General features: G+C 44.9%; 9 protein-coding genes, 2 long non-coding RNA genes and 1 pseudogene across 21 annotated transcripts; 5 read left to right on the top strand and 7 right to left on the bottom strand.

Annotated features, from left to right (window-relative positions):
• Positions 1–3,082: 3,082 nt before the first annotated feature.
• On the bottom strand, positions 3,083–4,245 carry LOC118075312 (olfactory receptor 10R2-like). Its single transcript, XM_035097219.3, has one exon. The coding sequence runs from the start codon at positions 4,243–4,245 to the stop codon at positions 3,301–3,303; it is 945 nt and encodes a 314-aa protein (XP_034953110.2). The 3' UTR covers positions 3,083–3,300.
• A 5,475-nt stretch (positions 4,246–9,720) lies between these two features.
• On the bottom strand, positions 9,721–12,504 carry LOC118075313 (olfactory receptor 10T2-like). 2 transcript variants are annotated; one of them, XM_088658429.1, is made up of 2 exons: positions 11,017–12,504; positions 9,721–10,544 (listed from the first exon to the last, which is right to left on the bottom strand). In XM_088658429.1, the coding sequence occupies exons 1-2, from the start codon at positions 11,616–11,618 to the stop codon at positions 10,202–10,204; spliced, it is 945 nt and encodes a 314-aa protein (XP_088514555.1). In that variant the 5' UTR covers positions 11,619–12,504; the 3' UTR covers positions 9,721–10,201. The 2 variants fall into 2 exon arrangements, with proteins under 2 accessions (XP_088514555.1, XP_034953111.2); XM_035097220.3 differs by having other exon boundaries at positions 10,434–12,504.
• A 5,563-nt stretch (positions 12,505–18,067) lies between these two features.
• On the bottom strand, positions 18,068–19,248 carry LOC118075316 (olfactory receptor 10T2-like). Its single transcript, XM_060269115.2, has one exon. The coding sequence runs from the start codon at positions 19,158–19,160 to the stop codon at positions 18,216–18,218; it is 945 nt and encodes a 314-aa protein (XP_060125098.1). The 5' UTR covers positions 19,161–19,248; the 3' UTR covers positions 18,068–18,215.
• Positions 19,249–28,939: 9,691 nt separating this feature from the next.
• On the bottom strand, positions 28,940–33,012 carry LOC148683380 (uncharacterized). Its single transcript, XR_015947279.1, has 3 exons — positions 32,358–33,012; positions 31,420–31,486; positions 28,940–30,141 (listed from the first exon to the last, which is right to left on the bottom strand). It is a non-coding gene; the product is annotated as an uncharacterized LOC148683380 (long non-coding RNA).
• Positions 33,013–47,185: 14,173 nt separating this feature from the next.
• Positions 47,186–100,774, top strand: LOC118097690 (ovostatin). Its single transcript, XM_035140827.3, has 36 exons — positions 47,186–47,258; positions 52,647–52,830; positions 57,122–57,278; positions 58,798–58,850; positions 58,970–58,990; positions 60,632–60,800; positions 61,446–61,530; positions 62,340–62,457; positions 65,251–65,380; positions 65,547–65,656; positions 65,929–66,087; positions 66,375–66,602; positions 70,091–70,145; positions 70,887–71,035; positions 71,467–71,616; positions 73,857–74,027; positions 74,847–74,967; positions 76,308–76,398; positions 76,869–77,097; positions 78,294–78,420; positions 80,026–80,117; positions 80,789–80,840; positions 81,339–81,422; positions 83,180–83,356; positions 84,344–84,425; positions 86,547–86,703; positions 89,013–89,087; positions 90,166–90,331; positions 91,981–92,201; positions 94,969–95,184; positions 95,296–95,420; positions 97,930–98,020; positions 98,946–99,008; positions 99,117–99,222; positions 99,502–99,572; positions 100,582–100,774. The coding sequence occupies exons 1-35, from the start codon at positions 47,194–47,196 to the stop codon at positions 99,552–99,554; spliced, it is 4,332 nt and encodes a 1,443-aa protein (XP_034996718.3). The 5' UTR covers positions 47,186–47,193; the 3' UTR covers positions 99,555–99,572; positions 100,582–100,774.
• Positions 58,002–58,617, top strand: LOC118097691 (ATPase inhibitor, mitochondrial-like; annotated as a pseudogene).
• A 17,479-nt stretch (positions 100,775–118,253) lies between the features above and the next one.
• LOC118075317 (ovostatin-like) lies at positions 118,254–188,452 on the top strand. 2 transcript variants are annotated; one of them, XR_015947187.1, is made up of 36 exons: positions 118,254–118,529; positions 119,303–119,486; positions 122,342–122,498; positions 123,820–123,872; positions 124,983–125,003; positions 128,337–128,505; positions 130,640–130,724; positions 132,531–132,642; positions 135,688–135,802; positions 136,341–136,450; positions 137,943–138,101; positions 140,894–141,112; positions 143,779–143,836; positions 145,607–145,764; positions 146,663–146,812; positions 148,663–148,830; positions 149,708–149,852; positions 151,136–151,250; positions 153,439–153,667; positions 155,223–155,349; positions 163,664–163,785; positions 164,536–164,587; positions 165,982–166,065; positions 169,219–169,395; positions 171,269–171,350; positions 174,348–174,504; positions 175,268–175,342; positions 175,618–175,783; positions 177,853–178,073; positions 181,968–182,183; positions 183,340–183,464; positions 185,163–185,253; positions 185,512–185,580; positions 185,667–185,769; positions 186,085–186,199; positions 188,259–188,452. XR_015947187.1 is itself a non-coding variant. In XM_060268707.2 (36 exons), exons 1-35 carry the CDS (start codon positions 118,462–118,464, stop codon positions 186,135–186,137), a joined length of 4,395 nt encoding a protein of 1,464 aa, XP_060124690.2. In that variant the 5' UTR covers positions 118,254–118,461; the 3' UTR covers positions 186,138–186,160; positions 188,259–188,452. The 2 variants fall into 2 exon arrangements, 1 of the variants encoding a protein (XP_060124690.2); XM_060268707.2 differs by having other exon boundaries at positions 186,085–186,160.
• Positions 188,453–192,695: 4,243 nt separating this feature from the next.
• M6PR (mannose-6-phosphate receptor, cation dependent) lies at positions 192,696–204,812 on the top strand. Its single transcript, XM_035140635.3, has 7 exons — positions 192,696–192,888; positions 194,445–194,617; positions 197,582–197,745; positions 197,838–197,947; positions 198,477–198,607; positions 201,046–201,172; positions 203,254–204,812. Exons 2-7 carry the CDS (start codon positions 194,460–194,462, stop codon positions 203,374–203,376), a joined length of 813 nt encoding a protein of 270 aa, XP_034996526.3. The 5' UTR covers positions 192,696–192,888; positions 194,445–194,459; the 3' UTR covers positions 203,377–204,812.
• Positions 204,813–206,104: 1,292 nt separating this feature from the next.
• PHC1 (polyhomeotic homolog 1) lies at positions 206,105–239,421 on the bottom strand. Of its 4 annotated transcripts, none has more exons than XM_035140629.3 (15): positions 239,091–239,421; positions 226,193–226,351; positions 224,359–224,469; positions 222,658–222,735; positions 221,772–221,921; positions 220,730–220,885; positions 218,998–219,499; positions 217,040–217,827; positions 215,805–215,967; positions 214,685–214,893; positions 214,342–214,456; positions 213,751–213,859; positions 212,450–212,597; positions 209,326–209,557; positions 206,105–207,887 (listed from the first exon to the last, which is right to left on the bottom strand). In XM_035140629.3, the coding sequence occupies exons 2-15, from the start codon at positions 226,304–226,306 to the stop codon at positions 207,733–207,735; spliced, it is 3,030 nt and encodes a 1,009-aa protein (XP_034996520.3). In that variant the 5' UTR covers positions 226,307–226,351; positions 239,091–239,421; the 3' UTR covers positions 206,105–207,732. The 4 variants fall into 4 exon arrangements, with proteins under 4 accessions (XP_034996520.3, XP_034996522.3, XP_034996523.3 ...); XM_035140631.3 differs by having other exon boundaries at positions 218,998–219,493; positions 239,091–239,411; XM_035140632.3 differs by lacking the exon at positions 220,730–220,885 and having other exon boundaries at positions 239,091–239,414.
• Positions 239,422–240,027: 606 nt separating this feature from the next.
• On the top strand, positions 240,028–253,886 carry LOC118097953 (uncharacterized). Of its 2 annotated transcripts, XR_015947186.1 has the most exons (6): positions 240,054–240,166; positions 240,482–240,578; positions 241,276–241,318; positions 241,855–241,951; positions 246,524–246,583; positions 253,536–253,886. It is a non-coding gene; the product is annotated as an uncharacterized LOC118097953 (long non-coding RNA). The 2 variants fall into 2 exon arrangements; XR_015947185.1 differs by lacking the exon at positions 240,482–240,578 and having other exon boundaries at positions 240,028–240,166.
• Positions 241,766–251,920, bottom strand: AICDA (activation induced cytidine deaminase). Of its 4 annotated transcripts, XM_088658423.1 has the most exons (5): positions 251,811–251,920; positions 246,512–246,659; positions 243,546–243,816; positions 243,334–243,449; positions 241,766–242,666 (listed from the first exon to the last, which is right to left on the bottom strand). In XM_088658423.1, the coding sequence occupies exons 1-5, from the start codon at positions 251,816–251,818 to the stop codon at positions 242,613–242,615; spliced, it is 597 nt and encodes a 198-aa protein (XP_088514549.1). In that variant the 5' UTR covers positions 251,819–251,920; the 3' UTR covers positions 241,766–242,612. The 4 variants fall into 4 exon arrangements, with proteins under 4 accessions (XP_088514549.1, XP_034997163.1, XP_088514547.1 ...); XM_035141272.3 differs by lacking the exon at positions 251,811–251,920 and having other exon boundaries at positions 246,512–249,286; XM_088658421.1 differs by having other exon boundaries at positions 242,473–242,666; positions 243,334–243,816.
• A 7,061-nt stretch (positions 253,887–260,947) lies between the features above and the next one.
• Positions 260,948–278,735, bottom strand: MFAP5 (microfibril associated protein 5). Of its 2 annotated transcripts, none has more exons than XM_088658424.1 (8): positions 278,179–278,735; positions 273,519–273,560; positions 271,410–271,436; positions 270,827–270,868; positions 269,099–269,125; positions 265,053–265,140; positions 264,117–264,190; positions 260,948–262,613 (listed from the first exon to the last, which is right to left on the bottom strand). In XM_088658424.1, the coding sequence occupies exons 1-8, from the start codon at positions 278,237–278,239 to the stop codon at positions 262,492–262,494; spliced, it is 483 nt and encodes a 160-aa protein (XP_088514550.1). In that variant the 5' UTR covers positions 278,240–278,735; the 3' UTR covers positions 260,948–262,491. The 2 variants fall into 2 exon arrangements, with proteins under 2 accessions (XP_088514550.1, XP_088514551.1); XM_088658425.1 differs by having other exon boundaries at positions 262,223–262,613; positions 270,827–270,865; positions 278,179–278,323.
• Positions 278,736–286,495: the final 7,760 nt, after the last annotated feature.

The following is a 286,495-nucleotide window of genomic DNA, read 5'->3' as shown; positions in this document are numbered from 1 at the left end:
TGTCTCACCTAGTCGTCAGATCCATGCGATTCTATGAAGAACATCTACATGTGGCCTTCCCGGATATTCAAGCGGCATTTGATACCATCGACAGGAGGTTGCTTTGGGCCAAATTGGAGACTATGGGCTTAGAACCCAGACTTCTTTACCTGATCAAAAAGCTTTATACTAATAACACCTGCTGCATAAAAATCCATTCTGGGAACGAAATCACAACACCAGTCAGTATCAACAGAGGAGTAAAACAGGGCTGCGTACTTGCTCCTACGCTTTTCAATCTTTTTCTCAACGATCTAGCCCCATTACTAAAGCAGGTGGATGCCCACACTCCAAAACTCCAGGCCATAAACATTCCCATCCTCCTGTACGCGGGCGATATGGTTTTGCTCTCGCGGGCCAGAATAGGTCTAAAGCGACTGCATTGAGTACATGTCCAAAATGAACTTATGCTTGAACTTTGAAAAAAGCAAAATCCTGGTGTTTGGTAACTCACGCAAGAGTTATAGCTGGGTTTTTTGGAGGTAAACCCATCCAGCAGGTCTTTAAATTCAATTATCTAGGAATCACCTTTCACCACAGGCTCCTCTGGTCCCCACATCGAGGCGTGGCGGTGAACGCCAGTAAGATATCCATGCAGGCAATTACGCGATTTTTTACAACAAGGGGCAACTCGCATATCCCTTCTGCGCTCAAGATCTTCAATGCCAAGACCATTTCACAACTGCTCTACGGCATTCCAATCTGGATCCCGGGGTTCACCCAGACAGTAGAGCAAGTGCAATCAGCCTTCCTCTACAAGATCTTCTCTGTTCCAAGATGCGTCCCATATGCAGTTTTATGTTTAGAGGGAGCTCAACACAAGGTGGAATCTGTCGCCTGGGCAAGATTCCTTATATTCTGGCTAAAAATCTGCCTCGACTCTGACAGAGATCCCTTCCTCCAGGAAATGCTTTCAGACACCTTCCTCCCCCCCCAGGGCTACAACACTTCAACAGGAAGGTGCAGCAACTGGGGCTTTCAGTAGAACTCCTCCGCTCAATGTCCTTACAATCTGCCAAAGCCACAGTCATAACTAGGTTGTGGGACATTGAGAGACAGGATCTTATAGTGGCAGCAGGCACAACATGTTCCCCCCTTCTTTTCCACCTCCCGTGGGCTCATGAAACAAAACCTAATTATCTTGACTTCCTACTGAACCCACAAGAAAGAAGGGCATTTTCGTTGGCCAGGTTCAACGCAAATCCATCGAACCTCCTGTGGGGAAGATTCTCGGGCAGGGCGAAGGACGAGAGGATCTGTCCGTGTCATGACCCTCAGGTGGAAAGCCTTCTACATATGGTTTTTCATTGTAATCTTTGCGTCGACCTTCGTCAACAATTCCTGGACCGGACCGGCATCCCCAGAAGGAGACCAGAGCGGGAAATCTTACAATTCCTTTTGCTGGGGAAGGACCAGGTCCTCACCAAGATGGTGGCTCAATATCTTAATTTACTATTTTCTCGTCGTTGTACTCTGCAGTCGTCTGAATTATTAGAAGCCCCATTGTCGTGAAAGCAGATTATTCCCTTCTCTCTCTTAACACAGCGTTTGCCACAGTGACAGTTTTAATCTGTTATTATTTTGTCTGCGAGTTTGTTTGATGCCAATAAAGGTTTTACTTACTTACTTACTATTCTATTTGGTAGCTCTTTCTATCCTTTGGCAACGCTGAGCCAAACAGGCATCAACCCTCCCATAAACAAATGGAATGTTATGTTAGCAGCTAATATTATATGGTAAAAAAATGTCTTGGGCATCTAATGTACGTTTTGAGCAGCATTACATGAACAGTTCTTTTCCCCATTGTTGTTGTTGGAACCATAGAATCTTAGAGTTGGAAAGGACCCAAGGGTCACCATTGGCTGTGGTGAGGAGTGCAGGGCCTGCTCCCTTACAAGGCTTTAACCAGCTGGCCTAGGGGGCAAGGCCCAGGCCCTCACACTTGCAGCTATAAAGGGACTCCTATGGCAGAAACAGCCTTGAGATATGCGTATCGCACATTGATCCAGGGGAGTGAAGCCACTATTGGTCTCATCAGCTCAATCAACCGGAGCCTGTCTTCGCGTACAGGGGAAGTCCTCCTTGACACACAAACACACACAGGCACTCCAAATAATCCAGTAACTTCTTTCAGTACTGCCTGCCATTCCCATTCTCCCCAAGTAACAGCTTGCTTACTCTGCTCAGACTCAATGCAGAAAAGGTGCTGAAAAATAGACACCACTCAGACTATTCTCTTCCAACCACAACATACAGTAGAATTGCTTCCCTTCCACACTACTGGATCATGCTGGACCTTGCTTCAGATATTGTGTATTTTCTGGGGAAAGGAAAATCAGCCTGGCAGTTACATTATTCTGGAATGCCAACAGAAGGACAACAACCTCGTGGTCCAATGCAGGAAAATCAGGGGGTGAGGGCACCACTCAGAAATGCTAGCACTATAAATTACATGTCAAATTACACATCTAATTAAGCAATGGGCAACTAAAATGTTATAGCCTTTATTTCGGTATGTTTCTGAAAGTAATGACAGCATCAGGTTTAAATTAAATATGAATGCTAAGATAAATGCATATTGAAAAATTGCAATGCTCCATTTTGTATACAATATATTGTTACATCCTTGCCAACAAGTTACAGAAAGCAAATGTCAGCACAAACCACATGAAAGCAAAGGAGCAGAAATTAAGTGTGTCTGGTTACATGAATTCCAACCTTTGAAAAAGCAACATATATGATACTCTCTTTAATAATAGCCATTACTGGGGACAAGGAAGGGCAGAAATAATTACGTATACAAAGATAAGAAGAAATGGACACCAAACTGACCCCAACCGGAATATACAGGTACCAATCATTCAACAAGAACTATTTTGACACTTCAGTCTCAGCATTTTATGAGCTTGAAATAGTTCTGCGTGAATGATTGGTAGTGAAGATGAGGGCTAGGATTTGGGAGAAAACAAACAGTAATCTTTGGAAACATTTCCTTTGTTGCAGGGCTGAATGATTACAAGTTCATTTATGAGAAAATTCCCACAACCCAATTTATTTTCCAGTGATGTACTAAAGAGAAAATCAAAGTTGTTTGTAAATGCTAGAACAAGGCCACATTTTCCAAGTGAATATTCCATATACAAATGAATTTTAAAAAGATGAGGAAAAGCTACAATACTATTCAAGGTATTCTTTGTCCATGGAACCACACATATTTGTTGGGTTTCATAATTCCTCTTCAAAGTGGATAACACTTTATTTTCACATTTTTTGGGTGCAGGAGATTTTGCTAAGCGATTTCTTAAGCGCTATTTGAACATCTTTGTTTCTCAGGCTGTACACCAAGGGGTTCAACAAGGGAGTCACCATTGTGTAAGAGACAGAAATAAAAGTCGCCTCATCCAGCATGTAACTGGATTTGGGCCCTAAATAGATAATGCCAGCACACCCGAAGTGCACCACGACCACAATAAGATGGGAGGCACAAGTGGAAAAGGCTTTTCGTTTCCCAGCCGTTGTGGGGATTTTCAAGACAGTGTTTGCAATTAAAATGTATGAGAGAAGGATGAACAAGAATGAACAAATTACAACCAAAGCACAAAGGATGAAAACGACCATTTCTCCTATGTAGTTTCGGCCGCAGGCTAATTCAAGCAAAGGTGATAAATCACAGAAGAAGTGCTTAACTCTATTTGGTCCACAGAAAGGCAATGAAAATATGACCATGGTCTCTGATATAGAAAAAATAAATGCAAGTGATACTGAACAAGCCACCAGCTTGGTGCAGAGTCTCTGATTCATTAGAATCGGATAACGTAAAGGTTTGCATATGCACACATATCGGTCATACCCCATCACTGCTAGAAGCATACAATTCGCACCTGCCAAGCCCAGGAAAAGGCACATCTGAGTAGCACAGCCAATGAAGGAAATGGTATTCGTCTCCCTTAGAAGATTTGCAAGCATATTGGGGATAATGTCAAGTGAGTAGCAGATTTCTGAGAAGGAGAGGATTGAGAGGAAGAAGTACATGGGGATGTGGAGGCTGCGATTCAGCCGTATTGTAGTGATGATGATTACATTTCCCAACAAAGTTACCAGGTACATGAGAGAGAACACCAGAAATAACGGAATCTGCAGTTCTGGGAAATTGGAAAATCCAGCAAGGATAAATTCTGTCACCACTGTTTGATTTCCTCTTCCCATTGATGCAGCATCTGAAAATAAACTTTAAAGATGTTACAGATTGCAACAGTGCTCATCAGCTGACGTTTTATACAAAAATACTGGGGGAGATGTTTGTTCATAAAATGTTTTTTTATTTTTTTGTCCTTTATTAAATTTACGTACCGCTTACTATAACAGGCCACTTTACAACATAAAAATGCAAAATGCATATTGTGGCAGTAAAAATGCAATAGCCATAACAAACCATTTGATGTGCCTTAAACAGCACTCCATACAGCCGCCTCAGAAAAGGCCACCTCCATTTGCCCAATGCTAGAGCCGGCCTCTGTAGACAGAGCCTAGCACAACAGTTGTGCAACCAGCAAAATAATTGTGTCAACCCTTAGACCAATTATTACATTCACTTTACCAACAAGTCTACACTGCAGAATGTCTGATATCTCCCCTTCGAGGAATTCTGGGGATGTCTGCCTCCAAGTTAATGAGGCATTAGAGTCAGTTTACAAAACTGCATTTTCCATAGAATTAAAATTTTAGCAATCAGACAACATCTTGGCATAGTTCATCACCGAAGATTAAAATTCTGTAGTCTTTTAATTGATGTAATTCCACTGTGAATGAATTTCTGGCTACAGCCCACAAACTGATGAAGGAGCACAGAGGCAAATGGCTGAAGGTTTTGAGGCTTCACAATATTCCTGTCAATTGCTAAATTAAAAGCATCATAAGGCATAACTCTGAACACCACTAGAATATTTTATTGAGGAGCATGCCTATCTTAAGCTGCCTTCTAAAGAATCACACAGTCAGTGTCTATTCCAAATTGTAGCAGCTCAGCAGGGTCTCAGGTTGAAGTCTTCGCTAGTCCTGCTAAACTACCTCTTACCCTTATGGAAAAAATATGGGATCTGGAGCCTTCTGCATGCAAAGCAGTAACCCTACACTTGAGTATGAATCTTGTGCCCAAGATAAAAAAGAGTCAGTGCCTTGAAACTGTTCTTATTTCCCTTGAAAGTGGCATAGACAAGAGTATCTGAAGGGCTGAATGAATGAATTCAAATCAAAGCTGCAGAATTTCAAACACAATAGACTTACAAGGAAGCAGGATGGATCTTGAGCTCTCCCAAATGACACCAATTTGCCACAATATCCTTTTTATGATGTTTTTTATTGAGCATGGAATGATGTAAACAAGTTTATAAATCCCACCAGATATTATCTCTACGGTGTTTCAAAACATAAAATAAATCAACCATCTTATTATCAATGGGAGTTGTTAGAATCTACAAGTAATAATTAACAATACATCTAATTTTATTGGGTGTATTTTTTTCTAAAGTTGTTGACTTCATCACTATATCAATACATTTTATTATGTCCACTTGATATTCGATTTTTATTTTATCACGAATATTTCAGATTTTTTGTGTAAACTGCAATTAGGTCTTTCTGATTAAGTCGTGTGTGAATATAGTTTAATAAATAAAAATAGTACAGGACAAATGGTTCTGGGTAAGCCACACCCATTGTCAAAAAGGCAGGGAAAGTTCCATCTACAAGTACAATGCTAGCACAAAACGTAACATCTCACAAAGATTCTAAAGCCATCTGGGTTCAAGGAGATGAACCTAAACTGAATATTTTCACAGATTATATATTACTGATGCTCCACATTCCAAGCTATGCCCCTTTTCCTTTGCAGAAGATACTAAAGAATTTCAAGGCAGTATCTGCATTCTCAATGACTTTTGTACCCAGGTGTTCAATCTAATATCTATTATCATGGGTCAAATCTCGGCAATGGATCCAGATTTGGTATTACTTTCCCTAGAAAGCAATAAAACCCAACCATTGACCACTAACCTCTTGCGTTTATGTTCTAAATCTCCATTGTTGTCACTGGAAATCCAGGTCCCCATTCTGGGATTGTTGGTTTGGAAGGTTATGGGACATTGTGCTCTCTGAACGTTTAACATGCCAGGGAGGGCTTAGCGGCGGGGAGAAAGAACATCCTGTTTCTATTCTATTTGGTAGCTCTTTCTATCCTTTAGCATCGCTGAGCCAAACAGGCATCAACCCTCCCATAAACAATTGGAAAAGTTATGTCATTCACAGCTAATATTATATGGTAAACCAATGTCTTGGGCATCTACTGTACGTTTTGAGCAGCATTACATGAACGGTTCTTTTTCCTGTTGTTGTTGTTGGAGCCCTAGAATATTAGAGCTGGAAAGGACCCAAGGGTCACCATTGGCTGTGGTGAGGAGTGCAGGGCCTGCTCCCTTACAAGGCCTTTACCAGCTGGCCTAGGGGGCGAGGCCCAGGCCCTCACACTTGCAGCCATAAAGGGACTCCTGTGGCAGAAACAGCCTCGAGATTTGCATATCGCACATTGATCCAGGGGAGAGAAGGCTATTACATCTGGTGAGGAATCACGTACCTTACGCAGAAGCAAGAGAACCCCAAAGGGTGCAGCACCCAAAAGGTATGCTGATGAGTTTGCTAAAAAAAGCCAAATCTGTTGTTAGTAGCTCAGAGAAGGTTTTTGAACCTTCAAGCTTCCAAGGACTCTTCCAAGAGTCCAAGCTTTGGACTCAAGCTTTGGACTCAAAGGATGCTGAGCCATGGTTAAATGCCATGAAAGCTGAACTTGATTCCTTGGAATGGAACAAGACCTGGGAACTAGTCCCAATAGTTCCAGGAATAAAGCTGCTTGACAGCAAATGGGTCTTCAAGGCTGTAGTAAATGACCACCAGGCGTGAGGCACATCTCCGCCTGCAGATAGGCCACCGTTTGATCACCGGCTATGAGGCACACTTCCCCTTGCAGGCCACAGCCTGACCTTCGGGCGTGAGGCACACTTCCGCCCCCAGCTTACCTTCCAAGTCCCGGACTGCAGAATCCGGGACCGGCAGCCATGTGACACCGGAAGTTGCGTCGACGTAACTTCCGGTGTCGCTTTGCCCTTCTATGGGCACCAAAAATGGCCGCCGCCAGCTTCAAACGTAGCTTCTACGCATGACCGGAAGTGCGCCGATGCACCTTCCGGTGCCGCCCCACCCATCTATGGGCACCAAAGTCTACGCACTTCCGGTCATGCGTAGATGCGACTTTTGAAGCCGGTGGCAGCCATTTTTTGTGCCCATAGAAGGGCAAATCAGAAAAAAATGGACGCCGGCAGGAGAAAATAACGGAGAAAAATGGGAGACAAAGTGATACGGGGGACCACCGGGAAAAGGTAAGTAAAAACGGGGGTTTCCTGGGGAAAACGGGGTACTTGGCAGCTATGGCCCCCAGGCAAGCCGCAGCTGTCTGAACGTCCATCGTGCCCTCAGTTTCACCTTTTGCTTTCTTAGCAGTCTGCGGTGCCCTGTCTGTGACCCCTGTCTGCTTTCGATTACCCTTTCCTCAAGGGGAAAGTGACGCTGTGGAAACAGGTACCGAAATAACTTTGTCCCACCCCACGACCTTGTGATTGGAGGATGTGCAAAGGGCACAGTCCAAAATGCATCTGCCTGATTCTGCATTTTCTGCTAATAAAAAGAGCTTTCTGCTGAGCTGGAAATTCAACTTGCTTTCGCACAGCTCACTTGCAACAACTCCTTGACTCGTGTCTTTCACTTCAAAGGCGAAGACAGACCAAAATGGAAATGTAGTAAGACACAAAGCCAGACTGGTATTCAGAGGTTTTTCACAGATACCAGGAGAAGATTATCACCCACCGTGAAATATGAGAGCATTAGGCTTATACTCAAAATTGCTGCAGAAGAGAATCTTCATGTTTCACATCACGATGTGAACACAGCTTTTTTGTACGGATCCTTGGGTGAGTCGCTTTACATGCTTCCACCTGATGAAGTAGAGGTAGAGAAGGAATTTGTTTGTGCTCTTAAGAAATCCCTATATGGTCTCAAACAGTGTGCCCGATTCTGGAACTCTAAAATCACAGAAACTTTGTTTTTGCTAGGTTTTCAGCAAGGCAAATCTGATCCATGTGTGTTTGTCAAAGAGGAGGGGCAAGAGAAACTTTATTGTGTATTTTATGTGGATGACATTATTTTCTTTTGGAAAAATGCCAATCTGTACAGTAACGCCCTAGCTCAATTAAAGGAGCACTTTGATATGAAGGATCTTGGTGAGGTTACCAACTATCTCTTTGGAGATAGAAAGAGAACAAAAGGTAATGTTTTGGTACACCAGTCACAGAAAATTGCTGGTGTATTAACCAAACTGAACTTGGTTGATGGAAAAACCCTGTGGATACTCCAATGGTAACAGGTTTTTCAGGCAGATGATACTGATGAAGCATTTTCTGACACTACACTGTACAGGTGTGTTCTAGACAAACTAAACTTCATTGCCAGATGTTCAAGACCTGATATTGCAGTCAGCACTAATTTGCTGAGCAGACATGCTAACAATCCTACAGTTAAGGATCGGAAAGCACTGAAATGCATGGCACGTTATCTGAAAGGTACCATGCACTACAGACTGAGATTCACTAATCAGAAGTCTGGAGGTCTTGAGATATTTGCAGATGCAAGTTTTGGAAGTGATGCCATGGATGGTAAAAGCACTTCAGGTGTTTGTTACATGTACAACCGGAGTCTATTTGACTGGCCGTGCAGGAAGCAAACAACAGGAAGTCTGAGTTCTTGTGAAGCTGAACTCAATGCATTGCCATATTCCCTTATGGATTGTGAATGGTTGTTGCAATTGTGCAAAGTCATGAGAATTTATGTAAAGTGTCCTATTCAGGTTTATCAGGAGAACAAAGCATGTTTGACTTTGCTAACTTCTGAGAGTTGCAAGCAAAGCAAGAACCACTTGCAGTTAAAATTACAACGTGCAAGGGAATGTGTTCAGAGTGGACTCGTAAAGGTGTCCTACATGCCATGAAAAGAAATTCCTGCTGATTTGTTGTCCAAGGTTGTTCCCAAAGAACAACACTGTACCTATGTACAGAAACTGGGATTGTTTATCACTGCCCAGTGAGATGTACAGAAAGGGGCAGGATGTCAGATTTCTGTTTGTCTCACTGCGCAGTGAATCGTCACAAGACAGTCACAGGACTGTTGTTTACACATTCCAGAAGAAGGACTGCTGGAGCACAGGAAACAGATGTTGGTGTATTTCTGTTTCCGTCTGTCCCCCCCCCCCTCGGATGTATCTCAGAGAGAGAAGACATGTTTTATGTTTCTGTTTAGATTACAGCCTCATGCCTCAATCCTCTGCATATTTACTCTGCAAGATTTATGGAACATGTGCCTGAGATCAAAACAGTCTCAGGTCATGAATCACGTCGGGAGGAGGCAGGAAACATTCCTGCGTGTCGACCGGGGAATCGTTCGCCACTGCCCCCCCCCACGCCAGCTCCCGACAGTAGCCTGGATGTGCAGTGCGATGCTGTTGTGGCTGTGTGCGGTGCGTGGTGGACAGCTCAGCAGGATACCCATCCTCTTCGCCAGTGAAATATACTCGGAGTCCTGTAGTGACTTCATGCTCTTTATTGCAGCTTGTAAAACAGTGAATGAAAGGCCCCCCAAACCTCAGACTTTTATATACATTATTTACACAATGAGTCCCGTCTGATTGGCCGATTCTGCTTCCCTCCTGGAGCCTGATTGCTCTTTTCCTGCAAGCCAATCAGTTGTTGCATTCTAAGATCCAAGCTTAGTACATAACAAAAAGTTTCCTTTGTTGTGGGGCTGAATGATTACAGGTTCATTTATGAGAAAATTCCCACAACCCAATTTATTTTCCAGTGATGTACTAAAGAGAAAATCAAAGTTGTTTGTCAATGCTAAAGCAAGGCCACATTTTTCCAAGTGAATATTCCAAATACAAATGATTTTTTTCAAAAAAATGAGAAAAAGCTACAATACTATTTGAGGCATCCTTTGTCCATTAAACTACAGATACAGTATTTGTTGGGTTTCATAATTCCTCTTCAAAGTGGATAACACTTTATTTTTATATTCTTTGGGTGCAGGAGCTTTTGCCAAGCGATTTCTTAAGCGCTATTTGGACATCTTTGTTTCTCAGGCTGTACACCACGGGGTTCAATAAGGGAGTCACCATTGTGTAAGAGACAGTAATAAAAGTAGTCTCATCTAGCGTGTAACTGGATTTCGGCCCTAAATAGATAATGCCAGCACACCCAAAGTGCACTACGACCACAATAAGATGGGAGGCACAAGTGGAAAAGGCTTTTCGTTTCCCAGCCGTTGTGGGGATTTTCAAGACAGTGTTTGCAATTAAAATGTATGAGAGAAGGATGAACACGAATGCACAAATTACAACCAAAACACAAATACAAATGATTTTTTTCAAAAAAATGAGAAAAAGCTACAATACTATTTGAGGCATCCTTTGTCCATTAAACTACAGATACAGTATTTGTTGGGTTTCATAATTCCTCTTCAAAGCAGATAACACTTAATTTTCAGATTCTTTGGGTGCAAGAGCTTTTGCCAAGCGATTTCTTAAGCGCTATTTGGACATCTTTGTTTCTCAGGCTGTACACCACGGGGTTCAACAAGGGAGTCACCATTGTGTAAGAGACAGAAATAAAAAGAGTCTCATCTAGCGTGTAACTGGATTTCGGCCTTAAGTAGATAATGCCAGCACACCCGAAGTGCACCACGACCACAATAAGATGGGAGGCACAAGTGGAAAAGGCTTTTCGTTTCCCAGCCGTTGTGGGGATTTTCAAGACAGTGTTTGCAATTAAAATGTATGAGAGAAGGATGAACAGGAATGAGCAAAACACAACAAAAAAAGAAATCATGAAAATGACAGTTTCTCCTATGTAGTTACGGCCGCAGGCTAATTCAAGCAAAGGTGCTAAATCACAAAAGAAGTGCTTAAGTTTATTTGGCCCACAGAAAGGCAAGGTAAATATGATTGTAGCTTCTGTGGTGGAAAAAAGAAATCCAGTTGTTGCTGAACAAGCTACCATCTTGGTGCAGAGTCCTTGATTCATCAGAATCTGATAACGTAAAGGTTTGCATATGGAGACATATCGGTCATACCCCATCACTGCTAGAAACATACAATTTGTGCACCCAAAGCCCAGGAAAAGCCACATCTGAGTAGCACAGCCAATGAAGGAAATGGTCTTCTTCTCTCTTAGGAGATTTGCAAGCATATTGGGGATAATGACAAGTGAGTAGCAGATTTCTGAGAAGGAGAGGATGGAGAGGAAGAAGTACATGGGGATGTGGAGGCTGCGGTTCAGCCGTATCGTAGTGATGATGATTACATTTCCCATCAAAGTTACCAGGTACATGAGAGAGAACACCAGAAACAACATAACCTGCAGTTCTGCGAAACGGGAAAATCCAACAAAGATAAATTCTGTCACCACCGTTTGATTTTCTCTTCCCATTGATGCTGCATCTGAAAATAAACTTTAAAGGTGTTACAGATTGCAACAGTGCTCATCAGCTGACTTTTCATATAAAAATGCTGAGGGGAAATGCTTGTTCATAAAATTATTTTTCATTTTTCTTATTTATTAAATTTACGTAGCGTCCTTCAACTGTGTATCACATGCCTGTACAATATAAAAATACAAAATGCATAACAGGACCCTAAAAATGCAATAACAAGAACAGATTAAAGAATAAATCATTTCATGCGCTTTAAACAACACTCCATTACAGCTGCCTGAGAACTCCCTGCCTCCATTTGCCTAACGGTAGAGCTGGCCTCAGTAAACAGAACCAAGCACAACAGTTGTGCAACCAGCAAAATAGTTGTGTCACCCCATAGACATATTACATTCACTTTATCAACAAGTCTACATTGCAGAGTTGAATGTTTGATAGATCGGGTCCTCCCTTAGAAGAGGGCATGTGTTGCGGTGGGGCCTGGCAACCAAACCTTTGTTGTGGGTGGGAACATTGGAGTGGCCACAACACCCTATTGGTGGTCCCTTGATATAGGGAGCAATTGGGCTTGAGGGATGCTGGTCAAAGCGATTAGGGGACCACTATTTAACTGACACACATTTCTCTAAGCTTCCACTTTCAGGTTCAGTGCATCAGAACACCTGCCCACCTCTCCCTAGGGCTTGCTGATCAGAAGGTCGGCGGTTCGAATCCCTGTGACGGGGTGAGCTCCTGTTGCTCGGTCCCAGCTCCTGCCAACCTAGCAGTTCGAAAGCATGTCAAAATGCAAGTAGATAAATAGGAACCGCTACAGCGGGAAGGTAAACAGCGTTTCCATGCGCTGCTCTGGTTTGCCAGAAGCGGCTTTGTCATGCTGGCCACATGACCTGGAAGCTATACGCTGTCTCCCTCGGCCAATAATGCGAGATGAGCGCGCAACCCCAGAGTCGGTCACGACTGGACCTAATGGTCAGGGGTCCCTTTACCTTTACCTTTGACCTTGCTATGCCGTTGTGTGTTGCCTGTCTTTGGGACGGGCACGGCAGGAATTTTCCCCACTTGGCTGATTGGCTGGTGCCACTTGGGTTTTGCCTGCCGCATAGCAAATCGTCACAACTTGTAAGGTTGCGGATAGGCTCTGGTTCAGGTGGATTGGGGTGGCAGGATGCCTAGCCATCCCTATGCATTGGGCATTCCTTTAAGAAGGAATCCATGGAGTCATGGTTGGTCTTCCCCATGCGTGGTTGTGCCCGGAGCCTGAGTCCAGGGCTCATCTGGGTGGAGGCCGAGCAGGGCTCCTGCTTGCCACAGTCCCAGGTGTTCACCCAAGGCTGACTTACGGTTGATCCCCAGAGTCAGCACTGCCTGCAGGGCTGCAGGTAGCTAGTCGAACCGGAGCCTTTGCAACCACTCACTTGATTGTAATCAATAAAGTTGTGGCCTAAATTCTGTCCAAAACCAAACCAACAATTTGAGTCTTGTCTGAAATTATTTCTGGGGGTGGTTAAAAGGTCTCCACACAGAACTCCCATTCAAGGAAACATGAGAATGTCTGCTCCTAAGTTAGTGAGGCATTAGAGCCAGTTTACAAAATTGCTAAAATTTTTGTTCTATGGAAAATGCAATCAGACATCATCTTGGTTTATGAAAATTCTGTACTCGTTTAATTGAAGTAATCCTACTGTGAATGAATGTTGGCTACAGACCACAAACTGACAAAACAGTGGAAGAGTTTGAGACCTCACAATATTCCCGTCAATTGCAGAATTAACAGCACCACAAGGCATAACTCTGAACTCCACTAGAATCTTTTCCTGAGGATCATGCCTATCTGAACCTACCTTTTTAAGAGTCACACATTCAGTGTCTATTCCAAATTGTAGCACCTCAGCAGGGTCTCAGGTTGAAGTCTTCACTAGTCCTGCCAAGCTACCTCTTACCCTTTTGGGAAAATATTGGATCTGGAGCCTTCTGCATGCAAAGCAGTAACCCTACCATTGAGTATGAAGCTTGTACCCAAGATAAAAGAGTCAGGTTCCTTGAAACTGTTCTTATTTCCCTTTAAAGTGGCATAGACAAGAGTATCTGAAGGGCTGAATGAATGAATTCAAATCAAAGCTGCAGAACCTCAAACCACAATAGACTTACAAGGAAGCAGGATGGATCTTGAGCTCTTCCAAATGACACCAATTTGCCACAATACCCTTTTTATGATGTTTTTATTGAGCATGGAATGATGTAAACAAGTTTATAAATCCCACCAGATATTATCTCTACGGTGTTTCGAAACATAAAATAAATCAACCAATGGGAGTTGTTATCAATGGGAGTTGTTAACATCTACAAGTAATAATTAAGAATACACGTAATTTTATTGGGTGTATTTTTTTCTAAAACTGTTGACTTCATTTCTATATCGATACATTTTATTATGTCTACTTGTTTTCCATTTTTTATTTTATCATGATGAATATTACAGATTGTTTCGGTGTAAAGTGCCATTAGGTCTTTCTGATTAAATGGTGTGTGAATATTGTTTAATAAATAAAAATAGCGTATAGGGCAAATGGCTCTGGGGTAAGCCACACCCATCGTCAAAAAGACAGGAAAAATTCCATCTACAAGTACAATGCTAGCACAACGCCTAACATCTCACAAGGATACTGAAGACATCCGGGTTCAAGAAGATGAACATAAACTGAATATTTTCACAGGTTATATCTTATTGATGCTCCACAATCCAAGCTAAGCCCCTTTTTGTAATTTTAGTGGTGTCAGCCGCCCTGAACCCGGTTTTGACTGGGGAGGGCGGGGTAGAAATAAAAATTTATTAATTTATTAATTTATTATTATTATTATTATTATTATTATTATTATTATTATTATTATTATTATCCTTTGCAGAGGATACTAAAAAATTTCATGGCACTATCTGCATTCTTAGGCCCTCACACTTCCAGCTATAAAGAGACTCCTGTGGCAATGAGGATTGGACCATTGGCTGTGGTGAGGACTGCAGGGCCTGCTCCCTTACAAGGACTTTACCAGCTGGCCTAGGGGGCGAGTCCCAGGCCCTCAAACTTCCAGCTTTAAAGAGACTCCTATGGCAGAAATGGCCATCTTGGCTGTTGAACCCACTATTAGTCTCATCAGTTCAATCTACCAGAGCCTGCCTGCGCATACAGTCAAACTTCGGTTTGCGGCCGCCTCCGTTTGCGACCGCTTTGGTTTCCAACCACTGCGAACCCAGAAGTGTTTACATCCGGGTTCCGCGGCGCAGTGCGCGTGTGCGCAAAAGCGTGCCTTCGGGGAGCGACCGCCTCCGCGGAACGGATTGTGGTCGCAAACCGAGGTACCACTGTACAGGGGAAGTCCTCCTTGACGCGCAAACACACACAGGCACTACAAATAATCCAGTAACTTCTTTCAATACTGCCCATTCAATTCCCATTCTCCCCAGGTAACAGCTTGCTTGCTCTGCTCAGATTGAAGTGAGGAAAAGGTGCTGAAAAATGGACACCATTCAGACTATTCTCTCCCCAACCATACTGAAATAAAAAAAATAAGGTCTTATATATGTTATAACTGTAGTGTTCACCAATGTACACAAGTACACAAGTACCAAGCAGACACAAGTACACAAGTACACAATGTACACAAGTACACAAGTACGAAGCAGAAACGTACACAAGTGTATGGGCCACATGTGTGAAGCAGCACAGGAGGACAGCCCTGAAACCATTTTGGACTCCCAAACTGACAAAATGTTTCTCTGCAAGGAAGGAGGGGGTGAGGGAACCTTCCCATTGTCTCAGGAATTAAAGTGATTACCATCTCAAAGGAATGGCCAGACTACCAGGAAGGGCAATCTGAAAAGGCATTATCAGATAGCCTGGCAGACAGGGGATAAACAAAGTACTCAGATTTCTGTTGTAGACCGCCATTTTCTGTGATGTAGCTATGATGTATCTGGGGGGTGGTCTTGAGCTACACCCCTTCTGTGATGTATGTATGATGTTTCTGGGTCTTGGACTCCAGGGTGGGTAATTTAAATGTCTATATAAGGGCAGGCATGCCTTGGTTCTGGGTTCTCCTCTTTTCTCCTGCGTGAGAGGGAGCACCCTGTTGCAACAGTTCAATAAAGATCAAGCTTACTAGCTGCTTTGCTTCTCAATATTCTCTGGTTGGCCTCTGTTATTTTCTCCTACCAATGGAGAGAACCTACAAAGGACTCTACAAGGACTCTTGTGTACCCCATAAGGGAATAAGGGCAGATTTTGTTTATTGCAACACCATAAAGTAGAATTGCACCCAACCCCTTCCACGTTACTGAATCATGTTTGACCTTTCTTCAGATATTTCATATTTTCTAAGAGAAGGAAAATCAGCCTCGTAACTACATTATTCTGGAATGCCAACAGAAGGACAACAACCTCATGTGGTCCAATGCAGGAAAATCAGGGGGTGAGGAGACCACTCAGACATGCTAGAACTTCAAATCACACATCTAATCAAGTAATGGGCAAATAAAATATTATAGCCTTTCTTTGGGAATGGTTCTCAAAGTAATTAAAGTGTCATGTTTAAATTATATAAATATGAATGCTAAAATAAATGCATATTGAAAAATAACAATGCTCCATTTTGTGTACAGTATATTGTTATGCCATTGCCAACACTTTACAGAAAGCAAATGTCACAACAGACCACATGAAAGCAAAAGAGCAGAAATTGTGTTTGGTTACATGAATTCTAACCTTTGAAAAAGCAGGTATGCTTTTTTATTATTCCCTCTTTAAAAATGGCCATTACTGGGGACAAGGAAGGGCGGCAAAAGCCATCTCCACAAAGATAAACGGAACCACACACCAAACTGACCCCAACTGAAATATACAGGTACCCAATTTATTTTCCAGTGATGTACTAAAGAGAAAATCAAAGTTGTTTGTAAATGCTAAAGCAAGGCCACATTTTTCCAAGTGAATATTCCATATATATGGAAGAAGCAGACCATTTGGATCCCTTCCAGTCGGGATTCAGGCCTCATCATAGGACTGAAACTGCCTTGGTCGCACTGGTTGATGATCTCCGGCGGGCTAGGGACAAAGGTGAGAGCTGTTTCCTAGTTCTGCTGGATCTCTCAGCGGCTTTTGACACCATCGGCCATAACATCCTTCTGGACCGTCCAGAGGGCTTGGGAGCTGGGGGCACTGTTATACAGCATAGCTGCCAAGTTCTCCCTTTTTTTTAAGGGAAATTCCCTTATGCTGAATAGGCTTCCTCGCGAGAAAAGGGAAAACTTGGCAGCTATGTTATACAGTGGTTCCGCTCCTTCCTCCTGGGCCGTGTTCAGAAAGTGGTGGTGGGGGCTGAGTGTTCGGACCCCTGGGCTCTCACTTGTGGGGTGCCTCAGGGCTCTGTCCTCTCCCCCATGCTTTTTAATATCTACATGCAGTCGCTGGGAGAGATCATCAGGGGGTTTGGGCTGGGTGTTCATCAGTATGCGGATGATACCCAGCTCTACCTATCTTTCAAATCAGAGCCAGTGAAGGCGGTGAAGGTCCTGTGTGAGTGCCTGGAGGCGGTTGGAGGATGGATGGCGGCTAACAGATTGAGGTTGAATCCTGACAAGACAGAAGTACTGTTTGTGGGGGACAGGAGGCGGGCAGGTGTGGAGGGCTCCCTGGTCCTGAATGGGGTAACTGTGCTCCTGAAGGACCAGGTGCGCAGCCTGGGAGTTATTCTGGACTCACAGCTGTCCATGGAGGCACAGGTCAATTCTGTATCCAGGGCAGCTGTCTATCAGCTCCATCTGGTACGCAGGCTGAGACCCTACCTGCCCACGGACTGTCTCACCAGAGTGCTGCATGCTCTAGTTATCTCTCGCTTGGACTACTGCAATGCGCTTTACGGGGGCTACCTTTGAAAGTGACTCGGAAACTACAATTAATCTAGAATGTGGCAGCTAGAGTGGTGATTGGGAGCGGTCGTCGAGACCACATAACACCGGTCTTGAAAGATCTACATTGGCTCCCAGTACGTTTCCGAGCACAGTTCAAAGTGTTGGTGCTGACCTTTAAAGCCCTAAATGGCCTTGGTCCAGTATACCTGAAAGAGCGACTCCACCCCCATCATTTTGCCTGGACACTGAGGTCCAGCACCGAGGGCCTTCTGGCGGTTCCCTCATTGCGAGAAGCCAAGTTGCAGGGAACTAGGCAGAGGGCCTTCTCGGTAGTGGCGCCCACCCTGTGGAACGCCCTCCCAGCAAATGTCAAAGAGAAAAACAACTACCAGACTTTTAGAAGACACCTGTTCAGGGAGCCTTTTAATGTTTAATCCATTATTGTATTTTATTTTTGTTGGAAGCCGCCCAGAGTGGCTGGGGAAACCCAGCCAGATGGGCGGGGTATAATATAATAATAATAATAATAATAATAATAATAATAATAATAATAATAATAATATACAAATGAATTTTTAAAAAGATGAGAAAAATCTACAATACTAATTGAGGCATTCTTTGTCCATTAAACTACAGATACAGTATTTGTTGGGTTTCATAATTCCTCTTCAAAGTGGGTAACACTTAATCTTCACATTCTTCGGGTGCAGGAGCTTTTGCCAAGCGATTTCTTAAGCGCTATTTGGACATCTTTGTTTCTCAGGCTGTACACCAAGGGGTTCAACAAGGGAGTCACCATTGTGTAGGAGACAGAAATAAATGTAGTCTCGTCTAGCGTGTAACTGGATTTGGGCCCTAAATAGATAATGCCAGCACACCCGAAGTGCACTACGACCACAATAAGATGGGAGGCACAAGTGGAAAAGGCTTTTCGTTTCCCAGCTGTTGTAGGTATTTTCAAGACAGTGTTTGCAATTAAAATGTATGAGAGAAGGATGAACAAGAATGAACCGATTACAACCAAAAAGGAAATCATGAAAATGACAGTTTCTCCTATGTAGTTTCGGCCGCAGGCTAATTCAAGCAATGGTGCTAAATCACATAAGAAGTGCTTGAGTTTATTTGGTCCACAGAAAGGCAATGAAAATATGATAATGGTCTCTGATGTAGAAAAAATAAATGCAAGTGATACTGAACAAGCCACCAGCTTTTTGCAGAGTCTTTGATTCATTAGAATCGGATAACGTAAAGGTTTGCATATGCACACATATCGGTCATAGCCCATCACTGCTAGAAGCATACAATCTGTGCACCCAAAGCCCAGGAAAATGCACATCTGAGTAGCACAGCCAATGAAGGAAATGGTCTTCTTCTCTCTTAGGAGATTTGCAAGCATATTGGGGATAATGACAAGGGAGTAGCAGATTTCTGAGAAGGAGAGGATGGAGAGGAAGAAGTACATGGGGATGTGGAGGCTGCGGTTCAGCCGTATCGTAGTGATGATGATTACATTTCCCATCAAAGTTAGCAGGTACATGAGAGAGAACACCAGAAACAATGGAACCTGCAGGTCTGGGAAATTGGAAAATCCAGCAAGGATAAATTCCGTCACCGCTGTTTGATTTTTTCTTCCCATTGATGCCGCATCTGAAAATAAACTTTAAAGGTGTTACAGATTGCAACAGTGCTCATCAGCTGATGTTTTATACAAAAATACTTGGGGGAAATGCTTGTTCATAAAATTATTTTTCATTTTTCATTTTCCTTATTTATTAAATTTACGTAGCGTCTTTCGATTGAGTATCACATGCCAGTACAATATAAAAAGGCTGCCTCCAAGTTCGTGAGGTATTAGATCCAGTTTACAAAACTGCATTTCCTTGAGAAGTAAAATTTTCGCAATCAGAAAACATCTTGGCATAGTTTATCACCTTAAATTAAAATTTTGCATTCTTATAATTGGGGAAGCTCTGCTGTGAATGAATGTCTGGCTACAGCCCATAAACTCATGAAGGAGCACAGAGGCAAGTGAGCTGAAGAGTTTGAGACGCCACCATATTCCTGCCAATTGCAAAATTATCAGGATCACAAAACATAACTCTGAACTCCACTAGAATCTTTTTCTGAAGATCATAGCTATCCTAACCTTCCTTCACAGGCAGGCAGTGTCTATTCCAAATTGTAGCAGCTCTCCAGGGTCTCATGTTGAATTCTCCACTAGTCCTGCTAAGCTACCTCATACCCTTTTGGGAAAATATTGGATCAGTATTGAAGCAGTAACCCTACCATTGAGCATGAAGCTTTTGGTCAAGATAGAAAGAGTCGGGTGCTTTGAAACTGTTCTTATCTCCCTTTAAAGTGGTATAGACAAGAGCAGTTCAAATAAAATCCTGCAGTTCAAATAAAACCCGCAGAACCTCAAAACACAATAAACTTCTTCAGTTATCAACCAGGAAAAATATATATACCAAAGAATTCTTACAAGGAAGAAGGTTTGGTTTTCCAAATGACAGCAGTATGCCACACTGTCTTTTTTTACAATGTTTTTACTGAGCATGGAATAATGTAAACAAGTTTCTAAATCCCACCAGAAAAACTTAAAGTAAGTCAACCATCATATTATCAATAGGATTTCTTAAAATGCACAGGTAATGTGAATATTGTTTAATAAATAAAAAACCCAAAGTCTAAAGGGTGAGGAAAGTTCAAAGCATAAGTACAATGCTAGCACTTTCTAATATCCTCAGAAGCATTGTGAAGATTTGGGGCTGGTTCATTAATGTGAGATTTCAGAATGATTTCCATGAAGTATGGGAAAACGGAAAATCTACTAAAGAACCAAAATCATCCAAAGAAACAGATTTGGCTGCATAGGGCACTTACAGATGAGCCCAGGTGTAAGAAGAGCATACATAAGAAATGGAAGGAAGGAGAAATCATGAATAAAAAGTGTTCATGAACAGCCAACAGTTGCAAAGAGAAGATCAGGTAGCCCAAGCTCTGGATGAACTCCTGCTTGCAAGAGGTAAAATTTAAAAATAATAAAGGTTTATTTGGCTATGTTCAAAGCACAAGAAGAAGAAGAGTTTGGATTTGATATCCCGCTTTATCACTACCCGAAGGAATCTCAAAGCATCTAACATTCTCCTTTCCCTTCCTCTCCCACAACAAACACTCTGTGAGGTGAGTGGGGCTGAGAGACTTCAAAGAAGTGTGACTAGCCCAAGGTCACCCAGCAGCTGCATGTGGAGGAGCGGGGACGCGAACCCGGTTCCCCAGGTTAGGAGTCTACCGCTCTTAACCACTACACCACACTGGCTCACCACACGAGGAAGAACAAGCAAGTAGTACGTCCTCTGTATAGAGATGATGGAGAAATGCTATTGGGTGACAGAGAAAAGGTGGAACACCGAATTCAAAACCCCAGGGCCTGATGAGCTGAACCAAAAGGTACTAAAGGATTTAATCTCAGAGCCTCTGTCTATATATAATCTTTGAGAATTATTGAAGAACAGAAATGTTGTCCCGATCTTCAAAAAGTGGTGGGGGAGAAGACCCAGGTAACTACTGACCTGTAAGCTTGACATCGATAGCAGGAAAGGTCTTAGAACAGAAAATAAAACCCATTTGTCTGCAAGCACATAGAAAAGGATGCTGTGATTACTAAGTCCCAACATGGGTTTCCGGAAAACAAGTCATGCCAGACGAATCCCATTTAATTTTTTGATAGAGTTACAAGCATGGTGGATCAGGAGAATGCTATGGATGTAGTGTATCTTGATTTCAGTAAGGCTTCTGTCCCCCATTTATATTCTTGTAGATGAGCAAGTAAAATATGGGCGGGGCGAGGTATCTGTTAGGTGGATTTGTAGCTGGTTGAGTATGAGGACCTCACACATCAGACCGCCCTAGGGACCTAGTTGTCTGATTCTAGAGATATCAAGCTAAAGAAGCTATTTTCAAAGCATTGCTACATTTCCATGAACTGAAATGTGGGTTGGATTTAATAGAAATATTCCAGGTTCTCTGTCCGGGGATCCTTTCCTGCCATAAAGCTTTCAATCAATACACTCTGGTTTTGAAAACCATCGCGATCCTTTATCTGTGGGTCCTTCAAATTGCTAGTGCAAGATAATGGCAAATTATGGGTAATCAGTGATGACCAACAGGCAGAAAACCTCCTCTGGTACCTCAAAGTTATGCTTAATGAATCTAAACTTGGTCTTACTGTCCACTTATTCTGACCCTTTGCTTCCTCTTACTTAACCAGTTACTGATCCACAAAAGGACCACTCCTCTTATTTCTGCTATGAAGCTGGTATATTTTAAAAATAATCAAATAGCAACAAGCTCTCTAACTGTCCCTGAAGTTCATATTTTAGAAGAAGAAAATAACCACCCCCCAAGTGTCTTGTTTGTCTAAGAGAACAACAGAAGGGAATTAAAACTTATAAATACAATTATAAGTTCAGGTGTCCCTCAGAAATCACTTATTTGAAAAGTGCCAATTACCTAATGATGCCCTCGGTGCCTTATCTCTTCTCCGCTCTGCTGGGGGATTTGGAAGGATGATTTGAGACGGGGAAATGATGCAATATGCAGCTTTGATTCTCTTGGTATCTAATTATCCTGTTACAAAGCTAGAGTTCAGTGTATGTTGCAATTTCCGAAGAGCAGGGCTGCACTTTTGGCCCTGCTCCTGGCATGGGGCACAGTGTTTGGACCCCTTTCGCGTTCTCTTAAAATTACACTGGTTTGTTGCTGTTCCCTTGACTATCCGCTAGGGGGAGAACCTTCTCCCCCAGACCTGACTGAACTTTGCTTTAAACCGTTCCCTTTACAGTGGTACCTCGGGTTACAGACGCTTCAGGTTACAGACTCTGATAACCCAGAAATAGTACCTCGGGTTAAGAACTTTGCTTCAGGATGAGAACAGAAATTGCGGAGTGGTACTGCGGTGGCAACGGGAGGCCCCATTAGCTAAAGCACGCCTCTAGTTAAGAACAGTTTCAGCTTAAGAACGGACCTCCAGAACGAATTAAGTTCTTAACCCGAGGTACCACTGTCACTTTTTCCCTTCCTCTTAATGGTGGTTCTTCCTCCTTATTTAAGCATAAAAATTATTATCACCAGAAGAATAGTAGGTTTTATTGTGGTGCCTATGATTTTTTTTAAAAAACAATTGTCATTTGATTTTTACGAATTCATTCACACAAATAGTATTATCACAAATATTTAACTTTACCCAAGATTCTTTTGAATCTCAAGACTCCCCTCCTCCCCTCCGTGGGTTCTTTATCTAACTTTTTAAACTGCATATTATGAATCTGTCTAGTTTATCATCCTCTATTGTATCCAGAGCCTATGTGTGATTGCAAGTTATTTAAAGCCTGCCAAAGATTTCAAGTTTTTTACAGTGGTCTTTCAAGTACATTGTATGTTTATCCCATTCCTTGTTGAAGTTTTGATCCTCCTGATTTCTGATTTTCCCGGTTGAGATTAATAAATGAACAAATTGAGTTAATTTAGATATCCCTAAAATATTAAAAATAGATTGAAGGAATCGCAGAAAGAGGGGGAAGTCAGGTTTTGAAATTTTAAAATTTTAAAATTATTAAAATGTATAAACCACACACACACACACACACACACACACACACACAATCTATCTCTCTATCTCTCTATCTCTCTATCTCTCTATCTATCTATCTGGTGACCTGTCAAGGACTCACATTTCCATAAAACACCACCTCTTTCTGTGACATGTTGTGATGTTTGTATTACACTTTTAGAGGTGGGATCGGGGGTGGGGAGACAGCTTTTTAAAGAAGTTGCATCCTTTCTTTGGGGCTTCTTCTTCTGATGCTATTTTAGACATAGAAACCTTGTTGAAACAAACCAAAGATCAGGCTTACGAGCTGCATTGAATTATACACCTGGTTGCAGTCTCTTGTTTTACTCTAACCAACAAGCGGATCCCACAGGATCTTGAGTTCCTTGAGCTACAGCAGTGATCCTTTAACAAAATTCACAGTTCAACCTCCAACACCAGAAACGTTTGGGAGTGCATCCTCACAACCAGGCAGATTTGAGCCAGTCAGGAAGAGTACCAATAGCATGACATCTGCATGGGCAGGTCAGCAATTTAGAGCAGTCTCCTCCAACTGGCAGCTCACGTCTCTTCCACCCTCCGCAACACTCTTTGGTCCTACCCCTCTTTGCCCACTGTAATGGTATTAAAGGCTTCCTCACGAGTAAGCAGCTCCAAACCCCGTGCTTGGTTTTTACAAGGTTCATTTATATTCATATGTACAAGACAGAGCATCGAAAAGCATGACTGCACTAGTCCGATCCAGAATCCGGAAGCACCTCCCTTTGTGACTTCCTCCAGCATAGCCCCCTGGGCATCTTGAACCTCCTCTCTTGGTGCCTCCTCTTCTCTTCCCCGCTTCTCTGTTGGGGTGAGGGTGCTGGTGGAGTGCCCTCTCCGCTAGAGCTGCTCAGTTGAGGGACCGGCACAGTAGCTTCTGGAGCCTCCCCCTCTTTGGTCCGCCCTTGGCAGCCCTGTCTCTGGGAACCTCATCTCCTCAACATCCCCAAGGGCCTGCACCTCCTCCTGAGCCCCAGTCCCACCTTCCGGAGGAAGCTGCCAGGCACTAGGCTCTGGGGCTCTGGCAGCGTCCGAGAGCCCTTGCTCCAATCCACCAGACTCCCCGCTGACCCCTGAAGGTCCCCTGATACCCACCCCCAACTGACTACCTCATACACCCTTGGCAGCAGTATCCTTTATATTTGTGCACCCTGAGAGGGAGGCCTTCCTGTTTCCTGAGCGGAAAGAGAGGACAGAGGCTGCTGGCTCATCAACCTTCCTGCTAGCTTCGCCTCACAGTCCTATCCTGAGGCCTGCTGAAGCCAGATCATTCTACGGTAGGGCGTGGGAAAGGGATGACTGCCTGCCTACCTGCCCCACCCTAGCAACAAAGGAACAACACTGTGGCAAAACCATTGCACAACGTTTGGGATGGAAAAGATCCTGAAAGGGAAAGGCATTAGGGTGTGGTTGAGACCCAGTCATTCCTGCAGGGATTTTGTGCCTTGGACAGCAGGGTAGACATTCGCAGGGAAACCAAAATGCTTGCTTACAAAGTTATTGTCATAGCTGCCAAGTCTCTCATTTTTCACAGGAAACCCCCGTATTTAAACCTGTTTCCCGCTGTTATCCCGAATAGAGAAAAATCCCGTAAATCCCCCAGATTTCCTACCTGCCAGGGAGGCTCCTTCTGCGCATGTCTGGACATGCGCAGAACCAATTTCGGGTGCCGCGCCACTGCTGATCCTGGATTTTTCTTACTGGGAGTTGTATTACCAACCTTACTGTATGCTTGTGAAACATGGACCACTTACGAACGCCATCTCCAACTCCTCAAAAGAGTCTATCAACGGTGTCTCTGAAAATTTTTACACAACACTTGGGGAGAAAGGCAAACTAATGCCAGTGTACTGGAAGAAGCAAAGATCACCAGTGTCAAAGCAATGTTTCTTCAACAGCAACTTCGTTGGACTGGTCACGTTGTTCAGATGCCCGATCATCGTCTTCCAAAGCAACTATTCTATTCCAAACTTAAAAATGGAAAGTGTAATGCTGGTGATCAACGAAAGAAGTTTAAAGACTCTCTCAAGGCAAATTTTTAAAAATGTAGTATAAACACCGACAACTGGGAAACACTGGCCTGTGAGTACTCCAGCTGGAGAATAGCCTTTACCAAAGGTGTCATGGACTTTGAAGACGCTCAAACTCAGGACAAAAGGGAGAAATGTTCTAAGAGGAAGGCATGTTTGGCCCTCACCATGATGAACTCCCGCCCAGAAACCTATGTCCCCAATGTGGAAGGATGTGTGGATCCAGAATTGGCCTCCACAGTCACTTACGGACTCACTGTTAAGACCGTGTTCATGTAAGACAGGCATCCCCAAACTTTGGCCCTCCAGATGTTTTGGCCTACAACTTTCATGATCCCTAGCTAACAGGACCAGTGGTCAGGGATGATGGGAATTGTAGTCCAAAACACCTGGAGGGCCAAAGTTTGGGGATGCCTGATGTAAGACAATCTTACTCAGCTACAAGTGACAGGTAGGTAGCCGTGTTGGTCTGAGTCGAAACAAAATAAAAAAATTCTTTCAGTAGCACCTTAAAGACCAACTAAGTTTTTATTTTGGTATGAGCTTTCGTGTGCATGCACACTTCATCAGGTATCTGATGAAGTGTGCATGCACATGAAAGCTCATACCAAAATAAAAACTTAGTTGGTCTTTAAGGTGCTACTGAAGGAATTTTTTTATTTTGTTTCAGCTACAAGTGATCGCCAAAGAAGAATAAGACAGTGAGATATCACTAGGTCCCTCTTGGCACAAGCTCCATGTTCTGAACACCTTTACTTTCTTTGTTATGGAGCTTGCAAAAGTGCATAATCAAGGGACAGAACAAATTGACTGCATTGCAATTTTTTTTTTAGGGGAATGGATTCCAATGTGGATTCAGCACCGTGCCAGCTGAAGGATGGGAGATGGTGTCCATTACAACATGTGCAGAAATCATGACTTCTTTGTTTAGGTTCATGGGCAAAAGGAAGCAAGTATGGATAAGACACAAAAAGAGCCATATTGGTTTTGAAGCATGGTGTTCTGACCAACTTAGCAGGCTGACAGCACCACCACACACATTTGAAATGCACCCTTTAGTCTCACCACCCCACACCTGAAAGAACCTGGAAATGTATCCAAATGTCAAAGCTGGTTTCTTTACAGAATACAAAGGAAGTTAATTTGAAAGGTTTTCGTAAGTGTTTGCCTTGTGGGCTAAGCAGCTCTGCTTCGGAATTACTGGAACCTCTGGTTCTGAAAGCATGCCTAGGAGGTGGGGCCCATTCACCCATTCACCCATCCATCCATTCATCTACCTTCATCCAAAGATTTCAGGGCAGTTCACAGCAAAAAAATACAAAATAAAAACACAAAATACACAAAAAGAGCAAAAGCAAAACAAACCAATAACCCTCGCCTCCCACAAACACATTAAAAAGGGCATGTCAAAGAACACCACCAGAATCTTTTATTGAGGATCATGTCTTAACCTGCCTTTTAAAAAGTTGTATGGTCAAGTGTCTATTCAAACTTGTAGCTGCTCTCAAAGCAGTGTCTACCACTGAGTCTGAAATGTGTATCCATGGCAAAAGGAGTCAGGTGCTGTACTTTGAAACTCTCAAAAGTGGCATAGACAAGAGCATCCAAAACCTGCAGAACCTCAAACCAAAATTGTTTTTCAGTTCTCTACCAAGAAGAAATATACATCAATTCCTACATGGAAGCAGGTTGGTTTCTGAACTGCTCCGAAAATGACAGCAACTTGCCACAATATCCTTTTAAAAAAGGTAAAGGGACCCCTGACCATTAGGTCCAGTCGTGACCGACTCTGGGGTTGCGTGCTCATCTCACATTATTGGCCGAGGGAGCCAGCGTATAGCTTCCAGGTCATGTAGCCAGCATGACAAAGCCGCTTCTGGCAAACCAGAGCAGCACATGGAAACGCCATTTACCTTCCCGCTGTAGCGGTTCCTATTTATCTACTTGCATTTTTATGTGCTTTCGAACTGCTAGGTTGGCAGGAGCTGGGACCAAGCAATGGGAACTCACCCCGTCGCAGGGATTCGAACCGCTGACCTTCTGATCAGCAAGCCCTAGGCTCAGTGGTTTAGCCCACAGCGCCACCTGGGTCCCTAATATCCTTTTAAAGATGCTTTTATTGACGAGGAAATGGCCGCTTACCCAGTACAAGTGTATGCAGTGGTTGTGACACAGCATGGCGCTCCCACATCTTGGAGCCCCGCCATTTTGCCCCAGCCATTGGCTGGGTTCCCACCAGACCCAATTTTTTTCAATTCCGGCCAATCCGTGGCAGCCTGGGGGCAGAGCCAGTGAGCAGACTGCGTTGCTGGAGGCTTCCCTCTGATCCACTCACCTGGTCCTTTTTATGATGTTTTTATTGAGGAGGAAACAATCTAAACAAATTTATAACCTTCCCCCCCCCAAAGCATAAATCAGCCATCCTGTTATCAATGGGAGTTGTTAAAATCTACAAGTAATAATTAGCAATACATGTGATTTATAGTCAGACATGTAATGTTAAAGTTTTATTATGTCACGATGTTATAGATTGTTTTTCTATAAACTGCAATTAGGTTTTTCTGATTAAGTGGCATTTAAACTTGTTAACTACAGTGGTACCTCGGGTTAAGTACACAATTGGTTCCGGAAGTCTGTACTTAACCTGAAGCGTACTTAACCTGAAGCGAACTTTCCAATTGAAAGTAATGGAAAGTGGATTAATCTGTTCCAGACGGGTCCGCGGAGTACTCAACCTGAAGCGTACTTAACCTGAAGTATGAGTGTATTTGGTTCCGGAAGTCTGTACTTAACCTGAAGCGTTCTTAACCTGAAGTGAACTTTCCCATTGAAAGTAATGGAAAGTGGATTAATCTGTTCCAGACGGGTCGGCTAAGTACTTAAACTGAAAGTACTCACACTGAAGCGTACTTAAACCGAGGTATGACTGTAGATAAATAAAGTGTACAGAACAAATGGCTCTAGGATAAGCCACACCCAAAGTCAAAAAGGTGAAAGAATGCACCATCCACATGTACAACACTTTAAAAAAAAGAATCACAAATTGTACCAAATATGTGACAACAAATAACCACGAACCAAGGCAAAACAGCTCATTATTCACTTTGTTTAGAGAATTACGATGGACAACCAGGTAAGCAATGACAAACCTAGACAGCATCTTAAAAAGCAGAGACATCACCTTGCCTACAAAGGTCCGTATAGTTCAAGCTATGGTTTTCCCGGTAGTGATGTATGGAAGTGAGAGCTGGACCATAAAGAAGGCTGATCGCCGAAGAATTGATGCTTTTGAATTATGGTGCTGGAGGAGACTCTTGAGAGTCCCATGGACTGCAGGAAGATCAAACCTATCCATTCTGAAGGAAATCAGCCCTGAGTGCTCACTGGAAGGACAGATCCTGAAGCTGAGGCTCCAATACTTTGACCACCTCATGAGAAGAGAAGACTCCCTGGAAAAGACCCTGATGTTGGGAAAGATGGAGGGCACAAGGAGAAGGGGACAACAGAGGACGAGATGGTTGGACAGTGTTCTCGAAGCTACGAACATGAGTTTGACCAAACTGTGGGAGGCAGTGGAAGACAGGGGTGCCTGGCGTGCTATGGTCACGAAGAGTCGGACACGACTAAACGACTAAACAACAACAACAACAATTAGAGGCACAGTAATAACTCCAGTCTGTAATCCAGTAGATCTCTCCACAAGTTTCCATAAGGGAGCCTCCTTTGGAGTACAGTGGTACCTCAGTTTATGAACACAATTGGTTCCGGAAGTCTGTTCATAAACTGAAGCGTTCATAAACTGAAGCGAACTTTCCCATTGAAAGTAATGGAAAGTGGATTAATCTGTTCCAGACAGTCTGCGGAGTACTTAAACTGAAGCGTTCATAAACTGAAGCGAACTTTCCCTTTGAAAGTAATGGAAAGTGGATTAAACTGTTCCAGACAGTCCGCGGAGTACTTAAACTGAAGCGTTCATAAACTGAAGCGAACTTTCCCATTGAAAGTAATGGGAAATGAATTAATCCGTTCCAGATGGGTCCGCGGCGTTCATAAACCGAAAATTCATAAACCGAGGTGTTCATAAACCGAGGTTCCACTGTACATATATGAAACAAATGATTGCCATTCCGCATAGAAAGTTAAAGGATTTGGTGTGATTTGCTTCTACTTGACAAGTTAACTTTTCAGCCACAGCAACAGACCAAACTTTAGCATACCAAGTCTCCTGTAGCGGAGTGTAATTGGATGGCTGATTTATGCTCTGAAACATTTCTAGGTGAGCTGCCAGCAGAAGAAACATTAATTCTGACTAGTTATTATTTACTAAAGTTCTCAGTCGCTTTATCTTGCCCAAGGCAACCCAAAGTGACTTGCAAACAAGCAGTTCTTTATAACACAATTGTTCATTCAACTCATCTGTAATCCCAAACATGGCTGAGAGAGGAGAATGTACAGCTGTCATATGACAGATTGTTCTGTTTCTTTAAAGACAGCTGTCCAAAACTCATCCGTCGTGGCACATTGCCACCAACTAAAACGACCCCACACTCCTGCTTACTTTGCATCAGGTGAGAAATGGTGTGCAAATGAAGTTATCCAGAATCCAAATCTATACTGCTGTTTTTTTAGGGAATACTGTACACTGCACTTGGAGCCATTTGTCCTCAAACTGGCTTCGATCTGAGTTGAGAAAAAGAACAACCTCTGTGTATTTTAAGCTTGCAATGTGTACAGAGTCTTAATCTGCTTCCTGTTCTACAAGTGGAGAGAGATGGCAGAAAGAGAGGGAGATTTCACAAACATTTGTTCCACCCATGCCCGGGGCTGACCTTTCCCCCTTCAGCTGACTCCTTGTCATCGCATCAAGAGGCATCACTTTCTTTCTTAAAGTCCCTCATTCATAATTCTCATCATGAGGTGATTCTGTACCTGATGATCTATAAAATAAGACCCCAAATAAGATTTACAGTGGTCCCTCAACTTACGAAGTACTCGGCTTACGAAATTTCGAGTTACGAATGAAAAAAAATGGCCGCACGCTTACTTTTTTTCGACATCCGAAAGGAAAACCGTTGCAGTTTAGATGGGGTATTCTCGACTTACGAATTTTAGATGCGGTTTACTCGACTTACGAATTTTTTCGTTTCCAATGCATTCCTATGGGAAACCGCTTTTTTGACTTACAAACTTTTCGACCTATGAATGTGCATTCGGAACAGATTAAATTCGTAAGTCGAGGGACCACTGTACTTGGAGGCAAGTTCTTTCAAACTCAGCAAGGTTTATTTCTGATTTAGGCATCAATAGCCCTGGTTTATAAATGTTGGGTGGCCATTAAAAATATTCTTATCCCAGAATTATTACTAGGTGCATATTGTAAATATTTAAGTCAGAAGAAAATGAAATGTTGAAATTCTGCATTTCAGGTCTCTCCCTCTTAATTGTCTTCATTCCATTGAGAAAAGTTTTTTTTATCTCATCGCTCCCTTGCATCAAGATAGGTAAAGGGACCCCTGACCATTAGGTCCGGTCATGACTGACTCTGGGGTTGTGGTGCTTATCTCGCGTTATTGGCCGAGAGAGCCAGCGTACAGCTTCCAGGTCATGTGGCCAGCATGACAAAGCCGCTTCTGGCGAACCAGAGCAGCACACGGAAACGCCGTTTACCTTCCCGCTGTAGCGGTACCTATTTATCTACTTGCACTTTGACGTGCTTTTGAACTGCTAGGTTGGTAGGAGCTGGGACAGAGCAATGGGAGCTCACCCCATTACGGGGATTTGAACCGCCGACCTTCTGATTGGCAAGCCCTAGGTTCTGTGGTTTAACCCACAGCGCCACCCGCATCCCTGCATCAAGATAGATGTAGGCAAATTAATAATGCAATCCTCCTCAGAAGCAAATTGTGTTGAGTTCATTGAGGTTAGAATACTGCAGTCTTAAATTCAGTTCTCTGGACTTCTGAAATAATCTTCAATTTGTTCTCATGAATATTCATCAGGATTTCTAATGCAAATTCCTCCTAATCAACACATTTTCGTACATATTAACACATTTTTGCAAGCAGTTTCCCCCTAGTAGACATTTTTGTATATTATTTTCACCAGTGTATACATTTTTAATCACATGTCCCCAGAATATATGCAGCATTTGTTCCTATTGTTTGGCTGGAGAACTGCACCACAAAATTCAGAGAAGTGCAAAATTCAAAGGATACCTTCAAGAAGTGTGAATTAGGTGGCTTCTCATTAAAATGCAAACAAGATCGATTTTCTCATCTGAACCTAGACAAGAGACAAATTCAAGTTGTTACTGATAAATTAAAAATGAGCAAGTCACTAGGTACAGACGGCATCCGTCTCTGAAAAGATAGGTTGCAACTGGCCAGTAACAAATGACAGAATCTCCTGCTACCTGTGACTCAGCCCAAAGGCAGAGTCTAGGGACACACCCAAACTGTGAGTCAGCTCTTTTAGGACAACTCCATCTAGAAGAGGCAAACACACCACCTTGAGTTCATGTGCACTTCACTATTGTCTAGATTTTAGCCCACAGCTGAGTCCAAACACTGGCACAAGAAACCGATTGCAGCACTTGGAACAGATGAAAAAGATGCAGCATATTGATGACACTACACATCAAAATGTCAGATGATCTTCCTTTAACGGGCTGCATTTTAAGCTTTGGGGTCACAAAACTGAATCTTGCACTCTGTCCAGGTCAGAACTCACCCAATATTACCAAGTTTAATCAGAAAGGGGTGGAATAACTGCAAAGCAGTACCCTTTACTCCAAACTTGTCCAACTGCCCCATAAAAATCCGATGACCAATTATATCAAAAGCTGCGGAGAGGTTCAACAAATCATGAGCAGGTCACACACTTTCTCAAAAAATAAAATATACCTATACTTTTCCATTACAAATTTTCGCATTTCAATCAATATAACCATACATTCATAATGATCGACTTCTCTCTGTTTATTTCTCCATTTGAACTATATTCTATTTACTCCATATGTTTTTACTCCAACTCTGCTAATGTTTTAACTTATTTAACATAATTCTTCAGATATTCTGCAAACATTTTCCATTCTTCCTTAAAGACTCCATCTATTATTTAGATTTGCTAATGCCATATATTCCATTAATTTCACCTGCCACTCCTCTTTTGTTGGTGTTATTTTCTCTCTCCATTTCTGAGCATAAACCACTCAGGCTGCCGTGGTTGCATAGAGAAATTGCTTTTTTGATCTGTGGGGACATCCATACCAATAATAATAATAATAATAATAATAATAATAATAATAATAATACTTTATTGTCACTGTACCACTTGTTTACAGTGAGATTAAATGAGCCCCACATCCCCCTCCCCCCACAAACTCTTAGTCCTTGTCACTCTGTGTGCTGTTGTACGACCACCAACCCCAAACGTCAGTTGCAATGTTGCTGTCTTTCATTCAGCAGCCTCACGGCCCATGGGTAAAAACTGTTCTTTAACCTGTTGGTGCGGCTTATCATGCTTCTATATCTCCTGCCCGAGGGGAGGAGATTAAAAAGGTGCTGGCCAAGGTGTGAGTCATCCCTGAGAATGTTCCTCGCTCTTCTGAGGCAACGGTCTCCCGCGATAACATCTAGTGGACTCAGGGGACAGCCCACGATATCATGTGTGTCTTCACCAACCTCCATAGGGACTCTCTGTCCATGGCTGTCAAACCAGCATACCACACCGTAATGCAGTATGAGAGAACACTTTCTATCGTGGACCCATAGAAGGAAATCATCAGTTGCTGTCCAACCTTGTTCTTTCGCAAGAGCCTAAGGAAATGAAGTCTCCTAATATTCCTAACTAGTATCTTGAAGCCCGTTAAAATAACGGGTGCTAGAGCAGACCTGTTGCTCTAGCAACCTCTGGGACATTCGTAGAGGCATCTTTGGGGCCTGATCCGGAGGCTAGGGGTTTTCCCGCTGCCCTGATTCTGGTGCTCACAATCCCCGCATCACACGCCACCCAAAGCCTCCTCCTCTTTGTGACGCATTGGCTCCCTCCCTTCCCCGTCAGTGCAGAAGCTCCGCCTCGGGAGCCCAAATGCCAAGGCCACTCCTCCCTTCCCACGTGTGCTACCGGCGGGAAGGAAGCAGCGCCCGTATGCCCGAGTAGCGTGGAAGCGCGGCCCGGGGCCCGTGTAGGAATGGCGCTGCTGCTTATGGAGTGCGCCCATTTGTGGAGCCGCCGGCTGCGGCCCGTCGCACTGTGCGTGTTCACCTCGGGGATCTGCTGCTCCCCGTCTCCCTCCCGCCCCTGCAGTAAACCCTATTTAGAACCAGCCAATGGCGAATAGTGGGAGGAGCGTAGGGGGGGAAGGAAAAGAAAGCAGCCTCCTCCTCCTCCTTGCTCTTTAGCGCAAGCGCAGTGAGGCGCTGTCCGGCCAGGAGTGGCGGTTGGTGGCCGCAGGGAAACGGTAGGCGGGGGGAGAGAGCGTGCGTGTGTGCATCCAGTCTCTGCATCCAGTCCCTCTGTCCGTGGGGCACATGCGCAGTAGTGCAAACCCAGGGACCCAGGGACTGGACGCAGAGACACCTGGACTTTATTATATAGGATAAGAAGGGTTCTGGTCTTTTTATAAAAGTATTTTTAAATATTTTCTTCATTTCATTATATATCATCCTCCAGAAATCCTTCACTAATTTACAGCACATATGATAAAATGTACCCTCTATTTCTTAAGACTTCCAACACATACCTGAATCTGATTTATACGTTTTTGCTAATTTACATGGCATTAGGTACCACCCATAAATCATCTTCCTAAAATTCTCTTTCAATGTGTAACAACGCAGGTCACATACTTTCTGTCAACCTCTAGATACAGAAAATTGATCAGGGCCACAAAAACATTCTCCAACCCAAAGCCCTGTCTGAAACTTGAGAGGGATGACTCAGGTTAATCTTTCTTATTAAAGGATACCTTAGAATATCTGTGTCCACTTGATTGCTATGCCTCAAAATGGAACATTCAAACCCAGGCCAATTATACGGTTGCTTTTGTTTCATTTTGGTATTGGAATTAAGGTCAAAGACATCTATAAAATAAGAGTTAATCATCCCTCTAAACAACAGAGAAAACCTCTCTAATATTTAGTAAGGGTCAAATGGATTTGAGTTTCCAGTCCAGAAGATTCAGGGGCATCTTCAGCAAGTGTGGGGAACCTTTTGCCCCCCAAATGTTGCTGAACTACAACTCCCATCATCCCTGGTCATTGGGCATGGTGTCAAGGGTTGATTGGAATTTTAGTTCATCAACCTCTGGAGGCCAAAGTTCCCCCACTCCTGCTCTTCAGGAACTGCTACAACAGCCACGTGCAAGTTGGATCGGAAGTGTCTGATTTTATCTTCAAAATGCTTTGCAAACTGGTCAAAGCAGGCTAGTGAAGGGCAAGTCACCTCCACAGGTGTACTAGGGATGAAACAATCCCGAAACTCAGAAAATATAAATATGAAATCTCTCATTGCAAACATACCTGCAGCCTAGAGACAATTGCACAATTTGCTCTCTCATAATATATCTTTGATTTTTCAAAATTTCTGTGGTTTTGCGGTACTGTGAGTTGGTTCAGAGTTCAGCTTTCACTTCCTTGCTGCTTTTAAATATTTTGAAATGTCGTCTTGGGCATGGGACCCATTACTATAAACATGACTTGGCTTCTGTTATGATGCAGTGGTGCTCAGCTCTACCAAGTGAAATGGCCGGCATTTTTTTAAAAAATAAGTACCCTGCAAAATCTCAAAGCCATGTTTTGTTTTTTTCTATTCTCACACATCCTTCCATCACCTATTTTGATGTAGAGAGAGTTCTGGATACTTTCCTGTCAATTTTCCTCCTGGGATTTCGGCATTCGGGGGCCAAAACGTTCCAAAATGGAGGCGTTCAGGAGCTGAGGTTTGACTGTACTTACTTCTGCAGGCAGAATGACCGCTCCCCACATCAAATGGGGGGTGCCCTCTGCGTGGTCATGTGCAGCCCCTCAGATCCCAGTGTGACTCCCGGTAGTACGGGCTGGCTTCGCTGTCCCCAGGCTGCATACCTGGAGGTCTCCGCCTACCTCAGCCAATCGCCCAATCCTGCCTCGGGAGCCGTTGCCAGGTGATCGGCCAGGTAGGGAGAGGGACCGCCCTGCCCACACAACAGAAGGTGAATCTTACCTGCAAAGCGTCAGTTGTTGGCTCCAGAGCTTCTCCCACCCTGCCCTTCCTCAGTTAAGTCTTCTGTTGCAGGTTAACCTCTTCTCCACAGGTATGCAGGTGCTGCTACGTCATGGTCGCTGTTGAAGGGCCGGAAAGGTTTTGCCTTTCCTGTAGAAAAATGACACAACTTTGGCGGTTTCAGGCCTTGGGCAGAATGCTTTAGTCTATCTTCCTAAAGGGGGGGGGCATGAAGTGGTGACCCATGCCCCCCTTGCGGCAGTGATCCCAGGGTTCCCTATAAAGGGGTCTTGAGGGGAGGCATTGGCCATACGGTGAGAGGTTGTCATTGTTTTCCCCTGTGACGGCGGCGAAACGGCGAGCGGGCTCTCTGCTTGGACATATGTTTCTTCAGAGCCAGCCCAATCCCCACACATTCTGGATAACCCTGATGTCTTCCAGATCCCCGGCTGGGGACTGGGAAGGATAAACACCCAATGCCTGAGCCAAGGTCTCCCTACATCTGAAACTTAATAAAGTTGTGGCCAATTTTAATCCCATAGCACGTTGTCTTGAGTCATTATTCCACTTGGGGGGGGCGCCTGGGGTTGGGGGGACTCTGCCTGTACACGCAAAGATAAATCTTATTTTTCGTGGTCCAAGAATAAATTTATCAGAGGACCTTCATGCTCTCCAATTCTATGTAGCGAATGCTTGACAAGGGCAAGTTCAGCGGCAATGATTCTGCTGACATCTATGTTCGTGCAAACCATTATGCATCCCTGGAAATGATTACATGCTAAGCTGGCCTAATGAATCTGCTGAGAACACTTAACTCTGTCTAAAGTAAGCAACTGCTGACATTTCAGAGAAGAATGAGCAAGGCAAGAGGTGTTTTTGCATTCAGTAGCCTGCAGAGCAAGTTTGAAGGGTACAAGCCGCAGTATGACGTACAGCTATAGATTGTTTTGAAATTCAAGAATAACCCAATTCCCAGACACACCTTTTGTGGAATGTGTTATTTAGACTATCAATCCAGCAACATAATCAGTACAAAAGTACATTAGAATAAAAGTTGTTGTTTGTAACCCACAGCTATGAGTTTCCTTGCAGATAAAAAGGTCATTCCACATTATATTTGTCCATTGTCTTCATCTGCACCACTGGTTTGAGTAAAAACTGCAGTTTGCAAGATAATAGCCCATAACTGCAGGTATCATCACACTAACAGGATGTGAGGGACAGGAGCTACAGACAGCCCCCTCCCATCTTGAACACGAGCTCCTCGCCTAGCGGAAGTGGGAGCGGGATGTTTCGAGCGGGGATTCAGGAAGTAGAAGCCCGGGCTCAGGTAGGCTGGCGGAGCCCAGGCACCGCCTGGGAACGGAAAGGGGAAGCAGGAAAACCGTGGGAAAGAGACCGATCCCGGCGACCCCGGAATTGCGTAAGAAGCGCCGGGGGCGGAGATTTAGTATTCCCAGGCTACTTTGCTGGAGGAAAACGCGGGAATCCCCATTCGGAGGTTCTGCGCCAGACTGAGAACATGTACTGACCAACTGTATATAGCACTGTTTCAGCACTGTAAATAGATTGCATCAATAAAAGGATAAAATGCAGAGCTGTGAGGAGTCGTTACTCTGAAGTAGCCATCCCGGTCCCTGTGACACAGAAGCTACAAATTTACCTTTCAGCATGCAAAATCTGCAGGCGCTTATCCTAAAGCTGCCTTTGAAAAGTGTTGAAAACTTCAACTGGCCCAAAAAACTACAGGCAGATTGTTGACCAGGGCTGGTTATAAGGTGCACATGGCTCCCTTGTTACAACAACTCCACTGTCTACCAGTCTGTTTCCGGGCGCAATTAGGGCTGCCATATTTCAAAAAGTAGAAACCAGGACCTCCTGAAAATGAACTTTTCTTAATGAAGCCACAAAAAATTGTTCAGGTTTTTGTTTGTTTTTACAGAAATGCCAAAAAACAAATTTTCAATTGACTTGCCTAAGATCCAGGACAAAGCGCTGCCTTTTGGGAATTCCCCGGACGTCTGGGAAAATCCATATGGCAGCCCTGGGCTACAGTGGCTCCCTCCTTGTTGTCCTTCTATCAACAGATGAAGGCTTCCTTGTTCCAACAGGCTTTTGGGGAACTGGTTGGGTTTTTTTTAAAAAAAAGGAAAGAGCTTTAGTAGTGCTGTTGCATTTTAATATATTTGTTTTTTATGTTGCTTTAGTTCTACTCGACTTCAAATACTCCTTGACTGTTATATTTTATGTGTTTTTAGCTTTTTGTATTTTATCTGTGTTATTTTAATTTGTGAAAGCTGCCTTGCGAAAAGGGTGGGATAACAACAACACTAATGATAAATTAGCAAATATTTGGGCATGAGACAAAGAGTGTTAAATGTGCTTTATTTTATTTTATTTTTTTAAATTCATTTTTATTAATTTTTAAGACAAACATAAAAAAGCATAAAATACACAGAGACACACACACACAAACACACACACACACACACACACACACAAAATCCTCTTATACTTTCATCTCATCATTACATTGTGGACTTCCTCGGCTCCCCCCACACTGGGTCCAAATTTTAATATTATTTCAGCAGTATTCATTATTATCTTTAATCAACCTAATACCATTCTCTCAAAACTTTCTATTCTATTCTAACCTATAAAAATCAAATTATATTCTCTTAGCAATTAACCCAATTCTTCAAATCAACTAATTATACTTTCCCATTCCTTTATCTTTTATTTCCCCCTTAGCTTACCATTTTTACCAACAATGATTCCCCATTACAATATTGACTCTGCTCTCCAAATTACACTTAGGCTTTAAATCTTATTTCATCCCCCCTTCTCCTGAATCCAGATATCCCAGACATTTCAGCGAATTCCATATTTCATTCCAGGATCAGACCTTCCAAATCCATCCAAATTAAATAACAACCATTTACATCATGTACCCCACTCCCACCAAATGTGCTTAATTTTAATTCTGCAATACGTAGTGTGCAATAGCTATTTCCCTCTCCCAGTCCAGGCTCAAAGGGCAATTTAAATACTGAGTGATCTATACAGGCGATCGACTCACAGGCAGCCACGTATATGTGTGGCACCAGGTAATCCATCCATCCATCCATCCATCTAAACCCAAAAATAGCAGGAGGGAGCTGGAGAGTCCTTGTGGCTCGTGAGAAGACCCTCCCTGGAGCCTGAAGAGAACATCAGTGAGGGTGGAGGAAGGCCCAAAGAGACTGGAGATGTAGCAGAGCTTTGTTTATGCTGCTCAGCCTCCCCACCTAACAGCTGAGGTGTGACAAATTTTTTTAAGAAATTCCTTCCAGTAGCACCTTAGAGACCAACTAAGTTTGTCATAGGTATGAGCTTTCGTGTGCATGCACACAGCTTCAGATACACTGAAACAGAAGTCACCAGACCCTTATGTATAGTCAGAAGGTGGGGAGGGGTATTACTAAGAAGGGTGTTGGGAATGGGTGATTGGCTGATAGGAGTGGTAAACCTGTTGACGACTGTTAACGACTGCAATTGGTCTTGCAGGAAAAAGCAAGGGGTGAGATGGCATAAGAAAGCTTTATCATGTATAATGAGATAAGAATCCAATGTCCAGTCTGTTTCTGAAAATTTTCTGTAATAAGACAGCTACTTTGAGATCTTATATAGAATGTCCTGGGAGATTGAAGTGTTCTCCTACTGGTTTCTCTGTCTTGTGATTCCTGATGTCAGATTTATGTCCATTTATCCTTTGGCGTAGGGTTTGGCCTGCTTGTCCAATATAGAGAGCTGAAGGGCAATGTAGGCATTTGATGGCATACACAATGTTAGAAGATGAGCAATTAAATAGTCCTGAGATGAATCGTCCTGTAGCTGAGGTGTGAGGTAGTGCAGCAGCAGCAGCATCCACTTTCCTGCATGGCCTCCAGCCTCCAGCTGGCCCCAGCGCTTCAATTCTAATTGTGGATATTTTTGGATACTTTTTTTTTGTCTGGATTGGAGAGAAAGCAGCAAGGAGGGTGTTTAGAGGGTGCCCCCCTCCCAAGTTCACACAATTGTGAACCTAACCCCCACATGAGTGGGGAGAGGCCTGTATTCGATCACGTGCTGAATGTCAGCGATTCAGGTTTAGTCAGATTCCCTTTGACTTAAGTGAAGAGTTCTGCCTTCTTGTCTGTTCTTTGACGATTTCTCTGGATGTTAACTCAGAAGTAATTCCAGTATTTATAGGAAGACTTGCTTGGTGAATCCTCTGAATGACCTTTCACAACATTTATTAACTGCCTCTTGTCTTCCATCAAAATAGATGTTAACAAATGCATGTAAATCACAGTGGTCAGGAATAATGTAACAGTCATCGTGACTGTTGTAATACTGTAATTGTTTCTGAAACACAAACCGCCAATTTGCTCCAACTTGCATCTGAAAAGGAACCCTGGGATGACAGAGGGCTCATCCACACTGGAGTTTAATGTAGATTTGAAGAAGCTTGTGTCTTCATTTGTGTCTGCGCGCCCATGTGTGTGTGGTGTCCTTATGATGTCCTCTTCACCCAAGGGGCAGCTCCCTCTCACACCCCAGCTAAATGCAGATTTTCTCAATCTGTGGCTAATTCGTGTGCTTGGTGGGATTTGTTTTAGTGCATGTTGTTACATTTTTCTTGATGCTATCCTTCACCACAACCCCACTTCCATTTTGTTTCCATCCATTGTGTCCAGGCGAAAAGATGCAGCCTGCCCATTTCCACTAGATGTTGCTGAACGCACAATCTAGGTATTTCTATTTTTTAAAACAGCTCATTTACATAGCAGCAGCAGCAGCATGTATGCTGTAATCATTACTGATGTTGAAGGTTACTTTTAATACAGTGGTACCTCGGTTTACAAACACAATTGGTTCCAGAAGTCTGTACTTAACCTGAAGTGTACTTAACCTGAAGCAAACTTTCCCATTGAAAGTAATGGAAAGTGGATTAATCCGTTCCAGATGGGTCCACGGAGTACTCAACCTGAAGCATACTTAACCTGAGGTATGAGTGTAATTGGTTCCGGAAGTCCGTACTTAACCTGAAGCGTACTTAACCTGAAGCGAACTTTCCCATTAGAACTCAAGGTGGTGTGTTTGCCTCTTCTAGATGGAGTCATAGTTCTCCTAAAAGAGCAGACTCACAGTTTGGGTGTGTCCCTAGACTCTGCCTTTGGTCCCCATCCTAAACCAGGTGAGGGTAGCCAATGGGTCTCAAACTCTTGGTGAGTTAGAAACTTTCCCTACATGTGAAGACAGGATTCTGTGGATTGAGCAGATGAGACCACTAGTGATTCCGGCCATCAAAAAGGCAGGTGGGGCTTGTCAACCTGGGAGAAGGAAAGCTCTGATCCTAAACCTCTGCTACCTTGCAGGATATTTGGGGAAAGAAAAGCCTAAAATCAAAAGTTGGGGTGCTAACTTGAATAAAATAGGGGGGGGCGTGCAGGTAAGCCGTCTCCCACATAATCGATCACAAGGTGTGGTACACACACACCCTTTGAATGGCAATGGCTTTGGGGGGAACCTGGGTCCATCAAATATTTTACTGGGTGGGTGTGTAGGGACCTGGGCCCCTAGGAGTTGACTCCTATGTCAAGAGCGGAGTCCCTAAGCCAGTTGGATGGCACCTTGCATGTCTCCTTCTGGCAACTCCTGCCTCCAAGCTGGTGCCAAATGTATTGCTCTGCTTTCCTTTGGACCACATCAGTGAGGCTGATGGGGGGATGTCTTGTCATCTGGGCATCCCAGCACCTCCATATACACTGTCCAGGAGGTCACTTTTGGTGCTGATAATGCAGCACTTTGACTTTATCCCCAGAGGCACAGTCAACTGTCTCTTGAGGCAGACGGATGGCAACAACAAGAGGAACAGGACGTATTTTGCCACCAGTGGAATGGTTGCAACAAAAGTGTTTGCATGGTCAATAAGAAAAGGTACCTCCAACTATTCATTTATCTCTGGTGGCATCTAGGTGTCAATAAGCCATTACTGGAAGGCTATTAAAGTCTGTCGGTGACTCGCTCACGGGTCAATTCTGATGCAACACTGGGCAAGAATCCATTCATTCTTGTTAAAGGCAGATTTCTGCAGAGGCTCACATGTCCGGTCTTGCTTTATTCATGTTTCCATGCACAACTGATTTAAGCAATCCTCTATAGTGCACTCCATGACACGTATAGGAGAATATAGACTCAAAGATGATGCATTTGCTCTCTGAACTCTCCACACCATGTCTGTAGCACAGGCTGCCTCTAGACAGGCCCGTCTTAACCACATCGAGCACCATGGCACAAAGGTCCCTCTGCCGCCGCCCCCCCCCAACTCACCACGGACGCAGAGGAGGGACATGGCATGGGCAGGCCGGGCACTGAGGGTGGGCTGGGCTCAGGGGCACCACAGTGGGTGGGCCAGGCTGCCTGGTTGTCCTCCGGGGTGCCATCGCTGCCGCCTCCTGCGCGGAGGCCTCTGCTGGGGGGCGGTGCCGCGCAGCACCTGACCTCTTGTCCTCCTCATGCCCCCGAACCGACCCACCCCGCTAGGCTAAGGCCGGGACTCGAACCCGCGGCGGGCAGGCGGGCGGGCGGGCGGGCGGGAGGCAAGGAACAGGGCGAGCAGGAGGGCAGCTGGGCTGTCTGGCGGGGCGGGCTGGCCCTGCCTCTAGAATATTTACAACTGCTCTTGCAGCTTTCTGTAGCAAAATACTCAGGTGATTTAAATTATTTAATCATTTTTTCAGTACAAACATTAACCGCAAAAGACACATACAACAAAAACCATAATAACAATAATAACACAGTTTGACAATTCAGCTTTGAATACACTGATATACCTATGACTACACCTTTTTAAACAATATTTTCCCACCTCTCTCTCCTCCCGCTACTTCCCACCACTATCCGCCTTATCGCTTAAATATTCGTTCCAGATTTCTTCATATTTATACATTCTTAATTTGCGTCCATTCTTACTTTGCGTCGACATGCAATTCGTTCGTATGTAGCTAATCTGTCCATATTATCAATCCATGTGCTCAATGGAATCTTTTTGTGGCTCTTCCAATTCATCAAAACAAGGGGGTTTTTTTGCTTCTAATTACTCAGGTGATTCATAAACTCTACAGCGGTGGGAAGGAAACACCATGGATGCAGGCTCAGAGGAGCCATCCTCCAGTGCAGAAAATAATTTGCTTTGAAGTTTTAGCCTTCTTAATCTCTTCCAAGTTGAATTGTAGGAACAGAGATGCATTTACTACAGTCAAACCTCGGCTCCCCAACGCCTCCATTTTGGAATGTTTCGGCTACCGAACTCCAAAAACCCGGAAGTAAATACTCTGGTTTTTGAACGTTTTCCGGAAGCCAAACATCTGACGTAGCTTCCGCTTGAGTGCAAGAAGCTCCTGCAATGAATCGGAAGCCACACCTCGGTTGTCAAACATTTCGGAAGCCAGATGGGCTTCCAAAATGGATAACGTTCGACAACCGGGATTTGACTGTATATTTGAGGCACCATAATTACCCTTTGCAAAATGCACCTCCCAAACATATGGAAATTAAATAATTTAAACCCCTATCCATTTCATTTCTAGCAATTTGAAATCCACACACTTTTCTATTTCAGGATTTCCTAAACTTTCTTTGGTTATGGCTCAAGGCGCCATCTGTAAGCATTCCTAAATGTAAACCGGCCACAGTTAACATTTCTAAAGATGCACTTTATTGCTTTAAACCCAAATGAGTTAAAAAAAGGGGGTGTGTGTGTATTTTTTACCAAGGAACTTGTGTTTTCTCCTACATCCAGGGGTAAGTCACATATATTTTAATGCCAGAGGCAGAAAAATCCAAATAACATTCACAACTTAACGTGGGCAACAATTCAGAGAACCAAAATCATCTGCCCGAGGGAGAAGCCTCATTGTACTTAATGGAGTAGGTCTGGCCCAGGGGCAAAGAGAGTTTATTGGCCTTTTTACAACTCCCATGATATTCCGTTGTAGTCCAGAATATCTAGAAAAGCTGGTTTATGTTCACTGTCACTGTCACCCCAATATACAGTAACACGTTTCATTTTTGGCATTTGGAAACAGTGTCAAGTACCTACATTTCTCAATAGTGCCTATGGAAGTCATTTTAAGACAATGATCGCCATAGTTCATCTGAATATAAACAATGTAGAACAAGACAGCTCCCTGGATACTGTACTACCAGTCTTTGGGTTCCAGGGCAGAGCAGGAGTTGTACTCAAAAACTTGGAGCAGTTATGAACACAGTCCAACAAGAACATGTCACTACACGCACACACACACACACACACACACACACACACACACACACACGGAAAGAGAGAGAGAGAAATAATCATAGTGAGAGAGGCTATGGTTGTCTGACACATAGAATAATTCAGTGGAGAGAGGATAAAAGTTAAAACAGAGTCACACTAGAATACAGTGGTACCTCTACTTACGAATAACTCTACTTACGAATGTTTCTACTTACGAATGGAGCTCCGTCCGCCATCTTGGATGTGGTTTAGATAGGTTTTTTTCTACTTACGAATTTTTAGATAGGGTTGCTTCGACTTATGAATTTTTTCTCCCAATGCATTCCTATGGGATTCGACTTACATTTTTTTTCCACTTACAAATGTGTGGTCGGAATGCATTAAATTCATAAGTAGAGGTACCACTGGACACAACGCAGAAAGGACTTGTATGTACACTAAGGTTACCAGATTTTTTTCATTGAATCCGGGGACACTTTTCAACTTCCTACTAAATACTGTGGTGCCTCGATTTACGAATTTAATCCGTTCCGAAGGCGCCTTCGTAAGTCGAAAAACGCCATTGGAAATGCGATTTCCCATAGGAATGCATTGAAAACGGAAAAATTCGTTAAGTCGAAAAATCCATATCTAAAACCGCCGTGGTTTTTTCCCGAATGTCGAGACATTCGTAAGCGCGTGGCCATTACCCCCATTCATAAGTCGAAAAATTTGGTTGTTGAGTCGTTCGTAAGTCTAGGTACCACTGTAGATGGATTTTGTCAGGGGACTGATTTGTAAATCCAGGGAAACAGGGACATCTGGTAACCTTAATGTACACAACACACACACAATGAAGTTTAACATGGCTTCTCTTTACAGCACCCAAGGATTAAGACACTGTGGTCAGAATGTACTTCACGTATGACATTTGGAGCAGTTTGTGGTACATTTGCCAAGGATGCTATCGAAAAAGAAAGTCAGAGCTTTCAGTGTGATAAGATATTTTAGTAGCAGTTTTTCCGGCGATATAAAAATGCTGAGCAGCAACCAATTATTCCTATGGCAGCACCTTAGATACCAAATTCTTTGGGTTCTGACATTTGGAGCAGTTTTCAGTTCAGTCATTTACTGCAGGCATCCCCAAACTTCGGCCCTCCAGATGTTTTGGACTACAATTCCCATGTTCCCTGACCACTGGTCCGGTTAGCTAGGGATCATGGGAGTTGTAGGCCAAAACATCTGGAGGGCCGCAGTTTGGGGATGCCTGATTTACAGTGTCCCCAGCTTGGTAAGGTAGAGCAGCTGTAGACTTTGTATGGATAAGCATAATGATATTCGGAACACGTTTATAAAAAATATAGTCGGTTATAAATAACCATATATGTATTTGGATAATAATAACATTTATATACCTATATACTAGACAAGCATATAGGAAATTGTAGTTGTTTGCATATATAGTGATATAATATATCTTTTATTCTTTTCTTTTTATTCTTTTTCTTTTGTTCAATTGAAATACTTTCAATAAAAAATAAAAATGGAAAACAAAACCTCATGACTCTCAGCCCTGCAGTGGAATCCTGGGAAACGGGATCCTGGCCTGAGGCTTGAAACTCTGATGACATTTTGGGCATCAATTAAAATCAGTTGTTTCCTATCATGGAAACAACTTTCAATAAAAAATAAAAATGGAAAACAAAACCTCATGACTCTCAGCCCTGCAGTGGAATCCTGGGAACCGGGATCCTGGCCTGAGGCTTGAAACTCTGATGACATTTTGGGCATCAATTAAAATCAGTTGTTTCCTGCCATGGAAATATGAACCTGACGGGCACATGCTGCTCATTTCAGGTGTGAGGTGAACATTTCAACCCCATATTTTTTTGGTAACTCAGAATAAAGACAGAAGAATTACAGTCATACCTTGGTTTAAGTACTTTCAGTTTAAGTACTCCGCGGACCGTCTGGAACGGATTAATCCACTTTCCATTACTTTCAATGGGAAAGTTCGCTTCAGGTTAAGTACGCTTCAGGTTAAGTACAGATTTCCGGAACCAATTGTGTACTTAAACCGTGGTACCACTGTATACAAAAACTCCTTTAAAAAGATATCACCTTCTGGATGTGCGTGTCTTTGTTTTTATACTGTGGTACCTCGGTTTACCTGCCAACCTAGCAGTTCGAAAGCACGTCAAAATGCAAGTAGATAAATAGGAACCGCTACAGCGGGAAGGTAAACGGCATTTCCATGTGCTGCTCTGGTTTGCCAGCAGTGTCTTTGTCATGCTGGCCACATGACCTGGAAGCTATATGCCGGCTCCCTCGGCCAATAATGCGAGATGAGCGCGCAACCCCAGAGTCAGTCACGACTGGACCTAATGGTCAGGGGTCCCTTTACCTTTACCTTTTACCTCAGTTTACAAACACAATTGGTTCCAGAAGTCTGTACTTAACCTGAAGCATACTTAACCTAAAGCGAACTTGCCCATTGAAAGTAAGGGAAAGTGGATTAATCTATTCCAGACGGGTCCACGGAGTACTCAACCTGAAGCGTACTTAACCTGAGGTATGAGTGTAATTGGTTCCGGAAGTCCGTACTTAACCTGAAGCGTACTTAACCTGAAGCGAACTTTCCCATTGAAAGTAATGGAAAGTGGATTAATCCGTTCCAGACAGGTCCGCGGAGTACTTAAACCGAGGTATGACTGTATTGTACATTTGCAAGTGGGGCCTTTGTTATTTTTAACAAGGCCCAGAAATTTTAAGTGTGTCATAAATAAAAAAATCATCACAACTGTGCACCTAACCAGGACAAACAGCTTATCCTCTCAACCAAAGTCTGACTCAAATGACTCTTTGGGACATAAAATAAAAAAAATTCCTTCAGTAGCACCTTAAAGACCAACTAAGTTTTTATTTTGGTATGAGCTTTCGTGATGACCTGTCTTTCAGGTCATCCTCACACAGGTTGCCCAGACTGGAAAAGGCAATGCTGTCTGGGGGAAGAAAGTTGGTTAAAATGTAACAGAGCCTTTGGAATTCCTTTCTTTTTGATCCCCAGAGGAATTATGTTCTACTTTGTGGAGTTTGGCCAGGACGTACTTATTCACTGCTTTAATTGCCCTCCAGCCAAACAGGCACACTGTGCTTTGAGCAATTTGGCTCTACTGCAATAACAGCCGTAGAACAAACGCTGGGTTTAAGTGAGTGACGTACTGGGCTGCTGTTGACAAACCTTTTGGCAACGTGTGCAGACTGGATGTGACCTACCTGAAAGAGAAGTCAAGTATTTCAGCAATATGGGAATCTCCTGAAACCAATGCAAAGGGCAGCAGCCGAAGAACCGAGAGAGGAAGGAAATGTGTGGCAGCATGCAAATCTTGCTCTTCACATTTGCCACGGAACTTTAGAGGAAGAGGTGGGGCAAGTTCACCAAAGCAGTTTAAAAGGCACAGGACTCGGTCCTCACTTCCATCCTTCCCACACCAGAGCAGAGATGGGCTCCTGGATTTTTCTGGTGGCCCTTCTTGCTCCTTTAAGTATCGCAGATCCTCCAGACCCGTAAGTAATCACGTCTGTGTATAGCATTTTCCTGCTTTGGAGTCAAAAGTGCAGCAAGAGATAGACACCAAAAACTTTGGTCAATGTGAGTTTCGATTGTGGGATTAATCCCTACTCGCGAGTCAGCGATTAATTATAACAAACAATAATCCATTCAGTCGTATGTATTCTAATGGAGATTACAAACTCAGACAAAAATTGCAAACTCAGCTTTGCAAAGATTCATAACAGTATTGAAAATGATAATCTTGAGGATGATATAAGTTCATAAGTCCATAAACAAGTTGATGTCTGCAGTCAGTACTTGATGAGAGAGGCCAGGAGAGAGCCTTGTTTTGATGTATAAATCTTCATCAGCTAATCTTTAAAGGGTCGTGTAAATCGTATAGATATTCAATTGTTTCCTACATTTTTCAGAGACAGCAACTCAGTTTGTGTAGATCAATGTGTATCTTAGGTTTTATTCACACGTTGAATACTGTTATGAATCTTTGCGAAGCTGAGTTTGCCATTTTTGTTTGAGTTTGTAATCTCTATTAGAATACATACAATTGAATGGATTATTGTTTGTTACAATTTATCACGGACTCGCGAATAGGGATTAATCCCACGATTGAAACTCACATTGCCCAGAGTTCTTGGTGTCTTTCTCTTGCTGCAATTTATAACAAGAACTCCAATTTACTTAACGTTGGAGTCAAAAGTGGCAATTGCAAAAAAACTAACTCAGGTGGCAGTCTGTTACGCACAGCCGTTTGTTGGTGGGCATGTTGAATGCAGCAGTTGAATGCATGTTGATGCATGTTGAATGCAGCAGTGGCAGATGTGATGTGGCAGCCCAGGAGGATACAACCTCCTGACACCAGCATCTCCGCAGAATACCTGGGAAAGCATTGAGAAGGGTGCATCAGTGGTGGGGTTGGGCTTCCACAGGTGGACAAGCATAGTTAATCTAGTGCTTCTGATGGTGTGTCAGCACCTTGCCAGCCCAATACCAACCAGGTAAGCTACAGAGATGGTGGCTTTGTTGTGCTCCTGAACCACACTGGCTCCTACTACTGACTAACTGGTATACTGTAGTGTCTCAGAGTAGGACCCTTGAATCTGTCTTTCTGCTTTATTATTATTATTAGAGTGCCTAAAGAATGTAAGTTGTCAAAATATAAAGTAATCCTTTAAAAATTAAAAAAAGGCAACTACAGGGCTTGGTTCGAAGGAGTTGCTTTCATTGCTGCAAAGTGAATACTTCAGTCTCCACCCTGATTAACTCTAGTTAATCGAGATTGACAGCAAGAGACACAAAAGTGAGAGACAGCAGGACGGCAACGAAACACTGGTGTTACCGGTTCGTAGCCCAACCCAACTTCGAGGGAATGAAGAGGGTGAGCAGCCACACAAAAAGACAATTAAAGCAGGATAGAGAGAGGAATCACAGGACTGTAGAGTCGGAAGGGGCCTTGAGGGTCATCTAGTCCAACCCCCTGCAATGCAGAAATCTCAACTAAATCCATACATGACAAATGACCATCCAACCTCTGCTTGAAAACCTCCACAGAAGAGCAAAGGATCCTGTTTCTTTAGCAGACAAACCCAAAACGGGGCTATACTAATACTAAAGTCCATTGCTGCCACAGACACATGACATTCCCAGCCAGTGTGGGGAGGGCCAAGAGAATGGACACAGGAGACTAGTATTGGGTTGAATTATGCCACGACTTTATTGGTTACATGAAAGCAGGTTTGGCTAAGGCACTGGGCATGCACCCGGCAGTCTGCACACTGCCCAATTGGAACCCATTGGGGTTGACGCTCTGATTGGATGAGGTACATTGGCCGATTGGTCTCCGTGTGGAGTCCCAGACAGAGTCACCCCTCCTGGACCCCTTTTATGGGATACCCCCACAACTAAGGATCCAGCCCAATGCCTTATCCGCCCAAGTTATGACAGTAGCTATGAGGTAGGTGAAAACCTGCAAGCCGGCCAGTTTGCTTGCAGGAGAAAATTCCTCCCTGGCCCTGAATATGGTGGCCGAGTAAACCACAGCAAGGTCCATATGCCAACTCACCTGCTCCCCCACTGACAGGGCCCTAATAGGCTGGCTGGGTGGGTGGAAAGTCCTGTGGCAATCAGCAAAGAGGTTGTCCTGCTCCTGACCTGGGCACCATTTTAAATACAACAGGGGCAGGTAGGATCCAGGACCCTGCCCCAATTGGTCTTGAGGGTGAGGCCTGCCCAGAATGGAGGGCCCAGTGTGGTTGTAGGTGGCTGGAATCAGGTGACCATCCCATCCCCCAAATGCGCCAGAAGATGGAGCCTCTCCCCCCCCCCAGACCAGCCACAGCTGTGCTGTGCAGCAAACTTCACTCACCCAGAGCCCCAGGTGAGCAAATACTCTTAACCAGGTTTGCTCATGAGGGTCTCATGATGCTTGTAGAGCACCATTGTCTTGTGCGTGGGATTCAGTCAAATACCAGTATATTCAAGTTACACAACTGAGCTGGGTTTGGCACTCTTGTGCAACAATCTCAAGAAAGCAAGCATTGTGCAAGGAAGGAAGATGCACTGGAAAGTGGGGTGGGGTTAACAATTGCTTGATGCGTACAGTTCTCCTATCCGAAAACCTACTCCACAAAGTGTTATGGCGAGTCGTTTAGGGGGAAATTCCACTTGGCACATGCTCCACGGTAACTTTGGTTAATAGTTTGCACAGAAAATGACTGTTCACTTGTTGTCCTATTTCCCAAGTTCTACCTAGGGTGAGGTAAGGAATGGGTGTCTTGCTGCCATGCTGCTGCACCCCTCCCCCACACAAATGCTTCCCCACATGTCCTCCCTCCCCTGTTCCGTTTAGAAGGTCAAATAAATGTTCGTTCCGTGTCGAGGTCACAGGACATCCCCCCAATAATTCACACACCACACAGCAATTTAGGTTTAAGGTTTTTGGCATTATTTTGGCCACAACTTTATTTAAAATACAACCAAATGTGAGTGGTTGCTTAGGCATTGGTTCATCCATCTGTTCCCTGCCCTGGAACAGATCTGACATCCCTAGCCATCTAGGGAAGTCAGTAGGTAAACACCCCCTGAGAGAGGATGGAGCTTTGTGTCAGGCCCTTCACCTCTCCCCGAATGTTCCCCAAGGCTCTTGCTCTTGCATGGCCCTAGCCCCTTGTGGGGGTACGGATGAGAGCCCGTCGAGCCCCAGGATTCCTTTAACAGAATACCCCTAGAAGCAGCAGCAATTTTGAGGGGTTGTTGTTTAGTCGTGTCTGACTCTTCGTGACCCCATGGACCATAGCACGCCAGGCACTCCTGTCTTGCACTGCCTCCCGCAGTCCTCTATCGTCCCCTTCTCCAATCTTTCCCAGCATCAGGGTCTTTTCCAAGGATTCTTCTCTTCTCATGAGGTGGCCAAAGTATTGGAGCCTCAGCTTCAGGATCTGTCCTTCCAGTGAGCACTCAGGACTGATTTCCTTCAGAATGGATAGGTTTGATCTTCCTGCAGTCCATGGAACTCTCAAGAGTCTCCTCCAGCACTATACAGTAGTACCTCGGTTTAAGTACACAATTGGTTCTGGAAGTCTGTACTTAACCTGAAGCGTACTTAACCTGAAGCAAACTTTCCCATTGAAAGTAATGGTAAGTGGATTCATCCGTTCCAGACGGTTCGCGGAGTACTTAAACTGAAGCGTACTTAACCTGAAGCGAACTTTCCCATTGAAAGTAATGGAAAGTGGATTACTCCGTTCCAGACGGGTCCGCAGAGTACTTAAACTGAAAGTACTGTACTCAAATCGAGGTGTACTTAAACCGAGGTATGGCTGTAATTCAAAAGCATCAATTCTTCGGCAATCAGCCTTCTTTATGGTCCAGCTCTCATTTCCATACATCACTACTGGGCATAGCTGCCAAGTTTTCCCTTTTCTCGTGAGGAAGCCTATTCAGCATAAGGGAATTTCTCTTTAAAAAAGGGAGAACTTGGCAGCTATGCTACTGGGATAATCATAGCTCAGTAGCATAGGAAGATAGGGGTGGTGGGGGTGCTCCGCCCCGGGCAGCGTGATCCCAGGGGCACCATCGTAGCTGCCCACCCCGCCCCCAAAACACACGCCCCGCCCCCAGAATGTGCGCCATGTCCCTGGGGACAGCACACCTGCTCTTCGCCACTGCCATAGCTGTAACTATACAGACCTTTGTTAGCAAGGTGATGTCTCTGCTTTTTTAGATGCTGTCTTTTTAAGATGCTGAGGGGTAGGCCAAGCTTTTCCATACCCCTCCACCAACCAATTTTTTAACCAATGCCTAACCGCCAACCTTACAAGTTGTGACAATTTCCTACACAGTAGGCAAAAACCAAATGGCAACAGCCAATCAGCCAAATGGACAAAATTCCTACCAGGCCCCTGCCCCAAAGCAGGCGACCCCATGACAGGCATAGCAATGTCAAAGCAAAAGGCCCTTAAAGAGGGAGGGAGGGCAGGCGGGAGATCCATTGCACTGGCAAAAGTGAAACCAAAAGCTGCCCACAGGAATTTATACCCGCTATCGCTATCCATCATTAACTTGCAACATGACTTTACCCCCTGCAACAAAACTGTCCAATCACCCTGTGGCCATTTAGACTAAACTGCCCAGAAACCCCAGGGGATGTTCTGTTCACCCTTCCGCAACATGTGCGCTCAATTAATAGAGAACCCGATTTCTCCCCAGTGAGAGTGATGGGAGCAGATGCCAAGTAAATACTCTGCCTTTCCATTTGACTCCATAAAAGCTTGGGGGGGGTGAACTATGTGGATAAATGGCATGGATATAAATTTTTACATTTCAAATTTCCCAGTCAGGTCATATGCATACACACACAATAAAACAACAACGAGATAATACACAATAAGGAAAAACAGAATATAGTGGTACCTCGCAAGACAAATGCCTCGCACAATGAAAAACTCGCAAGACGAAAGCGTTTTGCAATGTTTCTGGTGACTCGCAAGACGAAGTTTTCTATGGCCGTACTTCGCAAGACGAATTTTTTTGCGAGTTTTTATTTTGTTTTGTTTTTTTGCCGCGGCAAACCGCGCTTCGCAAGACGAAATCATCGCAAGACGAAGCGACTCGCAGAACGAATGATTTTCGTCTTGCGAGGCACCACTGTACACTGCCCTAAAAAGATGTAATTCTGAAATATTCCATTGCAAGCTATATCGTGATGTAAAACAATGAGCTATTTCTGTTTCCCTTGAGCCAATTTGACAGATTCGGCTCTCCTTAAAGAGTTCTTTTTTGTGCTTAGAATTTAGTCCCAATTCTCTGCATTGCTGGTTGCTTTCAAACTATGTCCCTTGATAGTGGCTTGTTGCTGACAAGCTGTACCCTTCCCTTTATTGCAGGCAGTACATCCTGATCGTGCCTGCAGTAGTTCAGAGCAACACTACCAATGAGGCTTGCGTCCAACTCCTCAACCTCAATGAGACGGTCTCTGTGGACGTGGTGCTGGAGTACAATGTGAAGCGCCTTCCCCTTTGGGAAGGGACTGTGGACAAAAAACACTTTTCCGAATGCATCAATTTTACGGTAAAGAAATCTTCGTTCTTTCTTGCATCATCCTGCATTGCCAGACACGAAGAGAAAGGCAGGGGGGGGAGTAGCATGTAAAAATGAAATAATAATCATATCTTGTAACTGTTTTTCACCCCATTTGGGATGAAAGTTGCTGCATATGAAGGTCATTGTTAAGGGTGGGTGTTGCTATCTCTTCTGCTGCTTAGTGCCCCCATATGTACATTTGTCCTAGTGGCAGAGACTAAGGCACGGGCACAGGCATAGCCGGGGGGGGCAGGGGGCAGCTGCCCCCCAATCAATAAAAAGCAAAACAAATCTGAGGTTCTGCCCTGCCTAACAAAAGCCTGGCCCCCTTAACAAAAATCCTTGGCTACGCCCATGGGTAGGGCAGGAAGTTTTGCAGGAAGTGAGGATGAGTAACTGAGGCAGGAAGAAGAATGAGAGATGATGTTCTAGGGCAGTGCCGGATTTACGTATAAACTAAACAAGCTATAGCTTTTTGGGGGGGGGGACTGAATGCACTTTGATAAAATACATATTTTGTTATGTGCAAATGGCTTTAGATACCTATTAGGTCCATAAATTATAGGGACCCAGGTGGCGCTGTGGTTAAACCACTGAGCCTAGGGCTTGCTGATCAGAAGGTCGGCGGTTCGAATCCCTGTGACGGGGTGAGCTCCCGTTGCTTGGTCCCAGCTCCTGCCAACCTAGCAGTTCAAAAGCACGTCAAAATGCAAGTAGATAAATAGGAACCGCTACAGCGGGAAGGTAAACGGCGTTTCCATGTGCTGCTCTGGTTTGCCAGAAGCGGCTTTGTCATGCTGGCCACATGACCTGGAAGCTATACGCCGGCTCCCTCGGCCAATAATGCGAGATGAGCGCGCAACCCCAGAGTCGGTCACGACTGGACCTAATGGTCAGGGGTCCCTTTACCTTTAGGTCCATAAATTACCATATAGCATATACCCAACACAAAAAAACCGGGTGACAATTTGTTGTTGACAAAGGACAGCTGGACATATAAAGGGCCCCATTACCTTCAGTAGCTGAGGGCCTCATCAAACCTAAATCCGGCCCCGGTTCTAGGTCTAATAGAAGAAATTAAAACTGACAAATCACTGCTTCTGGATGGCATTCACTGGAGAGTTCCCAAAGAACTCAAATGTGAAAATGCTGGTCTTCTAACAAAAATATGTACCTTGGCCCTGAGATCAGCCTCCATATCCGAGGACTGGAAAATCGGCAATGTAACGCCTTTTATGCTTAAAATTCTACAAGGCAGGCTTAGGCAGTATGTGGACCGAGAACTCCCAGAAGTGCAAGCTGGATTTCGAAAGGGCAGAGGAACCAGAGACCAAATAGCAAATATGCGCTGGATTATGGAGAAAGCTAGAGAGTTCCAGAAAAACGTCTACTTCTGCTTCATTGACTATGCAAAAGCCTTCGACTGTGTCGACCACAGCAAACTATGGCAAGTTCTTAAAGAAATGGGAGTGCCTGATCACCTCATCTGTCTCCTGAGAAATCTCTATGTGGGACAAGAAGCTACAGTTAGAACTGGATATGGAACAACTGATTGGTTCAAAATTGGGAAAGGAGTACGACAAGGTTGTATATTGTCTCCCTGCTTATTTAACTTATATGCAGAATTCATCATGCGAAAGGCTGGACTAGATGAATCCCAAGCCGGAATTAAGATTGCCGGAAGAAATATCAACAACCTCAGATATGCAGATGACACAACCTTGATGGCAGAAAGCGAGGAGGAATTAAAGAACCTTTTAATGAGGGTGAAAGAGGAGAGCGCAAAATATGGTCTGAAGCTCAACATCAAAAAAACCAAGATCATGGCCACTGGTCCCATCACCTCCTGGCAAATAGAAGGGGAAGAAATGGAGGCAGTGAGAGATTTTACTTTCTTGGGCTCCTTGATCACTGCAGATGGTGACAGCAGTCACGAAATTAAAAGACGCCTGCTTCTTGGGAGAAAAGCAATGACAAACCTAGACAGCATCTTAAAAAGCAGAGACATCACTTTGCCGACAAAGGTCCGTATAGTTAAAGCTATGGTTTTCCCAGTAGTGATGTATGGAAGTGAGAGCTGGACCATAAAGAAGGCTGATCGTCGAAGAATTGATGCTTTTGAATTATGGTGCTGGAGGAGACTCTTGAGAGTCCCATGGACTGCAAGAAGATCAAACCTATCCATTCTGAAGGAAATCAGCCCTGAGTGCTCCCTGGAAGGACAGATCGTGAAGCTGAGGCTCCAATACTTTGGCCACCTCATGAGAAGAGAAGAATCCTTGGAAAAGACCCTGATGTTGGGAAAGATGGAGGGCACTAGGAGAAGGGGACGACAGAGGACGAGATGGTTGGACAGTGTTCTCGAAGCTACGAACATGAGTTTGACCAAACTGCGGGAGGCAGTGCAAGACAGGAGTGCCTGGCGTGCTATGGTCCATGGGGTCACGAAGAGTCGGACACGACTAAACGACTAAACAACAACAACAACGCCTTTTATTTTTTAAGGGTTCCAGGGGTGAAACTGGAGATTACAGGCTGGTTAGACTAACGTCTGCCCTGGGAAAACTGGTGGGAAATATTGTTAAAGCTAACATAATCAAACATATAGAACAAGCCTCGCTAAAGCAGATCCAGCATGGCTTCTGCAAGGATAAGTCCTGTCTCCCTAACAGGAATTAAGGAGACCGGAGTTAGTTCTTTGTGAGAGTCAACAAGCAATATAGACAGAGATGAGCTGGTTGACATAGTGGGCTTTCAGAAAACTTTCAGAGAGGTTTCTCATCAAACACTCATGGAGTAAGTCACAGAATAAGACGAAAGGGCTTCTTGTGGATCAGAAACTGGTTAAGTAGCAGGAAGCAGAGAGTAGTAATAAATGGACAGTTCTCTAAATAGAGAGCTGTAGAAAGTTTAGTTCTTCAAGAATCAGTATTCGGACCTTTGCTTTTTAACTTGTTCATAAACGATCTAGGGTTAGGAGATCGTGGTGAAGTTTGCTGATGATACTCAAGTTTGCTGATAATACTGGCCATGTTTGGTGATGATACTAAATTGTTCAGGGTTGTTAAAACAAAAACAGATTGTGAAGAGATCCAAAAGGACCTCTCCAAACTGAGAGAATGTGTAGTAGAATGGGAAATACAGTTCAATGTAAACCAGTGTAAAGGGATATATTTCAGAGCCAAAAAAAAAAAACACCCTTAATTTTACATCTATGCTCATGAGGTCTGAACTAGCAGTGATTGATCAGGAATGAGACCTTTGGAGGTAATAAAAGATAGCTCATTGAAGATGTTGACCCAGTGTGTAGCAGCTGTGAAGAAGGCAAATTGCATGCTAAACCTCCCAAATGATGCATTATACAATACTATGGTGCAACTGTATTTCAAATAGTCAATCAATCAATATACTTTATTCGACCGATAGTCAGAAACAACAACAACAACAACAACATTTCTCAATACAAAGATAAACATATAAAACTGAACGCATCAGAGGGATACATAAAAATATAAAACTGAAGGCATCAGAGGGATACATAAAAATATAAAAATATAAAACTGAAGGCATCAGAGGGATACATAAATGGGGTATGACCGCGCTACTAAAGTATTTCAAATAGTGTGTACAGTTCTGGTTGCCTCACCTCAAAGAGGATATTACAGTGTTGGAAAAGGTCCAGTATGAAGGGATGGAACAGCTCATCTTCGAGGAAATGTTGCAGCATATGGGACTTTTTAGTTTGGAGAACAGGCAAGGAAAGCGTGCCATGATAGAAGTGCGTAAAAATTTGTGTGGCATGGGAAGAGTGGGCAGTTTTTCTCCCTCTTTCATAACACTGGAACTTGTGGGTTTCCAAGGAATCTCAATGTTGGAAGATTCCATACAGACAAAAGAAAGTATTTATTCATGCAGACTGTCACAGGAGGCAGTTATGGCCACCAACATAGATGGCTTTAAAATGCAATTCAAAAAATTCACGGAGAATAATGCTACCAGTAACTACTAGCTGTGTTCGCTATGTTCTGCATCCACAGCCCAGTTGCTGGAAACCACAGGAGCATAGAGTGCTTTTATGTTTGTGTCATGTTTGCAGAGTTCCCACAAGCATTTATTTGGCCACTGACAGAATAGGATTGTTAGTAGCTTTCGGAAACCCTAATACAAACAGGCCTATTAACCTGACGCAGAATCACTTCTTGTCAATTTCTAGAGTGAAAAGATAAACGGATCAGCTCTTATAAATTCTTCCCCTCTTGACTATTTTTCTCATACACAGGTTCCTCCTGCTGATCCTGAACCACTAGCTTACATAGTTTTTTCAGCTAATGGGTCGTCTATCAGCTTCCATGAAAGGAGGTCTGTTGCTGTTCGTAGCATAGGCACACTTGTCTTTGTCCAGACGGATAAACCTGTCTACAAACCTGACCAGAAAGGTGAGTTCAGCATGCATTGTAAAACCCCTGCAAATACCTCTCAGAGAACTGAAGAATTTCCTTCACTGAGCCAACAAGTAGGGTTGCCACCTGTCCCTAGAAAAATGGGAACACCCCGTTTTTGGACAAAAGTGTCCCTTGTCCCATTTGGATTTTCAACCGGACACTTTTCGCTGGCCCCAAATGGCGGTAGTGTCACCCCCTCCTTCCTTCCCTCTCACTGGGGCTCCCCCTCAGTCGCCACCCACCGGTCTAGCATGGTGTGGGTCCGCTGCTGCTTGGCCATCTCTACCACACCGACCTGACCTCTCCTCTTCCCTCCTCCTCTTCCTCCTCCTCCACACTCAAGTCTCTTTTGATGCCACCATAGGCAAGAGGCTGGAGCCACAGCTCAAGTCACCCATGGGATGTCTACCCCTGGTCCCTGCCCATCTTAGGTGAATTGAGGGGAACAGTGGGGCCAGGGAGGTGCGGGAGGCTGAATGCGGGGAACCCCCTTCACAAAAGGGGGGAGGGTTTGGTGTCATGTGAGTGTGTGTGTGACCCCCAAACTCCATCCCGACCTGTCCTTTATTTTGCCTGACCAAAGGTGTCAGTCCTACAGTCCGTGAAGTTGCAAAAAGGCACAGGTCACCCTTCTGATAGGGATTTGGGGTTTGTACAGAGCAGGTGCACATGTCTGCAAAATGCACGATCACAATTTCTAAAGGGTCTGCATTTGTTGTCCCATCCCCCCATCCCGCCTTAGGCATGGTACTATGAGCTGCTAATGCGGTACATGATAGCATACCCATAATATGAAACATGATGGCTTTATGAGCTCAATTGACAATTCCATATGCCCTCGACAAGGGCAGACGTGAGATGGCTGCGGTGGGTTCCGTCCTGAGGTGCGGTTTTCGAGGAGCCCTGGCGTTGCCCCAGCAACAGCGGGCCTGGAGCTCTGGTGCCGACCAGCTGGGCAAAGGTGCTGGGAAGGGCGGTGGCGGAGGCGGGACCGTCCGTGAGGCTGGCGGGGCCTTTGGGAAGCAGGAAGCCGCCATGGAGGAGCGCTACTTCAGGGAGAAAGAGTTGGCAGAATTAAAAAACATCATGAAGATGAAATACAACACCAGAAGAAAGAAACAGAGCGCCTGCCAAAGGAAATTGAACGTCATAAGTACAAGCTCAAGAAGCTTACTGATGATGATTAAGTAAATTCAGGCCTTATTGGTGTGAGATGTATCTGGCATTGCTTTAAAAATGGTGTTGGCTGACATCCAAGGTCTTGCTCTTATCACAGTGTGAAAGAAACAACTCACTCTAAAAAAAAAAAAGACAATTCAATATTTACTTTTGAGACTGGCAAATCCTGGATACTTTCAACTTAGTTATTTACCAAATAAAGTTCCACCAATCGCTAGAATGTTACATCGCTCATGGATGTAAACGTGAGCGAAAAGTCTGTAGAAATGTGATTTTGAACCAACCGTATTTTTAAAAAGAGTAAATGGGTTTATTTCCTCTCCCCTCTTTTTAGTGATGTTTAGAGTTGTTTCTATGGATAACGATTTCAAGCCAGTGAACAAAATGGTGAGTGTAACTGGAACTCAAAAGGTTTTCAAGGAACTCTGATGTTTTAAAGATAAGAAATCGTTCTGTTGCCCTTCAAATGCAATGTTGACCTTTTTCTTTCTTTCTTTCTTTTCCAGTATCCTGCAATCTACATCCAAGTAAGAGCTACGCCATGCTATTTAAAGCTTTTTGCCTGCTTCCTTGATTAAAATAACGCTTTCCCTAGCCTCTCAGTTGCAGCAAATCCTAAGCACCAGGGCTTTATATTTACTGGCTAATGGGCAATAATGCTGAGCAGGAAGTGTAACATAAAACATGTTTCTAGAGTTAAGCAGACTGACTCAACCTAAGCTCACTCCTTTAGCCTTTTCTTTTTTTCTTGAGGGCCCTTGTAGGTATTTTTGTTTTCAGGGAACTAATACTTCTGCAGAGGAATGATGGCCCCAGAGTGAATTTCCTTAGCTGGAATTGGGGGTGGGTTACTCTTAATTCTGGTTCATGTCACTTTCACATGTATTCAGAATTCTGATTCATGGAACTTTGGCATTTTTTATATTTCACTGAATAGGAATAGTCACCCCAGGTGGCTAGAAATGCCAGCAAATATGACATTCTGCCTTTAAACAAACAAACAAACAAACAAGCCCTATGGTTCTTCTGGATAGTTAATTTGATCTATCTATTATGTAGTTCACATTGACAATGGTAAGGGTACGTTTTCCCCACTTCTGAGGTGTAGTCTGTAGTACACTGAACTAGTCTGTAGTAATCTAGTGCTAAAAGTATTAATCTTGCTCTTTGTTCAGAATATATAGCTTCTATCCCTTTAAGTAAAGGTTGTCCTATATCCATCATCTCCAAATTTTTCTTCATAAAATGCCAAGAGATGTTATCAAATGCTTTTTCCGCATCAATAAACATTAATGCAGCTTTCTTATCATTCCTGGTCTCAATATATTCTATTATATCAAGTATATTTCTCACATTATCTTTCATCTGTTGACCAGGAGGAAGCCCACTTGATCTTTGTGTATCACCTCCATTAAAATTTCCTTCAACCTGTTCGCTAGAATACTGGCAAATAGTTTGTAATTTAACAATGATATTGGTCTATAATTTTTAACTTGTAATAGATCTGTATCTTGTTTTGGAATTAAAGTAATATATGCCTCCTTCCATGTCAACAGAATCTTTCCTTTCATCAAAATATTATTCATAACATCTCTTAAATTACAGTATATTAAGCATATCCTTCGCAAAAATGGCCTTTATGCAGGCTATTCATTGGTATCTTGGGTTACAGGTGCTTCAGGTTACAGACTCCTCTAACCCAGAAATAGTACCTCGGGTTAAGAACTTTGCTTCAGGATGAGAACAGAAATTGCACGGTGGCGGCCCGGTGGCGGCTGGAGGCCCCATTAGCTAAAGTGGTACCTCAGGTTAAGTACAGTTTCAGGTTAAGAACGGACCTCCAGAACGGATTAAGTTCTTAATCCGAGGTACCACTGTATATATATTCCAGCAAATGATGACTGGCTTGGTGTAAACCTTAAGCAACTTTTTATGGTATAGGCAGTTCAGTGCTCTGTCAGGCCTTGAGTCCTTTATTGTCTTTCACTGAATATAACTGATGCTGATGGATTGCTAGCAAGGCATTCCAGTTGACAATTACTAAATGTTGATAAGGCATAGAGATTCATAAACTGAATCTCACTGACCCAACCCCATTAAAGCTGGTCTCATAGATTGAAGAAAATATTGTAGCAAATGGCATGGTTTATCTCTTGCTGCTTTCCCAGGATCCTCAAGGAAATCGGATTGCTCAGTGGCTGAATCAAACACCTTCCTTTGGCATCCTCCAATATGAAATCGTAATAAACCAAGGAGCAATCTTGGGATCCTACCAAATCATTGTTGAGAATCCACCCAACTTTAATACCTATCACTGGTTCTCTGTGGAAGAATATGGTGAGTACCACTGTGAAGCTTATCTGCTTTAGAAATCTGATTTTGTATTAGTGGCAGCATTTTGGCGCATGGATAAAATAACCTCCCCAAAACTTTCTATAGTTACTTTTTCATAGAACCTAAGTCTGTGAACATCTGATTTTTGAAGTTTGGCAGAGAAAATGGAAACAAGTATATGAAAAAATGAGCAGCATGTTTAGGTGATATAGATGGACCCCTAACAAGTTTCACATGTGTATATAAATGATAGGAGGAAGTCATTGACCAGTAGACCAACTGCAAGGTCACTAGCAGCCTATTAGATGGCTGTGTGTGAAATTTCTCCTGCCATCCAGTAACCAGATGAAAAAAGGATCCCTCCATACCTTCATATAATACATTTCTGTTCCAAAACCATGATTCCAAAATCATCAATCTTGTTTGTTTGTTCTTCATCATAATATATTGGGTTTTTTTAAAAAAAAAGTTGGTCAAGATACACTTTTAAGTCATTTGTATCCTTGTTTATTTTTGCCCTCCTAATAATTCCTCTTCATGTCTAAGCAGTTGTCTCAAAGAGACCACCTTCCTCGTTATGCCACATATCCAATCTATTAATTGGCCCGACTAGACTTTCTTAATCATATTTGTTATATATTTTTCCAGTGTTGCCAAAGTTCAGTATGGACATCAAAACACCAGACAGGCTTGATCCTTTCGATGAACAATTCCAAGTAGACGTCAGTGCTCAGTAAGTTTATGAGGTAGAGCAACTGCATGTGGAAATTTGCATTTCAGCATCTTGAAAGTTAGAGGGGGAAAGGATACTATTTTGCCCTGCAATCCCAGTGGAAACAGGCTGAGCTGTATCAACTTGTCCAGGGCTGATCCTGATTTATGCCTTGACTGGAGTCTAAGGGGAACTTTGGGCGTTGGCTAGGGAAGAAGCATTTTCAAAGTGGGGATCAGGGTTCTGTTACATTCCACCTTGCTCTGAAAGGTACTACCACATACTGGCCACAACAGAGACTTTGGGCTCATCCAGGCTTACTTTTGCCCAAGAAAATCTAATATTTACTGCTGATGGGTTTTGCCTGGATTGACATTTGCTGTGAATTATCACTCAGGAGTGGGTTTTCCTGGGGACAGTACTGGGGCAAAGGATAAAACCGCTCGGACTCCTGCCTAGAAAGCATGAGACAAGCGGAAAACCACTCAGGACAGGACAAGCGCATATCTGGATGAGCCCTTGGAGAATGGGAGGTAATCTACAGCAGCACTGGGATGTTTCTGGGCAATACTAGCCCCCCTCCCTTCACACACACACACAAACTACTGTACATATGTTTCTCAAAGCAAAGAAGCCATGTTTGCAAACGCCTGGAATGCATTGTGGAATTCAGAGTCTTGCTGGCATGAAATTCAGTTATCCTAATGGCTGCCTGTTAAATCTAGGCTTGCCTGAAGTCAGTCACTTAACCTGTGACTAGGCTGAGACTTGCAGGATGATCTGAATTTTCCTTTCTCTCAACTGATTTAATTTATGTTTTGTCCTGTTAGTTATGTATTTGGCCAACCTGTTCAAGGGACAGTCCAGATCAGAGTCTGCAGGCAGCGCTATTACGATCCAAGATGTAATCGAGATTCCAATGGGATTTGTGAAGCTGTTAGTGCTCAGGTAACAGGAAAATTGGTCCTCTGGGCCACTGTAGAATGTTTTCAGGCAAAACCCCAAACCAGCCTGCTTTTGAAATTTTATCAGGGTGTATTTTGAGACACTTAGAAAGACCTGAAGTTTTTCTCCTACTTTATTCATTAGGGTTGCATATTTTGGGCTTCATGGTTCATCAGAAATGCTACGCCTCACCTGCTTTAAACTTGTGTAGTGTTGTTACTGACTTTTTTGCAGACAGATGTTGTGGGAGTATTATTTAAACACAGAGACGGTATCAGAAAGTGTGTAGTTCCCCGTGCTTCCCTGAGTGTGTTGGCAGAATGAAGCCCACAGTGCGACAGGACTAAACTGCTAGTTGTTTAGCCCAAGTAGACTCGTCATGGAATACCAGTCTTATCACACAGCTTGATGGCCAGTTTCAGGGTGTGCAAAAGTGGGATTCACTGGCAAACTTTAGGCCCATCATTAAATGAGAGTCTCAGCCAGGGCCAGCCTGCTTATGAGGTGAACTGAGGAAGCCGCCTCGGGCAGCAGAATCCCAAGGGGTGGCACACCTACGGGTGCTACCGCCAGAGAAGCAAGGAGAAGAGGTGGTGGCTTCTGGTGAGATCTTACAAGTTCTCGCTGCTGCATAGCTGCCAAGTCTCCCGAATTCCCCGGGAAATCCCCGTTTTTCCAGCTGTTCCTAGCTGGAAAGAATGGATTTTTTGGTTTTCCCCCGGTTTATTCTGGCGCAGCGGCCATTTTGGAACTGGGCGGAGCATGCTCAGAAGCGACTTTTGATGCTGCTCTGCCCAGTTCCAAAACGGCTGCAGTGTGACTTCTGGCGTGGCGGCCATTTTGGAACTGGGCAAAGCAGCATCAAAAGTCACTTCTGAGCATGCTCCGCCCAGTTCCAAAATGGCGGCAGCGCTACTTCCGGTCTGCTACTTCCGTCCCAGTCCCTTATTTCTCCGACAGCAACTTGGCAGGTATGCGCTGCTGTTGCCACTTCTCCTATGGCAAGGGGTGTCTGCCTGCCTGCCTGCCTGCCGCCACAGGCACAGCCGCAGCCGCAGCCGCAGCCACAGCAGCTGAAGAAGCGATGAGAAGTGGTTGCAGCTTTCTGGTTCTGGTGAGATCTTGTGGAGCTCCTGCAAGAAGCCAGAAGTTACAGCCACACAACCCAGTGAGGTGCAGGCAGCGTGGTGACAGCACTTCCCTGTTTCAGGCACAAAAACAGGCCAGGCTGCCTCCATTTCCTGCATGTAAATCTGGGACAGTCCTTGGAAAATAAGAACACTGGTGCAAGCGTTTCATCTTACCAAACAGAACAATCCCTCTCTCCTCCCCTCCCCTGCTGCCTTGTTCTGGGGGTTGTCACAATTCTCCCAGAGCAAATTACAGAAAGGGAAGAAATGGGGGAAGCCTTGTTGTGCAAGTAGCATCTGCTGACATGGGTCATTAGGAGAATCCCGTCCCAAGGACTGAGAGTGATCATACCAAGAAACAAAGGGTTTCAGCATGCTCATGACTTATCCTATCTTTCCCTTTGAAACACCCACTAATGCCCTCTGACAGAGATGGGCAGTATTTAAGCCTGTAAACCTGTAAGATAAAGCCAAGGAATACTTTTCCAGGGCCTTGTAAAGAACAATCAGTACTGTTTTATACTATAGAATTTGGGACCCATTGTAACTGGAGGAAGGGACTTTCCTGACACTGAAAAGCTATTTGTTTCTTTACAGGTGATCATTCTTTCTCAATTGCTGTGCAACTTACCATTCATTAGTCCCCAATTTGATATTGTTGATGTTTGGGCTTGGCTCAGAAATGTATTGCTTCTCCTTCTATTATGTGGTTATCTGGCCCTGTCCCATTTACAAACCATTACTCCCCACTCCCTCTCATACATGGGTTCGTAGCCCTGCAACTTAGACTTTTTCATACTTCCAGTAAGCAGCCACTGATACAGGATGGGAGACACCTGGCTTGAGAGCAGTACATGTGAAAAGGATCTAGGAGTCTTGGTAGACCACAAACTTGACATGAGTAAACTGTTTGATGCAGCGGCTAAAAAAGCCAATGAAATTCTGGGCTGCATCAATAGGAGTATAGCATCTAGATCAAAGGAAGTAATAGTACCACTGTAACCCGCTCTGGTCAGACCTCACCTGGAGTACTGTGTCCAGTTCTGGGCACCACAGTTCAAGAAGGATACTGACAAGCTGGAACGTGTCCAGAGGTGGGCAACCAAAATGGTTAAAGGCCTGGAAACGATGCCTTATGAGGAAGGGCTTAGGGAGCTGGGTATGTTTAGCCTGGAGAAGAGAAGGTTAAGGGGTGATATGATAGCCATGTTCAAATATATAAAGGGATGTCATATAGAGGAGGGAGAAAGGTTGTTTTCCGCTGCTCCAGAGATGCGGACACGGAGCAATGGATTCAAACTACAAGAAAGAAGATTCCACCTAAACATTAGGAAGAACTTCCTGACAGTAAGAGCTGTTCGGCAGTGGAATTTGCTACCAAGGAGTATGGTGGAGTCTCCTTCTTTGGAGGTCTTTAAGCAGAGGCTTGACAGGCATATGTCAAGAATGCTTTGATGGTGTTTCCTGCTTGGCAGGGGGTTGGACTGGATGGCCCTTGTGGTCTCTTCCAACTCTATGATTCTATGATCACAAAAGCCTATACTGAAATAGTTCTAATTCTTCAGCACACTATTTGATTGTTTTGCTGCAGCGGACTAACATGACGACACCAGTGAAGTTCCACATACCTTCCACACTTTTATTGTCATTTTCTTTCCCTTTTCAGCTAGACAAAGATGGCAGAATTTCCGCAACGATCAGCACCAAAGCATACCACCTTTACGCAAACATGAATACGCAGCGATATTTTTATGCGTCACTCGGTGTAGAGGCAGTCGTCACAGAGAAGGGAACAGGTAACCGTTTTATAATGGGGCAAAACGGAATAGGAAGGGGGAGCTTTGAAAATCTTGCTCTGAGAATTGGCCTCTCTGGGCACCCTATTCAGCATTTGAGTACTCCAGATCTCTATATAATCTAGCTCGTTTTACAGGTTCTTTTGTGCATTTATGTATCTGGCAGGCATCCAGATTTCAAAGACTAGCTTCATCTATGTCTATCAAGCAAGAAAAACCATCATATTTGAGAATGTAGATCCATATTATAGAAGAGGGATCCCTTTGACTGGACAGGTAGGACAATGGAGATGATCTTCTCTGTGAGGAACAAAATTCTAAAATGTGTATTTTAAGGGGGGGGAACAAATTATGTGGGGTTGTTATTTTTAAGAAGCAAATTAATGCAGGAACAAGATGGAATGGAAAGAGACATGGACGAGAAACAGACTAATTGTTCCATCCCTGACTCTCTGCTGCAACGGGTGCCACCACTTAGTTGCATCAGTCCAAGTGCTAAGCACTGTTCCTAAACATTTTGCACTTTTATTTTCCTGTCCCACACCCAGATTAAGGTGAATGACGAGGATGGAGCACCACTGGCAAACGGGCTTATTCTTCTAGAGTTTGACAACGAGGTTGTGGCTAACTACACCACGGACAACAATGGCACTGCTCAGTTTTCCATATCAACTTCTCACCTCTTTGAACCTCGCTACAAATTGAGAGTAAGTCGCTGAAAACTGCAGTGGGTGTTGGTGGTTGATATGACCAAGTGGGAAACTGCCCTTTGCTGGTAGCTCAGGCGGGTCAAGCCCACATAACCTACTGATTCCTTACCCTTCCTTTCCCGCCCACCAGAGACATGCATTACAGCCCAATCTGTGGAGTCATCCAGGGGAATGATCAAACAACTCCTTTGGGGAAACCCTTCCAGAAAGGCATCACCCTTCTGCGGAATGTTCTGTTTCTAGTACTGTACATTTTACTTTCTTTTGCACCTTTCTCTAATCAGGCCATCTATGAACCAGATCAGTGCACTGAGTATGGCTGGCTGGAAACCTACAAGCCAGAAGCTGTTCATTACGTCCAGCGCTATTTCTCCCGGACCAACAGCTTTCTGAAGATAGAACCAGTGCTGGGTGAACTGCCATGTGACAAACGGAAAACAATCTACGTGCAATACATCCTGAACAAAGTTCAAAATGAGGAATTGCCCTCCAGGGTTTACTTCTACTATCTAGTAAGTGCAGAAAGGCCAAGTGGCTTTGCCATGACCTTCCTCTGGAGGTTGAATGAGTATGGAATCACCTGCGATGCCTCTGTCCATGTGGTGGTGTGAGTTGCAAAATGAGCACCATCACATTGCTAATCCGATTTCTATTCTGAAGCTCTTAGAATGCCTCCAAGTCAAGTACAAAGAAAAAATAAGCAGGTCCTGGACAAAATGCCCTACAAATATGCTTGACCCATAACCTGTAGTCGGGCCATGACAGAAGTAATACTACTAATACTGGTTAAACCACTGAGCCTAAGGCTTGCTGATCAGAAGGTCGGCAGTTCGAATCCCTGTGACAGGGTGAGCTCCCGTTGCTTGGTCCCAGCTCCTGCCAACCTAGCAGTTCGAAAGCATGTCAAAATGCAAGTAGATAAATAGGAACCGCTACAGCGGGAAGGTAAACGGTGTTTCCGTGTGCTGCTCTGGTTCGCCAGAAGTGGCTTTGTCATGCTGGCCACATGACCTGGAAACTATAAGCCGGCTCCCTCGGCCAATAATGCGAGATGAGTGCGCAACCCCAGAGTCGGTCATGACTGGACCTAATGGTCAGGGGTCCCTTTACCATTTACCTTTAATACTACTACCAATATATTATTTATACCCCGCCCATCTGGCAGGGTTTCCCCAGGCACTCTGGGTGGCTTCCAACAGGATATTAAAAACACGATAAAACATCAAACATTAAAAACTTCCCTAAACAGGGCTCCCTTCAGATGTCTTCTAAAAGTCAGGTAGTTGTTTATTTCCTTGACATCTGATGGGAGGGCGTTCCACAGGGCAGGCACCCCTACCAAGAAGGCCCTCTGCTTGGTTCTCTGTAACCTTGTTTCTCGCAGTGAGGGAACTGCCAGAAGGCCCTCGGAGCTGGACCTCAGTGTCCGGGCTGAACGATGGGGGTGGAGACGCTTTTTCAGGTATACTGGGCAGAGGCCATTTAGGGGCAGTGTATTGGCAGGGCTTTGCAGCCTTGGCTTTCCCCCTTTAACAACATGGTCTACTTGTAAGTGGAACTGTTTGTATTGTTAAGCCTGCAATATAATTTGTTCTTGGATAATTGAGGTTATTGGGTTTTTTAATGAATTTTTAAAATTATGGATTTTTTAATTTTTTATTATGTACTAGTGTATTTCAGCCCGTTTAATAACTGGCGCTAGAACATCCTGGAGTTCGGAGAGGCGCTTGTGCAGCGCTTCTCCGAACCCTGGGACCTGTCCTTGCTGTCGGCGGCAGGGGGACAGGAACGGAGGAGGAGAAAGCGCTGCGTTCTCCTCCTCCGTTCCTCTCCCACAGCCGCCGACAGGAAGAAGACATCCCAGGGTTCGGAGAAGCGCTTGCGCAGCGCTTCTCCGAACCCTGGGACCTGTCCTTGCTGTCGGCGGCAGGGGGACAGGAACGGAGGAGGAGAAAGCGCTGCGTTCTCCTCCTCCGTTCCTCTCCCGCAGCTGCCGACAGCAAGGAGACATCCCAGGGTTCGGAGAAGCGCTTGTGCAGCGCTTCTCCGAACCCTGGGACCTGTCCTTGCTGTCGACGGCAGGGGGACAGGAACGGAGGAGGAGAAAGCGCTGCGTTCTCCTCCTCCGTTCCTCTCCCGCAGCTGCCGACAGGAAGACATCCCAGGGTTCGGAGAAGCGCTTGCGCAGCGCTTCTCCGAACCCTGGGACCTGTCCTTGCTGTTGGCGGCAGGGGGACAGAAACGGAGGAGGAGAAAGCGCTGTGTTCTCCTCCTCCGTTCCTCTCCCGCAGCCGACAGGAAGGACGCGCACACTCTCCCCCCCCTGCCTCCTCCAACCGCCGCTCCTCATGGCCAGGGAGGGTTGTGAGGAGGCCTTCACCGGCCTCCACCCTCGCTTCCCTGACGTGCCCTGCAGTGAGGCGGTGTCCGGCAGGAGCGGCGGTTGGAGGAGGCAGAGGGGGGGGAGAGTGCGCGCGCGCAGTCTCTGCTGTCCAATCCCTGTATCCCTGGGGCACATGCGCAGTGACCCAGGGACACACGGGACAGCTTGGACGCAGGGACATCTTGGACATTATTATATAGGATTATGTTATCATTTTGTATTTTTATGTTGTGAATCGCCCTGTGATCTTTGGATCAAGGGCGGTATACAATTCTTTAAAATAGCAGCAATGCGGAAAAACAATTCTGGTGCATTAAATTTACAGAATGGCCAGGTGGAATGGCACTGTGTTGGGTGGATGCGGGGAGCCACTTAGTAACTGGTGCCAGTTGGGCGACTGAAGAGTCTTGAAGACCTGTTCTCAAGTGTAAATTATCAAATTCAACCCTCTGGTGTTTGCTGAGGGGAGTAGCTACTAAGGGAAGGAAATATTGACAATGAGATAGTTTAAAGAAGATATTTTAAAGGAGTGGGAAACAAGAGAATTGCCCTGCTCTTGAAGAATTTTCAAGACACCCTTGCTGTGCTGTCCAGAAATTACCAATGAGATTCTGAGCAGAACCCAAGGGACTTGGCATTGGGTAGAGAGAATGCAGCTGGAATACTAATAGTGTAATGTGGCAGGCCATGACGGAGGTGCGTTGGCAGTGCACAGTTATTCTTTGAAGGAGAACTACATGAAAATGATTTACAGATGGTATTTAACTCCAAGTAGCCTTGCTAAGAGGTATAAGACTGAATCAGATTAGTGCTGGAGATACAAGGAGGTTGAGGGGACGTTTTTTCAGGTGTGGTGGACTTGCAAAAGAGTATTGGGAAAGGATCCATAATGAACTGGGGGGGGCTGTTTAAAAGTACCTTCCCCCCAAAAAAAAAACCCAGAGTCTTTTTTGTTGGGGATAATTCAGACGGAAATTCCCAGGTGTCAAAAAAGGTTATTTATGTATGCCACTGCTGCGGCCTGTGTTTCGTTAGCCCAAAAATGGAAAACGAGCAAAGTCCCAACTAAAGAAGAATGGCAACTTAAGCTGATGGAATATGTGCAGTTTGCAGACTTAACATATAGAATAAGAGAACAAGAAGAACATACGTTTAAAGAAGATTGGAAAATGTTTGTTGAATATATGGGGGGAAATTGTGTACACTTGAAAATTTTGGTAGCATTAAGATAAATTCAACAGTGTAAGTAAGTTTTGATGGTTGTAACAATGGAATACTGAAAGGTTTAGTTTATGTAAAGTATGCAGGGATTTATGGTATGGAAAATGAACCATGGAAAGAAAAGGAAAGTCACTGATATTGTAAGGATATTTAAATGAATATTCTAAATTGTAAAACAGAAAATCTAATAAAAATTATAAAAAAGAGAAAGAAGAAACCCAGCTGAGAATTTCTACATTACTATGTCTAACATTCTCAGCAGTTTTCTGACCATGAAAAGCCTTCCAAAATATGAAATTGTATATATAACTCATATGCACCATCTTGGAATAGCAAAACAAAATGTTTTATTTCTAGCAAAAATTATTTACGCTTTGGTTTCTTTTTTGCATACAGATGATGACAAATGGTAGGATTGTTGATGGGGGTGAACGCCTAGTCAGAATAAAGGGTAAGTGGTCTAATTCTGTTCATTGATGGTGGAGAAATGAAGGTCTTTGGCAGTCTTGGAGAAACAATCAGCAGACCTGTAGAATGGTTCCTAGCATGACCTTTCTCTTAAAAAGGAATTCCATTCATAAATCTTAGGGTAAGTCACAGGCTGGATGTACATGCTGTGGAAAAAACCACTATAAAAATATACAGCTCCCGATGTAATTTACCATTGACTTTGGATCACTGCTCTACAGCACCATCTGGTGTTATATTTTTATAATCCATTTTACCGTTATAATTGACCAGTGTAGCTGAGTCCACAGAGTGGCTGATTGTCACTTAGTCCAGCGGATATAATAATGATTTGATTCAGCATGAATTTGGATATTCTTCTTTGATTGAACCATCTGAGGAATTTCAAGGAAAATATAGAGTTACAGTGACACTAGTAACACTTCTTCTCCACATCCCTAGCTGTCATGGACCTGAATTAATTCTTGATCAATTTTTCTGTAGTGCGTAAACCAGCAATGGGAGCTTTGCTAGGGGGCAAAGTGTGCGATTATGAAGTACAATCCCACCCCCAATTATCTTGCACATCAGTTGGTTCCATCTGAGGGGAGACCGCAAGACCACCAATGCTAAGGTCCCAGTGGGGCTTCCGTCTTAATTTTGTACATGACAGTCAACTTATTGGCTCATCAGCTTCTCCTGACCTCTTTCCTTGACTCCTTCAATTTCATGATTTTCCTCACAGCTGGACGATATAGCAGATTCTCAGTGTCACTGATGATTAACCAAAGATCAGCTCCCAGAGCAAGGCTATTGGTTTACACTCTGCATCCTCAGGGCGAGCTGATCGCTGATAGCATCTCTTTTGAGGTTCAAAAGTGCTTCAGAAACAAGGTAAGAGCTGATCAGTCTGTTCCCCACTCAGAGTAAAGGGTGTTTTCTATCCCTAACTCTCTGTTTATGCTGACAAGGAGCACAAAAGTCAAATAGGAAAGGTTTATTGGAAGTGGAATGATTGGCATGTCTTACGGATGGCTGAAAATAAGCTAAAAGTAGCTATGTATCTTGCCTAATCCATGTACCTTTTGCACGATTTAAAATCCTAATGAGTCGTTGGTGGCTTGTACCTAATCTGAGAAGAGCTCATGCCATGTTATAATGGTCATACAGTCCAGACATTTTATATCTTGTGATAATTGCCAGGGGAATACACAGCGGTTAAGTAGGCTTTCGCAGCAGACAGAATAGCTATGGGTGGGGACTGTACCACAGTAACTTCTGAGATGATCCCCTGACAGACATCTGACATCTCCATTCAATTCCAGGTCAGCCTGCAGTTCTCTAAGAAAGAAGCACTGCCTGCCTCAGAAATTGGCCTTAACCTCAAAGCTGCCAGCAACTCATTTTGTGCCCTGCGGGCTGTGGATAAGAGCGTTCTGCTTCTGAGGCCTGGAGAAGATCTGACTCCTGAGAGCGTAAGTCCTGGGTTTTTGATGCACCGTGAACCCAGAGCCATTCCAAGTATTAGATCTACTTTCAGTGGCCCCACCCCTGAAAGCCACCATCTATAGAAATGAGCACAGAATCAGGTTGTCTACTCCTCTGGCACCAGAAATCTCCCCTGTTGTATTCCGAAGTAAAACTCTGTGCGAAACCCTTAAAGAGAAACTTGTATTTTGGTCTGCTGTATCCTGGGTTGTTCTGTTCTAGACACATTTTTTAAAGATATGGGTGCCATAATCCTTGAGAACTCTGTGTGAGCATGAGGAGGAGGAGGTACAAAGAGAGAACCTTGAAGAATAGGTTTTTTTTTTAATGCAGCCTGTTTATGATTTTGAGGAGGTTTAGGTAATAATACTGAAATATACTCGGAGTCAAGAGTGAATTTCATGCTCTTTATTCAGCTCATAGTCATCAAGGAGGAGAAGAGAAGACGAATCGCTCTTTTCCCCAAACCATCTGCTTATATACATTATTTACACAATGGGCCTTGCGTGATTGGCTACTTCAGGGCTACACCTGTGGGCCAATTATATTATGGATTGACTTCTGCCTGCAGCCTGATTGGCTGCTGCAGCAGGCCAATCAGGTTGCGGATTCACTTCCACCTGGAGTTGGATTGGGTAGCTCCCGCTGATTCTGAATCCTATTGTTCTAGGATTCAGCTCAGTACATAACAAATACCAAATTCCTTTGAGGCTTCCAGAAACTGTTACCTGAAACCAAGAACAGAACAGGCATGTTATCTTTCCCCATTGGAAACTGGGAACCAAGAGGCTCCTTAATGTGGGCCAAGCACCAATTTTTTCTAGAGATTTCTGTTCATTGACCTTCTCGAGGGCAGCCCATACATTTTCCTTGACACACCTGCGGCAGGATGGCATTTTCTGCAAATGTTTTTCAAAGAGAAGAACAGTAATGATAACCATATTTGCATATGAAGCTATTCAGTTCTGCAAGGAATGAGAAAAAGACTATTACAACCATATGAAATCTCCTTGACTCCTCATCCCAGCTGTGGGATATAGAAGAAGGTGCAATATTCTAACATGCACTGGAAAATATTACTTAAATAGGTCTTGCTTATAAAAAAAGCTTTTACTACGTTGTGTTCCAGGCATGCTTCAACTGCTGATGAAAAATAAGAAGGAACAGTTTTCCACTCATATATTAAGCCATAAAGGGCACACAGAATAAGAATGATTTTACCTATAAACCTTCAGTATCTCCATAACTGGAATGCCCATCTTGATGTTTGCTTGTAGATATCACTGCTCAGTGCTTTTTCCCCCTAGGGATATTCTCATTTTCCTACTCATATTGAAATACTGCCCCTCAATGAGGCCAAACCTAGATTCACAAAATGTTTAGAGGTATGCATACCCCTGCACAATTGCGCTCATTTCACACGCTAGCAAGGTTATGCTTAAAATTCTACAAGGCAGGCTTAAGCAGTATGTGGACCGAGAACTCCCAGAAGTGCAAGCTGGATTTCGAAGGGGCAGAGGAACCAGAGACCTTGGGTTCCATGATCACCGCAGATGGTGACAGCAGTCACAAAATTAAAAGACACCTGCTTCTTGAGAGAAAAGCAATGGCAAACTTAGACAGCATCTTAAAAAGCAGAGACATCACCTAGCCAACAAAGGTCCGTATAGTTAAAGCTATGGTTTTCCCAGTAGTGATGTATGGGAGTGAGAGCTGGACCATAAAGAAGGTTGATCGCCGAAGGATTGATGCTTTTGAATTATGGTGCTGGAGGAGACTCTTGAGAGTCCCATGGACTGCAAGAAGATCAAACCTATCCATTCTGAAGGAAATCAGCCCTGAGTGCTCCCTGGAAGGACAGATCGTGAAGCTGAGGCTCCAATACTTTGGCCACCTCATGAGAAGAGAAGAGTCCCTGGAAAAGACCCTGATGCTGGGAAAGATGGAGGGCACAAGGAGAAGGGGACGATAGATGATGAGATGGTTGGACAGTGTTCTCGAAGCTACCAACATGAGTCTGACAAAACTGTGGGAGGCAGTGGAAGACAGGAGTGCCTGGTGTGCTCTGGTCCATGGGGTCACAAAGAGTTGGACACGACTAAACGACTAAACAACATCCCCCTGCATCCCCCCAGAGGGGGGGAAAAAAGCACTGTCACTGCTCGTGTAAGGCAGGCTTTTATGCTCCTCCAGGTCTCATCTGTGTTCATTATTCATTTCTCACCAGGTGTACTCTCGCCTTCCTTATCTAGAACTTTATGGCTATTATTATAATGGGATGAACCTTGACGATACTCCTAAAGAGCCATGCGTTGAGCTGAAAAATCATTTCTTTGAGGGTCAATACTACATACCTGTGAATGTGACCGATGACGGCAATGTCTATGATGTTTTCATGGTATGTTTGTCTCTATGCTTATATTGGGACTGGCACTGTTGCTTTTGGGTAGGGCAACTTGTATATAGCTAGTATTGAAAACCAGTTATGATCTAGAGCAGAGGTGAGCATGAGTGGTGCTCTTTTAAGGTAAAGGTCCCATGGATGGTTAAGTCCAGTCAAAGGTGACTATGGGGTTGTGGCACTCATCTCACTTTCAGGATGAGGAAGCCGGTGTTTGTCCATAGACAGCCTTCTGGGTCATGTGGCCAACATGACTAAACCACTTCTGGTGCAACGGAGCACCGTGACAGAAACCAGAGCCCATGGAAATGCCATTTACCTTCCCGCCACAGCAGTAGCTATTTATCTACTTGCACTGGCATGCTTTCAAACTGCTAAGTTGACAGGAGCTGGGACAGAGCAACGGGAGCTCACTCCGTCGCGGGGATTTGAACCGCTGACCTTCTGACCAGGAAGCCGAAGAGGCTCAATGGTTTAGACCACAGCGCCACCCGCGTCTTTTATTATAGATCACCCTTGTATTATAGATCACCTCTTCTTGAAATAGATGGATTCAGTTTTCATGAGAAAATGACTGTAGCAATGTAATCAACACTGGTCATCTAACGGCACTCCCCCCCCCCTTAAGCCCAGTTAGTAAGTTATAAAAGTATGTGAAGAACCAGTGAGGTGGCCTGAAATATGTGTGGTACCCTGGATAAATAATTTACCTCCCCTAGAAAGAACCATATTATCAACGAGAAGGTCTTAGAAAATGTGGTAGGGTTGGTTGTCTAAAGAAATCGCTTAAACAGCATTTTATCTATTCCTTTTAAGAGCTTGGGTCTCAAGGTTTTCACCAACTCTACACTACAAAAGCCCTTTGTATGCCAAAGCGACTTTGAATGCAAGAAGATTTCACCTGATTATCCTGATGATAATCCCATTATGGATGAAGGTTGGAGAAGGACTCATTGAAATGTTTTAAGGGTGGTGGGCTGTTCTGTTTTAGGCCGATTGTTTCGATCCATTTCACACGTAAAGCGAAACAGACAATTCATATGTTCCTTTCAGGTGAAGGCCTTTCTATGATCTTTATCAGCACAGATGGTGTCATGCTTGCGCATTGCAAGGCATAAAATAAGATTCAACCTCCCTCCAAAGTTTTGCTTGTTTTAAAAAAGAAAATGCTTAGACTCGCTATTATTTATCAAAACCATAGCGATATCATGATGATTGCCCCCTTATTAGTTTTACCTACACTGAGAGACAATCGTACTAGATGTGGCTACGTTTTCTTTTTATATAATAATAATATAATAATTTATTATTTATGCCCCGCCCATCTGGCCTGGTTTCCCTAGCCACTCTGGGCAGCTTCCAATAAAATATTAAAATAAACATTAAAAGCTTCCCTAAACAGGGTTGCCTTCAGATGTCTTCTAAAAGTCTGGTAGATGTTTTTCACTCTGACATCTGGTGGGAGGGCATTCCACAGGGTGGGTGCCACTACCGAGAAGGCCCTCTGCCTGGTTCCCTGTAACCAGGTAACTGTTTTTAATGAACAGTCAACACCAATGAAAGCTTTTGTCCCATTGTGAGCAGCCGGCATGGGGATTGTGGGATTCCAACTGAGATCAAGGTGAGAGCAAAGTCTTAATGCCTCCTGCCTCTCACGCCATGATCTCAGTCCAGTTCAGGGAACAGGACCCCACCACACTGGTAATGTGTTTAAAAGTCCACCTCATGTGACAAATGTCATGTCTCATTTGGCCGCAACAGACATAGCAGCCACAGAGTTTCTGATAAAGGTAACAAAATTTAGAGGAAATCCCGTATTGAAGGCTATCACTATTTCCCAGGCTGAAATCTTGTTTTGTATATTGGCAGCAACTTGTGCAGTAGTGTGCCATGTTAATGTATCATGACCCTTAGAGCTGGCAAAAGGAGGTTATTCATAGTTTCAACATCATTCCTGCTTGATGTCCTTTTAATGTGAAGCATTAATTTCACCATTAAACACTAAACCTCTTCGGTACTATTTTTTCCAGTAGCACCTTACAGACCAACTAAGTTTGTCATTGGTATGAGCTTTCGTGAAGAAGTGTGCATGCACGCGAAAGCTCATACCAATGACAAACTTAGTTGGTCTCTAAGGAGCTACTGGAAGAAGAAGAAAATATTTTGTTTCGCCTACGCCAGACCAACACGGCTACCTACCTGTAACAAGTACTATTTCTGTTATAGAAGCCAAAACTCAATTTTCTCTCTTCATTTTGCCCTTTCTTTGTTTTTCAGCAAAAGTTGGTTTTAGTGCTGCAGCTGGGGGTACAAGCACATTGAGAACCTACTTTCCTGAAATATTCTTTTGGCAGCTGCTTTGGGTTGAGTGAGTCTTTCTCCTATTCTGTTTTTGTTATTTTCATTTTCATTTTCTGGATTCCGTTTAAGAGTCCTTGTGTGAAAAAAAGTTAAGAGAATTATTAGAATCTCATTCAGCGGGATAATCCTTTCTTCATTATGGTTTTTATTGCTCGTTTTATTTATAGATATTTGGGCAACTTGTTGGAAAACACACACACACACTCAAGTGCTGTAGAGCCCTGCACTGTACCGTATGGGATATTTGTTGAATACATTTGGGAGCTGCTACTGTTAGAAACAGCTTTCAGTGGAAAATCCACCCACAATATTTTAATTTTAATATTTAAAGATATTTGGGGCATATGCACTCCAGTGTCTGACTAGAGGGCTCTTAGTCTTCTCTTATATGGTATGAAGCTTATATTAGTAACAAGTTTAATTGTAGACACAGATCCATTTGAAAAGAGTTTACAATTTTGTCCTCTTATGTTTCAGTTCTAGTGGGAAAGCCAATCTCTCGTACACTGTGCCGGACACCATCACTAGTTGGGAAGCCAATGCATTCTGTATGAACGACAACATTGGGTTCGGCCTCTCAGAAATGGCCTCCCTGACAGCTTTTCAGATATTCTTTCTTGATATGGCTTTGCCCTACTCCACTATCCAAGGGGAAGAATTCCTTTTAAAAGCCAATGTCTTCAATTACCTGAGCTACTGCATTGAGGTACGTTCTTCTGCCCCCAGTTAGTGCTCTTAAAATCTGATACTGGGTATGAAGTGTAGGTGGGTTCCCACAAGGCAAGACACAGCGATAACAGCAAGAACCTTTATTGAACTACATAACTGGGAAACAGGGGCAAAGCAACTGCTTATATACATTCCTGAAGCCTGGGCCACTCCCACTCCCAACATGATTGGCTGTCTAAACTTCCAAGCTGCAAATCACAACTCAGAGTTCAAGGGCCGGTGGCAGAGGCCCAAATCCTGAAATGTTCTGTGATTGAACATCATGTATCGAAACACAGGAGCTCAGAATACTTAGGCCAGACTCAAGCTCAGGCAAACACAGACCACTGAATACATAACAGGGTAGCAAAACACAGAAGTGGAACACATCACAGAAACCCTGTCCCTGCAGGCAAATTTTATTTTATTTTTTTAAAAAAAAACTTGCTTTAGCTGCTATTATGACTTGGCATCTTATATAATTTAGGAGAGCTGCAACTGAAGAATCCACAATCCTTTCCTCACTTTCCTTGGGTGCTTTCCTGTTCTCTCTAAACTAAAGCTATAACAACAATATCAACAACAGCAACAGCTCTCTCAACCCCCCTGTAAACAATACTCCAGCCCAAGAATCTGTTCAACAGCCTCAGCTTTTGTAGCTGGAGTCAGTCAGCACTCCGCTCTCCCAGGCCAGATTTGATCTTGAAAGAAAATGACAATCAAGCTTTCCTAGTTCAATGTTATTCCTCTAGATAATTTGTGAGGGGTGTGCATGTCGAGATTTCGATTGCCATGGGGACTCCACAGGGTGAAATCCGGTACTGCTTGCAATTTGCTCCCAAGTCAAGATGGCAGTAGTACAATCAAGGTTTTATTTGGCACATGGCAGCTCCTTATTTATATTGTTACACACCACCCCAGTCGCCAAGTGGTGTGAGCTTCCAGGACGAGACTGTGTGCCTTTCTGATGACCTTTCTGATGCGCCATCACCCTATCTTTTGCGTTCTCTTAATGGTCCATCTCTTCAGGCGATTATTTCATCAGGAAGCCAACCTGGCTTTTTTATTTTTTTTAAAAAAACGCCTCATATTTGAACATGCTAAATTCAATGTCTGGCACCCCAGAAGTAGGAGGGGGGGCCTGGCAACTCCACGAACTTACAACACTATTGTCGTTTCCCCCCCCCCCCTCAGTTAGATGTTGAGCTGGAAGAGTCTCAGAATTTCAAAGCAGAAAAGCTGTCTCCAGGGAACAACTCCGTAAGAATCTGTGCGAATGAAACACAATCCTACACCTGGAGAATTCGCCCTCAAAGACTGGGTAATCACCTTCTCTTGCAGAATTTTGAGATTTTTGCTTTCCTCTGACTTTCTTGAATTTCTCCCTGAATTGCAACTTAGAAAAATAAATTTTTAATGAAATGAAATGATAAATGAAATCAGAAACTCTAATAATCCTTATGGCTTCGAGCAAGAAATGAGCTGCTACTGTTTACTGCTAGGAATGCCCTATGTACATTATAAATGACTAGTGTCATTCAGCCCGTTTAGAAAACGGGCACTAGAAGATATGTGAGAGGAGCAGCGGGGTCGCGGCCTTCCCTCTCTCTCTCTGCGCTCGGCCGCGGGGCGCGCCAGGAACGCAAGTAAACAAACTCGCTCTCCTGTCGTGCCCCACGGCCGAGTGCAGAGAGGGAGGGAAGGCCACGGCCTTGCCGCTCCTCTCACGGGCTCCTCCGTCACTGCTCCGCAGCCTCTAGACACCCATGGAGGCCAGCCCCCTGAGGGCGAGGAGCTCAGGATCGGCAGAGGCCAGGGAAGGTGAGGCACGCTCGGGCCAGGCTGCTCCCGCTGCTGCTGTTACCGCCTCCGCCTCCGCCTGCTTCCTTCACCAGAACAACGGAGGCTGGTGATGAAGGTGGCTCCGGGGGCGCCCATGGCTGTCCCGGGGCTGAAGCCGGTGCGGCGGGGGCGGGGACCCTCTAGGTGCCCATGGAGGCCGGCGCTGGGAGCGGCCCACTAGCACAGCCTCCGGCGCCGCATGAGAGTGTCCTGGGCACGCGACCGAGATATTGTCTCTGCGTCCAATCCCTGTGTCCATGGGGCACATGTGCAGTAGCGCGGACACAGGGACACAGGGACTGGACGCAGAGACACTTGCATATTATTATATAGGATTTGTATATTAGTTATCTCAAACATGCAGCATACAAGGGAATATCTATATGCTGTTTTTGCTTCAGTGCCATGGTGGTGACAATTTGGACTTTAGATGCAAGTTTGTGCTTTGCTTTTTTTGCTGGTTGTTTTTATTGGTTTTTCATAATTTTTAACAAATTGTCACCAGATGAATACAAATTAAATACAAAGATTTGAGGGGTGAGGTTATTACCCCTCTATTATTGTCCATGCTCAACCATTGCTACTGTGACCTTTCATTTAGTAGATCAAGATGATCAGGTGACAGCCAAAACTGCAAGGTTTTTAGTGGGGGCAATTAGAATAAGATCTATTATTTCATTACAGTGGTACCTCTGGTTAAGAATTTAATTCATTCCAGAGGTCCGTTCTTAACCTGAAACTGTTCTTAACATGAAGCACCACTTTAGCTAATGGGGCTTCCTGCTGCCGCCACGCCGCCGGAGCACAATTTCTGTTCTCATCCTGAAGCAAAGTTCTTACCCTGAGGTACTATTTCTGGATTGGCGGAGTCTGTAACCTGAAGCGTTTGTAACCCGAAGTACCACTGTATTGATGTAAACCTCCAAAATAGTTAAGTTTTTACCTGTATCTTCAGTACGTTTTATTTTATTTTATTGATATGGCTAGTGTCTGGTGCAAATAAAGATCCTTCTGATTCTGAATACAAATTTAAAAGCTGGCTTCCCACCCCGTATGTAAGTTTTCTTTCCATTCATTCTTTCAGGTATGGTGAATTTCACTGTCACTGCTGAAGCCAAAGGAACTGAGCTGAGTGAAGGACGAAGGGACACCATGGTCAAGGCGGTTTTGGTTGAGGTGAGCATGAAAACCTTGGCATCTGCAAGAGATGGAAAGGGTTTCGTGGACCACAGTGGTACACATTAGCGACCAGAGCTGTTTAGTGGTGGAGAGGTTGGGGCTGCAAAGGTTTACAGGCAAGAGGACTGGCTTGGATTCATTTGTGCAGCCCTGACCTCTCTGCTTCCTTGCCCTGCCCTGTAAGCATACCTGCCAGGTTGTTGTCGGAGAAATAAGGGACCGGGCGGAAGTAGCAGGCAGGAAGTAGCGCTGCCGCCATTTTGGAACTGGGCGGGCATGCTCAAAAGTGACTTTTGGTGCTGCTTTTCCCAGTTCCAAAATGTCCATCGCTCCAGAAGTCGCACTGCAGCCATTTTGGAACTGGGCAGAGCAGCATCAAAAGTCGCTTCAGAGCATGCTCCGCCCAGTTCCAAAATGGCCGCTGCGCCAGAATAAACCGGGGGGAAACAAAAAAATCTGTTTTTTCAGCTAGGAACAGCTGGAAAAACGGGGATTTCCCGGGGAATACGGGAGACTTGGCAGCTATGCCTGTAAGGCTTGGATCTCTACCCCACACACAAGACGACTCTGGCAGTTAATCCTTGGGTGGTATAGAAAATGGGTGGGTGGGTGGGGTGGGTGGATATGCATTCTATATTGTTCATCTTACTGTTTCCTCTGTCATCCAGCCTGAAGGCATCAAGAAGGAGGTGACCCAGAGCTCTCTGATCTGCGTAAAAGGTAAGCGCTACATGCATAGAAATCTGCCTCGACTCCTTCCTCCTCCTGTTCTGGTCTTCCCTCTTCCCTATCTGATTCTTCCTCTTCCGAGGAGTGCTGCCACCAGTCTTCTCCAGGTATGAATTCCTCCCTATCCCCAGATTCCCCAGTGGGGGCATTCTCCCCGGGGGGTGGGTGGGAGGCTGGCCACCACTCCTCCTCGTCTGGCTCAACCCTGACACCAGCATCCTTAACAAACGACTGTTTCCAGGATCCTCCATGACTGTTGAAGTGGTATAAGAATGTTTTAAATGTATAGTGTAGATTAGACCTAAATACTGAAGTCAAATATTCACTGGCTATCCAATTATAACCGGTGGGTAAATTAATTTCGGCTCCATTACCACCATTTGCCAGTTTCTTCACCTAAAAGCTATGACAATGGTTCCCATGCTATATAAAGAATGTTGGAAAAGGATCCACATCCAATCCCCATTATTTATTGCTCTAAATCCTTAGGTACACCAGTCTCTGAAACAATAACCTTGAACTTGCCTTCGAATCTGGTGACTGGATCAGAAAAAGCTACACTTTATGTCCTTGGTAAGTTCTTAGAATGTTATCATACTTGAAATCTTTCTTTCCTATTTGCGCCTTGTGTAAGATTGTTGTGACATTTCATATTTGATGTGATTTCCCCGCCCCCCCCCCAATATGGCATTGCTCCATCAATATACAGTGGTGCCTCGCTAGACGAATTTTATTCGTTCCACGGGTCTATTCTTATAACGAAAAATTCGTCTAGCGAATCCCATAGGAATGCATTGAATTTTTTTGATTTTTTTTTTGCCCATAGGAACGCATTAATTGAATTTCAATGCATTCCTATGGGAAACCATGATTCGATAGATGAATTTTTTGTAAAATGAATTTGTCTAGCGAGGCAACCTTCACTAGAAAAATCCTTTCTTTAAGCGAAAATTTCGTCTTACAGGGCATTCGTTAAGCGAGGCACCACTGTACAGTTGTACATTGGCTGTTGAACGGAATCTGTTCCGGAAGTCCGTTCAACTTCCGAAAATGTTTGACAACCACGGCGGGGCTTCCAATTGGCTGCAGGAGCTTTCTGCACTCAATTGGAAGCTGCAGAAGCCACGCCGGACATTCGGGTTCCAAAGAACGCTTGCAAACCAGAACACTCACTTCTGGGTTTGCTGCGTTTGGGAGCCAAAACTGACGAATACCAATGTGTTTGACAACCAAGGTACAACTGTAATTGTGAGGTGTCTCCCCTAAGTCATTCCTTGAGCTGATACACAGCAGTCTTCAGCACCCCTGAGTGTGCAGAGAAAGGCAAAAGTTGCCGCTTATTCTCCTTTGCCATTCTAACATTAAACCTTCCCAACATACACATACCAATTCCCTTCTTTACTCTGTGCTTATCCTGGAGTTGTATATTTATAATGAACCAGGAATTAATTAGGGGGACCCAGGTGGCGCTGTGGTTAAACCACAGAGCCTAGAGCTTGCTGATCAGAAGGTCGGCGGTTTGAATCCCTGTGACGGGGTGAGCTCCCGTTGCTTGGTCCCAGCTCCTGCTAACCTAGCAGTTCGAAAGCACGTCAAAATGCAAGTAGATAAATAGGAACCGCTACAGCGGGAAGGTAAACGGCGTTTCCATGTGCTGCTCTGGTTCGCCAGAGGCGGCTTTGTCATGCTGGCCACATGACCTGGAAGCTATACGCCGGCTCCCTTGGCCAATAATGCGAGATGAGCGCGCAACCCCAGAGTCGGTCACGACTGGACCTAATGGTCAGGGGTCCCTTTACCTTTACCTTTAGGAATTAATTACAGACATGATAGTTGGCTGGGGTAAAGATTTGGTTTGGACCCCATTTTGGTGCTTCAGAAAAGAGCAATATTTATCCTGTAGCCCTTTGGAGACACTAGTATTGTAGGGATTCCACTCCCCCCCCCAGTGATTATACCTTTTTAAACTTTGACAGAATTAGATAAAAATTGCAGATATTCTAGGTGAGGGAGAACTATCTTCTAGATGGGTTTGCTTCCTGCCCTGTGGGTTTGTGGACAATCATTTTATTATGAAAACAGCATTCATTGTAGAGGCACCGGTAACAATCGGGGTGCCAACTTGAATAAAATTATTGGAGACCTGCCCCCACATAATCGATCACAACATGCAGCTCACACACACCATTTGAATTGAAATGCCCATCAATTTTGAGGGCCCCCATTCCCCCCAATTATTTTATGGGGTAGGGCTGAAGGACCTTGGCCCCTAGGAGTTTGGTCCTATGTGACATGCAGTGCATAAATGCCCATATTCTTTTGCTCCCAAGGTGACATCCTGGGCACAGCCATGAGGAACGCTGAAAATCTTCTCCCAATGCCCTACGGTTGTGCGGAACAGAATATTGCCATCTTCTTGTCCCATTTATATATTTTTTCCTACCTGACTGATACAAACCAGCTGACGGAAGAAAAAAAATCCAGGATCATTAGAAATTTGAATGCTGGTGAGTACTTTCAAAACCGTGGATATTTGTGATGGCATCTGCCAAGTGCTCTTTCGTTTCAATGGCTGAAACGTAGGCAGCCATACATGTTTACTTTCGGCACATGAAGGTATAGCACGAGCATAAAATAGGGCACTTGCCTGTTCTGTCAGGTTGCACACATTTCTTGCACACCTTTTGCATAAAATAGATGCTTTCCCATGCATTCGCCGGTACAATATGCATTCTGTAACAATATGCACATTGTGTTGCAAAATCTAGAGGAGTGCATCAATCCAATCATCATCACCATCATCTCATGGGGAGCTGCGTAACAATTTGCTGGCAACCCAGGTGGCACTGTGGGTTAAACCACTGAGCCTAGGGCTTGCTGATCAGAAGGTCAGCGGTTCGAATCCCTGTGACGGGGTGAGCTCCCGTTGCTCGGTCCCAGCTCCTGCCAACCTAGCAGTTCGAAAGCACGTCAAAATACAAGTAGATAAATAGGAACCGCTACAGCGGGAAGGTGAACGGCATTTCCATGTGCTGCTCTGGTTTGCCAGAAGCGGCTTTGTCATGCTGGCCACATGACCTGGAAGCTATACACCAGCTCCCTCGGCCCATAATGGGAGATGATCACGCAACCCCAGAGTCGGTCACGACTGGACCTAATGGTCAGGGGTCCCTTTACCTTTTCCTCCTGGTGAAGGAGAAATAAAACCAATTTAGCAGCTCAGATTATAGAATAAAACACAACGCAAACATTGAGCCCAGGAGTTTTTGTTTGCTTTCACGGACACAGGCGAATAGAAAGTTTTCCACCTGACACATAATTAAATACATAAGGCACCAGGCAAGCCTCCCAGGGGAGCCTATTCCATAGCTGGGATGCCACCACTGAGAAGGCGATCTCTGTTCTTGCCATCTTCCTCACTTGAAATGTATTTGACAGTTAAAGGGGGAAAGCACCTGAAAAAATTGGTTTGCTACATTTTTCTTCCACTTCAGGATACCAGAGGCAGATGGCATTCAGACGTTTTGATGGATCCTTCAGTACTTTTGGTAGCAGGGAGGCAGAAGGAAATCTTTGGTAAGACCTGTGAAGTTGCTTTAAGGCAGGCATCCCCAAACTTCAGCCCTCCAGATGTTTTGGACTACAACCCCCATCATCCCTCACCACTGGTCCTGTTAGCTAGGGATCATGGGAGTTGTAGGCCAAAACATCTGGAGGGCCGCAGTTTGGGGATGCCTGCTTTAAGGCCTCGAGCGGAAACAAGATCGCAGGGCATTGCTCCTTCAGACGTGGGGCTGATGGGCTTCCAGGACCAAATGTCAAAAACAGCCGGAGACCCAAGTTTGGGAAACTCTGTTCTAATCCATTTGGGTCCATTTGACTTTGGCTGGCTGCTATTACTACTACTACTGCTACTACTATTTGAATTTATATACGGTACCGCCCTATACCCAGGGGTCTCAGGGCAGTTCACAGAATAAAGCGGTTCACAGAATAATATCCATTGATTGATCTATTATCTGAGACTGCTTAATCCAGGGGTCAGCAAACTAAGGCCCGGGGGCAGGATGCAGCCCACCGGGCTCATTAATCTGGCCCGTGAACCTTGCAGACCCTGCCGCCCGCTCAGTCAGTCCCCGCGCTAAACCGGCACGGCGACTGACTTCCACAATGCTGGCGCGGCTTCGGATTGGCTGCAGGAAGCTCCTGCAGCCAATCCGAAGCTCGGACGCCTCTGGGTGACGCCCCTTCCTTCCTGCTGAGGCGGCCACATATGGCCAAGACCCAAGTGGGAGGAAACGGTGGCAGGGAGGCTGCCTCCACCGCCCAGGCCAGCAGCATTAGCTCTGTGCCCCGTGGACCCCTGGCCGAGGCAGAGGGCGGTGGCGGCGCTGCCGAAGACGAGGTGGCTGCGGCGGCAGCGGCAGCTGTGGCGGCTGTGGCGGCTGCGGCGGCTGCGGCGGCTGCGGCATGAGTGGTGGCAGCGGGGATGTCCTTTCAGGAGGGGATTTCCTTTCATGGGGGGCTTTCAGGAGAGGGTGGATCCGGCCCCCCACAAGGTCTGAGGGACAGTGGACCTGCCCCCTCCTGAAAAAGTTTGCCGACCTGGCTTAATCCTTTAAAAAACAAAAAACAAATTCAAGTGAGAAACTCTGCTACCAGGGTTGCCAACCTGAATAAAATATTGTAAGCCTTACCACGCAATTGATGGGACCCAGGTGGCGCTGTGGGTTAAACCACTGAGCCTAGGGCTTGCTGATCATAAGGTCGGCGGTTCGAATCCCTGTGACGGGGTGAGCTCCCGTTGCTTGGTCCCAGCTCCTGCCAACCTAGCAGTTCGAAAGCACGTCAAAATGCAAGTAGATAAATAGGAACCGCTTATTCTCCTTTGCCATTCTAACATTAAACCTTCCCAACATACACATACCAATTCCCTTCTTTACTCTGTGCTTATCCTGGAGTTGTATATTTATAATGAACCAGGAATTAATTAGGGGGACCCAGGTGGCGCTGTGGTTAAACCACAGAGCCTAGAGCTTGCTGATCAGAAGGTCGGCGGTTTGAATCCCTGTGACGGGGTGAGCTCCCGTTGCTTGGTCCCAGCTCCTGCTAACCTAGCAGTTCGAAAGCACGTCAAAATGCAAGTAGATAAATAGGAACCGCTACAGCGGGAAGGTAAACGGCGTTTCCATGTGCTGCTCTGGTTCGCCAGAGGCGGCTTTGTCATGCTGGCCACATGACCTGGAAGCTATACGCCGGCTCCCTCGGCCAATAATGCGAGATGAGCGTGCAACCCCAGAGTCGGTCACGGCTGGACCTAATGGTCAGGGGTCCCTTTACCTTACCTTACCTTACCACACAATTGATCACATGATGCTGTGCGCGGACACAATTTGAATGGCAATGCCCATCAACTGGGGGGGGGTCCTGCCCCCTCACATATTTTAATGGGGGGGTGAAGACCCCTCGGCCCCCTAGGAGTTGGCTTCTATGTCTTCTATAAATCGGTTCTTTCCCATCCTTCTGCTGAGCTTTTCATCAGCGCCTCGCCTGGGTTTATCCTGCTTCCCTAATTCCTGATGGATACAGTCCCTTATGCATATTGAAGCATTGGAAGCGGTGACTCTGGTCTAGACTTATTCCTGCTTTGCCAAGTGCTGTTCTCATCCCATGCCCCTCTGCTCTTTGTCCTTTTAGGCTCACCACCTTAGTCTACAAAGCATTTGGACTGAGCTCGCCTGTTATATTTATAGATGAAAACATCCTGAATCAAGCTCTCCTCTGGATTTCAAGCAAACAGGGGCCAGATGGCTGCTTCAAGTCGGATGGGAAAATCTACAACCAAGCCTTAGAGGTGGGAATGGACACAAAAGTATAAATGGAAATTGTTGGTGTGTTACAGGTTCATCCCCTATTGAGGGGTGTGATTTTTAATACAATGGACTGAAACACTCCTCCCCCCCAATTTCCTGAAAATATGTTGGGGGGGGTATGCTTTCTCATGGGGGAGGGGAGAAAATTGTTGGAATTTTGTGGGAGGGGTTGTCACTTACCTTACAGTGTGTTTCCTGGAAGTGCAGCCGGTGGGTGGCTCTGTAGAGAGCTCTGTGCTGCTCTGAGTTGCAGGGGTCTTTTCTCACTTGAAGAAACAAGGGAATAAACAGAAAACTCTTGACCACCTTGTAAGGTTATGTGAGATATGTGGCAGTCCCTTCTTAAAAAAAAATTCAAATAAATCTATTATCTCTACCCAATGAACTTTTGGGAGGGTTTTGTTTTGTGTTCACTCACCCAATGAATGGGGAAAAGAAATTATTATTATTATTATTATTATTATTATTATTATTATTATTATTTGTACCCTGCCCATCTGGCTGGGTTTCACCAGCCACTCTGGGTGGCTTCCAACAAAGATTTAAAATACATTAAAACAGGCACCCCCAAACTTTGGCCCTCCAGATGTTTTGGACTACAATTCCCATCATCCCTGACCACTGGTCCTGTTAGCTAGGGATCATGGGTGTTGTAGGCCAAAACATCTGGAGGGCCGCAGTTTGGGGATGCCTGCATTAAAATGTCACACATTTAAAACTTCCCTGTTCAGTACAGCTCTACTTTAATCTGAAGATTGCAGGACCGGGCATCGGACTTCCCATACCCCAACCCATATAAATAAGAGACCAATAGGAGACTGGTTTTGGGTCAAAAGAGGCCACAACTTCATTGAATACCTATGAAAGAGGTTTGGCTTGGGCATGGGGCAATCGAAAGTACTTCCGGCCTGCCCACCAGAGGTGATGCGTGGTCAATCCAGGTGGGGGTTCCTAAGACTTACATCAAATAGGGTGACCGCTGCCTGAGGGAGTGCCCCCCCGGCCCCCCCTGGGCATGTGGACTCCCCCCCCCGGATCCCTTTAACGGGAGACCCCAGTGTTTGGGAGGGGCTGGTGGAGACTACAACCTCCCCTCCATCCAAAACAAAGGATTGCCCCAATGCCCAACCAGTTGTGTCGATTGCTATGAGGTAGGCAAAACCACCAGGTCAGAGCCAATTAGCCCGGTGGGCTAATTACTACCCGGCCCCATAAAGAACAGTAGTCACAGCAAAGTCATTGACTAGCAGCATAAACCATGGGGGTGGGGAAACCCGGTGCAAGAACAAGCAGGCTGTGCCTAGGTATGGGCTGCTTAAATGGGCAGGGGGTGGCTCTGGGGGAAGCCCACTGTCGGCTCCATCGACTCTGCCCCCTGGCACAGCCCAGGTCCCAGTCTGCATCCCCATTTGCCAAAGCAGGGTGCAGGCTAGGCTCCGGTTCCTGAGAGGCGGCGGGGGCTTATGCCCCTTCCGCCTATCAGGAAGGGCACTGCAGTTTGAATTCCTCCGTTGGGGCCCCAGTGAAACCTCCTCTGTCCTGCAACGCTGTGAGAGGACTTGCAGACCAAATTCATACAAGTAGAAACAGTGCAAGTCTATGCGTAGCTACCGGTATCTGGAAGAATTAAATCCCACTGATGAGGACTCATCTACATTTCCACTTGTGCCATACCTAAAAAGCACAGGTCCAAGCTGTTTTCCTCTTGCCCTGCTCATTTCCAAGGGAAAACTCACTCTTTAGCAATAGATTGGAATGAATGGCAATCCAAGAGTGCTGAAGAGAAAGCAGCAGGACAATAGGAAGTGTGGAGAGAGCCAGTGTGGTGTAGTGGTTAAGGGCGGTAGACTCATAATCTGGTGAACCGGGTTTGCTTCCCTGTTCCTCCACATGCAGCTGCTGGGTGACCTTGGGCTAGTCACACTTCTCTGAAGTCTCTCAGCCTCACTCACCTCACAGAGTGTTTGTTGTGGGGGAGGAAGGGAAAGGAGAATGTTAGCCACTTTGAGAGTCCTTTGAGACTCCCTCGGGTAGTGATAAAGCGGGATATCAAATCCAAACTACTACTACTACTCCTCTTCTTCTTCTTCTTCTTCTTCTTCTTCTTCTTCTTCTTCTTCTTCCTCTTCCTCTTCCTCTTCCTCTTCCTCTTCCTCTTCCTCTTCTTCTTCTTCGTTTAAGGATATTAAGTCTCAAGAATGTATACTTAGGACTGCCCAACAAAATTTCTCTAGGGAGGGGACTTTATGCTATTACACCCCTGTTTAACTGATATTTCCTTTGCAAACAGGATGGAGCGGATCAAAACACCATACTCACGGCCTATATTACTTCATCTCTACAGGAGAGCAAACTCAAGAGCTCGGTACTGATTTACTATTACTCTAGTTTTCATAGAGATTCCTCAGGCAATTCCTTTAAGATGTGTTAAAACTCCACGCTTGCATTTCAGTTTCCATGATCTTTCATCTTATATAACACCACCAGGAAATGGGCATCAAGTCAATATAGAATCCCAGCCAACTCCAAGGAGATGTAACAAACCTTTCTTTTGGACCTTCCCTTATTATCTGAATTAACTGCCATATTTTCTGGACCATAACATGCACCAGACCATAACACGCACCTAATTTTTAGAGGGGGAAAAAGGAGAAAGCCCTGTTTGGGAGGGGGGATCAGCTCACAGTTGTGCAGCTTTTTTTGAAAAGGGTGAAAGCTCCATTTTTTTGAGAATCAGCTCAAAGTTGTTGAGCTTACATTGCAAAGGGAAAAAATCCTGTTTTTAATGAGGTTCAACTCACAGTTCTGCAGCTTCTTTAGGAAAGGAAAGGGAGCCATTTCTACAGTTTCCAGACAGATAATCTAATCAGCCAGTCACATGTGCTGGGGAAACAAACAGCCTCCCTCTGTAGAACATTCAACAATGGAGGGCGGGGCAAGGGGGCAGGCCGGGAAGGGAGCTAGTGTCCCTTTTCTCCCTCCCCAGTCTCTTGCAATCAGCTGTTGAGCGGCTTCCTTTAAACACCCTCTTTCCCTATTGTTAGCCTTTAGCTCTTTCTAATAATAATAAAAAAAGCACGGCCTGCTTTTCACCCCTGGGCAATTTGGCTCCGGGGACCACGCATTCACTCCATAACACGCACAGACATTTCCTCTTACTTTTTAGGAGGAAAAAAGTGTGTGTGTTATGGAGCGGAAAATACGGTATAACACAATGTAAAGGGTGCTCCTTCATCCAAAGTTCTAATTAATCACATTATTGCATGTCTCCTTGATCAATCTTGAGTACCTGAAGTAAACAAAGAGCACATCCACTGGGAACAATAAAATAAAACAATAAAATAGGGCAATAAAACAGTAAAACATTGAGAGCAGCTGCCTCGCCTTGCCTCAGAGGCCGGCGGCCATCTTGGTAATATATAACAATCTCTCTTAAACTCTAGTATCCTGTGGTGCGGGCTGGCCTCTCCTGTTTGGATGCTGCTTCTGATGGGCGTGTTAGGAGCAAGTTGGAAAATGCTCTCCTGGCCCATACATATGGTTTAGCTGGCAACGCAGAAAAACAGAAACATTTCTTGGACGCCTTGATGAAATCTGCTACTAGAAATGGTAAGTCGTGTACTGTTGTGATTTGTGGCTTGCCTCCATGAAATTTGTCATCTGGAATTTCTTGCATACACGTTTAGATTTCTAGTAGTGGCACCCCTTGAATTCATGGCTGCCAAGTCTCCCGTTTTCCCCGGGAAACCCCCATTTTCCCAGCTGTTCCTAGCTGGAAAGAATGAATTTTTTTGTTTTTCCCCGGTTTATTCTGGCACGGCGGCCATTTTGGAACTGGGTGGAGCATGCTCAGATGCGACTTTTGATGCTGCTCTGCCCAGTTCCAAAATGGCTGCAGTGCAACTTCTGGCGCAGCGGCCATTTTGGAACTGGGCAAAGCAGCATCAAAAGTCACTTCTGAGCATGCTCCGCCCAGTTCCAAAATGGCGGCAGCACTACTTGCGATCTGATGTTTCTGGCCCAGTCCCTTATTTCTCTGACAGCAACTTGGCAGGTATGCTTAAATTTTGGTTGCTTACTTCAGCCATGCCAGGGTGGCTGTTCTCTGCCCATAGTCCCACCTATTCAGGGACACTGCTTCATCTCTGAAATGTTTGAGGGTATTCAACAGGCTGTAATAATTTGGTGGTCCATATTGTAGTGGCACTGCTTTGGTGGTACCCCCGAGCGTGAACGCAACCCAATAACTGACCAAGAAATGAGTGTGTGCGAAAATAAGCCATGACTTTAGCACAAGCAGACCTAGGTGTCCTTATTAAAATTCGTTATGTTAGTTTTGGCCCAGTTCTCAAGTCTGTTAAGGTCATTTTGAATCCAGATTCTGTCTTCTGGGGCATTAGCTCCCCCCACAGCTTGGTGTCATCTGCAAATGAGATGAGCATCCCCTCAATTCCTTCATCCAAGTTGTTTATAAAAATGTCGAACCCCAATGGGCCCAGGACAGAAGCCTGTAGCACCCCACTTGTCACTTTTTCACCAGGATGAGGAGCTACCATTAATGAGCACTCTTTAGGATTGGTCAGTCAGCCTGCTCCATATCCACCTAACAGTTACCTCATCCAGCCCACATTTTACCAGCTTCTCCACAGGAATAGCCTTACTGAAATCAAGATACATTATGTCCACAACTCCAGAACTATTCAGCTGCCTGCACCTCACTTTGTCAGATTAGATAGAGAACTACTTCAAGGCAGTGATTTGTCTTGCCCTTAATTTGTGGCCAGGTGGCGCTGTGGTTAAACCACTGAGCCTAGGGCTTGCCGATCAGAAGGTCGGCAGTTCGAATCCCTGTGACGGGGTGAGCTCCTGTTGCTTGGTCCCAGCTCCTGCCAACCTAGCAGTTCGAAAGCACGTCAAAATACAAGTAGATAAATAGGAACCGCTACAGCGGGAAGGTAAACGGCGTTTCCATGTGCTGCTCTCGTTTGCCAGGAGCGGCTTTGTCATGCTGGCCACATGACCTGGAAGCTATACACCGGCTCCCTCGGCCAATAATGCGAGATGAGCGTGCAACCCCAGAGTCGGTCACGACTGGACCTAATGGTCAGGGGTCCCTTTACCTTTACCTTTAACTTGTGGCACACGCTTGAGAAAAGATTGGTTGCTGCTGATCAATATGAAAGCCAGGAAGCTAGACATGGAAGTACGTTGATAACCATTGTTTCCCTACAACTTAATTGCCTCTTCTGCATCTTCAGGTGGTCTGCTGTACTGGGAAAGGGAAAGGAGGCCAAGAGTAGAACAGTTCCCTTCTTTCTACCCTCGTGCATCATCTCTTGAGATTCTGACCACCAGTTATGCACTGCTGGCGTGGCTTAACCGACCAAACCTATCCCAGGACGACCTGACAATCGGCTCACAGATAGCACGGTGGCTGGTCACAAACCAAAATTCTTTAGGAGGCTTCTCCTCCTCTCAGGTAACTTATACATTAATTGGGTTCCCCAATTGCGGTTACCCCTGATTGCATACCAGACACTGCATCCAGCAGTGAGGAACTTCCTTGTTCTTCTGCCTCCTTATTCCGTAATTCTCAGCCAGATATCCATACACACACACACACACACACACACACACACACAAAAGCTGGCCCTGCCACGCTTTGCTGTGCCTTTTTGTGTTAAATGGACCTTTTCCTGTTAAATGGACCTTCAGAGTCTCCTCACCCTTTCATTTTGCACACAATCATTCCCCCCAATACGCGTGTTCTGTAAAATTTTGCCCTGTCCCAACCCTGACTCCCCTACATACGTGTGCTATGTGAAATCACCCCCACCCCATCCCAACACATTTATCCTACCCAAAGGCAGGGCCCTGTAAAAGGCCTATATTCAGTTGATTCTTGCCTGTGGCCTAGTCAGTTATCCCAACTGGGCTATGCTGCGGCCTAGTCAGTTCTCCCGGCTGCCTTGTTGCTGTATAACGCCTGTTTTGAGTTGGTTGCCGTGGAATTTTGTGATGTCACCGATTGTCTGCAGCCGATGGGGACGCAGATTCTCCGTTCTATTTCCCAGCATGCACTTTTATCTGATCTGTGTGTTCTGAAACACGGGGTTTGGGGGGTTTTACCAGGCGCAGATGTGACATCTATCTTAGCAAACTTTCTGCGATCCTTCAGACATTTGCATGTGATGTTGTATCAAAATTTGAGCATTATCGGTCAAGCGGTTTCGTCTTGCGAAGCGTGGCCATAAAAACCTCCGATCACAAAACCTACAGGGCATTCCTCTAGCGAAAGGGGAATGAGCTGCAGCGCAGGAAGAAGGCAAAGGAAGATCAGCTGAGAGGCGCTGACAGCTGTCACCGCCTCTCAGCTGATCTTCCTTTGCCTTCTTTCTGCGCTGCAGCTTGTTCCCCTTTGTGTTCCGCTGGTCTCTGCCGGTGAGGGGCAACCAGCAGAGACCAGCGGAACACAAAGGCTGTAGCACGAGAAGAAGGGGGGGAGAAGTGGGTTCTTCCCCCCGCCGCCAAACCAGTCTGCGGCGGGGGCTTTTCGGATCCTCCGCTTCCCCCCCCCACCGCCCGACAAGGCGGGGATGGGACGAGGCTTCTCCAGCCTCGTCAGATCCCCGGGCAGTGTGTGTAGGGGAAAGCGGAGGATCCTCCGCTCCCCCCCCCCCACCGCCCGACACTGCGGGGATGGGATGAGGCTTCTCCAGCTTCGTCTGATCCCGGGAAGTGTGTGGTGGGGGAAAGCGGAGGATTCTCTGCTCCACCCCACTGCCCGACACTGCGGGGATGGGACGAGGCTGGAGAAGCCTCACCCGTCACCCAGAGCCGAAGCGCGCCAGTGCGGGGACATTTTCGCTGGCTGCCTTCCCCAAGCCAAGGGGAAGGCAGCCGGTGAAACACCCCCGCACCAGCGCACTTCGGCCCCGTCACCCAGAGCCGAAGCGCGCCGGTGCGGGGACTTTTCGTCGGCTGCCGAAAGCCCCGCTTTCCCCTCACCCCATCAGACACAGCGCAGATCGGAGCAGGCTTCTACTCCGATCCGCGCTGTGTCGGGCGGGGTGGGGGGAAAGCTGTTGGCGGCAGGAGGAGAGGAAGGAAGGAAGAGAAAGGGCTGCTTTCTCTTCCTTCGTTCCTCTCCCCCCCCCCCGCCCAACAGAGCCCGCATCTGATGGGGGTTCAGAAGCCCTGTCAAATGGCGGGTCTGTCGGGCGAGGCGGTGGCACACACATCTCTTGGCTCGGGGAAGACAGACAGGCAAGAGTACAAGCGCCTGCCTGCCTTCCCCGAGCCAAGAGAGCAAGTGCTGCTGCCGCCGCCAGGCCCCCGGAGCCCATAGGAACGCATTAATTGACTTTTAATGCATTCCTATGGGAAACGGTGCCTCGCTACACGAAATTTTTGTAGGACGAATTGAGTCCTGGAACGAATTAATTTTGTCTAGCGAGGCACCACTGTGTGTGTGTGTGTGTGTGTGTGTGTATATATATATATATAAAGCTGTACCTGACCACGCATTGCTGTGGATTAGTCTGTAAGTTCCCAAAAGACTCCCCCCCCACCTGTGTTCTTGAAAATGCGCCCACCCCACCCACCCCCAAAATAAAGGTTGTGGAAACCCCACTCCACCCCATTCTTCCCAAAGGCACGCCCCTCCTGCACTCAGCGGCCCCATTTCCCAGGGCAATCCCATGATGATACTCTCTGACGTAACCCACAAGCCTGACCCCCCTCTCTCTCCCCCTCACATACCCCATGTGTATATTGGGGAGGGCCTGGCCAGTTCCCCCAGCGGGTCCTGATGGGTGAGGGGGCAGACGGGCCAGCTGCAGTTGGTTCTCCAAGGCAGACATGGGGAAGGCGGCCGGGAGAGGTGAGGCGGAGGCACCGAAGGGGCAGGATCTGACCCTGTCCTCCCAGAAGGAGCCGCCAACCAGCCACTCCCAGCAGCCTCTGCGCGCTTGCATCAGAAGGACAGCAGTATAGCGTGTGTTGCTTAGACGTCCAATAGATGGTGCTGTTTTTCCAAAAAATATGTTTTTACCTGTCACAGGTGTGACATCTATATTATCTAATTTTATAGAAACACTCCCGTATTCGAATGCAACATTGTGTCACATTTTCAAAGCAATTGGTCAAGAACTTTCGGAGATTGTACGGTAGATTTTGTACAAACGGACATTCACATCTTTATTTATATAGATATATAAAATCCATATATGTATGATTCTTTCCAGGACACTCCTGTGGCTCTGCTGGCTTTATCTCGGTTTGGGAATCTGACCTTCACAAAAGATGCAGAAAATACAGTGGAGATCAGTGCTGGGGGATCTTTTAAGAAGGTTTTCCAGGTGACGAGTAGCAACAGTGTCCTGCTGCAACAGGTTGAATTGCCCAACATCCCCGGAAACTACAGTGTGGAAGTGAAAGGTTCCGGTTGTGTCAACATTCTGGTAAATGGCACCCCTAGCCCACAAGTCCCTCTGCTACTTAGTCACAGAGCTATTGTCAGTAATAAAGTAGTTGCCCCTGTTATATGTGCTATACATTATTTTCTGTTTCAGACATCCCTGAGATACAACATCATCTTCCCTACACATGGCTCTGGATTTTCTCTCACAGTGCAGACAAAAAATGCTTCCTGTTCAGGCGACTTTCTGCCCAGATTTGATCTTGAACTGAAAGCCAGGTAATGAAAAAACTGCTAAGTTATACCCATCCCCTGCTGACAACTTTGCCATGCATTGCTGTATAAAGCAATATAAGGCATTTTGGTTATTCCTGGTGCCTTAATAGGAATCCATTTGGTTTATACAAGGGAGAATATATGAGCAGCAGATCGGCATATTACTGGTATTTGCTGGGGCAGGTTGGGATTGGCAGGACTGTGTTTGCTGTAGCTCTGTTGACACACGGAAGAGGTGCAGAAATCAGCGTTGTAAATTTGTCCAGGTTGCGTTTAAAAACAAAGGCAAGTCTAGCTCCTGAGGTTGTGAAGATGTTCTTGATAGTACATGAGTTTTGGGAAACAGAGGGGAGGTGCTGAAAAATATCTCCCGTGCCTGTTATCATGCCTTTCCTTTCTGCTAATTCACATAATACAGGTGAAACGTGGAAAATTAGAATATCGTCGAAAAGTGCATTTATTTCAGTAATGCAACTTATTATTTTTTCTTTTTCTTTAAATTTTTACAAATGCTTTCTTTTGGAAATTCCACAGTAATAAAACAAATAGTTACAATAATACAGTGGTACCTCTACTTAAGAATTTAATGCGTTCCGAACACACATTTGTAAGTCGAAAAAAATTGTAAGTCGAATCCCATAGGAATGCATTGGGAGAAAAAATTCGTAAGTCGAAGCAACCCTATCTAAAAATTCGTAAGTAGAAAAAATCCTATCTAAACCGCATCCAAGATGGCGGACGGAGCTCCATTCGTAAGTAGAAACATTCGTAAGTAGAGTTATTTGTAAGTAGAGGTACTACTGTACAAAAATAAACATCGCTATTACATTTCATTAATTACATTCCATTTATAATTGACTCGCCTAATGACGAATAATTGCAATTACAACAAATAAAGGCTTGACATATCTTGCTTTGCATGTCATGCATCTATCTCATATCTTGGTTTCACCTTTTAAGTTGCATTACTGAAATAAATGCACTTTTCGACTATATTCTATTTTTCCGAGTTTCACCTGTACTTTGTGAAGAATGTTTTTTTTAAAAAGGCAGAGTAAGTAATGCCAAAGAAATACATTTGCATCTTTTTAGAAACTTGAATAATTCTAAAGTCGCTGCAGTCATTCTTTCTTGTGGGAGAATTTGAATTACCTTGGAACAGGATTCAGCATTTCATGTCTGAACCATGGAATCCAAAAATGAGGGTCAAAGTACGCATTACTTTTTAAATGTAATTGCATACTTGGTGGGGGATAGATTATTATCAAGACTGCAGACAGTGAGGTGGTGTTCAACACTCTGTTCTCCAGCCTTGATTCTAAGAAAATAATCCCTACTTCTGCTATTCACCTCAGAAAACAGTTCCCAGTGGCAGCAATGAGAGTTGTTTGTTTGTTTTTTCTATGCTACATGCAGGTGGCAATTTTTGTGGGATTGCAACTGGGGAATGCAAGGTTAAACCTTCCCTCTCTACATGCTGGAGTCCTGGTGACAATTCCTCCTTTACTGCCTATAATTAAAAGAATAGATGGTAGATAGATAGATGATAGATAGATAGATAAAATAAAAAAATTCTTTCAGTAGCACCTTAAAGACCAACTAAGTTTTTATTTTGGTATGAGCTTTCGTGTCATGCACACTTCATCAGATACACTGAAACAGAAGTCACCAGACCCTTATGTATATTCAGAGGGTGGGGGTGATGGGAATGGGTGATGGGCTGATAGGAGTGGTAAACCTGTTGATGACTGTTAACGACTGTTAATGACTGCAATTGGTCTTGCGGGGGGGGGAAGCAAGGGCTGAGGTGCTAAGGAAAGCTTGATCATGTATAATGAGATAAGAATCCTATGTCTCTGTTCATTCCAGGTGGCTCCATGGTTTTAAGCTTGCTAATGAGTTGCAATTCGGCAACTGATGAAGTGTGCATGCACACAAAAGCTCATACCAAAATAAAAACTTAGTTGGTCTTTAAGGTGCTACTGAAGGAATTTTTTTATTTTGTTTCGACTCAGACCAACACGGCTACCTACCTGTAGATAGATAGATAGATAGATAGATAGATGATAGATAGATAGATAGATAGATAGATAGATAGATAGATAGATGAGAGATAGATAGATGTCAACACAATTAAAGCAATGTATTGTTTGGCCTTTAATGAACTATGTAAGACAGTGTGTACTATATCTTAAAAGAGCTCTTTGCAGTATCTTCGCAGTTTGCTTTTGACTAGGCTCAGTCAGAATACAGTCATACCTCATATTACGCCCACTTCAGGTTATGTGTTTTCGTGTTGCGGACCGCGGGAAACCCAGAAGTACCGGAACGGGTTACTTTCGGGTTTTGCCGCTCGCGCCTGCACAGAAGCGCCAAATCGCACTGGCGCCTGCACAGACATGGCGCTTCAGCTTGCAAACGCTGTGGGTTGCGGGTGTGCCTCCGTCACGGATTACATCCGCAACCCAAGGTTCCACTGCATAAAATGACACCCTTTTTTTCTTGTTTCAAGATACACTGGAGAGCGCAACGCATCCAACATGGCTATCGTGGACATCAAAATGGTGTCTGGTTATGTCCCTGTCCCATCATCACTAGAGCGGGTAAGATTCAGAACAAAGTGAATGAATCGCCCTAGGAGAAGATGGCTGGATGAAGCAAAATGCCAGGCTTAAAAAGTGTCATCTTAAATGATGTCGTAGGACAGGCACCCCCAAACTGCGGCCCTCCAAATGTTTTGGCCTACAACTCCCATGATCCCTAGCTAAGAGGACCAGTGGTCAGGGATGATGGGAATTGTAGTCCAAAACATCTGGAGGGCCGAAGTTTGGGGATGCCTGTCGTAGAAAATCCATACATTACTCAGGCCAGTAATCCTCCAGCCTCAATTCATCATTTCTGAAGCTGCGGGCCAACAAGCCAAAGTCTGTTACCGTTTTCCAAGGCGCAATCACTTTCATTTTCACACAGAAGTGGCACTGGTAAATTTGCAATCTTGTTTGTTGCCTATGGCACCCACCCAAATACTCAGAGTGTCTGCATGCCAGCAGCCACAGTAAAGTGCAGAACTGAAAAGGGAAGCCTTTGAGCCATGGGGCAGAGGCTCACAGCAAGAAGGTTTGGGATTTCTGTATGGAATAGAACCGAAAGGAAGAAATTGCCAGGTTCAGTAATGTTTGCAGAGCCCCTGGCTGCTTTTCATGATCTGATTGCTACAAATCTATCTGAACTATTCTTGTTACAGGTAGGTAGCCGTGATGGTCTGTGTCGAAGTAAAATAAAAAAATTCCTTCAGTAGCACCTTAAAGACCAACTAAGTTTTTATTTTGGTATGAGCTTTCGTGTGCATGCAAACGCTGAAGAAGAAGTGTGCATGCACACGAAAGCTCATACCAAAATAAAAACTTAGTTGGTCTTTAAGGTGCTACTGAAGGAATTTTTTTATTGAACTATTCTTATTCACTTTGTCATGATGCGTCCCTTTCCTGAAAGCAAAAGTATCTTTCTCTCCTTGCTTTTATTGTACAGCTCCAGGGCAAGGTGATGCGTACCGAAATCAGAAATGACCACCTCATCTTATATCTGGAGAGTGTAAGTTTTCCTGAAGTTGCATCATTACAACAAATCTGCAGAAGACCCCCCCCCCTCGTAAACCGCAATAGAAACTGTCACTGATATTTTCTGCCTTCCTGTGCTCAGGTATCATCAAAGGAGATTACTACCTTGACACTAACGCTAGAAGAATCCCATCCTGTGTCCAAAAGCAAACCAGCTGAAGTTCGAATGCTTGATTATTATGAAACAGGTAGGAGACTTGCTCTCATGGTTTAGGTGTATTTTGTATATTTTGATTTCGTAGTTCCCAGAAGCCCGTGCAGTTTCATCACTAGGACTGCCATAAATTTTACTGCCTCTTCTTTCAACAAGTATCCTATAGGAAATGAGTGTCCCATGTTTGTGTTCCAAAGCCACTTTAATTGCCTCTTCTAAAATTGAAGCTAGCACTCTTTTCTGAACACCTGAAAGAGAAAATGTGGATCCATGCACCATCTAATGTTGTGCTCTCTCCTGTCCCTCCTACTAGATATAACTGCCCATAGTGAATATAACACACCATGCCGCCAAGCGTCAGATTGAGCCCAAACAAAGAGAAAGGTAAGTCAAAGCAAGGGATGCTAGCTATGCAGGTGCTAACAGAACAAAGAAAAGCAAAACTTGCATTGATAAAGAAGAGCTATTGTGGACAGTGGTGTAGCATGGGTTGCCAGTGTCCAGGGCCAGGTAGAGAGAGTGGGTGGACAGAGTATGCATGCACATCCAACTGCCTAACGGCATCCACATCACCCAAGAGATCACAGCCACAGAGATAAGTAAAGAAGAGTCGTTCTGTTGTCTGGAAAGGTCACTTCCTGATTCTCATGCAGAAGCCATTTTCAATGGAGCCCAGCAATGGAAACATGCAGCTGTATTGAAGAAGCACCAGGTGTTGAAATTTTGCACCCCTAACAATTCTGCGCCCAGGGCAACTGCCCCTGTGCCGCCGCCACCCCGCCACCCCACCACCCCACCCCCCTGCTATGCCACTGATTGTGGATTAGAGTTGCCTCTTGCTTCCAGGCACCCCCAGCAAGGATAATTTTATTTAGTTAGATAAATGTGTTTCCCACCATTACACTGAAAAATACAGAATTCAGGGTGGCTTATAGCATATAAAACTATTCACCGTACAATAAAAGCAAAGCCAAAAAATGAGGATAAGCAGGTAGCGCAGTAGAGAATAAAGATTAATTATACTAAGGAGAACAGACAGGTGTCTTGATCCCTCTCCTTTTTAAGTCTTATGTGGTTTATTTTATTCGTATGTTTGTATCTTTTGCCAGTCTGTAACCGTAATAAGGTTTTTTGTTGTTGTCTTTGACTGCTGCATTTTTTCCTACTATTGTGGCCTTTTTTTCTTTTGCTAGATGTATTCTACCACTAAAATTGTGGAATTTTTAAAATAATAAAATGGCATATAGATTTTATGAAATAAACAATTACAACTGTTGCTATTCTCCCTTATAGAGGGTATGAGAAATGGCTCCATGGCCCATTTAAACATGTTGACGCAGCTAAGACTTAAAATCACATATTTAACTTACTGAAATGTCCATTTTTATTTCAGCAGGAAGATCAGAAGCTATATCCCTGTGTCTGATGTGGTTCAGGAAATCACCATTCCGGAAAATCTGCTAAAAATATTACATTGGGTTGAATTTGTTTTGGCTGGGATCTCACACCACATCTTTCCAACTTTCAGTACTGTATTTTGAATGTAGAATAAAATTATTTCTAGTTGCTATAACTATTTGCAAATATCTCTTTTGCTGTTGTGAGTTTCTTTGCTATTTGATGATTAGAGTATTTCAAAAACTCCAGAAACAAACAAAAAAAACCGGGCAGAGCTGGATTGGGCCATCAAACGAATGGGACAGGAATGAAAAGAGTTATATGTCTGTGTTGAAAAGCGTGCAGCCATTTTCTTCCATACTGACAAATGATTATAGAATCTCATAGTTTTTACTGTGGGAGCAGACTGCTCTGTCAGCACAAGCAATTCAGGTTGCCTGATTGAAAGCCCTCCTTCTCTTTCCTCTGTGTGTTGTGCTGGGAGTTCTCCAAGTCTTCCCAGGGTCACTTTGGGGGGCACATGGTAGGAAGAAGGGGGAGGCCTTGTATGGGCTTCTGCTGATGGGGCTCATTAGCTGAATCCCACCTTGAATCTCAAACTGTATTTAGAATGGCTCTCTCGGGAGTTATGTGTTCCCAGGAGAAGGCATGTATGGTGCATCTATTGCGTGGGACAGGCAGAGTCCCCCAAACCCCCAAGCGACCCGCTGAGCGGAATAAAGATGCATAACAACATGCTATGGGATTCAAATTGGCCACAACTTTATTAAGATTCAGATGTAGGGATACCTTGGCTCAGGCATTGGGCGTTATCCTTCCCAGTCCCCAGCCAGGGTTCTGGGAGGCATCGGGGTTATCCACATGTATGGGGGTTGGGGCTGGCTCTGGAGAACATATGTTAAAGCAGAGAGAGTCCGCCCCCTGTTTGCCGTCGCTGGAAGGGGGAAGCGATGACGCCTATTGGCATGGTCAAGGCTTCCCCCAGTGCCCCGATCTTGTCACCGCCAGGGGGTGAGGTCTCCGCCTCACGCCCCTCCCTCTAGGAAAATCGCCAAAGAATTCCGCCCAAGGCCTGACACCGCCAAAGTTGTTTTGGCGAAAGGCGAAACCTGCCAATGCAGGGAAATTCCTTTCCGACCCTTCAACAGCGGCCTTGATGTAGCAGCGCCTGTGAACCTGTAGAGAAAAGGTTAACCTGCAAAAGAATTTGAATGAGGGTGTGGAGGGTGGGAGATGCTCTGGAACCAACTGGTGCTTGGAGGTAAGATTCCAATTCTATTGTGTAAGCCAGACAGTCCCTCCCCTTACCTGGCCATCCCCTGGCAACACCTCCCCAGGCAGGATTGGATGCCAGGCTTGGGTAGGCGGAGACCCCTGGCATCCTACCTGGGAAGGCGGTGCCAGCCCCAAACTGCCAGGGAGTCGCCTCTGGGATCAGGGGGCTGTGCATGTCCACGCAAAAGTAGCCCCCCCATTGATGTGTAGAGCGGTCATTATATTTATTTCATTCATGTACCACTATTCCTTATTTGATAAATCCAAAGTGGCTCATAAGTTAAAATCACATTCCCTCCAACATTTCTCCAATGTAAACTGGGACGTCCTTTTCCGTAACAACAACAATTTTATTATTTATACCCTGCCCATCTGACTGGGTTGTCCCAGCCACTCTGGGTAGCTTCCAACACATATAAAAGCATAATAAAACATTAAACATTAAAAACTTCCCTATAGAGGGGCTACCTTGAGATGTCTTCTAAAAGTTGTATGGTTACTTCTCTCCTTGACTCGGGGGTTACTTAACCCCATACTCTCCAACATTTCTTTTATGAAAATAGGGATGTCCTAAGGAAAAGCAAAACATTCTGGGTTCAAATCAGAAACTGGGGTAGCTTCTGCAAATTTGGGGCTGTCCCTGGAAAACAGGGACACTTTGAGGGTCTGAAAAAACATCATCACTGAAGTAACAGATAAAACTCAAAAAATCACAGTAAAAAGCTACAATAGAAAGAGAAACACACAGTTCTATAGCGGCAACAGAGGGCAACAAATTCTCGAAACCAATGGCATTGCAAATTATCGGGTTAAAATCAATTCTGAATTGACTGAAGACTTTCTGAACAGGCCAAAGTAACAAGGTGTGAGGGCTTGCCGGGCTTAGTTGAGGAAGCCATCCCATGAAGCTGGTTGCCACTGCTAGAAACGTTTTGCTCCTAGCGGATCTTGCTGAGCTTCATTTGACAATGGCAGCCAGAGCAAAGTCTCAGCTATTGTATAGGTTTTAGCTGTGAGATATCAAGATTTCAAAAAGATTTGCTAGAAAATAATGTTAAACTACTGTCGAAAATGTATAGTTTGCTTTTAGAATGGCACACAAAAGATGAGCAGGTCAAGTAATTGTAATGATACACTGGGCAAAGGATCTGGGAAATAATATTCAAAGGGGAGATTGGGAAAGGTTCTGGAAAACAGATCTGAAATTTACGGCATGTTGTTGTTGTTGTTGTTTAGTCGTTTAGTCGTGTCCGACTCTTCGTGACCCCATGGACCAGAGCACGCCAGGCACTCCTGTCTTGCACCGCCTCCCGCAGCTTGGTCAGACTCATGTTGGTAGCTTCGAGAACACTGTCCAACCATCTCGTCCTCTGTCGTCCCCTTCTCCTAGTGCCCTCAATCTTTCCCAACATCAGGGTCTTTTCCAAGGATTCTTCTCTTCTCATGAGGTGGCCAAAGTATTGGAGCCTCAGCTTCACGATCTGTCCTTCCAGGGAGCACTCAGGGCTGATTTCCTTAAGAATGGATAGGTTTGATCTTCTTGCAGTCCATGGGACTCTCAAGAGTCTCCTCCAGCACCACAATTCAAAAGCATCAATTCTTCGGCGATCAGCCTTCTTTATGGTCCAGCTCTCACTTCCATACATCACTACTGGGAAAACCATAGCTTTAACTATACGGACCTTTGTCGGCAAGGTGATGTCTCTGCTTTTTAGGATGCTGTCTAGGTTTGTCATTGCTTTTCTCCCAAGAAGCAGGTGTCTTTTAATTTTGTGACTGCTGTCACCATCTGCAGTGATCAAGGAGCCCAAGAAAGTAAAATCTCTCACTGCCTCCATTTCTTCCCCTTCTATTTGCCAGGAGGTGATGGGACCAGTGGCCATGATCTTGGTTTTTTTGATGTTGAGCTTCAGACCATATTTTGCGCTCTCCTCTTTCACCCTCATTAAAAGGTTCTTTAATTCCTCCTCGCTTTCTGCCATCAAGGTTGTGTCATCTGCATATCTGAGGTTGTTGATATTTCTTCCGGCAATCTTAATTCCAGCTTGGGATTCATCTAGTCCAGCCTTTCGCATGATGAATTCTGCATATAAGTTAAATAAGCAGGGAGACAATATACAACCTTGTCGTGCTCCTTTCCCAATTTTGAACCAGTCAGTTGTTCCATATCCAGTTCTAACTCTAGCTTCTTGTCCCACATAGAGATTTCTCAGGAGACAGATGAGGTGATCAGGCACTCCCATTTCTTTAAGAACTTGCCATAGTTTGCTGTGGTCGACACAGTCAAAGGCTTTTGCATAGTCAATGAAGCAGAAGTAGACATTTTTCTGGAACTCTCTAGCTTTCTCCATAATCCAGCACATGTTTGCTATTTGGTCTCTGGTTCCTCTGCCCTTTCAAAATCCAGCTTGCACTTCTGGGAGTTCTCGGTTCACATACTGCCTAAGCCTGCCTTGTAGAATTTTAAGCATAACCTTGCTAGCGTGTGAAATGAGCGCAATTGTGCGGTAGTTGGAGCATTCTTTGGCACTGCCCTTCTTTGGAATTGGGATGTAGACTGATCTTCTCCAATCCTCTGGCCATTGCTGAGTTTTCCAAACTTGCTGGCATATTGGGTGTAGCACCTTAACAGCATCATCTTTTAAAATTTTAAATAGTTCAGCTGGAATATCATCACTTCCACTGGCCTTGTTATTAGCAGTGCTTTCTAAGGCCCATTTGACTTCACTCTCCAAGATGTCTGGCTCAAGGTCAGCAACCACACTACCTGGGGTGTACGAGACCTCCATATCTTTCTGGTATAATTCCTCTGTGTATTCTTGCCACCTCTTCTTGATGTCTTCTGCTTCTGTTAGGTCCTTACCACTTTTGTCCTTTATTATGGTAATCTTTGTACGAAATGTTCCTTTCATATCTCCAATTTTCTTGAACAGATCTCTGGTTTTCCCCATTCTATTGTTTTCCTCTATTTCTTTGCATTGCTCATTTAAGAAGACCCTCTTGCTGTTTTTTGGAAATCTGCATTCAGTTTCCTGTATCTTTCCCTATCTCCCTTGCATTTTGCTTGCCTCCTCTCCTCCGCTATTTGTAAGGCCTCGTCGGACAGCCATTTTGCTTTCTTGCATTTCCTTTTCCTTGGGATGGTTTTCGTTGCTGCCTCCTGTATAATGTTACGAGCCTCCATCCATAGTTCTTCAGGCACTCTGTCCACCAAATCTAAATCCTTAAACCTGTTCCTCACTTCCACTGTGTATTCATAAGGGATTTGATTTAGATTGTATCTTACTGGTCCAGTGTTTTTTCCTACTTTCTTCAGTTTAAGCTGGAATTTTGCTATAAGAAGCTGATGATCTGAGTTACAGTCAGCTCCAGGTCTTGTTTTTGCTGACTGTATAGAGCTTCTCCATCTTTGGCTGCAGAGAATATAATCAATCTGATTTCGATGCTGCCCATTTGGTGATATCCATGTGTAGAGTCGTCTCTTGTGTTGTTGGAAGAGAGTGTTTGTGATGACCAGCTTGTTCTCTTGACAGAACTCTATTAGCCTTTGCCCTGCTTCATTTTGAACTCCAAGGCCAAACTTGCCAGTTGTTCCTTTTATCTCTTGATTCCCTACTTTAGCATTCCAATCCCCTGTAATGAGAAGAACATCCTTCTTTGGTGTCATTTCTAAAAGGTGTTGTAGGTCTTCATGGAATTGGTCGATTTCATTTTCTTCAGCACTGGTAGTTGGTGCATAAACTTGGATTACTGTGATGTTAAAAGGTCTGCCTTGGATTCGTATCGAGATCATTCTGTCATTTTTGAGATTGCATCCCATTACAGCTTTTGCCACTCTTTTGTTGACTATGAGGGCCACTCCATTTCTACTACGGGATTCTTGCCCACAGTAGTAGATATGATAGTTATCCGAACTGATTTCGCCCATTCCCTTCCATTTTAGTTCACTGATGCCCAGGATGTCAATATTTATTCTTGCCATCTCATTTTTGACCACATCCAGCTAACCATTATTCATGGTTCTTACATTCCAGGTTCCTATGCAATATTTTCCTTTACAGCATCGGACTTTCCTTTCGCTTCCAGGCATATCCGCAACTGAGCGACCTTTCGGCTTTGGCCCAGCCGCTTCATCAGCTCTGAATCTACTTGTACTTGTCCTCTGCTCTTCCTCAGTAGCATGTTGGACGCCTTCCGACCTGAGGGGCTCATCTTCCAGCGTCATAGCTTTTATATGCCTGTTGTCTTTGTCCATGGAGTTTTCTTGGCAGGGATACTGGAGTGGCTTGCCAATTCCTTCTCCAGGTGGATCACGTTTGGTCAGAACATACAGTGTACAACGGCATGTTGTACACTGAAAGAAAACCAAAAGAGAAAGATGTACTGGTGGTATTTGACGCCTACTAACTTGGCAAAAATGTATAGCACAAGTACAAATATCTGCTGGAAATGTAAGGTACCTTTTAGCATATGTGGTGGACCTGTAAGGTGACAAAACCTTTCTGGGAGATGATTTATAATAAAATGGGGGGAAATGTTTAAGATAACTTTTGTGGGGGGAAACCAGAGGCTTTTTTATTAGGAATTACAGGTCCCGATATTCCAAAGGACCAGAAAAGACTTTTTATGTATGGAACAACAGCCGCTCGGATGTTACTAACCCAGAGATTGAAAGAAGACAGGATCCCTACTATAGAGGAATGGCAAACCAAGCTGATGGACTATGCTGAATGGCAAATCTCACTGGAAAACTCAAGAACCAAGAGGATAAAGAATTTTCAAAAGAATGGAAAAAATTATAAGTTATCTAAGTGACCACTGTAAGCAGATGGAAACATTGGCAGGATTTTGAGTGTACTTGTAGTGTAACAAATACTATGGACAATATGGAGTGATTTAAAAGTTAGAGTATAGAAGAATATGCAGTTGTAAATGTTTAAAATGGGGCTCCACGCGGGGGGGAGTTGTGAGATTCAGTGCAATCTCTGTATGGATTTATATTTATATTTGGATTTTTATAACCTTAAATTTCTAAAATCAAATAAAAATGATTTTTTAAGAAAAGAAAAGAGTGTCTGTGGGGGCTCTTGCAAAAGAAGGCTGTCTCAAGGTTGAGCCACCATCTTAATTTGCATCTAGAAACAAGTAACTGAGGGAGAGATGCCAAGGGGAACTGTACTTTTAGGAGCTCCACTGGGAAGCTCCAAGGTCAGGGGTCAGCAAACTTTTTCAGCAGGGGGCTGGTTCACTGTCCCTCAGACCTTGTGGGGGGGGCCAGACTATATTTTGAAAAAAAATCAACGAATTCCTATGCCCCACAAATAACCCAGAGATGCAATTTAAATAAAAGGACACATTCTACTCATGTAAAAACATGCTGATTCCCAGACCGTCCGCGGGCCGAATTTAGAAGGCAATTGGGCCGCATCCAGCCCCCGGGCCTTAGTTTGGGGACCCTGTCCAAGGTCCTGGGCAGTATTCCCTTTCAAGTATTATTTGGCGAGAGCAAGGCTGGAGAGGTTGTAAGTGGAGGCATGCAAGGAAGAGAAACAAAATCAGTGATTGATTAACATGATTATTATTATTTATTACATTTGTTAGTCGCTTAATCCTGGCTAGGGCAACCCAAAGCAGCTTACAAACAAACCGATGAACAAAAAAACCCATACATTAAACCCCACAGAGGTACATTAAAAACCAAGAGGGGAGTAATGACATGAAAATCACCCTGCATACTTCCATCAGGCAAAATAACTGGAGTTACGGGGGGAAGCTTTTGGGGTTGTTGTTTTTTTGCTTGATTTTTGCTTGTTCGTTTGCTTTTGCAACAGGAAGCTGATGGAGCTGTCCCTTTGGAAGCTGTTACAAATATTCCTCCCTACTGTTTCTCTTCTGAAATCTGTATCCTTGAACAATTAAAATAACTTGAAGTTACTCTTATCCTTGCATGTTGCTACTTACTTATTATTTGCAGACAGAAATGTGTGAACTGGTATTCACGACCAACTAAGACTTCTGCAGTGTACGTTCCGTTATCATTCTGAGATACAGTACCTTTCTAATGGTCAAATTGCCAGATTCCATGTCAATAATTGCTCTGTCCTTCAAAGGTGAATAGTATCTGCGGCCTTCATCTTTGCTTTCAGCCACTATATTTGCTCCTTTTCTTCTTCTTCAAACAAAACTCAGCTAATGTCCCTTTAATTACCGGTGACAGAAGCACATCTTTTCCTTCAATACGATCCACAAGGTTCTTATTGAGGCAATCTATAACCAAAAACACAAAGCAAAAATGGAAAATAAACTGCTTGTTCCTTATAGCTGGACTGTGGGACTGAACGCTGGCAGAGAAAAAGGCTTCTACACACATATTATACACACATCCACAGCAAAAAAAAAAAACCACCACAAAAACACTTGGTTACAGTTACAGAATAATAAAGTAAAGGTAAAGGGACCCCTGACCAATAGGTCCAGTCGTGACCGACTCTGGGGTTGCGCGCTCATCTCGCATTATTGGTCGTGGGAGCCGGCGTATAGCTTCCAGGTCATGTGGCCAGCATGACAAAGCCACTTCTGGCAAACCAGAGCAGCACATGGAAACGCCGTTTACCTTCCCGCTATAGCGGTTCCTATTTATCTACTTGCATTTTGACGTGCTTTCGAACTGCTAGGTTACAATTATAAAAATAGAGATAGAATAAATTGAGGAAATGGGGTAATGGGGAGTGCAGGGAGGGAGGAAAGAAAAATGCTTTACAGTCATACCTCGGTTTAAGTACTTTCAGTTTAAGTACTCCGCGGACCCGTCTGGAACGGATTAATCCACTTTCCATTACTTTCCATTACATTACTTTCCACATTCCATTACATGAAGCATGTGTAGTTTCAAATACAGTGGTTCCGGAAGTCTGTTCATAAACTGAAGCGTTCATAAACTGAAGTGAACTTTCCCATTGAAAGTAATGGAAAGTGGATTAATCTGTTCCAGACGGTCTGTGGAGTACTTAAACTGAAGTGTTCATAAACTGAAGCGAACTTTCCCATTGAAAGTAATGGAAAGTAGATTAATCCATTCCAGACGGGTCCGCTGAGTACTCAACCTGAAGCGTACTTAACCCGAAGCATGGGTGTAATTGGTTCCAGAAGTCTGTTCATAAACTGAAGCGTTCATAAACTGAAGCGAACTTTCCCATTGAAAGTAATGGAAAGTGAATTAATCCATTCCAGATGGGTCCACGGCGTTCGTAAACCGAAAATTTGTAAACCGAGGTGTTCCTAAACTGAGGTTCCACTGTACACATCACCCTCTATGGGTACGAAGTTGTCTACGCAACTTCCGGTGTTGCGCAGCTGCCGATTCCGGATTTCTCCACGAGAGACTTGGCAGGTATGGAAGGAAGGGAGGAGGAGCCCAGTTTGAAGCAACGCCATTGTTGCGTTCTTTTGTCTCTCGCTATTAGGATTGAATAAAACTCATTGAAAAGGACTCTGCCTTGTTTTCTCTGCTCTTGCTGCAACCAGGGGAGGAATAGATTTCCTGAGGCCTTGACAGAGCCTTGACAGACATGCAGTTATAAATACCAGTTATAAACCCATGGGGGATAAGGCTGGGTGGATGGGGAGGGGGTAGTCAGGAGCACCCCCCACCCCAACCACTGGTTCATTTAATCAAGGTTAAAGGGACCCAGGAGGTGCTTCTGTCTGGATACCCAGATGGAGATTGGTGGGCCATAGCAACCCCAAAATGGGGATATTGGGGGGTCACCCTGATCTGATGTAGGACATAGGGCAATCCTTCACCTGGGGTTAATTGATTCAGGATGCACACCCAGCGCCTGTGCCAAAACTTGCCAACATCTGTAATCCATAAAGTTATAGCCTGTTTAAATCCCAAGTGGTTCTTTATTGCAACTCCACCGCTAAAGAGATTCCATGGATTAAGCTGGGGGTTCTCCTGGCAGAGAAGTCTTTGAGCTGGCTTCTGCTAGCAGAACAGCTTAGTTAAATCTGCCTATAATTCCCCCCACCTCCTCAGCATTGTGGGCCATCAAGCTAAAAAAATGCAGTGGGTGCTCTTCTCATTGGGAACTAAAGTTTATCCCCGGGTCATCACAGATGCCTCGCGGGCAATTTCTCGTTTCCCAAAGGGAACAGCCCTGTCAGGTAAGCTATGGCATCCCAGTCTGACATGGGGAGAAGAGATAGGCCCAGGGGGCAAATATCTGTGTGAGAAGAAAATGTGGCCTTTGAGCCTCCAGGGGGGTCATCCCTCTGTTAATTCAGCTTATTGCAAGATGTCCTTCAAAGAAGGGGAAGACATTGCGCAAGAAGGAGTACCAGAATTGGTGCAAAATCAGTTCTGGTGCAAATCCCACACAATCTGTTGTTCTTGTATGTCCAGCACAACCAGTTATTGCAGGATTTCTTTGCCACTGGGAAATTGCTTAACGCTAACACTATGAACCTCTGGTTATCAACTTTTCACTTCTCTATTTTTCCTATCTGTTGCAATCTTCTCCGGATGTGGAGAGATTCTTTGTTCTTGTTTCTCCATACACCATTGTGGACATTCCTTCGCCCTCTGCTTGGACAGCGCACACTTTGTTGAGAAGATGCCACAACTCTCAGGTTCTTTCTCAATGAAGTTAGCTAAAAAAGGAAACATTTCTAATCGGATGTTTCAACATCTCAGAAGTACCCCGTTTTGCTTCATTACAATATGATTCATAACTTTGCTGCCTGGGCCAAATCAAACAGTTCTGCGTGAACGAAAGACTGGAGGGAAAACTATAATACCTTTGTGGAGAACTGAAAGCCTGTTGCTGAATTTTAGAAAGGAAAAACTTGTGTCTCTTGTAAATATTGAGTATGATTATGATTTGTTTTAAAAGAGTAATGGGCTGGATCCAATACAGAGACATGGTTAAGCCATGTCCATTGGTTGAACCATAGGCTTCAACAAGTGTAAACAAGCCCAGCAGTGATTGATTTACACCATTATGAAGTATATGTCTGACCTCAATAAATGTCTTGTTGCTGGACATGGTGGGAAAAACAGTCCACTGAGAAACCCAGATTTTGAGGTTGAGATCAAAGCATTTGGAATGCTTTTGAAGAAAAGAGCACTTAGTTTCTTGCTACCGTAGTAGCTGTGGGGGCTCCCTCCCTCGCACCTTCCTCTTTCCTACTTTTATTTAAAAAAATTTAAAAAATCACCTTAACACACAACGACAACAGGGACAAACCATCGCACACTGGCTAATGTCATTCCAGAGACATTCTTGAGGAGGAAACATGGGTATCTTGCACCAAGCAAGTTTCACCCCTGCAACACAAAAAACAATTGAAATAAATACTTCACAAATTCACTGCCTGGAAATGGGAGAGGTGAATCTGGAGGAGGGTGGCGACATTTTATCCCTATGTCAAATGTGATATGTCAATATCACTTTAAAATGAACCGTGGCAACATAGGTGCGCTTGAATAAAATTATGAAAAAATAATATATGGAACATTAAATATTCCACCTATGCTCAAACTGTATCTTTATAATCAAACTCATATGTTACAAAATACCAGTCATCCTCCAGTGACCTACTTACTAAAATAAAAACGAAAACCAGGTAAGGGCTGCCTGCACACCCAGAAATTCCCAGCTGCTTGGAGAAATGGATTCAGCATCATAGAATTGTAGAACTGGAAGGGGTCCCAAGGATTAGTCTGCCCCATGCAATGCAAGAATCTTTTGCCCAGCGTAGGGCTCAAACCTACAACCCTGAGAATAAGAGGTTCATGCCCTATCGACTGAGCTATTCATATAATAAGTTTAATAATAGTGGGTCCACCAGTCAAGAAGGGGTTTCTGTACGTGCTGTGGAGGGAAGTGAGGGGCAGATGGGGCTCATCGACCTGCCCAGGCTTGCACCCCAAGGAGGTCACTTTAGTGCACTCCATTGTCTCTTGAGACAGATGGATGCCAACAGCCCCCACATCAGTTACGGGCCTACTGTAATGTCTGAAAAGGAATGCGGGTGGCGGAGGGTCTAAACCACTGAGCCTCTTGGGCTTGCTGATCGGAAGGTCAGCAGTTCGAATCCCTGCAACGGGGTGAGCTCCCGTTGCTCTGTCCCAGCTCCTGCCAACCTAGAGGTTCGAAAGCACACCAGTGCAAGTAGATAAATAGGTACCACTGCGGCAGGAAGGTAAACAGCGTTTCCTTGCGCTCTGGTTTCCGTCACGGTGTTCCTTGCACCAGAAGCGGTCTAATCATGCTGGCAACATGACCCAGAAAGCCATCTGTGGACAAACGCCGGCTCCCTTGGCCTGAAAGCAAGATGAACGCCGCAACCCCATAGTTGCCTTTGACTGGACTTAATCATCCAGGGGGGCTTTACCTGTTTTACCTTAATGTCTGAAAGGGGTTAAGGGATAATTGTCTTCACTCTGCTCTGTTTGCAGAGCTTCCCAGGGTCTCTGTTTAAACAAGAGCTCTGGATTAGATGAATTGTTGCTGTGACCCACCATGGCCATTCTCATGTGTACCCTCCTCTTTGATTGGCTGCTTCAGGCAGTTCTTGAAGGGAGTGACTGTGTAACACAGGAAACACTTCAGTACCTGAGTGAAGGGGGACAACCCCTGGAGGATGAGATTGCAAAATGTATGTGCCAAGGGGGGGGAAGACAAAGGGTTGAAACTCATTGACCCCACAGGGCTGTAACTGCTACAGAGAACATTTCCTGTAGGAAAATGAAAGAAAGGTTAAAGAACCCTGGGAACAAAGATTGAATCCATTGTGTTTTTCGTTTTTTAAGAGGTGACCTTTCATAGAAACTACAAAATTATATAGTTGTAGAGTTCAACTTCTGCCAATGTTACATTCTTCATCTCACTGTGCACTACGTAGCTATGAGTTGTACAACATGATTTACACAATTATTTACATGAATACTGACTTAACATAACAATGCAATTATTTCTACACCATTCGGGCCAATGCAAAGACCCCTTTCAACAGACAATGCAACGGAAATGCAATTGCAATGAGACAGGGGGGAGCAGTCTATCACATATCATTTGCAGACCGAAAAAAAAGCAATATCCATTCTAGACATGGGGCAAGTAAGTGAGCGCCAGCAATTCCCACTGCTGTTTCTGTTTTTGTCAGAATGCTCTGGCATCCCTGTAAGGTTCTGATTTAAGCACAATTCGAACAGAAGCTCAAAATAGCCATCCAAGTTCATTTTGATATAGTGTCAGGTATATCAAATACCCTCAGGTGTTGACCTCCTAACATACAAAAGTGCCTGTGGGAATTTGTGGGGGTTGTGTGCCTGGCACATGTGGTACCATCAAGAGCCAAGGTTCCTTGCAAGAATGCCCACTTGCCCCCATTACACATTCAGCTGCAGGGGCGTAGCGAGGTGCCGCGACACCCGGGGCAGCAAATTGCCATGCACCTGGGGGGGGGGCGTGGCTACGTAATGACGTGTGCGTGTTACCGTGTTTCCCCCTTTTTAAGACACCGTCTTATAACATTTTTTTCCTCAAAAAAACACACGGTGGCTTATTTTCAGGGGGTGTCTTTTTTTTTTTAAGTGCTGGTACAACTGGGTCCCACTGGCTCAGGACACTCGGCGCTCTCTTCCGGGCACATTTAAACACCACACTCTAGCCAACTGAGCTCTCCAGGTTTTACTGTCAACCAGGCTGGCAGCAGCTCTCCAGGATTTCAAACTTGGGGGTACCTGGGGGTTAAACCTGGGATCCTTCTGCATACAGAGCACAGGGTGCTCTGCCACTCTGTTATGGTCTTTTCCATTTTCTGCCTCTTCTATTTTTTCCCTTTCCCCTTCCTTGGAGGCTTTTAAGCAGAGGCTGGATGGCCACCTGCCTCGGAGACAGATGTGCACACAGGGGGGGGACTTTGTGAGGGAGGCCGTGACCCGTCCCACTCCGAGACGCTTGTGAGGGAAGCGCGAGGGGGACGAGGCTTGGGCCATGCCCCTGGCGCGCGCGCGCAACCCCGACTGACGGACCAACTGAGGGAAGGGAGGGATGAAAGGGGAGGAGGGGGAGGGGAGCAGCTTCGGCCCTCAGTGAGGAGGCCGGGGCGGCTGAATGACGAGCCGAAGCGGAACCTTTTCTCTGTCCGGGGGGGGGGGAGAGACGCGCGCGCAAACACACAGAGACGCACACACACACACACACACCCCGAGAGAGAGACGCGCGCGCACACACACACACACCGACACACCGAGAGAGAGAGAGAGACGCATGGGGGAGAGAGAGAGAAAGAGACGCGCGCGCACACACACACAGAGAGACGGATGCACAGGGAGAGAAAGAAAGAGACGCGCGCACACACAGAGAGAGTGCGGCTGCAGCACTGACAAAGCACGAAGCAGCGCTGCACTTAGGGGACAATGGCCAGGGAGGGGGGCTGCGGGGTCGAGGCAACGTGTGAAAGGGAGGGATGCAAAAGGGAGGCTCAAAAGGGGAGGCGCAAAAGGGAGGCTCGTAATGTGGAGATCGGTTCTGGCTGCTTCTCTTAAAGTGCGTAAGCAACGAGCCTCTCTCTCTTTCCTCCTGCCGCTCGTGCCCTTGGTGCTCCGTGCAGTGCTACTTCACGCTTTGTCAGCGCTGCAGCTGCCACCGCTTCCGGGCACTGACCCGACCCGGCAGGCTTCCTCCTCCTGTCGCGGCCGGCATGCTGGGTCCTGCTAGCTGGTGCGGAAGTATGGCTTATTTTTGGGGTATGTCTAATAGCTCTCAAATGGTTAAAAACCCTGTCATGGCTTACTTTCTGACTACGTATTAAAAAAGGGGAAACACGGTATGTAACATCGCATCACACACACCCCTGTGCCTCCAAAGCAGCGTGCCTCCAGCTAATAAACTCCAGGTAGAAAACCCGCTCAGTGTGGAGTTTGTAGCTGGAGGCGTGCGGCTTTGGAGGCGCAGGGGCGGCAATACCCCGCCACGTAACGACGCATGTGCAGCATCCCGCTGCACATGCGTGTTACATAGCAGGGTATCACCGCCCCCTGGTGACTCCAATTCGCATGGTGCAGCGGGGGGTGCCACTTGGTGCCCCCACCCCCACGACTCCCAAGCCGAGCCTCCAGCTTGGTGCGGACTTTTTACCGGGAGGCTGGAGGCTCGGCTTGGAAGTCGTGGGGTGGGGGCGCCAAGTGGCACCCTCCGCAGAGTGGAACCCGGGGCATAGCGCCCCCATCGCCCCCCCATTGTAATGCCCGTGTTCAGCTGAATGGCTGGAGAGAGTTTTAGCGATGGCAGCAGGGCAGGGAAAGTGGAGCCATAGATGTTCTACACTGCAGGTCTAACGCCATATAGGGGGTGGGCAGGGAAGGGGCATGCTCTGTATCACACCAGGCAGCCCCTGCCATTTCCTTCCTAGAGGCGGGAGGAGACCAGCAGCACCTCCTATTCTCTGAGATGCCACTGTAGAGATGGCACAGGGACTGCCAAGGAGGTTCCAGATCTGGGCTCCAATGAGTGCACCATAGCTGTTGCGGTTACTGTGGTCAGTAGCGGAGCAAGGTGGGGGTGGTTTGCCCCAGGTGTCACCACTGAGGATGGTGACAAAATGCTGGGCGGCACTCATTGCGGGGTCTGCAGCGTGCCCAAGCTACAAGTCTCTCCCCAAATGGTCCACCCACCGCCTCCCCCTCAGCTGTAGGGCAGCTGAGTGGTAGGAGGCAGGCAGACTTCTTGGAGGCCCCACGGAGCATCCTGCCCCAGCTGGCCCCACCCCTGGGCACAGGGCACACACACCACCCCGATCGGCTTGCTCCGCCGCTGACTGTGGTGGCAGCAGTGGCGGCGGCAGGCAATGCATTCCTTTCAGGCTGGGTGTGCCCACCCTGTGGATCCTGTCACCTCAGGGGGTCCCCTCACCTCGCCTCATGGGTGGGCCAGCCCTGAACGTGAGAACACCCGCTTCTGAAATTGTCAAGTAGCAGGAGAGGTGCAGAAACTTGTTCTCTCCCCTCCCTCATTTGAATTGAAATGCCACGGGTTCCTGATTATGAAAGCTCACCTTTTTGGCTCAGCAATGTGGCAGGGGGACCTCCTTTCTAATCTGCTTTCCAAGCCTCCTCTCCCACTAGCACATCTTGCCAAGAACAAGTGGAGGAAACTTGGCTCACAGCGCAGCCAATTTTCTTAATTCGTTGTTGTAGTTCATTCAGACTACCCTCCGGGTGTAAGACAATTTGATGCTAATAATTCAGGCCAATAACATTACTAAAAGTACATGTCAATTGCTTGTTGAGCAAACAAAATGGTTAGGAGGAATAACTTTCTCGTTCTTAAATGGTGGATATTGCTAAGAAGGAAACTCAGAGAGGGTGATATTTGCTAGGATATTTGTCAGGGTGGAATGGGGAAAATCCCCTCCCACACATTTAACTGACAATAAAGTGGGTTTATATTTGCTCAGCTGAACCAGTTGAACAATATTTTTTTTCTGGGAAACTGTCCCTGCAGATAAACAATAGATTATGGGCTCAGCCACATTTCTGCTTGTCCTGTGCCTAAAAAAAGATAGGGTCCGAGCAGTTTCTCCCCTGTTCTGCACATTTCCCAGGAGAAAACCCACTTTTCAGCTCTAATTTGGAACAAATGGCAATCTGCAGAAAATCCAAATTGCTGTTTGCTCTGACTGAGCGTTAAATAGCAGTTTTCGCCAGGTGTGAAATCAGCAGGAAAAGAGGGAATATGGACAAGCCCTAAGTTTTATGCAGCATGTAGACCCATTGAAATTAATGAACCTAAGTTAGTCGTGTTCTTTAATTCCAATGGGTTTACGCTGAGCAACATTTAGAAACAGGGCCGGTGCGTCCATTGAGGCAAACTAGGCACTTGCCTAGGGCACCAAAATGGAGGGGGCGCTGGTGTGTCTCCCCGCTCGCAAACGCTCTCTCTGCCACCTCCGCTTTCGCTCCTGCTGCTGCTTGCTGCTGCAGAGGCGCTTACCTGCAATGCCCTGCAGGGGGCGCAGGGCCACGCCACACAACGGAGCCAGAAATCGGGGGGTGCACTTAAATCAATCAATCGAAGCAGGCAGGGAGGCAGGGGAACCTGAGCGCGTGCATGCCCAGTTGTTAGGCAGATGGGTTTAAAAAAAAGAAAAGGAAAAAAGAGCACGCGGGGCGGGGCGGCGGAGGACACGCTCCACACTCCCCTCACGCGCCTCCTTGGCCAATCGCCGAGTGAGAAGGCGGGGGGCGCCAGAGGGTGATCTTGCCTAGGGTGCAAAAAACCCTAGTACTGGCCCTGTTTAGAAACACCATTCTGCTTCAGAGCTGCATAGCAGGGAAGTTATCTACCAATCTCCAAAGAACTTAAGAGTGCTGAAACATTCAGATTCAAATGAGACATCATACACACATTATTTCACTGAAATATGGTTTTATGATACCTGTTGTGACAGTAATATACAACAATACCTTTATTATTTGACTGCATATAACACATAAACGTATCTTGTGTCTGTTGTGAATGTACATGTTTCACATAAAGATAAAAATCATGTTCTTCAGCTACCTTTGCACATGCTGCCATTTAATCCCAGGATGTGGAGTGGCCCATGAATTACATCATAGGAGCCTACACAACACAAAACACTGTTGCTGTATGTAGGTTTTATTTTATTTGTTTGTTATCTTATATTTTTGAAATGTGTATCCAGGTTTTTTTTCTTTTTTGGGGGGGGTAGCCAGGTGAGTGGGGCCCTAAGCTATGGCTTGTATAGCTTATACGTAAATCTGGCGCTGCTCACATCACATGGACATCGCAAAATGGCCCTGCTATGAAATGGCAGTGTGCCAAGATTTTCGATACATTGGTACTCGGGTTGTGGACCCAATCCATTCCGGGGTGCCGTTCACACCCCGAAAAGTCAGGAACCCGAGTGGCGATAGAGCACATGCACAAAAGTGTGATAGAGCGCTTCTGCACATGCGCGAAGCACACAGAATGCTTCTGCACATGTGCACGCGGCGGAACCAGGAAGTAAACAATTCCAGGTCCGCTGCGTTCACACCCTGGAAAAATGCAACCCACAGCAGACACAACCCGAGGTATGACTGTCCAACAAAAATGAACACCAAACGAGATAAACTCTTTCATTCCCACTTCAGCTCAACCTCCAACAAGTAGCTTTTAAGATTCCACAAACGTCTTCAGAACTGGAGGCTAGGGATTGACAATGCAAATTCAAGTAACCACAACAGGCTTTTTCTGGCTTTGTTATTTTTTACTTCCTTGCATCAGATTGAGGAGGATGGCCCAATTTTCCTGTACTAGGTCACAGAAGGTATTTAGATAGCCACAACCAGATACAGCTGGGTGGCAGAAAGTTCACCTGTTTTCTGATAGGTTCTGAGGAGCGTTCAAAGGGTGGACATGTGGCTCTTTCATGTCTTGCTGGGGTTATAAAGTTCTGGCCTCCAATCGCAGCCGGGGAGACAAAGGCAGAACTCGCTTTTCCATTGTGGAGATTGTAACAGGGTGGAGATTGCAACATTGTGCTCATTCCCAACAGAGCTCCAGCTCTCAAATCATTCAGGGCCATGTTGGGGCTGCAATTTTTTCTCGGTATTCTTATATTCCATTTTGCTGCTGCACAGGAGGAAACATTGTAAGTTATAACCAGCATCTTATTTTAATATTTATTAGTTTACTGTGATTAGCTCCTTTGTTTAGCACAATGCTGCTGTTATGAGATGTTTATGAACTTCCAAGCCTTTGGTCAGGCTGACATTTCCAGCTAAGATGAATAGAGAGTCACCGTAATTTTTCTCCAGGTATTATTAACAGGGTAGGGTTAATAAGAGCAAGGTGTGAACATCGAACAGTAGGGATTTTAAAATATATATATTATTGATTTATGCCCTGCCTTTCCCCCCAATGGAAAGATGGTTTACAGATTTAAAACAAGAACTGCTAAAAAGATAGAATACAATGAAGCTCTGATAAAACTATATACATTATAGATATACAGTACATGTAGAACATACCAATGATTACAATAAGAACAGCACGGTTTTATGTCAAAGTGTTCTCAAGCTTTTGCTGGTGTCAAATGGCCAGCCGTTGTACAGAATGTCTCCTCTCTCTCCTGCTTGACAAGTTTCACCGGACAAAATTCCCTTACCTGTACAGGTATTAAAGGTGCAGTAGCCTGAATGAATCAGATTGCATTTGTTCTTAATTGTCGATGAATAATAAAGTATTGAATTTTATAATTAACTCATAGTTCTACTTGGTCAGTATTGCCTAACGGCAAAGCAACTTTCCTCATGTATCTGAAAGCAGGCTTTCTGCCTAATAGCTAAATGATGAGTTTTTCATGTGCTGTGAGTTGCTTTTGCTGGTACGAACTAATACAGCTGCTCTTTTGGGATTTCGCAGGCAGTATCTCCTAGTAGTGCCTTCAGTACTGCAGAGTGACTCCACAAATACAGCCTGTGTGCAACTTCTCAACCTCAATGAGACTGTAAACCTGACTGTCTTTCTGGAATATGAAAGACATAAGATCACTGTTTTCCAAGAAACTGTGCGAAGGAGAACCTTCTACAAATGCAGCTACTTTAGGGTAAGTATTTCTTGCCTCCACGACAATTAGAAAGAAACATAAATGGAGAGGGGGGGAAGGGAAAGGGGACCATAGACTTGTAGAGGTGGAAGGGACACCAAGGGTTATCTAGCCCAACCCTGTAAGGATGTTGAAATTACAAAATAGGATTGGGAAGAGGAGCAATAAGGGATAGGAGGGAAAGAGAAGAAAATATGGTTACCTGCCCCCCCTCCAATTTCCAAGCGATGCGAGATTCCAGGTGTCCCAGATGCTTACTCAGGGTTCGCATTCCCTTTTGGAAATGAGGCGCAGCAGAAACTGGGGTGTCATGAAGATATATGGTTTATTTACACATATATACAACCTCAGCTTATGATGGAGGGGTTCCAAGCGATGACTTTCAAGCAAATTCTGTTTCTCCCATTCCAGCCGCTTTGGAGTCAAGTTGCTAGCCGACATCATGCTCTGATCCCCACCCCCTCTTCAGTTTGCAGTGTTTTTACACTGGCACCTCCCCCCCCCCACACACACACATTGGGCAAACTGCAGTTCTGAAACTCTGTCCTAAAATCTCTGGCATTATCTTCTGCTAACTACCCAGAGCCCAGGGTAGGGCTCCACCCACCTGCTGGCTGGCATATCCTTTACCTTCTTGCCTTATTTTTATTCTCTGAACTATCCTGAGATCTTTTGATGAGGGGTGGTATATAAATATAATAAATAAATAACATAAATAATTGGTCCTTCACCACCTCTTTCCCACCTCTTTTAATGGCCCATCTCTCCAGGTGATTTGCTGAATGTCTTGGCCTGTATTTTAAGCCCTTTGCTAAGTTTGGCATCTGGCACACGGGAATTAGAAGAGAGGATCTGGGATGAGAAGGGGAGTCTTATAACAATAAAATAATTATTAGCTGAGATAATGCATGCGAAACATTTTAAATGCTGTCCTTTGGAATTGGTCATTATTCAAATAATCTGATCTTCCTATGGCAGACATAGTGCAGAGGCGGGAGGTCCTCACACTACTAAATAAGGGCCCCTATCAGGAACTGCTTAACTGAGAATTCCCCAACTCACAGCTGTTACTTTGCCATGGTGCTACATCTCCCTACCATCAGAAACAGGGCAGCCAGTGAGGTTGGTCAGCCTGCCTCTTTTGGAGCATTATCTATCTTGTAGCTCAAAATATGGTGCAAATAGAATTGTGCTTTTAATTGGAACAACTCGTGCATCCCTGTAGACATTTTTCATTCGGCTTTCAACATGTGTTCAGAGAAAAGAGAATCGTAACAATTTGCCTTGTTACATGCTCACACTCATGTTTTTTTGTTGGCATTTGTCTGACTCGAGAGACAATGGACTGCGTCTCTGGAGGTGAAGTCAAACTGCTGAAGAATCATGGCACCTGCTGTGGTTGCAGAGACCAGTGACACATAACAACTGATGCCTCCTGCATTGTTTTTGCTGCGTTAGCAGAACTGCAGTGATCTCTCTGGGGCACAAACCTGGACAGTGTCTATGGAGGTCCTGGGCTGCCCAGACAAAAAGACTTTGCTGAACAGTTCAAAGTGTTGGTGCTGACCTTTAAAGCCCTAAATGGCCTCGGTCCAGTATACCTGAAGGAGCGTCTCCACCCCCATCATTCTGCCCAGACACTGAGGTCCAGTGCCGAGGGCCTTCTGGCGGTTCCCTTGTTGCGAGAAGCCAAGTTGCAGGGAACCAGGCAGAGGGCCTTCTCGGTGGTGGTGCCCGCTCTGTGGAACACCCTCCCATCAGATGTCAAAGAGAAAAACAGCTACCAGACTTTAAGAAGACATCTGAAGGCAGCCCTGTTTAGGGAGGCTTTTAATGCTTAATAGATTATTTTATTTCATTTTTCTGTTGGAAGCTGCCCCGAGTGGCTGGGGAAACCGAGTGGCTGGGGTATAAATAATAAATTATTATTATTATTATTATTATTATTATTATTATTATTATTATCTCAAGGCAATGTGGCCTTCACAATGTGTGTGAAAGGCGTAGTCTTGAAGAGAGTCACTAGCTTATTTAGAGTCTTAAATGATAGTAAATGAGAGAGACATTGTTGCCTGTGGTGGTCATGTGTATCCTGTTATTCCTACGTCCACATATTTTGCAAATACTTTTAGTTCCTAGAAGTATTGCTTAGTTCCTGCCAACCACCACCTATCCTCTCATATAAAGGCAGCCCTGTTTAGGGAGGCTTTTAATGTTTAATAGATTGTTTTATTTCATTTTTCTGTTGGAAGCCGCCCAGAGTGGCTGGGGAAACCCAGCCAGATGGGCGGGGTATAAATAATAAATTATTATTATTATTATTATTATTATTATTATTATTATTATTATTATTATTATAACTTTGAACGTTGAACTTTGCTGATAAGGTCCAAAGGAAAGCAGAGTAATACGTTTGGCACCAGCCTGGCTGCAAAAGGTGATGTACAAGGGCAACAACCAACCATCTTAGAGACTCCACTCTGGATTTGTAAAGAGTTTACTCTCCAGCCTTTTCTTCTACCAAAGATATCCTGCAAGGCAGGGGATGTTAAGGATCAGTTTTCCTTCTCCTAGATGAGCTAACTTTCCAGGTTGATGAATCCCATCTGTTCCACAAGGCAGCGGGGGGGGGGGGAATTAAGTCCCCCAAACAGATAGCATATCAGATATTATAAACTGATAAGAACTTACTTTGGCTAACATCAAGTGCATTATCTGTTCTATCACTTATGTTTACCAGGCAGGTAAGCCATGTAGCTATGAGACACAAGGGAGGCAACTACAGGTAAAAATGGTGGCAAACCTGCACATACTTACAGCTCTGATGGAGTGTCGCTTGGTTTCTTCCCTCACAGGTCCCTGTGGCCACTTCCAACCCTGTGGCTTACATCACCATCTCTCTCAAAGGCGCCACGGTCAATGGGACAGAGAGGAGGGTTTTTGCCATTCAGAACAAAGGCAGCGTTGTTTTTGTTCAGACTGACAAACCCATCTACAAACCTGGACAGGAAGGTAAGTGATGGTCACTGCTTTTTCTCTTCTCCAGCAGTGTGAAAAAAGTGTTTTGCAGCCCTTCTCACACTCATCATGAATAGTCTAAATATGGGGAATTATGGCAAGAACTGCATGCTCAGCAGCAGACCCTGGTCTGAAAAGCCAAGACACTACTTTTTCTAGGACAAATGTGTGGAGGGGGGAATTATGGATACCACATCATCAACATCTAATTTACTTATACCCCGCCTATCTGGCTTTGCCTCCCCAGCCACTCTAGGTGGCTCCCAACGTATTAAAAACACAATAAAACATCAAACATTAAAAACTTCCCTAAACATGGCTGCCTTCAGATGTCTTCTAAAAGTCTGAGAGTTGTTTATTTCCTTGACATCTGATGGAAGGGCATTCCACAGGGCGGGTGCCACCACAGAGAAGGCCCTGTGCCTGGTTCCCTGAAACCTCACTTCTCGCAGGGAGGGAACCACCAGAAGGCCCCCGGAGCTGGATCTCCTTGTCCGGGCTGAACCATGGGGTTGGAGACGCTCCTTCAGGGTATACTGGGCTGAGGCCGTTTAGGGCTTTAAAGGTCAGCACCAACACTTTTAATTGTGCTTGGAAATGTACTGAAACGTGGTCTGACTGCTGACATGTCCATCATTCTGCTACCAGAGGCAGTGTTAGGGTAGTGTAACCCATGTGGCACCACTGGGCACCATCACAATGCTATAGAACAGAGGGCAAGAGGCAGAGGAAGGAACACTGAATTTTAGCATCGCACAGGGTGCCGCTGAAATTTTAGAGCCCAAAGTCTGCCACTGCTGCAACAGATTAGTACAGGCTGTATCCTGGGCTGAGAATGCAAGAAGGAAACTTAGAAAGGCTAAACTACTTAGGTATTAGGTATAATAACCCACATTTCAAACTCAACCCACTTCACAAACCATGGTGAATAGAACTGGTAATAGTTACAGGTAGGTAGCCGTGTTGGTCTGACGTAGTTGAAACAAAATATATTTTTTAAAAAATTTCCCCTTCCATCAGCACCTTAGAGACCAACTAAGTTTGTCATTGGTATGAGCTTTCGTGTGCATGCACACTTCTTCAGATCTGAAGAAGTGTGCATGCACACGAAAGCTCATACCAATGACAAACAGAACTTTGTAATGTGAGTCAACCTTTACTGTACGGCCGAGGTGGGATTTGAATGCAGGTTTTTCATGTCCAATTTGACCCACTTTTTTCCTGGATTGCAGTTTCCCAGAACGATAAAACCTTGCTGTTAGCTAGCGGGAAAGCAAGTGAATTTCTCTCAGTCTTATCCTTTCCCCTTCCACAGTGCTCTTCCGAATTGTTTCTCTAAATACGCATTTCCAACCTGATCCTCAAACTGTAAGTATATGGTCAGGAGGAAGAATTTCCAGAAAGCTCCTGGTTTATATTTAAGTCTTTGTGAACCGTCTCATCCACTTTAAAAAAAGCAGATGCACAACCCATAACCGTAGCTTAACACCCAGATAAGCACACAGAGTCTGAGGCAAAAACTTTTTGGTCCAGTGTTTGCTTGGTCTGCTCCTAAATAGTAGTCTATGCACGTAACTCCAAATGAGATCGAATCAGACCAAAGTAAACTGTTTCAAAGAAGCTGTCTATGCAATTTGGCCTACTAATAAGTGCTTAGCACGCATGCAGCATTTTTCCTTTGAAGTTAAAAGCTAATATTCTCCACTAAGGTTCCTGCAAATGGGATGAACATATATCTATTGTGTCTGTGAATGATTTTGAATACTGTTTCTAGGAAATGAAGCAACTCTGGTCATTGTTGGAAAGTCAGTAAATAAAATAAACGTATGATAGATGGAATGGAAAGTTTAGCCATGGAACAAAGGGATACGATGACATTTTAGTTATCCATTTAAAATGTATAGCAGCCTTAGCAGCTCTTTTAACAGCAATGATCTGCGTTCTTTGCAAACTTATCAAAGCAGCAAATCTACAACATACTCAGACAACAATAGTTTAGTACATGTTACCAATGCAGGCAGGCTAATTTGTGAAAATCTAGAATTTCTTTTACCTGTGTTCTGATTAATGATGTCCTCAAGTTTGGCCATTTATTGGGGGAAAGGCAGTCTGCCTTGAAGGACAGGAGAATTATCTATGGCTGTCTGCTAGCAAGCATATTCACCTGATATATTTTTGTTCATCCATATGCACAAAATGCACAATATTGCAGCGTTTTGGCTGCAAATACTAAAAGAAGGCTTGTTTCTAATCTTGCTCATTGCCTGAAACATATTCCCTTATTTTGTTCCACCATCACTGAGATATAAGCTATGCTGCCTCATATATTTAACAGAGTGAAACTGCGCTTCAATCAGGGTTCAAACCATCCTTTTAAACACTTGTTGATTAGGAGTTTTGATGCTCAGCTCTGAAAAGCTGTTGACATTTAAAATATTTTTCAAACACTAACATTTCCTTCACATTCATCTCTTTCAGTATCCTTTGGTCACTGTTCAGGTAAGAGCCTTTGTTTTTAAAAGATGCTTATCTGGTATTGTATTGTATTGTATTGTATTGTATTGTATTGTTGCAAGCCCAGTTGTTGCAGCCCAATCTCTGAGCAGTATGAGATTCAAGGGGCTCCAGGCTTGCTTACCCAGGATTCATGTTTCCTTTTGGAAATGAGACACGGTAGCGATTGTGGTGTCTTTATGATAGATGGCTTATTTACACATGTATACAAGGGGACGCAGGTGGCATGGCGCTGTGGGTTAAACCACAGAGCCTAGGGCTTTCTGATCAGAAGGTCAGCGGTTCAAATCCCTACGACGGGGTGAGCTCCCGTTGCTTGGTCCCAGCTCCTGCCAACCTAGCAGTTCGAAAGCATGTCAAAGTGCAAGTACAGTGGTCCCTCGACGTACGAATTCAATCCGTTCCGAATGCACGTTCGTAGGTCGAAAAGTTTGTAAGTCGAAAAAAGCAGTTCCCCATAGGAATGCATTGGAAACGGAAAAATTCGTAAGTCGAGTAAACCGCATCTAAAATTCGTAAGTCGAAAAAACCCCATCTAAATCGCAACGGTTTTCCTTTCAGATGTCGAAAAAACCGTAAGCGTGCGGCCATTTTTTTCATTCGTAACTCAAAATTTCGTAAGTCAAGGGACCACTATAGATAAATAGGTACCGTTCCAATCGGGAAGGTAAACGCCGTTTCCGTGTGCTGCTCTGGTTCTCCAGAAGCGGCTTTGTCATGCTGGCCACATGACCTGGAAGCTATACGCTATAAGCTATACGCCGGCTCCCTCGGCCAATAATGCGAGATGAGCGCTGCAACCCCAGAGTCGGTCACGACTGGACCTAATGGTCAGGGGTCCCTTTACCTTTATACAAGGGGTTCACAGCTTCAACACTCCCAAAGGGTCTTGCTTCTCCCTTAGCCACAGGCTTGGATTCAAACAGAACTCAGACATTGCTCTCTGACCCTCTGCTTGCTACTTTGCATCATCACAGCAAACTCTGCTCAGAAACTCAGGCTTTGTTCTATCTAAGAGGTGGAGAAAGGTGCCACTCATTTGTTGTCTAGCACAGAGCGTCCTTTTCTCTAGCACAGAGCGTCCTTTTCTTATCCAGGTGATGGGTAGCTTATATTTAACACTTTCTGGCTCCAGGAGATGGATGAGTCCCAACTCCTCACTTCCCAAACTCACATACCTGCCAAGTTGCTGTTAGAGAAATAAGGGACCGGGCCGGAAATAGCAGACCGGAAGTAGCGCTGCCACCATTTTGGAACTGGGCGGAGCATGCTCAGAAGTGACTTTTGATGCTGCTTTGCCCAGTTCCAAAATGGCCACTGCGCCAGAAGTCACACTGCAGCCATTTTGGAACTGGGCAGAGCAGCATCAAAAGTCGCTTCTGAGCATGCTCCGCCCAGTTCCAAAATGGCTGCCGCGCCAGAATAAACCGGGGGAAAACAAAAAAATATCCGTTTTTTTCAGCTAGGAACAGCTGGAGAAACGGGGATTTCCCAGGGGAAACGGGAGACTTGGCAGCTATGAACTCATAACTCTATTGTGCTTGAAACTGATTAAGTTGATGTGATTATTTGTAATATTCAGCCACACCAGGGAACAAAGCAATTGGCAAACAACTTCTGTGAGGAAAAGGAAAAGTGCGGTTTGGCTGGGCTTAAGGCACAGTCCACATCCATCTTTGTGTGAGAGGCGAAGGCCTGGGATGAGGATCTAGGAGGGAAGGAAGAGAAGGTACTTGGTGCCAGGGCTGGCTCCTGTGCAATGCCCCAGGCTAGCATCGCCTGTCAGGGACTGGCTAGATGATGAGGAGTGGTGGGGGTGCCAGCTGGGGAACCCCCAAGGGAAGCTGCAGAGGAGGAACACACAGAGCCCTAGGATTGGTGGTGGGGCACTGAGGTGGGTCAGAGGAAGAATGGAGGGAGGGAGGGTTGAATGCTGAAGAAGCAACATGCTTTAGTGAGCAAGGAGAGCCTGTGACAGAGAGCAGCTCCAAGAACACGCATGGCAATGTGTAAGGTGGATGGAACAGAGATTACAGGTGCCCCGATGTAATGTGCTTGGGAAACATCCAATAGAGAAGGAAACCTAGAGCATGGGTAGGCAAACTAAGGCCCGGAGTCCGAATCCGGCCCAATCGCCTTCTAAATCCGGCCTGCCGACTGTCTGGGAATCAGCATGTTTTTACATGAGTAGAATGTGTGCTTTTATTTAAAATGCATCTCTGGGTTATTTGTGGGGCATAGGAATTCGTTCATTATTTTTCTCAAAATATAGTCTGGGCCCCCCACAAGGTCTGAGGGACAGTGGACCGGCCCCTTGCTGAAAAAGTTTGCTGACCCCTGACCTAGTTATTATTTATTTATTTATTTATTTATTTCCCACCCATCTGGCTGGGTTTCCCCCACCACTCTGGGTGGCTTCCAACAAATACAAAAATACATTAAAATATCACAGATTAAAAACTTCCCTAAACAGGGCTGCCTTTAGGCGTTCCACAGGGCTGGCGCCACTACCGAGAAGGCCCTCTGCTTGGTTCCCTGTAGCTTTGCTTCTCACAGTGAGGGAACCGCCAGAAGACCCTCGGAGCTGGACCTCAGTGTCCAGGCTGAACAATAGGGGTGGAGACGCTCCTTCAGGTATATAGGACTGAGGCTGTTTAGGGCTTTAAAGGTCAGCACCAACACTTTGAATTGTGCTCGGAAACGTACTGGGAGCCAATGTAGGTCTCTTAGGACTGGTGTTATGTGGTCTCGGCGGCCGCTCCCAGTCACCAGTCTAGGTGCCGCATTCTGGATTAATTGCAGTTTCCGGGGCACCTTCAAAGGTAGCCCCACGTAGAGCACATTGCAGTAGTCCAAGCGGGAGATAACTAGAGCATGCAGCACTGTCCAGGGCGAAACAGTCTGCGGGCAGGTAGGGTCTCAGCCTGCGTACCAGATGGAGCTGATAAACAGCTGCCCTGGACACAGAACTGACCTGCGCCTCCATGGACAGCTGTGAGTCCAAAATGACTTCCAGGCTGCGCACCTGGTCCTTCAAGGGCACAGTTATCCCATTCAGGACCAGGGAGTCCCCCACACCCGTCCGCCCCCTGTCCCCCCAAAACAGTACTTCTGTCTTGTCAGGATTCAACCTGTAGAAGGCAGGGACAGTCAGTCCTGTCAACTGTTGGCTTCCTCACAAGCATTTTTTTTTTGCCTTTATGTTGATAAGTGGCCTTCAGATTTGTGCTGGGGTTGAGTGCTACCTGCTGACTGTTAATCTAGTTTCTCCTGATCTTTGGCTTCTTGCCTTAATGTGCCTTTATTCTGCACTTCTAGGATCCCCAGGGGAACCAGATATTTCAGTGGAGAAATGTAACATCTGAGATCTCTATTGTTCAGCTCTCATTCCCAATAATTTCGGAGCCAATACTGGGAGACTATGCAATCATCGTGCAGAGTCAATCGGGAGCTAAGACCTCTCATTCTTTCTCTGTCGAGAAATATGGTAAACATATGTATCTGTTATTTTCTAAGGTTCAGAAAACAGTTAGAACTTGCCGGAAGATGAAGGTCCTTAATTTTCTGGCAATTATAAATGAAGGGCCTGGTATAAAAATGCAGCTACTTGGATTTTCAGGAAAGCAACATACAATGCACAAAATGTCCAAAGGCAAAAACATACTTATCAAGGCTGGAGTTGTATGTATTTGCTGGTAAACAAACCTATTAAATCAACCCGACAGCAACCTGACATTTTAGTAAACCACCTAAAATGCAATTACAAAATGAAACGGTAAAACAAATTGTTCAGTGAGAGTCAATCGTTTCTTTATTTTGCTGTTTCCTTATAATAGTATCACAATTCTCTTAGACCAGGCATCCCCAAACTTCGGCCCTCCAGATGTTTTGGACTACAATTCCCATCTTCCCCGGCCACTGGTCCTGTTAGCTAGGGATCATGGGAGTTGTAGGCCAAAACATCTGGAGGGCCGCAGTTTGGGGGTGCCTGTCTTAGACGATTCTCAGTGCAAATGACATAAATTACCTTTAGAAGGTTTTTCCCTTTAAAAGCAGTATAAAATATATTTTAAATAATAATAATTCTCAGTGCTGATAATCATCTGGGAAGTGTGAGGATGGTCTGTCTCAGAAGGTGAGTCAGTTGAGGAATGACCGCTCCCCACATCAAAGGGGGGCGACTTTTGTGTGGTCGCACACACACACACACACACACACACACACCCTGGATCCCAGTGTGGCTCCCAGTACTTCGGGCTGGCTTCATCCTCCCCAGGCTGGATACCTGAGGTCTCCGCCTATCTCAGCCAATCACCCAATCCCGCCTGGGGAGGCGTTGCCAGGGGATTGGCCAGGTAATGGGAGGGACCGCCCAGCCCACACAACTGAAGGTGAAGCTTACCTGTGAAGCGGCAGTCGGCTCCAGAGCTTCTCCTCCCCTCCCCTCCCTCAGTTCAGTCCTTTTTTGCAGGTTAACCTCTTTTCCACAGGTTGCTGTTGAAGGGCCGGAAAGGAATTTCTCTGCATTGGCAGGTTTCGCCTTTCCCGTAGCAAAACGTCACAACTTTGGCGGTTACAAGCCTTGGGCGGAATCCTTTAGTCTATCTTCCTAAATTGGGGGGGGGGGGTTGAAGCGATGACCCACGCCCCCTTTGTGGCGGTGATACCAGGGTTCCCCGTTAAAGGGGTCAAGGGGGAGGCATTGGCCATATGCCGAGAGGTTGTCATTGCTCTCCCCTCAAATGGCGGCAAAACGGGGGCGCGGGCTCTCTGCTTGAACATATGTTCTTCAGAGCCAGCTCAATCCCCACACATTCTGGATAACCCTGAAGTCTCCCAGATTGATAAACGCCCAATGCCTGAGCCAAGGTCTCCCTACATCTGAACCTTAATAAAGTTGGGCAGGGTATAAATAATAAATTATTATTATTATTATTATTATGGCCAATTTTAATCCCGTGGCATGTTGTCTTGAGTCATTATTCTGCTCGGGGGTCGCCTGGGGCTGAGGGGACTCCGCCTGTCCACGCAAAAGGCTGACCAGACAAGCTTCGAACTTTGCCTCACACACATGCCCATAGCTGCCAAGTTTTCCCTTTTCTCGCGAGGAAGCCTATTCAGCATAAGGGAAAATCCCTTTAAAAAAGGGATAACTTGGCAGCTATGCATGCCAAATCACTGGCGGAGCATATACTAACAGTGCCTCCCGGGTGTGTGTGTGTGCATGAGGAACAGCACATGGAGGGAGCCTGCCACAGCCCACCTTGCAAAGGGGGACGGGCACACTCATGCGCAACAGTGCAGCCGAGGAGGGGGGCAGGGAAGCAGCCCTCAACTCTCCTCCTCTCTGCCCCCAGGTCTGACCTGACCCAGGAGTGGAGCTGCGGCCTTGGGCCATCATGAGAGGAAGTTGTCTCCGCAGCTCCTTTGCGTGCCAGAGCAAAGCTCCAATGAGAGAGCCTGTCATGGGGGCGCCTAGTCGTGCCCCTCAAAAAAAACTGTGCCCAGGGCCACAGCCCCCTCACGCCCCCCCCTCACGCTACACCAATGAGCCAAAGTGTTCAAAATCACAAACTGTTTCTCTGGAATATATGTTTGAATGTGTCTTTTTCACTCTTCAGTATTACCAAAGTATGACATCGCTATCAGTGCACCGAAAACAGTCTCTGTGGAGAATCCAGATTTCTTTGTGAAGGTGTGTGGCTTGTAAGTATCAGACCCAACGGCTGAAGTAGAAGTGTTTAGTGGTGGAGGCTGATCTACTGGGGCTAAAAGGGCACAACACTACCTTTGAAAATACCAGACAATTATTTTAAAATCCCCTACTTACAGTCTCAAAGCCATGTGCTCTTTCCTGTCCCACTCATAGTTCCCTCCAATCACTCATTAAAAGCTGCAGCAACTGTGGGGTGGAGCCAGGTAAGTAAATAAAGTCTGAGCCACATGCAAATCCAGAGCATTTTTTCAGACGGTATCTATGGCTCTGCTCCCAACAGACCCCTTCCCTAGCTTGAGTTCAGAATATCTTGAATGTAGAAGGATGGAAGAAAATGCTGTTACTATTATTTATAGCTTGCTTTTTGTGAGCTTATCAGTGAATTTTCAAAACGAAAAGCCTGGTCTCTGTACCTATCTGGATATGACTCCACATCCTTCCCCCAAACCTGGGAGATATTCTCCCAAAGCTCAGACATACAGGCAGCTGATAATGATTATTCACATTTTTAAGACTGAGATATGCATGGCAAATATATTCTGCTGTGCTCTGATGTACTCAAATGAAACATTTATTTATTTGTCTGTTGGTGGAATGCTTTATTTAGAAAAGTTTTTAATGTTTTATGTTTTATCATGTTTTTAATATTCTGTTGGGAGCCGCCCAGAGAGGCTGGGGAAACCTAGCCAGATGGGCAGGGTATAAATATTATAATTATAATTATATTATTTATATTATTTATATTTATATTTATATTTAAGGCGAATGTGCAAAACTCAGTATCCCACGTTCCCCCTCCATTGTTCTCTCCATTTAGAGAAAAAGATGTTTTGGGTACTGAATAGTTAAATAAATTTAGTGGTGGAGAGGAAACACGTGCAAAAGGAAGCCCTTTTCCTTCACATTCTAAAAGTATTTGCCTAATAATAATAATAAATTTCCCAGCCACTCTGGGCGGCTTCCAACCGAATATTAAGAACAGTACAGCATCAAACATTAAAAACTTCCCTAAACAGGGCCGCCTTCAGTTGTCTTCTAAAAGTAAAATAATTGCTTATTGTCTTGACATCTGCTGGGAGGGCGTTCCACAGGGCGGGTGCCACTATCGAGAAGGCCCTCTGTCTGGTTCCCTGTAACCTCACCTCTCGCAATGAGGGAACCGCCAGAAGGCCCTCGGTGCTGGATCTCAGTGTGCAGGCTGAATGATGGGGGTGGAGACGCTCCTTCAGGTATACAGGACCGAGGCCTTAGTTTTTTAGTGATGGATGTGTAGGTATAAGCAGTGCGTGAATTCAAAAACTTACGTCATGGTATGGCTTGATTTCTAAATATGCAGTTTGGAGTCAACCTTTTCTGAAAATCATACTTTGCCCCCTCCCCTTTACATGGAAAGTCTCCCCGTGTCCATAGATCTGCAGAGAATAATTGATGTTTTTTTCAGCGAGGAGGAGACAATAGTACTCTGCACATGTGCAATGGCACCCTTTCATAAATAAATGATGCACAGGTTATATTGTGATGAAAACGACAAGGTTAAAAATGGCAGCCCCACCAAGTCAAAAGGTTACCATCCGCCACTTTAAGGAAGGTATGTAAAGAATCAATGGATGCCTACAAAATTTATGTCAGCATGCAAAGGCAGCTGATATTTGCTGAGGCTAAATGCAAAACTCATCAAGTGCATTTATCATAGGAAACACATTTCAAATGCATCTGTGAATCTGCAGTCCTCTCTGTATTTCTAGCTCTTACTAGGCCATCTATTCTCAAATCCTGTATGCTTCTTTCCCTTCTAGGTATACCTACGGGCAGCCAGTTGAGGGGAAAGCTCTGCTCAGCGTGTGCAGAAATCTCAATTTTTATGGAACTTGCAGGAGAGACCCTGTCTGTGAATCTGTTAATGAAGAAGTAAGAGACATAGTTCCTTATCATTTTCTGTGCTTCTTCTTGCCTGCATTGTCTTCTCCTGTTTTCCTTTCCCGTTAGGCCTTTTTGCACAGTCAGAAAAATTATTCCACAAATAATGATGGGTGTATCCAGTCCAGTTTTCAATGAAGTCAAAATTGCTGCATCGTCCAATCCTTTGAATTATACTCCGCAGACCTCAGCCCAGTGTAATATCCACAATAATTATCCTGCCCTCCTGTAATGTATAGGGATGGAGCTGTGTGGGCGGGGGGGGGGGTGTACAGACTTGCTGCCAGGAGACAGATCATAGAGAATCACAGAATTGTAGAGTTGAAAGGGACCACAAGGGTCATCTAGTCCAACCCCAGGAATATACACCTGTCCCATGGAGAGATCAAGCCTGAAACCTTGGCATTATCAGCACCACACTAAACAACTGAGCTAGCCTCCCCTTTTTTTCCAGTCTGTTAGATGTGAGCTCTAACACTGCCTCCACAAATCTGAATAAAACAAAAATTATCCACAAAACTGGGGGCATGCGGGGACCATAGCTGCCAAGTCTCCCGTATTCCCCGGAAAAACCCCGTTTTTCCAGCTGTTCCCAGCTGGAAAAAAATGGATTTTTTTGTTTTTCCCCGGTTTATTCTGGCACGGCGGCCATTTTGGAACTGGGCGGAGCATGCTCAGAAGCGACTTTTGATGCAGCTCTGCCCAGTTCCAAAATGGCTGCAGTGCGACTTCTGGCGCGACGGCCATTTTGGAACTGGGCAAAGCAGCATCAAAAGTCGCTTTTGAGCATGCTCTGCCCAGTTCCAAAATGGCGGCAGCGCTACTTCCGGCCTGCTACTTCTGGTCCAGTCCCTTATTTCTTCCACAGGAACTTGGCAGGTATGGCGGGGACATAAGGATAAGGAGCTATTGCTTGGTGCCCATTTTTGCTTTTCATTTACTGCTGCATCCTAGAATTGACTACAGCTCACTTCATTGGACTACAGAGCCCCAGGAATTTTGAGTTCCTTCCTGTCTGAATAAGAATCTGGGTCACAGCAGAAAGCCAGGGCCATGGAAACCAGTAGATTTGGGATTTGTGGAGTGGGATCATTTCCCCACTGTACTCTTCCTTGTAGAGTAACGGTGTCATAAGTCAAAAAGTTCCATCTTATTGGGTATAGACTTCTTATTCACATGGCAGTGGCAGTAATTGGTTAAAACACCCTAATGGCACAAAAGCTGCTATTGGCTGAGCTTCCCCGGAATCCCAGAGAGGAGATAAGGGCAGACAGTAGGATCAAGAGATGCTGGGACAGAAGAAGTAGGGACCTATGAGAAAACATGTCTGAGATGGCAGGAGGCCAAAGGAAGCTGTGGGAAGGAGCAGCCCAGAGGAATCTCAGAACGGAAAGAAATCTGGGAGAGAAAGCTGCAAAGATAAGGAAAGTTGGCTTGTATTCATTTAAAGACCTCTGATATTTCTCAAATTTATAAACGGTGGGCTTCCAGAAGCAATTTCCAGCATAAATTGGATACTGCATGAAGAGGAAAATGTTGCTTTTCTTAGGACTGCCTTGGCTTGAGGAACTTAGGAGCAAAGGATAGGGCATGCATTCAAATTTTCTCAATGAGCCAACTGAACATGGGTGAGGGAATTGAATCATGTCTGCAGGGCCTTTGAATCCTTTCATTTTTTTTAAAAAAAACATTTTTTATTCTATTTTATGAAATAATAACAAACAGAAAAAACAAAAACATACAAACAAAACACAAAAAGATCGTATTCCATCTCATTACTACTTTCCATTGTGTGAGGACTTCCCTCAGTCCCCCCCTTCTAAGCTTCATTATCCAATATCATTTTTAGCAGGTTCAGCTTCCGAAATACCAAACTAAACTAAACTATTTTTCTCTCTAAATACTCATCACAATCATAAAATTAAATCTTAAAACATCTTAAAACATTCTTCCACCTTCTCCTCCTCCTGGTCGTGGATCCTGCCAGTCATCTCTGTGAGTTCCATATAGTCAAACATCTTCATCTGCCAGTAATTTATTGTAGGCATCTCTTGTGATTTCCAAAATTTGGCTATTAACAGTCTAGCTGCTATTGTAGCATACAAAAAGAACGTACAGTGGTGCCTCGCAAGACGAATTTAATTCGTCCTGTGAGTCGCTTCGTATAGCGAAAAATTCGTTTTGCGAAGCGGCTCCAATAGGAATGCATTGAAGTGTGGTTTCCCATAGGGTGCCTCGCAAGACAAATAAAAAAAAATTGTCTTGCGAGGCACCCTATGGGACGAAAAAATTCATCTTGTGAAGCGCACCATAGGAAACTTCGTCTTGCGAGTCTCCATTGAAATCGCAAAACGCATTCATCTTGCGAAAAATTCATCTTGTGAGGCATTCGTCTAGCGAGGTACCACTGTATAGTCTTTCTTTGGGATTTCATCCCTTATAATTCCAAGCAAGAAGGCTTCTGGTTTTTTAAGGAAGGTGTTCTTAAATTCACTATATATTTTTCCCCAGAAGTCCTTTATCTTGGGGCAAGTTCACCACATGTGGTAAAAGGTACCTTCCTTCTCCTTATACGTCCAACATTTATTATCAGTTGCATGATGCATTTTTGCTAATTTTACAGGTGTTAAATACCTTCTATGCAGTATAAGGGCACCTTTCAGATCTTCCGCTGAAGGTGTGGAAGTCGCGGTGGGAGCAGTTCTAGCAGGGCTATAGCTGTGTGAACACTCCTGCCAAAATCTTCCGAATGGATATTGGAGCTGGTCCACGGGAAATTGAGGGGCAGCATGTTGCCTTCAAACTCAGCTCTCTTAGGGATGCTGCAAGGACTGGGCATGGCTCCATGAGAGCAATAGTGGATATCAATCTAAGCAGGTGGACACTCTGAACCATATTCAGACATCTGGCATGCATTAAAACACTGTGGCTTCTTGGAAGCTGTTTCTGTTGTAATCAATGGCACTGGGCCCAATTTAAGCAACACCAATTAATTTTCCTTCTCGTGTTGGATTCCTTCCCCCTCCTCTTTTTCAGCTGGGCAAAGATGGCTGCCTTGCCCATGTCTTCAATTCTAAGACTTTTGAGCTTAATCGTTCAGGGTACTGGATGAACCTAGATGTGAAAGCCATCGTCACTGAGAAAGGAACAGGTAACCCCTTCCACGTAATCAAAAAGAGACTGCTGGGAAGATAAATAAACAGCAGGCATGAAACTATTTTGGATAGTTTATTTCAGGGGTCCCCATACTACGGCCCGTGGGCTGGATGCGGCCTGCGCAAGCCAATTGTGCAGCCCCCGCCGCCCCCGCCCCCCGCTCTTACTGGCGCGCCATGGTGCGATTGCCCATCTCCGGGTCGGTGCGGCACCAGAAATAGCTTGTGCGCATGCGCGGGCCGGAGGGCAGGGGAACGCGCTCCCATATTCATGTGCACAAGCTATTTCTGGTGCTGCGCTGACCCGGAAGTGCACCGGAAATGACATCTGTGCATGTGCAGAAGCCATTTCCGGCACCGCGTCGCGCCAGAAAAAGCGAGTGCGCTCGCGTATGGGAGTGCGTTCCCTTGCCCTCCAGCCCACCGCGCGATCGGTGCCAGAGGAACCGGCCCAAAGCTGGGTAAGTTTGGGGACCCTGGTTTATTTCGTATTAGTAAGCTAATGATAATGTTTGCTCTTGGACTCTCGCACAGGGATACAGAGTGAACGTTCAGCCTACATTTCAGTTTCTCGGATACTGGGGACTGTGACATTTCAGAATATGGACCGGGACTATAGAAGGGGGATCCCCTATTGTGGTCAGGTAAAATGAGAAGCTGAGTATGATCCAGCCTAAATGCCTGTATCTAGAGATGAGTGGCTAAATTTCATCTCCTTTAGGAGTGGAACAGCGAAACTGAAGGAATGCCTTTCTAACTGAGAAACAAAACCACATTTTTCACTGAAATTTCAGCTGAAGGGAAGTTTTAAGTAAATGCAGGGTGGGACATCAACAGATTTGAGCTGGCGAAATATCTGATAGTTTGAGGAAAGCCAGTTGTACTAGTAACAAACATTACAACTGTCCTACAGGTTGTCCCTAGATTTCATGAAATCTGAAGTGAATCTGAGAGCTTTTTTATTATGAAATAATAAAACTATTGAAATCAATAACTGGGTACAAGTCTAGTTATGCAATACAATTTCCACAAAAAACATTAATTTGAGTATGTGGTGTCATTTCAAGCCTATTCATAAGACATAATCCACAGACAAATTTGAGAAGTTGTTGGGAGGCAATTGTTATCTTCTTCCCTTACATATGAAAAGAAAGACCAGAATTCAACTGAGGTATTTTTACTACCCTTCTAAGCCTTGTTCGTCCCTCTGAGATAGCCACATCCCGAATGTTGTTGAACCTCAAGGGGTAGCTCAGCCTGAGATTTCCAAAAGTATGCTATCGCCAAATGTGTGGCCGCCAATAGGAAAAAAACCCCCACAAATCTTTATGTCAAATAGTGAGGCTAGAATCTATGCTTAACGAAAGCAGGGCTAAATCTGGATTTGGCGAGAGAGGTTGTTTAACAATTATAAAAATAATACCAAAGACCCCGGTCCAGAATGTATGAACGATTTTTACATGCCCACCAAGCATGGGAATAGGTTTCGAGATTCCCGCATCCCCTTCAACAGAGAGGGAATAAGGATTTGTTGTTTTTTCCTAAGCAAACTGTGAAACCGAGAGCTCTTGTAGAATACTAGGAGTATGAGCAGCAAGCTGGAAAATCTCCAGTTCAAGTCCCATCTTAGTATGTGGAGCACTCTGAATATTTGACGTTTACTCTGTAATTATCAACATTAACCTGAAGGTTCTTCCTCATGTGAACCCCATGAGAAATGTTGGGGAAACCAAAATAAACAGTGCAGTCCTAATTCCCTGATCGTTGCTGCTTGATGGGTGGGTGGATAGGATTTGGTGGAGACGCTCCTTGGTCAGCAGTGAAATGTCCACTTCTGTAGAGACCCCTGCTGTGCCCAGCAGTTCTCCTTCCAAAATATTGTGTTTGGAGACAGGCTGCCATTGGCTTTGGATTCGCTGGATCAAAAGTCCCTCTGATTTCTCAAGGGGGCCCAATTTTAAATGCCACCCGACTTCTGCAAGGTGACAGGCCTTCAGGTGCGGTGATCCCGCTGCACACCGCTGCTCCTTAGCTAGGGTTCAGGATCGCTCTGCAAGATAAAGCCTTGGGTTTGGAGAGCATTGCTGAGTCAGAGATCAGCCACTTACCTTTTCTGGGGTTTTCCTTCTCCTTCAGATAAAACTGGTTGGTGTTGATGACTCTCCCCTTGGCGATGAGATTGTCCAACTTCAAGTCAACAACAAAAATGTGGGCAACTACAGCACCAGTGGAAACGGCACCGCTGAGTTTTGCATCGATACCTCAACGTTCTTTAACACAGATATCTCTCTCAGAGTAAGTGACCGACAGAAGCATTGCTCACTTTTTCTCACTTCTCCAAACACCTCTCCGCCTTTCTCTTTTCTTAAAGGTGCCAGTGCTGTGTTGCGCATGTACCCAAGCCCAGGAATAGGGAACTGTCCCCTTTAAGTAACTACCGTATTTTTCCGTGTATAAGACGCCCGCATGTATAAGACGACCCCTATTTTTTTAACCCAAAATTAAGAAATTAAGTTGTTCAGCTTTTCTGGTGGGTGGACACTTCTGCCAATCGCTCACCCGCCTGCCGATCGCTTGCCACAGCCACTGCCGATTGCACACCTCACCACAGCCGCCAATTGCCTGCTAGCTGCCACCAACAGCCCACCCACCCAGTTGTTGCAGCCACCGATTGCCTGCCCAGTTGCCGCAGCCACAGTCAATCGCCAGCAGGCCTTGTTGCAGCCACCAATCACCCGCCCAATCGCCGCTGCCAATCTCCTGCTTGCTGCTGCCATTAATCACACATCCCCTCTCTGCATTCACTATCCGTGTATAAGACGACACCCAATTTTTGCCTTTTTTTTAAAGCAAAAGGCATTGTCTTATACACAGAAAAATACGGCATCTCCAATAATAGCTGGGGGTACTCCTGGATCCTTTGCTGTCGCTTGAGGCTCAGGTGGGCTCAGTAACCTCGGAGTGCCTTCCTTCAGCTTTGACTGGTGGCCCGGCTACGCCCCTCTCTGGACAGGGATAGCCTAACTACTGTTGTCTATGCTCCGTTTAGATTACTGCAATGCGTTATAGGAAGGGCTGCCTCTGAAGACAATTGGGAAACTTCAGCTAGTGCAGAATTCAGCGGCCAGGTTGCTCACCAGAGCAAGACAGTTTGAGCATATTACACCGATCCTGGTCAGACACTGGCTACCAACTGGTTTCCAGGCCCAATTCCAAGTGCTGGTTTTGACCTATAAATGGCTCAGGACTGCAATACCTCAAGGACCGCCTCTTTCCATATGAACCTACCTGGACCCTGAGATCATCTTCTGAGGCTCTTCTTCACGTGCCTCCTCCTCGAGAGGTCTGGGGGGGGTGGCAACACGAGAACGGGCCTTTTCTGTAGTGGCCCCTTGCTTGTGGAATGCTCTCCCCGGGGGAAGTTTGCCTGGTGCCTCCACTGTACAGCTTTAGGCACCAGGCAAAAACATTGCTTTTTAACCAGGCCTTTGGTTGATCTGATTTACATCCCATGCCCTTTAAAATGTGGGGGTTTGGGGGGGTATTGGGTTGTTGCTTTTGCTTTTCTTATATATTTTGTGGTTTTATATCTTGATTTTATTCTGTGAACCGCCCTGAGCCCCCAGGCTATAGGGCAGTACAGTAGTACCTCTACTTACGAATAACTACTTACGAATGTTTCTACTTACGAATGGAGCCCCGTCCGCCATCTTGGATGCGGTTTAGATAGGATTTTTTTCTACTTACGAATTTTTAGATAGGGTTGCTTCTACTTACGAATTTTTTCTCCCAATGGGATTCGACTTACAATTTTTTCTCCCAATTTTTTCTCCCAATGGGATTCAACTTACAAATTTTTTCGACTTACAAATGTGCGTTCGGAACACATTAAATTCATAAGTAGAGGTACCACTGTATATAAATTCAATTAAAAAACAAAAAAAGAACAAACCAGTCACTAAAGCTGTATGTCCCTATTTGCAGCTTGTACCCTGTTTCTCCGAAAATAAGACGTAGCCATAAAATAAGCCATAGCAGGATTTTTAAGCATTCAAGGAATATAAGCCATACCCCGAAAATAAGCCATAGTGATAGGCAGTTTAACCTTGTAGGGTTAAACTGTACCATACTTAATTAAAAAATAAGACATCCCCTGAAAATAAGCCATAGTGGGTTTTGTTTTTTTAAAAGGTAAAATAAATATAAGACGGTGTCTTATTTTCGGAGAAACACAGCAATCCAGGCATAGGCAAACTTGGCCCTCCAGATGTTTTGGGACTACAACTCCCATCATCCATGACCACCGGTCTTGTTAGCTAGGGATAATGGGTTCTATGAGGAACTTAAGAAAATGACAAAAACAACATTTAAAAAGAAACCAGAGGTTTTCCTGTTGAATATAATTCCTGAAAATGTTAAAAACGCTAACAGAACGTTGATGATGTACGGAATAGTAGCGGCAAGAATTCTGTTAGCGAGAAATTGGAAAAGCGATAACATACCCAGCAAACTTGAGTGGCAATCATTAATGAAAGAATATGCACAGCTAGCAAAACTCACAGGAAGAATTAGAGGACAGATGAAACAAAAAATAAAAAAGGAATGGAGGATATTTTACGAATATTTAGAAACAAATTAAACAATTAAGCCAACCAGCAGATCGTACCTGAGCCCAAAATGGAATATTCGAAGGAAATGATGTAAATAAATTAAGAATCGTGCCATGAAACAAAATGAGTTACAGAGAGGTAACTGGAAGTCAAATCTCCCTTCCCCCCCCCCTGTTTTTTCCCCTTTCTGTTTATCTTATACTTTTTCCCTCTTTTCCTTTTTCTTTTCTTTACAGATATATGTTGTGAATATTACCTTTGTAACGTTGTTGTTGTTCAGTGTGATTTTTTTAAATGGAAACTAATAAAATTTATTTTTTTAAAAAAAAACATCTGGAGGTCCGAGTTTGCCTATGCCTGTTGTAATCCGAAGGCTTCCAATGACCCTGACTTGTCCAATTTCCTTTAGAGAAATAATGTGATGTGCTGATTTCTACGTCTTCTTCCTCTCTGCCCTCCCTTCCCCATTGCCTACAGCTAATATATAAACCCAATGAAAATTGCAACAGTGATGGCTGGTTATTACCCTACTATCCAGAGGCCTATCATTCAGTCCAGCGCTTCTACTCCAGAACAGATAGTTATGTGAAGATACACCAAGTGCCTGAACAGTTGCCATGCCACCAGGTCAGGAGAATCAAAGTCTCCTACAACCTGAATATAAAAGGACGGAACACTGCAATCTGCTATTTCTTTGTAAGTATCAAAGGGCTGCTCAGTTTTCTTTATTTGGCTTGGAAGTATTTATTGCCGGGAGGGTGGGGGTGGGGGACATATGCTTGCAAAAAAATAAAGAAAGATCAAACAAACAGAGGGCCACCCACCAAAATGCGGAAAGGAGGTATGTGATGCTCAATCAGCTGTCGAGAAGGCATTTTTATTAAGCTGCCTGACTTGTTTCAATGAAATCTTTTCGAGGAATGATGATTGTAAACCATTCTGTGGCAAAAATGTGTTCCCAAAGCATCTGAGCCAATGCAGAGCCAGTGGTGGAGCAAGCCGATCGGGTGCATAGCTGCCAAGTCTCCTGTTTTCCCCGGGAAATCCCCGTTTTTTCCAGCTGTTCCTAGCTGAAAAAATGGATTTTTTTTGTTTTTCCCCAGTTTATTCTGGCGCAGCGGCCATTTTGGAACTGGGCGGAGCATGCTCAGAAGCGACTTTGGATGCTGCTCCGCCCAGTTCCAAAATGGTGGCAGTGCTACTTCCGGTCTGCTATTTCTGGCCCGGTCCCTTATTTCTCTGACAGCAACTTGGCAGGTATGATCGGGTGCCTGGGGCGGTGCGCGTGCCCTGCGCTCAGGGGCAGGGCCATTTGCCCATGGGGTGGGGCGAGCCAGGGCAGGACGCTCCACGGGGCCTCCAAGGAGTCTGCCTGCCTCCTCCCACTCAGCCGCCCTACAGCTGAGGGAGAGGCGGCGGGAGGACGGTTTGGGGCAGCGCAGAGCCTGCGGGCACCCAAGCCACTGAGTCACTCCCAGGCCCCATGGTGAGTGCCGCCCAGCATTTTGTCACCCTGGGGCTGCCCTCACCTACCACACCCCCTTCCTTCGCCCCTGTGCAGAGCAGCAGGATAAAGCAGACCAGAACAAACCACAGAGGAAGAGAATGGCTGTAATGCTGAATCATGGCTTAGTGTTATGGAGAATGAATGAGCCTGCATGCACTTTGGGTTCACATACTCCCACTTCCTCTTCTGATGAAACTGCAAACAGGACATTCTACGCTTCCATTTCTGTTTTAGAGCAGTTACAGTTTAGCATGCCATCTCAAACATAGACACTAGTCAATTTAAATGATGGTTAGTTAAAAGAAGGTTCCTTTATACAGTAGGGTTTGAGGTGATGTCTTTTCAAGAAACCACAGTTCATCCAGGTTTGGACATCACAATATGGCATGGTTAATCTGAAATGGAAGCCAAGTCTTTCAAACTGCTCCTTGCAGCCCCTCTAAAGGAGGAGGGTGGGAGGGATGCATGCTCAAGGCTCATTGTGGCTCGGTCACATAACACTAAACCAAGGGTGGCCTGAGACATTTGGGCTCCTGAGGCGAAAAAGCCCCTGAGATAGGGGGGGGGGGTCATGAGGCTCTGCAAGGGATTCCCCTCAAGAAAAAGCCCTTGCAAAGCCTCGCCACCCAGCTGGGAGAAGTCCTTGCAGACTCTCCCTTCCCGCCCAGCGGAGAAACATTCTGCACATCTTTGCCACCAATCCTTTTCTGTCTGTGGGGTCGGGGCAGACTGGCAGCAAAGGTGAGCGACAGAATGTTGTACCATTCTGCCGTCACCCAAGCCTCCCTTACCTGGGTTGTTTCTTCGGTGGCAGGGAGTGCTCTTGTGTTTCTGCCGCCTGAGGCGGCTGTTTCATCTCACCTCACAGGTGGGTCAGCTCTGTGCTAAACCATGTTTTCAACTTTAGCATTATGTCCGAATAAGGTCAGTGTGTGGAAATCCTCTAATCCAGGCATCCCCAAACTGCGGCCCTCCAGATGTTTTGGCCTACAACTCCCATGATCCCTAGCTAACAGGACCAGTGGTCGGGGAAGATGGGAATTGTAGTCCAAAACATCTGGAGGGTCGAAGTTTGGGGGTTGCAAAGTAGATTGCAAAGTAAAGTAGACATAGCATTACTGCTGTGTTTGGTCTAAAACTACATTTGAAGTAAATTTGGTCATTCAGCCAAAAATCGAAGTGTGCCAATTTTATTTTGTTTGGGTTCAGCTGTGGCAAAGCTGGATGAGCGGATTCCCCCCATTCTATGCCATTTGTTGTTGAATGGTTTTTCTCTGCACTCTTCCTGAATTCTAATTTAACTAGGAGATGATTGTGTATGGTTAACATTTCCTTTTTTATATAAAAAAGACATTAAGAAACTAGGAAAATGGTGAAATTCATTCTGAATGGAGGTTTAATGCTACATGCTCCAAAGCTGGATTGAATTTTGAAGTTTTCCTAATTTTTCCTCATATCTCTTAAAATAAATCAGCCCCCACCCCCAGCCAGGTTGATAAAACACTAAAAAACAATTGAGATTCACTTGCTCAAAAGGATAAGAATTATCAGGAATTCCACCACTGCTACTATGGGCCATATTTACTGAGTGACATGAGGACAGATGACAACTATTGCACAGTAAAAATCTTGCATCTTTTTGTGTGTGCAGGATTATTAATATATTTTGTATTTATAAGGATTCACTGAACAGGAAAGAGAAAAATTAGTTTTGATACATTTCAGAATGTGAAAGGGCTTCCAAATTGGTAGTCATAATTTGAGATTCTGCTGTGAGGCCATTTTTTTGAACCATACTTCTCCCACGCCCTTGAGTTACACTGCCTATTGCTTATTTCCCACTTGGTGTACACAGGTACTGGTGAAGAACAAAATTATAAACTCAGGCAGAAACCTTGTGAGCCTCAGACGTGGTAAGTAGTGCTGTGACCAAATTTAGTGGTGTTTTGATTTCCTCATGAAAACGGCCATTTTGAAGGGTATGAAAGGGTCTGTAACCCCCCCCCTACTGTTGTGTGTGTTTTCTTGTACCCGTTCACAGCTATTGTTGCCCCTCATTCTGCTCTTAGCTGTTGTTGGCAAGCATTCAGTTCCAATATGCCCATAACTTTTCTTTGTTGGTTTCCAAATTCGACTACACTGTATGGCTGATCTTGGAAAAACTGTTCCTGGAGTGCATCTTCCCTGCCTCATTCCACAGTAAACCCTTAGGGTATTAGACTCCTCTTCAGGAGGTACCACATTGCCCCCACAACAGCAGTTTGTTTGTTTCCCCCTGCTTGGGAATAATCTGGGACTCTCCAGCCTTTGAAACCTGATCTGGCTGCTACTCCATCTCTCTTCCCCAAGGTGATTTGTTTTCTTGGAGGGAGGTACCAGATGTTAGAGCAGTGATGGGCAACCTTTTGAGCTTGGTGTGTCAAAATTCGCCAAAAAACCGAGCATAACTTGGGTGGTGTATCACTTCAAGGAAAAAAACTACAATTTCGCAATATTTATAGTTTAAATAACAAAAATGTATAATTGTAATATATAACTGTATTTAATAAATCAAAAACTAATTATTTAACCAAACCAAACCAAAAACCCCTTATTTATCACAAAGTGCCCAGAGTTGTTGAGCTTTTTGGGGGGAGCTGCTGATCAAAGTTTTGGAGGTTTTTTTGGGGGGTGCAAAAGTTGCTTTGCTTTTGGGGGGGATGCCCCAAAGCTGCTGCACTTTTTGGGGGGGGGAGAACAGAAATAAATGACGAATAGTACCTTCGCTGGAACTAACACGCAGCACCGACATAGTCTGCCAAAGCGCAAAAAAACCCAGCAGAGAATGGGTAAAAAAATGAATGCTGTTACACCCAATCATCGTCTGCCAAAGCGCCAGAAAAAAACAGCACAGAATGGGTTAAAAAACCAATCTCTTGCTACCAGCAGCAGCAACAACAACAAAGGATCCGGGTTTTAACAGCGGAGACAAGCTGTAGCGTGAGGAGGAGCGGGAGAACAAATGGGGGAGGGGAAACAACAACAGCGCGAATGGGCTGATGGGGCGCATGCCAGCAGTGAGGGCACTGCATGTCACGTCTGACACGCGTGTCATAGGTTCACCATCACTGTGTTAGAGGCTCTGGGTCAGGGCAAGCCCACCCATGGGGCGGACTGAGATAGCTGCCTCAGGTGGAGCCCCCCAGGGCACCGCACCCACAGGTGCCCAACAGAAATGGCAGTGGCTTCTTGCGAGGTCTCCTGAGACCTCACTGGAATCCACCGCCACATGACCCTGGTAAGTGAGGCTTTGGTAGAGGGTGGCAGGGGGGAGGCAGCAAGGACAGCACATTCCCATTTTGCCTCAGGTGGAAAAACTGGATGGGCCACTGTAGCTCTGGGTATAGGAAGAATGAAGGTGAAATGTCTGCCTTGATTTTGCTTGCAAAATGTGCTCATGTGTCAAATTCTTGCCCCACCACATACATTCTTTTTTAAAAAAAGCTCCATTGGTTATTTATTATATTTGTATACCACCCTTCAGATGATCCTGAATGGTGGTTGAGTCTGTTGAGCCAGTGTAAATTTTGTTAAGTGTACAAGCCTCTTTATCGTCTTCTCTCAAAGCCCTCTGCCAGGAGCCTTGTGTTTCAGGCAGATGCCAGCCGATGATCCCAGCTTGTCTCTCATTGTTCTCCATGCAGATCATTTGGGAGCTGCCAAAGGCCACTTTTACATCTCACTTTCTGTCGATCCAAACATGGCTCCCGTTGCCACGCTGCTGGTCTATACTCTACATCCTGAGAGGGAGGTGGTTGCTGATACTGCCAGATTCGAGATAGAAAAGTGCTTTCACAATAAGGTAAGACAACACAATGAGGTAAGAACTGCAAAACACTTCATACGCAGCTAAAGGTAAAGGTACCCCTAACCATTAGGTCCAATTGCGGACATCTCTGGGGTTGCGCACTGACATTAATTGTGTGGAACATGGCAATTTGTTCTTAGGAAAGCTCCTTGAAAAGCTGGATGGGTTAAGCTTAAGTCTCTTTTTGGTCCCCTGGAATTTCAAATTGTGGGGATAAGTGTTTACTGGTTCTCTAACAATCTCCTTCAGCATCAGCTTGCCTCCCTCCCTGATGATGTTTCATCGCCTGGGGACTAGCCCATAGCTGCCAAGTACCCCGTTTTCCCCGGGAAACCCCCGTATTTTCTTACCGTTTCCTGCAGGTGTCCTGAATGGCAAAATACCCCATATTCCCCCCGATTACGGAGCTCCTGCCGGCGGCCATGTTCTTCTGGTGCCACGCCGGCACCAGAAGTCGCTTCTACGCACTTCCAGACATGTGTAGAAGTGACTTCCGATGCCGCTGTCCCCATTTCCAAAATGTCCGCAGCGCCAGAAGTCGCTTCTAGGCATGTCCGGAAGTGCGTAGAAGCGACTTCCAGTGCTGCGGCGCTGCTGATCCCGGATTTTTCAATCTGGAACTTGGCACCTATGGACTAGCCATCAGTTCCAACAAGCATAAGACATGTTCCACTAGAAGATGAACTAAATGTGCCCCACTCCATAATTCATTTTCTTATTCAGCTATACAGGAAGCCCCTACTGATGAAACAAACCCAGTGTACAGGTGTTTAAATCTAAGTATTGTGGCTTTCTAAGAGTCTAAGATGGATAGCAGGTTTTATATTTAGGTCATCTAGAAATCAGCTGACCTTCCCAATTAATCCTTTAAATGTTTTATACTTGATTTCAGGTCAGCCTCCAGTTCTCCGTGAAGCAAGCTCTTCCAGCTTCAAATGTCAGCCTCCATATCCAAGCTGCTGCCAATTCCCACTGTGCTCTGCGAGCTGTGGATCAGAGCGTCCTTCTCTTGAAGCCAGAGAGAGAATTGTCAGCTGAAAGTGTAAGAGCACTAGCCACCTGCCTGTTTCTGCCCACACCATGCTGAGTGTATGCTGAGTGTAATGATCTCAGGCAGACAAGCAAACAAACCTTGATAAGAATTAGTCTCTGGCAGTTTTTGTTGTTGTTGTTGTTTAGTCGTTTAGTCGTGTCCGACTCTTCGTGACCCCATGGACCAGAGCACGCCAGGCACTCCTGTCTTCCACTGCCTCCCGCAGTTTGGTCAAACTCATGTTCGTAGCTTCGAGAACACTGTCCAACCATCTCGTCCTCTGTCGTCCCCTTCTCCTAGTGCCCTCAATCTTTCCCAACATCAGGGGCTTTTCCAAGGATTCTTGTCTTCTCATGAGGTGGCCAAAGTATTGTAGCCTCAGCTTCACGATCTGTCCTTCCAGTAAGCACTCAGGGCTGATTTCCTTAAGAATGGATAGATTTGATCTTCTTGCAGTCAAGAGTCTCCTCCAGCACCATAATTCAAAAGCATCAATTCTTCGGCGATCAGCCTTCTTTATGGTCCAGCTCTCACTTCCATACATCACTACTGGGAAAATCATAGCTTTAACTATACGGACCTTTGTCGGCAAGGTGATGTCTCTGCAGTTTTATGCCACGTTTATTTACAATTTACATCCAGAGCACGGCTCTGAGCCTGCTGCTCTTAGCTACGACTTGGTCACTCTGAGTCTCTGTCCCTGTCACAGCACAAAGGGCGCCAAAGTCCAGTCCGTCCTCTTTTGTACTTCCATCGCATTTTAACCCTTTCAGCTCTTCTGGTTCGGGGAGAAGGTGAGTGAACTCCCCTCCTCCCCCGCTATCAAATGAAGATCCCTCTAAACGCTGTCTACCTCCCTGTTGCCTGGCAACCCCCTCAATGTCATCTATCTCCTCCCCTCCCTCTGCCTGTGAGCTTTCCAAGTCTGAGAACTCTTGATGAAGGGGGGCTGAACTAATCCACTCCTGCACTGCCAGACTCTTCCCAGGTGTTCGATTCAGCCATGTCCCTGACACTGAGTGACGCAGTAAAGAATGCTGCCACCTTTCCAATCATGGCCAGAGGTGGATTTAGAGCAGCGAGACCAGTTTCGCTGTGCTGGCCTCCGAGTTGAAGGGGACGCCGTAGGGCACTTGCAAGTAGGACGCAGTGCACACGCAGAACAGAATATGAGAGGGCACCAAATTAGGGGCTTGTACAGGGTGCCACTGAAATTTGAAAGACCAAACTCTGCCCCTGCCGTGGCCTTCAGCCCACAGTAAGAGTCACTATGAATTCATCAGCTCTGGCCTTTCTAGCCTTTTCTCACCATCTTGCTATTTTTCGGCTTTCATGCCCTATTCGAGAGACATGTTTTGTCCTGCTCTGAGTATGAGTCTTTGCTTGCTCCCATCCTGCCACCCTAAGTGCTAACCAGGATGGCAAAGGATTGGCTGAGTCGCTGAGAGGTTGCAAGGGCAGCAGAGATGTTTATAACAGAAACTTCTGCTTTGCTGATGTGCCTCTTCTGTAAGGGATACACTAAAAGTTAGGGTTGTCATATTCCCCAAAGTAAAAATCCCACCCCCCACCCCAAAATATAGCCAGGTTTTCTGGATAGGTTTTCCAGATATTTTGCTGATTCAGCAAAAATCCACTCAAAAATCCACTTTTGCAGCCCGATTCCTGGACGTATGGCAGCCCTACTAAAAGCCAAGGTTGTATAATATGGAATCTTCCAAGGCAAGCATGAGACCCACCCTGTGCAGGCTGAACATTTCAGTCATTTGTGACACAAAATTTCAGTTTCTGTGTCCAGAATTTCATTTTATTTTTAGCCCTGTTTATAACGGACTTCTGCACTGGTTTCTCCTCCTTAGGTCTACAGTCTCCTTGGCCGTGAAATGTTTGGTTACTACTTCAATAGCCTCAACCTAGAGGATGACCCCCACGAGCCTTGCATTCCACCGGACAACATATTTCATAATGGCTTCTATTATTCTCCTGTTGATTTCAACTATGGACCAGATATCTATGGACAAATAAGAGTAAGACTTGCACATAGTTCTTTTGTGAGCAGTTAAGGGAAAAGTACAGTGGTACCTCTACTTACAAATAACTCTACCGTACTTACAATTTTTTCTACTTACAAATGGAGCTCCGTTCGCCATCTTGGATGCAGTTTAGATAGGATTTTTTCTACTTACGAATTTTTAGATAAGGTTGCTTCGACTTCCGAATTTTTTCTCCCAATGCATTCCTATGGGATTCGACTTACAAATTTTTTCGACTTACAAATGTGTGTTCGGAACGCATTAAATTCGTAAGTAGAGGTACCACTGTAATGTCTAACCATCTCCATTCTCAATAGTCTTTCGGAGGTTATTTTTTTAGTGATTCTCAGCAACATTCCACTGGTACATGACTAAAAAATATGATTTGAATATTCCTAACTAGCTTTCAAATTACAAAGCAGTCAATGAAATGGAGTTTGGAATATTAAAGGCTATACATTCCAAAGTGGGCAAAGTGTCAGGTGACTCAGCAGGAGACCCATATGACTCAATCAGCTGACATATAACGGCATCAAGTGGGGTAGAGCTGGAATGTGGTCGAGGAGGAGAACTGCTGCAAACTGTTTTGCAAATATGTTTATATTGGGCAAAAACCGAATCTTAAATAAGGAGAAATTCACACCAAGATGTTGGTTAATTTTCATGAGAATTTTTTTTTCTAAAGTTGCAATCATGTAGAAATGTGGAGAATTTAAGATTAGAAATATGAGAAAGAGAGAGAATCTGAAATTGAAATCTATCCCTTGGAAGAAATGGTCTAAATAAAGAAATAATGGAGATGATAGTAATATTAAGGAAAAGAGGAATTTGTGCAAACTCTTGAGCTATTTATTATTATTTTCAAATTCAGGCTACAGGTGTAAAGTTTGTAACCAACTCCCGGCTTCGGCAACCGGTTCTATGTTCTGGTGGTCGTGGCCCTTTTCGGCCTCCACTTGCTTTTGATGAGACATCTGCTCGTTTTGCCACAACCACATCTGGTCCTATCTTTGCAGGTAATTTGGGCTTGGGGATGGTGCACACCTGTAAGGTTAGATGGAGAATGAAGTGTAGCACTGCAGAATATCCTGGACTTTTCCTCACCTTTTGCTACCATTGAGCATGGTCTCCTTCTGTAGTGCCTTTTAGAGATGGGAGGGGGTCACCTAGTGAGTAGGTTCCAGAAGGTAGCAATGGGGAACTGCTGTTCTGCCCTGTGCCAGACGCCTGTTGCATCTCACAGGCTTTTTCACATCTACATGAAGTTGCTGGGAGATGTCACCTAGACATAACTGCCAAGTCTCCCGTATTCCCCGGGAAACCCCTGTTTTTCCAGCCGTTTCCCGCTGGCAGCCCGGATTTTTTTTAAAAAACAACAACCCGTAAATCCCCCAGATTCTTATTGGCCCGGGGAGGCTCCTTCTGTGCATGTCTGGAGTCTCTGGACATGCACAGAAGCGATTTCTGGAGCTGCGGCCATTTTGGAAATGGGCAGAGCATGCGTAGAAGCGACTTCCGGTGCTGCTCTGCCCAGTTCCAAAATGGCAGCAGCACGACTTCCGATGCCACGCCACGCCGATCCCAGATTTTTCACTCTGGGAGTTGGCACCTATGCACCTAGAGTTTGGTGGCAACCATATGTAGATGGAGGTAGTGGAAGTTCTGAATCTGTATGTGGCAGCAGTTTTGGACTGGATGAAAGTGAAGCAGCCAAAGTTTATTCCAGACAAGTTGCCTGGAGTTCTGGTAGTCCTGGATTATATGTTTAGCCTATCCGGGATAGTACTGCATTCCTACTGGAGCAGCAGGTTTATCGTTTGGGGAATACTCTCTTGGATCCAGACCTGAACCTGGATATCCAGGTGATTGTAGTGGCCAGCAGTGCCTGCCCATTCCTCAGTAATTTCAACATCAAATGATGCATTGTGTGTGCATGAAGATCGACCTGCATGTTATCAAAAACACAGAGATACTGCTGGTAATGTTAGCCCTGCGTCATTCTCTCTTCTATTTCCAGAACTTACACAATGCCCCATGTCACACCTGCCATTTTGCTGAGCATTTTTCAGCACTTGCTCCATATAATTGATGTCATTCCACAGGAAGGGTCAGGCTCCAGGATGTTTGTTTTTGGGACCCAGGGGAGCTGGCTAGTCATCCAAGTAAGCCAGAAGCAGGAGCATGGTCCAAAACAGGCACAACTCCTTCTCAGACCAAGGAAGATTAATGTCTACAGATTTTTTTTGCATAGGGAATAGCGTAGCTGCTCCTGAATTCTGCCACTTTCTTATTGTTTTAGAATCTGCGCCACCACCTCCTGCTCCTCCTCCAGGAGACGTATCTCGAGATAAAGTTATTGAGACTGTTCGGAAGTTCTTCCCTGATACTTGGATATGGGAACTGTTTGGTATTGGGTGAGTTGATATTGGCTGTTATTGGCATTGGGCAAAGATTTTGCAAAGAACAATGGAGTATCCAGAGTTGGTCAGCACCCTGTTTGTTCTACCTGGGGATGAGGGAGGATACTGTTTTACTTTCAAAGGTGAATATACCCTGTTTCTCATATTTTAAGACATACCCATAAAATAAGCCATAGCAGGATTTTTAAGCATTCAAGGAATATAAGCCATACCCCGAAAATAAGACATAGTGATAGGCGCAGCAGCAATGCCGGCCGCAGCAGGAGGAGGAGGAAAAAAATAAGACATCCCTTGAAAATAAGTCATAGTGTATTTTTTTGAGGAAAAAATAAATATAAGACGTGTCTTATAATATGAGAAACACGGTAGCTAATTCTCACTTTCTGAAGCCATATGCAAATCAAAACAAAGTCATCCTTCAGAATGTGCACGTCTCCAAATTTTGCAGTGAAGTTCTCCACCCATGTATAAAAATGCATGTATCAGTAAATGTATCTTAGAAGAATGTGTAAGATTAGGGAAAATATGCTTTGCAAAAAAATTATATATTGGGCAAGAAGAAGAAGAGTTTGGATTTGATATCCCGCTTCATCACTACCCTAAGGAGTCTCAAAGCAGCTAACGTTCTCCTTTCCCTTCCTCCCCCACAACAAACACTCTGTGAGGTGAGTGGGGCTGAGAGACTTCGAAGAAGTGTGACTAGCCCAGGCATCCCCAAACTGCGGCCCTCCAGATGTTTTGGCCTACAACTCCCATGATCCCTAGCTAACAGGACCAGTGGTCAGGGATGATGGGAATTGTAGGCTAAAACATCTGGAGGGCCGAAGTTTGGGGATGCCTGGACTAGCCCAAAGTCACCCAGCAGCTGCATGTGGCCAGCATGACAAAGCTGCTTCTGGCGAACCAGAGCAGCGCACGGAAACGCCGTTTACATTCCCGCCTATTTATCTACTTGCACTTTGATGTGCTTTTGAACTGCTAGGTAGGCAGGAGCTGGGACCGAGCAACGGGAGCTCACTCCATTGCAGGGATTCGAACCGCCAACCTTCTGATCAGCAAGCCCTAGACTCTGTGGTTTAACCCACAGTGCCACCTGGGTCCTCAGTCCCACCCCTACTGCTATCCAAAAACAATGAGGGTCCTGTCTTTCTCCAATTATCAGAAGAGGGTTAGCAAGAACAGTACATAAAATGTAGCCTGCTGCAGTAGGGAGAGTGATTTCAACTTAACCCAAGTGATGTGGATTTCAACTTAACCCAACACCATAAGAACATGGTGAGGCTTTTCATCTCAGTAATGTGGATATAAATAGTCATGCCTGTGGTTCTAAATATACTGTCAGGGGGTCTCTCTACAGAGAGCCCCCACCAATCATCCTCACCAGCTCCTCGCCCAGCGTCAGCACTAGCAACGAGTCAGGAGAAAGGAATGAGGAAGTTGGCAGAGTGGAGAGAGGGCTATGTCATGTACCAGAGCCCCAGTTCCGCTCTGAGAGAGGGATAGGGGAGGAGGAGCATGGAGGGCTTTCAGACACAGGGCAGTCAGGAAGGCGGGCGCCTACCCGTAGGGCCAGGGGGCGGCGCTTTGGGGGGCTCAGGCTTTTATGCTGGGCGAAAACCCGCAAGAAGCCATTGCGGGGTTCTGACACGGACTAAGCAGTCCTAAATGGCCTCAGTCAAGTATACCTGAAGGAGCGTCTCCACCCCATCGTTCTGCCCGGACACTGAGGTCCAGTGCTGAGGGCCTTCTGGCGGTTCCCTCCCTGCGAGAAGCCAAGTTACAGGGAACCAGGCAGAGGGCCTTCTCGGTAGTGGCACCCACCCTGTGGAACGCCCTCCCACCAGATATCAAAGAGAACAACAATTACCAGACCTTTAGAAGGCATCTCAAGGCAGCCCTGTTTAGGGAAGCTTTTAATGTTTGATGGATTTCTGTATTTTAATATTTTGTTGGAAGCCGCCCAGAGTGGCTGGGGGAACCCGGCCAGATGGGCGGGGTATAAATAATTTATTATTATTATTATTATTATTATTATTATTATTATTAGGTTTGCTGATGTTCTTGCACTGTAAATAGCATGCACAATAAAACTCTGAAAGACAAGATGGAGTGGAGCGTCTTTACTCAAGAGTAGCCGCAGCCATCTCTGACATATACCTTTTTGTTTTTCTCTCCTTATTAGTTCAGATGGACATGCAAAACTCACCTACACCGTCCCTGATACCATCACAGAGTGGAAAGCCAGTGCCTTCTGTTTGGAGAAGCAGGCTGGGTTTGGCATCTCAAAGCCTGCCACCCTGATTGTCTTCCAGCCAGTCTTTGTTGATATGACGCTGCCTTACTCCATAGTTAGAGGGGAAGATTTCCATTGTAGAGTCAATGTCTTCAACTACCTGGAGGGATGCATTCAGGTTCATCCTCTCACTCCTCCTTTGCTCTCTTTCATGTCTAGAAAAGACCCTTGCATATTGTTTTTTGTGGGGCAGGGCTGGGGTGCAAACCATCCACATAAGTGAGATAAACAGGAAAAGGTTAGGCTAAAGCACGTTACACTTACAAACACATAGATTCCTACTGAGTTTGTACCAGTTTAGATATGGTGCCTTTTCTTAGGAATCCTGGGACTGTAGTTAGTTAAGGTGCTGAGAATTTCCTTTCAGAAATCTCTAGCTCCCTTCTTACTACAATTCCTTGGGAAGTGAGACTGATGGCTAAACCAGTTGCACTCTGTCAGGCCTTTATTGGCCTATATCAGGCACGTCCAACAGGTAGATTGTGATCTACCAGTAGATCACTGGATGTCTGTGGTAGATCACTGCTAGATCACTGGCACCCCTAAAAAAAGCTCACCCAAAATTTTCCTCCTCCCTAAAAAAAGCTGAACTATGACCTGAAGCCCTAAACAAAAATGGGCCTCCCTCTCTCCTAAAAGAAGCTCAACAAGTTTGACCTAAAGCCCAAAAAACAGGGCTTCCCTTCCTTAAAAAAACTCAACAGCTTTGACCTGAACCCCCCCAAAAGGGGGTAGATCACTCCCAGTTTTTAACTCTGAGTAGATCAGAGTCTCTTGGGAGGTGGCCACCCCTGGCCTATATAAACAACTTGTCTTTTTAATTAGCTGGCTTAATTTATAACATATTCCCATTTATTGTTTTTGCATTTGTATTTAAACGATTAGATGCAGTTATGTGCAAAGGATATACTTGGAACATTTACACTGCCTTCTGATGGCCTACATAATAAATGTTGAACTACATTGGATTTCTTGATCTGGCAGAGATATTGTTTACATTAGTGCTGTGCACCAGATTCAGATAAATCCTGAACCCAATTGGGCCAATTCAGGGCCCTTTGTTCCCTGTCTGGATCAAGTTGAAGTAGCTACAAATAACTGAAGAATGGATTGAGTTGTCCCAAATCTGTAGATCACTACAGTTTCTCAGAAAGCCAGACAGACTGTCTCCAAACTGTTGTAAATAATTACAGCACCATATAAGGAAGGAGAAGGGGAGGAAGGGAACTGAAAGAGGGCTAGAATGATCTCACCCAACCTCACCAATGATGGTGTTTGGAGAGAGAAGCTAGATTTTGCTTAATGAGAGCTGCCAAGGTAGCCTATAATGCTATCACCCAACCCAACACTTTCCAAGTACAGTACTGTCCCTTAGAAAGTATTTAGTGGAGTTGAGTGGCATTTATTCAGCTTGTGTTCATTCTCTATGCTTTCCCAATCCATCCCAGTACTGTCCTTATTTTATTTTAAGTTTATCTCCAAATTTTGGCTCTAGTTTTTAGGTAAGTTTTCTATTACTACCGGTATAGATCCCTGCTATAGTAAAGGAGACTGAGTGGAATACCTTTTTGTCTTGGTTTTCTCTGCCCTATCTGAAGTTAAAGCATCCTCCCTTAGTCCTAGGAAACCAAGCTAACTGTGTTAATTAACTGCCGTTTCCCCCCTTATGGCAGGTCAATGTATCAATGGCCCAATCCCAGGATTTCCAAGCCCATCTTCTCTCACCTTTGAATGATAAAGGGTGTGTGTGTGGCGGTGAGAGGAAAACCTACATTTGGAATATTAGCGCCAAAAAACTTGGTGAGTGAGCTTCTTTCTTCCTCTCTGCTTTGTAAACTGGGAGTTTTGTCTGTTTTAAACTTGCATAAGAAACGCAGTTCACCAAATGTAAATGCAGAATGCCTATAAATCTGACCAACCAAGTCTAACACACTTCACCAGCCATGTATTGCCATGTCTGATAACATATCTTTATTTTTTTCTATAACCATGTAAGACAGTAAAATCGAGAGATTTTATCAAGCTTCTGGTGGGGTACATTCAGCTTGATGTTTAGGGGTGGGTGACTATGTCCATTTTATCTTCTCTCACTTTCTGATTTTTCCATTCTTAAATTTACTTATCTACTTCAGTTTGTTCATTTTTTTTCTAATAAATAAATTAAAAAGCCATCATGAAAATGCATCAGCATTTGGGGGTGATTTTCTCCTACAGTACACACAGTGCCGGATTTACATATAAGCTAAACAAGCTATAACTTGGGGCCCCACTCTCTTGGGGGTCCCCCAAAAATGTATAGGAAAATGCTGGATGTACATTGCCAAAATATAAGATAAAAAACAAATAAAATAAAACCTACATACATTGTGTAGGCTCCTGTGATGTAAGCAATGGGCCCCGCCTGCTAGCCTGCTCCCTAAGATATCACGGGTTTGCTCATTTCTATATACAGTATAGGGTGCCTACATTCTGCATGGACTGGTCACATGGCAACATGTGCAAATGGCTGTAGATACCTATTAGGTCCATAAATTACCATATAGCATATATTCAACAACAAAAAACAGCGACAATTTGTTGTTGACAGCTGGACATAGAAAGGGCCCCGTTACCTTCAGTAGCTTAGGGCCTCATCAAACCTAAATCCGGCCCTGGGTACGCATTTTTAGATGCAGGTGTGTAGCCCTCCCCCTGTCAGGGCACAGGATTCTCTCTAGAAAACCTCCAGGAAAAATTCTGTGAGCTTCAACTCATATCATGTGCCTATAAATTGTTGGCTTGACTGCCCTAAATAGAGTTATAGCAGATTTAATTCACAGAGACCAAGCGGGCTTCATTAAAGGTAGGAAAGCAAAGGATAATATAAGAATTATTGTTAATATATTTGAATGCTTAGAAAATAGAAGGGATAAAAAAGCGGCAGTCCTAGCTATTGATGCAGAAAAAGCATTCGATAGAGTATCATGGAAGTTTATGCTGGGAGCAATACAAGAAATAAAATTAGGAGACAAAATGGAGAAGGCAATTGGCACAATATATGAAAGTCAGAAAGCTAATTTGTTAATAAATGGAAAATTTACAGACAACATAAACATCACAAGAGGCACTAGGCAGGGATGCCCCCTTTCGCCATTGCTCTTTATAATCACGCTGGAACCTCTATTGAAAACAATAAGGGAAGATGAAAGAATAAAAGGTATAATAATCGGTAATAGAAAATATAAGATCAAGGCCTTTGCCGATGATTTAGTGATAACGACGGAAGACCCCTTAATTAGTGTCCCTCAAGCATTATCTAAAATTACAGAATACGGGAAATTAGCAGGATTAAAATTAAACTATGAAAAAACGAATATGTTAACAAGAAATATGGAAAAAGAAGAAAAATGTAAATTAGAAGAAATAACTGGTTTAAAAATTAATAAAAAAATGAAATATTTAGGAATAAGGATGACAAATAAAAATATCGATTTAATACAAGAGAATTATATAACCACATGGAAAGAAATAAGAAAAAAGATGGAAACCTGGAAAAAATTAAAGATATCCTTTATGGGCAGGATATCTTTAATTAAAATGTGCGTTATATCAAAAATGAATTATCTATTCCAGAATCTGCCAATTTTAGGTAAGGAAAAGCATTTCAAAGACTGGAAAAAAGATATATCGAATTTCATCTGGAATGGGAGAAAACCAAGAATAAAGCACAAAATTATGATAGATCATAGAAAGAGAGGGGGGGCCGGATTGCCAGATATAGAGTTATATCACGATGCGGCAGCATTGACATGGCTTAAAGATTGGATGGACTTGGAAAATAATGATTTGTTGGACTTGGAAGGGGAGGGAATAGGGGCCGGATGGCATTGGTACCTTTTGAGAGATAAAATAAGTAAAAAAAATGTGTTTATGTATAATATTATAAGAAAATCTATATATAAAGTGTGGCAGAAATATAGAAGATATTTCGAACCCAAAACCCCCTGGTGGGTATCCCCATTAGAAATTGTGGCTGTTAAAAGACGTAATATGGAAGGCAGGTGGCCAACTTATAGAACCCTTTTAGAAGAAAAAGAAGGAACATTAAGACTAAAAGATTATGCAGAAGTTAAAAGTCATTTCAGCAGTTGGTTGCAGTATTTCCAGGTAAACCAAAGGTTTCAACAAGATAAAAAGATTGGATTCGAGAAAGAAAAATCAAAATTAGAGGAAATATTATTGGGATCTACGGAAAATCATATAAAAAATCTATACCAAACCTTATTGATATGGGAGACAGAAGAAGAACTAACAAAAAATTCAATGATTAGATGGGGTCAAGATTTGAGAAAGACAATTACAATGGATAAATGGGAAAGCTTATGGGATAGGGATTCAAAATTTACACCCAATTATGATATAAAAGAAAATTTGCTAAAAATGCAGAATAGGTGGCATTTAACACCGGAGAAATTGGCAAAGATGTATCCGGGTGCCAGTAGTCAATGCTGGAGATGTCTAAATGAGACAGGCTCCTACATCCATATGTGGTGGGGATGCAAACACATCAGGGTGTTTTGGGACGAAATCTATAGGGAATTAAAAAAAATAGTGAAATATTCATTTAAGAAAAAAACGGAAATCTTCCTACTAGGCATGCTAGGGGAAGATATTAAACCACAAGATAGATGCTTGATAAGTTACGCCACAGCGGCAGCAAGATTACTAATAGCAAAGGAATGGAAATCTCAAAAGGTTCCAACTAAGGAGGATTGGCAAATCAAAGTAATGAATTATTGTAATTTGGCCAAAAGATATGAGGAAGTAAAGGGAATAAAGGAAGAAGATAGTGCGAAAAATTGGAAATTATTTATGGACTATATTGGGTGCCAGGCGGAAAAACCAAACCTATTACAGAATTGTTAAACGCTCAAGTGAAAATATGGCAGAGAGAGAGGAAAAAGAAATGAGAAAGAAATAAGATATAAAAGGAAGAAATAAAGAAATAACATTGAATGAAGGTTTAAAAAATGGTAGAGGAGTAGTAAAATAAAGGATATGTTGTAGGAATAGGAACCAAAAGGTGCAGATACAAACAAGAAGGAGAACTGATAAGACAGTTTAGTGAAGGTTGAGAAGAAGGGAAAGGGGTGGGGGGAGGGGGGGTAACCAGTTGATGTATTTTAGATGCTGATTAATTGAATGGACACACATATGCTTTTCGTAGTTTTTCTGTTTTTATTTGTTGCTGTTTTTTCTTTGATGGTTTTTTTCTTGTTTTCATTTTTTTTTCTTTTGTAGGTTTTGTGTAAAGATTTGTAATAATCAATAAAGTTATTTAATTGTTGTTTAAAAAAAAAAGAATATTCCACTGTTTGCCTAATACACACATATTTACAAGAAGTGTTTGGATTTGATATCCCGCTTTATCACTGCCCTAAGGAATCTCAGAGTGGCTAACATTCTCCTTTCCCTTCCTCCCCCACAACAAACACTGTGTAAGGTGGGTGGGGCTGAGAGACTTCAGAAAAGTGTGACTAGCCCAAGGTCACCCAGCAGCTGCATGTGGAGGAGCGGGGAAGTGAACCGCAAACCCGGTTCACCAGATTACGGGACTACCGCTCTTAACATTACATCACACTGGCTTTCTTTACAAGGCAACTTTTTCTAATAAAATGAATTTTTGTATGTTATTTTCATTAATTTATTCATCCATATGCATGCTTTACCCTAGTACATGCATTTTCGTACACATTGCTTGGCTGGAGAATTGCATTGCAAAATTTGTGGAAGTGCAAATTTTGAATATTATTTCAAATTTTGAAATTTGTCAGTTTGCATATTATTTCAGGAAATTATAATTAGGTATATAGACCTTTGAATACAAACTGAAACAATTTTCTCCCTCCTCTGTAACCACAAGTTTGCAGGTATATAATTGGTCTGTTTTCCAGTGGATCATCTCCCTAATTTTGTAGCTTCGTAGAACTCAATAGTATAATTCTAATTTTGTTCATTTGCATGAACCACCAGCTCTGCATTCTATTAACCTCAGGTCCAATTTCCCAGTAGGAATTTTTCAGTATCCTGACCCTTCTTGCTTTCAGAGTTGTATCTGTAGAAGAAATCTGAGAAGCTGAAAATGTGCCCATGAAAGGCTTTTGTTTGGTTTTTTGCTGCATCTTTTCCAGGAAGCATATCAAAAAGGCAACCCACCATGGGTAATGACCGCTCCCCACATCAAATGGGGGGCGACTTTTGCGTTGTTGCGCACAGCCCCCTGGATCCCAGTGCGGCTCCTGGTAGATCGGCCTGTCTTCCTCCCCAGGCAGGATACCTGGGGTCTCTGCCTACCTCATTCAACCGCCCAATCCTGCCTGGGGAGGCGTTGCCAGGGGATCGACCAGGTAAGTGAAGGGAGTGAAGGGTGGGAGAAGCTCTGGAGCCGACTGCCGCTTCCCAGGTAAGCTACACCTTCTGTTGTGTGGGCAGGGCAGTCGGCTCCAGAGCTTCTCCCACCCTTCACTCCCTCAATTAAGTCTTCTTTTGCAGGTTAACCTCTTCTCCACAGGTACGCAGGCGCTGCTACGTCAAGGTCGCTGTTGAAGGGCCTGAAAGGAATTGGCAGGTTTCACCTTTCCCGTAGCAAAACGTCACAACTTTGGCGGTTTCTGGCCTTGGGCGGAATCCTTTAGTCTATCTTCCTAAATGGGGGGGGGCATGAAGCGATGACTTACGCCCCCCTTTGCGGCGGTGATACCAGGGTTCCCCGTTAAAGGGGTCTTGAGGGGAGGCATTGGCCATACACCGAGAGGTTGTCATTGCTCTCCCATCCAGCAGCGGCGAACGGGGGTGGGTGGGCTCTCTGCTTGAACATATGTTCTTCAGAGCCAGCCCGTTCCCCACACATTCTGGATAACCCTGAAGTCTCCCAGATCCCCAGCTTGGGAATAGGAAGGATAGACGCCCAGTGCCTGAGCCAAGGTCTCCCTACACCTGAAACTTAATAAAGTTGAGGCCAATTTTAATCCCATAGCAAGTTGTCTTGAGTCATTATTCCGCTCAGGGGTCGCCTGGACTTTGGGGGACTCCGCCTGTCCACGCAATTTACATGCAAGTTCCAGAGAGAAACTGGGACAATGAGAGCAAGATCCTTGTGCATAGAGAAGGCAAAAAAAAAATCTAAATTAATTGGTTTTCTATCTGTAGCCTTCTTTCTAAGGGCTCATCCAGACTTCCTTTCGCGTTGCGCTTTAAAGCTCCGTATCCAAGTGGGTTTTGTTTTCTGGTTTTTTGTCCCGGCTCTTTCTGCTGGAAAATCCATGTTTTATCACTGAATTGGAGCACATGGCAACCCACCCCCACCTTACCTTCCAAGTCCCGGCCTGCAGAATCCGGGACCGGCAGCCGTGTGACACCGGAAGTTGCATCGACGTAACTTCCGGTGTCGCTTTGCCCTTCTATGGGCACCAAAATGGCCGCCGCCGGCTATAAAAGTAGCTTCTACGCATGACCGGAAGTGATACGGGGGACCACCGGGAAAAGGTAAGTAAAAACTGTGGTTTCCCAGGGGAAACGGGGTACTTGGCAGCTATGACCCCCACACACAAACTATTACTGCTTGCTCTGAATCAGCAGTAAAATGAAGGTTTTCCCAGGGAAAGCGCCAGAACAAAAATAAAAATTGAAAATGTTCTGATATGGACCTTGAAAGCCTGGACCTGTGCCTAGAAACACGGCGCCAAAGGAAGTCTGGTTGAACCCTGAGAGTGTAGGTGCAGAAGGTGAGGAATTGCCTTAAAAATATCAGGGCCTTGAGATCACACATCCCGGAGACTTCCGGTTCGTCGCGGCGGTGAGAAGGACGCAGGGACTTCGCGTGCCGAGGTCCCTGGCTTCTCGGAGGGGGGGGAAGTCCGCAGAGCGAGCGGACTCCCCGTAAAAGCATCGGATCGAGAGTTCCGATGACTCAGGCGTCCAGCGGCTGCTCCGTTTGGCGGATCCCCCGCCGCCCGAGAGCTCAATAGAGCGATCGTGAGCCGGTGGGGTTGAACCGCGGGAGCCATTTTGGGCCACATCTTACCTCCGGGAAGCGAAGCTCCGAGTCCTGACCCGGCAAGCGGCGGATTCTTCCGATTTGATACTAAAGATTCCTAAAGAAGTAAGTGGAACTTTGATCGGGATCCTAAATTTGCTGATTGGAAAATAGGAGAGACTTAAAGAAACGGAAGCCGGTCTCTTCCTAATGGGAAACTGGGAGGCGTTTGGAAAAAAAAATCCAAAGCTGAATAACGAAAGAATTTGAAACTGTGGTCCCGAGAGGGAAAAAAGACTTTTTGGAACCATCTCAGCCCCCGAGTCCGGCACCCCTTGAGGTACAGCGGCATTAAGGGGAAGAGTGTTTTGACAGCTGTCAAAAGCTGTCAAACTGTTAAAAGACCGGGTGGATTGATTGCATTGCTGTGAACAGGAAAAATTGTTTGTAAAGGTGAAAGAACTATTTAAATTGGAAGTAAGAATGGATTTGGGACTGAGTTAAGAATCAAGAAAAAGAACAGCCAAAATGGAGTCGATCGTCTGAGAGAGGAATTTTCCAGTACCCATTGTTCCCTACCCCCTGTTTATCTGCGGTTACGAGAGGTATGAAAACAAAGCTGTCTCGAGCCTTCCAGGAGACTGTACTGAACTACTTGCTGTCATGGGAAGATTTCTACAAGGAATGGCAACATCCCAACTTACCACCAGTTGAGATTGAAGTCCAAGTCCAGGACTTAGAGGATAATTTAAATTTAAATTTGGAGACTGCTGATTCTGAGACTGTGTGTGAGGAGAAACAATTGGAAGAGGACTTGGACTGTGACAAATTTGTTTGGGATGAAGCAAAATATGACTTCCAAAAGGAAGAAAAACAACCAGAACAAGAAGATGAGAGACTAAGGGACTTAAAGTTTAATGGTTTTGAAGATCCTGGAGGGGTTAAAATGTGGAGTGGGGTGTTTGAGGGATGGGAAGGACAGGGGCAGGGGGGGGGCAAAGGCCTGGAGATGGACTTGGGAAAGAATGGGTGTGGGGTAAAAACTTTAGTTAAAAGGTATTGTTTTGGTTTCTGAAAGACGGTCTTCGAAATCTTGGCATGACAATGGAAATGCTGAACCAATTGGGGGAAAAAGACTTAGGGAGAGGAGATGGAATGTAAAAAAGAAAGGGAAAAAAGTGTTATGTTTCCTTAAGGGAGTATAAGAATGGCTTGGAAAGAATTTTTAAGTTACTGTAAATTATTGCAGGTTAAGTGAGGTGTTTAGGCAGAAAGCTGCCTGCCCCCCTCTCCTTACTCTGAGGCACTCAGTGGCAGGGGGTGCCCAGAGGGGTGAGGAGGAAATGGAACCTTGGAAGTGCTGTACCCTGCAGGCACCTCTTGTGGCAGGAGGGGACCTGTGGGAGGGCAGCATGAAAAAGGAGGAGGATTGAGTTAATATTATAAGATTAAGATTTGAAGCTGAGTTGGAAAATTCGCCACAAGTAATCAGAATTTGTAAGGAAAACCATGAGGAAGACAACCGAGGGAGTCGCAATTAAGATGTCAAAATAATAAGAACTGGGAAGTTTGAACTCTTCCCAATTTTCTTTTTGTTTTGTTTTTCCTTCTTTCCTTTCTTTCTTTCTCTTTTTTTTTCTAGGTTTATTAATATGATTATGAAAGAGTTGGGGGATGCAGATCCCCATAACTCCTTCCTCCCTGTTCTCTCAGTGGCAGGGGGGGATATGGAGGGAGGAGGGAGGGGGGAAGCAGAACTCAACTCACAATTGGACCCCTTTGTTTCCTAAAGCACACGGGCCCTACTGGTGGCAGAAGTGGACCGGTGGGTGGAGGGAAAATGAAGGGACAGTGTTATATTATATGTCTTGTTTGTGTTTTTCTTGTTTGAAAAATTAATAAAAATCTCTTTAAAAAAAAAGAGATCACACATCCCATTGCTCTCTCCAGGCCAAGGTTTGCACATGCACACTACCCTCAGTCCGGTTGGACTTTGCAGATAACTTCTCCTGTCTTTTCAGGATTAAGGCTTCTCTGAAGTTCTCTCACCTGTCGCATGAGGAAGGAGAGCTGATTTTTTTTTCTAATGTTTGCTTTCAGGTGATGTGACCTTGTCTGTTACTGCTGAAGCTCCCAAAAACAGTGGGGACTGTGGAAATGGAACATCTGGGGGCTTGGATGTGGGACGGAAGGACACCTTGATCAGAGTCTTGATAGTCGAGGTACAGTGGGAAGAGCTGAGCTTCAAAGAATGCATTCTTCTCAGCGGCTAATTAGCTAATTCGGTCAGGATCAAATGTGGAACAATTCCTTTTTTCCCCTGCAAGGGTATCTCACCCTTTATTTATTTATTTATTTATTTATACCTCACCCATCTGGCAGGGTTTCCCCAGCCACTCTGGGCGGTTTCCAACAGATTATTATTATTATTATTATTATTATTATTATTATTACGGTATTATTATTTTATAACAAAACAAAAGAGTGGCAGGCGAAACCCAAATGGCACCAGCCAATCAGCCATGTGGGGAAAATTCCTGTCATGCCCCTCTCCCAACGACAGACGACACATGACAGCATAGCAAGGTCATGCGTGCAAGCCCTAAATATAGGGAGAGGTGGGCGGGTGTTCTGATGCACTGGCCCCAAACAGGAAGCTCAAGGACACATGCATGGGCTTAAATAGAGGTCCCTCGGTACAAATTTGCTGGCATCCCATTGGTCTGATTGCACCCAGCATCGAGGGACCTCCAATAGGGTGTTGTGGCCATCCAAACTTTCCCACCCACAACACAGGGTTTGGTTGCCAGGTCACACCGCAATGCGTGTCCTCTGGCTAGGGAGGACCCGATTTATCGTTTATAAAGATCTAGGATTTCCCTGTTTTGTTATTTCTTTGTTTCATTCATTCATTCATTCATTCATTCATTCATTCATTTGTATGTCCTCTTTCTGCCTCTTTGTTCTCATAGGCTGAAGGCATTGAAAGAGAAGTAACCCAGAGCAGCCTTATCTGTGCAAAAGGTAAGAGGGTTGCTCTCTTCTGGTGGACTACTATGAGCATGGGAACTGGAGGAACCTGTCAAAAAGTTCATAGGATGAACTGTACTGGAGATGCTGCTTTTTTCCTGCCACCTGCAAATAAAATAAAAATAAAGAAGAGCCTTGCATCACTTCTGCTGCAAATTTTCTATGCTCGGCTTATATGGGGGAAATGATTAAACCAGGGTTTAGGGGTTTGTTTTTGAGCTCTGTCAAATCATTAGGCTGTACCAAGTCAGGACTCAATATGAATGTTGTACAGAGCACAAACACAGGCAGTTTGCTGTGGTTCTTAGTTCAGTTCATTTTGTCCTCTGTCCCTCTACATACCTAGTGTGCAAAAAAAGCATTTTTGTTACAGTATTTATGACTAGTTGACTATTCTTTTTGCACAGTGTTTCACTAATGTGCAGGAACATCGGTAAGAAAATATACAAAAAGCCTTGTATGGTAACATCAAGACTGCTCGACTGTGAGTGGGTTGTTGTGAGATCTAGGGCTTCAGTTTTTATGTCCCAGTTATGGAATTCCTTGTCCAGAAAAAAAATATGCCTGGCCAATCTTTAGTGCAATGGCCAGACAATTTTCTCTGGGCAATATCTTTTGTGAATGGGATGGCGTCAGGGCTGAGCTGCTGTCAGAGATGAACCAGGAATGGCGTCATAGTATCGCAGCGGAAGAACTAAGATAGGGGTCAGAGTCATGGAAGGAAGCCAGGAGTGCCCTATGAGGCTATGTTGCTAAGGGGCCCTTCAAAACCTGGAGACCTAGAAAAAACCTGCCTCCCATAGCAGTGACACTCACAGCAAGCTTTTGAAATGTGTGTGAACAAACAGAAAAGGGCTCTCCCACCTTTTTTAATAGGTAGCAAGATCAATCTCTTGAAGTTGAGTGTTGTGCACCTATTAATGCTTGTTTTCTGCATGTAGTACTTGGTTTATATACTCCTTTGCATTTAAATACATAAATAAACAAAGAAGATTGGTAAAATAAACTATTGAACTATGCAGGACAGATTAGTTAATTTGAAACCCAAGAAAGAAAGAGGACTCTGAACTTTAAAAGAAGGGATAAATGTTTAATGCATATCTGTTAAGCTTTTTGTTTAGATTTTTACATTAGGAGAACTTTTCTATGTCACTTCTAACACGATGAAGAAGGTTTAAAATTGAAACAGTAAGAGCATAAGGTTTTTCAAGAACGTGCGTGAAAGAGTATTAAATAATGAAACCAAGAGGGGGAAGGGAGGGAAGTCAATCAAAATTATGATTCAAAAATTTGTTGAAGATTTTTTTTCTTGTTATATTTGGAAATGTAATAAATTGTTATTTTAAAATGCATATAAATGCATTATAAGTGTAATATTTTAACTGCAGGTGCTGTCGTCTCTGAGGCAGTGTCTCTGAAACTCCCTGAAAATCTGGTGGAAGGATCAGCCAGAGCTTACTTCTCTTGCATAGGTCAGTTTATAGGTTTCTTGCAAGGACACGGTTGTCGTTCACTCTCTGTCAGGGGATTGTTGTGGCTACTCTTGAGTAAAGACGCTCCAGCCTGCTCTGTCTTTAAGAGCTTTATTGTGCATACTATTTACAGTGCAGAGACATCAGAAAACATGACTGTCTAGTCTGATTCAAAACCCGGCAATGGCGCTTGTCTGCTTTTGCGCCAGCATAATAGTCTGGGAACCCCAAAACGCCGCCCCCTTGCCCTATGTCAGGGTGCATGACCCAATGTGGGCGCCGGAAGGGGCTGCGTTCCTTCTCCTGTCCTTTGGCTGGAGCGTTGCTGAGGCTCCGACCATAGCTGCCAAGTACCCCGTTTCCCCCGGGAAACCCCCGTTTTTACTTACCTTTTCCCAGTGGCCCACCGTATCACTTTGTCTCCCGTTTTTCTCCACTATTTTCTCCTGCCGGCGGCCATTTTTTTCCTTTCTGATTTGCCCTTCTATGGGCACCAAAAATGGCCGCTGGCGGCTTCAAAAGTCGCATCTATGCATGTCCGGAAGTGCATAGACGCGACTTCCGGTGTCGGCGGCGGCCATTTTTAGTGCCCATAGATGGGCAGAGCGACACCGGAAGTTGCGTTGACGCACTTCCTGACATGCGTAGAAGCAACTTTCGAAGCCGCCAGCGGCCATTTTTGGTGCCCATAGAAGGGCAAAGCGACACCGGAAGTTACGTCGACACAACTTCCGGTGTCACACGGCTGCCGGTCCCGGATTCTGCAGTCCGGGACTTGGAAGGTAAGGCTCTGACACCTCACGGCACTGTCCTTCCTCCTCTGGCCAGCTGCGTCAGTGCCGAGGCTCTGACATGTCTTAGAGCCCCCTCTCCATCCCGCTCCATTCCTCATTCCCTCCTCCTGACCCGCTGCTTGTGCTGTCACTGGGCGAAGTGCTGGTCAGGATGACTGGGGGAGGGTCCCTGTAGGGAGTCCCCCTGACACTCTCACTCATTTGGGTAATAATCTTGGAGATGTTTTAATTGGAATTTTATTTTGCTTCTTATGAGTCAGGAGACACCTTGCATGTCAGAAAAGATTTGTCTGTTTTTCTTTTAGCCTTTTCCTACTTCTCCATAGGCGTAAAGGCTTTAGTTCCACTTCTGACTTTGCAATTGGCAGAGCTACAGATTCCACATGCCATGCAGCTCCTCCTCAGTAAACCATTCCTGTCTTGGCAAAGATATGTGGCATTTTTACAGGTGTTTCTGTGAGTATTTTTGCTCCCTTGTTGAGCCTCCCTAGTTTAAAGGCAAGAGCTCCCGTGTTCAGGCGTCAGGAAATGAGTTCCACATGGTAACACTCCATATAGAAGTCATATGTTCATAGGTCTAGCTATGCACACCAGCCCAGTCGCAAGGAGCGCAATTTCCACACAAGCATATGTTCTTGGCAACCAGTGATGTTTGATATCTCCATGCAATGAGGCTAGCTTGCATGCAAAAGTGTAGCAATTTCTGCATGTGTAATAACCACCCAGAAGCATTTTTGGGCAGCTTTCATGAGGGGACTATTCTAGGGGTGTGCATCAACACCAATATTCAGCTTAGAACCCCTCTCCCCCACCCTTTGCATTTTAAACAGTCTGATTTGACTCAGGCCACTTTGGATCTGCCAGATCAAACTTGAGGGTCCAAGTCTTTGTTCTTTCTTCTCCATTCACTATTGGGAAATATTAAAAAATGGCCTTTACATGTCTCTCTCTTGATGTTATGTCTCTTCCCCCACCCCTATTCATACCTGCCAAGTTCCTCTCTGAAAAATAAGGGACCGGACCGAAAGTAGCACACCGGAAGTAGCGCGGCGGCCATTTGGGAACTGGGCAGAGCATGCTCAGAAGTAACTTTTGATGCTGCTGTGCCCAGTTCCAAAATGGCCGTCGCGCCAGAATAAACCGGGGGGAAACAAAAAAATCTGTTTTTCCAGCTGGGGACAGCTGGAAAAACAGAGTTTTCCAGGGGGAAACGGGAGACTTGGCAGCTATGCCCCTATTACTGGAAAGAAAACCCAGTCCCTCCAGAGTGAATAAAGCCAGCCAAATTAATAATGTTTTATTCTGAAATGTTTAAGATAATTTTTGTTGTTGTGAATTTTACTGCGTTAAATGTGCATTCTGCTGTTGACCTCCTTGGTAATGTATTTATTTTGAAATCTTTAAGATAATATTTTAGTTTCCTGTTAATGCATTCCTCCCTTGAATGTATATTTTATATTTGACATTTATTCCGGATTGTTTTATTGGATGTAGGTTGTAAACCTCTTTAAGGATTCCCCCCCCCCTTAAAATTATAAAGTGGTATAGAAATGAAACAATGTTGAAGAAATTAGAGGCAAAAAGGTCCAGAGCCTTTTGTACCAAGTGCCTCTAAAATATAGAATGTGATCTCTTTTTTAAAAAAGAAGCTTTTTTATTTTGGGTGCAGAATTGGATGAAATTTGCAGGCAGGGTTGCCCCTTCTGAGTATATGAATCCTGGCAAATCTCAGAAAGATAGCTTCAGTGGTTTTCTCACAAGGGCAGCCATTGCAGTTTTAGGGTCAGAATCACTTAATTGCTCCCAGTGTTTTCTGAACAATTAGTCTAAAATATTGTAGACATAAGAGAGGTGCCTCTGCTTAAGAAACCCGTCAAACTGCAGAAAAATACCGGTAGGTCCAGGGTTTTTGTGCTCAGCATCTTTAAAGTTGCTTTTGGGCTTGGGAAGAACTAAAAGGAATTTGCTTTTCCAGGTACAGTAAAATCATTCCCTCTGATTATTAACTGAATTTGGCTGTCACAGCAGGGCTTTTCATTTGCCTTTTCCCCACTCTATTGCTCGGTCTTTACAGTGTAGGATAAGCAGGTTGGGAGGGGAAATTGATTTGGGTCTCATTTGAAGCCGAACCTATCAAATTCACAATTTCAGAAGCAATGTGTGAATGGAAACACAGCAGTCTTTTGAAATGTTCACAGCTTGCCAAGCGAACAATGCTTACAAAAATGCGTTTGCAAAAAATGAAGGGGGGAAACCTGCAGAAAAATGAATTGTGTTGGTGGAAATACACCCAAATGCATTGTGCTGGGGGGGACGGAGGGACTGTTTGCAAATGCTGACAAAACAATATTTTTGACAGGAGACCTTATGGGCACAGCCATGCAGAACCTTCATCAGCTTCTCCGGATGCCCTATGGCTGTGGGGAGCAGAACATGGCGCTCTTTGCACCCATCATTTATGTCATGGAATATCTAAATGCAACAGGACAACTGGATGAGGCGACCAAATCCAAGTCCATTGGATACTTAACCAGTGGTAGGAGGCTTGTGGGCTTTCCATGGTCGTTGTGTTTACCACAGTGTGAACAGAATACAAGACTAGATGGACCTTTCCTCTCATTCATTAGTGCTCTCCTTACATCCTTATGGCTAACACTTACCTTGGCATTTTTTTTCTCGGGACTAAATGTGCCCGTCATCTTCTCTGAAAATGTCCACTGGAAAGGCCATTTTACTTTTGAAACACAATGTGGATCTGCATTTGTGGACCCAGGCTTTTAATTTAATTAAGAACACTTAAAGGTAAAGGTAAAGGGACCCCTGACCATTAGGTCGAGTCACGAATGACTCGGGTTGCGACGCTCATCTCACTTTATTGGCCGAAGGAGCCGGCGTACAGCTTCTGGGTCATGTGGCCAGCATGACAAAGCCGCTTCTGGCAAACCAGAGCAACGCACGGAAACGCCGTTTACCTTCCTGCCTTCCTTACCTATTTATCTACTTGCACTTTGATGTGCTTGTGAACTGCTAGGTTGACAGGAGCTGGGACCGAGCAACGGGAGCTCAGCCCGTCGTGGGGATTCGAACTGCTGACCTTCTGATCGGCAAGCCCTAGGCTCAGTGGTTTACACCACAGCACCACCCACATCCCTAAGAACACTTAAGGGTGTTCTAATCATATAGTCAAATTTTATGTGACAACCATGTAGATCATCTTGAGCACTTTAGGGAAAACAAGGGTTGGATCTACACTGACCTGTTTAACGTTTCCCCCCCCCTCTATTGGAACAGTATTATATATATTTTGTTCTAAAAAGTTACAGGACATGCTTGTTAATTAAAACGTTTTTCACCTTGTTTTTGTAAGTAATGCCCGGCCACACCATTTTCCGAAATGCTGTTTCTTTCCTGGGGCTGATTGCTGGTTGCTCTGCTCCTCTCTCTTACACATTTTAATTCTCCCGCACATTTTAATTCTCCCTCCCTCCCTCCATGTCCTTTGGAAGAAGCAAAGGGCAGGAGGAGAAACTGAACACTGCCCCTTGAATGACATTGGGTGGGGTCGGAGTTTGAATGCAGTAAAAAAAGTAAAACACTGCATAGGAATATGTGAGGTAGTTTTTCACCGGTATAACAGCGTAAAATGATTAAAAATTAAGCAATCAAAAGGCAAGGCAAAACACATTATGAATGTAAAAAGTGTGTCATGTGTCCATCTACATTATCAAAAGCATTTTTAACTCTTCCTTAACATTAAAAACCATGAGTGTAGGTTCGCCTTAGGTACATGTCCAGAGCCAAGATAGTACATCTTGGGTAGGGGCTCGACACACTTGAAGCCGCCTTGGAATTGCTCAACATTTTGCTCAGAAGATGCACAGAATTTGTTTTCTGTAATAATGCCACCAGTGCCAGAGTAGGCAATTAATCAGGCTGGTTAAGGCTGCAATCCTAGGGTAGGAGTCCACTAATAAGTTCCACTAGTGGAAGTCAGTACAAAGTCTCCCAGTAGTGCAACAGGGACCCTCACATCTCCCCCCCATGTACACACCCCAAAATTGGCTGGGGGGTTCAGAAGAACCCCTAGACCAGTGTACAAGGGGAGGAGTGGGGGGGAACCATTACATCTGATAAACTGAAAAGTTTGGACTCACAAAACAATTGCTGTAAAGCCACATTGAATTCTTTCCCTGGACACATTTACTTGGAAGTAAGCCCTAGTCGACAACACATGAACATGCTTTGCAAAAACATGCATAGGATTGTGCTGCACTTTTAAACCACTAAATTGCAAACAAAAGTATTGGGGGCTTTTCACTTCATGTTAAATTAATGTTTTGTTTTTAAAATGCATGCTCGGTTTTTTTAAAAAAAAACAACTACGGACTTTTCCGCATTCTTTTTTTCAGGGTATCAGAGACAGCTGTCTTATAAGCACCCAGATGGGTCTTACAGCGCCTTTGGGAGCTCAGACAAGGAAGGCAACACCTGGTGAGAGAGCTTGGAAAATGCAATAGTGTGATTGGTCACATTGAGTGGATGCTTTAAGCAAGATGGTAGCCAGTTCTTCTCTGTTTACGTGGGATAACATTTCATGAAGTGAACTATAGTCCACAGAAAGGTTGCGCTGTATTGTTAGTCTTCACGGTGCCCCAAGGCTATTTCTTTTTCTCCTCTGGTCACTAACAATAATAATAATTCTGTGAAACGTCCTGGGATATCTTGATGAAGGGTGGTATATAAATTTAGCAGCAGCAACAACAACAACAACAACAACAACAACAACAACAACAACAACAACAACAACAACAACAACATTAATAATAATTTATTACTTATATCCCGCCCAACTGGCTGGGGGGAGGGCAGCCACTCTGGGCAGCTTCCACATAATAAAAACACCACAAAACAGCAAAGAAAGAAAGAAAGAAAGAAAGAAAGAAAGAAAGAAAGAAAGAAAGAAAGAAAGAAAGAAAGAAAGAAAGAAAGAAAGAAAGAAAGAAAGAAAGAAAGAAAGAGAAAGAAAGAAAGAAAGATTAAAAGCTTCCTTATACAGGGATGCCTTCAGATGTCTTCTGCAAAGTCATATGTGTTTATCTGTTTGACATCTGACGGGAGGGTGTTCCACAGGGCAGGCACCACTACCGAGAAGGCCCTCTACCTGGTTCCCTTGAATCTCACTTCTCGCAGTCAGGGAACCGCCAGAAGGTCCTTGGAGCTGGACCTCAGTGTTCTGGCTGATGGGGGTGGAGATGCACCTTCAGGTATACAGAGCTAGAGGATTCTAGCCCAACAGCTGGGCTAGAGTAAGGTAGCTCATATTGACAATGGGTCTGTACCTTGGAGTCTCAGTGGGTTGCCACTGATGGCAATAGTTAGACTGCAGCAAGGATTTGAGTGACTTATTATTGGTGTACCCTGTTTCTCATATTTTAAGACATACCCATAAAATAAGCCATAGCAGGATTTTTAAGCATTCAAGGAATATAAGCCATACCCCGAAAATAAGACATAGTGATAGGCGCAGCAGCAATGCCGGCCGCGGCAGGAGGAGGAGGAAAAAAATAAGACATCCCTTGAAAATAAGCCTTAGTGCGTTTTTTTGAGGAAAAAATAAATATAAGACATGTCTTATAATATGAGAAACACGGTATTACTATTATTAGTGGCTTTTCTCACAGACTAACCCAAAGCAACATACGTTAAAACCAATTTGTTGTTGTTCAGTCGTTTAGTCGTGTCCGACTCTTCGTGACCCCATGGACCATAGCATGCCAGGCACTCCTGTCTTCCACTGCCTCCCACAGTTTGGTCAGACTCGTGTTGGTGGCTTCGAGAACACTGTCCAACCATCTCGTCCTCTGTCGTCCCCTTCTCCTTGTGCCCTCCATCTTTCCCAGCATCAGGGTCTTTTCCAGGGAGTCTTCTCTTCTCATGAGGTGGCCAAAGTCTTGGAGCCTCAGCTTCAGGATCTGTCCTTCCAGTGAGCACTCAGGGCTGATTTCCTTCAGAATGGATAGGTTTGATCTTTTTGCAGTCCATGGGACTCTCAAGAGTCTCCTCCAGCAGCATTTAAGAACCAATTAAGAACATCCAATAAAAATCTAAAGAGGCACTTCTTACAGATTCCACTCCACTAAAAGAGGTCGCAGTGCAACCCTTCAAATCAAGAGCAAGAGCTCGGGACAAGAGAAAAGTCTTAAATAGATAAAGATAGCCCCAGGCGTGCCTCCCTGGAAGAGCATTCCACAAGTGAGGCCCACTACTGAAAAGACCCAAACTCATCTTGCCACCTTCCAAACCTTGCCTGGAGGGAGCATATGATGAAGGGTCTCATGGGGGGCTGGTTCATGGGGGGGGGAGAGGAAGTCCTTGAGGTACTTAGATCTTGAGCCGCATAAGACTTCCCTCAAAATCAGGTTCAATTCAATTTGAACTATAAAGCCAGCACTTTGAATCGAGCCTTGTTTTGCGGGAAATTTTGCCTTAGGACAGGGGTGGGCAGTGGGCCACATTTTGATCTCCTCACCACTGGTGAGGCCAAATTTGACAGGTGGGCAAGGCTACCCACCACTGCCTTAACTTACAGAGGACAAAAAAAGTATTACGGTATCTTTATTCACCTTACTCAGGAATGAAACACTTTAAAATGTAACAGTGCAACCATATGCATGTTAATTCAGAAATCAGTAAAGGTAAAAGGTAAATAACCCCTGGACAGTTAAGTCCGGTTAAAGGCGACTATGGGGTGCGGCACTCATTTCGCTTTCAGGCTGAAGGAGCCAGCATTTGTCCACAGATAGCTTTCCAGGTCCTGTGGCCAGCATGACTAAACTGCTTCTGGTGCAACGGAACACTCTGATGAGTGCCAGTGTGCACGGAACCGCCATTTACCTTCCCACAGCAGTGGTACCTATTTATCTACCTGCACTGGGGTGCTTTCGAGCTGCTAGGTTGGCAGGAGTTGGGACAGAGCAACGGGAGCTCACCCCGCCGTGCGGATTCAAACTTTTGATCAGCAATCCCAAGAGGCTCAGTAGTTTAGACCACAGCGCCACCCACTCCCACTGGGCTCAAGAGAGCTTAACCCGAGTTTGGTTGTGATTGCTAATATTCCATGGCATGCTTATGATTAGATTTAGAAGCATATAGAAACTGCAGGTTTTAGAATTATGTTATATAAGTTGTTGCTTTAGAGGAAACTTTAATTTAAACTGGATATGATTTAAAATTAGGAGATAGGATTTGCTAAAGAGGATCAGAAATGAACCGCAGATGGGGGGAGTCCGAGGAAGTCCCCTTTTAAATGTTAAGAAAAGATCAAGATTAGAGATGTAAATTTGTTTTTGTTTTTCTTTTTTATGGTGTGTTATTGTTTTTTATGTTTTATTGTGGGTGTTTGGGTTATATGTTAGTTGGAGTTGTTGTGTATTGTGCTTGTATATAAAATGAATAAAAATATATATATTGCATGGCATTCTTTTGCAGGCTCACTGGCTTCACGTACAAGTCTTTTGCGAGAGCTTCACATATCATTTTTATTGATCCAAATGTCCAAACTCAAAGTGTCATCTGGCTGTCCAGCAAGCAAAAATCAGATGGATGTTTCCAAAACGTTGGAAAACTCTTTAACAACGCATTGAAGGTGATGGCTATGGGCTTGTTGGTTTCTTGCAAAGCTCTCCTTCTGGGGTGGTGATGCTTTTGTACTTCCTGGCAAATGTAGTGCTTCCTCTTCCCAAGATTTCTGACCCTTAGCTAACTTAAGTACCTGTATTATTTGGAGATACCGTAGGCTGGGAAAAGGAGAAAGAGAGAGAGCTGGGGAAGCAAGAGACTTCTTTTTAGTATTATACATGACCTAGATTTAAGTGAGCCATGAAGTTTCTTGCCATCACCTCTGAATCTCAGCCTAAACTTCTTAGGCTACTGCACATCACAGACTATTATGAGGATAGAAAATGGGATAACTACTAGGTATGCCACCTTGAAGCTAGGTATGCACCTTGTTCTCGAAGCTACCAACATGAGTCTGACCAAACTGCGGGAGGTGGTGCAAGACAGGAGTGCCTGGCGTGCTATGGTCCATGGGGTCACGAAGAGTCGGATACGACTAAACGACTAAACAACAACAACATGCCACCTTGAGACACTCGGATAAAAAGTGGAGAACCAATGCGATTTTAATAACAATCATAATGGGCCTTTCAACAGCACGTAAAGGCCTTCATGTTCCAAAATGCTTTTGGGAACCTCACCAAGCCTGCTATTTGCCTCCATGTTGTCCCCTTCCTTCCTTCCTTCCTTCCTTCCTTCCTTCCTTCCTTCCTTCCTTCCTTCCTTCCTTCCTTCCTTCCGTTTTCATTTTTTAAAAACTTGTTCTCTCTTTTTCTGTTGTGCATTTCAAGGGAGGAGTAGAAGATTATCTTTCACTGGCGGCCTACATCACTGCAGCTCTCCTTGAGTCTGGATTCCTCAGCTCGGTATATATTTTCCAGTATTGTCCAGTTGATTTAGTTCAGGATCAAAGAAAGTGCATGTAATAGTAGACTGGGAAGAAATAGTTTAGGCATATAGAAATGCTGGAGAAAGGAGGCCATACATGGACAGACACATGTGTTTCTGTTTTGAATATCTAGATTGGATGCAGTGTGGCTGGAAGAACAGCATTGGATGTTTGCTTGATGTTTTAAATCTGTTTGATGTTTTTTGTGGCATCTGCAAACTCTGACAGAGCTTTTCTCTCCCTCCAACCCAGCATCCAGTGGTCCGAAATGCCTTGTATTGCTTGGAGGCCGGATTAGAAAAGGGAAATCTCACAGTCTATGACCAAGCACTTCTGGCTTATGCCTTTCGCCTAGCTGGTAATAAGCCCAAAGCAGATCTCTTATTGGATGAGCTGATTAAATCGGCTACGAAAGTAGGTGAGTTGCATTTCCCAGAACATTGACTTATTTGACAGAATGAATGACGTGTTGAAACAAGAATGAGCAGTCACGTGAGCAAAATTATATAATGTTGCGGACATTCAGGAGTGCCAACCAGGCAGAGGGCCTTCTCGGTAGTGGCACCCGCCCTGTGGAACACCCTCCCATCAGATGTCAAGGAAATAAACAACTATCTGACTTTTAGAAGCACTACAGTCATACCTCGGTTTAAGTACACTTCGGTTTGAGTACTTTCAGTTTAAGTACACCGTGGACCCGTCTGGAATGGATTAATCCACTTTCCATTACTTTCAATGGGAAAGTTCGCTTCAGGTTAAGTACGCTTCAGGTTAAGTACAGACTTCCAGAACCAATTGTGTACTTAAACCGAGGTACCACTGAACCTGACTTTTAGAAAGCATCTGAAGGCAGCCCTGTTTTTAATATTCTGTTCTGACCTGCCCAGAGTGGCTGAGGAGGCCTGGCCAGATGGGCGGGATATAAGTAATACGGTAAATATTATTATTATTATTATTATTATTATTATTATTATTATTATTGATTTTCTTTGCACATAGGCTGGATCCTCCATTACACTCACCAAATAAGACCCAAATTTGCATAAAATCTGCATACACTTTGTCACATACAAATTTGCACCCTTTTTTTCAGGCAGGGGTAGAGCACACAAAAATGAATCAGGAGTCACAAGTAATAAGCTGTCCAGCAAACAGAATATCAACAGGTGAAGCAAGTCCCCCAAACTGTAGTCCCATACATACTATGAAAGGCTTACTCATAGTTGCCACATAGTTGATAAAGGCATGAGAGCTCTGCTCCCCTCTAGTGCCAACCCTAAACCATGCAAAGAACTCGGGTTTAATGAGTTGTAACTTGTAAACGAGCCTATGCTACTGTAAATCTTTTATGGAGCTTTTAGGTGGACAATACTAGATTCGTTGAGTGACCAGAAGTGGCATTTCAGATGGAGGGGGTCAAAAGTGAGTTAAGATTTACAGCAGTTCTGCTCTGATGCTCACGCTTGGATAAATTCAAGATTTAAATAGTTAAAAAGAAAACAGTGTGTTCATTTGCTGAGCTACAGCAGGCTTCCTCAAACTCTGCCCTCCAGATGTTTTGAGACTACAGTTCCCATCATCCCTGACCACTGGTCTTGCTAGTTAGGGATCATGGGAGTTGTAGGCCAAAAACATCTGGAGGGCCGAGTTTGAGGAAGCCTGAGCTACAGCATTCCCCCCGCCCTTCATTTTTGAACAAAAGGGATTTGGGATCCCCGCTCAGCCACTTGCTGCCCATGAGTCAGGCACTGTCTCTTCAGCTAACTTGCCTCATGGGCTTCTTTTGAAAATAAAATGGAAAGGGAAGGAACTGCTAGCAGAGTAGCTAAATTGCAGCTAGGAAGGCAACATCATGTGCAATACTCTTTTCTTGAAATTAAAACAATGTCCAAATATTTGTTAAAATATTCAAAAGCTTTAACTTGCAGAACATATACCGGTAGCTAAAGAAGGACACACACACACACACACACACACACACACACACACACACACACACACCAATTCCAAGAACCTCTGTAACCAGAGAAGGGGTTAATGGGGGCATTCACCCTCCCCTGAATATTGCTGCTATATTAACCAACCTCTCCCTCCCCCCAATCCCACTGTTGCATTTCCTTAAGGAAGAAAACAACACATCAAGAGATAATATGACTACTTCAATTGTGAAGCACATAGTGAACATTTCTCTCCATTCCACGCTATTAAAAACAGCAACAAGATGTTTGGGCCGCTCAATATATGTTTAAAATTAACTTGTGTAACTGTATATTGGGCGGGGAGGGGGGGAGACAAAAAGAGGTGATGAGACTAGAAATCAAAGCTGAATAAAGTCTGGTGGTCTCTATACAGTAGCTTAATGAGGCAGATCTCTGCTTCTGTGACGTTTCCCCCCTGGATCTGGAGGAAGAGCATCAGATTCCTGCAAGGAAATATTGGTTTGACCTGCCTCTGGACTGTTTCATTAGCTTGTATTTCAATTGTTAGGTGGCTCATTATATTGGGAGCGTGAAGATAAGCCACCTGCAGAAGAGTCTCCTTCTTTCTACCCTCGTGCCTCATCATTTGAGGTCGAGATAGCTGCTTATGTACTCCTCGCACTGCTCACTGGAACCACACCGACTCCAGCACAACTGACAACAGCTTCGCAGATTGTGCTTTGGCTTACCAAGCAGCAGAATCCTTATGGAGGCTTCAGCAGCACCCAGGTAGAGTAACTCCTGTGCTGTGTCCTCCATCGCATGGGCTACAGCCAGGGCTCCAGGGCCGGCGCGTCCATTAAGGCAAACTAGGCACTTGCCTAGGGCGCCAAAATGGAGGGGGCACTGATGTGACTCCTGCTCGCAGACGCTCTCTCTGCCACCTCCGCTTTCGCTCCTGCTGCTGCTTGCTGCTGCAGAGGCGCTTCCCTGTAATGCCCTGCAGGGGGCGCAGGGCCACGCCACACAACGGAGCCAGAAATCGGGGGGGCACTCAAATCAATCAATCGAAGCAGGCGGGGAGGCAGGGGAACCTGAGCGTGCGCACGCCCAGTTGTTAGGCAGATGGGTTTTAAAAAAAGAAAAGGAAAAAAGAGCATGCGGCCTTCAGGGCGGGGCGGGGCAGCGGGGGACATGCTCCACACTCCCCTCACGCGCCTCCTTGGCCAATCGCTGAGCAGGAAGGCGGGGGGCACCAGAAGGTGATCTCACCTAGGGCGCAAAAAACCCTAGCACCAGCCCTGCAGGGCTCTGCATACTTGGCAATAAAATCATTCATTCTGAAATGTAATTTTGAATATATATATGGAAAGAGGAGAAGGGAAGTAATTAAGGTTGTCTAAATGAATATTCTGAATATTTCAGATATTCATTTAGACAATTTCAGAATACTCATTTAGACAACCTTAATTACTTCCCTTTTCCTCTTTCCGTGGTTCATTTTGCATACCACCCATCCCTGCATATTTTACATGAACTAAACAAGGGGTCAGCAAACTTTTTCAGCAGGGGGCTGGTCCACTGTCCCTCAGACCTTGTGGGGGACTATATTGGGGGGGGGGAGAGATGAACGAATTCCTATGCCCCACAAATAACCCAGAGATGCATTTTAAATAAAAGGACATATTCTACTCATGTAAAAACATGCTGATTCCCGGACCGTCTGTGGGCCGGATTTAGAAGGTGATTGGGCCAGATCCGGCCCCCAGACTTTAGTTTGCCTACCCATGAACTAAACCATTCAGTAATCCAATGTTACATGCATCAAATCTTATTTACACTGTTGAATTTATCTTAATGCTACCAGTGTTTTTAAATGAACACAGTTTTCACCCATATACTCAGTAAACATTTTGCAGTCTTCTTTAAACGTGCATTCTTCTTGTTCTCTTATGCTATATGTTAAATCTGCAAGCTGCGCATATTCCATCAGTTTAAGTTGCAATTTTTCTTCGGTTGGGAACAGGGGCGTAGGAAGGGGGGTGCGGTGGGTGAGGCCCGCCTCGGGTGTCATCTCTGATGGGGGTGACAATATTCCCCCCTGGGCGGAGATATCCTTGCCGATCGCTCCTGTGGGTGCCCGTGCGGCTAGCTACGCCGCTGGTTGGGACCTTGATCGTTTTCCATTTTGGAGCTAACCAAACATGGACCTCCGTAGTAGCATACATAAATAGTCTCTTTTGACACCAGGGAATTTCCCTCTAAAGTATCCCCAACAAAAAGGACTGGTTTTGGGGGATTTTTGGAACGGTACTTCTGAACATTTTTTTTTCAGTTCATTATATATCATTTCCCAATACTCTTTTACCTTTCTAAGTCCACCACATATGATAAAACGTACATACATGGCAATAAAATCAACCAAATCAAGTTGGTGGGACTAAAAGTCTGTGTGGTGTAACAACTGGGAGTGGAGAGGCCTGGGTTCTACCTCCTGCTTGGCCATGAAGCTCACTGCGTGGAGTTGGGTGCCCTCGGTTGCACCCACCTAAATCACTGTGTGTGCAAAATGTCTTCTGTGAGCACAACTTCCATTCTTCTCCCAATCCACCCCCTAATGCTGATCTGGGGGGTCCCTCAGGCTTCTGGAGGGGCAGGAGAGGGAAAGGGTGTTCCATTGTGCTCACATTCCCTGTGTGCAATGATTTACAACCCTCTCAGCCTCACCAATCTAAGAAAAAGTTGTAAAGAGAAAATAAAATATTAATAAAATAATAAAATGTTGCTTTATTTGTTATAAGTTATGCAAGGCATTTTTTAATTATAACTTTTTGTGTATTGGATCAGATTGTTATAAAATGTGACATGGCCTATGTTATATATTTTGTTGCTTCTTCAGCTTGTCAACTGCCTTGCGTATACCCATTGCTTTTTTTCTTGGGGGACTCATACCCCTAAACATTTTGTGAATCTTTGTACAGTGGTACCTTAGGTTAAGAAGTTAATTTGTTCTGAAGGTCCATTCTTAACCTGAAACTGTTCTTAACCTGAGGTACCACTTTAGCTAATGGGGCTTCCCACTGCCACCGTGCGATTTCTGTTCTCATCCTGAAGCAAAGTTCTTAACCCAAGGTACTGTTTCTGGGTTAGCGGAGTCTGTAACCTGAAGCGTCTGTAACCTGAAGTGTCTGTAACCCAAGGTACCACTGTACTTTTGTCCATTTACTGTATTTATTTCCCCCGATTTGAACTATAAAATTCTGATTTTCTTAAGTCAAAATGAGAGTACCCCTAAACATTTTAAAAGAAAAAAGCACTGTGTATACCAATACTTAAAGGCAGTATACAAATTAAAAGCGAAATGAAAAGAAAAATTTAAATAGGATACGTCCCATTTATGCTCCTCTGAGTACTTTGAGGGAAGGGGAGGGTGCAAATATGGGGAATAAAAAAACAAATTATTCACCAAGAGAAGCTTTTCGAGATAATGCAAATTTGTATTTTAAAACAGATGTAAGAGTTGTTTGTATTGTCTGGGAGAAATTGCTCCAGGCTTCAGGGAGACAAGGCTCTTCCATATCACCTGCTACATGAGATCCTTTTAAAAGGGTGGTTCTGGGGAACTAGTATGAAAACTTCTGCGTGCTGTTTTGTTTTATTAGTGAGCATAGGTTCTTCTTCAGTTTTTGCTATTTAAATCACTAACTAGCTTAAATAGAATACTGAAGGACATCAGGGGGGGGAATGCACATTAAGTTTGTGAAATTAAGGCCTCCACCTTGGAAGAGGAGGAAATTGAGCTCTGCACTTTGATAGGACATCTTTTAGTAGCTGCAATACTTCTTATTGCTCTATTCGGGGGGGGGAGGGGGACCTGCAAGGGATACAATTGATGACATGGTATCAAAAAGTTTGGCAGATTGCTTTGAATGAACAACTCACTGCTAAATTGGAAATGGTGCAAAGACCCAATTTTCCATGGAACAATTCTGTTTTATTGCATGCATGAGTGGAGAACAAAACAAGAGTCTACAGGATTTTTTTGTTGATCTAGACCAGATACAGTAATATCCTTTTCTATTTACGTCTCCATAATCAGGGAAATGGGGGGCGGGGGTGGCGCTGTGGATTAAACCACTGAGCCTAGGGCTTGGCAATCAGAAGGTCGGCGGTTCGAATCCCCGCAACGGGGTGAGCTCCCGTTGCTCGGTCCCAGCTCCTGCCAACCTAACAGTTCGAAAGCACGTCAAAGTGCAAGTAGATAAATAGGAACTGCTATAGCGGGAAGGTAAACGGCGTTTCCGTGTGCTGCTCTGGTTCACCAGAAGCAGCTTTCTCATGCTGGCCACATGACCTGGAAGCTGTACGCCGACTCCCTCAGCCAATAACGCGAGATGAGCACCACAACCCCAGAGTCAGTCACGACTGGACCTAATGGCCAGGGGTCCCTTTAACTTTAATGAGGAAAATAAGAAAGAGATATGTAGATTGCTTTTTGTATTGTGCTGTATCCTGTGGTGGAGGGAGGGAGTGCTTTTAGTTGCCAATGTTGAAAATTTCAATTTAAAGATATTAAAAGATAATAAAGGAACAACTCTGGCCTGTAAGAAATTTATAAACCTTTTCCACATGAAATTTTAACAAAGCTTTAAACACCCTTTCGTTGCCGCTATTCTCTTGCAGGACACGGTAGTGGCTATACAAGCTTTGGCTCTGTTCAGCCGATATACCTTCTCTACGGACGGACGGAACTCAGTCAGGATCCATTCCAACAAGCCTTTTGAGAGAGTCTTTGAAGTGAACAATGACAATCGCCTATTGCTGCAGCGGACGTCCCTGCCTGATGTTCCAGGAGAGTATACAGTGGATGTGAATGGCACTGGGTGTGTCTTTGCACAGGTAATTGTTGATGCACCTTCAGGGCTGTCTTAAGCATATTTGGCGCCGAGGTGCAAAGATCCGCCCGGCATTGGTGTCCCCGCCCCCCGGTTGCCCAGTCCCAGGTGCTCAGGAGGCCGGAGCCGACCAGCCATCTCAGCATCTTGCTGGCTCGGTCGCCGCCAAACCTGCGCCGCAGAGCCGCCCACAGCAGAAGAGGCACTCCAACTGACGGACGGGCTCTTCCCCAGACTCAACTCTCAGGCCCCAGACTCTCGGAATGGCGCCCCTGAGAGCCTGGCACCCGGGTGCCCCGCACCCCTAGCGCCTATGCGTAAGATGGCCCTGTGCACCTTGCACACTTGCGAAGATGAAAAGGATTTCAAATGCCATCTTTTGCTATGTGCACATTATTCCTTATGGCACTAGCCAGGGATGGTTGCAGGATTTCCTGAGCCCGATACACTCTATGTGGATTGGTGCCCCTGCTTCACTGGCCCACCCCACAATCTGTTGATTATATTGTTGTTGTTGTTCATAGAATCATAGAATTGTAGAGTTGGGAATGACCACAAGGGTAATCTAGTCCAACCCCCTGCAATGCAGGAATATTTTGCCTAACCCACAACCCTGAGATTAAGAGTCTCATTCCCACTAAGCTAAGCAGGCAAGTCATTGTTATTAGTTTAATTTATTTACCACTTTATGTTTTTAAGAGAGAGAGAAACCTCAAAGCGGTTTACGACACATTAAAGCATCAAATAAAACCATCCAGAACAGAACGTTACTGAAGAAAGTCAGATATAAAGTATAGATTCAAAGCAACATCATTAACAGGAAACTTTTCTTAAAGATTCAAAATAAAACAGAATGTTTCTATGGACACAAACTCTGCTTGCAAAGCTAATTTGGCTTTGTATGAGAGGATAGGTGGTGGTTGGCAGGAACTAAGCAATACTTCTAGGAACTAAAAGAATCTGCAAAATATGTGGACGTAGGAGATAGCGGGATACACATGACCACCACAGGCAACAATGTCTCTCTCATTTACTATCATTTAAGACTCTAAATAAGCTAGTGACTCTCTTCAAGACTATGCCTTTCACACACATTGTGAAGGCCACATTGCCTTGAGTTTACATTTTCACTCCCCTGTTTTTTATTCCATGTTTTCTAGGCAGTTATGAAATACAACATCCACCTTCCCAAAAAGTCTTCTGGGTTTTTCCTCTCTGTGCAGACGGCAAATGTCTCTTGTGGAGACACCTTCCAGACAAAGTTTGCCATTGCCATCACAGCCAGGTACCTTTTTATCAACCTCGTATGCATAGTAGATTGCATGTGTGTGGAAGAGAAAGAAAAAGAGGTGTAACTTAAAACCACAGTTCCAGCGAGACAGAGCAGAATAGTCCTGCGGCTGGGTACATCCCTGTATGTGCTTCTATTGCCAACCTTTTAAAATGGGTTTTCTCCTGTGACTTTCAGTACAGTAGTCTGGCATGTAAACAATACGCTGGTGACGGTTGCAGTCCTGTGCATTTAGGCCTAATCTCCATTGATAACAGGTATTTCTGGGTATGCACGCAGAAGGGATAACTGCAGGGACTATGAAAATGGATGGGTATGGACAATATGAGTGTGTTGCTGGAGTAACTGGACATGAGAAGGGGTGAATTTCCTTCATGAGCATAAATCACCCCATGGGTGAGCTAATAGCAAGTGCAAGATCAGCCAGGCCAGTTGCTATGGTAACGGCCCAGTGCCCCAACTGTATCTGTGAATTAATGCATGTCGGCTCACTTGCAGCGTCTGTTAGTAGAGTTGTCCAGTGTTACGTCTTGAATTGCTGAAATTATTTAGAGCAGGCATCCCCTAACTTCGGCCCTCCAAATGTTTTGGACTACAATTCCCATCGTCCCCGACCACTGGTCCTATTAGCTAGGGATCATGGGTGTTGTAGGCCAAAACATCTGGAGGGCCGCAGTTTGGGTCTGCCTGATTTAGAGCAATGGAGATACTTTGTACTTGTATACAGTATATCTGTATATATCTGTATCTACTAGTTGTATATGTCTACATCCATAACTGTTTTACTGAGCCTTATCTTCTGCAACAGAAAACTATCTGAACCTTTCTCTGCTTCCGTCTATACAGGGAGCAACTTCCACTGTGTGGGTATCTCACCTGAGATTTCCAACGTGTGTGTGATTAGCAATTGTGACAATGTTTTAGTACCCCTAGGATTTCAGCCCAACAACCATCGTACAGACAGCAGGTCCCTCTGTCCTATGTTAGGTATCTAGCTTCCCACAAACCACACACCCAATGGGCAGCTGGTGCCACAGTACTGGGGATTGCATTTCCTAGACCTAGACGTACTGGAGTCATTACCAGTCAAGTAGGGGCGGAATGACAGTGGCCAAGGTGTTTGAATCTGAAAAGGTCTCCTGACTGCTCTGAGATGGTAAAGGAGCTCCAAAGCATAGACAGAGTACAAACACAAAATTTGTAAGCGACAGCATTTACACTCTTATCCTACAGATGCATTTTACCGCCTAAACAATTAAATATATATACAGGTGAAACTCAGAAAATTAGAATATCATCAAAAAGTGCATTTATTTCAGTAATGCAACTTATTGTTTTTTATTTTCATTTTTACAAATGCTTTCTTTTGGAAATTCCACAGTAATAAAACAAATAGTTACAATAATACAAAAATAAACATCACTATTACATTTCATTAATTACATTCCATTTATAATTGACCCGCCTAACGACAAATAATTACAATTACAACAAATAAAGGCTTGACATATCTTGCTTTGCATGTCATGCATCTATCTCATATATTGGTTCCACCTTTTAAGTTGCATTACTGAAATAAATGGACTTTTCGACGATATTCTAATTTTCCGAATTTCACCTGTATTCCACACTGTATCCCAAGATGGCTTTGGTCTAGGGATTCAGATTGACCTCGTCATCCTTTCCTTTCAGATACACCGGGAAGCGCAATAGCTCCAACATGGCCATCATTGATGTGAAGATGCTTACAGGCTTTGTACCTGACCCGGCATCCCTGCAAAAGGTAAATGTAAAACGTGGAATGGCTTTGGGGGATAGGATTGTGGGTCATTTAAATTTGCAAATGCATCACCTGCCACAAGAGATAGGAAGATTCGCCTACTGGCTCCCACCAACCTGGCTATGACTACCAATCAGACAATGTGGCCTGCGTGTCAGACAGCCAAAGGTCCATGCCCACACTGGCCAGCTGTACCCTGTCTAGTGTGTCTTCAGTTGGCCAGCGAAGGTTCTCATATTTCCTGTGCTTCCTTGTCCACAGCTTCGTGATGAAAGGATTGTGATGAAGGTGGAAAGCAAAGAAAACCATGTCATCTTCTATCTGGACGGCGTACGTTCTGCTCAGACCTGCCTCTTGTTTTGTGGAGTATTAACTGGCTACAAGACTAACGATTCCCAATGTGCTTTTATTCCCAGCTCTCACCCAAGGGAATCAGTTTCAGCTTCATAGTTGTCCAAGACCTTCCAGTTTCGAATCTCAAACCACCCTCGGTGGTGGTGTATGACTACTATGAAACAGGTATAGAAAAATAATATGCCATAGAAGAACAGACTCCCCTTATCTGATGCCATCTAGATTTTTTGGATTGCCAACTGCCTTCATTCCCGACCAGTGACCATGCTGGCTGCGGCTAACAGGAGTTGTAATCTGGGAGAAATATTTCCTCTATACATACCTAGGCCTTGGACCTTTAACTATCTGTGGCCTTTTAGAAGTGGGCGGGATGTTTTTAATGTGTGCCCCCCCCCCCCATTTTAATGTTTTTATGTAGAGAGTTTTTGCTTCTTTGATGTTTGGTTGTAAGTCACTTTGGGTTGCCTTTCTCTGCTACAGATGAAATTGGTATTGCTGAATACACGTTCCCTTGCCACGCTGATGAGCCTTGAACCCTTTGGATAATCTGGAGAAAGTAAGTTGGAAGACACGAGCATCAAACTTGGAAACAGAAGTGAGACGGTGGCTATCATATCTGGTGATTGGGGATGGGGAGAAAGGCGGTGGAGAAGATGGTTTCATAGAAAGGGTCAAGAAATGGTCTTCTGTGTGTTACGGTTGGTCTTCCCTAAAAGCCATGGAAAAGTCTGTACTTTTTCATTTACAGTCATGGAAGGAGTAGACACTTGCTGGCCTCAGAAATTAAAAGTGCTAGAAGACATTCACATTATAGCTTCAACGCAAAAAGATGTGGGAATGATTTCACACTCCAGACATCTTTCACTCATAAAGGCATCCTTGCAAAAGGATTTCGGAATTGCATGACATTCTGAACCAAAATGCATTAGGAAGTTTGATTCTGTATTAGTTACAGGTAGGTAGCCATGTTGGTCTGACGTAGTCGAAACAACAACAAAAAAATTCCTTCCAGTAGCACCTTAGAGACCAACTAAGTTTGTTAATTGGTATGAGCTTTCGTGTGCATGCACACTTCTTCAGATACACTGAAACAGAAGTCACCAGACCCTTATGTATACCGGTAGTCAGAGGATGGGGAGGGGTACTGGAAGGAATTGGAGGGGTATTGGAAGTGGTGCTACTGGAAGGAATTTTTTAATATTATTATTCTGTATGTTCAGCATTCAGTCAAGAATAGCATAGCATCCTTCTCTGGGAAGGGGAATAGTGGTTGCAATGAATGCCCCTGTTTGCCTCACTGAGGGACAAATTATATATACAGTGGTACCTCTACTTACAAATAACTCTACTTACGAATTTTTCTACTTACAAATGGAGCTCCGTCCGCCATCTTGGATGTGGTTTAGATAGGATTTTTTCTACTTACGAATTTTTAGATAGGGTTGCTTCGACTTACGAATTTTTTCTCCCAATGCATGGGATTCGACTTACAATTTTTTTCGACTTACAAATGTGTGTTCGGAACGCATTAAATTCGTAAGTAGAGGTACCACTGTATATATATTTGTTAGAAGATCAGCAATTTCACATTTGAGTTATTTAAGAACTCCCGGGTGGATGCCATCTGGACTCGGCAATTTGTCAGTTTTTATTTTGTTTAGTAGGCCTAAAACTTTATCTCTTGTCGTCACCACCACCCCTCAGTTCCTCAGACTAACCTTCTTGCAAAAGTTATTTCAGGTGTACTGGGATCTGCCCTATATCTTCCGTTGTGAAGAGAGGTGCAAGGGGAGTTTCCCTCTTCTTGAAAGCAATGTTCTCCTTCTCCGAGACACTCATTCTCATCCCCTGATAGCAGGGGATCTATCATCGTGGGGGTGGGGGCACAGCTATAATGTCCCCCCCAAGGCCTCATCCACCAACCTCTTTGCCTCTCTTAGCTCTTCCAGGTCTGCCACCTTGGCCTTGAGGTAACAGATTTGTTCCTGGAGAGCCAGGAGCTCATTGCACCCTGTACTGTACACACTCTTGACTTCTGTCAAACAGGGAGATAAGTTGTACATGAGACAGACAATGCAAAACACTGCAAAACATGTGACAGACAATGCAAAACAATGGAAAGCCTTTATGCCCCTGCTGGCATTCTAATTGCCTAGTTGTTTTTGTAGTTTAAGTTGCTTTATTTAGAGTTTGGGTTTTCCGTAAATCAATGAAGGGAGGAGCAGAATGACACGACTTGGCCTCTTCTCTCTTCTCACACACATCTGCTTAACTTGCCTTGGAGTGGAACCTCCAGATGTTTTGGCCTACAACTCCCATGATCCCTAGCTAGCAGGACCAGTGGTTGGGGAAGATGGGAATTGTAGTCCAAAACATCTGGAGGGCCGCAGGTTTGACATGCCTGGCTGTAGCTCATGAAGGAGGCTCCCCACTAGCTTGCTCTAAATATATACACCACCTGGCTAGTTCCTCCTAGTTGTAGTGTCTGCTTCTCAAAACTAAAATGATATTTCTGTAGTTTTACTCTGATAATTGTTCCCAAGTGTCATATTTCAGTATCTAAAACTAAGGCACCAAGGAGTAGCCTATGGAAGTTGAGCCATTCATTGCTTTAAATTGGGTTAATTAATGGTTTGTTTTGTTTGTTTCCGCAGGACAAAGTTATGCCATCTCATGAGTCTGCAACCATCCTAAGGGAGGTGCTCAGGGAGAATCACATTTGCTAAACTATTTAGGTCTTAGAAGAAAATCACCAGAAAAGGCACCCTTCAACTGAGAGTTTTGCCACTCATTTCAATGAGAGGCTGTTTCATTAGTTCTTTGCAATAAAATCTTGTGATTATTAAGAGTGCCTTGCCTGCTCATTTTAATCTCCAATGCTGATGGTCCAGGCTCTGTTTACACTGGGTGGATGATATAAGACCTGGTATAGGATAGTTTGATGCGGGTGGCGCTGTGTTCTAAACAACTACTGTATATTCCTGCGTATAAGACTACTTTTAAACCCAGGAAAATCTTCTCAAAAGTTAGGGGTCGTCTTATACGCCGGGTCGTATTTCTTATACGGCGAGTATATCCCAAACTCTATATTTTAACTGGAAAAGTTGGGGGTCGTCTTATACGCCCAGTTGTATAAGCCTCTTGGGCTTGCCAATCGGAAGGTCGGTGGTTTGAATCCCTGCAACAGGATGAGCTCTGTCCCAGCTCCTGGCAACCTAGCAGTTTGCAAGCACACCAGTGCAAGTAGATAAATAGGTACCACTGCGGTGGGAAGGTAAATGGCGTTTCCGTGCGCTCTGGTTTCCATCACGGTGTCCTGTTGTGCCAGAAGTGGTTTAGTCATGCTGGCCACATGATCCGGAAAGCTGTCTGCGGGCAAACACTGGCTCCCTCGGTCTGAAGCGAGATGAGCACCACACCTCATAGTCGCCTTTGACTGGACTTAACTGTCCAGGGGCCCTTTACCTTTACTTTTTTACCTAGTACCCACCTTCCTTAACATTTGGTACCTTCTAGACATTTTGGACTATAACTTCCCTGTTCAAACCTCAATTCAGCCATAAATTCATTGGATTGCTTTAGGCCAGCCACTGTCTCAGCCTCAGTTACCCCAACCCAGTGCTTCTAGAATAAAAGGTGCCAGTGCTGTGTACCCTCAAGTACCCCCAGAAAAAAACACTTCCCCAACCTAATATGGAAATACTGATGGTGGGCTATCTTGGAGCAACCACTTGGAGCCCCCCCCCAAAAAAATGCAGCTGACACACAGCCCGCCCAGCCGTTATGTGGGTTGAGGCCAGCACTGGAAGAGCCAGCACTGATTTTGGCCAAGATGTCTCCAATTTCAGGTGAGATCTCATCAGAAACCAGCGAGATCTCACCTGAAATCAGTCCCAATGCTGGTGCCACTTCTCGAAGGTGGCAGGGCAGGGGACACAGGTGGCAGCGGCAGGGCGGAGCTTCCTGATTGGCCTCAAGCAGCGAAATGGGACATGCCTCCCCTGAGCTGATCGAAAACCCGACTCCCATCTTGGTCCTGAATGGAGAAAATTCTGATAGAGCCAGAACATTTGACTGACAGGTGTGGCTTTGGGGTTTGGCCTACTATTGTCTCTTCAGGCCATGCTCTCCGAGAGGCCAGCTGCCGTCACCAGACACACTAAAGGAACACTCTTGCAGGCCCCACGGCCCCACAGCTACGTGGCATTCCCAGGAAGGGGTCCTGGTGTTCTGGGACTCGCAGCTGCTCTCTTGAGAGCCAGTGTGGAGTAGTGGTTAAGAGCGGTAGACTCTTAATCTGGGGAACCGGGTTCGCGTCTCCGCTCCTCCACATGCAGCTGCTGGGTCTCTCAGCCCCACCCACCTCACAGGGTGTCTGTTGTGGGGCGGGAGGGGAAAGGAGATTGTTAGCTGCTTTGAGACTCCTTCGGGTAGTGATAAAGCGGGATATCAAATCCAAACTCCTCTTCTTCTTCTTGTGAGCACCCGGTATAGCAGAGTGAAAGCAGCGGAGGCGGAGTTGAGGAGGTACTGTATCTGGGCATACCTATTTTATTTCTACTAAATACAGATTAAAGAACATAACAAACACGTTTGAGAGGAGCAGCACTCATACAGACATCCTGTCTCGTCGAAAGACAGAGCAGAAAGAAAAAAATACAATAGTACCAGAGACGGAAGTCACACAGACTGGCTTTCTTTCTCATGGAACAGAAAGTAATCAAGAATCAGGTGGTCCTTGTGTTGCAGGAATTTATGAATAGGTTTTTTTTTGGGGGGGGGTTGCCCCTCCAGCAGATATCATGCACATGCAGCCCACTAACAAAATCAGCACAATCACTTTTGTGACTCTTGTGATTTGTCCCCACAAAACACTTCATCACAGTTTATTCCTGTCTATTCAAAGGGCCTCTGCTGCACAATACCAAATGTAACAATTCACTGATAAATGTATCTATGTACTGGCTCACTGGGAAAACTTCAGAAATTCATATAGACATGTGAGCTCAGCTATTCAGCAGCCCCTCTGCCTAAGTGATAATCCCTGGCATCCTGATACCTGAGTGCCAGACAGGTAGCTATTCCAGAAATAACCAACCCAGATGAAGACAAAAGGGTGTGGTTAACTTGGCTGGAAAACAGGGAAATGTAAATATCTCTTTTGTTGCACTTGATGGGTGTTTGGTGGAGGGCAAGAGGAGGCATGGGGCAGGGTCCAGGATGCTCAGATTACTGCCACCAGACCTCACCTTTCATGATGTAACCATGATGTATTAGTGATGTAGTTTGGGGGGGGGTGTAACATGGGGATTGCGGGACGTGGGTGGCGCTGTGGGTTAAACCACAGAGCCGAGGGCTTGCCGATCAGAAGGTTGGCGGTTCGAATCCCCGCGATGGGGTGAGCTCCCGTTGCTCGGTCCCAGCTCCTGCCCACCTAGCAGTTTGAAAGCACAAAGGGCAAGTAGATAAATAGGTACCGCTACAGTGGGAAGGTAAACGGCATTTCCGTGTGCTGCTCTGGTTCACCAGAAGTGGCTTTGTCATGCTGGCCACATGACCTGGAAGCTGTACGCCGGCTCCCTCGGTCAATAATGCGAGATGAGCGCCGCAACCTCAGAGTCGGTCACAACTGGACCTAATGGTCAGGGGTCCCTTTACCTTTAACATGGGGATTAGCAGCTAATAAAAGTTTGGGTTCTCTTCTGTACAGGGCTTCCATCTTGTTTCACCTGGTGGCAGGTGGGAGTCCTGTCGTGGCAGTCTTCAATAAAGACCAAGCCTACTGTCTGCTGTTTTGCTCTGGTATTCCCGGCTGGTGTCCTTGTTTTTTTCTCCAAGATTTTTCTCCAGATTTCTCCATTAACACTTGCAACGGGAGGAGTGAATTGCCACAGCTGCCTTCGAAAAGCAGAGCTTCCCCATTTGCTCTGACAACAGTTGACCTCCACGAAGTAGCGAGGGCAGCAACTGACTAAGGAAATGAGGAACTTCTGCTTTAAAAATAGAAGCATGATTCTCCTTGCTGCCGAGGATGATTTGACGGAACCATTGAACCACCATAATAATATAAAGGACAGGGCATTTTGTGTTGTGGTCTCCTGAAGCGCCCATGCTTTTTTTCTACTTATTACAGCTTCTCTCCATTATAGTCTCACCTTGCCACCCTCACTACGGCAAGCTACAGGTTTTGCCGTTCCTCTGCAGACAGATTTTTTTTTAAAAAAAAAACTCCCTCCAATCTCAGTTGTGGTTCGAGCATTTTTAATTTGCATCATTTCCTGTACTAGTATGTGCAAATAAGCAACAGCTGCGTTTCCCATCATGAGAACAGCAACAACTTCATAAAACATAAGCTAACAATTGTTTCTAGTTAATGAATATACAGTAATCTGTGCGCGTTCTTTAGGGGAAATGCTGATTTGAGGAAAAAAGAAGCTACAATTATGTAGGAGAAAAGCAATTGCTGTGAAGAGGAGGGGGAAGGAGAACCCCGTGCTAAACCTTTGAGCTCATTGGGGTGAAAAAAGGTGCGATATAAAAACGCCAATATGTTATTCATTTTAATCTTGTTTATTATATTTGTATACACCGCCCTTCATCCAAGGGTCACCGAGGCGGCTTGCATTTAAACACCAAAAGCTCGTAGCATAATAGCGAACATCACAGTAAGTAACACACATACACACACGGCACAACAGCATTTTATTTTGTTTATCCCATTCATATAATAAACGGTCAGATATTCCAAGTGTGAAGCGGAGGGAGGGGGGCCTCGTGACAATCCCGTGACAGCCGCTGAAGAGCCAATGAGAGCCGCCCTCGCCTTCACCCGCCGCCTCCTCGTAGTCGTCGTCGAGATCTACTTAAAAACCAAGCACTGGAACGGAGGCTTCTCGCCAGCGGGTTGGGCCCCGAGCCGCCTGTCACGCCGAAGCCCCTCCCCCGAAACCGCTGCTCCGCCTCTCATTGGTCAGGATGCAGGCACGGGAAGGCGGGGCCGGAGGCAGGTGAAGGCGAAACGACTTGGCAAGCTCCTTCAACCCGATTGGACCAAAACCGCCCCTTACCCCGCTTCCTCCTTCCGGTCGACAAGAGGATGAGTGTTGGGCTGTACGGCACGGGCTGCTGCTTCCTCTTCCGCTTGTGTAGCATGACTGGTCACGAGCCGCCCTCCTCTTCCTCCTCCTCCGGGCTCCGGTAACGGCTTCGGGGGCCGGCGACAGGCGCGGGGAGGAAGGCCGTGACGCGACGTCGAGCGCCGCACTGGGCCGTGGCAGCCCCAAGGTGACGGCGCCGCTCCCCGACCCTTCGTCCCTTCCCCTTCCCCCTCTCCCCACAACCGCACCTCGCTTGCTGCAGGCTCCGGGGGGCGGAGCGAGAGGTGAGGGGGCGGAGGGCATGTGGGACCTCCACCACCTCCTCCTCCTTCCTCGGTCCCCCATCCCCTTGGAAGAAGCCTGGCGGCAGTCGAGTTATGGAAATGGCGGGACTTTGCAGGCACTTGGGGGGTAAGGGGGTGGGTCAGGGAAGGGCTATGCAGGAGTGAGGTAGAGAGGGCCTCGGCGCCCGGGGCCTGCCGTGCGGAAGGGCGAACCCGTCGCGGGGACACGCGCGCGCTTCGTTACGTCTGTATGCGAAGCGGGGCGGACACGTGAGCCGAAGGCACGTGGGTGCCCGGTGGCGCGTTCCGCGTGGCGCTTTCCTCCCTCAGCAGTTTCGTCCCACCCCCGCCACCACCTGTATGCTGCTCCTTCCAAAGCGCTCTTCACCCATCTCTGGCACAGATTCTTTGCAATTCTGAACACAAGGGCTGCCTCCTACCCTCCTAAACCTAAATCCTTAGGATTTAATGCTTCAAACGCTGCATCCCCGAAACACCCATTTCGGGCTATCAAGGGTGAGGGTGGATTCTCAGTTACTGAGATGTTTACTTTGCCTGGACTAATATTTCAGAGCTCGCACCCAGAGTTAGAGCCTGAGAGTCCTCCTCCAAGGTGAACGTTTCCAATATGATAGGCCACGCTCAGGACCTGAGCAAGATAACTCATTTTCCATTGCTGCAACTGGCAATTTTGCCAAAATGGCTCTTTCCAGTGTGCTAATAAATACGTATTAAAATTTATCAACCAAGTTGATGGCACCTTATGAGCTGCTTAAATTTGGCTGTGCTGTACCCGTAGTTAGAAAGAAGGTGACTATCCATGCATCAAAGACATTAGGCCAGCCTTGCAAATACATTCACAGAAATTATCATGCAGCCCCACCTACATTTGGATGGCTTGAAATGCAAAACAAAAAAAGCAAAATGCAAATCAGTACTGACTGATTTCTAAAAGCTTCCATGTGTAGTCTGAGTGAATCATTGTTTATGAGATGCTCACTTGGTTTAATGATTAACAACAAAAATAGCATATGACAATGCAGAATTAACAACAGTTTCTGAGAGTGGTTTGAGATGAGACATAACGATAGTAAGAAACACTGAACAGAAGATTTACTTCATACATTTCAAAGAGAGGATGTGAAACATATCTGTGTTGGGGGAAATAAGGATTCAACCTACTGAGTGGATCCAGCTGGCTGCTCCTGCCTTAAGTAGTGAATTTCCTCTCAGTGCCAAATTATTTCAGGTTGTCATTTATGTGAGACGAATATCCCAGTTGTCTCTTAATTCAGGACTGTGAGATTGCTTATAGAATGTCCACCTTTCCATGTAAAAGCCATAATGAAAAAGTAGACGTTGATTGTTCAATTGATCTCTGCAACTCAGGTTTCATATGTCAGGCTGCCATATTAACACCTTGTCTACATCTCTTCTTCATCACCTGCCCTTACTCTAGACAACTGCTTGTAGAATGTTCCTGACTCATTCTTGCTTCCATGCTGTGCTGCTAGCCCTCATAACCACTGTGATGGCAAAGGACAATGAATGTGATCTACTTGGGGAGGAAGGCAGTGAATCCACAAAAGAAAAGAAGGTGCTGGAGAGGTTGAAGCCTATTTTCGGCAAAAGGTACAGTGCCTGTAGCTGATTGATTTGTTGGGGTGGCTTCAATGTAGCCAGTGCAGGAGCAATTGCTCAAGAGGGATTTTTGAGTCACTGCCCTTGGGGAATATCCAACCACTTTAGCTGCTTGTCAGGCCTGGCTAGTGTCAACAAGTGATTCTCATAAAAATTCTACTTGCTCATAGCGATTGTGTTTCTGTTGTGAAAAGATGGCTGCTGAAAGCTTTTATCTCCCCCCCCCCCAATAAAATTAACAGCTCATTGGCAATATTCTGTTCTTCATGAGGCCTTGTGGGCACCTGATATAGATACTTAATGACCTTACTGAGTAAGTCTCAGATATAATCTCCAGATCAGGCATCCCCAAACTTCGGCCCTCCAGATGTTTTGGACTACAATTCCCATCATCCCTGACCACTGGTCCTGTTAGCTAGGGATCATGGGAGTTGTAGGCCAAAACATCTGGAGGGCCGCAGTTTGGGGATGCCTGCTCCAGATGTTTTGGGACTAAAATTCCCATCATCCCTGACCACTGGTCCTGTTAGGTAGGGATAATGGGAGTTGTAGTCCCAAAACATCTGGAGGGCCGAGTTTGGCCATGCCTGAAACAGCACCCCTCTGTTCTTGCACTACTTGAATACTTTCCCCACCAATCCGCATTACAAAATCTGCAAAAGGAAATATGCAAATATTCATTATTGACACCTGGGTGAGCAGGCTGGGAAGATTACGCGTTAACTCAGCTTTTGGTCTCCAGCTACTTGGTGTGGCACCAATCCCAACTGGGTTGGGGAGAGTCACACCTGTAATCCCTAAGGAGGCCAAACCCTACTGACTAGATTTGAGGGGTTTCGTGGTATTGAGTCATTGGAACAGACTGGGGGTGCTGCTGGTCTCTTGTCCACCACATTGCATGGCACTTCCTTTGCTAACCTGAAGGTTATCTTGAGCATGGTGTTGGAGAATCCAGAGTGGTGCCACGTACCTTCAACACCCACTCCAATTCAGCCTCCAGTGAACTAGCTTGGGACCTCATGGCCACCTGGACAACCATAGATTTGTCCTGATCAATCAGTGGTGCAACCCATGTGTCCAAACAAACCTACTCTGGACCTGGTCTTTGCAACACAGTGAGATAGCTTGGTTCAGTTGATAGTGGGGTTTGTAATGGAGGCCGTTGTCCTGGATAGACCATTTTCTGATATGGTTTGGATTCCCTCTGATGGTATCACCCATAGAGGTGGAGGGGCCTATTGAGATGGTCCACCCTGGAGACTAATAGACTCATAAAGGTTCCTGAATATTTTGGGGGATTTTCCAGCTGAGATGGCTGGCACTCCTGTTGAGGCTCTACTCTTGTTGTAGAACAGCAAGATGCACTGGGCCATAAACGCAGTTGCTTCAGGGGTCATTACTACAACCGGTGAGCATGCCAGGGTTCCATGGTATACCAGGGAACTGCATTATTAAACAAGAGCGGCAATGGCTAGATTGTAAATACAGTAGTGCAAATCCTGATGCAACACTAACCAGACACAGGCAAGAGTACTTGGTCATGCATACCATGTGGCAGCGGTGACGGCAAATAAAGTGTGCCTCTCTGCCACCAGTGCCTCTTCAGTCCAGCAGGGCTGCTTCAAGTGGTGAACAAGCTGGTTACATCTGCCCAACATAGGGTATCTCTGAAGTTCTGGGCACCAGAGTTATAGCAATACCAGATGACCATCTAACTCAAGATTTGTTGACTCAGTGGAGAAGCTGGTTATAGGAGTTTGGCTGGCTGACCCTTGCCCATCATGACTTACACAGCTATCCAGAGGGGTTTGATGGAGTGAGCTCAAGGATTGATCAGTGCCTTACTGCAGAAGGGGGATGTGCTGCCTGCCTTGAAGTACACCGCTGTCTCCTTCAGAGGACCAGAAGTGTTACATAACAATTGCCTGTTCACAATCTTTGGCAAGATTCTTAAGAGGCTGGCGGCAAGCCACCTGCAGGCTTTATTGGAGGAAGTAAATTATCTGAACTGATTTCAAACTGGCTTCAGGCCCGGAGACTCTATATGAAGTTGCCAGGAACTCCTAACGAGGTGTCATCAGCATGCCAATGATGCTCAGCTCTATCTCTTGTTATGTCAGAATTGGAAGAGGCTGTTCAGGTTCCTGACCAGTGCTTGCAAGTGGTAATAGGCTGAATTAAGACTCTTAAATTGAAACTGAATCAAGACAAGACTGTTTCTTGGAATGGGGGTGGGATGTCACACTGCCATGGAAAGGGGGGGTGCTCTTTGATCCAGCTCTGTCACTCGAGTCCCTGGTGACTTCAGAGCAAGGAGTGCTTATTTCTAGCTCTGGCTGATTTGCAGAGAATGCTTGGCACCTGTGATCCATGCTACGGATCAACAGTATCTGGGAAAACCTTCTTTGTGATGGCCACTAAACACACACACACACACACACACAACCGGCATGTGTATGCTTTGTGTCTACGTGTTATACATTTTGGTGCCGTGCACACATTTTCACTCAGGCATTTGGGGGATGGCTGAATGTGAGTTTTCTGCATCCGAAGCTGTATTGTTTTACTTAGATCAGTGTTTTCAGCTTTCGGATTTTAAATACAGTTGTATTTTAATTTGTATTCCCCACCCTGGGATTTCTTGTAAAGAGCAGGTAACAAATATTTTTTTAAAAAATGAAGGAGATACATGCTGAACTCCCTTTTTTCATGCCTCAGGATCTGAGGTGTTTCTCATTCACTTTAGAGCAGAATTTGTAGAACGTGATTTTTTTGGAAAAAATTTTTTTGTGTGAAAACCTCTCCTAATGGAATTTGGAATGAAAGAGGATTCTGGCTGGTATAGATGCTCCTTAATTTGAGTGGGAAGGACTATCGTTAGGATCCCTCCCACCCCCGCAAATGTGTGAGCACCAGCGTTTGTAAGGCTTCTCTCTTTGGCATCTCCCTCTGCAGTTTTGAAATTGAAGGTGAGAATGAAGAACATGAGAAATACACCTACAAGTTCCGGGTGTGTCGAGATGCTAGCAATAAGACCAATTCTGGCGTGGTGCAGATCAACGATAAGCATGAGACAAAAGTGTTGGGACGAATCAATGAGACCCATCTTGCCAGTGGAAGTAAGATACCTTTATCCCTCAACAACTCTTACCCATTGTTCTTCCAATACCACATATGCCTCACAGGGTGTCTTGGGTTTCTGTCTTGGCAGGTTCGTGGATTTTACTGACCTATAAGGGGGGAGACCCCTATAGTTCCCGCTGTGGGAAGGAGCAGAGAAAAGCCATAGTAATGATCACATGCAACAAGAAGACACTAGCAGTGAGTAGCTACTGGAAAGGGTTATTTAAAAAAAAATAATTTCCAGGGTATATTGGCCAATGTTTAGGAGTCACCTCTCATTACACTACCTCCAGTATTAATCACACTGAATATAATTTAAGAGCTTAATTACATGCTTGGAAAAGGAGATTATTCAGCTTGGCAGGGATACCACCATGCTTGAACTTGTATGTTGGTGGGAGGGGAAAGGCTGCTCTCTTAGAAAATGAACACATTTTGAAGAAGGATAGTCCAGGGCCATTGGGAGGGCTGGGAAGTTCCTGTTGTAAAGAAAGAGTCGAACACAGAGCTTCCTACCAGCATTTTAAAGTACAGCCCAGGAGGCCTACAGCATATATTTATCTGAACATGTATCTCGCTCACTCATAAGTGGGAGGTGGCACTGTTAGATGCTTCTCGAGGAAGATGAAGGACACTGGGGAAGGACGGAACTTTGTCCCTGTATATATTTAAGGTGATAGATGTATTTTACTGGGCTTCCATGAGTCTGCTATCTTCCCATAAACAGAGTGGTTTCACCATGGTGTCAGAAGAGCGAGAAAAGAAGAACGAATGTTTCTACCTCTTTGAGTTAGAGAGCAGCTTGGCCTGCCCTCCAGAAGACTCTCACTTAAGTATTGGCTCTATATTGCTCCTTACGTAAGTTTGCCTAAAAGTTTTAATACTCACCTCTTCGGTTTAGCAATTTCCAGGGTAGCTTACACGCGCATTCTTTTTAAACAAATAGAACGGGATTAAAAAATGAAAAATAACAGTTAAAACTGAGCAGCATCAGAGCAACTTGAGTGATAAAAGCCATTCTGATAATACAATTTAATAGTGCCTGGTTTCAACAATAAGTTCTTTACTCGGTGCCAGGAAGACATGGGATTTGGTACCAACAGCCTGGTGTATATGTGTATCATTACCAGTGAACAATCTTAAGACCTGTACTTTGGACTAGTTGAAATTTCAAATGCGTCCCCCCATTCAGTGCATCACAGCAGTGTACGTTGTATGTTACCAGTTTATGAACAGTGGTTGTTTCTGTTCGGGTGGGGATGGGTGGGCACCAGACTTTGCACGTAGATCGCACTTCACACCATAGGTAAAGGGACCCCTGACCATTAGGTCCAGTCGTGACCGACTCTGGGGTTGCGCGCTCATCTCACATTATTGGCCGAGGGAGCCGGCGTATAGCTTCCAGGTCATGTGGCCAGCATGACAAAGCCACTTCTGGCAAACCAGAGCAGCACATGGAAACGCCGTTTACCTTCCCGCTGTATCTATTTATCTACTTGCACTTTGACGTGCTTTCGAACTGCTAGGTTGGCAGGAGCTGGGACCGAGCAACGGGAGCTCACCCCGTCACAGGGATTCGAACCGCCGACCTTCTGATCAGCAAGCCCTAGGCTCAGTGGTTTAACCACAGCGCCACCTGAGTCCCTACTTCACACCATAGATGCCACTAAAAGGCTAGGTCTTAAAAGCATTCAAAGATGCAAAGTGCAACCCCATCTAAAATAGGCTGGGAACTACCTCTCAAAACAGGCATACCAACAGGTATCTTCACTTTCTCAGGACTTCACCAGAAAGTATTCCAGATTTTCAGAGGAACTCACCTGGCAATTCAGTACAGATTTTAAACAGAATTGGGGACAAAGTGGGGCTCTGAAGAGTACAAGTGGTATCGCACATTAGTATTCCCAGTTATCGCCCTTGTCAACTGAGCGTACAGGGTAGAAATGAAACGGTGGAACACATTGTCCTCCATTACAGAAGGGTACCATGGTCCTCTTCCCTACTTTCAGTGCCTTGTTAGAAAGGGTCTAGAAAGGTAATCTGCTGAAAGTTTATCCACAAGACACATTTCTGTAAATGCGATTCCACAGAATCAGCAGGTTTTGTATTGAGCATAGGGTGAATGATGTAAAGGCCATGGGGAATGGAAGGTTTATCCCAAGGCAGAAGCTTTAGGACAAAAGAATACATATGTAGTTAGGGGCACTGGCTCCCTGGTAAATATTTAGTCAGGCATGACAGTATGGCATGTGTTTATATCAGAGCTTTCCAAATTTTTCATGTTGGTGACACACTTTTTAGACATGCATCATTTCATGACACAGTAATTCAGTTTTGCTAGCAAACCAGAGGTTAAACTACCGTAACCCCTTTCCAGCCCCAGGAGGAGTGCAGGGAGCATTTGCGTGCACAGTTTAGAAAGCTCTGGTTTATGTTATATTATATATTATATATTATATTATATTATATTATATTATATTATATTATATTATATTATATTATACATGTGGCAATGCCCTGGGTCTTGGAATTTCATAGATGCACAGGAGAGCCTAAATTATTGCTCACTATTTAGACACGAATTATAAGCACAGCTTCTGATTGGGCTTCAGCAAATCTCACAAGATGGTAGAATATTTCGATGTTACAAACTGATACAGTGGTACCTCGGGTTGCAAACTTAATTCATTCCGGAGGTTCGTTCTTCACCCGAAACTGTTCTTAACCTGAGGCACGCTTTCGCTAATGAGGCCTCCCGCTGTTGCTGGTGCACGATTTCTGTTCCTATCCGAAGTTGCAAAGTTCGCAACCCGAAACAACTACTTCCAGGTTAGTGGAGTTTGTAACCCGAAGCGTTTGTAACCCAAGGTACCACTGTACAGGGAAATAAACTTGCACAAATGTCATCAAGTGTAGCCTGCAATTTAGCTTCCCTAAAGTGTACCCATTTTCCTCCCCATTTCTGGGCAAATAATTTGCCTGCCGTATTGATCCCTATTCCCCATTCCCTTCCCATATTTTATGCCGCTGTGTATACTCAGTGTGATACCTAACAACCATTAAGCCTAAAGTTGTGCATATTGGGCTCTCCTCTGGTTGCTCAAAATTAGAATTTGACTAGACGCTTTAGGAGTAACACATATTATATCATAAAGGTTGGAATCTCCTATGCCGGTGAGCCTCATCGTAAGTTCTTAAGCAGTTTGTAAGAGAACATCAACATGTTCTGAGTTTTATTAGAAATCATTATAGCTTTTGCCTTCCTGGTTTGTTTGTATTTTAACTTTCTCTTTCAGGCTTGCTCCATTGGTTACAGTGTACCTCATTGGGGGATTTCTTTACCAGCGCCTGTTGGTGGGAGCAAAAGGCATGGAGCAGTTCCCCCACTTGGCCTTCTGGCAAGATCTAGGCAACCTAGTGGCAGTAAGTAGCAAAACAGACAAATCCGTACAGTAGAAGGGGCAATCTGTGATTCTTCTAGAGTTTGCATCTGATATCATGCACGCAAGCTGGGTCTGGCTGTGCCACAGGAAAGGTATATGTGCATTCTGGCATTTTGATGAATCTTGTTTTAAGCAGGCCTGGGTAACCTCCAACCTGTAGACCAATCATAGTCTGCAAAGCCATTTTCCTCATGACATCAGCTGATGTGTGGGAGGATGGGTTTGAATCCTGACAAATGCCGTCCTGATTCAGGAGCTGGTTTGCATCAGAATCTTGCTAAAACAAAGGACTTTCAAACAGCCCAGTGCTGTTCTTTGAAGTCCTGACAAGTTGGGCTTCAAAGCACAGCATCACCTGACACCATAGTGATGCCCACCTGTCGTATTCAGCCCTCCAGGGGAAGGAGATAAGACAGAAAAGGTGCCCCCACCCCTGTGTAAAGAAGCTGCTATTAAGTGTCATTTAGTGTGATGTCTAATGCTGAACTGTGGTTAATCTGTACTAATACTTCTTGTACAGCCACTCTCATAGCCATGGTTTGAAGTTGCATTGTGTCAACTAATAATTTGAGATTACCCAGTTTGCATTTGGACAAAATGATACTGTTTAATCAGATGGAAGCAGAGCCTTTCAATTCCTTACAGCTGCAATGAATGAGAGGGGGTGCGTGAATTGAAAGTTTGTTCCGGCTAAATAAACGGATTTATTGTGTTGTCCAAATATAGCTAGAGTGGTACCTCGCAAGACGAATTTAATTCGTTCCAGGGGTCAATTCATCCTACGAAAAATTCGTCTTGCGAGTTGCGGTTTCCCATAGGAATGCATTGAAACTTAATCAATGCGTTCCTATGGGCTCCGGGGGACTGGCGGCAGCGGCGGCGCTTGCTCTCTTGGCTCGGGGAAGGTAAGCAGGCAGTTCCTATCAGCTCTGGGGCTGATGCCGTCTGTCTGCCTGCCTTCCCCGAGCCAAGAGAGGAAGCGCCACTGCCGACGCCAGTCCCCCGAGCTGAAGCACAGTGGGCGCTGCTTGCCGTCCACCACTGCCATGCTCGCCGCCACCGCTGGGCTCCCTGCTTCTTCCAGTGAGACCTCACGCCTGGAAGAAGCAGGGAGCCCAGAGGGGGCAACCGAGAAGGTGGAGTGCAGGGATGCAGCCGGGAGCACGATCAGCTGCATCCCTGCGTCTGATGCCGGCTCTGTGCGAGGCGGGGGGGGGAGAAGCGGAAGAACGGATCCTTATTCTCTGCTCTGCCGCCACGCCGTGGACACCCGGGAGCATCGAACGGGGCTTCGGAGCGCTTCTCCGATCCCCCGTCCGATGCCTTTCCCAGCTTGGGGGGGGGGGGGGAAGCGGAGAGTAAAGATCCCTTCCTCTCCACTTCTCCCCCTGCCGCCTTGCACAGAGCATACATCGGACGGGGGATCAGAGAAGCGCTTCTCCGATCCCTTGTCACCGCCTGCTTGCTGGGGCTTGTCGCTGCCTGCTTGGCAAGCCCGGGGGAACCAGCTGTAGCGCGGGAAGAAGGCAAAGGAAGATCATGCTGACAGCTGATCTTCCTTTGCCGCCTTCCCGCGCTACATTCTACGGCCCTGCTTCGCAAGACAAAGTGGCGGCCATAGAAAACCTCGTCTTGCAAGTCCCTCGCGCAATGCAAAACGCTTTCGTCTCGCGAGTTTTTCGTTGCGCGAGGCATTCGTCTTGCGAGGTACCACTGTATTGTTTTTTCTTGGAGATTGCAGCTAATAAATTCCTGTCGACGGGCTTCCCTTCAGAGTTGTCTGGGAGGCAGTTGTCACAGCCTAGGCTTGTTTTCTTGTGGGAACTTCTGAGCCTACACTCTCATGCTTAGTTTTTACTTACTAGTTGCCTATGCAAAGCCTTTGATGTGCTTTAGGTACGGCAGTTGTGCTTATTTGGCTGCCACGTCTTTCTATAGTCCCTTCAGCATTGAAGTCCTCAAATCATGCTAAGAGGTGAAATCTGGATGGAGACAGGGGTCAATACTGCAGTCGCTTATTTGTGGTCTGGCATTAGTACATTAACCTGTGTGTGTTTACAGGATGGCTGTGATTTTGTGTTCCGGTCGAAACCAAGGAATGTACCAGCTGCGTATCGTGGTGTTGGTGATGACCAACTAGGGGAAGAATCCGAAGAGCGAGATGACCATTTGCTACCAATGTGATCTTTTCTTTTCCTTCCCTGTTTGTTCACATAAGCGGGTGTCGCCTGGCCACTTCCCCCTCATCTTTCTTGTGATCACCCCTTAAGCTGCTTGCTTTTTACCATGGCTGCCCCGTTTTTCCTCTCCTGCTATGAATGAGTACTGGGACTGGGGTTTGGGGCTTTTATGAATCTGTGGTAACAAACTTTGAAATAGCCCTGAAGGGCTGATTTTCCTCAACTTATGAAGAAGTGCTTGTATGTTTGGAGTGGAGCAGCAAGGGGGACTTCAGTATGTGAAGTTAAAGGGAAGAACCTGAAGGTGCAGGGAAATACTAGAAGCCTTGGGTATGGGGGGTGGGCGAGGAGAGTGGCTGTGATTGAGTGCTTTTACATATTTTGTATGGGCTTTATTCTATAAAACACTGGATTTCTATTTTCAATTATTCATTTGTACATTTTTCTTGAAAGGTGAGGGAGCGTTCCTTGCATTTTCAGATTCACCTGCAGTAGACAGACAGTCTGGAGACTCTTCCATCTTAAAGTATGAATTAAAAGTAGATATGAGGTCTTTTTCCAGTCGCTGGTGCATGATGATGGCAATAATATGTATATTTTGCTATTTGGCGTGAATTCAAATAGAGGTGGAGACTTCAGAGGCAAAGAGAAAAGTTTCTCAAAACAGCAGGTGCACCTGAGTGCAGTCCCTGCATTATCACTCCCTTTAAATGCTTTACGAGAAAGAGGAATTATCTAGCTTTAGTTGTATATGTGCTTATGGCAGAGGTTGAAAAATGTAAGTAAGACCAGTCCTCTTAAGTATTTCAACAGGGGAATAAGGAATGAAAGCCTGTCTGGGTGGTTAGTCAAAACCTTAGGGTGTGTTTTTTTACATAGCCACAAAAACCTATGGAATAAACTTATCCTTCCAGACTAGTGTAAACATCACTGCTGGTCTGTTCTCAGTAGGGATTCTAATCTAAACCACACCTTCATCTGCTTCTTGGAGGGATTGGGACATGCTAGGTCTGTTGCTTTAAGAGATTGCTTTCTTTACTTGGTGCATGCTATGCTATCACCTACTGAAGAGATCAGAGCTGCAGCTCAAAATTATTCCTTAACTTTTGAAGATAAGCCATTTACAGTTCAAAGTCTCCCGAATTCACTAGTAACACCAGCTATCTCTTGTGAGGAATAATATATTTAGTTCGTAGGGAGAGCTGGTGGTTCAAACTGGGCAGCGATATGTCGGGTACACAGCAGGGCAGAATCTCTTTTCTGACTCGAGCAATGATCAGCTCTCCTGCTGGAAGGAAATTAGATAAAGCTGCATCAAGTGTCTCAAGTTCCCTCTAACAGGGATAAGGTCACTGCAATGGTCACTTTTTCATGGTGGTGTTTAAAATAAACTTTGTACAAAGACACAACTTTAAAATTAAAATGGCTTGAAGCCCTGAACTGTGTGTTTGTGAGTTAATCAGAGACTGCAGCTAGGATCATGCTTATGGGAGTTGGAATTTAACAACATGGAAGGGCTGGGGGTTCCCCCACCATTTTTGTCGCTTAAGTCAAAGAAAGCTGCAGCAAATTAACCTCGTTAAATACTACTTTCCTGCTCTCCCAGCCACACAAGGAGAGGGAATATAGCTCAGTAATCGAACACAGAACTTGTCTGGAGAGTGCCTAAATTTCAGTTACCTGTATCTAGTTGATATTCCTTGCCCTTGAATTCTACTGTATTGGCCCAAATATAAGCTGCACCTTTAAAATTGAAGGGGGGGGAGGAAGAAAAATGACAATGCCCGAGCTGCTTCTGGGGTTGGGGGAGCTGCGCCACTATGCTGGCGGCATAAGGTCGTGAATAAAAGCGGCACTTTTTGCTGTTGGAATAGGTATGGCTTATATTTAGGCCAATACGGTGCTTCACATAAACATGCTGTCAAAGGCCGCCTCAGCCACACCTTTTTGCTTAGTGTCATGGCATTATCTAAGCTAACCTTGTAGTTAAGTATGAACCAGTACACACAATGAGATGGTTGCTGCTTCCCTTGCCCTCCCTATAATTATTATAATCTCTTCAATTCACACTATTAACTAATGGCACAGGAAAGCCGAGCACATTTGACTCTCCAGAGTATCCGAGATATTCTATACTCCTTGTGGTTAAAACCTCTCATTTGTTAGTGATATTAGAAAACATGCACTTGGCCGTATTGGGACCCCTAGTCAGACCACCAGGCCCCACACACCAGCCTGTATCTAACATCATGGAGTCGTAAAACCCAAGCACAGTACTTTACAAGACCCAACAATCAGCTGCCCATCAGTGATTTCCAGGTTGATTTCAAACCTTGTGGGCAAAAACTGCTTGCTTGATGTCACTGTGACATCAAATAACAGGTGGACAATCCATGTCAAACTTGGGGCAGGAGGTGGATAAGATAGTCTGGTACAATGGAAGGAAACTTGGTTGAGCCAACAGCCTAGAAAGTTAAGGCATGAAGTAATATTGCCAAAACTCTGGTTCCCTCTAGTGGGCTTTAAAAGGCCATTTGAGTTGCGAAAATACTACATATCCCAGCATTCAAAAAGTTTAAAAATGACATTTTGGCAGATAGAACTTATTAAGCACTATTTCTACTAAGCAGAAGTAAATATACTTAAGCTGAGCTTTATGCTAAGATATTAAGCACACTTAGGTTTGCAACAGAAATGAGTAAACTATAGAAATATATGGAAATCTCTACAAATGATTGCAAGGTAGGTTTAATTGTTTTAAACTACTATACTCCAAGAAATATTGCTAAATCTTGTTCAGTGTTCCAGAACTGTAGCAGAGGACATACAGTTTCAATCTCAGATTTGAAGTTAACACAGTTAACAAATTTCAGTATCCTTAACTGCAATCTACAGTGACAAATATTACACCTAGCTTTATAAGTACAAGTAAAGCTTTCTCCATAGCTCCCCTGCTCAGTATATGTCCCCCTCCTCCAATTACACTGCTTTAAAAAACTGTTAAAAACAGTTGTTGGAAAAAGGGATGGAAAAACACATCCTTGACCAAAAGCCATGGCTATCATCCAGCAGATACTGTAAACTGCCCTAAACCTATTACTGGAAGAGTCATACTTCAAAAGGGGTAATGATTAGTACTAGATATCACCACTGATTGGAACAAGCCTGAAATATGCAAGCACAGAACAGTGGAAACACCTGCCCTAGTATAAACCGTCAGACACAACATAAAATTTGAAAGGTACAGACTTTGAGACAGACATACAGGTTACATCAAAACTTAAGATTTTGAACATGCTCTGTATGAATTGTAACAAATCCCTTTTGAAGTTAAAAGCAAAGCTGTACCCTACTTTTGAATGATTTAACATGAACAGCAACAAAGCTTGCCTTCATTTTAACCTGCCATACATCTCCAAGTGAAACTTATTGCACTGGTGTGTATCAGGAAAGTTGGGGAGAAAAAAAAATCAGGCCACGAGAGGACCAGCAACTTAATTTTTGAAGCATTCTTTTTACTGAAGAGAATATTTGTATAATAAACAAAAATAAACAGGCTTCTGACAGGAGATACAAACCTGCTAGAAGAAGCTTTGTCCCATATGCTCTCGGGGGGGGGGGGGGGGAGGGCAAGATACAAAACTAGTAAAAGAAAAAATTCAAAAGCAAGATGGAAACAAACGATGCTTCAGTACAATTGGATTCTCCTTTGGATATTGAATGGCATCTTCCACCTCCACAAGACATGGGGAATTAAAGTTTTTTTCTTTTTTTAAAAATCCCTTGATATCACAGAAGTGCTCGTGTTGTCTTGGCAAGGGTCCTATTTAGGCATGAACAAGCTCCAATCCTTAAGTGATCCAGAACACTTTCCAGTGTTCTGTAGGGGGTCAGTTTGCTACTTACTTCCACGTGACGCTATGAACTGAGAAAGGCGTCATTTAAAGGATCTTCAACTTCCCCTCATCAAGAGAACCCATTCCCAAACTTCAGAACTAACTGGTTCCCTGAAAATGAATCTCTGTAGGAGGAGAAAAGACCGCATGGAAAGGAAAATGAGAAAACAAAAGCAACTCTAATTCTGAGAAGAGGGAAGGTCCTTCTCAGCCCTTCCTCTGGGAAGCCTCACCAGAGAACTCTCATCATCCTTGCTGTATTGCCACCAGAACAATTCAGGGGCTAATTTTCAGTCAACACGAGATATTCTTGAAGAGGTTTTTCAAGGCCTCCTGGGGAGATACACTTCCTCCACGTAGCACCAAGACTGGCTTTTAAGAGAGGTCAGTTTCCCTCAATTCAGTGTTGAGAGCTTGAAATGGTTCCAGCGCGAAGAGGGGGAGACCTCTGGCTTCTTGCTTTACTAGGTCTCTTTGAGGATGTTGATCTTGGCACAGATCTTGAGGGCAGGACCCAGCTTGATATTCATGGCACTCATGAGGTGCTCTTCCTTCAGTAGGAGCAAAGCCTGACCGTCAATCTCCTGCGACCGAAACTCCTCCGCAATCTCCTGGCAGCCTATAGGATTCAAGAAGCAAAAAAACCACCTTGTGAGATGTCAAAGAGGCAAGCAGCTGGTGTCACTTTGAAGAACAGGATGTTTGTATCAAATCCCTTAGCAATCGTAATAATTCTCACAACAGGTCTGAGGTGAGTGACCAAAATAATAAAGGCTCGCTGAAGAAAAGCTGGCTGAAACGGAATTTCCTAGGCTACAGCTCACATTTTCAATGATTATGCTATGTTAACACACAGGTAAGTCATCCATCATAATAGAATCATAGAGTTGGAAGAGACCACAAGGGCTATCCAGTCCAACCCCCTGCCGAGCAGGAAACACCATCAAAGCATTCCTGACAGATGGCTGTCAAGCCTCTGCTTAAAGACCTCCAAAGAAGGAGACTCCGCCACACTCCTTGGCAGCAAATTCCACTGCCGAACAACTCTTACTGTCAGGAAGTTCTTCCTAATGTTTAGGTGGAATCTTCTTTCTTGTAGTTTGAATCCATTGCTCCGTATCCACTTCTCTGGAGCAGCAGAAAACAACCTTTCTCCCTCCTCTATATGACATCCTTTAATATATTTGAACATGGCTATCATATCACCCCTTAACCTCTTCTCCAGGCTAAACATGCCCAGCTCCCTAAATCGTTCTTCATAAGGCATCATTTCCAGGCCTTTGACCATTTTGGTTGCCCTCCTCTGGACACGTTCCAGCTTGTCAGTATCCTCCTTGAACTGTGGTGCCCCACTTAACGAATGCCCTGCTTAACGAAAATTCCGCTTAACGAAAGGTTTTTTCTAGTGGAGGTTGCCTCACTAGACGAATTCGTTTTACGAAAAATTCGTCTAGCGAATCGCGGTTTCCCATAGGAATGCATTGAAATTCAATTAATGCGTTCCTATGGGCAAAAAAAATTTCAAAAAAAATTCAATGCATTCCTATGGGATTCGCTAGACGAATTTTTCGTTATAAGAAAAGACCCATGGAACGAATTAAATTCGTCTAGCGAGGTACCACCGTACTCCAGGTGAGGTCTGACCAGAGCAGAATACAATGGTACTATTACTTCCCTTGATCTAGATGCTATACTCCTATTGATGCAGCCCAGAATTACATTGGCTTTTTTAGCTGCTACATTGCACTTCATAATTCCTGGAGCACACAAAATAGTGTTCGTAGTACAGTGGTACCATGGAATCCGTTCAATAAGTTCATTCGACTTCCAAAATGTTCGGAAACCAAAGCACGGCTTCTGATTGGCTGCAGGAAGCTCCTGCAGCCAATTGGTTTGGCTTCCGAAAATCGTTCGAAAACCTAAACACTCACTTCCGGGTTTTGATCGTTCAGGAGCCAAGGTATGACTGTATATTACCGTTCCACAGACTGAAACCTCAGTTATACCCAAGCACCTTGTCGTCTAATCTCCTCCTCTTCTGGTGGTGTCAGACTCACCTTGCAGAGATGCAATGAACTCATACACTTCCTCTACACTCCAGCGGCTGGGGTTGCTGGAGAGGAAGACCGGGTTGATGCCATGGAGGTCAGGGGTAGGCTGAGACATGTTGGAGCTGGCAAGGTCTCGCTCTCCATGACTAGCCCTCACTGAAAGGGGCCCTGGAGATGTTGGGGACAATGCTTCATCATAACTGGAGTTATCAGATCCTCTACTAGAGTCTTCTTGGCCCTGAAAGATGCAAGCACCAGAAATAATAGAAGAGGGGGAAATCCTTAGGTGGGGGGAAGTCAATGAAAAAACGCAAGATGATGCACAAGACCCGGGTTCCTACACAGTCCCCTTTACTGCTTTAGTTGTTGCCTAGCAAGTATCTTGGGAGCAATTGCACTGCAATTAAACTGTCAGAGATACATTGTCTGGTTGGACACTCTTTAATTGATCATGGTAATGAATGTGGGGAGAATGAAGTCATCATGTACTTACTGGGCCCAAGCTACTAAATATTCTAGAGCTCAAGACCTTTTAACTGTGTAGCTTCATCTCAGAGATTGAAAAAAGAAGTACAGTTCTGGAACAGTGAACAAGATTTGGCAATACTGACCATTTACCTGGCTTGGTGCTCTTCTGTCCTTCCTTTTACATAAGGATGGAATTGTTTCTAATTAGACATCTTTGAGAGTATCCAAATAGTATATCACCCGGGATTAAAGGTCTCATCTGATGTACGGAAAATGCAATATCCTATGTCTGAGCATAGGCATACACCAGACATAGGATATTAATTTTTTCTTACGTCAGATCACACCTTTAATCAGATGTGACATATTGTTTGGATACTCTCAGAGATGATTGATTAGAAACAAAACACAAGGGACAGAACAGCACAAATCTGGGTTAACTCAGGCCAGCCTCTCTAGGTTGGACTACTGTTCTAAAATCAGCTCAACCTACGGTACTTATTCTTATACAACCCCTACCCATATTCCCATGAACGAACGGTACAGTCCTAGTTTACAAGGAGGGGGAGTTCAGGCACCTGCTGATAGGTAGATTCTTTTTGCTTATTTAGTAGTTATGTAGAAGAAAGAAGTGCTGAGATTATGTATGTACTGAGGGAGCAGAGACCAAGTCCAGTAACATTTTAAGAGTCCACAGAAAATTGCCATCCTCCTAGTAAGCACAGAGAAAGATATGCAAAGATATAAGGAGGGGACCATCCCCTTTGTTTTGCAAGGAGATAGTTGTTGCTATGTAACTTCCTTGGATCTTTCACTGGAGTAAGAATTCTTCATAAGCACACAATCCACCTCAAAGCGTATGTCTTAAAAGGAAAAAAAAGGATTCCTAACATGAAAAAGAATCTCTATTATGGCCATAAAAAGGTAAAGGGACCCCTGACCATTAGGTCCAGTCGTGACCGACTCTGGGGTTGCGCGCTCATCTCGCATTATTGGCCGAGGGAGCCAGCGTATAGCTTCCAGGTCATGTGGCCAGCATGACAAAGCCGCTTCTGGCAAACCAGAGCAGCACATGGAAACGCCGTTTACCTTCCTGCTGTAGCGGTTCCTATTTATCTACTTGCGTTTTGATGTGCTTTCGAACTACTAGGTTGGCAGGAGCTGGGACCAAGCAACGGGAGCTCACCCCGTCACAGGGATTCGAACCGCCGACCTTCTGATCAGCAAGCCCTAGGCTCAGTGGTTTAACCACAGCGCCACCTGGGTCCCATAGGCCAGAATAAAAACATGTCCGTGTTCCTCATTTACTAAGGAATAGAAACAAAAACACCTGGCCTTTATCTCTGACCGAAGGATGTGTGTAAGGTAGAAGCCAGTAGTCTCTAAGTAGAAATACTGGGCATCAGAGGGGCTTATCCAGAAGATCCCACCTGACCTCTAGTGGTGGCATTAGAGAACAGCAGTTTACAGTGGTCCCTCGACTTACGAACTTAATCCGTTCCGAATGCACATTCGTAGGTCGAAAAGTTCATAAGTCGAAAAGCGGTTTCCCATAGGAAAAAAAATATTTGGAAAAATTCGTAAGTCGAGGAAACCGCATTTAAAATTCGTAAGTCGAAGAAACCGCATTTAAAACCGCCAACTGTTTCCGTTCGGATGTAGAAAAATTTGTAAGTGTGCAGCCATTTGTCCCGTTCGTAAGTCGAAAACATCGGATGTTGAGTAATTAGTAAGTCGAAGGACCACTGTACTTATTATGAATTAAGTAACAAATGTGCACTCTCCTCCACTGAAGTACAAGATTCTCTTCACCAAAGTCTAGTAACTTGGAGTTTCCACCTGTCTGGGAATTTTTTCTCATGGTGGAGTGCATATAAACCCAAGTGTGCCATAAGGCAAAGCTGGCCAGATTTAATCTGGGTTTTAAGTCTCCAGTTCCGGGTTTTTAAATATAAGATTTTGCTTGGAACTTACTTCACTGATGGACAACTGTATAACAGTCAGGATGGCATATGCTGTAAAGGCAATATTTTCTAGCCCTTATTTGAGTTGGGAGTCTGTGGTCAACACGACTGGAGACAAGTCATGTGTAATTTGTGGGTCGGTAGCTAACTTTCTGTCATGCATTCCCTAATAATTAATCCCCATTCAACAAACATAGCCACACCAGAGCCACTTGGGCATCTAGTATAGGAGCTTATAGAGGACCATACATTCCTTCAGCAAGTTAAAGGTGTGTTTTTACTCAACAACTACAGTTCTGGAGGGTCAAAAATTAGGCCACTGTTCTCTCAAAGGAGCCTCAAAAGCTTCAAAGAAGGCAATAATCTAATCTTTATCTTTTGGAAAGATTTCCCTGTTTTCACTAGGCTTTAGACAGGTTCTGTGGGGTCTTAAAGTACAATTCCAGTACTACTTAGCAAATATTGCCCTGATCTCCTTTTGAAATATTTTATTGATGGCTTCAACTGAGGTTTCTTTTATTCTCGTTTTTACAGTGCTGTATGCTGTTATTTATATAAGACCGGCAGGCCATAAATATTTTAAGCAAGAGACTTAAAAGACTTCCAGTCCCTGCCAGATAAGCCCCTCACAGCACCAGAGCAGGTGAAACTCTGCTGTCCTAGGCAGGGAGGAATGAGGGATGGAAGTATACCCTTACCCGGTGACGCTTGCCCTGTATCTTGGCTTGGGCAATCTCTGAGCTGCTGCGCCGAGGCCCCCGTCGTCGTCGGGCATAGTTCGCTTCCTGGAGCTCCTTCATTTTTTTCCTTTGCAGCCGAAGTTGGTGACTGCAGCCCACATTATACCTGGCACGAGAAAGAAGGAAGAATAAATGAAGCAAGGCTCATCTGAGAATTCCTCTGCAAGCTGAAAATTCTAACGTGCTAGTCCTTTTCCAGCAAAACCGTTTTGAGTATGGGGGTGCTCAAGCCCTACATGAAGAGGCGTTCCTGCATCAGCCATCAAACCAGGCTTATTGAGATCTTTCCATCAGGAGGTAGAAGCAACATACAGCCTCTAAAATATTACCATCTAAATCTGGGCTTGAGGAATCCAATGGGAAAGGCAACTGTAATACCCAGGTAACACTGTCTGTACAGGTTTAACCTCAACTTTCAGACTTGCTTTCCAGGGAAACAATTCATTATAAAGGTGCCTGAAACATTCTAGGTGCTATTCAGAATGGGTACTTATTGAAAAGGTACTTCCTCTCAAGAGGGTGGAAGGAGGCATCCGTCCACTAATGGGATAAGTCCCAAGGGGGCTGGGAGAGGCAAGGAACCACATGACTACTTTTGTATAATGTCCCTGTCCTGTCCAATTAGTGGAGTGATCCTAGGAGATAAAGACTTCCTTCTAACAGAGGAGAAGAATTAAGAGCGATATATGGTGGCCTTGGTGGCACAAAGTGCCTTCCATCAGCTTTGGCTGGTGGCCCAACTGTAACCCTATCTGGACAGGGATAACCTTCAGTTGTTTATGCTCTGGTAGGCTCTAGTTTAGGATACTTCAATGCTTTGCAAGCGCAGCTGACTCTGAAGATGCTTTGGAAAATACTTCTGGTGCAGAATTCGGTGGTGAGACCGGGACCAGAAGATCTGAAAATATTACATCGGTTCTGGCCCAACTGCAATGGCTACTGATTAATTTCCAGTCTCTATTCAAAGTGCTGGTTTTGACCTATAAAGCTTCAAGACCAGAGTAGCTCAACAAGTGCCTCTACCAGCCTGGCCTCTGCAGTCCATTGGGGCCCTTCTACAAGTGCTCACACTCAAAGGAGATGCAGGATGTAACTACGCGACAACAGGCCCTTTCTGTGATTTTATCCTGATACTGGTCACTGACAGCAATAAAATGACTTTACAGGGGTGGCTCCCATCTGTGGAATGGCATCCCCAGGGAAACACACATGGCTGCTTCATTAACAAGTCTCAAGGAGGAGTTTCCAAGCACCATTACCTCTTGGCACATGTTACAGAACAGAACCTTTTGGAACCACGGAATTGATTGGCTGGGCCATATTTTCCACAGAACTCGCATTTCAGCAGATTCCCTTTCTTGTCTTGCTCTGAGGAAGCAAGAGAAGCAGACACTTAATAGTTAGTAAAACAACTAGCTTCATTAACCAGCAACATCAGAATGCAAGTTTAAGATTGTCTGTTTGATAGCAAGCCGTTTCAACTCTCTGTTGAAAGCCAAGTATGGGAGACTCCCCAGAGAGAAAGAACTGGAAACCCCAATAGCCGCTCGCTCTGCAAAGCTGTGTGTAACAAAAGCACATCCCTTGTTCACCTATGCTTATTTTGAGTGTGTGAAGTGGTGCTCTTCCTTATTCCACAGATAAAATGGGTAGTACTTCAGTATAAACCATGTGATCCAATACACTCCTTCCCCTTTCCCCTGGGCACCCTTTCAAGAAAGAGTAATATTTGGCTTGGCTCTCAGTAACCCACATGTTTGACAAAGGTGAAAAATGTGAACACAGAACTTGAAAAACCCTAACCCCACCCTTTCCCTTCTCATTGACTACAGTCCCTAGAGGGGACTCACCTGCAGCAATACTTTCCCCTCCTGGGGAGTTGCTAGGCTGGTTCTCAGTTTGTCTAGAGGGAACACCTCCCTGAAGGGGCTTTTCAAATTCTTTTAGGAGCTGAGAGCAGCCCACCTGCATTCAAGACAGTGGAAGGGGAAAACCTGCGTCAGAAAGCAACTTTGGGCAATAGTATTCATTGTCTGATGCTAAGCATGCTTCAACTACAGAACTAGTAGAATTTCTTTCCTGGCTTTAGCTAACATAAGCCAAGTTAGCAAACGGATCATGCTGGCAGAACAAAGAGAGAAAGAAGCAAGAGAGCAATCCCTGCCCTAAATACCCCAGGCTGAACCCTCTTACCGGAAAAGGTTCTGCCCCTTCCTGGATAACAAAGCCCTCTATGACGTGCGTAAGAATCTGAGGCTTGACAATGGCTTGCGGAGGTTTGGAATCTCCCGTTTGGCGTGACAACATGGCTAAGGTAGGCATAGGAGCAGTTGTAGGAGTGACAGAGCTGGAGCCACTTGGAGGTGCATTGGGGGAGGCACTGGGGAGGGACTCAGATTTATCTGAAATAACAGAATCAGCATTAACAAATTGGACCCATCTGAATTCTGTATGCAACTATGCAAATTATGTATTTGCATACATTAAAAAAAATAGGCGGAATTGGTTTGGTTTGCGGCATCTGTGGACTGCAAGCATTACTGTATCAGTATGGCTTGCATAGGGCATGCAGAGCTGGGCAGAGAAAGCTGCAGGTGTCCACTATGGCAGGATAGCTCCTGCTCATTGTCAACTTTGAGTCACAGATGCCAAACACATGAGATGATCACATGTTGACCAAAGGCATTCACAGGACTGCATTTGTGAGCCGTTTAAGGAAGAAATTTAAGCCATAAAACAAGTCCTGGTCCAAATCTTTTCCCCAAGATTCAGAAGCTTCACCTCTGGTTTATGTGTGTCTTTTAAAGTTATACACCATCACCCAGATTCTGCTCTGTGTACAGGGGACATCCTTGTCCATTTATACATTCCACCCTGAATCTGCCACCAGGCCTAACTACTCATCTACTCTACAGGGAGCAGACATAATAATTATTATTACTATTATTTATTTATTTATTTATTTATTTATTTATTTATACCCCGCCCATATGGCTGGGTTTCCCCAGCCACTCTGGGCGGCTTCCAACAGAAATATAAAATACAATAATGGATTAAACATTAAAAGCCTCCCTAAACAGAGCTGCCTTCAGATGTCTTCTAAAAGTCTGGTAGTTGTTTTCCTCTTTGACATCTGGTGGGAGGGCGTTCTACAGGGCGGGCGCCACTACCGAGAAGGCCCTCTGCCTAGTTCCCTGCAACTTGGCTTCTCGCAACGAGGGAACTGCCAGAAGGCCCTCGGTGCTGGACCTCAGTGTCCAGGCAAAACGATGGGGGTGGAGACACTCCTTCAGGTATACTGAACAGAACTTACCCCTGTTCCCTTCACCTCCAAGGCCCCCCTTATCTTCTGTGCCTTTGGGACTCTCTGCCACAGGAGACGACTTAGCAGGCAGGAGAGAAGGTGGTGCACTGGAGTCATCCCTCTCCTCTTCAGATTCTGCTTTCCGCTTGACTGCCAAAGTCTGTGGTTTGCTCTGTGTGGGAAGATGGGAAGGGACACGCAGATCCAAGAGATGGAAGGAAATAATTCTATCCCAGACACTAAATAAGCAGAGAAATGCTGCTAACCTCCATAGGCTGCATGCAAACAGATGCAAGTGGACATCACACCACAGGGATCTGCTGCTTCTTCATGCTGCATTTCCTTGCACCCCCACCCCCAAAAGCCATTCCTGAAGGCCTAGAACAGCATGGTAATAGTTTTGAGAATTCAAGTGACTGAAGGCAGAAAATATGAAATGGAACTGCACTACAGTGAGTACAATCTGCCAGGAAATTTTCCTACGGTGCCTTCATTAAATTAAACAAGAGCTGCAGTGTTGTTTGAGTGCAGTAACTTAGTGAATTGTGCCCATAATGGCTCCTATCCATCATTATCTCAGTCCCAAATCTGCTTCCTGAAATGGCCATTACCCTGAACAATGTCAGGAAAGAAAGGGCATTGCAAACACCAAGGGAAAGGTCCAAGGGGAGACAGGTGATGCAGTCATTTGGGGAGAAAGGCCTGATAATAGATGGAACCACTGGGTGAGCTGCAAATTATGATCTCCCAAGAAGTGCCATAAGAAAACCTTCCCAATTGCTTTACCACCTTTGAAAGATCCCTATCCAGATGATGGCATTTCACAGCTCACCCTTTGTCTTGTAAAAAAGATTGGGAAATGCTACCTGGACACCAGGGTCTACAGTCCATTCCTGGTAACGAAGGCTACTAGGGAGTCTGTGAAATAGGCAACATACTAAGACAAATGCAGTCCACCAGTCACATAAAACAGCACACAAAAAGCTAAATAACCTTCCTACTTAGCTGCTTGCCTAGGTCTCCAAATACGAGAGGACTGTAAAACAGCAAGCAAAAAGACCACCCACCAAACATGGCAGATAGATCATACGCTTTGCAGGCCTGACCGTACATGGTAAAGGGAATGACTCTGATACTGGCTAGCTGGGCTATGTCATACCCCAAAGCCACATGTGTGAGCAAGTGCGGATTTTGCCCCCCTCCCCCAACAACATTCCTGACCCTGTACTTGTGAGGCAACTTACAGGTAACTGGACAGGCTGCACATAGTAAGCGGATGTTTGTGCCTGAGCCATGACGGGAGAGGAAACCGTATTCTTCACCTGGGTCGTGCCCTGCACTTGGGCCACATTGACTCCCGAAGTGAGCAGTGGAGGGGCTTCTTGTAGAGGAGGAGGAGAACAAGAAGAAAAGGAGGCAGAAGAGGTCTGGGACAATGAGGATGCCGTGTGGGCCTGGGACACCGGCTGGACTACGGCTGGCAGACCCCGGGGGGCCTGCACTGCTGTGTTCATCTGTGGAAGACCCAGTGCCTGAGCCTGGGCTGAACCTTGCTGGCGGCTGCCAACAACCTGCACTGGGATATGAGGCGGGGGCTGCTGGGACGCCGACATTTTGGCGGCCCCGAGCTGCTGAGGCTTGAGGGGGGCTATGGGCGGCTTCGACTGAATGGGGACAGGTGTCTTAGTAGCTGCCTGGCAGAGGTTCTCCTGCTGGAGCTGCACCGGCTGAGGTTGCGACTGCAGCATGGGCTGGACGACAAGGGTCTGGGCTTGCTGTTGGCCCTGGAGGGGCGGGGCCTGCTGCTGAGCCTGCGCTGGCCCCTGCTGCTGCTGGGCCAGGGGCGGAGCTTGCTGTTGCTGCTGCTGCGCCAGCTGGAGGTGTGTGGCAGTGTGCAAGAGCTGGGACTGGCGGTGCTGGAACTGCTGCTGGTGATGGATGGCGATTTGCTGCTGGATCACTACTTGCTTCTGGAGGTGAATCTGTTGTTGCTGCTGGATCAGCGAGTGAGGCTGGATTTGGGTATATGTGGCTGTAACATATTTTAAAAAAACAGTATTATGACACGCCATCGGGGTGCACGCCGCTTTATAAAGTAATTTAGGCAAAAGAGGTCAGGTACCTACCAACCCCCAAGAAAACTGCAATCTTGGGCAAGGCCAGGAGCACAAGGGTAGCAGGCGAGCAAAAGCAGCTGCATACACTTCAGAGTGGGGAGGGATGGTTGCTTAGGGGCAGAGTGCATGCAGAAAGTCCCTGGCCCAAACTCTGGCATTTCCAGGAAAGGAACTAATGTAGTAGAGTTGAACAGGACCTCTGCCCAAGACCTTGCAGAGCTACCGCATGCATCACGAAAGTGGCACCTGCAGGCACCCAAAGAGGTCTTCCTTGACACTTACTCCTCCCCCTCTGCAACTGGATTTGAAGGGAAACGTACGATGTAGCGAACAGAGGAGTCTTTTTCCAAGCCTAATTGTTGCAAAGGGGGGGGGGCTGATCTTTCTGGAAATTGCAGTTGGGAAGGTTAATTCTTGCATCCCCAGATGCACTCTCAAGGAAGACAACTGCCCCTCCTGCCCCCACAATTAGGCTTGATGGGGAAAGGAAGAAGAAGAAAACAAAACAAAACATTTTTTTCCAAAGCCAACTGGTGCCTAGGGCAGGCGCCCCCAAACTTCGGCCCTCCAGATGTTTTGGACTACAATTCCCATCATCCCTGACCACTGGTCCTCTTAGCTAGGGATCATGGGAGTTGTAGGCCAAAACATCTGGAGGGCCGCAGTTTGGGGATGCCTGGCCTAGGGGTTTGGGAGGAAGCACACAGTTGTGAGGCATGTGTGGTGCCCATGACAGTTTCTCTGGAAATATGCCCAGAAGCCCAAAAGGGCTGGCATCCCCATCAATACAGACTAGAAGGACAAGCAGAAGGCAGCTTTATATGCTTCACATCTCAGTAATAAGCCACCAGCGCAAAATGAAGGAAGTGAATGAGAGTACATTTCTCCTCTCCAGAGCACAGCCAACTGCCCAACGAGAAGTAACCAATGGGCTAAAATAAATTACAGCCAATCTGCCCTGTGGCCTCCAGCACAGGGCTGTATAATTGTGGAGATAGTGAGCCTGGTTAAGGGGTACATAGATGAAGCTTTCAGTCAAGTCACTGGAAGGGTCACCAGTAAGGAAAGCATGAACCGTCACCTACCAGAACTGATCAAGGTCTGGCTTGGGGCTGGTGTTGCTGTCCTGGTCAAGTTCATGCCTACAGTCTGTTGACCATTGCCATCTGCTTCAGCCTTCTTTGCTGCTGCATTTTCTCCTTCCGTCTGACTTCCCTGGCTCACAGTCACTGCCTGGGCAGCAGAAGCCACCGGTAAAGGCTGAACTACACCAGTACCCTTCCTCTGGCAACTGCCCCCTGGGCTGGATGAGGCTGCTTGGCTCAGCCCGGAAGTAGCGTGGCTCCCCACTGAGGATGCCACAACCCCAGAGATGCCATTGCTTCCTGCTGCCCCTTGACTGAGATTAAGTGACTGGCCAACATTGCCAGAAGTGGCTTGAGTCACTGTCAAGGTCTGGCCAGCATGGGTGGCCTGGGGTAGTACTGAAGACTGGGAATTCCCGGATAAAACAGCCTTTGGCGCAGAAGCCTGGAGCTGTGCATTAGCTGCTGAGGTCTGCTGACTTCTGACAGCCAAATTCTGCACCTGGGGAAAAATGCAGAGAGACAGAAAGAAAAAAAGAGGGAGAGAGAGAGAGAAATAAATGACTCATTAGCTTCAGGTTACAAGAGGCAGAGACCCATGGTATCTACTCTGGCTTAACCAGCAGTAAAAAAACTGAGCATGCTGAACAGCAGTTAGAAAGCTCTGTTCACTTTTATTTTGGTGCTGCACCCTTTGTCTTGCACCCAAAAATAAGTGTCACAAGGTACTACAGGGAGTGAGGAATCAAGCCTTTTTAGTATTTTAAAGGGATCAGTCCTTTAAAATCGCAGCTCCTTTCTTCCTCATTTTCAGTAAAAATTAAAGATCTCATGGCACTTTCTGTAAGGAGCTTAAAGAATACCCATTTAACTCAACCCTGTGCAGTCACCCTCATTGTGTTGAAAGGCTGCTCCCTCAAACTGAACCTTTTATATTTGTTTTATGGTTCTCTTTTGTAAGCTATCTTGAAAAATCTAGATTTAAATACACATTTTCAAATAAATAAAAATTAAAAGAAAAGAAAAGAAACTGAACCTTTTCTCTCTGCAACCCCTTGGTGCACACTAGGGCCTAACGTATATTATTGCCTGTGTTTGGATACACTTTCTCCTACTGTACTTTTGGGATAAAAGATTACTTTTACCTAAAAGCCTCTAATTGAGATAGAAAATAGATGCAGAAAAGTTAGTTCCAAAATGTCTCTAAAGGCTCCAAGAAATGCTGGGGAGGAAGAGGAGGAGGAGAAGGCAAGATTTGTAACAAGCGGCAAGCCACAGTCAAAGCTCAAGCAACACTGAAGGTCCACAGAGGGCATTTCCCCTGTCTTGTCAAATTACACACACGCACACCCCGGCTTTACATGGAAAAACCCTCATCATGCAGAAACAGGCACCTCAAGTTTCTGGAGCCCCATCAAGTCTGATTGTTAAGTCTGGAGTACTTGTCAAGCGGCAAACAGCACGTGTTCTTCACATCCGGACGAGAATACAAGGGCATAACCAATCAATGGGGGATAACCAATCAATGCAAAAAGTGCAGCTGACTAGCTAGCTTCAGTCAGCTGCAAGCATGAACCCAGGTTTTAAGAACCGGAAGGCCACTGGCTGAAGTGTGCAGGGACTGAATGGAATGGGGATGTTCTTCTCATGGGATGTTTGAGCCAGAGGGACACACCCGAGACTGGGGCAGGCCAGGCTGGTCATGGGAACCCCAGAAGAGGGTGTCACTGACCTGGTCTGTGTCTGTGTGGACCCCAGGAGAATGAGTGGGTGGTGCCTCCTGCTGAACAGCAGCCACGGCCCCGTTAGGCATCAGGATGAGCTGGGAGGTAAGAGGTACATTGCGGCCCAAGGTCCGGTTCACCTGCAACAGGTTCCCCAGCTGCGGCTGTTGAGGGAGGGTTAGGTGGTGTGGAGATGGGAACAGCAGAAGGGAGAAAAAGGAGGAAAGAAAGCGAACCACAAGCAAATAGGTTATCACGGTGCATGGGGCCTAGGGTCTCCGATAAGACAGTCATTCTGTCTTAGCATTTTCCTCCATCATGGCCACTTTGCAGGCGATGGAAAGCAGGTTAATTATTTCCAAAAGCCAAATCACCTCCACTTCTCCATACTGGGCCAGCAGCATAGGTTACCTATAGGTTTGTGTGGCAGATGTTAAGCGTGGAATGAAGGGAATGAGGGACCCCTGCTAGCTTAGATCAACTGCAAAACTTATTTTTTTTCCATACTGAAAAGTTGTAACCAAGATAACTAAATATAATCTGAGGCCAAACAGATCAAAAGGAGTTTGCTATTTCACAGATATGCAACCAAAGTCAAGGATGGAAATGTGAGGAGGGGAGAGTACAAACAAGAAGTGTGTTTCTCATTTAGCCTAATTAAGAAGATGGCTTTCCAGAAACTCTTTAAAGAACAGAAGAGAAAGCATTAAAAGTCAGGGTATTTTAAACGGATGAAATGGAGTCGTATTTCAGATGAGCACTTTATCAAGGCTGGTTTAAAAGAGATCTGTTTTGTAATGCATTACATAAAACCGTACCAAGTGCCATGAGGTCTTTAAGATTCATGGAAAATAAAACTGCAAATGACACTAAATAGCCTCTGTCCCTGTAGTACATCTGCTTAATTGAGAATCAACCAACTGTTCAAGGGAACAGAGATTGCTAACTTTTGTCTGAGCACAAAATAGCAGAGTGTATGAAAGCTGGAGATTCATCAAGGGGCTGCGAGATATTTATGATGTGTGAAAGCAACACGTGTACAACTCTTACCCGAAGGTACATCTGAGCTTGTGACTGGTTAAGAGGTGGTGATGTGGTGTTACCAAGGAGCACCGATTGTGTCAAGGTTGTGGCACTAGGTGAACTCACACTCTGCGAACGGCTGATTAACTGTGCAGCTGATGTGGTAGCCAAATTAATCTGTAAAGTGAAAAGTTGTGGGGGGGGGGAGTAGATGAAAAGTAATATTAACAGAATCTAAGCTAGAAACAATTTCAAAGAAAGTGTGGCTGAACTCCAGCAATACGACTGGAACAAGGCCCACCAGCCACTTTTAACTCCTGATTTCATGCTCCCCTCCCAAACCCACCTTGTTAAGAGCCCAGAAATTATCTGAAAGAAAAGTGTGTGGGGAACACAACCCACCCTTTTCAGCAGCCCTACCAGGCTATGTGAAAAGGAGCAGGGGAGGGGAGTGTAGCAGCTGCTCTCCAAAACCTCTTTGCTCAAATTATTCTCAAAACCTCAGCAACTGGAAGAACATAACAATGGACTTGCAAACAATGACCATTCAATTATGATTTATGCACTAAATAAAAGCAGCATATGCAGTTTTATTATCAACAGGTGACAAGTGCTAGACACAGCCCTCTTCTGCAGATGCTAATGTTCCCCTTTCATTCAGTTGCCTTATCATTAGGAAGGAATATCCCCTCTAGGGATGCTGCTCAGTCTTCTCACTTGCAAATAAGGAACTCCCGTTCTCTCCCCCCCCCCTTACAATACTATCTACTCTCCTCCACCAATACTAGCAAACATTCTCTCTTGGTTCCAAATTGCCAAACTCAACACTGAAGTTACCCATCCATAGCCAACTAATTCTCCAAGAACACAGACATGGAATGGCCACTCATTTGAGGGCAGGTTAGTTGCTTACCGAAGCCTGTGTAGTAGCTGTCTGTTGAGAAGTGCTTGTGTTTGGAGAGCTTGCCTGACGGCTCGCTGCAATTGTAGCCTGTAAGAAACATTATATATTCTTCCAAAACCAAGATTTAGCCAAGGGCCCCATTATTCCCATGTTTTCTGGTCCTCAAAAGGTAAAGCACAACAAAATGGTCATTAACATCTTCCTCATGTTTATTTCTCCAGCTTAGTTGACATGCAGCCTCTATACCACGGGTGGCTAACCTTTGCCTCGCCATGTTGCTGGACTACAATTCCCATCATCTCTGGTTATTGCTCATATTGCTTGGAGCTTATGGGAATTGTACTGCATCCGCAGGGCCAATGGTAAGCCACCTCGACCCTTCAATTAATGTAATTAAACTTGCCCCTCCACAATGCACCCTTAACAAAGAGCAAAAGTAGTGAGGAATTAACCTACCATCAATACATACTCTCTCTTCAATCAGACAAATAACCAGAGATCCTAATTCTGTTTCATCAGTGTAGGCTGAAGCTACCATTTATTTAGATAGTTTGAGCAAATCGTTGGTATTTCTCGAAGTGAGGGAGTTGGGAGTACAGTTTGTGATGTGCAAGACAAGACCTTTACTTTGTTATAAAAGCATTTTGAAAGCAATGTAGCCATTGCTAAGACAATGGCAGGCGCTGGGCAAGACCTGTTACATGGGCCCGTAGCAGAAGGGAAGTATTTTAATCAGAAGCTACAACTGACAGCTACACCTGCTCTGTCAGAATAGGCATTTATCAGTCATAGAAGTAACACCTACTCAGGCTCATATCTACAACACTGAGTCAAGTTGTTTCAAAACCTCTCAGGGAAATGCTGAACAGACTTAAGATCATTTTCAACACATGTAATTTAAATTATTATCACCTTCCCCAACTCTTACCTGTCAGGAACAGAACCGTTTACAATATAAAAGGGAGGGAAAGGAAAATGAGAATCTAAAGGAGGACTGTTTTAAATTCAAGTTTGTTTTTAAGCGGGGGATGCCCTGCTTCGTGACTCATGTGTAGAGTATGAATGGAAAGGTAGTTTGTAAATTATAAGGAAGGTCTGCAGCCACTGGGTACATCCCTTTCCACACTGCACCTTCCTGCAGGATCTCTGCCGGCAAGAGCCATGCCACCAAATGTTAGGGGTAAAAGCGAAGTTTTGTCTTTAACTGCAACTGTGTCCCAGAACTAACCTGGAGTGCTACAGCTTGTAGTGAACTAGCTGGTAGATAGAAAAGTTCAAAATGCATGTAAAATCGTATACAGGCAATGACCATTCTGTGCATGACCAAGGCACACATGACTGCACACACACACACACACACACACATCATTTTCAGCCCCAGAAGTGGGCGGGGCACGCTTACATGCACGCCGCCAACACATGTGATGACCCAGAATGCAATCCCCACGCAAATGGGGAGTTGCCTGTATTGGAAAACTTGCATCAATAAGCTCTTAAAGAGGCAAGAGTTAATAAGCATTTTTTCTCCCAGAGCAGAATAATCAGTGTCCACTAAACCCATTACTGTGAAAGTACAACGTTCTTTTCCCGTCCTTTGATATCCCCTCCTTGGGCACTATCCATCCAAAACCTCATTTGTTTGTTCCAAACTAGTTGTTTCACTCTTCCCAGTTTTAGGTAACGCCTGTCTTTTTGAACAGTCTGTCTCACCTGCTGGACTGCAGCCAGACTGTGTAACTGAGCACTGTTGAGCTGCTGTTGGAGCATAAACTGGTGGAAATACTGGGCTGCATTGGGCTGCCTCTGTAGTGCTTGAAGCGCCTGCAATTAAAAAAAAAAAATTCAGAATACAAAGCAGAACACAACCTAACATGCCCAAGGTCTCCCAGGACAAAATAAGTGAAAGCATATACAGTGGTGCCTCGCTTAACGAACGCCCTGAAAGACGAAATTATCGCTTAAAGAAATGATTTTTCTAGCGGAGGTTGCCTCGCTAGACTAATTCGTTTTACAAAAAATTCGTCTAGCGAATCACGGTTTCCCATAGGAATGCATTGAAATTCAATTACAGTGGTGCCTCGCTAGACGAATTTAATTCGTTCCATGGGTCTTTTCTTATAACGAAAAATTCGTCTAGCGAATCCCATAGGAATGCATTGGATTTTTTTTGAATTTTTTTTTTGCCCATAGGAACGCATTAATTGAATTTCAATGCATTCCTATGGGAAACCGCGATTCGCTAGACGAATTTTTCGTAAAATGAATTCGTCTAGCGAGGCAACCGCTAGAAAAAAGCTTTCGTTAAGCGGAAATTTCGTTAAGCAGGGCATTCGTTAAGCGAGGCACCACTGTAATGCGTTCCTATGGGCAAAAAAAAAATTTCAATGCATTCCTATGGGATTCGCTAGACGAATTTTTCGTTATAAGAATAGACCCGTGGAACGAATTAAATTCATCTAGCGAGGCACCACTGTAGAATCGCAGCAGATCTGGACCACCACATATTTATTAACAGTAGAACAGCAGAACATTACACTAAAAAAGGTTCCTCCAACTTAATTAGAATGGCCAGGAACACAATAATCCTTAGGTTTATTAGATATTAAGCAGGACCTAGCAATGCATGGGGCGTGTTTGATGCCCCACACTGATTTTCCTGGGCCACTGGATAAGGAAGGAGTGGAGAACTGGAATTGGTCAAAGGATTTGATCCTTACCACCCCACTCCTGGGGACAAACTTTGACAACTTCAAAGGGACTGATCAGCTGACTGACAGTTACAATGAGCCCCTTTGAAGTACATTTGCTGGCAGATTGGATTCAAACTGTACGTACAAACTTTTCAGCTGTCTGCAGAGGGACAATATCCATTTTCAGGTGCAATTGGACAAAGTGGGGCTTGCAATGAGCCTTCGTGAAGGCACACTGCCAGTTTCAATCGCATCACTGATGCTGAAAGCATACCTTCAAAGGGACACGCAGATAGCCACTGACCACAACACATACACACCTTAGTGCAGCTGATCCAGTGGGGCTTGCTATCAGTGCCAATCAAGCAAACCCTCACTTGGAAGCTCCCAATAGCTCCTTTGGAGCTACCTACTTACCTGCCCCAAACCTGACATCAGGTATGGTGGGATTACTTAGGAGGGTACCGCCTTGCAGACTGATCTGGGAGCTATGCTGAACTTAACAACTGCTTTGCTGCTTCCTGTTCTGGGCTTCTTCAAGAAGAAGAGCAAAACAGAAATTGAATAAATAATAAGGCCTGTGATTTGGAGGTTCACCACCCTTGGGATAAGGAGAGGTATTCACTTCTCCACATTAGCCTCTTCTATGTGAGGAACATAACCAATTCAGTGCTAGTCTCCTACAGGTTCACTGCATTGGATAAGCCTCTGAAGCATTTCCCCTGTGCTCATAAACGGGGCACCTACTGGCTAAGCGGCAGTTTAAAGCGATGTACTGCTAGTCTGATGGTGATACCTTCCAGGGCAGTTTTTCACCAAAAACAACCATCCCAAGAACAAAGATGGTACCCCACCTGCACCGCCTGCCGCTCATATAGAGTCATCTGAGAGATCTGAGGGCGAGTGCTTCCTCCAGAGCTTGAGCTGCCACTAGCAGAATTTGAGTTTTGCTCGCTTTCTGTCTCCATAGTGTCAGGTCCCCAAGAGCCTTGCCTGAAGCTTTGTCTCAAGCCCTAGATGAAGAAAACTGGAGGTTAGCTCATGTCACAGAAATTACAACATTTATCTCCCCCTGCTTTATAAACTTATGGAACGTTTCCTTCCTAAGCTCATCGTCACACAGCTTAGGTTACCTGTGAAGGTTTAAAGACATGGAAGTCAAGAACAATGCAGATTCATCACGGGTTCATCATAGTTTTGTTTTTCACCAGGGAGCATAAGGTGGGCTAGGAATATCTGAGGGGCTTATACAACATACGGGCTTATGCATGTAACAAATAGGAAGTTTCATAAAAAACCGCCTAATGGATTAAGTACCAAGAAGTTTTCTCTAGCACCACGCTCAGAAATATGCCTCAACTTCTTTGGGGATGTATCAGGGCACTGGAATGGTTTTGTATCATTTAGATGCAATAAACTTCCTAGAATCCCCCCAACACACATCCCTTGGAGATGTTGATTGGGAAAGGGTGGAATCAGAGAGAGAATGACTGTCCCACACTGAAGCCCTGTGAGAAATATATAGTTATCCAATGGCCCTGGGATGCTGTCCTTGGGACTGCAAGATTCCACCCTAGTATAGAGATGACTCTCAACTTACGTGGGGGTTTCGTTCTGGCGATAGCGCTTAAAGCCAAAATTGTGAATGGTGAAAATACATTTGGTTCAATGGCAAGTGGGATTGTCAAAGTCTTTTTTTCGCCAGACACCCACCCCCTTTCCAATATTTTTTTTTAAAAAAGATTTGCCAAGCATGTTAAGCTGAATGTGCACAAGTTAAATGTGCATAAATTGTGAGTTACTTGTAACGCTATGTCCAAACAATTCAAAGCTTTACATGGAAAATGTGTTTATTGCAATACTTTAAAATATTTTAAGGCAGAATAACTCAAGGGCATACACTTTACTTGCATTGTTTGGATTTTAAGGAAAACATACCAAAAGTATTTTTGGCCCATTCTCTGTAGCAGCTCAAACTACCAGGATCCGAATAGTCTCAAACCACATAAAGTTGGTGACCGTTTTAAAGGGTAAAGGGGCCCCTGACCATCAGGTCCAGTCGTGTCCGACTCTGGGGTTGCGGCACTCATCTCGTTCTATAGGCCGAGGGAGCTGGCGTTTGTACGCAGACAGCTTCCAGGTCATGTGGCCAGCATGACAAAGCTGCTTCTGGCGAACCATAGCAGCACACGGAAATGCCGTTTACCTTCCCGCCGGAGCGGTCCCTATTTATCTACTTGCACTTTGATATGCTTTCAAACTGCTAGGTGGGCAGGAGCTGGGACCGAGCAACGGGAGCTCACCCCGTTGCAGGGATTCGAACTGCCGACCTTCTGATCAGCAAGCCCTAGACTCTGTGGTTTAACCCACAGCGCCACCTGGGTCCCTGGTGACCGTTTTAGGTGTGCCCAATTGATGCACAACACATGGGTCCTTTTAGACCTGGAAGAGGGCAGAACAGGGGCGGAACAGGGCAGGGCATCCTTATGCGCGTTCCGCCAACATGTGCAGGGGGCCCAGGAATGGAACCCCTGTGCAAAATGGTCACCGTTTATACAATATGTATAACCAAGTAATACATATATTAGTCATTTTGCTAATTGTACATCATTCTGAACTGTGCTTAGCTATTTAAAAAAGAAAATTTAAAATAAAAGAGGATGTAGAACAAAGAGGAGATACAAATATTTAAGGCAGTCACTACAACTGGGCTTGCAAAGTGATTCACCTTCTTAAGTATAAAGATCAAATGTTTTAACAGCTATGATTTTTCCAGCTTGGCATTACATTAAATCTTCTTATTAACAGCATTACAGCCTTAATACATAGCATTGCAAAGAGACCTGCATCACAAGTAAGATTCATTATTTGTGTGAGGAAGCATGGAATGTTGGAAGAAAAGCAACATACTCCACCAAATGAATTCAAATGTTACCTTCCCAGTATTGCATTCATTATATAACTCATTTACACATTTGCAGGTCCTATTTATACACTTACCATATCTGAGGGTGGAATATTTGTTTTTATAACTTGTTTTTAATTACGAGCATTGTGGCCAGGGTGGATTTGATTTAAATCAAACTGATTTAAATCACGATTTAAATCACTAGTCAGTAAGGCTTGATTTAAATCATAGTTTTCTACATAAAGACTAATTCTTGCTGGTATAACTTTAATATGCTGGTAGATGAAGATTTTTAGAATAACAACTTTTCATATTAGTTTTTTTTATCCCCAGTTTAATAGGTTAATCATTCATACTGTATCTGGACAACTTTTCTTATGTACTTAGGAAGGAGAAAAATAATCATTACCTTAATAATAACAATTTAAGTAGATTCATTCAACTGAAACAATAACATTACAGCATATGTTATTTGCTTAAACAAACATCCATGTTTGTTAAGTAATTTGGCTAAACAAAAACAATATATATATATTTTAAGAAACTTAGACTGTCAGCCCAGCCTACACATGAAAAACTTAAATACTGTCCACTCCAAACAATCAGAAAAATATTGTTTCTATTCTATTCACTGAACTTCTTGAAACTTAGCACTGAAGGGGTTGATTCTGTATTCATAGGTTTGTAGAACAATAGGATTAAGGTCTTTTTCTCAACTCTGTTCATGTTATAACATTTTTGCTGTGAAGAAGAGGCATGTGATCTCTGCTGAGTCAAATTCAGTTTTGAGAAATGCAAAAGTAAACCAAGCATCTGTGATAATATCTTGCAGGCAGAGAAACTGCCCAATAATCTTACAAAAACCTCTGGAAGAGCATGACATTGTGAATGGATTAATGTAATTTATTTACCAAAAAAATTAAACATATACAACCTTATTCTACATAATTAAAAAACTAATCTTAATCCGATTTAAATAAAAAAATTCGATTTTTTAAAATATTTTTTAAAAAAAATCATTGATTTTTATCCACCCTGATTGTGGCAGAAAGCAGGGTATGAGTAACTGATGAGACATCAGCCTGTGCAACTCTCAAATTCCTTCCGTAATTTTACCAAATCATACAGCCACTTGTTGTTGTTTAGTCGTTTAGTCGTGTGCGACTCTTCGTGACCCCATGGACCAGAGCACGCCAGGCACTCCTGTCTTGCACTGTCTCCCACAGTTTGGTCAAACTCATGTTCGTAGCTTCGAGAACACTGTCCAACCATCTCGTCCTCTGACGTCCCCTTCTCCTAGTGCCCTCAATCTTTCCCAACATCAGGGTCTTTTCCAGGGAGTCTTCTCTTCTCATGAGGTGGCCAAAGTATTGGAGCCTCAGCTTCAGGATCTGTCCTTCCAGTGAGCACTTAGGGCTGATTTCCTTCAGAATGGATAGGTTTGATCAGGGGTCCCCAAACTTACCCGGCTTCGGGCCGGTTCCTCCGGCGCCAGCCACACGACGGGCCGGAGGGCAGGGGAACATGCTCCCATACACACACGCACTCGCTTTTTCTGGTGCGGGGTGGTGCCGGAAATGGCTTCTGCGCATGTGCAGACATAATTTCTGGTGCACTTCCGGTTCGGCACGGCACCGGAAATAGCTTCTGCGCCGTGCTGACCCAGAGATGGGCATCCGCACTGTGGCACGCCGGTAAGAGCGGGTGGGGGGGTTGGCGGGGGCCGCACAATTGGCTCGTGCGGGCCGCATCCGGCCCCGGGGCCTTAGTTTGGGGACCTCTGGGTTTGATCTTCTTGCAGTCCATGGGACTCTCAAGAGTCTCCTCCAGCACCATAATTCAAAAGCATCAATTCTTCGGCGATCAGCCTTCTTTATGGTCCAGCTCTCACTCCCATACATCACTCCTGGGAAAACCATAGCTTTAACTATACGGACCTTTGTCGGCAAGGTGATGTCTCTGCTTTTTAAGATGCTGTCTAGGTTTGTCATTGCTTTTCTCCCAAGAAGCAGGCGTCTTTTAATTTCATGACTGCTGTCACCAGCTTTTGTTAATAAGTCTACCTGTACAGATCTGACTGAAAACCTCAGCACCTCTGGCTTTTATAGCTCAATACCGTGTTTCTCATATTATAAGTCATGTCTTATAATCTTTTTTTCCTCAAGAAAATAAGCCTGTGGCTTATTTTCGGGGGGTGTCTTATTATTTTTTTTAAAAAATTACAGTATGGTACCTCCCCTGTCCGGCGCCCGGAACTGGCGGCTGCTGCGCTGCTGGGCGCATTGTCGGCGCTTCAGCAGGGCACGCTGCTGGGTCCCGCCGGGTCGGGGCTTCACGCGGCGCGCGCTGAGGCTCTTGCCGGATCCCGGCTCGGAGCAGCGCGCGCTGCGGCTCTTGCTGCGTCCCGCCGCCGGGTTGGGGCTTGGAGCAGCGCCAGCGCCAAGCGCCAACCCAGCAGCGGGACCGGCGGGACCTGCAGCGCGCGCGACAGGAAGAGGAGGGACCAGCGAGTGGCAGCCGCGGCGGCCAATGAAGGCTCGGCCGGGTGGTTTTTGTCGTTGTAGCTGCGTCCCGCTGCGTCCCTCCTCTTCCTGTCGCGGCTCGGCGCCCGGAACTGGCTGCTGCTGCGCGCGTTGTCGGCGCTTCAGCAGGGCACGCTGCTGGGTCCCGCCGGGTCGGAGCTCCACGCGGCGCGCGCTGAGGCTCTTGCCGGGTCTTGCCGCCGGGTCGGGGCTCGGAGCAGCGCGCGCTGCGGCTCTTGCTGCGTCCCGCCGCCGGGTCGGGGCTTGGAGCAGCGCGCGCTGCGGCTCTTGCCAGTCCCGCCGCCGGGTCAGCGCTTGGCGCGGTGCATGCTGCTGGACATTTTGGAGGGGCAGCAGCAGCCGGTTCCAGGCGCTGACAGGCATCTTCCTCTTCCATGGCGCCATCCAGACCTGCTCCCACCACTACGGCTTATTTTTGGGGTATGTCTTATATTTCTTCAACTCAGGAAAATCCTGCCATGGCTTATTTTGTAGGGATGACTTAAAATATGAGAAACACGGTATTAAGTGCCAATGCACATCCTCTCTAAATTCAGAAGATGTGCCCAAAGCATGGAGCATTATTTAAGCTGATATCTATCCATACAGCAGTGGCTCTTTCAAGATTATCAAATTGTAGTTGCAACTTGTTTCTTACAGACATTCTATTGCAGGGATATTGCAATTTCCTAGAACTAGCTATGCTGTATTTATCAGAAAACCAAATAATTTCCCAAGATAGCACATGCATCGTCACTGCAGCTTCAAATACAGGTTCATTAATATCCTGATTTTCAAAGCTGTGAACTTTGTCTCCCCAGTTGTGGAGTACACATTTAATGTAATTATTTGTTGCCTGAAATAATAGATACAAAACTGTATATTCAAGAGTGCTATGAGATCCATAGTGGGATAAAGGTGGGATATAAATGTGCCAAATAAATATCATTAGAGGACTACACTGGTTGCAGCAGAGAGTGATTAAAAATAAATTTAAATTAAACCAAATTTTAATTCAATTATTTTTAGTAGAAATTACAGTAATCACTACTTTTTTGTTTTAAAGGAAATCTTAAGTTAATGCAAACAGATATGTTAAAATCTACCCCACTTGAAACCGAATCATGACTATATCAGACACACTGAAATAAAGTTGTTTTTCAGCTTCAACAGAAAAAAACAAAGGGAGGGAAATCTCTGTTTTGAGGTTAAGTATTACATATGCTTTAAGCTTGTTCAGACAATCCTATCTCAGACTATTAAGACAATATGCATGAGCTTTTGTCACACACAAAGCTCTATTGTACATGCTGCAATTAAACCAGGAAGCTTCCAATTAACCATACTTTCCCACTTCATCCAAACTAGGAAATGTTATCATCTTTGGAACAAGCCAGGATATTACACCAAAGTTTGAAGCCAGCATATTAGCCCAGTATGGTTAATTAGAAGTTTCCTGATTTAATCAAAGCTTACAGCAAAGGGAAAAACACAGAGACAACCTATGCAGGCAAAAGGCTTGGGTATATCACAACTTTATAATCCAAGGTATGATTGGTCCAAATGTGGCCCATAAATCTGCTGTACAGTGGTACCTCGGGTTACGAACATGATCCGTTCCGGGTCGCAGTTTGTAACCCAAAATGGTCGCAAACCGTGTGCACCGCTTCTGCGCATGCACAGAACGTGCGTGCGGCGAAAATACTTCCGGGTTTGCGGAGTTCGTAACCCAAGTTGTTCGTAACCCGAGGTGGCCGTAACCCGAGGTATGACTGTACTTTACTGGAAGAAGAAAAAGAATCATTTCCTTAATAACAATTTAAACAATTTATTTAACTAAAACAGTAACATTATAGCATATGTATCCATGTTTGTTAACAAACATGGTTTAAGTTTAAGTTAAAAAAAAAACCAACTTAGACTGAGTTTCAGCACTCATGAAAAATTTAAAACAAATCCTTATTCTTCAAAAAAAAAAAAACCCAAATCCTTATTTCCTGATTATAGCCTTTGGACTATAATGTAAATTAAATAGAAAACTATCTTTAGAAATATTTTTTTCCTCCAAAAGCATTTTATTTTAAAAATTCAATTCAAATAAAAAAAATGATTTGAATTTTAAAAATCCATTTAAAAAAATCATTGATTTTTATCCACCCTGACAGTAAGCCATCAGTAGCTCTAGGATCCAGTATTTCACCAGGATCCTCCACTGAACCAGCTGTGTGATCTGTACTTGTTTTACATCCTCTGATGACGGGACTTTAAGGGAGCAGTGCATAAACAAATGCTAGCAAACCTCAATGAACTGAAGCAACCTTGTAAAGAAGAGTGGGCCAAAATTCCTCCACAAGGATGGGAGAGACTGACAGGGTCGTCTCAAGGATATCTGGCGCCGTGGTTCAAAGATCCCTCCGGCGCCCGCCCCCCTCCCCCACATTCAAAAATTCCTCCAGCACCACCACCCCATTTCACCTTTTTACAACGGGGAAGAGGCGGAGGCTCCGGGGCTCGCCCTCGGCCGCCTCCTGGCAGCCCTCACGGTCTGCAAGGGTTTGGCGAAGCGCGCGTCGTGGTGGGCTATGGCGCTTCGGCAGCTCCCGCCGCCATGCCCTGAGGGCCCCTTCGCCAAGGGGGAGATAGGAAAGGCAAGAGGCAGCCCTCCGGGTGGGCAGCGCTCCAATGGGACGGAGGCTCCAGGCGCCGCTCGGCATGGCGGAGGCGAGCGAGGGCAGCGAGCTGATGTGGGGAGGCGACACGTCCGGCCTCCACCTCTTCCGTGGCGCCCTCCAGAACTTGGCGCCGTGGTTCCCCGCACCACTAGCCTCTATGGGTAAGATGCCCCTGGAGACTGATGAAGTCATACAGAAAATGATGACTTATTGCTGAGGTGACTTATTCATGAGGTGTACTTAGTTTTTCACACATAGCTTTTCCACTTTGACTTTATTTCTGCTAAATAAATAATGACACAGTGTAGTATGCAATGTGTTGCTGTTCATCTGGGGTTGTATTTACCTAATTTTAAGACCTCATATGTAAAACCACAGAGTGTGTACTTCCTTTTCCCCATGACTTTATACTACCTAAGTAATCTTTATGTTAACTCTGTAAAGTAGTAAATTATTATTCCGTCATAATATAAGGATAAAGTTGGACCACAACTAGGTCATTTAATCTATCTACAGTAGTTCTCCTACTCATGAGGGATCTGCAATGTAGGATGTAAATACAGTGACCCTGACTAATGGCCAACCACTTTCTGTTACCGTTTCCCCGAAAATAAGACATAGCCATAAAATAAGCCATAGCAGGATTTCTAAGCATTTGTGCAATATAAGCCATACCCCGAAAATAAGACATAGTGATAGGTGCAGTTCTGGAGGGTGCCAAGGAAGAGGAGAGGCTGGACGTGTAATAAAAAATAAGACATCCCCTGAAAATAAGCCATAGTGTGTCTTCTTAAGGAAAAATACATATAAGACAGTGTCTTATTTTCGGGGAAACACGGTACCTCCAGCAAAAGAGAGCCCACCACCTACCAAGGAAGTCTGTTCCACTGTCAAAACTCCTCTTACTGTTAAGGAAGTTTCTCCTACCTTTCAGTCTAAGCCATCTTCTTCTTCATTTGGTCAATAGTTTAATAACTCTACAAGGCATAAAATACAGCCCACTGTTGTTATGCTCATATTGCTCCAAGATCCAGGAAAGTAAAAAATGGTATAGAATGACAATCCTGGAACGTTAACTACTGTCACAGACTGAGATCAAGTGAAGCCATTAAATCTCTAAACTGAAGTCATAATACAGATAATACTGTACAGTCAAAGAGTTACAGTGAGGGGGGGGGGAGTATTTGATCCCCTGCTAAATTTGCCTGTTTGCCCTCTGACGAAGAAATGACCAGTCTATAATTTTAATGGTGGGTTTTTTAATGGCAGGTTTATTGTAGCTGTGAGAGACAGAATAACAACAGGAAAAACCCCAGAAACCCAGAAGACATTCAAATTATGGACTGGTCATTTCTTCATCAGAGGGCAAATGGGCAAATTTAGCAGGGGCTCAAATACTTTCCCCCCTCACTGTAAGCATGTGGAAAACATTTGATACATTTTATGGGAAGGTAAAGACAGATGATTTTCTGGATGATTAAATTTCCTACATATAAACATATAACAGCAGCAGGCATAACCTATGAGGTTTACAGGATGGATTTTTGCTTCTGCCACCACCTATATTTTATCTCTTGGAAGGGAAGCTCCACAAATGCAGCTCCTGCATAACTGGCACCGACTTAATGTCCCATTGATTGAAAATAGGAACTTCCAAACATCATTCTTAGGAATAAATACATTTTCACCAAAGCAGCAAAAACAACATACCCAAAATTTGGGCTGAAGATATGTTTGGAAGGCCACAAACATTGTTGAGTGTGTAACCCTCTTACCTCATTGCAAAAATAAGTAATTACCGTAACAGTCACTTTTCAGTGCCCATTTCTGAAAGTTGGCCAGATTATTGCAATACACAAGGTAGATTATCAATGCCATTTTTCATACTGATCAACACATTTCGTCTTATACTGGTATACAGCAGAAAAACTAAGACACTTTAGCTACACCTGTGCCTTGAATCAGTTGATTGAAAGGTACTATAACATATTTACTTACATTATTTATTTTTAAAAAGATATTTACTAAGCCTGGATTTTTTACAATTTAGGACAGGCTGAATTTTGCATAGTGAAAGTAAATACAAAAGGGCACACTAGAGAGTAGACACAAAAGATCTGCACGCTAAATTCTACGGGGACACAAAAGATCTGCACGCTAAATTCTACCTTGATTTAGTATATTTTTGAGGAAGTGGTTTGTCTTTCCTTCTGTTCTCTGTGAGTTTGGATGCTTCTTGTTATATTGCCGTTGGCAATATAACTCGGCACAAGGTTTCCCAAGGTGAGGGTGTTAGTTTTCATCAATGCTGGACTCCTGGTCACCATTCTGAATCAAGATTGTGAGCCCAAACATGATTTTTGTGTGATCGCACATTTTGGGGCATGAAGGGTCCAAACTACAGCCATTTGGAAGCTATTTGGCAGGTCTTTGTCAAATCTGTCACGATGGTTCCAACCTGTGCCAATTTAGATGCTTCTGGTGATACTGTCACCTAACTTGACATGAGAGGGCCTGAGGTGGATGAACGGATATTCATCTACATTTGGACACCAGAGGCAGTTTTTAATCAACATTGCAGGTCAAATTAGCCCTAATTAAACTTTAGTTCACAGAGAGAGAAATTGATTTGGGGCCAGGCAGACCCAAGGGTTAGTGTGTGTGTTTGTATGCACAGTCCTAAAACTAAAAAAAATAATGCACTAGCCACTTAAAAATATTTTGAGGTTTCTTCAAGTTCCTGGACAGTGCCAGGCATTTCCCATTAATAATACATAAATAAGGAGCATAATTTTGGAGTAAAATGAAAATCTGATCTAAGTTTCAAATGTGAAAATCAACCCTCAAACTGAAGACACTAAGATGGACACGGCTGGTCCTCTCACAAGTCAATCCCATCTGAAATAGGAAGTATTTGTATTATTGACTTCTCACCAGAGAAAAAAAGTAATGATTGCCCTTCTAGAATTCTCCTAATCTTCAAACATCAAGACTGCTCTGCCCAACCATTTTCCATCACCAGAGAAAACTTCCAAATATTTTCGTTTAAAAAGCAACTACACTGTTGCAAGCAAAGAAACCACACATTATCTCTTTTATCCTAATTATACATATTTCAATGCAGAGTGCTTCCCAGTATGTATCGCCACAAAAAACTCATCTCTCATTTAGTTTCCACACTATTATATGCTGTCAATATACATTCCTTCATCTGTATAGAAAAAGGCAGCATTTAGTCACAAATAACCACAAACATAAGCTTCTGATGTGTTAGGTTGCTCATTGTTTACTTCTGTCCATGCTACAGAAGGGGCTGTTAGTTGATTCCCAGATGTCCTGGATTAGACATATTCCACTTGAATCTACGTAAGAGCTCTGCTTATCCCTGGGCTCAGTTAAACCATATGAGCAAATCGCTTTGGAGACTTCTTACAAACTTTGTGGCCAGCTCTCATGGTTCACCTGACGCCCACTCAAAGGATTACAAGCCACATGGGATGAAAATGTGAGTGGGGAAAGGCCATATAAGCAGCCATGATAACCAGTTCCCTCCTGGCCAGCAGTTGAAACAAACAACGTAATTTATTCATGTTAGATTTGGTGTAACGAGTTGCTACGAGTATCAGGCCTGTTTCAAATCTTGCCTCAACTAGGCATGTACTAAGTGGTCTCCACAAGGCACTGTTCTACCAGCCTTAACATATACAGTAATAATAAATACTAGTCCACTTTTCACAGCTGCTGTTAAGGTTACTGAAGACCTTTCCACATGTGAAATATGTTGTGCAAAGGCTGCTTCATACCTTAAAGCTAATGTGTTCATAGCACCCTGATTAATGGAGACGTTAATCAGTCTTGCACAACTCTTCCCAAATAGCAGCAGCTCCTGGTGCAAATCCACTCCATGTTTACATATAAGCATCAAATATTTCTAAGTTACATTTACCCACAGCAAACACAGTTACCATATAAAAGCATATAGTAAAGCCTGGGGGTCAAGTGCAGCCCTCAATGCATCCCTTTCTGGCCCCCAGGACTCTCTTCCAGGCCACACACCCTCCTTGGATGTTTTTGAACTCTCATTCCCCTGAATGGAGGATAAAGAGAGATACACAAATGTGTGTAGAAACTAGCCTAGTGTAAGGTAAAGGTAAAGGGACCCCTGACCATTTGGTCGAGTCGTGACCGACTCTGGGGTTGCGGCGCTCATCTCGCGTTATTGGCCGAGGGAGCTGGCGTACAGCTTCCAGGTCATGTGGCCAGCATGACAAAGCCACTTCTGGCAAACCAGATCAGCACACGTTTACCTTCCTGCTTGGAGCAGTACCTATTTATCTACTTGCACTTTGACGTGCTTTCAAACTGCTAGGTTGGCAGGAGCTGGGACCAAGGAACGGAAGCTCACCCCATCGCGGGGATTCGAACCGCCGACCTTCTGATTGGCAAGCCCTAGGCTCTGTGGTTTAACCCACAGCGCCACCCATGTAGAAGGGTAGAAAAATACACTAACTACTCCACCCACTTTTGCCTCTGCCCCTACCCACCACTGGCTTGCGGGTCCTAGAAGATTGTAGCCAAATGGTATACAAATGTACAGCAAATAGCCTTGGCCAAAAAACTTACAAATACTGTAAGTGAAAGAAAATAATCAGACAAGAGAACTTGAATACAGTCTGGCATTGCTTCATTATGCATGTTAACGTATCAGTCTACTAAACGAGACTGCCATCAGCAGACAGAGACCTATGAAGAGACGCTATTAAAGTAACACTGATGCATCTTACTGTATACTGTATATCAGTGCACAAAGGACATGCTGAGATTGTTTTGTTCATATGTTTTTATTTAAAAAATGCCCAGAAGCAACTGCAGCCCTTGGGCTGAATAACTTTCCAAACTCTTGGTGTCTAGAAACCTATTATTTAACACATTTCTCAAGTGCTCAAACTAACACACATAATCTCACAAAATGCAAGGCAGGTTTATATTATTGTCCTCCTATTGCAAAAGGTGGGGGTGGGGCATGAAGGAAACCTTGATCATAAAGTATTATTATCAAAGCCACTTGCATGCACGGTGGAAGCATTGTTTTTATATTGTATTTTTTAATGCTCCGAACCACCCTGATATCTACGGGTAAGGGCAGTACACAAATCTAAAAAGCAATGATAAATAAGTAATAATAAATCAAACAGCAGAAGCAGCAAACCATGTGAAAGACAAAGTAATGATGGGAGATCCCAGAGCAAGAGGAAAGCACTCTAGAGATAAAAGCCTCTTTTTTCTTTTGCAAAGCCTCCCAACTGACTAAAACCCTGAAGATGCTCCACAGCCTAGAGCAGGACCAGGACAAACACGTGTTTGCGGACACAGGTACCGGGGTTACCTGTAGCTTGCCTGCAGAGCATGCACAACCCAGATCTACAGGTCACCGTAACGTGTGAATCAGCCCTGTGGGGTGTTTTGGAACGAAGAGCACGGGAGGCGATATGGGGGGAGTGGGGCGAAGCGGCCTCGGAAAGGCGGCTCCGGGGAGGCCCGATAACGAGCTAATAACGGGCAGCGGCTGCTCGCGAAGGGGGCGTGGAGCGGGGAGGGCGGCGCTGGCCGCAGCAGCGGGAACAACCGGGGGCCGCCGGCGCTTGCTTACCTTCGGTTCCGCCTAGGCCAGGTACGTGCCCGGAGGGCGGCTGCGCCTCATGAGGGGCCGGCAGAGGGCCAAGTGGGCCCCCAGCCTTCACGGGAGGCGGGGAGGCAGAGTGGGGGCGGAGCCGGGGCCCAGCGGGGAGCAGGGGGGAGGGGCCGGCGGGCTGAGGAACCGCGCCCCCTTCGGCGGGTGCGCCGACCTCCCTGAGGACTAGCGCCGCTCTGCGACTTCCCAGACGCGAAGACGCCGCTGCCTCTGAGGAATTTAATTTCTCTGGCTGCTGGGCTCCCCCCTCCTCTGTCTCTCTCCCTCTCCCTCAGCCTCTCCACTTCCTGCCAGAGGGGGCGCCAAAGAGGCGCTTTTCCGGGCCACGTGACCGCCCCTGCCTCCGACTCCGCCTCGCGCAGGTTTTGCGGTTGCCATGGGGACGAAAAATAGGGCCTAGAGGGGCCTAGCGAGCCCCGCCCTCGCCTATTTTAGCGGGCCGAGCCGGCCCTCCAGTACTTTGCCACCTGGGCAGGTGTGGCTCGTCTTAGCTCGGCCCGGAGAGTGGTAGATTCCGCCGCATCTAGCGGGGCACCGCGGACTCGAGGCCGATGCATTGCTTGCAGGGTTCGCTCCAAGCGCACGCAGGCAGGAATTCAGCCGGTGAAGCTCTAGTGGGAAAGTTGAATCTTTTTGCCTTTTCGCGGCGCTCGAAATAGTCCGTGATTTAAATAAATAATAATAAAAAAGACTTTGTAGGAGCTTGCTATGTCCATAGTCACACACCTATTTACTGTTTCTATTTACAGCATTTCTGTGCTGCTTAATTCTTCGCATTTCTAGGTGGTGCAGATAAAAATAATCTGTAGAAAATAAGACAATTTTTTTTTAACGCATCATAAAACCAAACACAACAAACGGAGGCTCTGCATTTTTCACCTGGGGCCCTGCTCCACACACTGCATCCGAGGGAGGTGTAGACTGAGGGTGGTGGCACAGAAAGAGACCTTTTCAGTGGTGGCTCCCCATTTATGGAATGCTGTTCCCAAGGGGAGGCATGCATGGTGCAATCACTATCTGGCTTTAGGCACCAGGTAAAAAACATTTCTATTTATGCAGGTGTTTGGATCTTAATTTTCCACTTATCTTTTTGTTGTTGATGGATGAGATGTAGTGCGAGTCACTTTCTCCAATTAATACTTTCCTATTTTGTGTTTGGGGTGGCCCTCTGTTTAGGTCAAATCAAATGCACTGCCATCTGCTGGAGGATTATGGTTTGAGTCCACTCTCCGCATCTAGCAGGAATGAATGAATTCTGGCTTATGTTGCAGAGTTCCTAGTAATGAAGTCTTAACTCATTTGGCTTCTCCTTTGCCTCCCTCTTTTCTCCCCCTCCACCAAAATCCCAGCTCTTGGGCCTTCAGGAAAAAATGATCAGGTCAAATTTCTCAATACTGTAGCCCAGTCCAATGCATGTTTACTCAGCGAAGTCCTGTGTTCAAGGAGGTAATGTGTATAGGATTGCAGTCTTACTCTTCTTGTGGGAGGGTTCACGTTACGCTAAATTTCTGCTTGTTGTGTACCCATTTCTATTCGTTTTTAGCTGCTCAGTGCTGCTGCAGTATCGTTTTAAATTTAATATTAATAGAATTTATATAGCCACCAATTTTATATTTCTGTAGCATTGTGGGCAGGGTGGCATATCTCAACAATTGCAGGCAGTTGTAAAAGGATATTATGAGGCATTTGTTGTTGCATATAAAAACTTGGCAAATAATGGTACAGGGGAGGCTATGGGTTGGGATTCAGATGCATTGACCCCAACCAATGTGTGGGAGGGAAGAAATTGGATACTTGCCAATGAATCAATAGGATCTTTTGGGGGGGAATCAAATATATCTTCTAAAAAATCATTGACTAAATACATTTTTCCTGCCTGCTATCGCCCTACTGAATTCAATGAGACTATTGTAGGATTGCAGTATTATAAGCTCTTTCTTCGTCCTTATGGAAAGGCATGTGGGTGTTATATGTTAATCTAAGATTCTGCAAATTAATAGTCTCTAAGGTTCCATAAGTAATTTTTATTCTTTTCCTTTTTTGCAACATATAGAAATGAGAGACTCTATTTCAAGTTGAAGGAGAGAGGGTAAACTATTATGGTGGTTTGCTTTTATTATGTGTGTTTTCATCTATCTGACAGTGCAATCCTACATACGGGTCTATTCAGAAGTGGGTGCTTATAGGTAGGTGCTTATAGTATAACAGATTAAGTTACCTCTCATTCATACTGTTGACAAAAAAATTAAAAAGCATTTCTACAACTTCAGTGCTTAGATGACTACTGCTTCAAGGGAAGAGGATGGTGAGGAAACAGGTCTTCCTTGGCCCCAATGCAGTCACCAGCTGTCACTCAATCTATAACCTCTCCCCCACCCCTTTTTGGAACACCCTTTTTGGCCGTCACCATAGACCATGTTTCTGTCCTCAAAATAGCTTCACTGCCACAGTGAAGCATCTCTGGTGGTGGACCTGCGTGGAGAGGGAGATAGAGAATCCAACAGCTCCTCAAACACCCTTTCCAGGAGCTGAAGATTGTTCTCTCATAAGATCTAGATTTGGTTCCAATATTTTAACTCCTGTCCTGTTCTCTCGCACAATTACCATAGCAAAAAAAAAAGGCTGGTTTGTGTACATAAAAATGTCTTTATTTACATCCATGAATAAGCATGCTACTCTGCTACATTGAAAGGAATTAATGCTTAGCAAATAAATTTCACAGTTGCCAAGATTCTGGACTTCCTTCTCTGGATCTGCAGTAATGAAATACTGAAGAACACTTTGGAAGAAAAGAAGAATTGATCTTCTTGAAACTACAGGTAAGCAAAATCAATTATTAAATAGTAATACCATAGCAGGCAACTGATCAAATATTGTTAAATACTAAATATATTTACATATCACTTATCCTCATAATGAATTGATTGCATATCGACACAGTGCTTGTGGGGTATAGTGACCGCATCATAGTTTCCAAGTCCATTCTGTGCCAGTGCGTGTCTGCTGAAAACATGTGTGGCAAGATGCTTAACAGGTTCTGTGCTGCTCAGTATGAGGCATTATGGTTCATATGTTATCTTTTGTTCCAAATGACGTCAGTCCTTTCTGTAGATGCCACAATTTAAGCTGGGTCTAAGGTTTTGAACTCCAAACTGATGAAGTTGCTAAGTGGTTCAGCTGAAGCCTCTCGAGCTCTAAGTGCCACCTCTGTAAGATGTTCATTTGTCTAGCTGTCCCCAGTAAGAGCAACAATCAATAGGGTCTTGTGGCTTGGCGAGTCTATCTCTGGCTTCTCCCAACAAAGAACAGAGCACAGCCGCAGTGCGCACATGACGGGAGCCTCAGAATGTCTTCCTCATTTTCTCAGGATGCAGATGTTCATGACAGCAGAGAAGGGAAAGCTGGGACATGGAGTTGAATATTTCAAGACTATTCTTCCTAGAATGTTGCTGACCTGCCGGTTTCCCTCCCCATTGCATTTCAAAGTCCAAGGATTCGGAAGGCATCTCGCAAGTCATCAACCTCATAAAGTGGCTGTGAAAGAAAGAAGAGAATGGTCAGGTTTGCAGGAGGCACAAGAAGGAGGACAACAAAAGGTTAGAGGTAAAGCTTAAGACAGGGGTCCCCAGACTTACCGAGCGGCGGGCCGGTGCCCGCCGCGCCGACCGCGCGGTGGGCCGGACGGTAGGGGAGTGCGCGCGCAGCGGGCCGGAGGGCGGGGGAGTGCGCGCCCGTGCGCATGCGCACACGCACACGGGCGGGAAAAAAATCGCCGAAAATCGCTTGTGCGCATGCGTATGGGCCTCCCCCGACCCGGAAGTGCACCAGAAATGACCTCTTCCGGGTCGGGAGAGGCCCGTACGCATGCGCACAAAGGATTTTCGGCGATTTTTTGCCGATTTTTTAGATCGTCGCTGCGCCGCGCGCCGCGAGAGCGGGCGGCGGCGGCGGGGGTCGTCGCGGGCCGGATTGGAAGGCCGATTGGGCCGCATCCGGCCCGGGGGCCGTAGTTTGGGGACCCCTGGCTTAAGAGAACTGAAGAAAAGATCGGGGCAGAAAAAGATGGAGGCTAGTGATCCTGAAAAATCAAGTTAAAGGAAGCAGAGAATGGCAGGTGAGAAAAAACAAAGGAAGGAGGGGGAAGAGGTACAAGAAAAGGGCTAGAAAACCTTGCTCCAGGGTGGAAGGAAATACTTCTCACCAAAAGGATACGGCGGAGCCTCCTGGTTAGACGCACAGAATTTTCATGAAGCCCTTCCCAAGCTTTGAAGGTCTTCTTGCGGTTCTCTACAAAGGTGTTCCAGCAGTAAAAGTAATCTGACAAAAGAGAGACGTGGTGTTCACCTTCCATTGCTCGACTTCCCCTCCAGATCTTTCGCCACCTCCTAAACCCATCCCTCCACCCGGCTTCACCTTTGAAGGTCATGATGGCAATCTGAGCTCCTGCCCGGTGGAGGCGACGCAGCCCCTCGGGTTCGGCATTCCGTTCCTCACAGAAGTACAGGCGGGCAGCAAAGATGCGCAGAGTTAGGTTAGGGTAGGCGTACAAGAAGTCGGCCACGTGCCGGGCGCAGTCATAGCACGGACTCCATGAGGTGAACCAGGTGATCCGATAGCAGTGCCTCGGGTCCAGGTCCCAGGTGGCGATGTAACGCAGGAAGAGAACTTCAACATGGCAACCTGACTGAAGTAGCAACACAGAAGGATGTTGGGGGGTGGGGGTGGAGCAGGACCAAGATAATACCGATAAACAATGAATGGCCAAACAAAGCATTTGTGCCGAGGCACAAGAAGTGAAGGTGTGAGAGAACATAAGACAAGTCTGAAGGTTCCCTGTTTCCAGGACTGAGTTGGTTAGTCTACAAGTAAATGCTTGGACTAGTTTGTACAATTAGCAGAATCCAACGTTTTCCCTCAAGGATACCAATTTGCCTGTGTATTTGAGTGATACCTTCCAGAAACCCTGCCCAGAAACTCAAAAGTACACAAGTAAAAAGCACACCAAAGAGAAGATTAGATGAGCTTTATGCCTATAGTGGTACCTCGGTTTTCGAGCGTAATGCATTCCGGAAGACCATTTGAGTTCTGAAGCATTCAAAAACCGAGGCGCAGACAGTCACGAAAACAAATTGGTTGCAAGAGAGCTCCTGAGATTTTAGCTGAACACAGATTGATTGCATGCGGAAGCCACTTGGCATGTTCGACTTCCGAGGCGTGTTCGAAAACCGAAGCATTTACTTCTGGGTTTACAGCATTCGAAAACCAAAATGTTTGTCAACAGAGACATTCGAACACCAAGGTACCACTGTATAATAATAATAATAAATAAATAATGTATTTATTTATACCCCGCCCATCTGGCTGGGTTTCTGCCACTCTGGGCGGCTCCCAACATCATCATCATCATCATAAAGCGATAAAGTATCAAACATTAAAACTTCCCTAAACAGGGTTGCCTTGTCAGACGTTCTGTATGTGTGTAAAATGAACACATGGGGAGCCAGTGGGGATCAGTACGCGAGCTCCACCACCACCCTGTTTGTTCTCCAGCCTCAAGTCTTTATTTTACATGCAGACACCTCTAAAGGACCCAGATTACAATGTGAAGGGAGGGTGGTTGTGGGGAGCATGCAAGCAAGCCGCTCTCTAGTGTCTCTCTGTCTCAAAGTGCATAGCAATAATAATAATAAATAATAATAATAATAATAATAATAATAATAATAATAATAATAAATAATTTATTATATATACCCCGCCCATCTGGCTGGGTTTCCCCAGCCACTCTGGGCGGCTTCCAACAGAAAAATGAAATAAAATAATATATTAAACATTAAAAGCCACCCTAAACAGGGCTGCCTTCAGATGTCTTCTAAAAGTCTGGTAGTTGTTTTCCTCTTTGACATCTGTTGGGAGGGCGTTCCACAGGGCGGGCGCCACCACCGAGAAGGCCCTCTGCCTGGTTCCCTGCAACTTGGCTTCTCGCAACGAGGGAACTGCCAGAAGGCCCTCGGTGCTGGACCTCAGTGTCCGGGCAGAACGATGGAGGTGGAGACGCTCCTTCAGGTATACTGGACCGAGGCCATTTAGGGCTTTAAAGGTCAGCACAAACACTTTGAACTGTGCTCGGAAATGTACTGGGAGCCAATGTAGATCTTTCAAGACCGGTGTTATGTGGTCTCGGCGGCCGCTCCCAGTTACCAGTCTAGCTGCCGCATTCTGGATTAGTTGTAGTTTCCAGGTCGCCTTCAAAGGTAATAATAGCTAATAATAATAATAATAATAATAATATATAAATATATTATTATATAATATATAATATATTATAATATAATATAATATATTAATATTTATAATATAATTAATACATTAATAAAATATTATTTATACCCTGCCCATCTGGCTGGGTTTCCCCAGCTACTCTGGGCGGCTTCCAACAGAAAAATGAAATAAAATAATCTATTAAACATTAAAAGCCACCCTAAACAGGGCTGCCTTCAGATGTCTTCTAAAAATCTGGTAGCTGTTTTTCTCTTTGACATCTGATGGGAGGGCGTTCCACAGGGCGGGCGCCACCACCGAGAAGGCCCTCTGCCTGGTTCCCTGCAACTTGGCTTCTCGCAACAAGGGAACCACCAGAAGGCCCTCGGTACTGGATCTCAGTGTCCGCGCAGAACGATGGGGGTGGTAAAGTTTTGCCATTTGGTTCTGCTGTTTGTATTATCTGGCCATTAGATTAAGATGTTTAGAAGGTATAGGGGTGATTGGAGGGGAAATGGAAGAATGGGGAGTGGAGGTGCTTGCTCTTAGGCGGGGGCAAATCCATATGTTGGTTCAAATAGAATGCTGTATGGATTTCTGAGGGTCTTAGCCAGGCAGCCCCACACTGCGGCCCTCCAGATGTTTTGGCCTACAACTCCCATGATCCCTAGCTAACAGGACCAGTGGTCGGGGAAGATGGGAATTGTAGTCCAAAACATCTGGAGGGCCAAAGTCTGGGGATTAGCTATAGACCTTGTATTCTATTAGTGGTGCCATTGCTGTTTCCGTGTCATCAGTTCCTATGTCACTCTAGTCATGTTGGAACTGAGATGCCACAACATGGTTACTGCTAATTCCGCACCCACTCCTCTTGAAGGCTGGGCAACATTGGCATAGGAAGCAATCATATTGTCAGGCCATTCAATGTGATCTCTCAAAATCCAGCAGTACTGAACCAGTGTGGGAATATGCAGAAATGGCAATTGCACTGCTGGGTGAAATGATTCTAACCTGAGAGTGAAATGGATTGCTAAAATTATGGATAAGGTGCTGAGCATTCCAGTGCTCATTAGTGCAGAAGGATGTATTTATGGATATGAGCTTCACTCATCTTTTTGTACCTTATTGCGCAGATATCCAAAGTCCAGGGAGCAGGATGTTGCACTGTTCCGCCGTTTGACCACATAGCAAAGGTACGTTTCGTGACGGCCTTTGGCCCAGCGCAAGTTCTTGAAGTTGTAGAGGAATTTCTTTTGTTTCAGAAGGACACTGCGGAGGGAAACAGACATTGAAGTCGTGTGTATTCAAGTATGAATGGGGACAGCTGTGATCTGAACAGAGAGCAACTTTAGTGGAGTCCATTGGTTCAGGGAAAAATATATAGAAATGAGAATTCCTGGATGCCAGGATTCAAGTTTGGGGCAAGTTCTCTTTGGTGAGAGAACCCCAGCAGAGATTTAAAGTCACAAAATTTGCAGCAATCTAAAGCGTGGTAATATAGGCTGTAAAACCTTAATGTGTGCCCTTTAAAAAGTTCCTTCCAAGGTTTTCCAGTTCTCCCAGCACAGGAAAAAGACCACACATTTGGCAAGTTACAAATGGTTTACATACAAACTCTTCAAAGGTCAGGTTCATGTGCTTTGGAAAAGTTGAACAGGCAGTAAACCCGAGCTCAGTTACAAAGTGGTAAAAATTTCTAGATTATTATAGGAACTCAAGTGTGGCTCGTGAAACCCATGCTGAAACCTCTTTGCATGCTGAGCTTCTCGGGTAGACTAAGGGTGAACAAAGGCTATTATCACCATCATTCCCCACTAAGTTTAAGAATAAGAATACATAAAATGCCATGATGTCTGCCACAGGCTCCTTTCTATATAATGTCTGTAAAGCAGGGTGGGAGCAAGTGTGCAAAGTACAGAGCAGGAGTGTGAAAAACTCTGTTCACCAAAGCGAAACATTCACTCCCCCAAAGGCAATGCAAAACAGAAGCGAATGGGTTAAAAATAATCCCAGCGCACCATCACCTCCTTTCTCTGCACTCTCAGTATGGGCTCAGCCAGCTACTTTAGTTTCCACGCATGGATGATCTGAGGGTGGACTGAAACACAGGCTTTATCAGTTCAAGCACTCACACAAGCCCAATATAATGACCCGATGCCAACAGAAAGGCTGGGTCCTATCTCACCTTCAAAGCAAACTAGTTTTTACTGTAGCATGGCAAGCTCCCTGGGCTATATTGACAACTTCATAAGCCCATGAAGTTTATAGGTGCTTTCAGATGGTTTCAGTTCTATGGGTGAGAGTCAATGTCATACTAAGGCGAATGTTCCGAAGACCTCCCCTCTTCCTGTGTCCCCAAGCCCGTGCATTGTTCTGAGGGGTTTCCCAATACTCCGGAGGTGTTGGGGGGGGGCAGTTGTGAGTGAAGCCCTGTTGCACTAGCAGAAGTGTTGGCTTCCACTACTGGAACTGGGTAAGGTAAGGTAAAAGGTAAAGGACCCCTAGACGGTTACGTCCAGTCAAAGGCGACTATGGGGTGCGGCACTCATCTCGCTTCAGGCTGAGGGAGCCGGTGCTTGAACGCAGACAGCTTTCGGGGTCATGTGGCCAGCATGACTAAACCACTTCTGGTGCAGCAGGACACCATGACGAGTACCAGAGCGCACGGAAATGCCGTTTACCTTCCCGCCGGAGCGGTACCTATTGATCTACTTGCACTGGCGTGCTTTTGAACTGCTAGGTTGGCAGAAGCTGGGACAGAACAAGGGGAGCTCACCCCGTCACGTAGATTCGAACCACCAACCTTCCAATTGGCACACCTGAAAGGCTCAGTGGTTTAGACCACAGCGCCACCCGTGTCCACATTGGAACCAGGTAGTTGAATCTGGCCTTATATTCCCAGGGCTACAGTGGGAAGATGCATATATGGAGTGACATGTTTGGGCCATAGGAAACAGCACCTGTGCTAATTTATATCCATTATTTGCTGCAGTTGTAATTTCCAGCAGATTATAGGTCAGGAGTGGGTAACCTTTATTTTCTCTCATGGGCCACATTTTATTGGGAATAATCTGCCAGCCCATGGTGGATGGGGCTCAAATCAAAAGTTGGAGGGACTTTGAAATATTTCAGGGTTGCTTACCTCCCCCCCCCCCCACTCCTCTTTGCTCTGTCCATTTCAGCTTCCCCTGCCCCATTTCCCCCCATCCATTTACACAGCTTAGAACCATTCACTTGCAGAAGGCTCCTCTTTGCATCCCTCCATCCATCTCAGCTCTGTCCATTTCCAGGGGTCATCCAGACTTCCATTGGTGCCATCACTTTCCTCCTCAAGCCTCTGCTCCAGGCTAAAGCAGGCTAGAGTGCTCTGACATAACAGCTAGTTTGCCATGAGAAACTCATTCACTGATTAAACGTCCCTGTGGAACCAAAGCAGCTTCCCATAGAGGAGACCTCTATGTACTTTAATTCTGGCCTAGCCTTCTTCCAAACAACCTTCATTAGATTCAGGCACATCAAGCTTGCTACATCAAGTGTGATTGAATCATCTAGTCACTTCTGATGCAAAGAATAAAATATCTACCCTAAGAAGGGGCTTCCTGTTATGTTTCTGTATGAGTCACTGTTCTGGGCTTGTTTCTTTGCACCAGAAGGCATGCGCAGAATATTTGCTCATGCAGAAACACAGGGGGGTGGATTCCTATGACGGACTCCTCTTCTGAGTAATTCTTACTTGTAAACACTCTAAGGGTGCATAAGAATGTGCAACATTTGAATAGTGGTCCCCACTGTCAAAGCACACACCTTCTCCCCTCCCCCAATAGCTATCAAGTTTTCCATTTTCTCGCGAGGAAGCCTATCCAGCATAAGGGAATTTCCCTTTTAAAAAGGGAGAACTTGACAGCTATGCCCCCCCAACATACAAATTTCCCTTCAAGATGGAATTTCTGTGTATTTGCAACAGAGATTGGCTGTGCATCGCACAGATAAGCTGCAATTTGTATGATCAAATGAACCAACCTCCATTCCCCTTCCCTAGGCAGATTTCCAACATTTTAAAGCATTGGCAAGTGTACATTTAATTGAATAAATGTGCATAAAAACTTTACAAATGAAAATGGCTGAGAGTCCCCCTGAAGCATGGGGTGGGGGAAGAGATGGAAAGCTGATAGCTGAACATGTGGCAATCACATTGTGCACAGCAGAGAGGAAAAGCAGGCTCCCACTTAAGAATAAGAAAAATTGCTGAGCGCAGTTTCTTTTTTAAATACTGTACATGCACACCCATTGCATTTGTTGACCCATTATATATGTGCACATCCTAAAAACAATTTGGATCTCTCAGTCTGGTAGTATGCAGAAGAACTTGGACTGCTTCCAAGTCCTAGTGCCCCATTGAAAAAATCTGGTCCCAGAATAAGAAATAGCTATGTGTGAAAAGCCAATCCTGGTGTAGCGGTTCAAAAGCAGATTGCATGTTAAAATGGTTAAAGGGGCTTTGAGAGGCAGGCAAGAGTTCCTTGCATCTATAATCCTGTCTTATCAGCACCGGCCTTTCTTGCATCATGGCAACCCTGTGAAGTAGGTTAGGGTGAAGAAATAATGAATTGCCCAAGTGCACCCTGTGAGTCTCACTGCCAAGAAAAGATTTGAACATGGGCTTCAATTCCCAAGCAGTGCTCTTCCCACTGCACCCCACTGCCTCAACAGAAGTAGATTGCAACCTCTGATTTCCAGAACAGAAACCGGGGACTTGTGGCAGCCCAAGGTTAATAAGCACTTTCACACCCGTCTGAATCCAAGGGGCAAGACTTAAGCACATGTGTATTAGTTGCTATAATAAATGGGGGCTTGAAAGGGCTTATATTTGGCTGTCATGTCCCCCAAAGTTTCCACTCTTCTGGAAATGGGAGTTCACAAACTACAGTACTCCAAAGTGGGGTAGGGAAAAGCATGCCATGAGACATTTTTTTCCAGATGAATCTCATAAAGTCTTCTAATTCTTTAATGAATTATTAGCTTTCCCATTTGCCCAGATTAACCCAGGGAAATTTTCAACCCTTTGCTGGGGTAATCCTGAGGTAAGGGTGAGAGGGAGCTGAGAAACTAGAGGCAGATCGCAGGGTGAGGTGAAAACTCAAATAGTATCTTGCACCATTTTCAGCGGCAGGCGGCACAAAATGAGAGACTCTTTGTGGTTGCTGTGGACATACTCCTAAAGTAGCTAACTCACATCTAATTTAAAGAAATGAAACAGAGGAGGAGGAGGTACTCAGTACAAGTTAATATAAGTTATGCTACAATACAACTCGATACACGTTATGATCCTCCATAACCAAGGAGGAGTGTTTTACGAATAATATAAATATGACATATTCTGAGATTCTTAATTGTGCATCTAAGGACAAGTGCACACTCACAAGGTGGACTGGAAGACCTATAATTTAAGACCAATCAGGTCTTAATTTTGAATTCGTTAAAAAAATCATTTTTCTTTTTAAATGATATATTATGTTTTTAATTTTTATCAGCTGAAAAGGAGCTCCATTGTGAGACAAAAAACAAGACAAAGATAATATGATAAATAGACAAATAGATATGAGTCATTTACATCTGGAAACTGCAATTAGATGCATTCATCTATAGAAAGCTGCTTTCTTGATTATCCCAAAATAAAAGATGCATTTGTTGATTATAATGCTTTCTTTTTGCTAATGCGAATGAGTGCAGATTCAGAAAATTTGTAATTAGATTCATTCATCTATAGGCTAGACAGGTGTTCTGTTAGCACCCATGCATGCAAAGTATTGGAAATCTTTATTGGAGAAACACTTCTTGATGCGGGAAAACATAAGCTTTTGAGTTACACAGAAATCTCACTCCACTTGTCTAATTATTTTAATTGCCCCAAAAGGCATTGTAACCAAAGCCTAAGCATGTGAAACTGTATATAATCGTTCTCTGTTAAACTCATTGCCCTCCCCTCTGTTGCACCCAGCATCGTTGATTGTAAGCTCCTTGGGGCAGGTGCCTGTTTCTTCTGATTATGTTATTATATAAACTACCATGGACATGAAAGTCAAGAAGAAGAAATAATAATGATATCCCTTATTTTCAAGAGTGTATGGAACAAACTGAATTAAAGGGGGGGCAGAATGTATAAGTAAACCATGTGCAGAGAGAGAGAGAGAAAGAACAAAAAAATTACTGGGGACATGGTAGAAAACAATGATAAAACGTGTGTGAGCAAGAGAGAGAGAAAGAGTCAACAGCATCAGAATATTGGTTAGTGAGAGATATGGGAAGAAGCCATCTGGAGAGCTGAGTCAGATGGGGAAAAGAGAATAAAACACAGAATAAGTTCATACTCGGTGAATTCAGTGATGTAGCAATTCACTGGGGCAAATGTTGCCCATTTACCTGTCCATGGCTGCGCTGGGCTGATGTGGGAAGTCGCTTTGAGTCACCAAGCTGCTACGCCGGGTGTCTGAATAGCCTTATGACTGTGGTACAGAAATGAGAAGTGTCGTTGGGGTGGGTGTTCCCAACCCCCTCGACTCCCCTTAGGAGTCATTTTGTCTGGGGTGGAGTTACACAGTTCGCTGGAGTTGTGGGCCCCCATTCTAAAAAAATATGCTTGGTTCTGATTGGCTCCAGTTTCTTCAGCCTCCTCCCTCCTTAGAAATATATTTGTCAATTATAACATTAAAATGTAGGTAGGTAAGAAAAATAATTACTGGTTCCAGCAAATAATAAAAAAATTGGTGCGCCTAAGTTTTACTTTCAGTTGCCCCAAGGCTAGTCTTGTGCCTCAGTTGGTTTATTTTCCTTTTTTGTACTTTAAATTTCCTTGGAGACCCCACCCCCCCAAAAAAAAATACATTATGAAAACTTGTATTCCCACACATACACCGCAACCAATAACAGTATACATCTGTAAAGCATGTAATGGATGCTTTAGTTGTGATTCCTGTGTTGTAGGGGGTTGGACTGGATGACCCTTGGGGTCCCTTCCAAGTCTACAATTCTATGATTCTATGTTCCTATTGAGTGATCCACAAATTAGTATCGCCCCTTGGAACTGGCCTTTGGTTTTCTGGAGAATGTGCAAAGGAAACAAGGCACCACCATTTTCCCGCTTCGTTCCTCTTGCCAATCTCAAATTGTGAGTCAATTTTCCCATAATGCTCTCTTGTGCCCAAGCATTCAAATTCCTCCGTTGGTTTTCTAGCAAAGGGGCTGTGTGGTGTAGTGGTTAAGAGCGGTGGACTCGTAATCTGGTGAACAGGTTCGCTTCCCCGCTCCTCCACATTCAGCGGCTGGGTGACCTTGGGCTAGTCACACTTCTCTGAAGTCTCTCAGCCTCACTCACCTCACAGAGTGTTTGTTGTGGGGGAGGAAGGGAAAGGAGAATGTTAGCTGCTTTGAGACTCCTTCAGGTAGTGATAAAGCAGGATATCAAATCCAAACGCCGCTGCCTCCTCTTCTTCTTCAATGAATGCTATGCAGGCTGGACTTAATGGGTCCAGGGGTCCTTTACCTTTACCTTTTTTCTCTTTCTCTCCTTGGGACTCCACCGCTGTGCTCCTCAGCTTCCTAAGGAACAGCCAGGGGTGTAGCATGGGTTACCAGTGCTTGGGGCAGGGCAAGTGTTGTGCCCCCCCCCTGACTGGGCAGCAGTCAGTTCCTTCACCAGCCAGCATCTAATCAAGGGAGTCTCGTCTTGCAAACTAGCCCCAACCTGGGAGCAGAGAGAAGGCATAGAAAAGAGAGGCCAGCCGGCGGTGGGGTATGTGGGTGTGGCACACGCAGGAATCCTTTTGCCGGCCATGGGGAGAAGGAAGAAGCGTCCCTGCCCCAAAGTGCTCGGGCCTCGTTGCACCTCTTCAGAATTTTGTGCCCGGGGCTACGGCTCCTCTGCTGCACCCATGCTACGGCACTGGGAACAGCTGGGATTGGTCCAAAGGAGGCTGGACTGCAGCAGGAGAAACTTGCTGCTTGCTTACTATCACTGTGCCATTGAGAGCGTGCTTATGTATGGCTTATGTTTGTGGTATGGAAGCTGCACTTGTCGGGATAGGACAGTGTTGAGCAGAATTATCAAAACAGCTGAGAGTATCATTGGTTGTTCTCTCTCTACCTTAGAACATATTTATACCATCAGGTGCCACAGAAAGGCACTAGCCACATCAAGAGATTCATCGCATCCTGGTCATCGTTTCTTTGAGCTCCTGCCATCGGGACGGAGATATAGAACAATGAAGGCGAGAACGAGCCGTCTCAAGAAGAGTTTCTTTCCTCGAGCAATTTTGGCCTTAAATGGAAATTCTGGACTTCGAAGTCATTTTATTTTCATTTGTTTGCTGTTCTGTATTGTATTGTGCTCATTAGTATTTTAATTCATGTCGAGTGTTTTAATTGAGTTGATACAGCAATCGAGAAATTTCGTTGTTCCCGCAAGGGGACAATGACAATAAAGATCTATTCTATCTTTAACTGGAGCCCTACCTCTTCTTCCCAAAGCTCAACTGATCAGTGGGGAGGGTACTTGGTGGTCAGGATGAGTCAGCCGGCCAGCAGTAGCTGGGATGGTGGCAGGGGTAAGGGAGGGGGCTCAGATGGCACACTTCTGAACTGGAGCTAGACAGCAAGGCTATGTGTCATGCAGACTATGCACACTCAGCAGAGGATTGAATAGTGCCCTGAGAATGTACAAAACACCGTCAAGATACGCACATTTCCCAGGCCTGCTGGAAATTATGTATATTGGCCTGGCATAGTGCACAAATGCAAACAGATTATGTGCACAGTCTCCACAAAGCCTGGCGAATGTGCACAACAGCCAGTTATTATGCACATTAACTGTGCATTACTGTATATCTTCATATACAGTCTTGAGTGCTCAAAGAACTTCATATACATGAAATAAGTGCCCTCATAACCGTCCTATCATGTACAGTAGGTAAGTGTAATGGAATGTCACATTGCAGAAGGGATAGTGGCTTGCTCAAGGTTACCTGGCAAATTCCTGCGGAGGGACTTCTTGGTTCTCGGCTCAGCCTCCCAGCTACTGTGGCACCCTAACTCACATGCCTGCCATGGATGCTTTGGTTTAGATTCCTGCATTGCAGGGGGTTGGACTAGATGATCCTTGGGATCCCTTCCAACTCTAGTGTTATATGATTCTATGTGACATCTAGCAACTCTGAGCCAACGGCCTCTTCTGGAACTGTGGAGAGAGAAAAATACTTCACATCAAATTATTTGTTTTTTTCAAAAGCACACACAATGTGACATCAGATTTGATTGTACGTCATACTTGCTAACGAAGCACACTGGCTCTCCTAACCTCTTCAGCACGGCTGTTTGGTCCTAGATACTGAAGCTTTTACGATGATGTTCCTCAAGAATATCATCCCGAATACACATCTCAGAACTGATACTGTAGAACTGGAGAAGATGCAAAAAATGGGAAGCAAAATGATCTTGAGCCCATTGATCGACCTTGCCACTGATTGACACACGTTTGGATGTGATAACTGCAACATCAAGGGACAACTTGCATGTATGAATACCTCATGTAGAACTTTTTTTAATGTTTCTTCAGATGCAGGGCTTGACAATTAAGCCTGTTCACACAAACACACGGTTGCTAATCAAGTGTAGAGAAACAAAGTGATATACCTGCATGTGTGAAGCAGGGGTGCATTAGGAAAGCTTGCATTTGATGGGCATTGCCTTTAAAAATCCCTTGACCCATCCACTCTCACTGAAGATTCAGTCAGCAGTAACCTGGCCAAAACTCAATTGCAGAATGGAAATACCATACATTTCAGCCAAAGCACTTTGTCTGTGTAATCAACAGGAAGTGGTGTGATCTGCTTGTAAGATATAAATAACTGTTTATTTTCCACTCACCTACCTGCTCAGAAATCACAATTTGAATTACGCGCCGACAGCTTCAGTTGGTTTAAAATTTAAATAAAAAGAAAAAAAATCTTTAGCCACTTCCTTTTCCCCTAAAGTGAAAACCTCACTGCTGAACTTTCTCCACTTGCTAAATGTAAAGCTGAAACTGTAGTACAGTAGCAACCTCTGCTTTGTGGCTAATTATCACTTTGTGTACTCTGGTATAAATCTATACTTTCCCCCTTTTTCTTTTTCAAAGCTATAGTCCCACTGTTTCGGCTCCAAAGCAAATCCTGCAACTGCCAAGTAAAAGGAGGAGAAAATATATAATGTCCCAAATTCAAACAATGACATGGCAAAACCACCAGCAAAATAAAAACAAGCAAGCCGGTCAGTCCAAAAGTATTTAGAAAAAAATACATTAAAATCAGTTTAAACAATTTGCAATCCAAAGGGTGGGGTGGGCAATGTGCTCTCTGCAGCGGGCACCGGCTAATAAGTGGGTTAACATGCTCTATACTCAGATTTTGAGATACAAAATATACATTAGTATGACTACAATATGTATAAAATTTGGTGTATAGCTATTTACTAAAGCAGGGGTCTTATTTCCTCCACATTTCCACCTCTGTGTTCTTTAAAGAAACATCCATACATTTCTGTGCATGAGCAGCTTGATGTATTTTGTATTTGGTAGTTCAATCCACACATAGTTTGATCCCCACTTTCCTTTCATCACCTGCTCCAGAATCCTCCGGTTGTAGTCGTGGTACATCTCAGTCTGTCCCCACTGCTCCATTTAGCCAGCTTACAACACTTGCAAACAGGGACCATTTTTCATACCAAGGGCCATTGCCCAAGGCCAAAGCTGGCCCAAAACATTTTGCTGCCTGAAGCAAAGGACAAGATGACACCCCTCCCACTTTCACGTACCAGAAACTGCTGGATCCTTCTTCAACACTGGTGATTCAGCAGCATCCTCCATCACGCCAGAAGGCTGCATGCAAGCTTTTTTAAGGCAGAGCCTCTGGGTACACACAGCCAACATTCCCTGCAATCCTTCAGCATTTGCCACCTGAGGCAGCTCCCTCACTTTGCCAAGTAGTAGGGTCAGTGCTGCCCAAGGCTTACCACCATCATTACCACTGTGCATTGGGGAAGTCTCCACTTCAGAGCAGGGTAAGCCCTGCCTGCAGCCAGATTTAAAGTGGCCCATGAGCTGTTGAGCTGCGAAATGAGCTCCTCTCCTGTTCTGATCAACAAGGAACAGCTCAGTAGGGAGAAAGAGGGTGGGAAAGAGAGGGTGTAGGTGCAATGCAGTCTTCATTAGCACTGAGTTGCTAAGAATGGGGCAAGATTCCCATTCTTAGATACGTCTATTGTAATATGAAATTACTGACTGGCGTGCATGAAAGGGTTAACCTGAGCCCGGAGTTCAAGTTGCCATTGGTGAGACTTAGCAGGCTCCCAGCAGCTTTTGCTTTCTCCCTCCCTCTCCTGCTTCTTGGAAGAAGCTGCAGGTGAATAACAGCTTGCTCAGCTTCTGAGAATGCATGCATGACTAAAGGATCTTAAAACAAATATTTTCCTGTTGATTTGTTTGTGGGAAAAATTAGGGGGGGCAAAAAGTGTAGGGGGGGCTGCCCTGCCTCCCTGGTCACTTCCTTTCCTCTCAGCCCTCCCAAGCACAGAGATTTGTGCTGTCAAATTGTGGTGTTTATTAGTCACTATAAGCGTGTTGGGCCATTTGATGAGGTTCACCCATTGAGGCTGGCTGAGCAGGAGCAGCCGAAGGTCACACGTTCTTGCTGCACAGGTGGTGAGGAGGATGTGGTTTGGGCAGGATGCTGTCTGCAGCAGCAATAGTCCTGTTCATCTTCACCAGCAGATGGCTAAAACCATGTGCTCACCCAGGTGCAGATTGCTGCATCACTATTTGGTGTAAGGGGAAACAATCAAGATTCAATGAAGAATCATTCACTTGCAACCAGAGCAGCGTGATTTTTGGATTCCCGTGTAGGGGGCATAGATCAGAGGTACACATTGTTGCACAACAGAGGTCCCAGGTCCTATCACTGACAATTACAAATGAAGGATCTCAGGCAGCAGAAATGACACTTTAGTGTAGACTGGCCCTAAATCTGACTTGGTGTAAAGCAGTTCTGTATGGATCTCATACAGCTCCTCCTTTGGAATTTAACACTATAGAACTCTTCTACAGTTCTCAATTATTTGGGTGAGGCTTGTGCAGGAGAACTTCTCAGGGGATTATTGTACCCTAGGATGGATCAGATCTGGTATCTTGTGGCGCACAATCAAGGCAGAAACCCCTTAAGATGGTAGGCTTACTTTGCCACATAAAGCTTGTGCAAGACAAAAAAAAATGCTGGTTTCAGAACACATAGAAGAGTATGGGGCAGGGGTGGTGAAGCACACTGGTCCACAGTCTTGAATCAAGCCACTGGGATTTTGGGTGGAATTAGCAACACTCTCCTCTAGCTGCGGCCATTAAGAGCAGATTAGAACACTCTGGAAGCAAGAAATACTAAATGCTAAATACTTTCCAAGTGCTTGTCACAACCAAAGGACAAGAACTGGGAGGAACAGGGTAATTTGTCAGGGATGGGTCCCAGCAATCCATAACAGAGCTACAGGAAATCAATTTATCTTATAATGACAAATACCTATTTAAGGATCATTTATTCTGTTTTTTCCCCTAAAAAAATGTGTACCCCACATTTCCACTATAAAGCCCCCTCAAGGTGGATAAAGTATATACTAATACAAAGTGTGAACAAGTCACTGGGGGAAAAGGGTGACACACCGACATACAGTCATTGGGGAGGAAGACTCGCGTCTAGCCAACCTTGGCTCTCCAGATGTTTTGGAACTACAACTCCCATGATCCCTGACCACTGGCCCCGTTAGCTAGGGATCATGGGAGTTGTAGTTCCAAAACATCTGGAAAGCCAAGGTTGCCTATGCCTGGTCTAGGCTGTGGCTCCACACTGTGGTTGCCACGTTGGCCAACGTGTACGACTGCATTGTTGTTTCTGCTAAGAAAGTAGAGTTGTTTAGCAGACCCAGCATATATGTGTGTGTGTGTGTGTGTGTGAATGACAGAAGCCATAACATGCACAGGTACAAGGATCAATAGGAAAACAAGTTGTCTTTTAATATGTTTGAATTGCGTATGCATTCCATAAAATATAAATTCTGTTTGTGCAGTGCTTTCCCCCCTAGCAATCCCACTCCTTGACCCCGCATAAAATACAGCAGTGAAGCAGCATTAGAAATAATTTGCATTCTTTCAAAATTTGTGAACGTGTTTTATATATTTATATGTTGTACAATAACTATGGAATACATTCATATATGTTTGCATTTGGTATTCAGAACAGATTTAAATCTATTATATATGTGCCTTCTAACAACTGATGCGTACCAACTTCCCACAGTAAGGCCATCCCTTTAAAAAATAATAATAATCAGGCAGTTATTCTCTATAAAGACAAATCGTACTTCTTTCTTGTTACTGTGCCTTTTTACAGACACAGATATAAAGTGATGGGGAAAATTTCGCCAACTTAATTTCTGCCCATCCAGCCACTGCAAAAGGCTTAATAGACGGGCCAGTTAAAAACAAAGTCACCAACTTGATTAAAGAATGAGGAGACTGTGGTCTTCCAGAGATTTCTGGACTACAGCTCTCATTAACCCTATTAGCAGGCCTGGCACAAGTAGTTGGCCAGATCCAACACTGGCTGAATGCCTTAAGGGCTTGAATGGGCCCTTCGCTTGCCCAACTCAGTCATGCCCTCCCTCCCCACCCTCCCTGATGGCTCCCCAGAGGCTTTGCAATAGCAGGCAATGGTGGGGTTTTGAGTGGGAGCCATGCTCCACTCCCATCTGCCATGGTCACCTGCCATTTTAGGTTACCTGAACAAGAAGGCCCCAAGCCACAGCTCCATTAAGTGAATTGGTTTCACAGATCTGTGGACTAGGGCGTTGCATTTGGGGTGAGTTAAGATTGCGGTGGGCCATCACAGATGGAAGTTGAGCTCAACTCCCGTTCAAAAGCACCAGTGAAGCATATCCAAGGATCTGGTGGAGAAGAGTGAATTGTGCTGCCGTTGTCAAAGCAGCAGAAGCAGCAGCAACTGCCCAGCCCAGCCCTAACTGGCATGGGGTGGGGTCCTTGAATGGCACCATGCAAGGACTCCCCCAAAGGAGCTGATCCAACAACATCATGAGGGCTGCAGGTTACCCACCATTTGGTGGGGGGTATGAGAGCTGCGGGGGGGGGGTTTCACATCTGGCAAGCAATGTGCCCCTTTGGTTTCAGATAGTACATGGGTAGATGAGTCTTAAAAGCCCAGGACACAAATTTTCACAGCCCTCTAGTGGCTATGGTGGCTCATTTACCAGAAGTAATGTAACTCTGGAAGCGTATACTCGATTCTGACCAAGCTAAGCCTACATATTTTGCAAGATGTACAATATATTGGTATTGTTTTCAGCTCTCCTCCCCTACTACTTGCTCCTTGGCTGTTTCACATATAAACATTGATCATTCACTGGCTACAGCTTCTAGCGATGGTTTGCATGGATAAACCGAACCACAACACACAGAGCTTTCCCGTCACCCGATGACAACATAAAGAATACTTGTCAGCAAAAACCAATCACACATTCCATTAAGCGCTGAGAGAGATCAAGTAACGTGAACTTGCTAAACTCCTTAATAATACCTCTTTTCAATAGGGGATTTCTCCCCTGCAAATATACGGGAGCTTCAGTTCACACACTCTACACAAACGGTAGCCGGCATGAATCGCTAACTTTTTGTCACGCCACACGCCAAGTTTGTAGCTCCTTCCCTTGTGGAAGATAGTGAAGGTATGGACTGATGAGTAAGGTGATGAGTAAGACACATAACTCTGGCACATGACAAGACCAGTGGCTGCATCAAAAATGGCAATTCCTGGTGGCTACCCCATGTCAGAATTACCTATTGGAAACACGTCTCTCGCTGTTTTATCTGTGCCATATTTCCGTGGGGCAAGAATGTTGCTGCTGGTTTCCCTCTGCCACAACTGGACAAATTAAAAAACAACACTCCAGAATTATTGCAGCAGTGTAAGGAAGGCCCAGCAAACTGCCAAAGGACCCCCCCCCCAAAAGTCTGGAGTCAGGCCTGACAGTTGTGCGCCCACACAGCTCCCATTCACTGTTTTACTGGGGCTTGGCAATAGAAAACAGCATGCTGGATTGTGCCCCTAGCCACTTTGACATCATCAGATACCCTGTCCACTATGAGCTGATCTAGACATACTTTTACATTCCTTTACCTAAGACTCCAAACAAGTGCCTTTACCTAACGTTGCGTTCAGTTCGATGGACAGCACTGGATCACAAATGTGCTATGTAATTGCAAAGCCAGCAAGAAATATTGACACCATTGTTCTGTTCGCATCAGTGTTGCTAATGGTGGCAGCCTGGATCATTTTGATCCATGTTGCAATAAGGACTTATAAAGGGCAGTGAAGAGAAGCTGTAAGGCATGGGGCAGGTGCCTGAGTTACTAAGTAAAAAGAGTTAAGTTAAATAATGTTGAAAGGTTGCTATGCAATTTCTTTAAATAAAAAAAAAGGAACCAGAACATGAGGACGTGTTTACTATATGCAGGAGATGAAGGGCTCTAGCAAAGGTACCAGAGCTTCCCTTTGGGACATACGGTAGCTGGAGACGAGAATTGCTCTTTCAAATATCTCAAGAGCTGAGAGAGGGGCTACACAGTTCAGTGGTAGACCACATCCGTCACAGCAGAAGGTCCCATGTTCAATTCCTGGTGTTACCTTTAGCAGGGCTGAAAAGAGCCCCCTGCTTGAGACCTTGGATAACTGCTGTCAACCAGAGTAGATGGACTCAGGATAAGAGAGTCTCAATATTCCTTTGATAAAGGCATCATTATTCATGGTGTGTAGACTCACTGTTGCTGCGCCCCGCCCCCCCGTCCCAATTATCTCTCTTGTAGTTTTGGCTAAAGGCAACAATGGGCAAAAGAAACGAACCCATACACCATGGGCAATGATGCCACCTTCAGCTCTCATGCAAACAACTCTCCGTTTCCAGCTACAGTGTGTCAGCAATGACAGCCCATGGTTAATATAAGCAGGCACTGCAACCATCCAGTACTACGGAAGAGCTCGTACTTCTCTGAGACCTTGGCTTAAGGTTTCACTAATGCACGACCTTGCAGTGTGGTCCTTGCAGTGTCTCTGCTAGGGCCAGATTTGAGCCAGAGTGTCTCCTTCCCTCCCCCACCTCTTGTCTCTTCCACCAAAGTTGTTCTGTGGCGATCATTAGTCAATTGTTTTGGGGAACAACCACCACCCAGGACCCAAGTTGCACACTGCGAGTGGGGAAAAGAGGCAGCGAAGTGGAGACAGTGAGAAGTAGAGGTGGTGCTGTTGATGTTCTGCAGGGATGTAACCATACTTAGAACCAAGCTAAGTATGGGTGCATCCATGGCGTTTGGGTTCCCACCCATCAGTGCCATGCAGACAGACTAGAATTTATTTCCCCTCCTGCTCTTCCGCTGCAGCTCTGCCATGTGCAATCAAAACTCTCAGCCCTACGCTGGCTTAGTCTCGTCTCCATTATGGAACAGTGGTGGCTGAGAGAGCTAATAACCATTTTTTCTTTACAGGGGTTTAAGTGGTGTGTGCCAATGACCGAAGCTTCCTTCCCACTGCAAGAGCAATGCAGAAATTAAGTCGAGCAACTCCTGGATGTTGGCATGTTGTGCCTCCAATCTCCCAAGGAGAGCTAACTTCAGTCCTAGTTGCACACAGCTCAAGGGGCACCAAGCTCTGGGGCAGGATGCGCATTATCCTACTGAGCATACACATCTGTATATATTAAGGCAGGTGTGAACAGAGCTTTTTTAAGCAGCTTGGGGCAAGAGTAACACAAAAGCATGAGCATACGAGGGTCTTGGGATCACATTTCTAAAGGTGACATCAGCTGCCACCTGTGACATGTGGGCACGGAAAGTCCCTGGCTGGCAACACCTCCCAAGGCAGGAAGTTGGGGGAAGAAGGCAAACTTATGCTGGGTTGTAGACTGTCTGGGTTCGCCGTGATTTCATCTCCTCCTCCTCCTTTTTATCATGCCTGCAATCTCTTGGTCACTGAGCCTCAGCAGCATTCTGTCGTTGGAGCTGAGCACGCCGGCAGGGTGGTCCTCGAGGGCGACCCGAGCGGCGTAGGCGGCGTGGTGGCAGGCCAGCCATCTGGCGGCAGATCTCCTCTAGAGACAGACGAGAGAGAGAGAGGAGGAGCTCGAGAGTGGGTTAACCATGCCACATCATTTACAACCCGGCCATATGCACATAGAATTCCATGACCATTTTGGGGGTGTGGGTGTATAATAAATAATAATAATAATAATAATAATAATAATAATAATAATATATTATTTATACCCCTGGGCGGCTTCCAACAGAAACATTAAAATACACTAATTTCTTAAACATTAAAAGCCCCCCTAAACAGGGCTGCCTTCAGATGTCTTCTAAAAATCTGGTAGCTGTTTTCCTTTTTGACATCTGATGGGAGGGCGTCCCACAGGGCAGGCGCCACCACCGGTAGAAGGCCCTCTGCCTGGTTCCCTGCAACTTTGCTTCTCGCAGTGAGGGAACTGCCAGAAGGCCCTCGGAGCTGGACCTCAGTGTCCGGGCAGAACGATGGGGGTGGAGACGCTCCTTTAGGTATACTGGACTATACTATACTGTTATAGTTAGTGGTTAACAGCACGTCTGTGAGGGGGGGAAAGGGTTGCAGGGAAAGAGCCAGACACCCCTCTCTCCCTATTTTCTCCTCCTGAAGCAGTTTTACTTAAAGGGGCGGGGGGAAGCATCAGCAGCATTGTGAAGTAGAATGGCCCCCATTCAGACTCTTCGAATTGCGGCCACTGAGAAAGGACAACTTGCTTTCGTATATGCCAAGGAGAGGATCAGAGGGATGCTGGCGCTGATTTCAAGACACTTTCTTGGGAGCAGGGGTGGGAAAGAAATTCAATTCAGCTTGCCCTTAAAGGCCAATCTATCGAATCTGCACTTTCAGAAACAGTATGAGAACTGAAACAGCCGTTCTTTGAAACTTGAACTTGTCTGAATTTTGTGATGTACCATATTTCTCCAACCACCTGTGTCTTATATTCAAGACAGAACATCTCTGGGTCTTCAGTTTTCTCCACTATTGCATTTGACATTAAGCCCTTCACCATTTTTGTACCTTTTCCCATTTGCCAGCACCCTTCTGGTGCTGTGGTTAAACCACTGAGCCTAGGGCCTGCTGATCAGAAGGTCAGCGGTTCGAATCCCTGTGACGGGGTGAGCTCCCGTTACTCGGTCCCAGCTCCTGCCAACCTAGCAGTGAAAGCACGTCAAAATGCAAGTAGATAAATAGGAACTGCTACAGCGGGAAGGTAAACGGTGTTTCCATGTGCTGCTCTGGTTTGCCAGAAGCGGCTTTGTCATGCTGGCCACATGACCTGGAAGCTATACGCCGGCTCCCTCGGCCAATAATGCGAGATGAGCGCGCAACCCCAGAGTCGGTCACGACTGGACCTAATGGTCAGGGTCCCTTTACCTTTTTCTTGGATTATGTTGCCTGCCTCTGAATGCGGGCCATTCACATAAGGGCATACACCTGTGATATATTATAGGCCATCTTCTCCCTCTAAGAGAAATTGAGCAACTTTATTTCTTCCTTGTTTATGGGGCACATCCCTATGGGCATCTTTACTCACCCTGCATGGCTTCATCCTCTTTGCAGACAATGCGAGAGCAGATTTCCTTGTTTATCATGTATGTCCGACGGACACTGTCACCAGAAACGGGGGTGGGGAGAAGGCAAACAGGAGGAACATAAATCCTTGCTCACCAAAAACTTATACCGAGAAATAACTGTGGCTAAATCATTGCTAGCAAAGGTGCAAAAGGCCTAACTACACATTACACACAAATGTATGTTACAGAACCCACGCAAGCCTGTTTTACAGGAAAAGCAGGTGTGCGGGCTGTGATTTGGAAAAGAAAAGCAGTTGCTGGGGGAGAGGGGAGGAGTATGAGTTCCCTGCCCTGCCCTTTGCTTCCTTGCTCCAAATCAGACTTCTAGAGAGTCTGGTGTTCTCTAGATTACTCAAAACTACCATCAGCCTCAGCCAGTATTATCTGGAATACAGATAATGGCCCTGTGTAATTGCTGAGAAATATGAACAAGTGAAACTTCCATTTGGACAAAAAAGCAAGTCTCCAGCTGTTGCGGCTGCAGAAAATGGATGAAAATAGATGGCCAGTTCCTGCTTTAAACTGTGCTAAAAATGGGGTGAGTTAGTGTCTGTTGGGGGAGGGAAATTCCAGCGATAGTTCACAGCTTCCTGTGCCACTCATGGCATTCGTCCTTTTCGTCTTTCTGCCATGGTATACCAGTTGCCCCTTTAAATGACTCCTGGTCGTTTAAATACTGGCGGTTGTGGTGTTTAACCATTTTCAAATGTTTTAAAAATGGGTTACAAGCCACCTAGAGATTGCCCTGTGTTAGGCAACTAACAAATTAATTAATAATAATTACTTTTCACAGATCACTGTAAGAAATCATATCCAAAGACACCTGCCCAAACTATCTAGTAGAATCATAGAATATGGGGCATCTTAGCAGAGAATTCCTAGATCTCCTCTCTTACCTGGTAACACACAAGTAACTGATGCATTGTTTCACCGGCTTATGAACAGAGTACAACCGTGTACAAGGAAATTGCTCTTCACGGCAATCTGGGAGCAAATAAAGAGGGACATGTTCAAGTTAATGCCATCGGTGTGGCTACAAAGTGAGATGTGTTCACAGTAACTTTTCTCCAGTTTCCCCTTGCACTGAAATTTAATCCTGCTCATACCATGCTATCCTATTCACATGCTGAATTTTGTGCAAAGTACTCCACCCACAGAAAATATTTCGCAAGCAACTTAGAATGCCGGGGGGATAAAATCAGTGCAGAGCTGTGATTGTGCAGACTTTGGTGGTATAGTCAGTCTGGAACAGAAAGCCAGCTGGAAAATAAGTGGGAAGACCTAATGGGGTCTGAACTGGCCATGTCTGACTAGGAACAGGATCCTGAGCTTACCTTCCAAGTCCCGGACTGCAGAATCCGGGACCGGCAGCTGTGTGACACCGGAAGTTGCGTCAACGTAACTTCCGGTGTCGCTTTGCCCTTCTATGGGCACCAAAAATGGCCGCCGCCGGCTTCGAAAGTCGCTTGTACGCATGTCAGGAAGTGCGTCAACAAAACTTCTGGTGTTGTTCCGCCCATCTAAGGGCACCAAAAATGGCCGCCGCCGTTACCGGAAGTCGCGTCTATGCACTTCCGGACATGCGTAGATGCGACTTTTGAAGCCGGCGGCGGCCATTTTTGGTGCCCATAGAAGGGCAAATCGGAAAGAAAAAATGGCCGCCGGCAGGAGAAAATAACGGAGAAAAACGGGAGACGAAGTGATACGGGGGACCACCGGGAAAAGGTAAGTAAAAACGGGGGTTTCCCGGGGAAATCAGGGTACTTGGCAGCTATGATCCTGAGGTTGTGGGTAAGTCCATGAAAACATCAAGTGAGAAAATAAAACTCCATGCTACGGATTGAAAGCGATCAAAAATGAAACTGCCATGATCACAACAGATTTATATTAATTTATGGCGCAGACACATTTTGAATACTTGAGTAGAGTTCTGGGCACCACATGTCACAAATTGTATTATTTTGGGACAGACACAAAGAAGTACCTCTGCACACAATGAATAGTTAAAGTGGAATTTATTCCCAAAAGATATACAATGGTGGCCATGGACTTAAATGTACACTACTTGCAGTCTCCCTGTCTCGTGGGTCTATTGGGAGATAGTGAAGGCTAGTCAAATTTCCATCAAATAAATGCTGGAGTGGTGTGTCCCATCAAGCAGAGCACCTTGAAAATTCCTGCAGCCACCAAGCCATCTCCAGATGTTGACCTTGTACTAGATTTACCCTATGACAGTGGTGTCCAAACTTTTTTCAAAGAGGGCCAGATTTGATGAAGGGAAGGGCTGTGAGGGCCGGCCAAAGGGTCAGCCAAAGTTGATGGGATTGAAGTTGTTGAGCTTTCCTTAGGGTTGAAGTAGTTGAGGGGTTTTTTTAAAAAAAGAATTTTACCCCAGGAAATAAACTGCCACAGGGACCTAAACAGACCAATGAGCTGGATTAGGCCCCCGAAACGGACTTTGGACATGCCTGCCCTATGAGATCAATAGGGGCTCACAGAACTGGGAAATGGAGCCTCTGAATGACTACCCCAATTTGTGTCACAGACCCTGGGAAGGACACTGTTCCTTCCTTGCTTTCACCCAAAGAGATGCTGAAAACCCATTCCTTCACAATAGTGACTTCCATTCGCACCCTTAACCAGGGCTTTTTTTCAGGGGGAACTCATAGGAACTCAGATCCAGCAGTTCTCAGGTGGGCACCATTGCCATTCTAAGAGAATGGTGACTTCCAGCACCTCTTTTTCTAGAAAAATAGCACTGCCCTTAACCCTTAAGCCAGGGGTCAGCAAACTTTTTCAGAGCTTGTGGGGGGCAGGACTATATTTTGGGGAAAAATATGAACAAATTCCTATGCCCCACAAATAACCCAGAGATGCATTTTAAATAAAAGGACACATTCTACTCATGTAAAAACATGCTGATTCCCGGACCGTCTGCGGGCCAGATTTAGAAGGCGATTGGGCCGCATCCGGCCCCCGGGCCTAGTTTGGAGACCCCTGCCTTAAGCGTTGGCTAATACATTTTGCGGATTCAGGTTGATTGTTTTTATACTATACTTTTGCAAGCCACTTTGGCGTGTGTTTTAAGTGGGCTATACTTCTTTTTTTAATGAGTTTAGAGGGGAAACAGTGTTTGAATCATGCACATTGTTAATCTCTGCGACTCTTAATTGAGGTAAAAGTCCAAAACGTGGATGGGGTCAGTATCTGCACATGACTCAGTCCTGCCCACTCAATCCCCAGCCTACGTGAGTAAAACGAACAAACCAAAAAGCCCCTGTAGACCTTCCTTGCTTAGCACAGGAAATCTGGGGCCAGCGTACACCGGACCAGACACATGGGGTGGGAGGTGGGGCTTGCACACATACCCCTGCAGCTGCCCACACTTTGAGCTTGTGTGTGCTCAGACAAATGCCTGAACATGGCTATGGATCAAAATAGCCAATATTTAATATGCAGGTGTGGAACTGTGTGGATTCTTTCTGCTACCGGTAATACAGAAACCAGAAATTCACAGCAGTAGAGTAAATACAACCAGATGGGTGAATTTCTCGGCACTGATACACCAGCACAATGTTGACCCACAAATTTCAAAAACAACTACCATGGAACCTTGGTTCTCGAACGCCCTGCTGCTCAAACATTTTGGCTCCCGAATGCCGAAAACCTGGAAGTAAGTGTTCCGGCTTTCAAACGGTTTTTCGGAAGGCCAATGTCCAATGCGGCTGTCGGCTATTGTTTCCGGGCCGCCTGCACCAATCGGAAGCCACGCCTTGGTTTTCGAACGTTTCAGAAGTCGAACGGACATCCGGAACAGGTGACGTTCAAAAACCAAGGTACCACTGTACTGTGTTGCTTCCTGAACATTCCTAATGTTCCATTTTCAGTCAAAAGTAAGTCTTGGGCTGGTTTAAATTTTACTATTGTTACCTGTATAGCCAGCCTTGCCTTCCTTTCCCTTAGAGCACGCACCCCCAAACTTCAGCCCTCCAGCTGTTTTGGACTACAATTCCCATAATCCCTGACCACTGGTCCTGTTAGCTAGGGATCATGGGAGTTGTAGGCCAAAACATCTGGAGGGCCACAGTTTGGGGGTGCCTGCCTTAGAGCTTCAAGTAGGTAGCCATGTTGGTCTGACGCAGTCGAATTTTTTAAAAAAATAATAATAATAATAATAGTCCAGTAGCACCTTAGAGACGAACTAAGTTTGTTCTAGGTTTAAGCTTCCATGCGCATGCACACTTCTTCAGATACTAATCATGCACATTATTGTATATCCTCTGCAAGAATCCAAACAACTAGCAGGCACCAGCAGTGGCAAGCATTGGGGTGTCAAATCTCAACAGTGCCCTGTGTGGTGCCAAAATTTGGTGCCCCCCCCACTTGTCCTCCATTCTAAATCATAGCTGTGGAGCCCCCAAGGCTCTGCGTCCAGTGTGACTGAACCAGTTGCATTCCCCTAATTCTGCCTTTGGTACTAGCCAGTCTACTAGAAGGTAAAAAAAGGTATAGGACCCCTGGATGGTCCAGTCAAACTATGGGGTTGCAGTGCTCATCTTGCTTTTCAGGTCTACAGTCGTACCTCAGCTTAAGTCCACTGCAGTTTGAGTACTTTAGGTTTAAAGTACTCAAACTGCGCAAATGCGCAGAAGCGCTCTATCGGTGCTTCGCCCTTGGTTTAAGTACTTTTTGGGGAGCAAATGGCACCCCAGAACCAATTAAGTACTTAAACCGAGGTACCACTGTACTCGGTTTAAGTACACAATTGGTTCCAGAAGTCTGTACTTAACCTGAAGTGAACTTTCCCATTGAAAGCTACTCATCTGCATTAACCCCATTTTGTTTAAAATTATGGTTTTATGTGAGGTGTGATTCAGGCCATTGGTTGAACAAGGGAGAGCAAACAGGAGAAGAAAGGGATAGAGAACAAAATTGAACTTACCAGGTGCTGTTGATGGGGCAGTGTCACCTGGAATGAAAAAGGGAAAGGGTTTAAACACTAATAATAATATATTCATACCCCACCCATCTGGCTGGGCCTCCTCAGCCACTCTGGGCGGCTTCCAACAGAATATTAAAAACACGATAAAACATCAAACACAAAAAGCTTCCTTAAACAGGATCGATGTCTTATAAAAGTCAGATAGTTGTTTATTTCCTTGTCATCCGATGGGAGGGTGTTCCACATAGTGGCCGCCACTACCGAGAAGGCCCTCTGCCTGGTTCCCTGTAACCTCATTTCTCGCAGGGAAGGAACCGCCAGAAGGCCCTCGACGCTGGACCTCAGTGTACGGGCAGAACGATTGGGGTGGAGATGCATTTCCCAAACTGTGGGTCAGGAAGCCTGGGCAACTAGGTTGCTTGCCTTATAAATAAACCCCAAATTATTGTTTTTAATTTCCAGTTAGATCCTTAATGAACTGCGGCCCGCATAGCATTTGCTGGAGCCCATGATGCAAACTTTGTTGCTAGTCATCAGGACAAAATGTTGGCAGGCACTCACCCGCTTGCCCACTTCCTCCCTCCTCCCCTCCTAAGTGTGTGCTGTCAAACCCTTTCTTCACCAGAGCAGATCAGGGAAAGAGAAGCAGGTAGGGTGCTCAGCTGCAAACCGCAGCCCCAGCCAGGGGCATCTTGCCCATAGAGGCAAGTGGCACAGGGCACCAGGGCACCAAGTTCGCGCTGAGTTCTGGAGGGCGCCTGGGAAGAGGCAGAGGCTGGACGCGGTGCCTCCTGGCATCAGCTCACTGCCCTTGTCCGCCACGCCAAAGCAGTGCTGCGCCTGGAGCCTCCGCCTGCCGTGGCCACCGAGGCACGGGCGCCACGGAAGAGGCAGAGGCTGGGCGCTGCGCCCTCACCCGCCACACTGAAGCAGCACCACGCCCAGAACCTCTGCCTCTTTCCCGCCGGAGGAGCCATCCTCCAGCCACTGCCTGCCTCCTCCAGCCCCGCAAAGCTGCCGGCAGCGCTGTAAAAAGGTCAGCAACTATGGGAAACCGGGGGGGGGGCACTGCCGGAGGGATCTTTGAACCACGGCGCTGGGTAGGCTTGCGACAGCCCTGGCCCCAGCACCAGGCCTTGAAAAGCAATCTTCTAACTCGTAGCAGCAAAGAGCCAACACATAACACCGGTCTTGAAAGATCTACATTGGCTCCCAGTACGTTTCCAAGCACAATTCAAAGTGTTGGTGCTGACCTTTAAAGCCCTAAATGGCCTCGGTCCAGTATACCTGAAGGAGCGTCTCCACCTCCATCATTCTGCCCGGACACTGAGGTCCAGCACTGAGGGCCTTCTGGCAGTTCTCTCGTTGCGAGAAGCCAAGTTGCAGGGAACCAGGCAGAGGGCCTTCTCGGTGGTGGCGCCTGCCCTGTGGAACGCCCTCCCAACAGATGTCAAAAAGGAAAACAACTACCAGACTTTTAGAAGACATCTGAAGGCAGCCCTGTTTAGGGAGGCTTTTAATGTTTAATAGATTATTGTGTTTTATTCTTTTGTTGGAAGCCGCCCAGAGTGGCTGGGGAGACCCGGCCAGATGGGCGGGGTATAAATAATAAATTATTGTTATTATTATTAATTATTATTATTATTATTATTATTATTATTATTATTATTATTTTATAAAGGCATTGCGTGCTGACAAGGCATTGCGTGCACCAAAATGGGAACTAACCTGGCACATCAGCTGCTCCCGCTGCAGGGTCAGCTGCATCTGCTGAAAGGAGAAGGGATGTTATAGTGTGGATGTGCAGAAATATACACCCAAGGAGCATTCCCACACATTATGCGGCAGCAAACCCGGGACTCCCACCAAGTGTTCACTTGGCAGACCTGGTTCACTGATGCACGTTTGGATCCCAAACGCCTTGGTACTCGGGCGTTTCGGTTCCTGAACACCGCAAACCCGGAAGTGAGTGTTCCGGCGGTTTGCTGCAGGTGTTCTTTGGAACCCAAATGTCCAACGGGGCTTCCGCAGCTTCCAATTGGCTGCAGGAACTTCCTGCAGCCAATCAGAAGCTTCAAATTGGTTTCCGAGCGTTTTGGAAGTTAAATGGGCTTCCGGAACGGATTCCGTTCGACTTCCGAGGTACCACTGTACTTTTATGATACCCGTGCTTGCAAACAGAGGTTTGTCTTCTTCATTAAGCTTCACACTAAAATAATCAACAAAATCTTAGGCATAAACATAGAAAGCAGCATGTGCAAATTGGCCTTGACGCTAGAGGTGGATGCGCAACAAGAAGAACTCAGCTCACCTACATCACCCGGTATATCAGGTGCATCTGGAAAAAAAGAGACAACAGGATTGTAGCCACCAGTTGTTTGGCACACAGCTATGCACACAGTTTTTATGAATCATTTCCTATGAAACATCTTGAAGCAGCTTTACAGTAAAAAAAAAATCAATAAAAAATTAATTAAAACAAGTTCATATATAAAAACAATTTCAGATCCAATCCATCAGGCTATTCTGCTAGTGGATCTGAGGACAGGTCAGGCCCAGAGGTGAGTGGGTGATGTGATGATGTGGCTGTTTTTACATATACACCCCCCCACAACCCACACACTGCTGCTTTTGGGCAAATTCTCAGTTCCACATTTTAAAATTCTCCAGAAAATATCTGCTTGTCACATTGTAACTGGCAAAACCACAAAAGAATGCTGAAGGACACACGACTGAACAGGGTAATAATGAGGCAAGTTTACAATAAAGTAGACAAAATATATCAGTACAAGCACAATGTATACATACTTTCCAGCATTACAAAGAACCACGCAGTACAAAAATCGTTGAAGAATGCTCTAAGCAGCTGACAAATATAACACTTGTAAAGTATACATTTCTGGAAGGTCTTTGCCTGCCCATAATTTTGGACCCTTGCAGTGGTATTGATTCCTCTTGGAATCAAGGAAATTCTTTGGAGAGCTAGACATCCCTGAAGTCTGCCCAGTTATGGAAACTGCAATCAGGGCCTTAAAACACTTTTGAAGTGTTACTTATCTGAGGAAGTTCTTGGAAGCAAGACCTTATCCGGAAGCTGGTCGTCAACCACTTTTAGCATTCTTCCATCTATAGTACTGTTTGTGCTTTATGGTTCTTCATAAGCATTGCTTGAATGTGCACTCTGCACTTTCAATGATATTTTGTACTATACAAAGAGCAAGCATTTGAAAATGAAGGGAATCTGGCAGCTTCACAGGATGGAGCATGCATGCTGTCCTATTTCATTATCAGAATATCATATTTTACATGGGCATGCATGATTTATGCTCAGATACATGCCCATGTACATACAGTGGTACCTCGCAAGACCAATGCCCTGCAAGACGAATTTTTCGCAAGGCGAATGCGTCTTGCGATCTGATGGTGACTCGCAAGACGAATTCGTTTTGCAAAAAAATTGTCTTGCGAATCGCGGTTTCCCATAGGAATGCATTGAAATGTAATTAATGCGTTCCTATGGGCAAAAAAAGAAATTTCAATGCATTCCTATGGGAAACCGCGATTCCCAAGACGAATTTTTCGCAAAATGAATTGACTCGCGGAACGAATTAAATTCGTCTTGCGAGGTACCACTGTACATGCACGCCCAGAGAGAGAGAGAGACAGAGAGACAGAGAGACAGAGAGAGAGAGGAGAGAGCCATATTATAGGTCCCATATAGACACTGAATACAGTATGTGCCTCCCCATATAAAAAGGTAAAGGGGCCCCTGACCATCAGGTCCAGTCGTGTCCGACTCTGGGGTTGCGGCGCTCATCTTGCTCTATAGGCCGAGGGAGCCGGCGTTTGTCCACAGACAGCTTCTGGGTCATGTGGCCAGCATGACAAAGCTGCTTCTGGCGAATCAGAGCAGCACATGGAAACGCTGTTTACCTTCCCGCCAGAGCGGTCCCTATTTATCTACTTGCACTTTGATGTGCTTTCGAACTGCTAGGTGGGCAGGAGCTGGGACCGAGCAACGGGAGCTCACCCCATTGCAGGGATTCGAACCGCCAACCTTCTGATCAGCAAGCCCTAGACTCTGTGGTTTAACCCACAACGCCACCTGGGTCCCGCCTCCCCATCTATGAACACACAAAATTCAAACGCCACATTACAAAGTTGCATAACTGCACTAAACATGATTATGCAGACCGAGGCTGAATCTCCTCTGATGTAAAAAAAAAACCCCACCATATATCTCTCCATGCAGTTTTCCATTGACTGCTGTACAGAGCCCCCTGGTGTCACATTTTTATAACACACATATAATGTTATTACTCACAAGTACTGTATAGATTAGTTGTGAGTCTAGTGAGATTTACTTCCTAATACATCTGTTTAGGATTGAAGCGTTGGTGCAGAATTAAAGGAAACGTACCTGTAGGATCTTCCTGAGCGATGACCGCAGGCAGAAACCAGTCTAGGACAAAGAATAAGATTGTTTCCCTTGTGTAATTATCATGTGTTAAAATAAAGCAGCAGCAACAAATTTGCGATGTCCTTACTCTCTCCTCCACCAAAGATGGAGCACCAGTCCCCACATTGCTAAAGAAAGAGAGGCAGGAGAGAGAGCAATGCATGCTTTTTCTTTTCTTTTTTCTTTTTTTTTGGGAGGAAAACGAACAAAGAATGAAAAGTGCGTTTATACTTTTCCCACTCTTTTCCCACAAGGTCTCTCAGCAGTTTAGAACAATGCAATAATATAAAAACAGATAAAATGTACAGTTACAAAGATTAAACAAGTCCAGCCAGAACACAACACTATATATTCGGCAGAAGAGGTGGGGCCAGCAAAGCAAAATACCTTAATGCCAGCGTATTATTTATTTTATTTATTGTTGTTATTTATTGTTATTGTTATTATTTCAATTTATATACTGCTCTTTATCAAAAGATGCCAGGGTGGTGTACAATATTAAAAACACATTACAGAACATCAATGATAAAAACGTAATTAAAACCATACTGTCAGACGGCCTAATAATAATAATAATAATAATAATAATAATAATAATAATAATAATAATAATAAAGCCATCCTAGCAACAGTCCTCTCCTGCCTCCGTCTGCTCATGGACAGGCCAGCCCTGACATTGACCAAGCCCTTTTCTGTCCAAGAGAGACTGTACCTGGTGATCCAGCAACTCCCAGCCACTGAGACTGCATGAGTCTCCAAGGACAGGGTTGGCTCCACAAGCCCTGCCACCTAAAGGCATGGATCTGTCCCTTTCAGGGCAGTGGAGAACAGGTCACCTCTCCACCTACCAGACTTGAGAACTCAAAACATATAAAGCCTGTTCATTTCCAGGATTCAACTTCAATTTATTTACCCACATAAATTTACCCACATAAACTAACCAAATGTAATACGGTATACGCTTTTGTAGACTCAAGCCCAAGCTTAAGCCATAATAAATGTGTTAATCTTTAAGCTGCCGAAAGACTCTTTGGCTGAATTTAGACTGTCACAGCCATAATACTCTGTTATGCAAAATGCCCCTCTCCCCTCTAGATTTTGTATATGTATGTTGGCAATCTGTGGAGTCTCCCAATTAATGAACGGCAAACATTCCAAACATCTGGAATATATCAAGTCCTAACTGCATACGATAAAGGACATCTGTGATTGAATTTCCTAACATTTATAAAACAACAGCTGTGTGTGTGTGCCTGTTGATTTCATATTGGAAGGCAGTTAACCTTCTCCCCCTGTGCTGTTATCTGTCCCTGCAACTAATATTACGACTGTTAGGGGAGCAAAAGAAAGGGTTAACTCCCTCCCATCCTTGATGATGCTTCTGTGTTCAAATTAATAACCCCTCCAGCTGCTTTGAATTTTTGAAGTTAAAGGGGAAAATATGGATGATGCAACACAGCCATTGCCACCTGCCCAGTGCTTTTTTTCTGGGGGGACACAGGGGTATGCATACCCCTAAACTAAGGTTATCAGATTTTTTCCCCAATGAATCCAGGGACACTTTTCAACTTCAATGGATTTTGTATGGGGACTGATTTGTAAATCCGGGGACTGTCTCCGGGAAACGGGGACGTCTGGTAACCTTACCCAAAACATTTTGTGAATCTAAGTTTGGCCTCATTGAGGGGCAGTATTTCAATATGAGTAGGAAAATGAAAGCGATGGTTTTCCCAGTAGTGATGTATGGAAGTGAGAGCTGGACCATAAAGAAGGCTGATCGCTGAAGAATTGATGCTTTTGAATTATGGTGCTGGAGGAGACTCTTGAGAGTCCCATGGACTGCAAGAAGATCAAACTCATCCATTCTGAAGGAAATCAGCCCCGAGTGCTCACTGGAAGGACAGATCGTGAAGCTGAGGCTACAATACTTTGGCCACCTCATGAGAAAAGAAGCCCCTCCTGGAAAAGACCCTGATGTTGGGAAAGATGGAGGGCACGAGGAGAAGGGGACGACAGAGAACGAGATGGTTGGACAGTGTTCTCAAAGCTACGAACATGAGTTTGACCAAACTGTGGGAGGCAGTGCAAGACAGGAGTGCCTGGCGTGCTATGGTCCATGGGGTCACGAAGAGTTGGACACGACTAAACGACTAAACAACAACAAGGAATGCGCAGAAGCGATTTCTGGTGCCCAGACATGCAGACACGGGCAGCCCGGCACCAGAAGTCGCTTCTACTGGACATGCGTAGAAGTGACTTCCGGTGCCGCGCCGCCGCGGAGAAGCCATTTCCGGTGCAGCGCTGCCGCTGATCCCGGATTTTTCCATCTGGGAGTTGGAGGGTATGGGCCTGACTCATCTCTGCCTCTTGGCCTCCCTCCTCCCTCCTGCTTCAGCTTCAGCCTCTGATTCTGGATTTCACTTTCCCACAGACTCTTCCAGCTCACTAAGCCGTTACCTCTTCAGCTTCTGAAACCTCCTCCTCCCAGTCTTCTCCCTCGTCTTCCTCTGACCACTCATTGTTGTCCCACTATCACTCCTGGGCTTTGAGCTTTCTTCCCCTGGAGTTTCCCCAGCTGGTTCCTCCCACCATTCCTCAGTGTCCAACCAGTCCACAACAGCAGAGAAGAAGCAGTGGCTTCCATTGAGATCTTGCTAGACTATACATGTACAGCATCATGTATGGAGTGTGCATGCGTGGCGGCCCACACGGGCACCCGTATGGCCTCCACGTGAAAGCGGCAGCCCGTACAGACTGCGTGCGCCCTCGGCCACTCTACAGCTGAGGGAGGCAGGGGCCATCTTGTCACACACACCCTGAGTGGGACGCAGGGCGTACCGCCTCCTCCGCCCACTTTGTACGCCCCTGCCCGGAAGCCGCCACTGCAGTTGCTTCTCCAGTGGCTTCTGGTGAGATCTTGCGATACCTTCTGGAATCTAGAAGCTTCTCCAGTGGCAGGGTGCCCATGGGGTTATTGTCGCTTGGATTCCGTGGCCCGAGGTGGCTACCTCAGTCTGCTTCATGGATGGGCCAGCCCTGCTCTGCTCAAAGGGGAAGGTTGCAAAACCACGCGTTGCTTGTTTGAAACTACAAAAGGACAAGGGAAGTGATTGTTGTGGTAGTTGAAAGATGGGGGAAATTCTTTGCAGAACTGGACAGGAGGAAACAGCTGCATTAGCTGTAAAACTGGCAATGCATAGCAGCGATCGGCAGATGAAAACAGCAGGCAACAAGGAGATGGGGTAGCCCTTTAGATACAGTTACATTAAAAACTTAAATTGGTTTTAGACCAGTTTAACTGTTATGGCATTTCCCCCTGAAGATTCAGGGCAACTCTAGTTTAATGACAATTTTGAGAATTCTGTGTTAGTGGTTCCGAGCCCTCTCACAGAACAGGTCCCAATATTCCCCAGGAAGAGGGAATTATTCCAAAAACTACACTGAAATCTTGTGCCACAGTTACACAGGAATAGGCCCCACAACACTAAGTGGGTTTTATATCTGCGGTTGCATGTCAATAGTGTAGAAATAAGCCATAGCCTGCAGCCAATTTGTAGTGTTATGCTGTAGATTCTGCTTTTAAAGTTTATATATATATATATATATATATATATATATATATATATATATATTTGCAAAACTTACCCTGGGGTTGAGCTAATGTTAAAAAAGCTCTGAGTTGGGGCAGGGGCTGACTCTCATAGAAAATCATTGCAGAACATCACATTGCTTTAACAGTTGTGAATAAAATTTAAAAGAAAGTGCTTTTTTTAATAACAAAAAGGAAAGACCAGCTTGTTTAGTTTTTAAAAGCAAACGCTTCCTTAATCTACAATTCACTTTATCAGATACTGAAATTGGATGAACAACAAGTATGAAAGTTTTTTCAATTTGGAAGGAAAGCTCCTTGGTGAAATCTTAAAGTGATATGTATTCTTTTCTTAATTAAATTAATTTCTTGTTCTATCAAGAGAGAGGAGTCTATAGTCCACCAAAGACCTCAAGTGACAGACCTCAGACAAGATAGAAGGAAAGTGAGATTGCAGAAAAAGAACCAAGATCCAAACATTTCGTTCCTTGAACAAATCACTGGATTCTTTAACCTGATGGAAGGAATTGTGATCTCTTGCTATTAAGATGAATATTCCACTGAGGTTTCCTTCTAAAAGGTTTGTTGCCATTTGCTTCATTTTAGCGCCTGATAAAATGTTAGAATTGTAGAGTTGGAAGGGACCCTGGGGGTCATCTAGTCCAGTGCTGGAATCGCAACTAAAGCATTCATGACAGTTGGCCACCCAACCTCTGTCAATGAAAGCTCATGCTCCTCAAGTCCACACACACATGCACAAACTAACCTGACACAGAACTTAAATTTTGTCAGAATAGAACAGCTTCCATGTCAATTTTGCCCCTGGGCAAATGTCCCTTTCACCCTAGCCTGGTCCTCCTCCTCCTCCTCCTCCTCCTCCTCCTCCTCCTCCTCCTCCTCCTCCTCCTCCTCTCTTGCCCTTGGTACATCTTCTGTATCAAATCCTTTTTATCACAGAACAATAGCTTCTATATTAGCATATAAGCATCAGGGAAAATATGGCAAATTTTAGCTTCCACCGGATAGACTCACCAGTTGACAGGGCAATTAGAGCTACAAGACACAGCAACTTCTGAGCTCCACAGGCCATCATCCCTGGAAAGTGAGGAAGAAAGAGAGACAATCAGTTAAAGCTACTTGCAAATTTTGTGCACATTTTTGTTTTTCCACCAACTGATGCCCAGCATACTCCTTTATCTCCCTCCCCACTTTCTATTACCAGAAGGCAGGCAGGCAGGCTTGCTTGTTTGCTTGCTTGCTCTACCTGATAACTACACAATTCAAAATAATTCTAACTGAACACAACTCTGTCTTTCCTTTCCATTCCTTTCTTCTCTTCTAACCTCCCGACATCTATGTGCTCTCTTGTATATGTCGATTGCTCGCTCAGAAAGATGTCTTTACAAAATCACCCTCTGCAAAAAAATAAAATAAAATAAAAGAGACACAACTCCTTCCCTTCACTGTCATTGAGGCACTCGGTTCCTTTGCACTGTGGACAGAGTCTCCTCCCTTCAGCTGGTCCCCTTAGCTTGGCCAGAGTGCCTAGCCGCTCCCAGTCCCAGCAAACGTTCTCCTTTGGCTTGCCTTCAAAATTCAATTCAGCAAAGTAGTAGTAGGATTTGGTGTCATCATGCGGATGGAATGAGGAGAGGGGGAGACAAAAAACTGTCCCATGACCTCACTGAGTTTATTGTAGCTCGAGAGGAACCGGCACCTCCTATTCCCTCTGGATGAGGAATAGCCAAGGATGGAGACCCACAGTCTGTCATGCATGTGCATAATCTGATTCGTTTTGCCCTGAAGAGGATGAAGCAACGCTTATTGTTCCATGCGAATTCTCCTCAACACAATATATCTTTTTCCTGGAAAGAAGCATTCCAATGAACCCAAGTCTCGCCTCAAGGCCAGCCTGACCGTTAGGTCGGGTGTAGCCGCATAACTGTTGAGGCAGAAGAATTGGAGGTACCACCACAGAGCAGCAAATTGTCAATAGCCCTAGTCTATTATTGTTGTTTTTAAATGCCACAATAAGAGTTGCCATTGGGGATGTTCTGCCTTGGGCATCAACATATCTTGTGTGTGTGCTTGTCTATAAGGTGCAGTGAGGTGGCAACCTTGTATGGTGATGGTGGCCGATGGGTCTCAAACCCTCGGTGAGTTAGGGAATTCTCCTACATGCGAAGACAAGACTCAGATTGGGTCCAATGGATAAAAGGGCAGTTTCTGCAAATGCTGCAGGAAGAAGTGTGAAGGGCAGTGAAGGAAAATTCTGATCCTAAACCTCCTCTGCCTTGTGGGATATCTTCAGGGGAAGAAAAGGCGAAGAAGAAGAAGAAGAAGAAGAAGAAGAAGAAGAAGAAGAAGAAGAAGAAGAAGAAGAAGAAGAAGAAGAAGAAGAAGAAGAAGCCTTATCACTACCCTAAAGAGTCTCAAAGCAGCTAACATTCTCCTTTCCCTTCCTCCCCCACAACCAACACTCTGTGAGGTGGGTGGGGCTGAGAGACTTCAGAGAAGTGTGACTAGCCCAAGGTCACCCAGCAGCTGCATGTGGAGGAGCGGAGACGCGAACCCGGTTCCCCAGATTACGAGTCTACCACACTTAACCACTAAACCCTACACAAATCCAGTGGATTTGTCTCTAAGACAGTTTGGGGACGTCTCCTTTCAGCAACACCATAGTCAAGCTGGTGCTGAATGTATTGCTCTGCTTGCCTTTGGACCACATCGGTGAGGTCGAGAGCGGGGTCCTGTCACCTGGGCAGCCCAGGACCATCATACAAACTTGCCCAGGCTTGCAGCCTGGGAAGGTTACTTCAGTACGGTTTGACTTCACCACCGGAGGTGCACCACATTGTCTTTTGAGACAGATGCCAGCAATACTTAAATGGCTGACCTTACAAGGTTGATGCAAATGCTTTTCTATAACTATAATGTAGTTATAGTTACGGGTAGGTAGCCGTGTTGGTCTGAGTCGAAGCAAAATAAAAAAATTCCTTCAGTAGCACCTTAAAGACCAACTAAGTTTTTATTTTGGTATGAGCTTTCGTGTGCATGCACACTTCTTCACATACACTAGAAACAGAAGCAACCAGAACCTTATATATATTCAGAGGGTGGGGGGATGGGAATGGGTGATGGGCTGTAAGAGTGGTAAACCTGTTGATGGCTGTTAACGACTGCTGATTACTGCAATAGGTCCTGCGGGGAAAAAACAAGGGCTGAGGCTAAAGAAAGCTTGATCATGCATAATGAGATAAGAATCCTATGTCTTTATTCATCCCAGGTGGCTCCGTGGTTTTAAGCTTGGTAATGATTTCCAATTCAGCAATTTCTCTTTCCAGTCTGTTTCTGAAAATTTTCTGTAATAAAACAGCTGCTTTGAGATCTTGTATAGAATGTCCTGGGAGATTGAATAATGTAGTTAATTTTATAATGTAGTTTAATTTTATAATGTAGTTAATTTTTCTCCCTCCTTACTGCAACAGAGCTTCTGAAAATCCTGTCTCACGTCTCCACAGAAAAAGCATCATTGAGTTCACTGAGACTTACTCAGATATAAATGTGCATGTCCACTGTACAGGGTTGCACCCTTAACCAATTTTCTGGAAATAAAAAATAAAAAGAGGAAAATATAAGGGTAAAAAATCCTTTGCTTAGAAATGTGCTAACAAAATCACTCATGTAACAAGAAGCATGGGAACTGTAAGTTTCCCACCTGGACTTCCATGGCACTTAAGCTGAAAACATATTACACAGTCTTCTTGTTGTTTTGTTTATTTGTTTCATAAATCGTATACACCACTTCATTGCAAAAAACTTGAAAGCACTTATATAGATATAGATTAGATATAGGTATAGATAGATATAGATATATGTTATTAAATTTGCATACTGTCCTTCATCTGTAGATCTCAGGGCTTTTCGCAGCATAAAAATAAAAGATCACACACACACACACACACACACACACACACACACAGGCATCAGAAAGAGTACAGTGAAGACATCTGTTTGATCTCAATAGGCAGGGAGTTCCAAATGATCATGTTCTTAGAAATGGTTTGTGCTATCTTAGAATGAGCCTTCAGGGCCATACATTCATAATTTCCCTTGGTCTTTCATGCCCAATTCTCTGCAGGTTGTGGGTGATCCTGAAACAGGATCAGTGGAGTGCAAATTTTCAATGTGCATTTAAATTATAATAACCAACATCTTGCAATGCTAAGGCTCACCTGCAGAACACAATCCTAGAAAAGTGTGGCAAAACCATAAGTAGCTGAATATCTATATATATATTCCAAATACAAAGCAATATAGCCAGATACAGATGTATCCTCAGAATATTCTCTTATATGGAAGTAAATCCCATTGAACTCAATCTGACTCACTTCTGAGTAGACATGCCTAGACTGGCACTGTAAATGTGATGATCAACTCTTGAAAAGCTTAAAGTTGCAGACTACAATCTTGTACATATTTAAGCAGGAAAGGATCTCTTGAAGCGGTTTTACAAGATTAGCTTTGCTCTGCTCTGTTGGTAAATTCCAAGTATGTAAATCATTTTGAAAAGAGCCAGTCTGTTGCAAAGGTCAAGCCTAAGCATGGCTCCTAAATGCAGTATATACTCACCTCTCTCCTGTCACCTGCCAAAATATGAGTCACTACATGATGATATACCAACATTTGTCCCAATCCCCACCTGCCAGCCCAGTCTTGTCTGTCAATCAGCTGTGCCTTCCCCCTCCCAACAAAGACTGCATCACTACCATTCTGTCTAACCCAAATGAAAGGATGTAGGAAAAGTGTTGGAATTCTGGAAGCCAAGACCTAAGTTTGGGGCAAGTACTCTTTAGTGAGGGACACGGGTAGCACTGTGGGTTAAACCACTGAGCCTAGGGCTTGCTGATCAGAAGGTCAGCAGTTCGAATCCCCGTGACGGGGTGAGCTCCCATTGCTCAGTCCCTGCTCCTGCCAACCTAGCAGTTCGAAAGCACGTCAAAGTGCAAGTAGATAAATAGGTACCGCTCCAGCGGGGGAAGGTAAACGACGTTTCCGTGCCCTGCTCTGGTTCACCAGAAGCGGCTTAGTCATGCTGGCCACATGACCCGGAAGCTGTACACCGGCTCCCTCAGCCAGTAAAGCAAGATGAGTGCCGCAACCCCAGAGTCGTCCACGACTGGACCTAATGGTCAGGGGTCCCTTTACCCTTTAGTGAGAGAACCGCAACAGAGATTTAACATCATAAAACATGTTAAATGAAAGGAAAGCATGGAAATGTAGGCTCTAAAACCTTTAAAATATGCACTTCTGTCCCAAAATGTCCCTCTTAAAAAGCTCTTTCCAAGCTATCCCACTTTCCTATCATAGAGATAGACCACACATTCGGTAAGTCATAAACCAGTTTACTTACAAAACTCATCAAAGGCCAAGTTAATGTGCTTTTCCATACAGCAGTCATAAAAGATGCATAGGCAGTCAAAACATTGCTTAGTTATATAAGGTTTCTGAACTATTGGTAAAGGAAAAATATTAGTTTCAGACTCCATTCTGGTCTGAAACAAAAGAAGGCTGATTAAAGCCATGTGCTGGAACGACCAGCTCAGAGTTCTTTACATGCTGGAAAATGCATGGAGAGAAAGAGATAACAAAGGCTCAGTGGCTCATGTCCTCACAAGGTGGGAAGCGATGACATAGGCTAAGCCTTGCAGAATAGCGTACCCTATTGTTTGACCCTTTCATGCACAAATTAGATTCAAACATGCTAGAGTTATGAGGCTGGAACCCTACAGAAAGCAGGCCAAGTATCCTGCAATTCAGTGTCCCACCCCCCCATGCCCAGGTGGTGGTAAAAGAAGATTGGTGGTGAAAGACCCAAGAGGAAGTATGGGTGCATGTAAGCAATTGTAGTACTTGTTGATTAGTTTGTTGTTGTTTAGTCGTTTAGTCGTGTCCGACTCTTCGTGATCCCATGGACCAGAGCACGCCAGGCACTCCTGTCTTGCACTGCCTCCTGCAGTTTGGTCAGACTCATGTTGGTAGCTTCAAGAACACTGTCCAACCATGTCGTCCCCTTCTCCTTGTGCCCTCAATCTTTCCCAACATCAGGGTCTTTTCCAGGGAGTCGTCTCTTCTCATGAGGTGGCCAAAGTATTGGAGCCTCAGCTTTACAATCTGTCCTTCCAGTGAGCACTCAGGGCTGATTTCCTTCAGAATGGATAGGTTTGATCTTCCTGCAGTCCATGGGACTCTCAAGAGTCTCCTCCAGCACCATAATTCAAAAGCATCAATTCTTCGGCGATCAGCCTTCTTTATGGTCCAGCTCTCCATACATCACTGTACTGGGAAAACTATAGCTATACAGACCTTTGTTGGAAAGGTAATGTCTCTGCTGTCTAAGTTTGTCATTGCTTTTCTCCCAAGAAGCAGGCGTCTTTTAATTTCGTGACTGCTGTCACCATCTGCAGTGATCATGGAACCCAAGAAGGTAAAATCTCTCACTGCCTCCATTTCTTTCCCTTCTATTTGCCAGGAGGTGATGGGACCAGTGGCCATGATCTTAGTATTTTGAATTTGAGTTTCAGACCATATTTTGCGCTCTCCTCTTTCACCCTCATTCAAAGGTTCTTTAATTCCTTCTCACTTTCTGCCATCAAGGTTGGTTAGTTTACAATTATTTATGTCCTGCTTTTCAGTATACAAGTGCTTCCAAGTAGTATTGCATTTTTTAAAAATGCAATAAACAATGTGTTTAAAAGTCATCAGGGTCCTTACCACAGGGTAGTTGGTGGTAGAAAGGTCCTGTGTTATTCCGCTTGCCATGGAGTCAGAGAAAGCAAGGCCAGAAAAATAACACATGGGAAAGAAAAGCCTATGATAAAGATGCATGATTGCTATAGACTGCTGACAGATGGAGGGCCTGGCAGTCAGTCAATCAGCTGGCAAAGAGTGTGATGACATCAGCTGATGGTCCCTAAGCCAGATGCTTAAAAAGCTAAACATCCTCCCTTTAGCTGGCTCCTAAGACATGGGAGGGACCTTGCCCCAGGGACTTCAGACTGTATAGCAGGCGAAGGAGAGAAGAGAGTAAAGGACAGAATGTGCACATTGGGAGGGGAGACTTCTGCATTTAATTTAGCTCAACACAACAGAAAGTGCATGTTTGTGTATGTATTCGAAAAACGAAAGATCTTTTAGGTGAAGGGAAGGTGAAGGGAAACTTGAAGATTTTATGGCATGACCCTACTAGCAAATCCACCTACCTTGTTGAGTTTGAGGCTAAAGAAATGGGATTTGCAATGTTTACACAAGTTTCTCAAGTTTGCACTGATAAGAAGCCTGATATGACATTATTTGGAGCAAGACTCTCAGGCCTGGGGAACCCAAGCTTATGAGTGTGTTTTGTAGGATTGCTGACCAACCTCGGGGGGGGGGGGGGTTGTGTTGAGGTCTGTTGAAAGACAAACAATGAAGAAGAAGAAGAGTTTGGATTTGATATCCCGCTTTATCACTACCCTAGGGAGTCTCAAAGCGGCTAACAATCTCCTTTCCCCTCCTCCCCCACAACAGACACCCTGTGAGGTGGGTGGCGCTGAGAGACTTCAGAGAAGTGTGACTAGCCCAAGGTCACCCAGCAGCTGGCATGTGGAGGAGTGGAGACGCGAACCCGGTTCCCCAGATTACGAGTCTACCGCTCTTAACCACTACACCACACTGGCTCTCCAATGGACCAAACACACACACACACTTCTTATTTTCATAGAAATCATAGACTTGTAGACTTGGAAGGGACCCTGAGGATCATCTAGTCCAGCCCCCTGCAATGCAGGAATATGCAGCTGTCTCATACGGGGATCAGACCTGAAACCTTGGGGGTTATCAGCACCATACTCTAACCAACTAAGGTATCCAGTCTGATTTTGTTCTTTCTGTATATGAGGCAGGTTTGGTGTTGGACCCCACCCACAGCCTTTATTTCAAAAGTTGGCAACCCTAGTTTTACAAGTCAATAATGAAATGGCCACCAAATGCTGGGAATGTGTATGAATAAGAGGTTTAGTTCCTTGGATTCGCTTAGACTTTGCTTTTTGGTCAGCTCTTGGCTGCTTTGGCGTTTTGCTTTTCAGGGGCAGCGTGCAAAGTGAATTGACCGCCTTTTCTGCCTTTTGCTTGCCTTCTGGGTTCCCGTGTAGAGACAATGGGGACTTCCAGGACCAAGCGCCAGAAAATAGGTTTTCTGCACTATCATATTAAGTAGAGGCTAGGATAGACATGGTACCCACAGCTTTGGCAAGCAGCAGCCTGGCCTGTTGGTATTGGAAGCCAAGCGGCCGAGTCTCCTTAGAAGACAGAAAGCTCAAGCCAGTCTCCAGAATTCCCCCAAAATTTCTTCTCTGGCCTGCCAGCGTTCACACTTTGCCAAGCCAGAGTCATGTAGATAGATGACTATACACACGGTTTATTCCTCTATCTCCAGCCCATTCTCCCCACCCCACCAGCTTTGGTTCTTTTTCTATTTTAACCCATTCCTGCAGCCATGTTAGCCAGGAAAAAGAGAGCACAGAGAGATGTGCATTCATGAGACCAACACTCACTACTGTAATCTGTGTCTTTATTTCAGAGCTTTTTGCCCCATTCCGTAGGTGGTGTTGGTTGCTTGGCATGCAAATAGATCTGAGCTGAGGCTGCCCCCCAACACTTCCTCCAGCTATGGTCTCCCTGAAAGGTCCTTTTGGAGGGACAAACAGGGCCCATTGTCACCAAATCTCAGGGGAAGGACAACAACCCAGATCATAGCTGCCAAGTCTCCTGCTGAAAAATGCGGGATCAGCAGCGGCGTGGCACCAGAAGTTACTTCTATGCATGTCTGGACATGCGTAGAAGCAACTTCTGGTGCCGGCACTGCCCGATTTCCGGTGCCCAGACATGGGCAGAGGCGGCACCCGAAATGGAGCCTCCCTGGCAGGTAGGAAATCCGGGGGATTTCCGGGATTTTTTTTCTATTCGGGATAACAGCGGGAAACGGATTAAAACCCGGGGGTTTCCCGCGAAAAACGGGAGACTTGGCAGCTATGACCCAGATCTGCTGTATTTATCTCCTGTTGGAATGCATAGCTATCTCTAGTTTGTGGCAAGCTTTGAAGCAGGCACTTTGTCAGAACTGAAAACTTAGAATGTGAGTGTACTTATTATTAACATACCATGAACCCAGGGCCAGCCCTTCCACGAGGCCGAATGAGGCAGCTGCCTCAGGTGGCAAATTAAGAGGGGCAGAAAGTGGCTAGAAGTGTGTGCCATATGGTGTGTCCTGCAGCCCCTAAGCTAGCTTTCTGCCCCAGCGGAGGGAGGA

Source organism: Zootoca vivipara, chromosome 15 (genome assembly GCF_965207765.1).
Source record: "Zootoca vivipara chromosome 15, rZooViv2.hap1.1, whole genome shotgun sequence".
In the NCBI taxonomy this organism is placed as follows: Eukaryota; Metazoa; Chordata; class Lepidosauria; order Squamata; family Lacertidae; genus Zootoca; species Zootoca vivipara.
Note: the sequence above shows the minus strand (reverse complement) of the source record. Positions and strands in the feature narration are given on the sequence as shown.

Excerpts from the sequence above, each read along its gene's own strand:
- LOC118075312 (XM_035097219.3), bottom strand. The coding sequence starts at position 4,245 with ATGGGAAGAGGAAATCAAACAGTGGTGACAGAATTTATCCTTGCTGGA.
- LOC118075313 (XM_088658429.1), bottom strand. The coding sequence starts at position 11,618 with ATGGGAAGAGAAAATCAAACGGTGGTGACAGAATTTATCTTTGTTGGA. Across the intron at positions 10,545-11,016 it reads GGAGAAACTGTCATTTTCAT|TATTTGTGTTTTGGTTGTAA; the intron begins GATTTCTTTTTT and ends AAAAATCATTTG.
- LOC118075316 (XM_060269115.2), bottom strand. The coding sequence starts at position 19,160 with ATGGGAAGAAAAAATCAAACAGCGGTGACGGAATTTATCCTTGCTGGA.
- LOC118097690 (XM_035140827.3), top strand. The coding sequence starts at position 47,194 with ATGGGCTCCTGGATTTTTCTGGTGGCCCTTCTTGCTCCTTTAAGTATC. Across the intron at positions 62,458-65,250 it reads GTGAAGCTGTTAGTGCTCAG|CTAGACAAAGATGGCAGAAT; the intron begins GTAACAGGAAAA and ends TTCCCTTTTCAG. Across the intron at positions 84,426-86,546 it reads GAGGCAGAAGGAAATCTTTG|GCTCACCACCTTAGTCTACA; the intron begins GTAAGACCTGTG and ends TTGTCCTTTTAG.
- LOC118075317 (XM_060268707.2), top strand. The coding sequence starts at position 118,462 with ATGTTGGGGCTGCAATTTTTTCTCGGTATTCTTATATTCCATTTTGCT. Across the intron at positions 143,837-145,606 it reads CCTTGTGAGCCTCAGACGTG|ATCATTTGGGAGCTGCCAAA; the intron begins GTAAGTAGTGCT and ends TTCTCCATGCAG. Across the intron at positions 171,351-174,347 it reads GACAAGGAAGGCAACACCTG|GCTCACTGGCTTCACGTACA; the intron begins GTGAGAGAGCTT and ends ATTCTTTTGCAG.
- M6PR (XM_035140635.3), top strand. The coding sequence starts at position 194,460 with ATGTTCCTGACTCATTCTTGCTTCCATGCTGTGCTGCTAGCCCTCATA. Across the intron at positions 197,948-198,476 it reads GCAACAAGAAGACACTAGCA|AGTGGTTTCACCATGGTGTC; the intron begins GTGAGTAGCTAC and ends TCCCATAAACAG. Across the intron at positions 201,173-203,253 it reads ATCTAGGCAACCTAGTGGCA|GATGGCTGTGATTTTGTGTT; the intron begins GTAAGTAGCAAA and ends GTGTGTTTACAG.
- PHC1 (XM_035140629.3), bottom strand. The coding sequence starts at position 226,306 with ATGGAGACAGAAAGCGAGCAAAACTCAAATTCTGCTAGTGGCAGCTCA. Across the intron at positions 222,736-224,358 it reads GTCTGGCTGCAGTCCAGCAG|GCTACAATTGCAGCGAGCCG; the intron begins GTGAGACAGACT and ends TGTTTCTTACAG. Across the intron at positions 217,828-218,997 it reads CCAGACCTTGATCAGTTCTG|CCACATATACCCAAATCCAG; the intron begins GTAGGTGACGGT and ends AATATGTTACAG.
- AICDA (XM_088658420.1), bottom strand. The coding sequence starts at position 246,679 with ATGTCTGTTTCCCTCCGCAGTGTCCTTCTGAAACAAAAGAAATTCCTC. Across the intron at positions 243,817-246,511 it reads TTGGATATCTGCGCAATAAG|TCAGGTTGCCATGTTGAAGT; the intron begins GTACAAAAAGAT and ends TTGCTACTTCAG. Across the intron at positions 242,667-243,333 it reads GGCTCCGCCGTATCCTTTTG|CCACTTTATGAGGTTGATGA; the intron begins GTGAGAAGTATT and ends TTTCTTTCACAG.
- MFAP5 (XM_088658424.1), bottom strand. The coding sequence starts at position 278,239 with ATGATGGCCTGTGGAGCTCAGAAGTTGCTGTGTCTTGTAGCTCTAATT. Across the intron at positions 270,869-271,409 it reads TGATATACCGGGTGATGTAG|CAGATGCAGCTGACCCTGCA; the intron begins GTGAGCTGAGTT and ends TTCTCCTTTCAG. Across the intron at positions 265,141-269,098 it reads TGCCCCATCAACAGCACCTG|ATTGCCGTGAAGAGCAATTT; the intron begins GTAAGTTCAATT and ends ATTTGCTCCCAG.